The sequence below is a fragment of the Coffea arabica genome, chromosome 5c, assembly GCF_036785885.1.
Source record: "Coffea arabica cultivar ET-39 chromosome 5c, Coffea Arabica ET-39 HiFi, whole genome shotgun sequence".
Taxonomy (NCBI): Eukaryota; Viridiplantae; Streptophyta; class Magnoliopsida; order Gentianales; family Rubiaceae; genus Coffea; species Coffea arabica.
Genome location: NC_092319.1, coordinates 48,361,490 through 48,635,301, shown reverse-complemented (window position 1 = coordinate 48,635,301; position 273,812 = coordinate 48,361,490). Strand labels below are relative to the sequence as shown.

At 39.0% G+C, this 273,812-nt stretch overlaps 39 protein-coding genes, 1 non-coding gene and 1 pseudogene across 62 annotated transcripts in view; 17 read left to right on the top strand and 24 right to left on the bottom strand.

Moving 5' to 3' along the window:
• The window catches only part of LOC113689655 (uncharacterized), a 5,442-nt gene extending 2,211 nt beyond the window's left edge, over positions 1 to 3,231 (top strand). The window contains exons 1-2 of the mRNA XM_027207398.2: positions 1 to 2,355; positions 2,566 to 3,231. The exon at positions 1 to 2,355 is cut by the window's left edge and continues 2,211 nt beyond it. Of these exons, the coding sequence (XP_027063199.2) occupies positions 1 to 2,355; positions 2,566 to 3,231 (3,021 nt within the window). The remainder of the gene's footprint in view (positions 2,356 to 2,565) is intronic.
• A 23,151-nt stretch (positions 3,232 to 26,382) lies between these two features.
• On the top strand, positions 26,383 to 27,081 carry LOC113689653 (pentatricopeptide repeat-containing protein At5g39350-like). Its single transcript, XM_027207396.1, has one exon. It carries the CDS (start codon positions 26,383 to 26,385, stop codon positions 27,079 to 27,081), a length of 699 nt encoding a protein of 232 aa, XP_027063197.1.
• Positions 27,082 to 31,969: 4,888 nt separating this feature from the next.
• LOC140007890 (uncharacterized) lies at positions 31,970 to 34,258 on the bottom strand. Its single transcript, XM_072051529.1, has one exon. The coding sequence runs from the start codon at positions 33,926 to 33,928 to the stop codon at positions 32,276 to 32,278; it is 1,653 nt and encodes a 550-aa protein (XP_071907630.1). The 5' UTR covers positions 33,929 to 34,258; the 3' UTR covers positions 31,970 to 32,275.
• Positions 34,259 to 43,509: 9,251 nt separating this feature from the next.
• LOC113690096 (chaperone protein dnaJ 11, chloroplastic) lies at positions 43,510 to 43,926 on the top strand. The gene has a single exon (XM_027207913.2). The coding sequence runs from the start codon at positions 43,510 to 43,512 to the stop codon at positions 43,924 to 43,926; it is 417 nt and encodes a 138-aa protein (XP_027063714.2).
• Positions 43,927 to 46,498: 2,572 nt separating this feature from the next.
• On the bottom strand, positions 46,499 to 57,498 carry LOC113691008 (enhancer of mRNA-decapping protein 4). Of its 2 annotated transcripts, none has more exons than XM_027209176.2 (12): positions 56,117 to 57,498; positions 53,794 to 53,843; positions 53,564 to 53,720; positions 53,258 to 53,476; positions 52,855 to 52,983; positions 50,464 to 52,089; positions 49,128 to 49,487; positions 48,934 to 49,053; positions 48,251 to 48,421; positions 47,989 to 48,153; positions 47,741 to 47,866; positions 46,499 to 47,179 (listed from the first exon to the last, which is right to left on the bottom strand). In XM_027209176.2, exons 1-12 carry the CDS (start codon positions 57,107 to 57,109, stop codon positions 46,871 to 46,873), a joined length of 4,425 nt encoding a protein of 1,474 aa, XP_027064977.2. In that variant the 5' UTR covers positions 57,110 to 57,498; the 3' UTR covers positions 46,499 to 46,870. The 2 variants fall into 2 exon arrangements, with proteins under 2 accessions (XP_027064977.2, XP_027064978.2); XM_027209177.2 differs by having other exon boundaries at positions 46,499 to 47,167.
• Positions 57,499 to 60,560: 3,062 nt separating this feature from the next.
• LOC113690070 (uncharacterized) lies at positions 60,561 to 61,438 on the top strand. Its single transcript, XM_027207886.2, has one exon. The coding sequence runs from the start codon at positions 60,942 to 60,944 to the stop codon at positions 61,152 to 61,154; it is 213 nt and encodes a 70-aa protein (XP_027063687.2). The 5' UTR covers positions 60,561 to 60,941; the 3' UTR covers positions 61,155 to 61,438.
• A 1,188-nt stretch (positions 61,439 to 62,626) lies between these two features.
• Positions 62,627 to 71,761, top strand: LOC113690848 (protein DNA-DAMAGE INDUCIBLE 1-like). Of its 2 annotated transcripts, XM_072051534.1 has the most exons (17): positions 62,627 to 63,122; positions 63,219 to 63,251; positions 63,340 to 63,479; positions 64,303 to 64,408; positions 64,619 to 64,735; positions 65,274 to 65,402; positions 65,485 to 65,529; positions 65,756 to 65,817; positions 66,258 to 66,351; positions 67,014 to 67,106; positions 67,193 to 67,262; positions 67,352 to 67,422; positions 67,980 to 68,031; positions 68,209 to 68,234; positions 68,430 to 69,536; positions 70,217 to 70,399; positions 71,119 to 71,761. In XM_072051534.1, exons 1-15 carry the CDS (start codon positions 63,057 to 63,059, stop codon positions 68,556 to 68,558), a joined length of 1,233 nt encoding a protein of 410 aa, XP_071907635.1. In that variant the 5' UTR covers positions 62,627 to 63,056; the 3' UTR covers positions 68,559 to 69,536; positions 70,217 to 70,399; positions 71,119 to 71,761. The 2 variants fall into 2 exon arrangements, with proteins under 2 accessions (XP_071907635.1, XP_027064729.1); XM_027208928.2 differs by lacking the exon at positions 71,119 to 71,761 and having other exon boundaries at positions 70,217 to 70,585.
• On the bottom strand, positions 70,809 to 73,621 carry LOC113690440 (BTB/POZ domain-containing protein At1g55760). The gene is made up of 4 exons (XM_027208344.2): positions 72,980 to 73,621; positions 72,199 to 72,344; positions 71,946 to 72,064; positions 70,809 to 71,649 (listed from the first exon to the last, which is right to left on the bottom strand). The coding sequence occupies exons 1-4, from the start codon at positions 73,096 to 73,098 to the stop codon at positions 71,047 to 71,049; spliced, it is 987 nt and encodes a 328-aa protein (XP_027064145.1). The 5' UTR covers positions 73,099 to 73,621; the 3' UTR covers positions 70,809 to 71,046.
• Positions 73,622 to 76,243: 2,622 nt separating this feature from the next.
• LOC113690086 (uncharacterized protein At4g26485) lies at positions 76,244 to 79,211 on the bottom strand. Its single transcript, XM_027207904.2, has 3 exons — positions 78,792 to 79,211; positions 77,613 to 77,811; positions 76,244 to 77,234 (listed from the first exon to the last, which is right to left on the bottom strand). Exons 1-3 carry the CDS (start codon positions 78,958 to 78,960, stop codon positions 76,514 to 76,516), a joined length of 1,089 nt encoding a protein of 362 aa, XP_027063705.1. The 5' UTR covers positions 78,961 to 79,211; the 3' UTR covers positions 76,244 to 76,513.
• A 7,316-nt stretch (positions 79,212 to 86,527) lies between these two features.
• LOC113689651 (NDR1/HIN1-like protein 26) lies at positions 86,528 to 88,457 on the top strand. The gene has a single exon (XM_027207394.2). It carries the CDS (start codon positions 87,037 to 87,039, stop codon positions 87,796 to 87,798), a length of 762 nt encoding a protein of 253 aa, XP_027063195.1. The 5' UTR covers positions 86,528 to 87,036; the 3' UTR covers positions 87,799 to 88,457.
• A 1,416-nt stretch (positions 88,458 to 89,873) lies between these two features.
• On the bottom strand, positions 89,874 to 91,527 carry LOC113690883 (sufE-like protein 1, chloroplastic/mitochondrial). Its single transcript, XM_027208991.2, has one exon. It carries the CDS (start codon positions 91,297 to 91,299, stop codon positions 90,070 to 90,072), a length of 1,230 nt encoding a protein of 409 aa, XP_027064792.2. The 5' UTR covers positions 91,300 to 91,527; the 3' UTR covers positions 89,874 to 90,069.
• Positions 91,528 to 95,517: 3,990 nt separating this feature from the next.
• LOC140007395 (uncharacterized) lies at positions 95,518 to 99,368 on the bottom strand. Its single transcript, XM_072050157.1, has 3 exons — positions 96,167 to 99,368; positions 95,933 to 96,040; positions 95,518 to 95,747 (listed from the first exon to the last, which is right to left on the bottom strand). The coding sequence occupies exons 1-3, from the start codon at positions 99,366 to 99,368 to the stop codon at positions 95,518 to 95,520; spliced, it is 3,540 nt and encodes a 1,179-aa protein (XP_071906258.1).
• Positions 99,369 to 102,069: 2,701 nt separating this feature from the next.
• Positions 102,070 to 104,338, bottom strand: LOC140007889 (fructose-bisphosphate aldolase 5, cytosolic-like). Of its 2 annotated transcripts, none has more exons than XM_072051525.1 (3): positions 104,189 to 104,338; positions 103,059 to 103,741; positions 102,070 to 102,603 (listed from the first exon to the last, which is right to left on the bottom strand). In XM_072051525.1, the coding sequence occupies exons 1-3, from the start codon at positions 104,214 to 104,216 to the stop codon at positions 102,241 to 102,243; spliced, it is 1,074 nt and encodes a 357-aa protein (XP_071907626.1). In that variant the 5' UTR covers positions 104,217 to 104,338; the 3' UTR covers positions 102,070 to 102,240. The 2 variants fall into 2 exon arrangements, with proteins under 2 accessions (XP_071907626.1, XP_071907625.1); XM_072051524.1 differs by lacking the exon at positions 104,189 to 104,338 and adding an exon at positions 103,919 to 103,976.
• A 518-nt stretch (positions 104,339 to 104,856) lies between these two features.
• Positions 104,857 to 112,251, bottom strand: LOC140007888 (uridine kinase-like protein 3). Of its 3 annotated transcripts, none has more exons than XM_072051521.1 (15): positions 112,123 to 112,251; positions 110,921 to 111,080; positions 110,617 to 110,708; positions 109,938 to 110,007; positions 109,307 to 109,425; positions 108,876 to 108,972; positions 108,395 to 108,474; positions 107,282 to 107,476; positions 107,041 to 107,124; positions 106,868 to 106,928; positions 106,158 to 106,218; positions 105,797 to 105,890; positions 105,630 to 105,702; positions 105,440 to 105,522; positions 104,857 to 105,346 (listed from the first exon to the last, which is right to left on the bottom strand). In XM_072051521.1, exons 1-15 carry the CDS (start codon positions 112,234 to 112,236, stop codon positions 105,197 to 105,199), a joined length of 1,533 nt encoding a protein of 510 aa, XP_071907622.1. In that variant the 5' UTR covers positions 112,237 to 112,251; the 3' UTR covers positions 104,857 to 105,196. The 3 variants fall into 3 exon arrangements, with proteins under 3 accessions (XP_071907622.1, XP_071907624.1, XP_071907623.1); XM_072051523.1 differs by having other exon boundaries at positions 111,965 to 112,236; XM_072051522.1 differs by lacking the exon at positions 112,123 to 112,251 and adding an exon at positions 111,748 to 111,925.
• A 7,694-nt stretch (positions 112,252 to 119,945) lies between these two features.
• On the top strand, positions 119,946 to 129,456 carry LOC113688192 (kinesin-like protein KIN-14F). Of its 2 annotated transcripts, none has more exons than XM_072051515.1 (18): positions 119,946 to 120,261; positions 120,594 to 120,787; positions 122,953 to 123,116; positions 123,412 to 123,555; positions 124,001 to 124,360; positions 124,641 to 124,709; positions 124,838 to 125,062; positions 125,176 to 125,257; positions 125,385 to 125,480; positions 125,560 to 125,739; positions 125,985 to 126,091; positions 126,540 to 126,720; positions 126,840 to 127,002; positions 127,134 to 127,387; positions 127,524 to 127,687; positions 127,777 to 127,950; positions 128,144 to 128,865; positions 129,012 to 129,456. In XM_072051515.1, exons 2-18 carry the CDS (start codon positions 120,625 to 120,627, stop codon positions 129,169 to 129,171), a joined length of 3,408 nt encoding a protein of 1,135 aa, XP_071907616.1. In that variant the 5' UTR covers positions 119,946 to 120,261; positions 120,594 to 120,624; the 3' UTR covers positions 129,172 to 129,456. The 2 variants fall into 2 exon arrangements, with proteins under 2 accessions (XP_071907616.1, XP_071907615.1); XM_072051514.1 differs by having other exon boundaries at positions 120,578 to 120,787.
• A 1,191-nt stretch (positions 129,457 to 130,647) lies between these two features.
• Positions 130,648 to 131,783, top strand: LOC113688197 (uncharacterized). Its single transcript, XM_027205937.2, has one exon. The coding sequence runs from the start codon at positions 130,770 to 130,772 to the stop codon at positions 131,691 to 131,693; it is 924 nt and encodes a 307-aa protein (XP_027061738.1). The 5' UTR covers positions 130,648 to 130,769; the 3' UTR covers positions 131,694 to 131,783.
• A 119-nt stretch (positions 131,784 to 131,902) lies between these two features.
• On the top strand, positions 131,903 to 136,156 carry LOC113688194 (uncharacterized). Of its 6 annotated transcripts, none has more exons than XM_072051520.1 (7): positions 131,903 to 132,534; positions 132,718 to 132,792; positions 132,913 to 133,775; positions 133,863 to 134,025; positions 134,440 to 134,532; positions 134,765 to 134,852; positions 135,552 to 136,156. In XM_072051520.1, exons 1-7 carry the CDS (start codon positions 132,431 to 132,433, stop codon positions 135,831 to 135,833), a joined length of 1,668 nt encoding a protein of 555 aa, XP_071907621.1. In that variant the 5' UTR covers positions 131,903 to 132,430; the 3' UTR covers positions 135,834 to 136,156. The 6 variants fall into 6 exon arrangements, 4 of the variants coding, with proteins under 4 accessions (XP_071907621.1, XP_071907618.1, XP_071907617.1 ...); XM_072051517.1 differs by having other exon boundaries at positions 132,892 to 133,775; XR_011815349.1 differs by having other exon boundaries at positions 132,718 to 133,775; positions 134,440 to 134,615; positions 135,552 to 135,665.
• A 2,128-nt stretch (positions 136,157 to 138,284) lies between these two features.
• Positions 138,285 to 142,055, bottom strand: LOC140007886 (LRR receptor-like serine/threonine-protein kinase RGI3). Its single transcript, XM_072051513.1, has 2 exons — positions 139,087 to 142,055; positions 138,285 to 138,977 (listed from the first exon to the last, which is right to left on the bottom strand). The coding sequence occupies exons 1-2, from the start codon at positions 141,917 to 141,919 to the stop codon at positions 138,523 to 138,525; spliced, it is 3,288 nt and encodes a 1,095-aa protein (XP_071907614.1). The 5' UTR covers positions 141,920 to 142,055; the 3' UTR covers positions 138,285 to 138,522.
• Positions 142,056 to 147,537: 5,482 nt separating this feature from the next.
• On the bottom strand, positions 147,538 to 152,106 carry LOC113687913 (uncharacterized). The gene is made up of 4 exons (XM_027205441.2): positions 151,391 to 152,106; positions 148,797 to 149,064; positions 148,590 to 148,694; positions 147,538 to 148,455 (listed from the first exon to the last, which is right to left on the bottom strand). Exons 1-4 carry the CDS (start codon positions 151,600 to 151,602, stop codon positions 148,345 to 148,347), a joined length of 696 nt encoding a protein of 231 aa, XP_027061242.1. The 5' UTR covers positions 151,603 to 152,106; the 3' UTR covers positions 147,538 to 148,344.
• A 476-nt stretch (positions 152,107 to 152,582) lies between these two features.
• LOC113687914 (peptidyl-prolyl cis-trans isomerase FKBP16-1, chloroplastic) lies at positions 152,583 to 155,382 on the bottom strand. Of its 3 annotated transcripts, none has more exons than XM_027205443.2 (8): positions 155,168 to 155,382; positions 154,554 to 154,742; positions 154,380 to 154,414; positions 153,778 to 153,859; positions 153,595 to 153,655; positions 153,142 to 153,187; positions 152,936 to 153,006; positions 152,583 to 152,807 (listed from the first exon to the last, which is right to left on the bottom strand). In XM_027205443.2, the coding sequence occupies exons 1-8, from the start codon at positions 155,224 to 155,226 to the stop codon at positions 152,730 to 152,732; spliced, it is 621 nt and encodes a 206-aa protein (XP_027061244.1). In that variant the 5' UTR covers positions 155,227 to 155,382; the 3' UTR covers positions 152,583 to 152,729. The 3 variants fall into 3 exon arrangements, with proteins under 3 accessions (XP_027061244.1, XP_027061243.1, XP_027061245.1); XM_027205442.2 differs by having other exon boundaries at positions 153,778 to 153,871; positions 155,168 to 155,381; XM_027205444.2 differs by having other exon boundaries at positions 153,778 to 153,871; positions 154,554 to 154,723; positions 155,168 to 155,375.
• Positions 155,383 to 157,493: 2,111 nt separating this feature from the next.
• Positions 157,494 to 161,027, top strand: LOC113687705 (heat shock cognate protein 80). Its single transcript, XM_027205249.2, has 3 exons — positions 157,494 to 157,796; positions 158,609 to 158,750; positions 158,845 to 161,027. The coding sequence occupies exons 1-3, from the start codon at positions 157,674 to 157,676 to the stop codon at positions 160,677 to 160,679; spliced, it is 2,100 nt and encodes a 699-aa protein (XP_027061050.2). The 5' UTR covers positions 157,494 to 157,673; the 3' UTR covers positions 160,680 to 161,027.
• Positions 161,028 to 161,639: 612 nt separating this feature from the next.
• Positions 161,640 to 164,475, top strand: LOC140007884 (GDSL esterase/lipase At5g03980-like). 2 transcript variants are annotated; one of them, XM_072051511.1, is made up of 6 exons: positions 161,640 to 162,042; positions 162,277 to 162,439; positions 163,056 to 163,262; positions 163,398 to 163,558; positions 163,660 to 163,936; positions 164,054 to 164,475. In XM_072051511.1, exons 2-6 carry the CDS (start codon positions 162,424 to 162,426, stop codon positions 164,260 to 164,262), a joined length of 870 nt encoding a protein of 289 aa, XP_071907612.1. In that variant the 5' UTR covers positions 161,640 to 162,042; positions 162,277 to 162,423; the 3' UTR covers positions 164,263 to 164,475. The 2 variants fall into 2 exon arrangements, with proteins under 2 accessions (XP_071907612.1, XP_071907611.1); XM_072051510.1 differs by lacking the exon at positions 161,640 to 162,042 and having other exon boundaries at positions 162,083 to 162,439.
• Positions 164,476 to 164,553: 78 nt separating this feature from the next.
• On the bottom strand, positions 164,554 to 169,135 carry LOC140007885 (calcineurin B-like protein 3). The gene is made up of 10 exons (XM_072051512.1): positions 168,923 to 169,135; positions 168,080 to 168,153; positions 167,837 to 167,991; positions 167,091 to 167,173; positions 166,876 to 166,935; positions 166,428 to 166,536; positions 166,282 to 166,334; positions 166,009 to 166,089; positions 165,185 to 165,297; positions 164,554 to 164,765 (listed from the first exon to the last, which is right to left on the bottom strand). Exons 3-10 carry the CDS (start codon positions 167,958 to 167,960, stop codon positions 164,708 to 164,710), a joined length of 681 nt encoding a protein of 226 aa, XP_071907613.1. The 5' UTR covers positions 167,961 to 167,991; positions 168,080 to 168,153; positions 168,923 to 169,135; the 3' UTR covers positions 164,554 to 164,707.
• Positions 169,136 to 170,222: 1,087 nt separating this feature from the next.
• Positions 170,223 to 177,775, top strand: LOC113743709 (uncharacterized). Of its 3 annotated transcripts, XM_027271775.2 has the most exons (10): positions 170,223 to 170,449; positions 171,501 to 171,593; positions 172,149 to 172,270; positions 174,057 to 174,778; positions 175,004 to 176,307; positions 176,423 to 176,502; positions 176,591 to 176,683; positions 176,758 to 176,831; positions 177,094 to 177,226; positions 177,522 to 177,775. In XM_027271775.2, the coding sequence occupies exons 1-10, from the start codon at positions 170,365 to 170,367 to the stop codon at positions 177,603 to 177,605; spliced, it is 2,790 nt and encodes a 929-aa protein (XP_027127576.2). In that variant the 5' UTR covers positions 170,223 to 170,364; the 3' UTR covers positions 177,606 to 177,775. The 3 variants fall into 3 exon arrangements, with proteins under 3 accessions (XP_027127576.2, XP_027127577.2, XP_071907610.1); XM_027271776.2 differs by lacking the exons at positions 170,223 to 170,449; positions 171,501 to 171,593 and adding an exon at positions 171,758 to 171,895; XM_072051509.1 differs by lacking the exons at positions 170,223 to 170,449; positions 171,501 to 171,593 and adding an exon at positions 171,901 to 172,037.
• A 966-nt stretch (positions 177,776 to 178,741) lies between these two features.
• LOC113690772 (farnesyl pyrophosphate synthase) lies at positions 178,742 to 182,587 on the bottom strand. Its single transcript, XM_027208828.2, has 12 exons — positions 182,195 to 182,587; positions 181,311 to 181,335; positions 181,081 to 181,196; positions 180,904 to 180,990; positions 180,675 to 180,791; positions 180,485 to 180,573; positions 180,328 to 180,379; positions 179,939 to 180,034; positions 179,719 to 179,763; positions 179,534 to 179,623; positions 179,364 to 179,435; positions 178,742 to 179,204 (listed from the first exon to the last, which is right to left on the bottom strand). The coding sequence occupies exons 1-12, from the start codon at positions 182,303 to 182,305 to the stop codon at positions 179,076 to 179,078; spliced, it is 1,029 nt and encodes a 342-aa protein (XP_027064629.1). The 5' UTR covers positions 182,306 to 182,587; the 3' UTR covers positions 178,742 to 179,075.
• Positions 182,588 to 183,417: 830 nt separating this feature from the next.
• On the bottom strand, positions 183,418 to 186,088 carry LOC113690119 (E3 ubiquitin-protein ligase At4g11680-like). The gene is made up of 3 exons (XM_027207942.2): positions 184,841 to 186,088; positions 184,085 to 184,451; positions 183,418 to 183,999 (listed from the first exon to the last, which is right to left on the bottom strand). The coding sequence occupies exons 1-3, from the start codon at positions 185,353 to 185,355 to the stop codon at positions 183,853 to 183,855; spliced, it is 1,029 nt and encodes a 342-aa protein (XP_027063743.1). The 5' UTR covers positions 185,356 to 186,088; the 3' UTR covers positions 183,418 to 183,852.
• A 2,668-nt stretch (positions 186,089 to 188,756) lies between these two features.
• Positions 188,757 to 191,784, top strand: LOC113690363 (uncharacterized). Of its 2 annotated transcripts, none has more exons than XM_027208219.2 (8): positions 188,757 to 188,892; positions 189,045 to 189,200; positions 189,936 to 190,027; positions 190,154 to 190,195; positions 190,282 to 190,369; positions 190,722 to 190,818; positions 191,276 to 191,376; positions 191,460 to 191,784. In XM_027208219.2, exons 2-8 carry the CDS (start codon positions 189,070 to 189,072, stop codon positions 191,581 to 191,583), a joined length of 675 nt encoding a protein of 224 aa, XP_027064020.1. In that variant the 5' UTR covers positions 188,757 to 188,892; positions 189,045 to 189,069; the 3' UTR covers positions 191,584 to 191,784. The 2 variants fall into 2 exon arrangements, with proteins under 2 accessions (XP_027064020.1, XP_027064021.1); XM_027208220.2 differs by having other exon boundaries at positions 188,779 to 188,887.
• Positions 191,785 to 191,912: 128 nt separating this feature from the next.
• LOC113690360 (uncharacterized) lies at positions 191,913 to 194,978 on the bottom strand. Its single transcript, XM_072051508.1, has 2 exons — positions 192,992 to 194,978; positions 191,913 to 192,291 (listed from the first exon to the last, which is right to left on the bottom strand). The coding sequence occupies exons 1-2, from the start codon at positions 194,837 to 194,839 to the stop codon at positions 192,193 to 192,195; spliced, it is 1,947 nt and encodes a 648-aa protein (XP_071907609.1). The 5' UTR covers positions 194,840 to 194,978; the 3' UTR covers positions 191,913 to 192,192.
• Positions 194,979 to 196,834: 1,856 nt separating this feature from the next.
• On the bottom strand, positions 196,835 to 200,477 carry LOC140007881 (ABC transporter G family member 26-like). The gene is made up of 9 exons (XM_072051505.1): positions 200,298 to 200,477; positions 199,773 to 200,065; positions 199,523 to 199,678; positions 199,216 to 199,399; positions 198,591 to 198,869; positions 198,193 to 198,477; positions 197,810 to 198,094; positions 197,611 to 197,718; positions 196,835 to 197,289 (listed from the first exon to the last, which is right to left on the bottom strand). The coding sequence occupies exons 1-9, from the start codon at positions 200,475 to 200,477 to the stop codon at positions 197,020 to 197,022; spliced, it is 2,040 nt and encodes a 679-aa protein (XP_071907606.1). The 3' UTR covers positions 196,835 to 197,019.
• A 2,602-nt stretch (positions 200,478 to 203,079) lies between these two features.
• LOC140007883 (non-specific lipid transfer protein GPI-anchored 30-like) lies at positions 203,080 to 204,813 on the bottom strand. Its single transcript, XM_072051507.1, has 2 exons — positions 203,594 to 204,813; positions 203,080 to 203,280 (listed from the first exon to the last, which is right to left on the bottom strand). Exons 1-2 carry the CDS (start codon positions 203,916 to 203,918, stop codon positions 203,177 to 203,179), a joined length of 429 nt encoding a protein of 142 aa, XP_071907608.1. The 5' UTR covers positions 203,919 to 204,813; the 3' UTR covers positions 203,080 to 203,176.
• Positions 204,814 to 204,957: 144 nt separating this feature from the next.
• Positions 204,958 to 207,460, bottom strand: LOC140007882 (ER membrane protein complex subunit 8/9 homolog). The gene is made up of 5 exons (XM_072051506.1): positions 206,998 to 207,460; positions 206,761 to 206,907; positions 206,564 to 206,623; positions 205,391 to 205,548; positions 204,958 to 205,276 (listed from the first exon to the last, which is right to left on the bottom strand). Exons 1-5 carry the CDS (start codon positions 207,199 to 207,201, stop codon positions 205,246 to 205,248), a joined length of 600 nt encoding a protein of 199 aa, XP_071907607.1. The 5' UTR covers positions 207,202 to 207,460; the 3' UTR covers positions 204,958 to 205,245.
• Positions 207,461 to 208,210: 750 nt separating this feature from the next.
• LOC113688919 (uncharacterized) lies at positions 208,211 to 210,682 on the bottom strand. Its single transcript, XM_027206746.2, has 3 exons — positions 210,543 to 210,682; positions 209,164 to 209,536; positions 208,211 to 208,570 (listed from the first exon to the last, which is right to left on the bottom strand). The coding sequence occupies exons 2-3, from the start codon at positions 209,444 to 209,446 to the stop codon at positions 208,491 to 208,493; spliced, it is 363 nt and encodes a 120-aa protein (XP_027062547.2). The 5' UTR covers positions 209,447 to 209,536; positions 210,543 to 210,682; the 3' UTR covers positions 208,211 to 208,490.
• Positions 210,683 to 212,079: 1,397 nt separating this feature from the next.
• LOC140004170 (GBF-interacting protein 1-like) lies at positions 212,080 to 221,068 on the top strand (annotated as a pseudogene).
• Positions 221,069 to 221,329: 261 nt separating this feature from the next.
• Positions 221,330 to 224,787, bottom strand: LOC113687742 (nucleotide-sugar uncharacterized transporter 2-like). The gene is made up of 8 exons (XM_027205281.2): positions 224,554 to 224,787; positions 224,328 to 224,449; positions 223,278 to 223,429; positions 222,896 to 223,104; positions 222,695 to 222,788; positions 222,417 to 222,583; positions 222,146 to 222,316; positions 221,330 to 222,011 (listed from the first exon to the last, which is right to left on the bottom strand). Exons 2-8 carry the CDS (start codon positions 224,404 to 224,406, stop codon positions 221,723 to 221,725), a joined length of 1,161 nt encoding a protein of 386 aa, XP_027061082.2. The 5' UTR covers positions 224,407 to 224,449; positions 224,554 to 224,787; the 3' UTR covers positions 221,330 to 221,722.
• Positions 224,788 to 225,325: 538 nt separating this feature from the next.
• Positions 225,326 to 233,232, bottom strand: LOC140004562 (oligopeptide transporter 1-like). The gene is made up of 13 exons (XM_072050156.1): positions 233,154 to 233,232; positions 232,232 to 232,677; positions 232,013 to 232,110; positions 231,242 to 231,814; positions 230,879 to 231,146; positions 230,605 to 230,787; positions 229,910 to 230,514; positions 228,350 to 228,701; positions 227,607 to 227,990; positions 227,223 to 227,404; positions 226,884 to 227,030; positions 226,065 to 226,289; positions 225,326 to 225,958 (listed from the first exon to the last, which is right to left on the bottom strand). Exons 1-13 carry the CDS (start codon positions 233,230 to 233,232, stop codon positions 225,715 to 225,717), a joined length of 3,786 nt encoding a protein of 1,261 aa, XP_071906257.1. The 3' UTR covers positions 225,326 to 225,714.
• Positions 233,233 to 237,229: 3,997 nt separating this feature from the next.
• Positions 237,230 to 240,797, top strand: LOC113743473 (uncharacterized). Of its 2 annotated transcripts, none has more exons than XM_027271490.2 (9): positions 237,230 to 237,578; positions 237,692 to 237,877; positions 238,476 to 238,605; positions 238,793 to 238,873; positions 239,008 to 239,207; positions 239,454 to 239,549; positions 239,681 to 239,774; positions 239,876 to 239,992; positions 240,391 to 240,797. In XM_027271490.2, the coding sequence occupies exons 1-9, from the start codon at positions 237,399 to 237,401 to the stop codon at positions 240,492 to 240,494; spliced, it is 1,188 nt and encodes a 395-aa protein (XP_027127291.2). In that variant the 5' UTR covers positions 237,230 to 237,398; the 3' UTR covers positions 240,495 to 240,797. The 2 variants fall into 2 exon arrangements, with proteins under 2 accessions (XP_027127291.2, XP_027127292.2); XM_027271491.2 differs by having other exon boundaries at positions 237,442 to 237,578; positions 237,696 to 237,877; positions 240,391 to 240,615.
• Positions 240,798 to 242,065: 1,268 nt separating this feature from the next.
• Positions 242,066 to 247,088, top strand: LOC140004133 (serine/threonine-protein kinase D6PKL2-like). Of its 4 annotated transcripts, none has more exons than XM_072051504.1 (3): positions 242,066 to 242,461; positions 243,401 to 244,430; positions 245,980 to 247,088. In XM_072051504.1, the coding sequence occupies exons 2-3, from the start codon at positions 243,481 to 243,483 to the stop codon at positions 246,851 to 246,853; spliced, it is 1,824 nt and encodes a 607-aa protein (XP_071907605.1). In that variant the 5' UTR covers positions 242,066 to 242,461; positions 243,401 to 243,480; the 3' UTR covers positions 246,854 to 247,088. The 4 variants fall into 4 exon arrangements, with proteins under 4 accessions (XP_071907605.1, XP_071907603.1, XP_027127224.2 ...); XM_072051502.1 differs by having other exon boundaries at positions 243,357 to 244,430; XM_027271423.2 differs by lacking the exon at positions 242,066 to 242,461 and adding an exon at positions 242,658 to 242,777 and having other exon boundaries at positions 243,357 to 244,430.
• A 308-nt stretch (positions 247,089 to 247,396) lies between these two features.
• On the bottom strand, positions 247,397 to 247,469 carry TRNAF-GAA (transfer RNA phenylalanine (anticodon GAA)). Its single transcript has one exon. It is a non-coding gene; the product is annotated as a tRNA-Phe (tRNA).
• Positions 247,470 to 253,434: 5,965 nt separating this feature from the next.
• On the top strand, positions 253,435 to 258,150 carry LOC140007880 (phosphatidylinositol/phosphatidylcholine transfer protein SFH2-like). Its single transcript, XM_072051501.1, has 11 exons — positions 253,435 to 253,707; positions 253,808 to 253,836; positions 254,404 to 254,487; positions 254,589 to 254,642; positions 255,243 to 255,320; positions 255,520 to 255,573; positions 255,665 to 255,724; positions 255,955 to 256,050; positions 256,586 to 256,687; positions 256,812 to 256,892; positions 257,572 to 258,150. Exons 1-11 carry the CDS (start codon positions 253,653 to 253,655, stop codon positions 257,896 to 257,898), a joined length of 1,020 nt encoding a protein of 339 aa, XP_071907602.1. The 5' UTR covers positions 253,435 to 253,652; the 3' UTR covers positions 257,899 to 258,150.
• A 959-nt stretch (positions 258,151 to 259,109) lies between these two features.
• On the bottom strand, positions 259,110 to 262,677 carry LOC113688451 (uncharacterized). Its single transcript, XM_027206267.2, has 6 exons — positions 262,019 to 262,677; positions 260,867 to 260,952; positions 260,486 to 260,791; positions 260,220 to 260,303; positions 259,503 to 259,910; positions 259,110 to 259,402 (listed from the first exon to the last, which is right to left on the bottom strand). Exons 1-6 carry the CDS (start codon positions 262,397 to 262,399, stop codon positions 259,396 to 259,398), a joined length of 1,272 nt encoding a protein of 423 aa, XP_027062068.2. The 5' UTR covers positions 262,400 to 262,677; the 3' UTR covers positions 259,110 to 259,395.
• Positions 262,678 to 263,497: 820 nt separating this feature from the next.
• LOC140004508 (WEB family protein At5g55860-like) lies at positions 263,498 to 268,559 on the bottom strand. 2 transcript variants are annotated; one of them, XM_072051499.1, is made up of 4 exons: positions 268,005 to 268,558; positions 265,861 to 266,059; positions 263,733 to 265,529; positions 263,498 to 263,625 (listed from the first exon to the last, which is right to left on the bottom strand). In XM_072051499.1, exons 2-3 carry the CDS (start codon positions 266,053 to 266,055, stop codon positions 263,739 to 263,741), a joined length of 1,986 nt encoding a protein of 661 aa, XP_071907600.1. In that variant the 5' UTR covers positions 266,056 to 266,059; positions 268,005 to 268,558; the 3' UTR covers positions 263,498 to 263,625; positions 263,733 to 263,738. The 2 variants fall into 2 exon arrangements, with proteins under 2 accessions (XP_071907600.1, XP_071907601.1); XM_072051500.1 differs by having other exon boundaries at positions 263,498 to 265,529; positions 268,005 to 268,559.
• Positions 268,560 to 273,812: the final 5,253 nt, after the last annotated feature.

Sequence of the window (273,812 nt, the reverse complement as noted above, 5' to 3'; positions counted from 1 at the left end):
AGCAGACTTGAGCCCGGGGAGGAGGTGGAGCAAGTGGTCTTGGATGAAGCCAAACCCGACCAAGTGGTCCAAGTAGGGGCCGGACTCCCCTCACCCCTGAAAGAGGAAATGATCTCCCTGATCGAGGACCACCGAGACATTTTCGCGTGGTCCGCAGATGAAGTGGTCGGAGTGCCATCCGAGCTCATGACTCACCAACTTAACGTTAACCCACAGGCCCGACCTGTGCGGCAGAAGCGAAGGCACTTCGGCCCCGAACGCAGCAAGGCCATATCGGACGAGGTCGACAAGCTCTTGCCGGCCAAGATGATCCACGAAGTCCAATATCCGACCTGGCTGTCCAACCCAGTTATGGTCAAAAAGGACACCGACGGATGGAGAATGTGTGTAGACTTCACCGAGCTCAACAAGGCCTGTCCCAAAAACTGCTATCCCCTCCCGAGAATAGACACCCTTGTCGACTCGGCAATGGGGTACGAGATCCTTTGCTTCCTAGATGCCTTCAAAGGGTACCACCAAATAGGAATGAACGAAGAGGATCAAGAGAAAACGGCGTTCTACACTGACCGAGGTACTTACTGTTATACTACCATGCCCTTCGGACTAAAGAACGCCGGGGCGACCTACCAAAGGCTGATCAACAGACTCTTCAAGAATCAGATCGGCCGCAATGTGGAGGCCTATGTGGATGACATCCTCGTCAAAAGTCTCGCCACTTCATCCTTCCTGTCAGACTTGAGGGAAGTCTTCGGGGTCCTGCGAGACTCGAGGATGAAGCTAAATCCCAAGAAGTGCGTCTTCGGCGTCACCTCGGGAAAATTCTTGGGGTATCTGGTTTCCCACCGGGGAATCGAGGCCAACCCCGACAAAATCAAGGCCATTCAGGACATGTCCCCACCTCGAAACATCCGAGAAGTCCAAAGACTGAATGGACGCCTGGCCGCGCTGAATCGCTTCTTGTTTCAATCTGCTGAGAAGGCCCTGCCCTTCTTTAAAGTACTGAAGAAGTCTGATCAGTTCGCCTGGACTGAGGAGTGTCAGTCTGCCTTCAACCAGCTGAAGCAGTACTTGCACCACCTGCCCACTCTCGCTTCACCTCGGCCCGAGGAGAAGCTCTACCTCTCTGCGGCCGACGAGGCCGTCAGCGCTGTGCTCATCCAAGATGAGGGCACCCAAGTGCCAGTTTACTACGTCAGCCGAGCCCTCCGCGGGTCGGAGACTCGATACACTCAGGTGGAGAAACTCGTGCTGGGGCTAGTCCACGCCGCTCGGCGGTTAAAGCCCTACTTCTTAGCTCATCCCATTTCCGTCAGGACCGACCAGCCCATCCGGCAGATATTGGTGCGACCCGAAGCATCTGGCCGCCTTACCAAGTGGGCTGTCGAGTTGGGAGAGTATCACTTAACATACGAGCCTCGCACAGCTGTAAAGGCACAAGCCTTAGCCGACTTCCTCGCCGAGCTGACCTTCACGGAAGGTCCAGAGTCCGCATCCGCCGGAGCTGAAGTGTCCACTTCATCCCCATGGACATTGTATGTGGATGGATCTTCTAATGGAGATGGCAGCGGTGCCGGACTTCTTCTGGAAGGACCTCAGGGAGAGGTGTGCTCCTACGCCCTCCGCTTTGGCTTCTCGGCCACCAATAATGAAGCCGAATATGAGGCTTTAATTGCTGGACTCCAGCTGGCCCGAAGGCTCGGCGCTCAGCAAATCCACGTCCGCAGTGACTCCCAACTTGTTGTGCGCCAAGTTCTCGATGAGTATGAGGCCAAGGATGAGGCCATGCAACGATACCTCTCCAAGGTTCACCAGCTCACCGCGTACTTCGAGTCATTCGAAATCCAAAGAATCCCCCGGTCCCAGAATAAGCGAGCCGACGCCTTATCCCGGCTGGCCTCCACTTCATTCTCTGACCTCAACAAAACGGTCTTAGTGGAAGTTCTGAGTGAACCCGGATATGTGGAAGAGGTGGCCTGCCCCGTGCACTCCGAAGATACCTGGATGACTCCGTTCACCCTTTTCTTGGGTCAGGGAACACTCCCTGAAAACCGAGCCGAGGCGAGAAGAATACAACGCAAGGCGGCTCGGTACGCTCTCCGTGATGGAGAACTGTACAAACGCTCTTATCTCGGCCCATGGCTGAGGTGTGTTACTCCCGAGGCCGGACGTCACGTCCTCCACGAGATCCACGAAGGCCTGTGCGGAGCTCACGTCGGCCACAGGATGTTAGCCAAGAAGACTATGCTCCTTGGATATTTCTGGCCGTCACTTCGGCGAGACTCCCAGGACCTCGTTCTCGGCTGCCCTTCCTGCCAAGTCCACGCACCCGAGCACCACCAGCCTTCAAATTTCATGGTCCCCATCACTTCACCCTGGCCGTTTGAGCAATGAGGGACAGACATCATAGGTCCTTTCCCTAAAGCCGTCGGGGGTTATACCTTCCTGGTGACCGCGGTGGACTACTTCACTAAGTGGGTCGAGGCCGAGCCTCTGCGGACCATCTCGGGGCTAGCTATTCAAAAATTCTTTTGGAAATGCATTATCTGCCGCTTCGGCATACCTCAGGTAATCATCTCGAACAATGGGAGACAGTTCGCCGAGAACCCATTCAAGACTTGGTGCGAGAACCTCGGCATCAAACAACACTTCACCTCGGTAGGCCACCCTCAGGCCAATGGCCAAGCAGAGAACTTCAACCGAACTCTCCTGCATGGTCTTAAGACCCGACTCCACCGAGTTGGGTCATCTTGGGTGGAGGAACTCCCCAGTGTCCTGTGGTCGTATCGGACCACGCCGAGGTCAGCGACGCAAGAGACCCCATTCTCCCTGACCTACGGCGCCGAGGCTGTCATCCCAGCTGAGATCCTTACTCCCAGCCCTCGGCTAGCAGCCTATGCCGCCGAGGTGAACGACGAAGAGAGGCAGCTGGACCTCGACCTAGTCGAAGAACGGAGGGACCTCGCCTCAGCCCGGATAGCCTCATACAAGAACACCTTGGCACAGTATTACAATACCCGCGTCAGACACCGCAGATTCCAGCCTGGAGACTTGGTCCTGAGAAAAAACTCAGTCAGCCGAGCTGAGCCCCAAGGCAAACTGTGCCCGAAATGGGAAGGCCCCTACCGGGTTGTCGAGTCCAATCTTAAGGGATATTGTAAGTTAAGCTACCGAGATGGCTCACTAGTGCCGAGGTCTTGGCACGCCGAGAACCTCAGGTTGTATTATGTTTGAGGTTGACTTCATTCAATTATTTCATCCAATTATCTCGTCAAGTTACGACTTCAACAGCTTTGTTAATTTTTCAATACCAAGATGCTGCACCGTCGTTATTAAAAAATAAGGGGGACAAGCAAGGGACGAAGTAAGGAATTGAAAAAGCCAGGATGAAAAGTAGGTATTTCATTCAATAACAAAAGGGTGTTACAAAAAATACAAGGCCGAGGTCGGAGTGCTGCTAAGCACCCTTCACCTCGGCCGCCCCCTTAAAAAGCCTACGAGCCTAAACCCCCGTATCGGCTGCATCCCCAGTCTTGGCTCCCTCCTGGGCATCCTTTTCTTCGGCCTCCTTGCCGCCGGAGTAAAGTTCATCTCCATGCTCTTTACCGACGTCCCCGTCGGCGTCGTCCCCTCCGGCTTCGTCTCCACCAGCATCCTCTACTTCAGCTTCTTCCTCCCCGACCTCCTCGAACATTTCGCCGAGTTCGGACAGCCATTTGTTGAACTCGGCCTGCACCTCGGCCAGGTTCCTTCCTGCCTGAATGCCTTCGGCCATCCGATCACATAACTCCTTGGAGTCTTCATTGTAACTGGCATGGTTTTTCAATGACTCCAAGGCTTCGGAGGAGAGGTGAGCTGCGGCCTCGTCAATGGCCGATGTGAAGCCAAACATGAAGTTAGGAGTAAGCAGTTGGCCGAGGTCCTTGATGAAGGCATCGGACCTCCGAAATGCGTGGGACTTCTTTACTTCGTTCCCCCTCTTCTGCTCCTCCTCGAGGGCTGATCTGAGACTATTCATCATAGCCTCGGCCTCCTCACCCTTAGGTTCAGCCTCCTGAAGTCGCCTCTGAAGCTCCGACTTCTCAGACTCGGACACCGCCAATTGCTTCTCCAACTTGGAGATCTGATTCTGGAGCTTGCCGGTATCCTGCTCCTCGACCAGAGTACAATATCGGTGTGTCATCTCGGCTGCGAAAGCTGAGTGGGAAGCTGTGGCCACCATGAGACTTTGAGCCAGCTCGGCCGGGCTCAGTTTCCTCATGAACTCCAAATCCCTGGGCAAGGTGGAGTGCATTACCAGCTCCTGCGCAACTCGAGGATTCTGGCACCTGTCGTTGACCGAAACCTTCCAATCCGGACACCAATGCCCACCGAGGTGCGTCTTCTCTTCCCCAGAAAACACCGGGGCGCTATGGAAACGATTCCATAGCGAGGTCCCCGAAACTGGATTTACTGGGGGCTTCAGCTGTTTGCCTCGGCCTTTAGGAGGCGGGAGTGACGAGGTGACTCCAAAGGGCACTCCCTCTGGGGTGGACGAGGTGGACCCAGTAGCCGCGGCGGCTGAGCTGCTTTGCCCTGCTGGGGTGGGTGTGCTTTTGGCCGTCGAAGTCTGGGTAACCTGCCCTTGTGACTTCTTCTTCTTAGGTGGAGGAGCCGATGTCTCGGCAGAGTCTTTCCTCTTCGGCCTCTTGGCCACTTCGGACGAGCTGGATACGACGATATCGGACAACTTGATCACTGCACAAGAAACAAATATTATCATATGACTTAACCGAAGTGAAAGCAAAGCTACGAAAGAAAAATTACAAGGCTTCTTAAGTTCAGTGGAAAAGAAGGGAGCTTTGGCAGTATTGATCACGGCTCGACTTATCCCCCCATCCACGAGCACGGCTTCGGGGTAGTCATGGCTGAACAGCCGAAGTCCCGACTTCATCAACTTCTGGAAGGACTCCTCTTCGGCATCTCCCGCAGAGGGGTCGGCCTTCGCCTTGATTGGCCTCCACCAAAAACCCCTCGGGAAGTCCACTCCGGACACGAAGAAGTAGTCGCGCTTCCAGTTCTTGATCGAGCTCGGAGCACCGATCACCAGTTTCGGGATGGCATTGTTCCGGTTGCCAACATAAAACCATCCCTTATCCGTCGCGTGCGCCTTGAGGGTGTAGCATCGGCGGAAGAGATCGACGGAGGGAGTCACCTCCTGATGTCGGCACAGCATCTCAAACCCCACAATGATGCGGACCGCATTCGGGGTGAGTTGGGTGATTCTCACCTGGAAGTGACGAAGTAAGTCCCGGAGGAACCTCGACGTCGGCATCCTCAGCCCGGCCTCCAGCTGTTGAACGTAGACGGCCACCATGCCAAAGGGGGGCTTCGCAGCTGTGTCATCCACCTCGGGCGGCAAAATTTCGTACCACGGCCGGAAGGGGTACTTGTCTACCACCTTCACGGCCCTATCTCTTCCTACGCGACTCCTAAACTTCGGCATCTGGCCGAAGTCGATGTCGGCTGCGTCCACGGGAGCAACTGGCTCCGGAACACCCTCGTCATGGGGTATCTCGGTCCCGAGCTCGGTATTGTATTCGACCTCGGAACCACCCTCGCTCATCTCGGACGACTCCAACTCTGAGGCTGTCTCTCCGACCCTCACCTCGGTCGACCCCTCTGAACTCGGTGTCGACCCCCCCGAGCTGGACGTCGTCGCTTCTTCTTCAGGATCTGGCCTCACCTCGGCCTGGTAGCTCGGTGACACGGTTTCCTTATGGGTCCTCGCGGTTTTAGCCATGTGTGTAAGACAAGATAAGAAGGAAAAGGGGTACTTACTATTGTATACCGAACTGGACGAAGTGGATGACTTCGGCTGTGACTTCGGCTGGCAGGATTGATCTCGGCAACGCTCGCAAATTTTGCAAGTCGCGGGCAGAAGAAGAAAGTGATGGGCCATGCGGTGAAAGGGACCACCTATTTATAGGGGATGGCCAGAATCCGAAGAGGCGGCCAGAATACGAAAAGACGACCACGATCGAATTCAAAACGCCACGCCTCCCTCTCTCCTCATTAATGCCCCGTCCTTTCGACTGACACCTTCTGCACGAAACGTCCCACTACTTCACGACGCGACGGTTATCAGTGACCACGTTCTATCAACTGATTCGCCCATGTGTCACGTCCCCGCATCTCCCGGAGTAGTTTTGGGACCCCGACTCTTCACCACTTCGGCACAAAGAAGCCTCGGTACCTCCCTGACCCGAAGCCCCCGAGGCTTGGGGGGCTTATTGAGGGTGCTCACCTCGGCCGCCCCGCGTGTCCGAGGTGAAGTCACCTCGTCCCTCTTCATCGTCCATCCAGGTCTGGGGGATCGTCCCAGACCTCGGCCGTTTCCCTAGCCTACTGTGTAGTCGACCTCGGCACCCCCACCTCAACTGCACGCTGATGATGTCAAACCACCTGACATCACCCAGGACCAGTGCTTTATCTGAAAAGCACTGGAAGCACTTAATGGCACCTGCACAATACACCCCGTCATCATGCTCAGGCAGCTACAGTGTCAGACTCAGACCTTCTGACACGGGACAGAGCCGTAATGACCAGAGGGTGGGTCCCACCAGCATAAGCCCTCCGCTCTGTCCTCTACTCTCCCTCCATAAATACCCCAGACACACTCCCAACAAGTAAGCATACACTGTTCATTAACTCATTCTCATTATTCTCGTTCTCATACTAACTTGATCGTCGGAGTGATCCCAGGGGAGAAGCCCCGCCATTCACTTCGGACAAGAGGTTGACTTCGGACACCAGAACTCACCTCAACTCATCTCAGAGAAGGACTGATTCAGGTCGGCTCAGCCACCAACCAAAAATCACCTCCTCAACTTCCTTTGTTCTCTCATACTTCTCCACTGAATTGAGTGTCGGAGTCATAACGAGCAGCAAGTCCCACTGTTCGACTTATTGTAGATCAGTTCGGGAGTACACGCCCAAGCTCTGTTCAGATCACGGTCTCACTTTACTCATCAAGTGGCAATATAGCGTTCCTTTTGTCCAATTGTTCTGATCACGAACGAACGACTTTACTACTCTTAATATTGGATAAAACAAACACTAAAATATTCTCAAAAATGATATTTTTATTTGTTCCAAGTAGATTAGACACAAAACAAATTGATATCACCGAGCCAGTCCTCCCTTGATCCCATCATAAACATTAATGCTAGTGTAGACACCAAAATTTGCATTTTATTTTTATTTCATTTATTTTTATTATTACTATTTTAATTTTTGATTTATTTGTTCTTATTTATTTATCTACTTATTCATTTCATTTCATGCTATTTTATTTTTATTTCTTAAGAAAATCATTTCAATTCATTTTTTTAGAAAATTAGAAAGAAAATAAAAGAAAGGTAGAAGACAAAAAATGAAAAATGCAGTTTAAAAAAAATTATTCCACGTGCACGTGCGCTTCATGGTACAAACCAGCAAGGAACTAGTACCGGAAAATGCAGCTGTCATTTTGGGGGAGTTAGGGTGCAATTTTTGCTTGTTTTTATTTTATTCCAAACCCCTTAGTACAAGGGGACACTTCATCGGCATGAATCATCAAGAATATTTCATAAAAAAACCATCCAATGGCTTCAAACATGCCACAAAAACCCAGCTCATCTGCACTTTTGCTTTTAAGGTTATAGGGGAGATTTGTTCCATATAAAAGCTTCAAAAAAAATGCTACATTAGGGGAAGGAAACAAAAAGGGGAGGCGGCGGACAAAGAGAAAGGAGGAGAAAAGAAAAAACAAGGGAAAAAAAGGAAGAAAGAAGGACATTTTTTTGAGCCAGACTGATTGTCCAGCCACTTCTTGGGCCCCGGGGGGGGGATTTCCTCCTTGTTACGAACTGTTCTTTGGATTTTTTTTTTATTTCTGCACTTTCTATAATTATAGAGGGATAATTTTTTTTAGAAAAGTCCTTGAAAAAACGCCATTATAATCTTCAAATCCGAGCCCCAAGTTCCGGTCTCTGCAGCTCTTGATCAGAAATTGGCAACTCGATTTTGGTGCTCTGGTGAAGTTTGCTCATTCCTCCTGCGGATTTCCACTACAATTTCGAATCTTTAAGGCAGCAAAAGGCAACTCTCAAGCCCCCTCTTGTTCATTCCTATTCACATACAAGATTGAATCTATGGAACAGAAGTTTTTTTTTTTTTTTTTATTGCTGTTCAGTCCCTTTCAACTCCTCTTTGTTTTCTTGTTTCAGTTTCCTCTTGTTTTTTTTTTTGTTTTGTTTTTATTTCTTATGTTATTGTTTTTTTTAGATGTCTGGTTATGAAAACAAAGTACATGGGTTATAGAGTCTTGCATGTTTAGAAAATTGGCTGGGAACGATTCTGGGCAATAAACTTCCAGGACGCAAGAAGTTGCAGAAAAGCTCGAAACTTTGCATGCTAATTTGGGAAAATTGCAGTTCAACCCCTTAATTTCTATGTAATAGTAATATGACCCAAAAACTTCTGCAATTGAATCAGTTTTTCCTCTGTTAAGTTGTAATCATCTTTTGCATGTTTTAAATATGTTTTTAAGCAAATTATTTCTGGGTTTTAGGGCATGATTAGGGTTTAAAATTTTTAGTTGATTTAATATCTTGTTGGGTTTTGTAGGAAAGTTTAGGTTTTGGGTTTAGGGTTAGTTTAGTTAGATTTAGCAAATGGGTTTTGGTTTTTATTTTTGGGTTTCTGACTTGGGTTTGGGAGTTGAAACTCATACATTTTTTATTGGGTTGGAATGGCGAAAGGTTGCAGGCTAGCCCATTCTCCTGCCTTGGGTTTTCGTTGAGCCGAGATTACATATAGCCCAAGAAAAAGGAAAATTGGCCCAGTGGCCTAGTTTCTTAATAAATCTAACAATAGAAATTGCAATCTGATCCCTGTACTTTTGAGTAAATTTATTTTGACCTTAAACATTTTGAATTTCATTCAATTGGGTTCCTAATTTATTTACAATATATCCCTAAACTTTATTTTTCTTTAATTTTGATCCTAATTTTTGTAATAATTATAATTTGATCTAAAATATTCTTAATTTTTTGTAATTAGGTCCCTAATAATTTTGATTTTTTAAATATAAGTTATTTATCTTCTTTAATTATTAATTATACTTCATTTAAATGCTTTAATTGATAGATTTCATGATTATTTTTATTTTTTTATAATGATAAAGCGAATTTGCACTATATTTACATGTTATTCCTTTTATTTGTTAATTAAATTGGTATCTTGACTATTTTGTTGATTTTGGAGTATAAATAGGGTAAATCCAACATCATTTAACCACTATATCAAGGGAGGTACCTTTTAGTATTGTTTTAAACCCTCTTATGTGCTCCTATATGCTTTTTATATGTGATTACATGTTTTGAATGATTTTTCTTGTATTTAACTATTTTTATTTATTTTAAATTTTTATTTATTATATTTAAGTTTTGATGATTATTTAAGGGGCATTCAAATGCCAAGTTGTAATTGATAGATATTCAAGACATGTATTTAGTTAGAATATATAATAGATAGATTTTAATTTTATCAAAAATATAATTAGTTAGATAAATGTAATAGTTAGGTTATTATTTTTAAAATTTTCTCCTTAAATTATAGTTAGGGTCCCAAATGTACTAGTTAGGTCTTTTTGTGTATTCATTTGCTTGTATGCTTGCATGATTGTATGTTTACGTATTTACTCGCTTTCTTTAGTATCTTTGCATTTAAACATTATGCTCATGTGTTATGTGCTCTATGTATTTACGTGTTTACTTGATTTAATTATGTTTTATATAATTTATTTGGTTATAATAAATGCATGATATCAGCACACTAGTCCAATATTAGTTGTGACATTTTTTTTTAATTTCTCACTAGTTCAATGCTAGTAAATACTTATAGAGATGGGTTAGTGTATGTAATAAATGCATGTGTTATAAAGAAGGCACAAAAACAATTGAACATATGATGTTCTTTTGTAGACATGCTGAGATGATTATTGGAAAATGAAGCATGCCAGATTATTGGAAATCTTGTTGAACATATTAATTGGTGAATAGCATATAGTATAGATTTTATTCCTATCGGACCGATTCTTATGTTACGTAAAAGTGTGCTGACTGTAGAATTCCATTTCAAAACCGATTCTTTTGGCGAAAATTTAGTGGTTTGTTTGGATTGGCCTTTATTTCTCCAAATATATTTGCTTACATCATCATTACAATTTCTAACACACGTTTTTACCTTTCCAATTACTTTTTTATCTCACATACATCACATCACAAAAAGTGCTACAGTAAAAATATCTCAAATAACTTACAATCCAAACAAACCCAGAGTACTAACGCAAATCCGCAAGCAAAACATATAGATACAGGAAATTAGGAATAGCCCACAAAAAAAAACTAAATTAGGTATTTAGGTAATACGGTCATTAGAACTTTACGATAATAGCCTGTGTTGTAGCAAAGCAAAAAAAAAAAAAAAAAAATCTAAATCCCCAAATCATGTTGACACACTTCTTTCAATATGCTAATAATTTGTAGTAATTAATAAGTGATTTTTTGGGGGGGAATGTTAGCCTCTCTTTGATATATTTTAGTATATTGGTTCATTCACATCTATAGCTAATCATTTTAATAGTAATTTTCTATACACTGATAGTAAATACACTTTCACCATTAGATGCATAACACATAATCCAAATTTAAATTTGAAACTCAAATTTTACAGATGTGTCATATATCCAATCATGATCGTATATACACCGTCATAATGACGGAGTATATAATGATAGTATATATCTTTATAAGATTTACTCATAATTTTATGTACATATTTGAGAATAAACCGTTTTTGTTAATCCCTCCGTCCCAATTATTTAGTCATGTTTCGAGAATCCAACTTTTTAAGAATAGTAATTTGACCGTGATGTTTGTATTTTTCTTTCCAATTTTTTCCATACAAATTTAAAATTTAAATTTGAATGATAAATAGAGACGATTAGAAAAAAGACTATATTGAAAAGAGAGATTAAAAGGTGTTTTAACTTTTTTAACATCACATATGTTTTGAAATATTTTAAAACATTTTAAAATAAAGGAAAAATGATCGGTTTCATCCTTCACATTTCACAAAAATATTCTTTTCGTCCCTCACTTTTAAAACGAAATAATTTCATCCTTGAAATTTAAAAACTGAAGTTCATATATCCCTGAACCCAAATTTCAATCTGAATCAAACCACCAATCAACCTGATTACAAATTTGGAGGGTGCAATTGGTAGATCATTTGGTTAACTCAACTTGATATTCATGTAAAATTTAATGAACCCAAAAACAAAAAATAAAAAACTATAACATAAAAAAGAAAGATTAATTTTTCCTACATTATTATTGTATACACTGACGATTTTATGTACCGTTATATCATTTCAATTTAAATTTAAACACCAAATTTTATATTTATGATACACATCTAGATTCGCAAGCAGATATACTAACGGTGTATGAAAAAATTTACCCAAAAAAACTCTACTATTCCAAGACAAAGAATGGTATTTTATGTTATAATTTTTATTTTTTTGGTTTAATAAATGTCATGTGAATATGATGAAATTGACCGAGTAATCTATCAATTTTATTTTCGAAATTTATTACTGGGTTATTGAATGGTTTGATTCATATTGAAAATTAGGTTCAGGGATGTAATAGTTTTAATTTTTAAATGTCAGGAACGAATTTGCTTTATTTTAAAAGTAAGGGACGAAAAAAATATTTTTGTGAAATGTGAAGGATGAATCATGTCATTTTCCCTAAAATAAAAAGTACCCCAGTTTTAATGGAACGGAGGATGAGGGAGTATTTGCTTCTAGACGGGCCTCATTGGGCCAGGGCTGACTGTCAATGAGTTTATATGAAAAAACCTTAACTCAGTGACTTTAAATGGAGTTGAATTCTCGTCGTTTCTATCGATCGCTAGGGCTGTATAGGACTACTATTATATTGTTGCTGGGAGAATATGTCGAATCTTTGCAGGGTTCCCCAAGTTTGCAGCATCTATTCCAGACCGCAGGCAAGACCAAGATCTTCTCCATCGTCATCATCATCTCAGGCATCCCGGCCGTGGATTTTGCACTCGAAATCTAACAACTATTCCTTGATCGGCCGAAGTGGCTTCATGTCCCAAAGTTTGATCAGGTCCAATCCTTGCTTGGCAATGGCAGCCAAAGCCAAATTAGTGGATGATGATCGTGATCACGAGGAGGGATCCGAAGGGGGGATCCTCTCTCCAAAACCCTCTTTGGGCCCCCACTTGTTTATCCCTTCAAAGTTTGATATCATCGTCCATGACGATGACGACGACAACACCGGACTTCGTTCGGAATCTCAAGTCCCGGGTTCTCTAAATAGTAAGTGCGAGGATGACAGTTGTTTTCATATGCTGAGTGTCGAAGAAGAGAAACTAGTCAAAACTCCAAAGCATTTGGGAAATGCTCGTTGGGAAAGAGATCTCTTATTTCCCCCGGACGCCATCTGCATAGGCGCCTCGCATGGCTGGGTCGCATTCTTTAACTTGTTCAGAGACGGCGGAGGAGGATCTCTGTTTCTCGTCAATCCCTTCACCAGCGAAAAAACCGAGTATCCACCGTTTATTTCCCTTCCCCCGGTTGAGACCCTTCCTTTCATGGAGGCCTTGCGCACTTGCGCTGTGCCACCGAATCCGAATCACAGTTGTTGCTCCTCTGTCAGCTCCCGGCATCCACCTCTTTCCTCCGAATATATTGGGTTGAGCCGGAATCCCAGAACCTGTTTTGTGAAGTTCATTTTGTCTTCCGCTCCATCCCTTCCGGCTTACCCTTTTCAAAAAAAGCCGCGTGATCACCTGAACGAAGACTGCATTGCCGTGGTGATTGGAGGGGATAAAAATGAGCTGGCTTTTTGCAGGGTCGGGGAAACAAGTTGGCATGGCTTTGGGGGGGGACATCCTGAACGCGGTCCTTATTCTGACGTCATCTATTCCAGTACAGACCGGCTCTTTTATGCTTTAAGAGGTGGCGAATGGTATTTCCCAAAAGATGGTCGCTTTCATCCCTTCAGAGGCCCAGACAGGGTGGTAGCAGATGGAGAAATTGGAGACCCAGACACTCCACTATCATTTGATGATTATGAATTCTTCATACACGAGAGTGGGGTATCAGTTGAAATCTGGGACCTGAGTAGTAGTGGGACTCCAACAGGGCAGATTTGGGCTCAGGCTCCTTTACCGCTTACTAGTTTGTACGAAGCGGACCCAACTTTACGGATACAATTCTGCCACAGGAGAAGGTATTTAATAGAATCTTGTGCAGCGGAAGAGCTCCTGTTGGTTGAGAGGCAAGTTACTAGCTATATTGATGAGAATACAAACCAGCCTTATCCTCCGTGTGGATATAGGGGGTCTCGCCATTTGGGTCCATACACCGGCGAAGATGAAGTTACAAGCGGCAGGGCTCGAGACGACAAATACACGTACCGGACATGTTCCTTTAATGTTTACAAGTTGCACTGGAACTGGGAAGAGCATGCCTACCACTGGAAACCTATTAAATGTTTAGGGGATCAGGCCTTAATTGTTGGGCTGAATCAGTCCACGTCTCTGTCAACCATCGAGTACCCATTCCTCAAGAAGAACTCCATCTACTTCAGTGATGATGACATTGAAGAAATGGTCAAATCTGACAAATTTGGAGGCCACGATTTTGGTATTTACAGTTTTGGAGACGGCGAGGTTGGATCATTCATTTATACAGATGTCAAGAAATTTGAACAGCCTCCCGTCTGGATTCTGCCTAATCCAGTCTAATTTATTTTGCCACCGTGAATGCCTTAATATATATAGTGGTATAAAGTATTCATTTTGTTTTGCAACTTTCTCATATCTGTTCTTTTCCAGTACAAGCTTTAGAAATGGAATGAGTACGCCTTTGCTTTTTCAGTTTTTTCGTTGATTTAGCTACCTTTGTCAAGAAATTTGGCTGCAAAATAGTTTATTGCTAGTATTTTGGAGATGGCAAGCTCTAACCTTTCTTTTAATCTTTATTTAAAATCTAGTGAAGCATAATACGATTGGTTATTGTTGGGGTGTTAGTAAATTCCCATATTTTCTTATACTCAACGGGCTCAAAAAGGACAGCATTAGGGCCAAACTTGTTTGATTTAGTAACAAGAAAGGGACAAAAAAAAAATTAGATTCATGTTGTCACCTGTCAAGCTACACGTGACAAGAAAGGAGGCAAAAAATTACTGCATTTTTCTGAATTTTTTGTAAAAAAAATTACTGTAGCGATTTGATATATGTGAGGTAAAAAGGTGATGGGGAAATATGTTAACGGAAAACATAGTAATTTTTCTGAGGAAAATCGCAATCCAAACGGGGCCTAAATTCTCCTCCTTCTTCTTATTCGGTTATTGTTGACTTGTAATTCAATGCGAAACTCTTCTTTACTAGACATATTTTTGTTCTTTCATTTTTTTGTATACGAAATCTATTTAGTTTATTCTTTGGTCCCAACTTTTGCTGATATGATTACTGTTTCTTAATAATCGAGATCTTACCAGTTCCATACATAGTTATTTCAAGACACTCTAATTCCTTTATTTTCCTAACACGCTAATACACCCCTTTGTGTGATGTACAAGTAACCAATTTGCGTGGAAATATAATTAGGAAGGATTGGTTGTTGTCCCGCTGTCTGGACATTATTGACGCACCAATAAACAGGCACTTATTGAAAACGTTAAGCGATTATCATTTTAGTTTGTACCAAAAGATTTTCCTTTACTTGGCAGAAATTGTTTAGCCAAAAAAGGTTGTGTTTCTGTTAAGAGATGAAAATCTTTGGAACATCTTAAAACAGACAGTGAACTGCTAAAACAAGGTATACTTACTCGGATTTCTCTGTTCTCTTAGCTTTAAGGATATAAATGGGACATGGAAAACGGTGGTTGGTTAGAGGAAACTGAATATCCACTTCTTTGACTTCTAAACTACAACGTTGAAGAACATATGCAATGGAATGGCATGAAGAAGATAGGTGTAATATGAGGAGGGCCATGTAGGCTCAGATCGCCCGAGGCCTAGTCCTCGTGCCTTTCCTGAAGTGTCACCTAGGCTGTATCGTCCCGCGTGGCGATGGCAGACCGTTTACCACCTCGGCTACGACGTGAGGTCGTAGCACCGATGTGAGCATTGAATGACAACTGCGAAAAGGAGAGATGTGAACTCTGACACCTGAGCGAAGGCTGCTCTGACACGCCGCCTGAACCTGACAGAATGTCCCATCACGTCCTCTCATAAAGACCGGTCAAGTCCCCCGGATGCACTGACTACCCCAGATCTCTAGGGACCCGTGCAGGCGTTCCCTCTCTCCTATCCATTCCCTATAAATACCCAACGTATCTACCAATAAAGGAGATGACCAATTTCTGGTAGACTTCTATCTCTATTCACTACTTACTCACATCTCTACAATCCGAACTGACTTAAGATTCGGAGTTATACCGGGGGATCCAGCCCCTTTTCTTATTTAAGCAGGTGACCTCGCTGAGGTGAGTCATCCAAGGCGCAAATATTCCTCCAGTTCGAGCGACTCACTTCTGCAGGTCGAAAGTCACCTCTTCAATTGGCGCCGTCTGTGGGAACGCAAAGGCATTGGAAAATGAAGCCTACGCGTTCTAAGAGCAGAAAAGCTCTCACCGTTGGGGCTGAGCAAAGCAATGTAGCCCAGCCAGAAGATATCTCCGAAGGGCAGGGGTCCCCAAGGACTCAGCCCGCAAACTAAGAAGCCATAACCCGTATGGCCGAGTTTGTGACCGAGAACCCCAACATCTTTGAAGAGTTGGGGAGATATCTGAAGAGGCAAGGCAAACAAAAGGTCGAGTCCTCCAAAAGGAAGTCAGATGGGTCTCCTGAAGACTCATCTGAGGAGGAGTCGGATGGAAGGCGCTTAAGCCGAAGTGCCTTGAAGCGAGCATTTTCTAAGGCCACCTCCAAGGTAGCCTCCCTGGCCAAGGCGTTTTCTCGAGTGCTCTTGGGGAGACGACCCGAAGAAGAAGCTCGGCCCTTGGGAATACCCGGGGTGGACTGCATGAGGGCTCCACCTTTCACAGATGATATAAACGAGGAAAGGCTTCCTCCCAATTTTAAGCTCCCCGCAGTACAATCTTATGACGGCCGAGGTGATCCCGAAGATCATATCCATGCCTTCATCTCGGCCTTCCGCCTATATTGCATTCCAGACCCCGTTATATGCCGGGCCTTTCCGGTATTCCTCCGAGGAACTGCTCGAAAATGGTTCTGGGCTCTAGAACCTAAGAGCATCTCGACTTTGGGGGAGTTAGTGGAGAAGTTTCTCCATCGGTTCATCTCCTCCCGACCTACGACCAGGACCTCGGCTTACCTGCTCACTGTGCAGCAAAATCCGGGAGAGTCACTTCGGTCGTATGTCCGGAGGTTCCACGAGAAAAGTGTGCAGATACCTGACCCCAATGAGCAGGTAACCCTTGCTGCCTTTACCCACGGACTCACTGCCGGGGAGTTCAATACGGGGGATCCATAAGAAGTACCCCCGCACATTACATGAATTGTGGTTGAAGGTTGAAAAGGGGATACAGGCTGAAGACCTCCACCGCATGAAGAAAGAGTTCCAAGCCACCCGTCCAAGAGCTGATCCCAGAAAGGGAAAAGACGCCAGCCGAACTGAAGCGGGGTCGGGAAGTGGCTTCCGAAGTCCTGGTCGAGACCGCCGCAGCGTGTTCGACAGGATATCCAAGGGGAAGACACATATCCCCGAGTCCGAGTTGACTCCTCTGAACACTACCCGATCCCACGTGCTATCCGTGATGGAACAAAACAACCTTGGAAAGGCCCCACCGAGGATGTTTGGAAGCAGAGACAAGAGGAACTCAAACCTCTACTGCTTGTATCATCGTGACATCGGTCACGAAACTGAGGACTGCAACGACCTCAAGAAGGAGATCGAGAACCTCATTAGACGAGGGCATTTGAAACAGTTCATCCGCCGAGGTGGAGGCCAACAACGTGACGAGAACCGGCGTGACAAGCGAGGTGACCAACGCCGAGATGAGAGGCGGACCTCCAGAAGCAGTTGCCGACCTCCTGAGGATCACAGGGAGACGAAAAGGCCTCCCCCAGACGGATCTTCAGGATACTGGTTGGGATATGAGCCGAACATTGCCGGAGTCATCAACACAATTGCCGGAGGTCCGACGGGAGGGGACAGTCAGAACTCCCGGAAGAGGACTTATAGGCAGGCCAATCCGGATCAAGCCGAGTCGAGTTCTCGCCTGTCCGAGGTGATCACCTACGGACCCAGTGACCCCGTCCCAGCTGCCTCTAGCAGTCATGAAACTTTGGTGATTGAAGTCCTCACCAACAACTACATTGTGAAAAAGGTCTATATAGATCCGGAAAGTTCAGTGGACGTCATGTACCTCCGCACCTTCGAGAGCCTTAAGCTGGCCAGGGAGCACATGACTCCGGTAAGAACCCCTCTGGTAGGGTTCGGGGGACACGTTGTACACCACGAGGGAATGGTGACCCAGACGGTGACCGTGGGGCACCATCCCCGCTGCCGAACTATTCCAGTCAACTTCGTGGTGATTAAGGCCGACTCTCCATACAACTTACTCTTAGGTCGGCCTACCCTTAATGCTCTGCGGGCGGTGTACTCGACCTATCACCTCAGTTTTAAGTTTCCTACCCCCGCGGGAGTTGCCGAGGTCAGCAGCGACGTCTGCGCTGCTCGAGAGTGTTACCTCGCCACTCTACAAGCAGCCTCCCCATCAACCTCCGGAACGAGGTCCGGGAAGAGGTCAGACATCCTCTTAATAGATAGCATCGACCCTCAGCGAGCTGAGAAGGTCCCGAGGCTGGAGACTGGGGATGAAGTGGAAGAGTTTCCCCTAAACCCCACGAAGCCTGATCAGACAGTTCGCGTCGGTACCCGACTGCCCGGTCCTGTCCAAAGAGGTATGGTGGACCTCCTCAGAGAATACCGGGACGTCTTTGCTTGGGCCGCCGAAGAGGTCCAAGGAGTCCCGCACCACCTCATGATGCATGAGCTGAACGTCGACCCCCAAGCCCGTCCGGTCAAACAAAAGAGAAGGTACCTCGGCCCTGAGCGCAGCCGAGCTGTTGGTGAAGAAGTTGACAAGCTCTTACCCGCAAAAATAATCCGGGAAGTCCAGTACCCAACCTGGGTCTCCAACCCGGTCATGGTCAAGAAGGACACGGGGGCTTGGAGAATGTGTGTTGACTTCACCGACCTCAACAAGGCCTGTCCCAAGGACTGTTACCCATTGCCCAAGCTCGATACCTTGGTAGACTCGGCAATGGGGTACGAGATCCTCTGTTTTCTGGATGCATTCAAGGGTTATCACCAAATTGGTATGAGCCAAGAAGACCAGGAGAAGACAGCCTTCTATACTGACCGCGGCACGTACTGTTACACTACCATGCCCTTCGGGCTGAAGAATGCCGGAGCCACTTACCAACGCTTGGTCAACCAAGCCTTCAAGTCTCAGATCGGCCGGAACGTGGAGGCCTATGTAGATGACATCCTACTCAAAAGCCAAACGACCTCCGCTTTTCTGGCCGACCTGAAAAAAGTTCTTGATATTCTCCGGAAGACACGAATGATGCTGAACCCCAAGAAGTGCGTCTTTGGGGTCACCTCGGAAAAATTCCTCGGCTACCTCGTCTCAAGGCGGGGAATAGAAGCGAATCCGGATAAGGTGCGAGCCATCCAGGAGATGTCTCCACCTCGGTGCATCCGCGATGTCCAAAGGCTAACGGGGCGGTTGGCCGCCTTGAACCGGTTCTTATCGCAGTCAGCCTCCAAAGCCCTGCCATTTTCAAAGTATTGAAAAAAGCTGACCAATTCTCCTGGACTGAAGAGTGTCAGCAGGCGTTTGAACAAGTGAAGGATTACCTTCACCACCTTCCAACGTTCACCTCACCTCGTCCAGGGGACAAATTGATCCTATACCTTTCCGCCGCGGTCGAAGCCGTGAGTGCCGTGCTGATAAGGGAGGAAGGAGTCCAGATCCCTGTTTACTACGTTAGCCGAGTCCTCCGAGGTCCGGAGACGAGGTACACCCAAGCGGAGAAACTTGTGCTGGCCCTGATTCATGCAGCCCGCCGACTCAAGCCCTATTTTCTAGCTCACCACATCTGCTTGAGGACTGATCAACCACTCCGGCAGATCTTGACACGACCTGAGGCTTCGGGACGTCTTACCAAATGGGCCATTGAGCTGGGGGAGTACGACCTCTCTTATGAACCCCGCACAGCCATCAAGGCCCAGGCTCTCGCGGACTTTTTAGCCGAGCTCACCTTTGACGAGGTGAAAGAACCCATCCCAGCTACCACCTCGGTGGAAGCTGAAGTGGCCATCGCTGGGCTCCAGCGATAGATTCTACACGTGGACGGGTCATCCAACGGTGAGGGTAGTGGGGCAGGCCTGCTCCTCGAAGACCCTCAAGGAGATGTGTATTCATACGCCCTGAGGTTCAACTTCGCTGCCTCCAACAATGAAGCCGAATACGAGGCTGTTATAGCTGGTCTGCAGTTAGCCCGCAAGCTCGAGGCCTCACACATTTTGGTGTACAGCGACTCCCAACTCATCGTGTGCCAAATATTAGGCGAATACGAGGCCAGAGACGAAGTGATGCATCGCTATCTCTCTAAGGTCCACCAGCTAATAGCACACTTCGAGTCCTTCGAAATCCAAAGGATACCACGGTCACAGAACCGGAGGGCTGACGCTCTCTCCCGGCTCGCGTCTACTTCTTTTGCCGACCTAAACAAGACGGTTCTCGTAGAAGTCTTAACCGAGCCGGGGTATGAAGGAGAGGTCGTGTACCCCATCTATTCCGGGGACACCTGGATGGGGCCCTTAACTCGATTACTCAGCCATGGAGAGCTCCCTGAGGACCGAGCTGAAGCACGAAAGCTTCAGCGAAAAGCAGCTCGGTACACCCTCCGCGAAGGCCTTCTCTACAAGAGGTCTTACCTCGGCCCCTGGCTGCGATGTATCACCCCGGAGGAAGGCGAGAGAATCCTCCAGGACATTCATGAGGGACTCTGTGGTGCCCACGTCGGCTTTAGGATGCTTGTGAAGAAAGCCTTGCTGCTTGGGTACTTCTGGCCCACCATGAGGATAGATGCCCAGGTCATGGTACTTTGTTGCCCTTCCTGCCAGCACCACGCCCCTGAGCACCACCAGCCGACCAACCTCATGATACCCATCACCTCGCCGTGGCCATTCGAGCAATGGGGAACTGATATAATCGGTCCATTCCCCAGGGCTCCAGGCAACTATGCTTACGTGGTGGTAGCAGTAGACTAGTTCACCAAATGGGTGGAGGCCGAGCCCCTGAGAAGCATCACTGGAACTGCCGTCCAAAAATTCTTTTGGAAGAACGTGGTCTGTCGCTTCGGCCTGCCCCGAGTGGTCATCTCGGATAATGGTAGGCAGTTCGCCGATAACCCTTTCAAAACATGGTGCAAAAACCTGGGAATCAAGCAGCACTTCACCTCGGTTGGACACCCTCAAGCAAATGGACAAGCTGAAAATTTCAACCGAACTCTCCTCCACGGCCTCAAAACCAGGCTCCACCGGGCTGGATCGTCGTGGATAGAAGAACTCTCCAGTGTGCTGTGGTCCTATCGAACCACCCCGAGGTCAGCAACTCAAGAGACCCCGTTCTCTCTAACCTATGGGTCCGAAGCTGTAGTCCCTGCCGAGTTTATCACCCCAAGTCCACGAATGGCCGCGTACGCCGCCGAAGTCAATGAAGAAGAACGGCGAGTTGACCTCGACCTCGCCGAGGAAAAGCGTGATATGGCCGCGGCCAAAATTGCTATTTATAAAAATATCCTAACTGGCTACTACAACGCCCGGGTCAAACATTTGCGGTTCAATCCGGGAGAACTCGTGTTTCGGAAAAACTCGGTCAGCCGAGTTGAGCCTCAGGGCAAACTGACCCCGAAGTGGGAGGGACCTTATCGTGTTGTTGAGTCCAGCCAAAATGGATATTGTAAGTTAGCTTATCGAGACGGTTCTCGAGTGCCTCGGACTTGGCATGCTGAGAATCTTAAGTTGTATTACCCTTGAAGGGTACGTATTCTAAAAATTTTAGCTCTTCAAGTTATTTCTCACTTATTCTTGTTTCATCGCAAGTGAAAAATAAGAGGACAAAGTAGTACAAAGTAGTATGCAAAAGAAAAAATTCGGTTCGATCAAAGAAGGCAGAAAATGTACGAGAACAAATAGTTGATTTCATTGAAGAATAAAAAGTAAAAGGCCGAGGTCATAAAATGACCCCGGCGCACTATTACAAAAGATGAGTGCCTCTAAGCACCTCCTACCCCGGCATCCTGACCCCCCGTGGTCGCATCTCCCGTTTCGGCATCTTGTCCACCCTCAGCTCCGCCGCCGGCCTGGTCGTGTCCGCCCTCAAAGCCTCCGCCGGCCTGATCATCTTCAGTACCGTCTAGCTCAAACTCGTGGAGCCATTTGTTGAACTCAGCTCGGACATCGGCTAGGTCTTTCCCAGTCCGGATGCCCTCAGCCATGCGGTCGCATAGCTCTTTGGCATCCTCGTTATAGTCCGAAGTGCCTTGAAGGGACTCCAATTCTTCAGAGGAAAGAAAGGGTGTCGCGTCATTAATGGCCGACGTGTACCCGAACATGAAGCTTGGCCGGGTGACCTCGGCGAGGTCACGAATGAAGGACTCTGACGTCCGGAAGGCTTCCATAGCAGTGACCCCGGCTTTGTCCATGGCCTCGTTGTTTGACTGCTCCTCCTGGGCCCTTCTTCTTTTTTCCTCGTCAAGCGCGGTGATCAAGGGGTTGTTTGCGACTTCGGACTTCTTCCTTCCCGCCTCGGCCTTGTCGCCATTCAGCTCAGTTGCCCTTAGCCTACTTTCCAGGTCGGCAATCTTTTTCTGGAGCTCGGCGGGCGGCTCGAAGGTTTCCATGAAACGTCCGTAGCGTTGGATCATTTCGGCAAAGAAAGCCGTGGTGGATGCCCAGGAGACCGAAGCACTCTGCATCAGCTCACCCGGAGTGAGCTTCCTGGCATAAGTACTGTCTCGGGGCAATACCGAGTGCACCAAAAGCTTGCACCGGTCGTTGACATTAATCTCCCCCTCCGGACACCAGTGGGATCCGGGGTGCCTTTTGTCCTCCTCGGCCGCCTTGGAAGGTACATGGTGGAGGTTAAACAGAGAGGACCCCGTAACGGGGTTATCCGGGAACGCTGTCACACCTTGACCCCGGGGTGGAGTTGCTATTGTGACCCCTCGGATAGGGACCCCCACTGGGATGGCCGAGGTGCGGGAGTCTCCGGGAGTGGCCGAAGTGTGTGAGCCCTCGCCCACAATCACTACGGTAGGTTCGCGGTCGCTCGTCGCCGCGGTGGATTTCTTAGTAGGCCTGGTAGAGGACCCTGTGGCATCTTTGCGCTTCTTGGGGGGCCTCTTCGCCACCTCGACGTTCCCCGAGGTGATCAGGTCAGAAATCTTCGTCACTGCATGGCATAAAAAAGAGTTAGTTAGAATTCAAGAAGGATAAACTAAAAAAGGGAAGTGGAAAAGTACAAGGTATGTGAAGTATAGAAGAAAGGAGGATGGGATGATCCGAGCTGATCAAGGCTCGGCTGAGCCCGCCTTCCACTAGAATCACTTCGGGACAATCCCAGCAGTTGATCCTAAGGCCCGACCCCATTAGCTTCTGGAAGTTGCGTTCTTCCAACTTGCCCGGGGATACCTCCTTCACCGAGGTGGGCGGCCTCCACCAGAACCCCCGAGGAAAGTCCTCGGCCGGGACGAAGAAGAAGTTTCTCTTCCACTCCTTTATTGAGCTCGGAGCATCATACACCAGCTTTGGAACCTTGTTGCCGAAGTAGAACCAGCCCTTCTCACTCCCGCTGTTCTTAAGCGAGTAACATCGGCGGAAGAGGTTGACCGTGAGCTCTATCTCCTGATGCCGGCATAGCAACTGGAAGCCGACCAGAACACGGATTGCGTTAGGAGTGAGTTGGGTGATTCTCACCCCCCAATACCTGAGGCAGTCTCGGAGAAACCTCGTGGTTGGCACTCTGAGCCCGGCCTCCAGTTGATCTACATAGATAGCCACCCTGTTATTCGGTGGCAGGGCGGCTGACTGGTGCGGCAGAGGAATGTAAATACTGTAGTCCCTCCTCCAGGGATACCTGCGGATCACCTCGGCTACGGAGGTGTGCCCCATGCTACTGCTGAAGCTCGGCATCTGGCCGTAGGTGAGTGTCGCTACGTTCGGCGGAGTAGAAGGCTCTTGAACACTCTCGTCCCTCGGGACCTCGTTCCCGAGCTCATCGTTGTACAAGACCTCGGATTCGACCTCGGTGTCTTCGGGCTGCTCTAGAGTTCTGGCCTGGTGAGACGTTTCCGCCTGGTGTGAGCCCTCGGCTCGGTGAGACGCCTCGGCACCTCCTTCTCCGACCTCGGTCGCTGTCCTCTCTTCGGAGGGGTCGGGCCTCTCTGCCTCGACGTAGTCAGGCCTCACCGTCTCTTTGTGCGTGCGAGCTGTTCTAACCATTGTACCAAAGGGGGATGAAGTGAACTTACTCAGAATCTGCGACTGTCTGAAGTTGCCGAAGTGGATGTGGTTTAGAAAGGTTGCCGAAGTGAAAATAGAAAGAAACAGAGCTCCAGGGTGAAATCCAAAGGACGGCACCCTCTCTCCTCATTAATGAGGGGACTGTTCATCTGCCTGCACCGCTGACAGCCGTCCCTTCAGCTTCCACTCAGTCACATCCATGCGGTCATGACGTGTCCATGAGTCCGTGTCTTATACGCCTCTCAGCTTCGGGAAGTAACGACCTCGGCAAATTCCCATCTCGCCCTTCCCAAAGCTTGGGGGGCTGTGAGGAGGGCCATGTAGGCTCAGATCGCCCGAGGCCTAGTCCTCCTGCCTTTCCTGAAGTGTCACCTCGGCTGTATCGTCCCGCGTGGCGATGGCAGACCGTTTACCACCTCGGCTACGACGTGAGGTCGTAACACCGAGGTGAGCATTGAATGACAACTGCGAAAAGGAGAGATGTGAACTCTGACACCTGGGCGAAGGCTGCTCTGACACGCCGCCTGAACCTGACAGAATGTCCCATCACGTCCTCTCATAAAGACCGGTCAAGTCCACCGGATGCACTGACTACCCCAGATCTCTAGGGACCCGTGCAGGCGTTCCCTCTCTCCTATCCATTCCCTATAAATACCCAGCGTATCTACCAATAAAGGGGATGACCAATTTCTGGTAGACTTCTATCTCTATTCACTACTTACTCACATCTCTACAATCCGATCTGACTTAAGTTTCGGAGTTATACCGGGGGATCCAGCCCCTTTTCTTATCTAAGCAGGTGACCTCGCTGAGGTGAGTCATCCAAGGCGCAAATATTCCTCCAGTTCGAGCGACTCACTTCTGCAGGTCGAAAGTCACCTCTTCATAATAACTTCTATATATATATATGTGTGTGTGTTTAAATTATGTTTAGTTTTGTAAATATAAGCTTTAAGATATTTGTTTAGTTTATGATAAACTGCGTTATATTTCCATCTATTTGGTGAACATCCGGTTGTTAATTTTATGCTTTTATGGCTCCTCTCGATGACAAATCCCTTGAGGGTGAGACCTGGCCTGTCTTCTATGGCACCAGTTGCTGGAAATTTGAGTTTCAGGGGCCATAGCCTTTGTTTGAGAATCGGGCATAGTCTAATACATGTAGGCAGAAATTTTTTGGATCACGATGGATTCTCTTTTCATTATCCCTTTCTTCTTATTTGGCCGCTTACCCTAGCCTTCTCTGCCTGATTTTTAACACATCTAAGTTTTTCTCTCATCGCTCTCTCTTTTTTTTTCTTTTTTAAATAGATGTATACGTGTATTTCTACTGCAAGTATTTTGCACATTTATTCTTTTTATTTTTTTAAATAGTTTTATGTGCATTTCTACTACAAGTAATTTGCACATGTTGTTTCTTGAGTAAAAATTATTATGACAAGAGGCGTTTTCTTTTGCCACTTTGAATGTCTAAATATGGTATGTAACTCATACTACAACAAATGAATATTTCAAAAGATTTTGTTCCATATTGGAAAACCAATCACATAATCAATCCCCCCCTTCCCCCCAATTAACTAACCAGCAGGAGTACGCCAAAACTTCTTATTAAGAAAAAAAATCAAAAGGTTGAAGATGATGCATTTTATGATGAAGATGCAATTTTCAGGAGGAGACGGCGAAGATGTTTTCGACCAATGGAATCTAAAAAGTTGTTATGGACCAAAAAGAAAGCACGTGTATTTTTTCATGCAATTTGTTATATATTCTATTTTGGTGCATGTAAATTAAATACATAAATATATCACTAACTACTGTTCTATTACCAGTCTAAAATGCGCAACGGATCTTCTGTACCAAATCCTGTCTCACATCCTGTTCCACTCCTTAGGATCTCGCCAAGTGTTCCTTAATAAACCAAACACTCGAACAACCCAACTCGGATCATATTAAATTAATTAATCGATTAATCGGACAGAAAACTTAAATCCATTCAATCTCTATAACCAAACCGATTAAAATAAAAACTCTTTAACCAAAATCACAATTTATCAACAAAAAAAACCCTAAAACCCAAACAATCTCTGTCCTCTCTTCATCATCTTCACCAACTTTCTAGGACCAGTTTCCTCGCACTGATTTGTGTTCCTTACCATAAATACCTCCAACAGTCATCATTCAGTTGAATACTATCATTATGTGTTGCAGGGAGATAGGGGTAGAGAGGGGCTATGCGTATTTTTCTTTTTAAATGACGTCCTAATTGAAGAAAAAAGATACAATGGCGAAGCAGCAGCAGCAGCAATGGAATGCCTGTCGTAATGGTAGTTGGGGAGCTATTGATAATAGCAGTTGTATCAGGTTACACAGGAGCAATGGCAATAGCAATAGCAATGGCAATGGCAAGAGTTTCTCCCTTTTCTTCCCCTCCTCATGTCTACCAAATTGGTTCAAATGTATACAGACAGCAACAACATAGAGATCGCCCGCCGGTTGTTTGACAAATTGTCTGAACCAAACGTGTTCGCTTGGACTGCTATCATTTCGTTCTACTCGCGAAATGGGACTTTTAACGAGTGCATATTCACTTACAAAGAAATGAAATTCAAGGCCGTGTTGCCTGATAATTCAAGGGCTTTGCCTATTCGGTATTTTCTCAAATGGAATTGAGGGATTTGGTATCATGGAATACAATGATTCGAGCCTTTGGAATGAATGGCTGCGGCCAAGCAGCTGTTAAACTCCTTGAGGAGGTGTGTAGTTCTGGTGTTAGTCCCAACTCTTTGACATTCTCTTCTGTGCTGTCAGCTTGCAGTCATTCTGGTCTTGTAAACGACGGTCTCAAGATTTTCGACAGGATGAGCACTGATTTTGGCTTCAAACCTCAGACAGGACAGTTTACATGTCTTGTTGATTTACTAGCACGGGCTGGTCAGCTTGATGATGCTGTTGACTTCATCAGAAAAATGCCTCACGAGCCTGATAAACATAGCTGGGGTTCTATACTTGCTGCCTCTCTAGAACAGCAAAGCATAAGAATTGGAGTCCTGGCTTTAGAGCATCTGGTCAATCTGGAGCCAGAAAATGCTGGACACTACGTGACATTGTCAAATTTATATGCTAAAGCTGGAAGGCCAGATGATGCTGTGAGAGTACGGAGGTTAATGGAAAGCAGAGGATTGGTCAAGCAATTTGGATATAGCAGTGTTAGTTTAGTGGCATCATTCAATTCTCAGAGGGTTTGTTCAAGGCATTATTTCCAGATTCGTACAATCATTTTTATCCAGAGGATTAGTACCTCATTCAGTTTGTTGAAGCTAACTCTCTTAAAAACATATCTAGTTGCTGGAACTTGCCCCATAATGAGGCTACAGAAATTTCAATGGTACTGATGTTGTTTGGACTCTGGGAAGTCAAGCAGAGTAAGGAAAATTAAAAGTATATTAAACCAACAAGAAACGTCTCACAGATGCTCAAAATCAACACCAAAATTTTGTGTAAATATTTGGAAAATAATACCCTACCTTCAGTACAAACTTCTCCAAGTTGGGTGAAGCACTTATAAAAGAAGTAAATCCAATCAAACTGTCATCTTTTGATGCACAAGCAACTAAGATGAACTGCTTCAAATTAGTTAGTTGAGGAAGATAATTAAGGATTCCTTCTTCCTGGGACTATCAAACAAGAAGTAAAAATCAAGCAAGTCAGGAACACCTGAGAAGTAATTATACATAATACTCAAACGAAATTCTATCCAAAATTCCTATTAATAAGTTGAGTTAACCTCTGAAATAGCAAGCTTTGACGCATATAAACTAAGAAACTCTAGTTTCGCCAAGCAGCAGAAAATCCCAGAAATAACATTCCTGATTGAGTTACGGAACCACCCAGAGAGTGATACTTCCACAAGCATGGGGACATTCTGAAGAACCACACTATCTACTTCAGTAATTTTAAGAGAGACTAGATTTGTATCCCGGATAGTGATTGATTTTAATGTGAAACACTGGCATATCTCCAGAAATTTCAATGCAAGAGACGGACCACAAACTTCAAAATTTACCAAACTTGAACACTGATGCAACACTAGGCGCTCAAGGAATGGGCAATTGCGTATGAAGCATTCAAGAACATCCCCAGTCACTTTCAGACTTTTCAAGCTCAATGTTCGCAGGGACTTTAAGTCAGTCAGAGAACAAGGATGAATATCACCATAACCAGGTTGAGATTTCTGTGAAGCTTTCCCACTGCCGAAAACCAGGCATTATTTCCTACAATCATTTTTATCCAAATTATTTTCTGTCAACATCCACTAGTATTGGAAATTAAGACGATTTCTTGTATGCATCAAGAATCCAGAGCAGCTCAACTAATATATCTCATCTTCGAAAGCGGAAGTATCCATTACCCAGTACAAATTTACACTAAAACTAAATATATTTCTACCATGAAACAACCGTGAATTTCAGCTCAACTAATATATCTCATCTTCTACAGTTTAGTCAAAAGAATGTTTATTAACAGAAATTTAAACAAAATTATCAAAATCAATTGAAGTATAAGCACAAAGTATTATTCCACTTAAAGGTCTAACTAATCCATGAATGCAATCCCACAGTCTCGTCCTCCATTTCTTCAGAAGCATCTTCATTCAATATTCCCATTTTCAACAACTTGTTGATCAGAATCATCATTATTTTCAAGTTCTTGTGCCTACAAAAACGGACCCAAAGTTAGCAAATATATTGAATTATAATTGTAAATGATCAAACTAATATATATAAAATTAAATAATTAATCAAGGTTTTTTCTTACTTGGACAAAACTTATTGATGCATGTTGTTGTGCTATTGAACTTGAAGACATCAAATCATAGCCTTGGTAGAAGTTAGGGTCCAACGTCTGCCGAAAAAACAAGAAATAAAAGACTACACATACAAACAAACAGCTATAAACTTGCAAAACTATAATACTTGGAAAAAATTAAGATAAATAAGAAACAACATGCAACTAATGGTTGACATAATATCTACAAAAACTACTATTCACTTACTTGTAATAATTGTGTCATGTTCTTAGTATTTTGCCTATTGCAGATGTCTTCTATTGGAATTCCAAATTTCTGATATAATTAAAGAGAGACAACCACAAATTAAAAATATCATTGGCAAAATATATCTTCGATGTAGTTTAGTCATCTAAGAATAAAATATTCAAATACAAATTTAGAATGAATTACATATCTACTATACTAAACAAGAGAAAATACAAATTTAAGTTGTATCGAAACATACCACATCACCAAAATGAGCAAAATCCGTTCTCATCTTTGCATTAGCCCAAAATATGTTAGTTATCAAGTCATCTTCATCTACTTGAATGGCATAATAAAAATTTGGGTCCTCTAATTGCATCCTTTGTAAGTACTCTAAGACTCCTCCTGTGTCACCTTGCATCATTGGTATGGATCTTTTGGATCGTAAGTAGTTTTTTAAATCATCTCGAATGAATCCAAGATTTTCTCGTCCACCAACTTGTTTCGACATCAGTTCAATTGATTGTTTTGGTGCAATTCCACAACTTCGGGCCATATCTATTTCAGCTTCATGCGCCATTGTCATGTGTCTATGAGATCTAAATAAATGGGTTTTGCTCGGAGTTGATTGCTCATGATTATGTTGTGCAACAAATTACACAACACGGTATTTTCCAGCTTGTCTACAACTAATTTTCATCCTTGCACCACAATCACATCTTGTTTCTGGACGCGGACACTTAACAACCATATTATGTTTGTCTTTTGGCCTTTTTCCTTCACGGGAGCAGCAAAAAACCCTGTCCAACATCATATCACTATTTTTGTCTTTATGTCCCTTACTCAATCGAGTTCCAAACCCAGATGCTTTGGCATATTTTTGGTAAAAATTTCTAGCTGCTACTTCAGTAACAAATTCCATGCCAAGTTTCCGGACCAAGTCATCTGGTATAGCCAAAGGAAGAAAAATTTGATTTCCTTGATTGCCATCAGTAATATAAAGAGGTAAGGCATTATCATTTATCTCCTGCCAATCAACATCTTCAAAGTCCAATTTACGATATGATTGGATTTCATGAGTCGGCAAATCATTCTCCATATCTTTCCAATCACAAAGGCGTAAAGCAACATAAGAAATCTATACCCCAAATGAAATATGCAAAATTCTATTTAACACTTGAAAAATATGGATCGTACAAATATAAGGATGTTGAAATTCCTAATTATGAACCAACAAATGGAAGCTCTTTTTTTGTGTAATTTAGTAATTCACAAATAATTTTTAAGAAAAGAAATGGTTGATCATATTAAACTAAGAGCTCTATCATATTGTTCATGTACAGATCCACAAAATTTCTCAAACTGGAATAAGACCAATACTATTCCTCCATCAATTTCAGCAAAGGAAGAACATTACAGCCCTATTTGCATGAATACAAATTCCAAGAAAAAAGTTGCCATGTTTGTTCCTAAACAACAGCTAGGAATAAAAAGAAAAAATGTCACCTTGCAAAGATCCAAGAAAAAGTGGAGAAAATTTTGAACAAAACCAACATATTCACAACTGCTATGTTCTTTTTATATTTAGACATATACTCCTGAGGTTACATAACCTTTGTAATTTTTGAGAATAATGCAGCCACAGAAAAAAGGGAAATCAAAAACACAAAAAGTAAAAAAAAAAAAAAAAAAGTCCCAATAGGGCAGCTGTATCAGGTTACTGGAAGGCCACTTGGAACGGACAAGTCTATCTACAGTGGATCTAAATATGTTGGGGTCAAGAAAGCACTTGTTTTCTACCGGGGCAGACCTCCAAAGGGTATCAAGACTGATTGGATCATTTTGAATATCGCTTGAGTGAATCAAGATCTCAACCTAACAAGCAAAATGATTCCATGAGGGTAACCTAACAATTATGCAATGTAGTTAGACGTAGTGGTATCATTAATTATGTGGTCCTGGCTTTTCTTCAAGGTGCTTAATTGCAATTGTAATCGATAGTTAAGCCCTTCAAAAACCGAAGTTAAAGTCATTGTCTTGTAACATTAGATCATCTTTTACATGAATTTTCACTATTCTACTAAAATTCAACAACGTTTCTCTTTTGTATTTCAATTCAGAAGGAAAATTCAACAGAAAATCTAGGCAACCGTTTATCAGTATATTTAAACACATAAGTTTGCATAGAAATCACACAAAATGTAGAAATACTGAACGAACAGATACTTCAAAAAAGTGTGGAATATGGATGCACAGGAAAATCATAGACCAAACAGATAGTACACATATTGCCTTCAGATTTGCTAAACTATGAAGAGAGCAATAACAATTTCTAATGTTTCCTTTTTGTATGTTTGTTGCAGCCAGAATTATTGATTGGGTTCTTTGCAGAATTTATAAGAAGAAAAATTTTGGAAAAGCCCTTGATATCAAAGCTAAAGATCAAAGTACCGAGACTGTGACAACGGCTGATGCGGCTAGTTGTGAACCACAGCAAATACAGTTGTCGAAATTCCCAAGGATTTGATCGCTATCTCATCTATGGGATACGGAGTGCATGGGCACAATTTCACAGCTATTCGGAGACAATTCTTATAATGCAGTCTGCGATAATCAAAACATAGTTAACAGCAATGGAAATCATGTTTCAAGACAATTAGGAGAAGTCCTACATCAGTTCCAGGGAAATCATGTTTCAAGACAATTAGGAGAAGTCCCACAACTATTTACGTGTGCTTTCGTGAAACATACTACTAAAGCATAAAAGCCAAAAACTAAAGCATAGAAGCATATTACTCACAATGCGGGAGTGTTTGTGGGCGTCAGTTGTAAATTGCACAACGGATCATCAAGTTATCTGTTTGAATGGTGAAGATGATGAAGAGAGGATAGAGGTTGTTTGGGTTTTAGGGTTTTTTTTGTTGATAAATTGTGATTTTGGTTAAAGAGTTTTTATTTTAATCGGTTTGGTTATAGAGATTGAATGGGTTTAAGTTTTCCATCCAATTAATCGATTAATTAATTTAATATGATAGGGTTTGGTTTATTAAGGGACACTAGGCAGGATCCTAAGGAGTGGAACAGGATGTGAGAAAGAATTTGGTACAAAAGATCCGTTGCGTTAAAATAGTCATAGAACAACGATAACAAAAGAATGCGGGAAAGTGCGTACTACTAGCGTTTGTACATTCAGAAAATTAAGTACTAGTAGTAATGTTTTTATGTTCCTGTGAAAACACTAAAAATGACGAAAGAAAAGAAAATGGATGGCAGTTTGTCCACAACAAGTTGCGTTGCTTGTCCACAAATGTTACGGTACACTGTCAGCACTCCCTCCATTAATTTATGTGGCTGCAAACTTTGCTCTTGTAATGTTAGAACAGCACCGGAGTATGGCGTCGCTAAGACATTGATTGGTGCAGCAAAACCGGTGTTAGGACAAGAGCAATTAATCATCATCATCCAAAGAAAAAGAAGAGGCTATTTTTTTTGTATATTTAATAAGGAAGGAAGTTGCATGCGAAAGCTAGCGATGCTGAGATAAAGTGCCTTCAAAGGCCAGGGAAAATCCAAACCGGATGGGGGTCCATCTTCCTGTACTCGTCCTGATACAGGACATCAATTTCTCGATTCTTCATGCTGAAAACACCCAAATGATAAGCTCCAGAAGTAGTGTTGGGCTCAACTTCAGCATCTACACAAGTGAAGTAGATAGAATCTACTCTTAGTCTTAACCCCGGATTAATGTAATCCCCAGCACATACGGAAATACATTCATTAGTACCCAAGAACAATGAGCGACCCCCTAAGCTCGTCACTTTCATCCACTTGTTCTCATCAAAGTCCAACTTGAAAACATCAAAGCACTTTGTCAACCTATGGGCACGTTTCTCTGGCACATCAGCTTTGAAAGTTTGGAAATACCTCAAGACTAGCAGCAATTCACCCGAAGAATCTACAAGATACTTCTTCCGACATAGCTGTGCTCTCTCTAACTCATCACCGCTGTTCAAGTCAGCAAAAAAACGAAGCGAAGGATACTCAGATTTTACGAGAGTCATCTTGGGAGAAGATGGGCAACTGAGATCCCAGGCTTCAAGGTGATCACTCTCGCACAAAGCATAAAACTTTTCATGCTTGCTCAAGTACATAATATCTTGATAAGAGGAGCGCGGTCCATTCAATGCCGTCCAAGTTTCATCCCCAACCCTGCAGAAGGCAAGTTGAGTATCTCTTCTATTATATCCATGGATAATCATAACGCTACATGGTTTATCACTGCCGCCGCCGCCCGATTCGTGAAGATTATGAGGAGAAGAATTAGACGGGAATGGGGGTGGGGAAGAAGACAAAATAACCTTATGAATGAAGGATTTGCTCAACTCTTTCGAACATACCGGTAAAATTCCACCAGAACAAGTAAAAGTTGCTTGTGTTGAGCAAGAAAACTGATACTTGCTCTCCAATGTAACGAACTGTAATCCGAGCTTTGGCTTCCTTGGGCGGTAAGGGTGCAGTTTCTGAGACACCTTACACAGAACTGTTGGAAGAGTCTCAATTGGTGGAAGTGGGATAAATGGGAAGGAGAAGGAATCAGCGGGGACAAGGGGGTTGAAGAGGTAGAAAGATCCATGGTGCATATTCACGAAGGCAAGCCAGCCTTTTGAAGATCCAACGCATTTAGAATCATCAGGCGAGAGATACCGGCCAAGCCACATAGTCCTCATGTTCTTCTCAACATTAAGCAGTTTCCTGTTTGCAAAGTTCAAGACATGATAACGCCCTGGATCGTCTCTAGGACGGTCCTCGACATCGTCGAAGCAGTCGGCGTGATGGGTATACATAATTCTTCCCGTATCTGTATTCATGTCAAATCCAAATGGCACCAACAGGCAAGGGAAACCCTCTAGTTCATCCGTCTCTGCCGCCTCCTCCAACTTGTCGAATGGTGACCCACACTCGGATGAAAGGGATGAGAAGGCACGAAAACTGCGCTTCAAGGAGCCAGTAGTGCTGCAGAGGGATTGGGATTGGGAGAACTTGATGGATGCAAAGGCAAAAAGGCCTTGTGGGCGATCGTTGATGTGCCGCCGCCCGCCCATGAAAGTTTGAGATCTCTTCAAAGATGTGCTCCATAGCTGATCTCCACCCATCGGCCTAACTTGACTAGACAGCAACAATCTCTCTGATACCATGAAACTCATGATCCTGTTCTCCTCCTCCCTGTATATGCTCCCGTTCTTCTGTTGCTTACGTTAGTGAGGGAAGTCCGTCCAGCAAAGGAGGCTGCGCAGACGGTTGCGTGATGAAGAAGAGTTTGAGATGTTGGCTGGGATTAGAAGAAGAGGTTCAATGGACATCTTTAGGTATTTAATTTCAAGGAAAAAACGCGTCCCCGAGGTTTGTTGCGTATTACGAAACGAACCTTACAATATGACCAAATCACACTCATCCTCTTTCAGTGACTTATGCAGTTAATCACAGCTAGGGATGGTAATGGAGCGGATGCCCACGGATAACCGCCTCGCGGGGGCTCTCGGGGTGGGGGTGGGGGGAAAAAGTTTAGAAACGGGGCGGGGGTATACTCCCCCACCCCATCCCCGCCTCGCCACCCGCAAAAAAAATTATATATATATAATTATATATAATATGTAATTTAATTAGTTATAAACTTATGATAATGATATTATTAGTTAGATGTATTATATAATGTATATTAGTGTATGTAATATAATTGATATTATCAATTATACGAATAATTAGACATGTCTACTAATAGAATTTATTAATTAGTTATACTAAATTTACTAATACATTTATACTAAATTTCTAATTACACTTAATAGAATAACACTTTTTTCTCAAAAAAAAAGCACAAACATAATAATGAATTAGTGATTATATTTGTACCAAAAGTGTAAACTTAACTATTTTAGTTGTATTTATTTCATCATGTTGGATTGTATTCAAATAACTTTTGTTTGATTGTTTTTATGAGTTTCAATTGTAAAATTACAATGAATAATAACTTGATGATGTGTTGATATTTTAGTACTTGATTATTTATTAAAATTTAACTATAATAAAATTTTATTAACCCCACGAGAAAAATTTTATTAACCCCGCGGGTGCCCCCACGAGAAAAGCGAGGCGGGGCGGGGGAGTGGGAGGCGGGGGACGGGGTGGGGGTAGGAGGGGAATTAATAGGCAACGGGGCGGGGGGTGGGGGAGGCCTCCCCCACCCCCCGCCCCGTTGCCATCCCTAATCACAGCCTTTGATATCAAGAACTTGCAGCCCACAATTTTCTCCGCTTGCGTGGTACGTATTTATATATTTCTCTTCATCTTGATTGAAAACAATTACCATGGTTTCATGGTGTGTGTGTGTTTTTTTTTTTAAATGTAGGAGTAGGCACTATCCGAAACCAGGGAAAATACCTTTTTCATCCCTATTATTTGGGGATGAGCCAATTGCGTCCTTATTATTTTATTTCAAACACATTTTGCCTCTTACATTTCAATTTTTGGCCAATTAAGGACAATTGTCAATTACTCTCTTAAGTTGGACTGAATTTAATATTTAATGAAACACGTGAGAATCAAGCATGGGAGGCAAAAGATAGAAGCTAATAGACTAATTTATTTATTGTCGCAAACTCCCTTTACTTTGCTAACCTTAGCAAAACATCAAACACAAATCTGTAGAACAACCGCATAAAATAAAATACTTCAAGCACAAATCAAAAAATTAAATTTATGATGTTATGTGGTCCTTCTGGAGATTTGGTTCTGATTTTTGCTATGGTTCATAAGGTAATGGGAGTTTGTGACAAAGAGAGAAGCGGAGAGTGAGAAATGAGTTTGCTAGCTTTCGTCACTTGTTTTATTTGGTTGTAATTGATTGATTAACGATCGAATTTAGATCAAATTAAGAGATTACTTATCAATTATCATTAACTGGCCGAAAATTAAAAGATAAGGGACAAAATATATTTGTGGTAAAACAATAGAATCGAAACCGGCTCATCCCGCAAACAATAGGAATGAAAAAGCTATTTTTTTGTCTGAAACCAATTGGCATTCACCACATAACCAATTCATAATTAGGCGATATTAATTTTTTCCCTAATTAGGGGTATAATTAGTTCATGATTAGGAGATAATTAATTTTTTCCACAATCAAGAATATAATTAGTTTTCAACAATGCCAACCAAAGAAACTTTTGGGCATTTAAAGATTTTCCTTTTAAGTACATTGATCAAGTCTTGCATGGACACGTAACACGAATCATAAGTTCTTTGATCTTGGGTGCAGGCCCAAACCCAAAAGATCGTCGTGTTTGGTTGCTCAACCGTCAGACATCTGCATCGGTACTTCGGCAGCTCCAACATATTTACCTGGCCATTATTTCTGGACACGGGATGGCCAAGGGAATGTTCAAGAATTCAATCTCATTGATGGTGATGTTGTCGCAAATCCGGTATCGTCGCTTTAGCAATGCTATTTTAATGTCACTATAGGTCTGTTTTTTGTGGTAAATGTTTCGCAACTGAAAGTGTTGCTCATCACATGAATAAACGTTGACATGTTAATGTTGGCTTAATTTGTAAGGATAGGCTGCTTTTTCACAAAAAAGTCATATATTCGAATTTCATTATCAATGTGAGAATTATGTTGATGAATGATTTGCAAGAACTTTTATAAGTCATTTAAGGTTTCGGGGGCATGCCCTTACCTTTGATGGTGATCAGAACTAGATCTAACCAAGTTTTTGTATTACCCAAAAAAAAAAAATGTGATATGCTGGTTTTATTGTATTTGTAGACAAAATTAGGGACGATCCAAGTTACCAAAAAAGTACTGGACCAAAATCCGGATTTCTTTTCGATTGAGGCCAAGGATTTTGGTCATTTTTTTCTAGTGATTTCACTGGGCAGTTGGCACAGGACCGGCAAGATTCCAACCCAGGCACAGTTGTGAAAAAACAGCAAAATGGAGCAGCCTAATGATGCTGTGTGTCGTCAAGGACTAGCAGGTATACAGATCTGACTAAATCAAAAGGGTGCAGAGACATCTTTTTCAAATTTTTTTCACTTCAGGTGGGATTTAAACTCCGATCTATAATTCAAAAAGGGATTCAATCCTTTTTTGTGGCGACCGAGCCAAAACTCAGTGGTTGGTTAAATTAATATATACCTCACCCTTAGTGGATGTCTTCACTCAAGCAAGTGCTGACATGGTTGACATTTGCATGGACACAGAATTCCGACAACATATACTTCTGTGGACAATTTACCTTCGAATCCAAGTAAGTCGCCATAAATGCCTGAGTACTTTGTATATACGTGTTATTATGAGGTAAATATATGGTACAGTAAAGTGGTAAACACAATTATGCAATCAAAATTATTAATCACATAGAAACTACTTGCACGCTTGCATGAGACGATAAAAATTCAGGATGATACGTTAATTGGGACAGAATCCTGGGTTGGATATTGCCACAAAAGGAAAACATGGATAGATTGGTGGTGAGATCCGTGAGAATCTATCTACGGGAGAAGCCAGTTTCAAATGTTGGCTACGGGCAATGTGGCGCAGTTGAAACCTGAGAATGGCGGGTGGCACAAATGAGGCTGCTCTGAAAAAAGGAGAAGACCTGGACAGTCAAAAAGCCCAGGGCAGCTGTTGGGCCATCAATTCATCGGTCCGTGTTTCAACTTTGGATGGCAATTCTTTGTCGCAAGTCTTTCAACTGACTTGGCATTAGTACGAACAATTATTATTTATCTCTGTGTTTATTTATTTATGTTTCTCTTTGTGATATTCTGGCATGGTGGTTCTTTTTTCTTTCTTTTTCCGATTGATCAGCATCATCAACCTTCTGGAATCCTGTTATCAAATTCACCCATTCTATGCCCATTGATTGAAATGGAATATTATGATGAAAGCCATTTAGCTCCAATAAATTAAAATCAAATCGAGTAGTAGCATGTTGACAACAATTGCACCGAAGAATCCATTATCATCATGCGCTGGACTGGACGAGCAAGATTGATGCAAATGCTTTTATTATTATTATAATAATTATATGTTATTGAGGGAAGATTGATGATGCAAATGTTGCATTTGGTGATTTTCAAGTCAAAAAAGCAGAACCAACTAAATTTGACTTTGGCTTTTAAAATTTTGTTAAAAGCACCATCCCCGTCCATCATCATAACCTCCTCCTTTGTCTTGGGTCGACATTCCTCTCACCATTGATTGATTAGGAGTTTGATATGAAAACTCATTCCTGTTGTCTGTCGTATGGTAGTGGTGTACTTAGTTTGATTAAAGCTTTCGTCAGCATTGTCTTTTTAAAATGTAGGATTATTGATTCTTCTTAAAAATAAAAAAAAAAAAACCGCAACGAATTATATATGTCTACTTAGTTTAAACGAGAACTGGGCGAAAGTGGACATTGTTGGACGGCGGCCGGTTGCCTCAGCGACCACCTGCAGCATTACACGTACTTCACACATCTGCAGTCTGGGCAGTTTAATCACTCGCTAATTATTTCATATGTTCGTTGCAGTCCTGGCTGCAGATTCCCATGCATCCACTTCCTTTTTTTGTTGGGTTATTTAATAAAACTAGGCAAAAAGAGAGGGGAAAATCGTCCAAAACGTCCTTTATATTTTGTAAAATGACTTTTTTCATTCCTCACTTTTAAAAGTGTAATTTTATGTCCCTTACATATTCACATCAATCAAATTTAATCCCTAACTAGGTTTCCGATCATTTTTTGGCCGGAATCCATCACGTGCAAGGCACGTGATCATTTTTTAAGGGTAAATTTGTCAAATTATATTTTATATAATCTGATCTATAGTCCTCCACATTTTATAAAACAAATTTTTTCGTCCCTCACATTTTATAAAATAATTTTTTCATCCCTCACATTTCACAAAATGAATTTCTCCATCCCTCGCATTTCAAAAAATGAATATTTTCATCCCTCACTAATTATGTATGTGAGGGAAACCTTAAAAAAAAATGTGTGAATATATTTTGTTTAAACACATGTATATATCTATTTGATTTTGTTTAATAATACGAATAGCATAAATATATGTACGTGTCTATTTGATTTCACTTAACAATACGAATACCATATATTATACGTGATCATTTGATTTCATCTGGTATTAGCTAGTAAATAATTTGCATTCATTGTCAAGTTGGCCAATAAAGTTATTTTCGGTCAAAATATAATAAGAATATACAAATTAAGGTTCTATTAGTAAATATTAGCCATAATCATACAAAAAGAAAAGATAGCCCACAAGTTGGGGCCAATTACATACATGTATTTATGCTATTATTATTAAGTAAAATCAAATAGACATATATATGTGTTTAAAAAAATGTATCCACATACATAATTAGTGAGAAATAAAAAATTCATTTTTTGAAATGTGAGGGATGGAGAAATTCATTTTTTGAAATGTGAGGGATGAAAAAAATCATTTTATAAAATGTGAGGGACGAAAAAAATTTATTTTATAAAATGTGGAGGAGTATAGATGAGATTATGTAAAATATAATTTGGCAAATTTACCCTTAAAAAATGATCACGTGCCTTGCACATTATGGATTCCGGCCAAAAAATGATCGGAAACCTAGTTATGGACTAAATTTGTCCGATGTGAATATGTAAGGGATATAAAATTACACTTTTAAAAGTGAGTGACGCAAAAAGTTATTTTACAAAATGTGAGGGACGTTTTGGCCGATTTTCCCAAAAGAGAAAGGGAAAATTTTCAACCATGAATTGCAGTAGATATCTAGTAATAGAATTTAAGGGGAGATTTTATCGTACATTTTGGGTATTATATCCTCAAATTAAATTCAGTGCTAGATGGTGAAATAAATGTTGTTGACTCTTAAATTATATAACAGTTTCAAAAGGCTTAGAGCGTAAACTATTATTTTCATTGAGAAATACAAGTTAAGGAATGATGCCATAAATGGGCCATAGAATATCTTTGATTGAAGTAGCCATACATGCCGGAAACCTCAAGCTGTAATTAGCAAATATCATTCCACACATCAAGGACTTTTCAAATCAATCTAATCTTGCCCTTAACTGTTGAAGAAAAAGCAGATCAAGTAAAAAATCCAGATAACAATAATGATCTACACACGAGGAATTAGTGATGTGTAGGGGTGCCAAATGAGCAACGGAGGTATTTGGTCAAACTTCGACTCGATTTCGAGTTTGATTGACCTCGAGCTGAAATTCGAACATGATTATCAAATTCAACTTGAACCTTTAGGTATTTTGTTCAAAAGCTTGTTGAACTTTATGAGTTTCATATATACACATATTTTTTAGTTTTTCTTTTTAATAATTGTCAACTTACTTAAAACCTATATTTTTAGAAAAATTATATCTTTTACCACTCGATTTTGAACGCGATCTTGATCTCAATTTGCTTATCGAACTCCCTATATTTTTCATGATTCAAACTCGAGTTTTGAAATCGAAGATTCGTCAAACTCGAGCTCAGGTAATGTAGTTTGAACTCGAGCTTGAATGCACCAGTATTCGAGCTTGACTCAGCTTTTTGCGACCTGCAGGGATGTGTCGATCAAGTTCATTTTAATAACAAATCTCGGGGAAAGAATTGTGGCAAGCTAGAAGCTTAAATGTGGGCCCACGTTTTGATTTTCGGTTGTTATTTATGAAGATATTTTGTCTTTAATTTGTTTCAGGGGAAAAACAAGTTATGATTTTGGCTTGTTGGCTATTCTATAATCCACTCCCCCCCCCCCCCACAAAGTGTATTTAAAAATCAAAATTAAAAGAAAGTCTAATATTAAAATATTTAAGTTGTCATAATTGTGTTTTATGATTGGGTGGGTGTATGTATTAAGGTGATTTACTTTCCTGCCTACTAGGAATCATATCATCGACCGTCGACATAAGCTACCGCAAATATCATCGTATTGAGCTGATAAATTAATGCATTAGCAGCAGGCTAACTTTCCCTTCCCTTCTTTTCCGTCTCGTGACAAATAACAAGCACATTCCAGGTTAGGATATCCCCAAAACTAAAAAAACAAAAAAAAAAAATCAATTTATCTTGGTATATACAGCTTTGGGTAAAACACCACATGATTATCACTAATAAGATTCCTCATTAAGGTACTTTGATTAGTTGTGACATAAATCAAAATCGGCAGCAAAAACAATGGACCATTGGAATCAGCCTTTCCTTAGGTATTCTTCTAGAAACAAGCATGATGTCGAATAGTGGACTTGACTTGCGGTGCATGCGAAATCTTGAGATATCACTTAATTAGCGAAACAATAAACAATCAGGGCACGCTACTCTCTTTCACAAACTGATGATGCCCTACTGTTTAATCATGAATAATATAATAATCGTTTATTATCAAGATTTTCCCTCGTTGAAAGGGATGTCGACGTGACTTGAAATTCTCTATAATTACCCGACATGTTTGTGATTGTATGCATCATCCTTTGTTGCAGCACGGTATTGGGGGGAAAAAATAATGTTAAAGAGGGAGCGGTAGATCAAAATTTTCGTGTCATTTTCAATTGGAGTAATTTTTTTTATGACTCGATCTTATATATACTGATAGTTTATGTACTGTCATGATCAGATGAATATCACATAATTGAAGTATATATTTAAAATTCAAATTCAACGTCCGTGACATTTCAACCACAATCTTGCTTGAGACACAATAATAGATCATTCATTAGGACCTTAGTTGCCTGCATTATATATATATATATATATATTAATAATAATATAGTCCTAAAATAAACAAACCCTTTTAAGGATACGTTTCTAGAAGCCCATACGAACAATTAATGGGACAAACCTGAACTCACCAGTGATTGGGTGCGGCCTACACTACAAAAAGAACAAAATGAAGGCACAGCAAGAAAGAAGACCGATGACCTTCCTTCACCTCTACATCTGAAATTGTGGGCCCATAGCCATTGCGGAGTGAAAGAGAAAGACCTTCTAGAAGGCTTGGCACGAGGAAGGCCCCATCATGAACATTTAGCCAGGTTCAAGACAGTCAATGCAAGTTTTTCAGAATCTGATCTGGAAAAAGAAATATATTATATTGTTTGGACAGAGTATTATTTGAAATAATTACTGTAGTACTTTTTGTGATGTGATGTATGTGAGATAAAAAATTGATTGAAAATATAAAAAGGTGGATTAAAAAATGTGTTTATGATGCAAGCGAAATATTATTTGAAATAATATGTGTATCCAAACAAACAAAGTGCTGTAACAGTTTTTCAGAATAATCATGAAAGATAGCTTATGATGTTCAAACCCAATCCTATTTGGTTTGTCAAAGAGATGATTCTTTATTACTCTTCAATTTTGCAATGGTTTCAGTTTTTTCTTTTTGATGATGCGAAACTTTTTTTTTTTTTTCCAATTTTTGTTTGATAATTAGAAAGAGCATGCGTTGGTGAATGCAATCACCTATAACAAAATTGGCACACTCCTTTTTATAGGTATATGTTTATTATTTGAATACTCATATTTTCAGCATATAATCCTCTAAATTGCAAATAACATCAAATATTTTTTTTTTTTTAGAAAAAGAAGGACCAGAACAAAGAGATTTGCTTTTGGGAAATCAAGAAAGTCAAAATCAATTTGTCTTTAAACATGAGAATTCGAGTTCCTGCAGCATATTATTTGGGTTGTAATTTTTAAATTTTTTATAAAAAAAAAAAAAAGAGAGTATATTGTGATTTATGGCAGGCGATGGATGGGAAAAGAAAAGTCACAATTCAAAAGGAAGTCAAGGTCCAACCTGTCTGTAATTTTATTTATTAATTGGGTAAAGAGGAAGGTCATTTTCTGGCGAGAGAGTTCGTGCACACGCCTCCTGCGGGCCACAGCTTTGCAAAGTGTCTAGAAGCTCTGGCACGTGCCAAACCATACTTGATATACCGCTGGCGCCGAGGACTCCTTTTGATCCCTACCCTATCTGTGGGCTGATTTTGAGCCGAACAACGCCGAGGAATATTGGACTTGATGATGAATCATGATCAAAATTATTAAAAAGATCCCAAGTCATTAAAAGAATGTTGATTGATTTAAAGATTTAATACATTATTAATTTTTAGATTATTCTTGTACATAAAATATATTCAAATTTAATGGATTGAACTATTAGTCAGATAATCATGAGATTCATGATTCGACCGTCAAATCACATCGAATAAAAAAAAGAAAAGAAAAGAAAAGAAACAGTGGTTTAGATTTATTAGAAACAAAATCCAAAAAGAATAAGAATAAACAAGTTTTTATTTAAACAACTAAAGCACATGGCGGCTTCCATAAACCAAGCCGACCAGAGAAATGAGCAGTGCTCTAAAATCCGTTGGAGCCATGTCAGCAGATGAGCCCAAAAACAGACAGCAGCACCGCACCGGCCGCCGCTGGGAAATATGAGAGAGAGAGAGCCCACGGCATCATCACTGGGGCCCACTCCACACTCTCTCTCTCTCTCGGTTTCTTCATTTCCAAAACACTCCCCTTCTCTCCCCCAATCGTCCCCCCCTTGACCTCTATATATATGTCTACTCCGTCATCCATATCCCATCTCAAATTGACAACGCATCATCTCAATTATTTGAACGGTCGGAACCCTAAAGTTTTTCTTTGGCTTCTGGAATCTCTCTGTCAAATTCTCACCAGAAAATTTCCCAAATCTCGCGGGAAAAGGAAAATGTCCTTTGCTGTAAATAGGATTACGATTTGCGCAGCTGTATCCGAGGCATCACCGCCGGCGCTGGAGACTAGGACAAAGCCCGGAAATCTCTATCAGGTGCTAAGAGTGAAGCAGAACGCGTCTCAAGTAGAGATCAAGACGGCGTACAGGACACTAGCCAAGATTTATCACCCGGACGTCGCCCCCGTCGCGGCTAAGCACCCGGAGGAGTCCTTGGACGGATGCGATTTCATTGAAATTCACAAGGCTTATTCGACGCTGTCTGATCCGGATTCGAGGGCGGTTTATGACTTGACCTTGACCATTGGGAGCCAACCACAACCGCTGGGGGTTAATTACTCGGCGCCGGGGGGGTTTCGGAGGCATGCCGGGTTTTATGCGACCCGGAGGTGGGAAACGGATCAATGCTGGTAAAACTTCAAAATTATTTTTTGGCGTTTCGAGAGCTTAGACGTGGGGGGGGGGGACCCACATTTTTGCCGGCAATGGACCCACGGATGCATATTATATCATCGTATATGTGAAATGGCGACTGGCCAGTCCGGGATTGGGGTTTTACTTTTAGCCGGCGACGTCGTGCCGTGTAAATTCTATCCTGGGGCTTCATTTATCCTAGATTTTACTTTTTCTTTTCTTTTGTAATACCCTCCACCATTTTTAACGAGGGATTATGTGAAAATGATTAAATCAGTAAATACTAGATTCTCTTGGTCCTCTTTTCTTTCTTTTGTCTTTTTTTTGGGAGGTGTTTTTTTTAACTCATTAACTATTAAATTGCATATAACCTGCTCTGAATATACACACTATAATAATAATAATTACTATCCTTCGTTTATATAATTTTTCTAATTAATCTCATCTTTTTAAAAATTTAACATTTGAAATCCAATATCTCTCTTCTTGTTCTTCTTCTTTTTTTTTTTGCCCTTAAAGCATTCTATCCTTTACTTTTGTTCTTATTCTTTTTATAGTAGTGTATATTTTTTTTTATTTTGGGAATCTTTTTTTCTAAATTAAGAACAGCGTGTGCGCGTAGGAAAAAAGGCGGTCTTGTGGTACACTAATAAATTAAGTAGTAGTAATAAATACTAATAAGTATTCCCTCCATCTCATTTTATATGTCATGGTCAATTTTACACATAATTTTTTAAAAAAATAAAATTTAACCAAGACACATAAGGGTGGGAAATGGACATAGTACTAACATTTGGAAGCACAGATGGATAATGAATAGGAAGATATATACTTTGAAGCTACCAAATTGTCAACTGTAGAAGGTACATGAATTAATACAAAGATGGAAAGTGGAAAGTGGATATGATAAGTGCTGTGTTTAGTGAGGAAGATTGCAAGCGTACCCCAATCGGCATTCATAAAGGAAAAACAGGTTAGTATGGTCATTCTCAGCTACAAGACAAGAGTGTATACTGTTAAAACCGGAACCATTGATGGAAAAATCAAATGCACTTGTCAAAGCAAGGTTAGAAGGCAACACTGATGACCCCAAAATAGGATCAATTCTACAAGATATCAAGTTTAGTGAGTGTAGCTTCTCTCTTTTTATTAATAAAAGGGCAGGCAACCTCTGTGGTTAGTTACAAGCTGGCAAAGTATGCCATACACCTGATTGGTGAAATTAAGTGGAAGCATTCCTTCCCTCTCTGGTTAGTTAGATCAGCTGGAAAAGATGTAGGAGCAGTTACTCCAGCTGTTGTTATATATGAAAATGTTATCATTTGGCATAACAAAAAAAAAGAAAAAGAAAAAAAAGACACATAAGCTATCGAGGAATGTTTTAACATTACTACCCCTCAATTAAATTTCAACGTTTTGTTGGTTGGGCTTGGAATTTTTGAAGAAGGCATGACTACCTTAAAACCAAATTTAATAATTTGTCGTATGATTTATTAAAAGAAGATGACTTAAATGCCTTTCCTTGAAAATTGTAGTGAGGGTATAATAGAAAAGTTGGATTTCATTTATTTTTATTTTAAATTATAACAAATATTTTGAAATAAACTAAAATAGAAACCAAGACACATAAAACAGGATAGAGGGAGCATGCATTTGGTGTCCATAGTAATTAATATTCGGTCCAAGTTTTGATAAATACAAATTATCCAATTGATTTCTTCCTACAAGTGCGAATAAATAAAGAAAGGAAAGAAGAAGACGGCCTTTGTGGAAGGGGATTAAAAGAGAGGAGGACTTGCGGACGCCAAAATTGATGGATCCTCCCCAAAATGGTTTTTATCTCCATAAAACCAATTAATTCACACACACTTCAATTTTCAGTGGGCCAACTGAGGTCGATCGTTGAGTTGTTTGTTTCCCATCGGTTGATTGATCGAGCAAGATTATCAATCTTTTTAAGCTTCTTCTGCCCACTAAATTCCCTGTAACCTATAATTGGCACGACCTTGTGGGAAAAATCAATTAGCACTGGGCATTCCCTGGAAGAAACTCGTCAACGATCAAACTCCCACAAGAGGAAGTCAAAAACTTTGAACGGACAGCTCTATCCCAGAGGAAAAATCAATTAGCACCATATTCGGACAGACACTTGAGGAAGGGAAAGGATTCATACGGGGAAGGTTCATGCAGAGAATGCAAAGCTCTGGATCATAAAAGGATTGAAGAAACGTCCATTTCGAATTTTCACACGCATTCCGGTCAATCAACGCTATCAAGAAATCATCACTCTTTTCTGCGCACACCGCTCAAACTATAAACATTACTAATCCGAGGCGTGCAACTTCGCAGACATTTGAATACCTATGATTTGGCAGACACGAAACCTCGCCTCAATCCCCAACAAAGATGGATTCAACAGCACCTACATACAGCTTTGAATCAGAGTAGAAGTAGGAACGGCCAGTGGAAAGAGAAGGAAGGGGCATCGTACAAGTGAACGAATTACTTCCACAGAATCTACAGGCCAGCCATTGATGGAAAAAAACCCTAAAAAAGGGGGCCAAAAAAGAAATAAAGAAAAGTTTCCAATTATTGTATTAAACAGAAAAAATAAATCCCTCATTTAGAATTTGTTGCAGATGAGATGCTGGTATTTCTATAGATACAAAACCTCATATATCCACAGACCTTTCAACCAAAGACTCAACAGAACTAGAGAACCACAGTTATTACTGCACAAATTTTAACGTTTTCATATGCAAGACGATACAAGAAAAATAGGAAGAGCCCCGCGGGGGGGGGGGGGGGGGGGGGGGAATGGATAATAAAGGAATTGTACTTTACTCTACATAACCAGATCCCTTTCCATAACAGTCCCTAAAACTTTGTACAAATCCTTCTCCTTCGACCTTATGTCCACATTATTATGGCGATACTTCGGGTATCATTTACAGGTCATCAGCATGGAGTTGATGACATGCATGATTAGACGGATACTGGAAAGATCAGCACCTGAAGTTGATGGAAGGCTGCGATGATGGTTTAATATTTGGTAAACCTGCTCAAAGATAGGACGCACATGAACTGCAATCACTTGGTCAGTAGGATTTATGGCAGATAATATATCCCTCATCCAGGACAATTTTCTTGGCGTCTCCTTGCTGACATCACATGATAACTGCTGTAAAAGAGAGAGGAGAACCCCTTGGCTCAAGGGTAGAGGATTCATGGACAAGATCCCCTGCAAGTCAACCTGGTGAACACACAAAATATCAAAGGAAAAGCTAATGGGAACACAAGCAAAAGTAGCTAAAGATGGTTTATGAACATCGAAAATAGATCAACCATATAGACAACCAAGATGAGTACAAAAATACATTAACAGCAATGACCGAAAACCCAAGAAAAAGGAACGTTGAGGCCAAAATAGTACTAAGAATAACATCTTCCTTGACGGAGGGTAAAAACGCAAATACAAGTAGAATGGAGGATAAAATTACAATACAAGCGGAATAAAACAGACCCCAAGCAGAATGAGATTCTCTCTTTAAGTTATGAAGTAAACTGGACTTCCCTTGTCGAGGACACTTAAAACAGGACTACCAGAAAAACAAAAAGTGAAATCTCATGAAACACCCAGTTATGCAAGAGCAATTGTGCCCATGCATTTATGCTTTCCTTAAGAGAAGGTAAATCAGGCAACTATGCTTTCAGTAACTCACAGTAATCGTCCCTAGGCACTTGGAACGAGGATAGCTTTTTAATTTATACATCATTTACTCTTTATCCTAACTAAGTGAGACAAACAGCATACCTGGGAGCACAGCCACGAAACAATAAAAACATCACTTCTCTGCAGGGCTGCAGTGAAAGCCTCCTCATATTTACGTTCAGTTATAAGCCTAGAAAGCTCTTTAGTAGGATCCAACGGTGCCTCAAGCTATTTAAGACCACACAGGGCCAAAATGAAAAAGGATGGATTAGGAATACGCAGCTAAGATGAGAAGAAAAAACTTCCAAGTGGCCTTGAGAAGACCTAAAGATAAACATGAGCAGACAAACCTTTTCATGTAGACCAGCCAATGGACCATTGCTGAGCTGACTAACAAGTGGATTGGTAACTTTTGAATTTGCTCCCGCAACAGCGAGAGCTAACAACTTTCTGTGACCATCAGCCAACTCACTGCTCAGAGTTTGAGTCATTGATGATGCTGAACTAATAGCATCCTGTAAATATTACAGTTCAATCAGAAAGATCCTGTTGACAAGATAGCTTTGTTATGGGACAAAACATATGATGGACAGACATGCTTAAACTCCATACCCTTAAAGCAAGTGCCAATGGAGAATGTGATGAATCAAATTGTTGCAATGCTGCAGTTGCATGCTCACCCATTCCTTTTTGGAATGTAGCATCAACTTGTTCAAACATGGACCTGCAAGACATCTCAAAGGCTGGGATAACTGAAGCTTCCAAACTCGATTTGAGGGTTTCCTGCAACACCAATTTTCACTCTTAGAACAAATGAGTTCAGGACGAGATAGCCTGAAAGATATCGACACATCTTCTTCAACAACTACAACCTAGAACAATATTGAAATTTTAAACTCTCTAACCATGACAAGTTGAAGAAAAGCAGTTCATGCGAATGACGTGTCTGGACAATCAACAAGTTAAAGCACATAGATGAATACACATAAGCATGAATGTATAACTTAATTGTCTCATTAATATTTAACTATTACTGACAATAGAAACACACCTACACCTAACTGTATGCTGTATAAGAACATTTAGAAAGAATCTGCAACACAATAAAAGCCTTACATGCAAACCTGACTTAGTCACAAGTTTAAAAAAAAAAAACTCAGATCATCCAGAAAGAACTTCAGCCAATCTTCATTCTTCCACTAAATATATGTTTTCATAATTTCCAGTTGACTAAAACACGAATTGGAAATAACATAAGACGATATGGCAGAATGATTTGAATTTCTCTGACTCACTTGGAGAGCTTGCTTTCCAGAAGTCTGAAATTGTGTCTGGATTTGCCGAGCAACAGTAGCTTCTAGTTTAGAATTGACTGACTTCTCGAGTTGATTAACTGCTTTATCAGCAACTCCTTTCTGTGTCACAGAGAAGCAGTTAGATAATAGTAAAAGCACATCCAACCGGTGGCTTAAATCTTAAGAATATTAACCTGGAAAGCTTCTGTAATAGCAGTAGATACTGCTTTCTCAATACTGGGAGTAATTGTCCTTCCTACAGCTTGACCAACAGCACCTAATTCCTTTTTAACAGCCTTCTCCACCATAGCTGGCAAGTCCTTGTTCAAACAACTAGTAATCAGATTTGCAATTTGCTGTGTGCGGTCACGTGATGACTTTTCTTGTTTTGCATTCTCTTCTTGAAGACGAGCCCAGAGTGCATCGGCATTGGCCTTGACAGCTTTCTCTGTGTTTTTCCCCAAGGCTGCCTCAAGTCTTCTGCCCTCTTTGGTAACAGGGACGGCAACCATCATATTCATCTGCTTTTGCACATCTTTCTGCATACTCATGAGCTGCAAGAGATGGCAGGAAGGAAATAAATAGGAGAACTACAAACCAAGCATGTTGGTAACAAAGCGCAAATCCTTTATTTGGTTGGGCTAGTAGTCTGGTCAAGGAATGTTGACTCACTCTAGAAAATTCCGGCAGGGGAAAAAAAAATCTTGAAACCGCAGTCCCTCTTAAAAAAGAAAAAAAAAAAAGCACATTGTAATGTGATTTTTCTAAGCTGACCCATAAGAAAATCAGAAGGTAAAAACCTTGGTAACTAGGTTGCTGCTCCCATTTCTTCTTGTAAGGTTCGAGAGCAAACAAAAAACATACATCAACAAATTGATAAAAAGGTAACATTCAAAAAATTACATTTCTGTATCTTGAAAGATTTGCTGATACAAAGGCAAAAGGTGCTGAACCAAGCTCTACACTTAAAAACTCGTGGCGAACCAGCTGAACTAATTCTTGAAACATTTATACCAGGAATAATATCTCTATCGCCCTCAGTAAGGTTTAAAGGCACGAGTACAGCACATTTAAGTTAGGGGACCATAATACTTCAGATGGCAGGATATCGTAAAATAGTATCTGAGATGCAGCACTACCGTGTTAAAAAGGTTTCCAAGTACTTGAGTTCATTCATTTATGGTACTTGTGTTGATTAGCATGCATGTCACCATGATGAATTAGAGATACTTGTCCAAGAAAAAAGTTATGCTACTAGCTCAAGCAACATTAAGAAGTGAGCATTGTTCAAAGGCACAAAGAGCCATACTCATGCTACTTACTGGAGATTCAACCAAAACTTAGTATCAGTTGAGGTAAATAGGGTGCTAGACAATCAACTGTATAAAAGCATTAATCACGACACTGAATGAACAAGTAAGAAAACCAGTTCCAACAAAAAATCACCATATAAAATAGGATTAGGCACTGACTACATGCCAAGCTAAGCTAAATCCATGAAATATTACATAGAACCGTGCAAGGAATCACCTGATTTATCGACTCTTGCATTGCCTGAATTTGCGAATATACAGTTTCTACAGAGGGAATAGTTGAACTTGCACCGGCTTCATTGGAAGAATCAGTGGAATTGAACGGTGATGGGGACGATAGGCCAGATCCTTGATTGTTCTTCCCCTTTTGTTTTTTTCCTTTTGAATTTGATGCTGTTGTCTGTTGAACAGGTGCAGGAATAGCCGAATCGGTAATCTTTCCAGATACATCCTTTGCAGAGTCACGGGCTTCCTCTTCAGTAGTTGAAGGTTGAGCTGGGGTCTCACTTCCACTAGCAGTGTCAAATTGTCTAGTTTCCTCCACAATATAAGTTTCAGGAGACAAGGCACGACATTCTCGAGCCATCTCTATTCCAAGATCAGAGGCTTGAGAGTAAAATGACTTCTCCTTGTTTTCTGATACAAAATTGTGAAGTTCTTCATGCGAACCAATATCACTATTCTGACTAAATCTAGTTTCACCCACAACCTTAACCTCCACTTCGACATTTCGCCCGTCAGTGTTGATTACTACATCTTGAATATTTAATTCACCCTCGCTTTTCTGCTCATTAATGTGGTTAACTTCTGATGAAGAATTGGCCATCAATATCTCAGAAGGTGTCACAAGATGAGTGGGGTGCTTGAACTGAACAGGATGACTGAGAGTAGTGGAAATATCATCACGCAGAACCTTACTTTCTTCATTTCTAGATTCACCATCCAATGAAGGAACATCAGACAAAGTTGGATGAATTGCATCCAATTGCCTGTCAACTGAATACTCAATGATTTTTGCATCTCCACCACGATCGCTAAATGAGGACCCTGGGTCCAAGCTTTTCAAGGGACTTCTTAAACCAGATAGGTTACGAGACAACCTAGGACTCAAAGGAAGTGGAGGAGATGGGATGGAAGCAATATCAGCATTAGCAGTTACTGCTGGCAAAGAAACTGGTTTAGATTCCATACTTGAAGCAACAAAATCCTGTGAGGTAACTGACTCAACAGAAACTGAACTGACTGGATGTATCACAGGAGCTGCATTCTCAGAACCAATGTCTCGTATGGAGAGTTTTGGGGCAGAACCAGATAAAGGTATTTCGGTTGCTCTGCTATCAGAGAGCTCAGAAGAAACATATCCATCATTACTGAGAGCGTCACGTGATACAATAGAGTCTGCTTTGTCGAGCATTGCATTATCCAATGGGGGTGGTAAGCATTGGGATAATTCCAGAGCATACTGCTGAATAGCCTGTGTCTGGACGCAATACACCTGAACAATCTGTTCACCATGAGGTAGCAAATCACTAGTCCCAGTAAAACTCAATATTGGCATGGTGACAGTAAATTCTGCTACATAATCCATTCGGGTTGCTGTTGGGTTTGGACCATAATCCAAGTGCACCGCATATATAGCATTTTTTTTGGCATTTGCTAGTAAGAGAAGACCAGCTTGAGACAATGCAACAACTTGATTAAAGAATGCCTCCTCGATACGGGCTTCAGCTGAACTCTTCAACTCTAAAGTCTGAATACAATGCCAAGATTCAGAATCACTGGGAAGCAACCAGCCCTCTTCACTTGCTGATGCCCATATCTTTATTTCCTTATTTAAGGGACCCTGTTAACAGTTTTCAAAGGTCAGATAGGGTAAAAAATAGCTTCAAATTAAAAGCGTAGTGAATATATCAACAAACCAAGAAAATCCCAGATAAAAAATGTTAAAGCCAAAGTCAAATTTGATAGTAGTCACTATATCACAGATGGAATTTCCTGCTTGATATTTTAGGTTGTGTTTGACAAAATGTCTACTTTCATAACATTTCATGATTAAGAAATGTCTGCTTTCATAATGTTGCATATTTAAGTTGTAGTCGCTGATACAAAGCTTTAGCTCTCTGTAGCTGCAGGTATAGAAACCTCCGAAATCACTTGTAAATTAAAGAACCATCAAAGGTGAAAAGCCAATGGAGCCACCAAAAAAGGGAAACGGACACGCAAGCTCCACATTAGGTTTGGTTGTAAAGAATGATCAGGAATAAGTATTCAGATTATACTAATATTTAATGCACATTCTGTAAATTCACAGAAGACAACAGAAATGACACATTTGGCTCTTCCTTTCAAGTGGAAACCCATAGCCGGATCAAAGTAAATTTAGATGAAGATGTTATATGGACAACTGAGAATCAATACACAAGCATGACAGCATATTGCATTTCAATATGACTAACACATAATCTAAATGAATTCCAAACTTGGGTAATTATGAATCTCAGTAAAAAGAGAAACACAGAGAACATATTTTAATTATTATGATAGCATAACTGAACTAAATGCTTAAACTAAGACACTTTTGAAGAAAGAGAACTATTGAATTACACACCCCTGTGATGAGTATGATATGATCTGGACGGTGTGGGGCAGCAAGGAATGTAACAGAGTTAACCGGCTGACCATCATGTGGCCTCAGCACAGCAATTGGAAGCATCTTGCGATCTTCCCATATCTTTATCTGTTAGAACACAAATCATATGTTCAAGTCAGCAAAAACATTTAAACAAAATTTTGATGACATTAAGCACATAGGAAGCACTGTCCAACATTCCCAAATGGGTGCAATCAAATAAATCAGTGGGCTTCACATAACAGTTGTAAATGGTGGCTCTCTATCAACTACCTCACACATTTTCTGCATACGAATCTAAAAACCTCTATCCCACAAAAGGATGAAGATCTTGCAGGTCATATAAAAGATATTCCAAAAAGAAAAGAAGATAATCACGAACCGTGCCATCCACTGAAGCAGACACCAAACGAGTGGTCATCCACTGACACATTGAAAGATCGGTTATTTCTCCATCATGGTTCCCAACAAGTTGTACTCCATCAATCAGCTTATCAACAGGACATTTGAGTGGTTCTTCTGCTGAATATGCTTCAACTCTTCCGACCTTTGTGGTATCAATCTTCAGGATACGCCTTCCAATGCCAACAACAAGAACTTCCTGAAAGTAATTATATTTACAAGTTAAGCACAAAGAAAAACAGAGCAAAACTAGTAGATATAAATGAACAGTTGGAAGGACTTATACTTGCTTATGACAATGCCAACAGACTCGTGGATGAACGGATTCACCTTCTCCGGTGAACTGAACTGCAATAGCTATCTTTCCGGTAATTTGGGGCTTGTCTTCCTCATCTGGACCTTCAGTAATCTTCCAAACATATACACGCCCATCTACGCTTGCACTGTAGAGATGCACGTTAGCATGACAAAGGCAAAAGGAAGATTGAAAGTGATAAAAACAGACAAGAATACTACCTAGCCAAAAGATGAACATCCTCAGCAAAGAAAGCCATGTCTGTGACCCTCTGAAACAATGCACATTACTTAGATAAATCTAATAAACAGAGAAACAAATTAATGCACAATAACTAAGCAGCGATTGGAGGAATGCGCTCTACAACAGCAACAGATGACCAAATTAGCATTATCCACATGCAATGAGATCTCCATACCAAAATCTGATAAATAATATAACATGTATAACTAAAGTAGTTTAATAGATTGCAAAATTTGCTCTCTCAGGAAGAAAACAAGATATAGGAAATTGTAATCTCTTCATAAAATAAGCAAATTTTGAACAGATAAATGCTAAGAAGTAGCAGGCAAAGAATTGGAATCAATGTGAGAGATACGTGAAATCTATTATTAACAAGATGAACTGTATTACAAAGAAAGAAAGTCCACGGTTAAGCATCAGAATAAAGAACTAAGATATCTTATATCTCTGAAACTTACTCGCGGTATGTCTGTGTGTGTGAATATATAATCTCAGAGTACCACTAAAGCTACAAATGCATTTGACATAAATGACTTCCATATTTTGGAAATTCCAGTGAGTGCATTAGCCACTCCATGATTATTAATAATGAGGATAGTATTAACAATGTTCCCAGATTTAGTTGAGTTAATACCATTTAAGCATATTCTTAAAAAATTCAGATAACCAGCGATGAAATGTTTGACTACTCAGTCCGACTTTTGAGCGTATCATTCTTATCCTCTCAACCCCAACAGCTGTCGATAATAATTCCTTTGTGCCACATGTCATGTCTAGGAAAATGAATAAACACCAGAAAGGTCATAAAATCGGATTTATCCCCTGAGGGGTCTTGCACTGGATAACACGCTTTTTAAAAATATATTGCACCTGAGAACTTCTTATTTCAATAAAGAAATCAAACTATCACTTCCAATCCATTAACAACAAAGTTTGGTACAACATATATTCTAAGAATAGTTTTCAGTGACAAACCAATGTTCCTCTCAAATTGGGTTGTACGAAAGGGATGAACTGGTTATACTGCACAAACAGATATGAATAGCACATTCCCTGATTTCAATTCTTTCAACGTCTGCCAAAGAAAAGGTAAAGGACAAGCCAGGATACATTGCGATTGTCGCCTTGATGGTTTTGTTGGACCGTGGAAAAAAATAAATTATTCACATTTAAGGGGCGCAATTTAATCAAGCAAGTTCGAGTCAAGCTCAAGCTACTCGATTGAGGTTTTGAGTCAAGCTCGAGTATGTATATCATATATTCGAGAGTTCAATAAGCTCTATCGAGTACTTGGCATAATATTTAATTAATATATTATAAATAATTAAATCACCTTTTTAGGTTGATTATTTGCAATATTTACAACCCTAACCATTTGTCGAGCTCGAGTACTAAAGCTCAATATTGAGCTTGCCAACTTCTCGAATTCTATTGAGTCGAGTTCGAGCCTGCCCAATATTACATCGAGTCGAGCTCGAGCTTTGTTCAAACAACTTGCTCGAGCTCGAGTATTGCTACTAGGCATCGAGTTCGAGCTCAAGTATGACGATACTCGAGCTTGACTCGACTTAATATCACTCCTGCTATCCTGTGACGCCTGAAACTGCCAGCGCGTAAGATGGAGGTGGGAAAAATTAATATAATAATAGATGGAAAGTACCAAACCGCATGGCATTCCAACCCGTTCCCCCCCCCAACCCCTAAAAAAAACCAAAAAAAAAGAAGACAGAAAGAACAACAAGCAGCAGTCTTAATTACACTTCTTATGCCCCTAGTGGCTGTGAGATCTTGAAATTCAACTGGGTCCCAACTAAAAGCCAATACCTAAATTCCTAGTGTCAAGAGCATTACCGTTTATAGCAAGCCCCAGAGTATGCTTCCCTTAGAATTGGGAAAGAAAATTCGAACATGACACGACTCTTGATATTGCCATTCCCATGTCCACACCAAAATATACCGTATGTATTCCAATTCTACTTACCGCAATACATACAAGAAAACCCAACAGCATCACTATAATCAGAGTGTATACAAGGAGTCTAGAGTAGTTTCTTTGGTAATTATCCTTGAATCTACAATTTTACTCACTCTCACTGGATATCATCCCATGCAATCCATAAGACAACAAAAGTTCATCCAAGTACCACCACAGAACATTCAAGCCAAGAAGTTAATTCACACTTATTGCATATTACTCCCAAAATCCTATCTCTAAGTTCACCATGATCATATCCAGGGATGTGAAACTCAACAAATGCATAATCAAGACAGATATAGATCAAGCAAAGCAATTAGGCTAACCTGGGCAAGGCCCTTAAGTAAGGATCTCAATGCCGTATTGATATTGAGAACCCGAATGGCTCCTAATTTGAGTCCATAGCAAATGTAAGTCTTATTCACCGCAATCTGCCTTCCAAGAACCAGACCAGGGTCTGAACCATACTTGGTAATTGGAGTAACCTCGAGCTGAGGCTGCACCTCACCCGGCAACCTAACATCAATGTCATAAACCACGTGATCACCTATCAAATGCCGCCCCTTTGGCAGCTTACTGCTCGGCATCCGCATTGGCCCTGGATGGGGAAAACCCACATTCGGGCCAGAACCCATCATGGGCAAACTTTGGGGGTTGGAAAAGTCTGATCCCCCAGAGTTAGTAGGCTGAATGGGAGGCATTGGCATGGCTGGTTGTGGCGGGATTTCGAGGGTAGAAGGCGGAGCACTCAACAAAGCCATCAGCCTCGCCCCTGGATTCTGGTTAGTGGCATTACTCCCACTGCTGTTGCCAACATTATTGTTATTATTACCGGGATTTTGGGGGAACTGGGGATGGAGAGGGCCAGAAAGAGGAGGCTGAAGCGGGGGTGTAGGAAAGGACATGGACCTCTGCTGGTGCAAATTACTAGTAAACTGAGAGGAGGGATCCGGCTGAAGTTGCGGAGGATTAGAACCACTGTTACTAAATTGGGGAAGATGGTGGTGGTGGTGGTGAAATTGGGGAGGAGGATGGTGGTGGAAAGGCGAGGTCTGAGGAGCGTAGGAGTATGCCCCACCAGGGGCGCCACCAGTAGGAGGTGGATAAGAGGCGGAAGGAGGTGGGAATGGGCCAGAAATCAAATTAGGGTTATTAGGGTTTTGGGGATTGGGGGAAGAAGAAGAAGGAGTAGGAGTAGAAGATGTAGGGTTGGGGACAACAGCAGCAGCAGCAGCAGATGACGGTGAAGAGGGCTTGAAGAATTTATGCATATCAAATGGTCCTCCACCTGGTTGATTTGGATTGCCAGGGGAAGCCATCTATCCAATTATAATTACTCCTAATCTCACAATCCCAATAGTTCCAGATTACTGAGATCTGAGAAAATATTGCAAAAAAATGTTCTGCTGCGTAAAATATATACGGAGTCCAAATATATATGTATATGTGTGTGTGGGTGTGTGTGTGATTCCACAGTATAGAAGAAGGAAGCGGAGTTATGGAGATTTAAGATCCGATTGAGCAGAAGAGAAGAAGGGAGTGAGGGAGGGGGAGGGACCAGTCGCCCAGATGGATGCGGGGGGGGGGGGGTCTTTTTTTCTCTCTCAGTTTCAACTGTGGTGGTGGGACGGACGGGATTTGAGTATTATTATGGGATTTTGGAGACTTTGGGGAGACCAAAATACACTGTGAGTCTACTACACTGTGTAGCATACAAGAGAGAAGAAGATGGATGCGGGTAATAAGGCAACTAGGTTTTCTTTTATTATTATTATTATTGACTCCGGAATTTGTTTCTCTTTGGAGATCTTTTCTTATTTCGAGCGTATTTGGATACGAGATTGTTTTGAAAAAAAAAATAGAATAGTAATATGTATAGTAGTATTTTTTCATAAAATATAAATAATATATATAAGAAAAAATAATAATTGAAATTTGTGTGTGGACAATTTAGCGTTTGTTTTTGGTATTCCTTTTCCTTCATTTGAAGCACTCTCCATGCATGGCAATGTTTTTTTTTTTTGTAATCCGGAACATACTTTAACTTGAATCCTGAGGACCTGAGCCGGCACATCAAATCGAAGGAATGTGCTACGGCCCCACGCAGCGACTCCGGGCAAATCACGGAGATTCAAGTTCGGGGTAAAATTCGAATTCAAGATTACAAGAGTCCTTAAAAACCGGCTTACTATCCCACGAGGACCATGCATAGCAATGTTGGATAGATTAATTAGGCAACCATTTTTTTTTTTTTTGTGATGCACCTACACGATTAAAGAGTAGCCTTTTATCCAACCCTCAATGCTTTAATGGATTTTTAAATCTTGCACGAAATAAATTACCGCTTACAAATTGAATTGCTATCAAATCAAATACTCCACCAAACTTGGCCATGCAAAAGGCATAAGCTTGTGATGTTATATGTTGTTTAGGGTACTAGGAGTTTTATTCACGTTTTAGCACAAATTTACCCGTGTTACTAAATTCCATCTTTTATCTTTGGAGTGTATTACTATTATATGGCACACCTGTCCGTAGTATCATCATCATCCACATAAAAGATGACCGAGCAAGACGCTTTAACTACATCGAATTAGCATATTTTCTAAAAGGTGCACATTAAAGTAAAAAAACATGCACATGAAAAATGAAATATTCTCCTCATTTTCTACTCCAATTTATGGATTTTTTTTTTAAACAGGGAATGGATGAAATTTAAAAAGCAGAAAAAGGATGGAGAGTAAGCCTTATCGGCAACAATATGTGGATTTTTGATGAAACAAGAATGGCCTTTTTTTTTTTTTTTTTTTTAAGAAGGGATGGATCGGATGAAACAAAAAGCTGTTATCCAAAGGGAGACTACAGGTCTTCGAGAAGAGGAAAGAGAAGAAATGAGAGAGTTTGAGAATGGAACACCGAGCCTCGGACTTTTGTTAGTATCCCTACCAACTAAGCTTGTTGTTAGGGACTAATACAAGGCCAAACCCATAACAGTCGATTCCAACTTGGGCCAACAGTGTCCCTTCTCATTTACACGGTTAGGGTCTATTTTCTCTGGACCATCCAGGATCAATGTTTGTCTACGGCCCAAATTAACCTTCGCTAATAGGGCCGAACATTTAGTTCCATCTTAAGTCTTCAAAATTTAAAAGGGCTGAATTCTTTTTATTTTTCTCTTTTGGATAATTTTGCAACCAACTCATAGTGACGAGAAATTATTATAACTCTTAACCCTTGAATGCCACTCTTAAATCCTTAGTCACTGAGACTAATGCCTTATTAGATCACACATTTATATTCTAAATCCGTATCTTATACTCTTTTCATCTCATATATTTAGTCATGTTTGAAAATATGTATTTTTATACTTAGCATACTCTATCAAAAAGTTTTTCCTTCTGTTTTACTTTTACTCTTAATCATGTGCTGGTCAAAATAAAAAGTAGAAAGTAATCTCATCACATTTGTCTTTATGTATCATTAATGAAGGGTACAAGGAAAATTTCAGAGTATAAAATAGTTAGAAATGTTAAACATAACAAATATTTTAGAACAGCAAGAAAAAAAAAATATATATATATATAACACTTTCAAGAGAACGGAAGGAGTATCTTATATTTGTTGATTGATGAATATTGCGGTGGACATTAATATTTATAGAAGATAGTTGATTGGGGATAGGAAAATGCTAACAGCTTTATATGGTTTTCTATATGTTTTTTTTTAACCCCTTATCTCATTAAAATCATTCAAGCTGGTTGCGCTGAGGATAATATCAGGTTCGGCGGACAGGAGTCCACTTCATATATTCCCCCTGTTTAGTATTTGGTAGGGTGGGACAATAGTCACATGTCAATGGGTCACGGTTTTATTTTAAAGGATGGAGAATAGACGTTTGAGGACTGAATTAGCCATTTTCCCTTGTGTGTGGGGGGGGGGGGGGGGGGGATAAGGGGTCTCTTTAGGTCTGGCAGGCTCCCTTGTGGAGGTTGAAGTCCCACATCGGGGTTGGGGGTTTGGGTGGTTAGTATATTAGTCTCCTGTGAGAGCTTCAAAAGTTACCGGCTTTTGAGAGTTCTCACGGGGTTAAGGTTAGTAAAACGTCGTCAAAAGTCTGCTGACTTCGACCAAAAAAAGTATAACCCATTTATTTTTTAGAAGAATTTCCAGTTTATTAAGCAATAAGAACTACACATTCACCATGCTTTAAGACGTGGACTTAGAATCATAAAGGGGCCCAAGAACTCTGGAATCCTTTTAATTTTTTTTTTCCGGAAACGATAAATCTAATCTATTCTATACTAAGGGGAAGGGGGCGGGTCTAAGGAGGTCCAAAAATAAGTCCGAAAGAATTGAACCACCACCGGACCAGACGGGTGCATAGCATACCCGGCTGGATTTTTTGAAAACAAGCCACTGAAATGTGGCATTTTTGGTGGGAGGTAAGGTTTCGAACCTTGCCTCCCACCCTACCAAAGAGGTGGTGGCCACTGAGCCAAAGGTCCAGTGGTTCGTGAAATCCTTTTAAAGGCGCTCAAAACATATATATATATATCGTAACTTTTGAAGGTAGGCTTGTCCAAATTCAGCTGCAGCTACAGGTTTTTGGTTAAGTATAACACAAAAATTGCAACTGACAAAGAAATTATACCTGCAGTTTCTCATAAACCAGGTAGTTCATTGCTACAATCGCAATTTGTGGATGAACTAACCCGGGAAAAGAAGAAATAAGTTACGAATAATTACTTCTTAAATTTCATCCATTCTTCCTTCAAGTAAGAGAAGGGAATGAATATGGGGAACATCTCTGACGGGAGAGGGTAATCAAGGATGGTAAGGTGGAGTTGTGCACGATTTAATTTGCTTAACGGACAGAATGCGTAGAGTAACCGCTTCATAGGACAAATCAATCCATCTATCCATCTATCGTCTGCCTCCTCACCTATCAAAAAGGAGCCCAACCCAACTCTTTCTTGAAAGCTCACCAGACTTTGCCATCCTTCCTTCCCAAACTCCAACATACCCCTCCGTTTTCTCGACTTCCCAGGCTGCTATCAGGATTCTGGAGTATCATTTATCGAAAAAGCAAACAACATTAGACCATCTATCAGGATTCTGGAGAATTAAGGTTGTCCCGAATCGAGATCCGACATGTGTTGTGGGGTCAGAATTTGCATGTTCTGCACATGCCTGATATTGGCGGTGATAGTCATCGGATTCTTGTTTGGATTTGGAGTTTTCAAGCATGGTTTTCACAAGTTGGAGGACACCCTGCATGCCTGTGATCCCGCTGCCGCCTCCTCATGCGGCGGCTCCTCCATGAAGAGGCCCTTCTTAGGCTTCAACGCCCCTCCTCCCTATTAGAATGGGCTCTTTTCCTCATCATCTTCTCTTCTACCGTTACTTTGGATTTGCAAGCTCAATTTACTCGAGTATTATAGTGCTGCTGGTTTATCCCCGCCCTGATTCTTTTGTATCGTCCTGCTACTCTTTTTAAGTTTGTGATTTTTCTGTTCAACACTTGATTCATGATTGGTTTTTTCTTGAATCTCATCTACGTTAATCAGTAAATTACATTTACATTGTGGTTTCAGAAGTTTGTTCATTGCGGAACAAGAATATATATATGCCTTCAGGTTCAGCAGCCAGCATTATCCTGTTAATTGAATTTGCGTTTGAGCAGGTAGCCAACTTGGTATTCAGCGATTATTTCAATTCACAATTAGACTACTGGGTTCGGGATCAAGTCTATGATCCTGGATCAGATTCTAGGCAGCAGCAACTGCACGGCGGCTGAGATTTTTTGTCTTTTTTTTTTTTTGCCCATTGGTCTGGATTCTGGAACGATAGGATTTTATTAGAACTCGAAAAGCTTTTACAGTAGCCTCGGCAACTACCAAGTCTCAACCTTCTTCAGTGCCTCTTTTAGCCGCAAAAAAAGAAAAAGAGAACTCGAACTATAACTTTCCTCCACGAGTGCTGCTGCCTGCCTCTCCATCTGACTCTTGCCCTGGTACAATCGATTTACAAGAAGACTGGATATCAATTCCTGGCCCTCGAATGACAGCCATTCGAATGGAACCTCTGCAGATCTATTTTGATAATAATTATATTGGTACTATTGGCCTAAGCTGCAAAAATTTCACCAAGAATGACAGCCCTCGAGTGTTTTTTTTTTTTTTTTCTCTCTTTTTTGGGGGCATGGGTGAAACTAATTGGAAAAAGTTTTTAAATGTAGAGGCACAATAAATTATATTAACCTCCCTTTAAATTTATTACCTTGTAACATTTAGATTTAACCAATAATTTAAAAGTGATATTTAGAAAAGACAAAATAATATGATTTCGTCATTGCCTCTTATTTACTGTATTATTTATAATCTAATATCAGCCTAAATACTCAAGAAAATACTAGAATTTGCTAGTTATCATTAAGGGGTCGAATTACATATAACATCAAAAAATAGTATATTTAGTCATATATTTCACTTAATATATAAGATCTAAATTACTTTTTTCAATTACAGATCTATTGGTCAATGACAAATAATAAAAAAAACTAAAATATTACAAAAAATGAATTTAATACTATAAAAATTTCAGCAACTAAACTTAATATGTTGATAAGAATATTTATGACATTAGAATTTGTTTTCTGTAATATTTTGGTTATAAATTTTTTAATTATTTATTATTGATCATGTTTGATATTGAGTAGGCAACTAAAAAAATTAATTTGAATTTTATATTAAGTGAAAAATATAAAATATAATTAAGGCTTTTACATCCATCAATATTTGGTCGATGACAGATGTTTAGCTAACGCCATCATGCGAATGCCTTCAAAATCTGTCCTCGTGAAACGCATTTACCAGCGCCCATACAAAATAAAAAGCCCATACAAAGCAAACGGGAATTATGCGACTTTGTACAGGCTATAATTGATTACTATTACTACTTGCTAAATTGTCGTATTTACGAGCGCCGGTCGCCGCCCCCCGGCCGGAGATAGAGAGAAAAACCGAAGCAGCAGTCTGTCGTCGGTCAAATCAACCAGCTCCGTCAAGCCAGTCAACGGACCTGCAAGATAACTTTGTCAATAAGAAAAGAAAGACCCAAAGAAAAAGAATATATATATATACATATATAGGCATTCTGTTTATTTAGTCACTGTAGTTCATTCATCTACCAATCACAAAATTACAGCTTTTTTCCAAGTTTATCCGAAAAGAAGAAGAAGAAACGAGTCCAACCGGAGTAAAAAAGATGAAGATCACCGTAATGACCGCCGACGAACAAATTCTCACCTTGGATGTCGATCGTGATGAATCCGTAATTTATCCTCGTTTCTCTCTTTCCACTGTATTTCTTTTTTTAGTTTTGTCTTCGCTGATTACTTTGTTCAACACATCACCTCATCCATTGCAGGTTGAGAACCTCAAAGCTCTACTGGAAGTCGAGGTTAGTTTTTCTTCCTTTTTAACTATTTCTTACCCCCCAAATTATTGATTGAATTCTGGATGAGTAATTCATATGTTTTGATAATCAGACACAAGTGCCGCTTCAGCAACAGCAGCTGTTATATAATGGGACGGAGATGAGGAATGCGGAGAAACTGAGTGGGCTTGGTGTTGGTGATGGAGATTTGGTGATGATGGTATCCAATGCCAATGCTTTGTCGTCATCTAGGTATTTAATCTTCGTTCTTTAGCTGCTAATTTGCTGATTTTTGCTAGTTTATGCTAGGTTGTATTCTTCACACCTCGGAAAATTGCTAAAAGCTTGTAGCTTTATGAGTTATACTGCAAATTGGTCTCGTTTGGATTGACGATTTGACAGCTAAAGGTTTTTTCTTTTTCCTTTTTGTTGTTTGGGACAAATTACTGTTGAGTACTACTAATATTCAATTTCCTACTTTAAGCCAAGTAGTCTGCTTTGCAGCTGTTGAATTGCTTAAAGTTTGTAGCTTTAGGAGTTTTACTGCAACTTGTGTAGAATTTTCTTTAGAAATAAGGAATTTGTACGCTGCCCTACCATAATGTGGCTCTAAGAACTAGAAACATATACCTAAACTATCTGTTAATAGGGCATGCACAAGGAAGAAATACCTGAACCATCTGTTCCTCATCCCATACTTTTGGTGATTGTTTACTTGTTAAAAGAAAACAGAGAAAAAGCAGAACTCTTAGTGATCAGTTATAATATTTTGGATCTTATGCCTTCATCATTTTATCAGCTTAATACTTGCTATTAATTGTGTCAAAATGTAATCTTGGCAGCCACGATCTTTTGCTTTATTGCATATGAGAAGTAATAGGGAATGTGAGATCAATACACTTTATTGTGTCTTCGAATTCCATAGGAGTTGCACCCTTGACACTGATTGCATCTTATTTTGCACCATGCTTTTTACTTTTATGGTTGTTATATCAGTTTCATGGCCTACTACTCACTTTAATTAGTTATCTGGGTGATTTCATGCTAATTTATGTGATTTTGACTATAACAATAGACCTACAAATGATTCGGGCTTCAATCCAGATGGTTCTGCTGTCAACCCTTCAGCTTTCCAACAACACCTGCGAAATGACTCTAATATAATGGCCCAACTTTTTCAGGTAGAGTTGGTTTAACATCTCTGTCTGTCTGTATCTCTGTGTGTGTGTGTGTGTGTGTGTCTGTGTGATGCATTCCTTCACTTTTCTACTTAACAATTATTGAAAGAGTTATATACTTCTCTAGTATTTTGTTCCATCTCGTTGCTGTTACATTATTGATGTCCTAACTGGGAAGTCAAATGAGGGTACGTTCACTGTTTCAACTTACAGAATGATCCAGAGTTGGCTCAAGTTCTTCTTGGAAATGATCTCGACCGCTTGCAAGATCTATTGCGTGTGCGTCATCGCCAGAGAGCTGAATTACAGCGTCAACAAGATGAGGAGTTGGTTAGTGTCTTATGTTGATGATATTTTGTTCTTGATCCTTTCGGCACCTAGTAATCCTTAGTATGGTGGCTTGGTTCATTTTCTTCACTGATGGCCTAATATCATGCTAAAGCTTTAGTTTAAGCTTTTGCCAGGTGCTTCAAAGGTATCTGAAGTGTTTGTGTTATTTTAGGCTGGGACAGTGAAGGTCTTAGAAAATGGTTGTTTGAGAGTGTAAAACCCTCAGTTTTCTACAGCAGTATTAGCCTCAAAATGTATCCTACTCTGGTTTTCATCATTATGCAGTAGAAATGAGCGCATGCAATGGGATACTTGCTTCAATTTGTAACAAATCAATGAATACGGTCTCTGAAGTGGGTGGGTGGGAAGTTATAACAACCTTTTTATTTATATGTTGTTTTATAAAAGTGCTGTCTTTCCAAGTCTATTTGCAGACCTTTTTTCACAACCGAGTCCATAAGTGTAAACCTGGTAGTGTAAATGTCTTGACCATTTTATTGACCTGGCTATTCACTACATTGTTCTCTTTGTAACCTAGGCTCTCCTCCATGCTGATCCATTTGATGTGGAGGCTCAAAAGAGAATTGAAGCTGCCATTCGCCAGAAAGGTATTGATGAGAACTGGGCAGCTGCATTGGAACAAAATCCTGAAGGTTTTGCAAGGGTGGTATGTATAAAAGAATACCAGTGTTGAAATCATATCTTTTGTTCTTTAACCAATGACGGGTTCATGTTTGTGCTTCTTTCAGGTCATGTTGTATGTTGACATGGAAGTAAATGGAGTACCTCTGAAGGTATAGATAGATGGTAAAAGGGATTAGTCTGGTTCCTTCATGTACCTTTTTATTGTTTACTCAAGCTTTCACCCTTCATTCTGTGCCATGAGAAGGAAAGACTTGAACGTTGTTTATACTTTTGAGATTTTTTTAGAAACTCAATTGTGAATGCTTTTAGGTTGTTTCTTTGCAGTCCCTTTTATTGTTTAGTATGTGATTCAGTAGGAAACCATCTTTGTTTCAGGCCTTCGTCGACAGTGGTGCTCAGTCTACAATTATCTCTAAAAGCTGTGCAGAACGCTGTGGGTATGAGCCTCATTTGTTACTATAAATAGCTTTGTTTTCCTCGATTTTTACAATTTTTTTTCCAGTTGGCTTGAAAGTGATTCTTTTGGAAATTATCAAGTTTTGATTTTATGCATTTTCCAGATTTGTCCTTTTCAAATTTTGATTGGTTCTTTCATGGCCTTTTAGAAATTCAAATGATAAGCTATATTGTCTGCCACTCCATAGTTTTATATCTGCATCTTGTTCCCGACTGATCCGAGTAGAAAACTGTAGTTTTCCTGAAGCAGACCTGTTAGATTGGGCAACTTCTTGGTTGATTAGTCAAGATGATACAAAATGAACTTTTAGTAGTTGACAATTTTTGTTCTGATGGTTGCCTATAAAGATAGACAGAAAATTTGTCCTCTTTCTGTTAACGCTTGATTGAAGGTTTGTGCTGCTACATGCCCACCTTTCAGGTTGTTGAGGCTTTTAGATACACGGTACCGTGGCATTGCTCATGGAGTTGGTCAATCAGAGATACTTGGCCGTATACATGTTGCTCCAATCAAAGTATGGATGCTGTATATTGTCGCAATTTCTATTTGATAAGCATGTATCTATTTTCATGTCTCTGTGAGTTTGGGACTAATTCGAAATGCATATACAGTTTTTATGAAGTTTATTCTGTTAATGCATTTTTAATCATTCTACTCTGGCACGTCTTACCATGTACTTTGTCTGGATTAGGTCATAATTAGTTTAGAAGGAAATAATTCAAGAAGTACATATTTATTAAGTTTAACTAAGTAATACATGCAAGAGTCAACCCAGATAAACAAAAATCAGAACTCTGTAGTTTTCGAGTAGTATTAAGAATATGACCCTGAGTTTAGCTTTCCCCACAGTTTACGAAACCCATCCAGTAGGTAAAAGCGGTGGTCTATTAGCTTCTTTGTGTTTGTTGAAAAAAAAAAAATAGCTTCTTTGTGCCTTTGAATGCCGCTTCCTAAGCCTTACGTAACGGGGTTAAGCAATGTTTTTGCAGTTCCTTGCACTATTAGTCTTTATTTGTAGATATAAGTGATATCAGAGAAAATTCTGTCAGTGCTTGTTTTTGTTGCTAAAATTCGGATAATATATATATAGAGTCTACTGAAAATAGCCTTCCTGTGAAAGCATATGGGGTTGTTCGAGTACTTTCAAAAGTGCTTATTGCCCTCTTATTGTGATAGATCGGCAACATCTTTTACCCATGTTCCTTCCTGGTATTGGATGCACCTAATATGGAATTTCTTTTTGGATTGGATATGCTGCGTAAGCACCAGGTATGTATTAGTTATATGGTGCATCTTTTTCTGTGATCTTAAGTCAAACTTATTTCATAAAAACAAGCTTTTGCTGGTGCCTGCAGTGCATGATTGATCTGAAGGAGAATGTCTTGAGAGTTGGTGGAGGGGAGGTTTCCGTTCCATTTTTGCATGGTTGGTCCCACATTTCTGCTTTTCCTTTTTCCTAGGCTTCTTTTCACTTTGGATCAATTTAGAGCTTATTCCCAAAGTTGTGATTTTAGAAAAGGACATTCCGTCTACTTTTTTGGATGAAGGAACGCAAGCCAAAGAAGCTTCAAGTTCTGGGGCACAAGTAAGTGTCTTGTTCATCATGCCATGTTTCTACTCAGGAATCTCCTATAAATCTTGTAATTGCCTGTGATACTGCTAATTTTTGTTTATTTAATTGGTTTTACTATTTATCCCGGCCTTTTCTTACTATTCCACTTCTATCTGCTTCTTTTGGATGCATATATACATGCTGTTATAAAAAAAAAAAAAAAAAAAAAATGAGACTATGAGTTCACATTAAGACTTGCCTACAATTTTCTAGATTTGTTACCCTTAAGACTGAATACTATGAAAGTTCTGGTTTTGCTAACGGACACCGGATTGTCTGCTTATTTAGTTGAACTTATAGTTAGCATTGCATGTAATGTGGATACGCTGTTCTTTACAATTGCATCTTGAGTTAACAGATTAATTGTATTTGATCTGGGGAAGTTATAGAATTATGCATGTATGAAGATATTGCTTCTTGTGAGAGCTGCTTAAGAGAGAGTTTCTCTGTTAAAATCTTTTACCTATTTGTTTGGTTTCTCAACTGATTTTGCAATGGATATGACGTTTTTGGCCGTTTTTCGTTTCCAGGCCTCATCTGGTAATACAGAGAAAGACAATACACCGAAGCGAGGTCCTTCAGGTTATAATTTAAATACCCAAACATATGCTATTGCTTCTATGGATTAAATTTGAACCACAGCAATTTTTTTTTTTTTTTAATTAAGCTTGATTTTATGGTGGTTATATTTGTGAGTTGTGGTTCTGTTTCTTTTTCAACAAATAGAAAACTTACCATTTCCTTTTTCTTTGGTTTCAGGAGGTTCACAAGGCAACTTGACACAGGTAAGTTGGGAGAGACTTCATATCAGATGCTGTCTTGCAGTTTGTTTTGAGTAATAGTCCAGCCCGTCTTCTATTCAGTATTGCTATCGCACTTGGCCAGTTGGTGTTTCTCCATCATCAACCCTGTAAAATGTTCATAGTCCCGACAGTTCAAGTTTTGATCCGGCCTCAGACTTATCATTTATTTGAGTGCAGGGACAGGATTTTGAAGCCAAAGTTGCAAAACTTGTCGAGCTGGGTTTTGGCAGAGAGGCAGTTATACAAGCTCTAAAGTTCTTTGATGGTAATGAAGAACAAGCAGCTGCATATCTTTTTGGGGGCTGAATATAATTTTTTTTTTTCAATCAGGGGATTCTTTAACTTAATCAGTATGATTGCAACATTCATTTGGTTGATCAATGACTGCACAGCAACTGTTGCAGATCTTATCATGACCGGTCCGATGAGAATAATGGGTTGGGGGGTGTTCTCAATACTCTGGAAATTGCGCCATTACTGATGGATATTTGTTAAAGTACGATCCTCGCAATTTGTATTTTTCCTTCTCCTACCATCCTTCATTCCCATCTTCTACTTGGTGCCTGGATTCACCTGTTGGACACCTGCCAGACGTCTGAACTGAGATAAGGCTCAAGCTAGAACCTGTCCACAAAATTTGCATTAATATTTTTAGACACAATTAAAGAGACAAATTACCAGGAAAGATGCTACCTTGAAATGCACAATTGACATATGATTCTATCGCAAAAGCAGAATTTGACATAATGACAAGACAAATAGCGTTTGTGTAGGACCGTATAAATTGCTATGTCCACTCCGCTGTAGAACAACATGACTGTATTTCCATTTGCTCTCTGGTAACCATCTATCTATGTCACTGCCCCTCCGTACCCCAATCCCCCTCCCGGGGGGGCTCCCATAAAAAGAAAAAAAAAAAAAAACGAAAAGACACTTCAGATAACTTTCTTTGGACATCGGTAATACTGGGGCCGACCAATTAATAATAACAATAATGTTGCTCTACTTTTTGCGATAGATTATAGATCCGAAAAATATTCCCATGCATATTCTATCCATTCGAGACCGTGAATCCCATATAAAGAAACGTTCTCAGTCTGAAAGCACAGGGATCAAACACGTTAACGTTGTTCCTGACTCCTCCCAGATCAAACTCTCCATCTGGTGGGATACATATGCCACTGAAGAACAGGGGAAGATTGAAGATGTCGGATCATTCACGGGGGAATGAAATTAGCTAAGCAACCGACACCAGGTTGACGCAGTTTTTTGTGTCTTCCAAAGGTAAATCAAGTCCCCAATTCACTGTTCCTTTTGGGTCTTAAACCGTACCAGGTTCTCTTTCCAGCAGTTTTTTTGTTTTGTTCCTTTCCTTTCAATTTTCACTTGGGCAAATTGCGGATAGAAGAAACAAACTAGCGATTGCTTTGGTTGGTTTTCTTTCATCTTTCTATCCATCTATAACTTCAGCTGTTAAGGTTTCCGACAAATCATACTACTTTTTTTTTTTTTTTCTTCTTTTGAGGGTGACAAATCATACTCCTAGACTACTTGTAATGCAAGTGCTGCCCATCACTCGAACGTAAACTATCAAGTTTGGTGACATGTCCTAATTGGTAACTACATTCCAGTCTACCAAAAGAAGCCGTTTTATTCTAAAACTAGCAACCACTAATTATTTATATAACAATATGGAAGTCGCCAGAGGGGGCCACTTCTTGGTGATTTTGATTGTGAGTTGTGACCAATAAATCTGCTCCATCAATATATGTATTTTTCTGTGCTATATTCATTTTGCAATGCAAAAGGGAAAAAAAAATTCCCTCTAATTTGGTACTGAATGAAAGTAACTGGTCTGAATTGGTAGTACCAGTTATTAGTTAACGTCTCTCTCCCACGTTACTGAACTGGGAGGCCAGCCTGACTGTGACGATTCACCTTCTTTCTTTTGACATCTTCTCCAGCTGTTAAAAGGAGACAAGCGGAAGAATTGCAAGAAGACTCCTGCCTTCCCAGCTTTAGCCGGAACGCCGCTGTCAACATTCACTTCGGGTTCTTGAGATATGGTAGTTAAGAGTCAATTCCCTCAATAATGGCCCAACATTACTCTCAGAATTATTGGGGTTGCAAAAGTAAGGAACTTTCAGGTGTGGAAATGACCCTCATCTATTTCAACTCTGGCATGAATGATTCGGTGAATAAGATTTGTATGGTCATGGTTTGGCCTTTTCCCCTTTCTTTAGTCAAAGAGGCTTCGTAAGTGATGGTTTACTGGCCATTTGATGTTCCCAAGTATGTCGCTGCTTTGATCAATCCTAGTACAACTTCAATCATCTCTCTGTTTTTTTCTGGTCTAGGAGCAGCCTTTACTCGATCATATGCATCGAGTAGGACAAATTAGATGCTCTTCATGAATACAGTCTCACGCATTTGAAAGCAGCAGAACTTTTTATTTTCCTTTTTATGGGGGTTACAGCGAAGCTAGAACATATGCTGTTCCACAAGTGCACCTAGGTCACACGTCAAAATTAAACAGTCGAACTTGGACTAGTATGGTTTGCTGAATATAAATCCTTCTATCATCTTGCATTTGTAGACAAGTTCAGTCCAAGAACATACATATCCAATATCAGAAGAGCAATATCAACTGAACTGGAATCAATTTCTGTACATGTACACAAACTAATTGCATCCAATAAAAGAATGTTTGTTCAGGGAAACAAATCTGTGCACTAGCACTGCAGCATATGGGCTTAAACAAGCTAAACTTTTGTTTTTCCCCATCACCTGTCATTCAGAAGCCTTTCCAGGCAGCGAGAACTTCATGGAAGATTTCAGAAATCAGTTCTCTATCTGCACATTGCAGGAAAGCATCAAATTCCCCTCGCATTTCAAAGATCTTACCAAACTTCACAAGATACCGCATGCAGCTCTTCTTCAACTTCGGTAATTCATAAAGAGAAGCACTCTGGAGCCTCTCCAGCACATTCTTGGTATCAATGTCTTCCAGTAGACTTTCATGACATGCCTCTTTCAAGTCTGAAATATCATACTTATCAGCAGCTCGTATGAGGGCTAGCCTGTGAGTCATGAACTCCTCAGTTCGGATGTTCCCATAAATGTAACTAAGGAAAGCTTGACAAGCTTCAATCGACATGTCAGAGATGTTTATAGTGGACAGTTCTTTCTCCCTGAGGTCGTGCGAGAACATGCTCCTGAAAACAGGTGATCTCGCGGCAAGAACTGCACGATGTGCCCCAATGCTACCATCAGAAGCATGGATTACAATGTCTGTGTGGATACCTTCAGACAACATTCGTCCTAGTGATGCTAAAGCTGTTGCATTTGATTGTTTCTGTTGGAACCCTTCAGCCCAGATAGAGCAAATTTCCCCACCCTGCATGTCTCGAATGACATTTATCAGAAATTTAACCAACAGACTCAAGAAGGCTCTACTGGCAAGCCACATGTATAAATTTGATTTTCATGCAATGAAATTACTTTAACAATATTGTGTTTTTCAAATATCTGCACCGTGTCGTGCTCATGATAACTGCTACAAAAAAAAAAAAAAAGAGAATCCTCGTTTGCCTACCAAGTTTTTGGCAGAAGCAAACGTCTAAAGCGATCGTCATAGATACACACATCAAAGTACAAAAAAGGAGCAAAAATATGTGGTAGGTGAAATCATACGTTTGGGGATGTAGCCTTCAAATCAAGAAACTCAACGTCGATGATGAATTTCCCTGTGAGTGGAACTTCTACAGCCCAAACAAAGTCGTCGGTGTTCTTGAGCTGCCTATCGACAATTTCTGCATGGAAAACGAGGGGAAAACAACGGAACAAGTTACTAACATGAGATGAAAAAAGGAATCTTTACCGGTAATAGATCCAGAGTTGCACAATAATCAATAGAAGGGGACAGACAAACAAAAAGACAATTTACCTGGATGAACCAAAGTCTTGCGATCTCCCACTGAAGAGACTACTCTAATAATAAAAGATGCAATTGGAGGATTTTCTCTGGTTAGATTTGATATCTCTGGGAATAGTTTAATGAACAGAGTCCGATTCTTCTCCAAAGCCAAATGCCTGCATTTCCAAAATAATTGAAAAAAAAAAAAGGGAAACGAACATTCAATTGCAATGAAACAAAATTAGCTCCCAACACTTGCATCTACATGTTACGAATAGCCAAAGCAGTTCTTCCCTCCACTTTCCTAAAAGTAAGCAAGAAAAAGGTCAAAGATCAAAACTTGGCAGCAATATTTTAACTGTACTTTGGGGCAAGAGCTAACGTTGCTAAAAGCTTCATTTCGTTAAAACCATACAATAAGATTACCTGTCTATCCAATAATTCAAGACAAGGATTCAAGTTCATAGGCATATGTTAATCTACAATCTCATCACTTCTTTAGTGTCCCCTGTTTTCTCTGTCTCAGCCACTCAAACAATTAATCACCATAGCTCTAAATTCACTCAATCTAATTTCATCAAAGACACAAAAATTTTGGGTTTTCTTTCTTTCGGTAATTGACCACCATCCTAGATCACTATAACGCAGTTGATGACCAGGGTCAAGCCTCTTTAGCTACCCCTGTTTCCATCCAACCTCTGTTTTTCCTATACAATGAAGACGAAGACGAAAGCAGAGGAGTTCCCGGGTAAAAAAAGGAAAAGAAAAAGAGATATAAACAAACAGAGGCCTGACGTGAGAATGGGATTACCAGTTCCACTTTCCGATCTTGAAAGGATCGGACTTTCGATAAGTGCAAGAAGCCAAGTTGTCGATCCGCCATTGGGCGAGGCGCGAGGTGGTTTCAACGCGGTAAGCAGAGTCAGTCATCCTAGAAAAGACAAGGGCCGCCGTGATTTCATGGATGCAGTCCAGTAATCCCTCCAACGTCAGTTCTCCGGGCTTTCCCAGGTTTGCTTTCTACTTCTACAACAACTACAACTAGCTCAACTAATTCTCCCGGACTTCTATTCATAAACAGCAACAACTCTTGTAGTATATTCATATATTATTACTCCACTAGTCTGATACTCTTAACGATGTCCAATGTTTCCAACGCCAAGACTCTTTCTTCTTTAAACAAACGTAGCCCACTTGAGGATTTTAGATTTAAAGCCTTTCTTTTTGCTCTTCTCGGATGGACCCAATTCGTTTTGAAGGTTTCGGACACGCAAGGCTATTTGTTGATATTGCTTTACGCCATTGATAGTGAAGTTTTTGCTACGGGAAATGAGTGGTCTAATTCTATAGCCTTGCGGTTTCTGAGAGAGATAGAGAGAGGCAGAGAGAGAGAGAGGGATTTTGTTGGCTTATGCTGCACTTCAGGCTGATGGTTATTTAATGGCAAAATTTTCTTGCGTGCAAACATTTGTTTGATTGGAGATCCTATGCCACGGAGTTGTTTATAAGTCAGGGGGCACTTGGGAGGGGTATGGTCGAATGCTTGGGACTTGGAATGGAACAGAATTTTTAAAATTTTGTTGCTTTCAAGCAAGGTATCTTCTTTGCTTTGCTAAAGATGGGTGGTTTACCAGGAAAGGAAATGAAAGGAAAGGAATCCATTAGGATTATTTTTTTTTCCCTTTTCTGAGTTTTGAGTAATAATTTTTTAATTTTTTAAGGGCATTGTCCAGCACTCGTTAAGATGGAGTTCGCATATGAATATTTTTTTAAGAAAATAAAGTTAAATGAAAAATATATAGAAATACAAATGTAGGCTAGTAAATGAGCGTTTTGAATAATGATTTCTGTTCAATCTTTAGAAGGGAGGATTCTAATTTGTTGCCAAATGTTTTAGCACGGTATCATATTTTTCTTAAGTAGATATAAAATTCGGTGATAATTTCAGTAAATAGTCAGCCTTGTTTGGAATGCAATTATTCTTTCGATCACTTTTTTATCTTACATCTATTAAATCAAAATTTTTTTTAATCTTACGAACATCAAATTATTAAACTTCAGAAAATAGCAATCCAACCTCAACCATTGATAATATAATGTGAAGTAATCCTGGAACTGATTGATTAATTTACCTAGCTATACCATCTCATCCATAGATAGTATAAGCGTCTATGTTTGTTGTTTCAATTCACTTCGGATCTTCGGTGACATTTTTTTCTATGCCAACTCAATACCACCTATAATATTGTGTCCAGTATCCTGTTATTATTTACACTTTAATTTTCTAATAATTCAACTTGATTTAGTTTAACACAAATGTAAATAATAACAGGACACTTGGCACAATATTATAGATGGCATTTGATTGGCATAGAAAAAATATCACCGAGAATCCCAAGTGATTTCAATTGGGGAAATCTCCTTGAAAAGTTGTTGCTGTCAATGAAAAGGCAAAAGACAGAGAGAGGAAATAAATAAATAAACAAAAAGGTTGAGTATTTAGAGTAGACTACGAAAATTAGGCAAGAAAGCACGCGTCCACCCGACAAGCACGAGCGTTTGTGGCAGCTGAACGAGGTACCTATGCCGTCGTAGTTCACCAAATATTACACTTAGATTTGCTTTTTGGTATTCTCAAATTCCATGTCAGGTTAGATACATTTATTATTTAGCAATAAAAAAAATGTTAATATTGATGATAGTATAAATAATGAAGAGGAATCCCACGTCAGTGTACAGTGTATTTTGATTCATTAACAAACAAAAGAAGAGGAAAACTTGGAGGCGCCTTCGTACCGTACGAGAGCAGAGGACGTTTTGTTGCCAAGAGCACGCCGGTCCCTTCATGCCCAGTTGGTATTTTGGTGAGTTAAAAGCTAAAACAAACTTCGTGCTTAGTGAAAGAAAGAAAAATTAGAGGGCAATGCTCCCTTTGTTTTTACTTGATTCACAAGTAAGCAATGCTCCCTTTGTTTTTGGATAGAATATTATTCCAAATAATTATTTGGAGTAATTATTGTAGTATTTTTTGTGACGTGATGTATGTGAAATAAAAAAGTAGTTAAAAATATAAAAAGATAGATTGAGAAATGTGTTTCTGATGCAAGCGAAAATATTTTTTTGAAAAATTGGCTATCCAAACATATAGTCGCTAGTAGTTCTTAAACCCTTTAAAACTAAGGGAGTGGTACGAGATGAATTAAGGAATTGGTGGTTCTGGAAGTTTACATTACAAGTAGTAGGGCTTAATTTGATCGATTGGGAGGATTTGGAATCTTCAAGGCATTAAAAATCATAGCATATATATTTTGTTTGCTTGGATCGAGGGAGATTATGCAACTTGATCGACAAGAAAGGTATCCACGGCATGGGACGAAGAATCTCTCCAAGCATTCCAATATATATATATATATATATATATATGCAGAAGATTAAGATTGCAATTGGAGGCAGAGTCATTTACAAGCAAGTGCTGGAGTGGTGGAGGCCTATATATAATACAAGCAAGTCGTCATTACAGCCAAGTGCCTTGGTTTTTTTTTTTTTTCAAAAAAAAGAAAAAAGAAAAAAAAATTATCTAAGTATCTGCTTGGAATTTGGATGGGGCCTGCCTGGATGTGAGTGGTGTCATCGGGAAATGTTAATGAGCACATCATCATATGTAAAGGCATGCCTGCCTAGATTTTCATCCTTAAAAGTCTCCATTTGAAGGAGGAGGAGCAGTCCAATCTCCAATCATATAGTAGTAGTAAAATATTCCATCTGTTATTATTAATGTTGTTGTTGCTCTCTGTTATTCTTTCAAGTTTTCCTGTTTTGTGATCATCATCTCGTATTATTATTGTTATGGGCTACATTTCATTTTTTGTGGTATAACGCGGTTTGGATGATGGTGATGAAGATAAATAAATAAAAAAAAAAAAAAAAATTGGATTGGATTGGATTGGATCGCTTCTTCGCCCCCCACTTTCTTGATTGATGATTACCACTTTCACTAGTAGTCATTTCGTGACTGGCTGTAATGCTTACTTTTTTTTTAATCTCCTTTCAGACTATGACTGGCTAATTTCTAAAGTAGAAAACCAAACCCAAATCTGACATTAGTAGAATATAATAAGTAGAATCAATCACTCATCATACTGAATTCTAGGACAGGTATGATACAATTCATTTCAGGAATATTGAGAAAGCAGTCTATTGAAGAAGATTCAACCACTAGGCTTCAAGCAACACCACCGACTCCTAGCAAAACAGGCTTTGCAAAAAGTCCAAAGAGAAGAAGAGCATATGCACGAGTTGACTGTAACAAAAAAAGTGAGGCGCTTCAATTTCCCTATCCTCTTGCTCAAAGCTGCAGATCACAAACTTCTGCTAGCCTGTTCCGGAGCCATGTTGATCTCAAAATGCTCTGATGTTGAAGCTCTTGCAACATGCTTATATAACCACTTAAGCATCTTCCCGAATCCCCCGTCATGTAACTCTTGTAACCGAGCCTCAGTGCCTCACGGACGGAGTGAGAGACATCATAATCTGTTCTACCAAATGTTTCTTCAGCATGATGCAAATATTTCCCAAAAATTCTAAAGCATTCATTTCTCAGGTGGCTGCGTAAAGGCAATCCGGTATGCTCTAGCGTGTTATCAATGCGACCGCCGGAAATCATTTGAGGATGTAGCAAATTAAAAGAAATTGGCTGCTTCTGCAGGAGGTGGACAGGATTAGGAATCAGTTGCAAAGCCTGAGATGTCCCTCGTGCTAAATCCAAATTCCCTGCTTTACCGTTCTTAACAGCAGGAGAGACTATGAATTTGAAAGTACTGCATTCACCCAAGGGGAACGAGTCATCGCATCTTGGACTGGCTCCTCTTTTATTACTGTAACCTGGATATTCTTCTATTCTGAAATCGACGCATTCAATTAACATCAAAGAATTCCTAATTCCCAGTTCGTGGAGATTCCAGTGGCAAAATGGTGCAGTAGTTTTGTGATTAACATGAATTTCACCATCAGCTCGCAGCATTCCTCTTGCATTGCCGAGAAATCCAAACACCAGTTTCCTATGCATCCTGCAAATGAGACGATAATAACAGAGACGAGTGAACTGATGCAATGCATGGAATTGAATTGTCTCAACTTCAAATGGCATTTTTCTTGAGCTGAACACAAAAGTATTTTGACATAGTTGATCCCATATTCAACCACAAATGCAGCTACTCCATTTAATTTCATTTTCTATCTCAATGACTCAAGAAACAGTAGTGCTAGTCTCGAGCATTAAGGCAAACGGCTTTACGACTACCTATATAACTAAGCTCAGTCACTCCATTCAGATGCTGTAGAGAAAATAATCTTAAAAAAAATATCTCTGGGAAGGTCCCCAATCAAAGCATGTTTACAAAAAACTAGTAACGAGAAATCACTAGCTGTGACAAGGAAGTGCTTACCCAATAAGATGGATTCCATCCTCCTTTCCATGGAAACCTGCGTGAGGAAAGTTGAAAATGATGCGGTCGAACTTTCGCATCAGGAGATCATTGTGAAACTTCATCTTTGTCGCATCCAAACCATGCAAAAGGGATGCTCCTAAGTTCTTCAAAAGTTCAAGATTGGATTTGGCATTCCTGTACTTGTTGATCAGATCATCTAGCCAGCCGCAAAAAGATAAAACCAGAAAGGTAAGAAATCCCTGAGTACAAATTATAGATTTGCCCAAGTAGAAGCTAACATGGAGCAACAAACGTGGAATAAAAATTCAAAAAATGCAAGAAACGCCTAAAGCACTGGTAACTTACTTTAGAATGGCAAAAACACAACTACACAGAAATCAAATTGAATTAAACAGGACAAAATGATATCATATACTACAAGTAAATTGACTAATTTTGTTGACAAAGTGAGTCAACATGTGCACGTGCCTCTGCATCAAGACCATGCCAGGAATATGTTTATCTTTCTTTGCTAGATAAAGCCTACACACCCAATATAAAAACAGCGATTTTTTGTTTCAGCCAAAAAACAGCAACTCTTGATTCCAAAAGACTTCAATAACAAAATTCCCTCGTTTGGCCCCTCCTCTTATAACCCACAATTACTAAAGCACATAGGAAGTAGTCAAAAACCATCAAAACTGGAATACTGCAGCAATAGCCTCGCCTTTGAGCACCTTTGCCACTATCCAGGACACCAGCAACCAGCAACAAAATGAAGCCCAAGATTCATCGATCTATGTAAATCATGCTCGGGAAACTAGCAAGTCAATCAGAATTCCAACCTTCCAATAACATTAGAAATTGGGGAAAAAATTGAAACTTTCATGATTTTTCAATCATCCTATCCACGGACAAACGAAGTATGGCATTCAAAGACAACAATCATGATAAATCAGACCTCAAATGTGAAGAGAAAAGAAAACCTTCACAAAACTCTAGAGACAGCAAGAAGCAAGAAAGCTTGCTACACAGGCTACATACGCAGCTAATCGAGGGGGAAAAAACAAAAGGTTCCTTTTTCCAGTTTAAAAACATGAACCTAGAGAAAGTAACGCATCACTAACAAGTAATGTGGGAAAACAAACCAAAAAGACAGATAAACAAATAAAGAGGAGAATATTGCTAGCTGTGTACCATAAGAGTCGAGAGAAGAGGCCACAATGTTAGAAGCAGAGCCAAAAGACTTGGCCAAACACAAAGAAAATGAGAAGTCCCCTTCACCCACTAACAGTATTTCATGAAAGGATGAATAATATTTGACCCATTTTTCTACTTGTTCCTCTTCTGCTCCTCCATCCGCCATTGACGATTGGTGACTCGTGATCTTCGCCTCTTCTGCTTCTGGTTAGACTTAGACTTGAGAGTGGAAAAACTTGTTCAGTACTGAACTTACTAGTAAATCACTAGGCGATTACTCCGCGGTTCACAGTAGACCAGGCACTCATCAAATAAAAATGTACCATCATCACAAATTTGTAAGACTGCCATCGGTGTACAACTTGAATGACTCCTAAGAGGCACGGTCGATGGTAAAGTAGTAAACCACATGCACACAAGTTTTTTCCCCATCTAGACGAGACTGTTGGGCTTCTTGCTTCTTGTTCAGTCAGAAAGGGCCTTTTTCTTTTCTTTTCTTTTTCTTTTCCGGATAAAATAAAGGGTTATTGTCACTTTACCCCCTTAATGTTTGGTGCTACTATCAATTTCCCCCTTAACGTTATCTTTCAATCACTTTATCCCTAAAACTAACGGTCAAATTTAAAGGAGTTTGTTAATTAAAGTGAAAAAACATGTTTAATACTTAAAATTATTATCACTATACCCGCATAAATTATAGTTTTATTATCAATTTACCCCTTATAGTTATTTTTTAGTCAATTTATCCTATCATTAAACCAACTTAGCAAGTTAAAAAACTTTAGAAAAAAAATATCCTTCTCTTTGCATAATAAAAATAATAAAAATTTTAGAGTGACTCTTCTATTTTTTAGTATAAAAAAAGTTAAAATATTAATTTATTTATTCTTGACAATCTTATTAATATTGAAAAAAATAGAAAGATAGAGAGGGGGAGGGAGAGCTCAATTCTTTTTTTAAAAATTACAAATAAGAAAGAATTAAATACTTTTATTATTTTAAAATTATTTTACTTTTTTATTTACCACTAAATTCCAATTCTAATCCCGACAACCTAAAAGCAATACGATAATGTTATACTTTTCTTTATTTTCTTTTTTTTCAAAATTTAATTTTTTGTCTCTTTCTTTCCTATCTCTTTTTCTTTTCCTAGTATTAATAAGTGTGAAAAAAGAAATTTGAGAAAACCTTTTATTTTTATGCTTTTCGATCTCTTAAAGTGAAAAAAATAAAGAATAACTATTCCAACTTTTTATTTTTAATTATATATAAAAAGGGTAAATATATTTAAAAATTTTTAACCATACTAGTTAGATTACTGATGAGATAAAATACCTAAAAAATAATGTTAAGAACTAAAGTGATTGTATCGCTACAATTCAAACGAATAAAGTGATAATAATAATGTAATCATGCCATAAAGTAAAAAGGTATTTTTGTCCAAAATTTCTTAACATATTGGATTGAATTACTTATGGGGGTAAAGTAACTAATAGCTAGTTTGGGAGTTTAGGATAGAAAAGAAAAGAAAAGAAACCTTAAGTTATGAAAGAAAAGAAAGGATGGGAAAAGAAAAGGTGAGATGTTGATGTTGTTTGGGAGTTTAGATAAGAAATGAAATGATTTGGGATATATATGTCAATAAAAATTTGTTCAATACCCATTTGAGGATATAATGGACATTTTAAAAAATTTTGTTAGGCTTTCTCAACTTTCCTTTGCTTTCCGGCCACATTTGGGCAGAAAAGTATAACAACTATGGCAGCAACATACCATCCATCCAAATCCTTTGATTTCCTTTCTTTTCCATCTCTTAAAAAGTCCCAAATGATAGAAAGAAAGTTTTTGTTCTCCTTTCCTTTCTTTTCTTATCAAATCCGATCATCCAAACTAGCTTTAAAAGATAATATTATGGAGTAAACTGATAATAGGGATATAATTTTAAGGGAGTAAAGTGATAATATTAAAAGGACCTAAAAAAAGAACCGAACCGCTACCGCCAATAAAATTTTCATAAAATCTTAGACAAGAATGTAGGCTATGTTATAAAACTAATAAAATGAAGATACTATAATAGGAATTGAAGAAGTATTAGAGAAAGGAGTAGAGAAAGGGAGAATGATATCCTTATATTTCAACAAGATACAAAAGTCCTTACAAAGGGTTTCAATGTACCTCTATATATAGGCACTACAAGATTAAAGGTACATAAATCCTATTAAACATCCACTACTACAATAATATGAAAAAACTTATGAAACGGTTTCTCAACTACATGAATAGATTTATGAATTATAACTTCTATACATAATGTAATCATAAATCATGAATTAATCCTCTTGAGAATACAAAGGGACATCCATACTTTTAATTGTTTCATAACACTCCCCCTTGGATGTCCATTACACAAAGAATATGCCTCGTTAAAACCTTACTAAGGAAAAATTCAGTGGGACCAAAAACCCTAGTGAAGGAAAAAGAGTACACTATTCTTGTGTATTAATTTCTCCCCCTGATGCAAACATCATTTGAGATCTTTTAATCGTCGCATTCCAATATTCTTTGCCAATTGCACTGAGATATGGTACTTCAGGACCAAGTATCTCTTCATCTTTCTCTCACGATCTAAAAGGATCTTTATTAGGATCTAATGATCTGACGATCATTGGAATACTTAATATATGTGTCTTATCCATATAAAATCGTTTTAATATCTTTCGGGTATATGCAGTTTGATGGACAAAAATTCTACATTTCAAATGCTTAATTTGTAAACTAAGGCAGAATTTTGTCTTTTCAAAATTTTTGATGTCAAATTCTTTTCTCAAATATTCAACATTATTTTGAATCTCTTCAGGGGTTCCAATCAAATTTAGATCATCAACATATACAGCAATTATCACAAAATTTGATCTATTTTTCTTAATAAAAACACATGGACATATTGGATCATTGGTATAACCTTCTTTTGTCAGACATTCATTGAGACGATTATACCATATACGTCCAGATTGTTTGAGCCCATACAGATGCCTTTGTAATTTAATAGAATAAATATTTTTAGGATTTGATTTGCATGCTTCAGGCATGTTGAATCCTTCAGGGATTCTCATATAAATATCATTTTCAAGATTTTCATATAAATATGCAGTAACGACGTCCATTAGACGCATATCTAATTTTTCATGTACTGCAAAACTCACAAGATATCTAAATGTAAAAGCATCCACTACAGGTGAATACGTTTCATCATAATCAAATCCAGACCTTTGTAAAAATTCTTGGGCTACAAATCTTGCTTTATACCTCATAATTTCTTTTTTCTCATTTCTTTTTCTCACAAATACCCATTTATATTTTACTGGCTTTACACCTTCAGGTGTTTGGACTACAGGTCTAAAAACTTTTCTTGTAGCCAGTGAGTCCAATTCAAATTGAATCGCATCTTTCCATTTTTTCAATCATTTCTATACCGACATTTATCAACCGATCTAGATTCATGATTCTCATCAACTTCTATAATATCAAGTGCTACATTTTATTAGGCTTCAATTAATTTTTTTTTTTATGATTTCATTCTCTTCATAAGTTGGCTCTTCAGGAGCAACCTCTTCAAGATGTTGAATTTTGTCATGACATTTAATCTCCGGAGATATTTGAAATCAATTTATACCTTATTTAGGTAGGCCGGCCTTAAATTTATTTGTAGCACTTGTGCATGTCCTTCAGGGACATCAATTTTAATCAAGGTATTTCCTGCAGGAACAGTTGATTTAATAACTCTTCTGGAGTCAATAATATATCTGACAACTGGTTATTTTGTATGAGAATCGAGGAAATCCAATTTTTCAGGTGATTTCCTTTCGGTTGATTTCTTCCTCCCCCTAATATCGGGAATCGTAACTTCTATACATAATGTAATCATAAATTATGAATTAATTCTCTTGGGAATACAAAGGGGCATCCATACTTTTAATTGTTTCATAACACTCCCCCTTGGATGTCCATTATACAAAGAATATGCCTCGTTAAAACCTTACTAGGAAAAAATTCAGTGGGACCAAAAACCCTAGTGAAGGAAAAAAAGTACACTATTCTTGTGTATTAATTTCTCCCCCTGATACAAACATCATTTGAGATCTTTTAATCGTCGCATTCCAATATTTTTTGCCAACTGCACTGAGATATAGTACTTCAGGACCAAGTATCTCTTCATCTTCCTCTCACGATCTAAAAGAATCTTTATTAGGATCTAATGATCTGACGATCATTGGAATACTTAATATATGTGTCTTATCCATATAAAATCGCTTTAATATCTTTTAGGTATATGCAGTTTGGTGGACAAAAATTTCACCTTTTGCTCAAAAATAGAGACTCGTGCTGATAACGTGTTATAAAACTAATAAAATGAATATACTATAATAGGAATTGAAGAAGTATTAGAGAAAGGAGTAGAGAAAGGGAGAATGATATCCTTATATTTCAACAAGATACAAAAGTCCTCACAAATGGTTTCAATGTACCTCTATATATAGGCACTACAAGATTAAATGTACATAAATCCTATTAAACATCCACTACTACAATAATATGAAGAAACCTATGAAACGGTTTCTCCACTACATGAATAGATTTATGAATTGTAACTTCTATACATAATGTAATCATAAATCATGAATTAATTCTCTTGGGAATACAAAGGGACATCCATACTTTTAATTGTTTCATAACAGGCTAAGATATTTGATCTCTTGACTTCCATTATGAAATCTTTGACACGAATACAAATCAAGAAATTCGTTTGTTTAACCTACATCTAAAAAAGCTTTAAAACTCTCTTTGGTAACCACTGACCAAGGGCCTTGTTGTTCAATTGAATAACATGTATGCCACCTATCGTGGACTTGAATTGAGAAGATGAAACAAACATCTCACTGTATATATATTTTTTATTTTTTTGGGTTTGAAGCATCAAACATCTTTTTATGATTGTTGGGCTAAGGGAGGAGTTTAAATGTCTAATGACGTTTGGCCTTTTCATAAATTCTTTCAAGGTCTGCTTAACAGATACCCACTCAATATTCAATAAAGATATACAGGATATATTTCATGTGCACTGTAGAATAATAATTCTTAATGCGTTAATGAGTGTCAATAGACACCCGTTATAGGTTAGATAGAAATTAGATGTGTTAATGAATATCTGTGGATACCTATTAAAAATCATTTCTTTTAATTTTGAGAAATTAAACAAGATTAAACGAGTCATAAAATCTCTCGGAATTTGGGGATGTGATGTAAATTTATTTGAAAATTGATTACAATCATTTAAGTCTCGTTTGAATTGCCATTTTTCTTTAATTTTTTTTAATATTTTTGTGAACATACTTCTTCTTGATAATTTTTTTATCTCACATATATTAAATTCAGCAAATTATCTGGATGGTCGTCAAACTTTTGGAATCATCAAGTTTTAACCATTGAACTATTAAAAGCCTGTTTTTGACTATTGAATTATCTAAAGTTTAGATTTCGGCTCATTCTACTAGATTTAATCGGTAAACATGAAAGATCTAAATGTTCGCACGATCCACTAGACAAAAGAAAATAGCATAGTTAATGATTAAATCTGACAGAATAGCTGAGAATCTAGACTTTAAATAGTTCAGTGAACAAAATCAGACTTTTAATAGTTCTGTAGTCAAAACTCGATGATTCCAAAAATTCAATAGCCCTCCGAATAATTTGCTCCATTAAATAATATTCTTTTTATAAAAAGTCTAAAAATAGCAATCTAAACAATCTCTTAGCTTTGATTTTGGCTTCTCCGGGAAGGAACTGATGTCGACGGGGCCATCAGCCACACACTGCCACATCATGCAGCTTATAGTACCACTTGACTAAAATGACTGGGTCAAAATGTGTATGATAGTGTCCCAAGGCGGGGCAGCTCTCACTTTGACAGATGGACTCGACGTGGGTCAATAATTCTGAATTGTGCATTGATATTAACTAACTCCTGAACATTCTTCTCCTGTACTGGACCTGTCTAAGGTAATCTGGACTCCCATTGGGCGAAATTGACATACTACTTTACAGTAGTCGTGGCCCAACCTACTCTGTTGAATTCGCGTGATAATTGCAGGTCTTTAAGTGGGTTGTTTCACTATTTAGTTTCTCAAGCGTAGTATTTTTTTCTTCACGAGATATCCCAATCTTTCAATCAAATTAATTTTTTAAAGTTGCGTAAAACTTTGCTCCAAGAATACATGACAAGGTAGCATACAGAGAATTGATCACGGATCTACTAATACTATCAGATTATGGAACTAATCGGACTATTCATGAGGACTTCTCAAGAGTAGTAACCTGGTTTCTAAGTAGTAGATTAGTATATTTTACTACCAATTTACTAGTACTAATTTTGCAGGTCACTATTTTAAATTCCCCCTATAAAATAAGGAGACTCTTTTGTACAAAAGTACAAACGCAATCTTGCAAGGTGACGTAGCCAAAATAGTCCATTAAAGCAATTTTGCGGATATAGCCCCTCGAACACTTACATGATCACAACTAGATGTGTCAAAATGGGTGATTTGGAGAGATTTGGGTTGGTTAAAATCGGTAATGGGTATAAGCGAATCAACCCATTTATATCAATTTAATTAGATGGGTATAAATGGATAAGTCAAAAAATGAATTAGATAACCTAATTATCCATTTATAACCAATTTATTTTAACTTTTTATAAACTTATTTAAATTCATTTTTTGCAAACTAAGTTATCAATTTATACCACCCTTTGCACCAATCATTAGTTTTAAATATTTACTTATAATGTTCAATAAGCCTAATTACCAATTTTCTTCCCATCCGTATTGTATGCCACAAAATTATATACTATTTAATGATTGAACAATAAGAATATAAAAATTTGAACTAAGTACTATAAAAGTTCACATAAAAACTTAATCCAAAATTTTGAACCCTTAACATTCTTTTCGTGTGTAAATTTAAAATTTTATTTTGAAAAGGTAGGAAAAAAGGCTAAAACTTATTATAAATTGCCAATGTTGAAAAATGAGCAAGTTAACAAATTAAGAGAAAATAAAATAATAAAATAAAGCCAACAAATAATAATAATAATAATGAAACAAAAGTAGTTAACATCATGACAAAATAAAAAATTTGAAAAAAAAATGAGTGGGTGAAAAAAGGAGATTTGAGGGAAGACGATTTTAAATGGGTTATTATTCATTTATTTAAATGAATATTATTGGATAATCCATTTATATCCATATGCAAAAACTTAAAATACTCATACCCATCTATTCATGAACGCGTATGAATAAATTTAACTAAGTAGATTTGTTTGCCGCCTATAATCACAACTAAACATGGTTGGTTCTTGATACTCATGCACAAATTCCTTCACCAAGGCCATAGGATCATATGCCATGACCAATACCAAAAAAAAAAAAAAAAAAGGGGAACAAAAATATATATTTTCCCAATATAGGTGCTGCGAGGCTTTGCTGCCGTTCCATGCGATAGCAATACATAACCATCCGGACCATGGCTAATAGTAGTATTTAGCCACCCTTGGCGATTCAGGTTCTTTTGACGAATCACTAAGCGTAATTGGTTGATTAAAGCTTGCATTCCGAGCCAGGTGTCTCAAAGCTCATTATTGCTCGAGGAAGATCTTCTTATTTAAAATGTGAAGGTGTAATGTCATGCCGTTCGAGGACTGCTTTCTTAATGGGTAAGCATTAACATACCGAAGCAAAGTTGGGGCCACTGGTAATCGGTAAATGGCAATTTATGCAACTCAAGGAACAAATGAAAAAGAAAGCCATTCGTCATCTCACAGGTCAAAACTCTCCCAAGAAAGTGGAAAGGGGCACAAGGAGGCCCTCTTTTTCGAGTTTTGGGACACTTCCATATCCCTTCCTATGGTCACCAGTTTTTCCCAAGACAGTTTTTAAACAGCAGAAGGAAAATCGTTATTCAAAGCCAAACATCTGTAGCACTTTTACTTTTAGATCCTTTGGCTAATTTTTTAAAACGAAATATGGTTGGTCCTAGTCCTACCATCTCAAGATAAAAGCATCTTTTTCTCCTTGCTTCTCCAATCCGCTTCCAAGTTTTATTTATTTGGCACTAAGGCAACAATCATTTCCCCACCCCTATCATTACTTCGCTGATAAGGGTTTCTTTTCTTAGTAATTCTGTTAAAATGCTTTCCCTTCCACCCCCACCACCACCACCACCACCATGTACACCACCATCCCAGCAGCAAGCAGCTGCTTCTCCTCTGAAACAGATTATTATTACCTCAAAGGATTCCATGGATCAACATCTTTTCCCATCAGAGCTGCCACATAGCTGCAAGAGACAACTGGGAGGCTACTCTAAACTCCAGAGACCATGCAGGACCAATCCCCTCATCTGGTGCGGATCAATCTTTTGCTTGATATTCAGCCTTCTCCTCATCTTCTTTGGCATTGCGACTCTGATCATCTTCCTTGCCATAAAACCAAGAATTCCTTTGTTTGACACCCCCTCTGCAAGCCTTAAAGTGGTCTACATGGACTCTCCTCAGTTTCTAAACAGTGATTTTACATTTACAGCCAACTTCTCCAACCCAAACCCAAAACTTGATATCAGTTTTGACTATTTAAGCATTGAGCTGTACTCTTTTGACACTCGGATTGCAGCTCAAGCTCTTCAACCTTTCACTCAAAGACGAAAAGAAACACGGTTAGTTGCTGTTCAAATGATATCAAGCCTGGTTTATATGCCACCCACTCATGCTTTTGAACTTCTAAGGCAAGTGCAGAACAACAGGGTTGTGTATCATATCAGAGGAACTTTCAGAGTAAGGTTTAGTCTAGGTGTAATTCACTTTTCGTATTGGCTGCATGCTACATGCCAGCTAGAGCTCACAAGCCCACCAACAGGCGTTCTTGTAGCTCACAGTTGCAGTACCAAAAAATGACAAGACACGAGTCTGTCCTTTTGTATCAGCTCCTTGTGTCTTCCCATCACAGATGATGTACATCCACTCTGCATACCACTATTACAGGTAGAAGAATTTTCTATGGGTTGTAATTGTGAACATCCAGTCAGCTTCTTGTTTCTTTACATCATAGATGATGCACATCCCTTCTGCATACCACTATTACAAGTAGAGGAATTTTCTATGGGTTGCACTAATGTATAATCACAGCTCTGGATGTAGAAAGTGGGCTCGATTGAATCTGATGGCTTGCATCATTACATGTAAGTTTATTGCAATTAAGCACTTGAAACCAAATAAATAAAGCACACAAATAAAATGCAAAATGTCGATTAAAGAGAACCAGGTAAGTCATTAAATGAGCATCGCGTGGCTAATGAAAGAAATTGGCCTTTCTGTTTTGCTGGTTTTAGCACAAGTAGATCTTCAACTGTCCAAATGTAAGCATCCTGGTCAATATCCCTTGGCAAAATGATTGAAACCCAATTCTTCCACACTGCAAAGACCCTCATTGTTCTTGTGTGCTGCCACTGTGACTCCAACAATTAGGATCCTTGATTTAGATAGCTGTATTTGTTAGAGAGTTTTTGATCCAATCAGCTTATTCTAATTGTCAGACTTATTTTTCTTGAAATCTTCATGGTTATAGCACTTGTACTAACTAGCTGAAAGGCAGTGCAGAGAACAAAAAAGAATCACAGAAGTTTTTCTTATTCAATTCAACAATAGAAGATTCTAACTTTTATACGAGATCCAGCTTTTGATTTAAAACTCCTAGTAGAAGAGATCATTATTTTCTAAGACATATTGTCGGCAAAAGTCATTACTGATACGTCAAGTTGTCCAATGAAAGGGAAGCCCTAACATTTGATAAATATAGATAAAAGCAAATATAAAAACCAGGAAGATGCGGCCTTATTTGTATTGGTCACATTTGGTTACACTAAGCCGCAAGGAAATATAAAAGCAAATATAAAAGCCAGGATGATGAGGCCCTATTTGTATTGGTCACATTGGTTACACCAAGCCGCAAGGAAATTCAAGGGTGGACAAGAAATTTAAACAATAGCAAGATAAATTAGCTACTTCTGCATCTCCTAATGCTATGACGCTGACAGATTTACACAACCATGCCAGATCATATTACTAAAGGAACTCCTCAGTCAAAATTCATTGATTAGGAGATGGAGGGCAGGGTCACATTTGGCGGAGAAGATGGAAGACAACAATCACTTACAATGACCAGATGTCCCAATATCTCATATTCTTAGCACAAATGTGAAACCAAATTTCAAATGGAAAGACGATTTGGAAAAATTACAGTAAATGTAACCCTTTCATTGTTCGTACACACTGATTGCCTGACTCATAAAGTGTTCATGACTTAACACATTTTCCTCAACTGCCAACAACAGTAAGCTATCATCCAACAATGTCCACAACAACACCATCCCCAACATATTTGTGTGTTATTTCGGAAAATACAAGATGAAAATAGAATTATTGCTAGGAAAAATGTCTAAAATCAGGGACTATTACCAAGTTAAAGAAACTTAAAGAAAAAAACAAAATAATTTAATGTATACTCAATAGCCAGCAACTATACATTCTTAGCCAATAAAAATAAGCAACGCAGTGGTTATCAGAGGAATAGCCTGAAAGAATGCCAGCATACTGTCTAAATAGGGTCAACCAGATGCTGGCAATGATAATATTTACTCCAAATTCCATCTGTTTTAGATTTTTCATGACAACCCCACATTAAGCAAAATCCAAAGACCACTCTATATGGGCACTATGCCTCATTCTAAAGGTATCAATCTCACATTCGCGCTTCCTCTATCATCAGCTAAACAGCATGTCATAACCAGGTTGAACACAAAGCATACTGAAAAGATGATCATCTTCCAAATGCTGGTAAAATATGAACCTAAGTTCTTGAGAATGCTAGAAAAGTCAAAGTGGCATGTATACTTCCAAAAGCAGAAGATTGAACTTTATTTGGAAAACAAGTAATAGAAGGAAGCATAAGACTGAAACAGGAGGCATTGAAGTATCGTCTAATATAACTTTTATTCTGTACTCTCAAACAGCGTTGTTAAATTCTTATAACTCTCCTCACATTTCTGAAGGACTATAAGCTCGATGGTATCAACAGTCTAAAGCATCAGCATAGCTTAAAGCAATGAAAAACAAACAGGAATGGAGAAGTGAAAAAAAAAGTACAAAACCTCATTCAACCCCAATGGTTTAGCTACTACTAACTTCAGATGGTGTCTTTGCTACAATAGACAAAGCGTGCAGTCCACTTTGCAACTCATCTTGCAACAAACCATATATCAATCTGTGCCTTTTAACCAAACTTTTACCTTCAAACTCCTCCGACACCACCTTGACGTTAAAATGTGTCTCCCCATCACTGCCCTTAACCCCAGCATGCCCAGCATGCTGATAAGATATATCTTCAACTTCCAATTCTACAGGCTTCAGCTCACTAACTAACTTCGCCTTGATCCTCATCCCCCTACTCCCCAATGCACCACCATTACCAGAATCCAATTTCAAATCAGTAACATCTTCTTCAGAACTCACTCCACTCTTTACATCCCCATTTCCACCGTCATTGTTTAATCCCGAATGTGACATCGAGCTTTCATCCGGGCTTTCAGATAACTGACCAACCGAATCTTCCGCCTTTTGAGCTTCCAAATACAATTGCAAGGCCTTCTTCTGCATTAATTTCAACATATTCAAAAACCCATTATTCCTAGAAGGTGTAAGACTCTGCTGCAACCCAAGAAGCACCGCAAAATCAGGTGTAACTCTCAAAATCTCCTCCACAGGACGGCCTGAAAGGCCTTGAACAAGCAAAGCAGCTAAGCCTTTGGTAAGAACTGAATCAGAATCAGCCTCAAAGACTACATTTTTATCCGAATCAAGGTATGCTCTGACCCATACCTGCGAAACGCAGCCTTGTACTTTGTTCTCACTGGTCTTAAACCGACCATCCAAAGGCCTTAAATTTCTTCCATAAAACAAGAGCTGCTCATACTTGGCCTTTGGTTCTTCAACGGCCTGGAAAAGTTTGATGATTTCTTGGAGCTTCGGGGGCAGCTCTTCAATGGGTTGGAGAGTGGCCGCTGGGGAAGCTGATGGTGTTGAAAATATTGGCTTTGTGGGTATTCTTTGAATTGTAATAGGCCTAGAGAAGAAAAGATTTGCGGGTTCTGAGTGCAAAGATGCAATCTTGGGGGTTTCAGAGTCTGGTGAATAGCGTGGGCGGCGCGCGAGCAAATGTGGGTTTTTAGTGGAGAATAAGCGAAAAGAAGGGGAAATTGACATTGGTTTTTCGATTTGGGAACAGAAAAGAGGGACAGGGATTGGAATTCGCAAACTAAGATTTTGAAGGGAAGCTTTGGGGTTGAAGAGAGGAAAGGGAGGAGACGAGCTGAGGGCTTGAATTGTTGTTCTTGCTCTCATGTGATGTCCCAGCAGATGGAAATACAAAAGAAGAAGATTCAATGGTACGACAAAAAGACAAAATCGCCAACACAAATGTCTCTACCAGAAACCAGAATCACCATTGACCACAAAAATTGAAACTGCAGCTGCTGCTGAATGCAATTTCGGCTTCTCAAGTCTAAGGGTCAATTATTGATACGGAACTTTTATTCTGGGAATAAAATATGATTCAACTTAGATCGATACATTAATCAAAATCAGATGCCGGTCCCCCTCCTTGTGCAGTATGGGGAGAAGAGGTAGTTTTGGGCAGGCCTTGATCACGATGCGTGAAAAGGGCTGGCCCAATTGAGTGATGAGGACCCTTGATCCCTCAATGAACGGGCCATCAATTTCCTGACCGGAAAGCGTGGTCATCCGGATTGCGTCTTTAGTTGCGCCATTTACCAGAGCGCAAAATCCTTTGCGCAAGTCCAACCCCCCCAAAGCCAAGAAGCCTTCATGACATGTAGAAACTATCCATTGCCGATTTCTAATTTTTCCCCTTCTTCAGTTGATAAAAAGGTTGGTGATGCGACAGCCAAAAATCGGATCCGAGCTGAACGGTCGCGAGCCGAGCTGGTCAGGGGTAGCCGACCTGAGAGGGTGAGCCGAGCAATGGGTCCTGTGAAGGGGGAAAAATGGCGGGACCGGCGTCTCTGAAATAACTCCGACGGTCAAGTCAGTGATGATTGTCCACAAAGTAATGGTTTAGAATACTTGTGAGTGCGTACCTTGCATCGTCCCTAGGCATGGTTTATATAGGGCAGAGTGGGTTGTAGTTTCCTTGTGGGAGTCAGAATTCCCGTAGGGTTCGGAGTCTTCTTAGGGTTTCGTGCGGCGGCTCCTACAAGTTCGGAGGCGGCGGCCCATAGGCCCATCTCAGGGAGCGACAGGTAAGGCCGAGCTGGCATCCACATGCCGAGCTAGCGCCTGCGAGTTGTGAGGTCTCCACCATCGACCTGACGCGTACAACCTGCCGAGCTGACATGTGTCACGTGCAGATTTGCCCCACTACACTAGCCCCCTTGAGTCTAGAGTCACTGATGAGTCACGTGGGTCTGGACCAAATTTCGAAGCGTCACGTCGGCTTCGTGCGGGACCCACGATCCCACGATCACGTACCTTCTCCGAAAAACTGCCACGTCCGTCGTTGTAACCGTCACGTCAAGGGTCACGTCCTTCTTGATGGAGGTTTGTCAGCTCAAGCGTCTTCCAAGATAACCGCCCCCTTGCAATAAATTCGAATTTCTTCCTCAGGACTCTTCGGCTTCCCGCCCAGGGAGCCTATAAATAGGCCCCACCAAACGTCACTTTCAAGCCTTCCTTCTCATTTTCTCTTCTCCTCCAGTCTTCTTCAGCTCGCTCCGCATTCCGTGAGGTCGTCCGAGAGAAGGATTACCTTCTAAGCACATCCCAGCTCTTCTCCTTTATCCACCAGTAAGTCCTCCTTTTCCTTTTATGTCGTCTTCCTCCACACACTCAGACCTTACCAGCTCAGCACCTAGGCGTAGGATTACCCGACCTGTACTCATAGAAATACCTTCTTCCAGCTCTTCTTCTTCCAGCTCGTCTGATTCTGAATACCTTCCTCCCCCAGCCTCACCTCTTGCTATAGCCATGGACCAACCTGGCCCATCTGCTCAGCCCGGGGCTGGAGCTGCTGTCCCAGGGATTCCCCTAGAGGTAGTTCCAGCTCGCTCTAGGGTAGGACCACCTAGGGGACCAGACATCGACTTTGGAGAAGTCGAAATTATTCCTCCCCTTCTCGATCAGGGGGACGTAGACGAGCTGGTGGGGAGATATGACATTCTTCCCCAGTTCGAGGCTAGGGTAGCCCGGCCAGGGGAGTACGCTTGCCAATCTCCCCCTGGGTTTGTGGTTATCTACAGGGATCAGCTCGTGGCTGGTCTTCGCCTTCCCATTCCCCAATTTTTTTATGACATTCTAACCTTCTGGGGCATTCGAATCACCCAGGTCGTTCCCAACGCCATTCGGTCCATTCTCGGCTTCTTTATTTTGTGCCGAGCTCTTGAGATCCCTTATTCTCTGAACCTATTTAGGTCCTTCTTTCAGATGAAGGTAAGCGGCCCAGTTCATGGTTGGTTCTACTTCGCTAGTAGGAGCGGAGGGGAACTCCCTACCCGCGAGCTGTTCACTCATATGCCTTCTTCCATCAAGGGCTGGAAAGCCCAGTTCTTTTTTGTGAAGAATACTGGGTTTCCTCCCCTAACTTGGAGGGAGGATACCCAGGTAACCGATCCAATCCCTTCTCCTTTGCCCGAGGCCGAGCTAGACCGCTTGGTTAGCTCGGAAGCTCAACTAAAGGTGAAGGAATTTAACAATGCCCAGCTCTGGTCGGCGGGGCTAATCCGAGCAGAGGTGAACGACCCTGCCCCCGATCTCCGACCTATCACCCCCGAGGAGCTGATAGCTTGTAATTTTCTCGACCTCCTCCCTTCCATGAGTCCACATCATCCTAACTGACTAAGTATTTTTCCCTTGCAGTGAAGAGGTTTTCCCAGCTGCTGAACATTGGCGGAGCTGGTAGCGCGAGTACGCCAACTCCTGCGCCTTCCACTGCGCCGAGCAGCGCGGTTCCTCTACCTCCACCTGTGTCCACTCCCCAGACTGCCGCTCAATCTTCACTGGGGGAGGGACCAAAGAAGAAAAGAAAGAAGTCCACGGCTAAGAAGGCTAGGACAGAGGCGGCTTCCCCCCAGTCCCAGGAGGAGCCCTCTACTGCTGTTACCTCTCATTACGGGGTGAGCTCCGCCGAGCAGCAGGCCTCGTCACAATCTCCCCCCGCTATGTGGCGCATGAGGAATGTGATTCCCATGAAACCCCCTACCGAACTGGGCTCACACCCATACCCCCTCCATTTCTGCCCGAAGTGGAGGTTGTCGGTGAACGACCGAGCTCAGTTCCCTGAAGTGGCAAAGGAGCTCGTCAAGGGCGCGGTACTCCCCTGCGATCACCACTTCATCCAACTTGCCTTCAATGCCGAGCTGCTAGAGCACTTCTACCTCAGCACCACCCAGGTAGCTCCTTAACTAGCACTTTCTTTGGCATCCTTCCGAGTTTTGCTGCCTACTTATCCTATGACTGCCATGCAGCTCAATGTTGCGGGGGCCGAGCTGGCCCAGCGGTATGAGAACATGGGGGTCAACCTGTCCCAGGTTGACGCTGCCAAGGAGAAGTTGTCGAGCCAGCTCGAGGCTGCAGAGACCGAGCTGGAGACCCTGAAGAAGCAACTTGCAGATGCCAACTCCTCCTGCGAATTGGAAAAGAAGAAAGCGGCCGAACTGGCTGCGACTCTGGAGACAGAGCAGAAAAAATCTGCCGAGCTGGTGAAGGCGGCAAGGGAAGAAGGACGCCAGCTAGGCGTCAAAGAGTTCAAGAAGTCTGAGGGCTTCATGAACGACCTGGCCCTCCTAAACGGCCCTGTCCTGCAACTCGGCTACACGAAAGCCTTGATGGATGTGGAGTCCCTGAAGTTGCCGGGTTTTGACCTGAGCAAATGGCCTGACTTCAACCCCCAATCCACCAACCAAATTGACAGGCTTGTCACGGGCTATTCCAATGGCCGCGACCTGACTGCCTTGATTGCCGACCCGACTCTTCCCGCACTCTCCCCAGAGCCAGAGCAAGAACAGCAAGGGGAGAGTTGAGCAAATAGGGCATAACCCAGACTTGTAGGGTTTAGGCTAGGCTAGGAACCGAACTGGCCAGCTCGCTTTTGTATGGCCCCTCACCTGTACATGCTTTGTGATATGGAATATATGTGGCCTTTTTCTTTCCTAACACTTGTAAAAATTTCTTTTTATTCCAAAGTTTGACTACATTTATAATTCCAAATGCCGAACTAATAAAATAAAAGCAGACCTGTCCAGCTGGCTACTAGCAGCTCGGTCAGGATATTAAAGGAAAAGCCTTAAATTTGAGTTGTGCCAAGTGCGTGGGACTTCGCCTCCCTCCAGACGAGCTAGCTTGCAATAACCTGCTCGGTCAGCTTCCTTTACGACATAAGGGCCTTCCCAATTCGGGTCTAACTTGCCTGTGCCCACAGCTCGACTTACGAAATTTTTGCGTAGCACCAGGTCTCCTGGCTTGAAATAGAGGTGCCTTACCCTGGCATTGTAGTAACGCGCGACCTGGCCTTTATACTTAGCCATTCTTATAGCTGCTTCTTCCCTTCTATGCTCGAGCAGGTCCAGGTCGAGCCGCATTCCTTCCTCGTTGCTCTGGGCCACGAAGTGCTGTACCCTGGATGATGGCAACCCAATTTCCGCAGGGATCACTGCTTCCATCCCATAGGCCAGAGCAAATGGAGTTTCCTGAGTAGCCGTCCGAGGAGTAGTCCGGTAAGCCCATAGTATAGTGGGCAGCTCGTCTATTCAACCCGTCCGAGCAGATTCTATCCTTGTCTTCAAACCGTGCAGGATAGTTCTGTTAACATTCTCAACCTGTCCATTGGTCTGGGGGTGTCCTACTGAAGTGAAGTGCTGCTAGATACCAAGCTCAGTGCACCATTCTTGGAGCGAACGATCCGCGAACTGTCGGCCATTATCCGAGACGAGAGCCCTAGGTATGCCAAATCGGCAAACTATACCTTTCCACAGGAACTTCTGGATCGACCTGCTGCTGATCGTACCGAGAGGCTCAGCCTCCACCCATTTGGTGAAGTAATCAATAGCTACCACCAAATATTCATATCCCCCTGGAGCTCGTGGAAATGGTCATAGCAGGTCAATTCCCCACTGAAAGAACGGCCACGGACTGTTAAGCGGGATCATTTCCTGAGTGGGAGTGTGATGAATTGGAGCGTGTAGCTGGCAAGACTTACACCGAGCAACCAGCTCGGCCGAGTCTCTGAAAATGGTGGGCCAATAGTATCCGGCCAGCATTCCCTTCTTGGCCAATACCCTGGTACCCACGTGATTACCACAGATGCCCTCATGCAGTTCACGCAAGACATAGCTCCCATCCTCTGGGGTTATACACTTCAGCCAGGGCTGCAAGTAGGATTTCCTATATAGGACTCCCTGCGCGAGCGTGTATTTCTGTGACTTAAGGAGAATTTTGCGGGCCTCTATCCTGCTCGGGGGGAGCTCCCCCTGTGCCAAGTATCGAACAATAGGATCCATCCAAGAGCTCACCACTTGGATGACCGCAGTACTGACCTGGTCATACACACGACTTCTGACGATCTCCACCACTATCTCCCGACCTAGGATGCCAGCCGAAGTGGAGGCCAGTTTGGACAAGGCATCAGCTCTCTTGTTCTGGCTCCGCGGGATTTGCTCCAGCGCGAACTGCTCGAACAGGCCCTTCAGTTTGTGTGTTTTGGCCACGTATTTTTTCAGCGCCCCCTCTTTGACCTCGTAGCTTCCCCCTACCTGGTTCACTATCAGCTGCGAGTCGCTAAAAATTTTCAACGACCTGGCACCTAGTTTCCTGGCCATCTCCATTCCTGCAATTAGAGCCTCATACTCAGATTCATTATTAGAGGCTCTGAAATCAAACCTTAGTGCATAGGGTAGCTCTTCTCCAGGGGGGCTGATTAGGAGGAGTCCAGCACCACATCCTTCTTTGCTCGACGCGCCATCCACGTATAACGTCCAGACGGGATCAGCTCGCCTTACAGCTTCGGTAACCTCTTGGGCAGTCTCTCTGGCCAGTTCAGTCTTAACGACTTTTCCAGGATACGTGGCCTCGACAGCGTCTATGGCCTGTCCGACCTCAGCTGCCTCCTTAGTCTCCCCGACCTTGACAGTCTCGCGAGTCTGTTCGGCCTCAGCTGCTTCTCCGACCTGTCTGTTCCTGAGGGCTTTTTCGGCCTGCTGGGACATAACTGCCTCATCAAGCAATCCGACCTCTGCTACCTGGACGACCTGGGTGACCTCGGCAGCGTCTCCGGCCTTTGCGACCTCTGCTGCTTCTTGGGTCTGTGTGGTTTTGGTAGTTTTCGGGGTCTGTAAGGCTTTAGCCTGATTGACGTCTGCCTCGGGCGGTCCAAAGGAAACGACATCTGCTATGAAGTCCGCCAATGCTTGGGCCTTGATGGCTGTCCTAGGCTGATATCCCAGATCGTACTCTGATAATTTCATCGCCCATTTCACCATTCGACCCGAGGACTCGGGCTTGAAGAAGATCTGCTTCAGGGGCTGGTCCGTCATAACCACCACAAGATGAGCTTGGAAGTACGTCCTGAGTTTCCGAGCTGCATGTACTAATGCCAAAACATACCGTTCTACAGCCGAATACCTTGCCTCGACTCCCTGCAGGAAGCGGCTGACATAGTATACGGGTTTCTGGACTTTGTTTTCCTCTCGAATCAGTACCGCGCTAATGGCCTCCTCTCCCGCAGCTAAGTAGATGAACAGGGTTTCTCCCAACTCGGGCGAGGTCAGGGCTGGTAACCGAGCGAGGTGCTCTTTTAGCTCATCAAACGCTTTCTGGCACTCCGAACTCCATTCAAACTGCCGACCTCCCTTCAGGGCCTTGAAGAAAGGCGACCCCCAAACTGCCGATTTAGACAGGAACCTGTTCAAGGCCACCATCCTCCCAGTCAACCGTTGCACCTCCTTAATATTCCGAGGTGGTGCCATGTCCATAATAGCCTTGATTTTGTCCGGGTTAGCCCTCACCCTTTCTTTGGAAATCATATAGCCGAGGAATTTTCCCGACCTGACCCCAAAGGTGCATTTCTTTGGGTTTAGCCGCATTCGTGAGCTCCGGAGAACCTCAAAAATTTCCCTCAGGTCAGAGAAGAACTGTTCCGGGGTTCGACTTTTGACTAACATATCATCAACATAAACTTCCAGGTTCCGGCCGATCTGATTTTTGAACAACTTGTTTACCAACCTTTGATAGGTCGCGCCTGCATTCTTTAGCATGAATGACATGGTAACATAACAATACGTGCCGTCCTCAGTGATAAACGAGGTCTTCTCCTGATCTTTCTCGTCCAGGGCTATCTGATGATACCCCTTGAAAGCGTCCAAGAAACAGAAAATCTCATAACCCGCTGTTGAATCCACAAGCTGATCAATCCGTGGAAGTGGGTAGCAGTCCTTTGGGCAGGCCTTGTTTAAGTCAGTGAAATCCACACACATCCTCCAAGCCTTCTCCTCCTTCTTGACCAGCACCGGGTTGGCCAGCCAGGTCGGGTAGTAGACCTCCTTAACGATCTTAGCCTCCAGCAGCTTACTCACCTCGTCACGGACGACCTCCTTTCGCTCAGGAGCAAAGCTCCTCTTCTTCTGCTTCACAGGTCGGACGCTAGGGTCCACATGCAGCCTGTGAACGGCCAGATCGGTCGGGACCCCTGGCATGTCATCCGCACTCCATGCAAAGATCTCTGCGTATTCTTCTATGAGAGTTTGCAAGGAATGCCGAATTGAATCGCCCAGGCAGGTGCCGACCTTGACCGTGCGCTCAGGCTGGTCAAGGCGGACAGGCAACTCGGCCAGCCCTTCATCTGTCTCCAACCTTTCCCCCTTCCTCAGGGGCTCCCAAGATTCTAAACAAGTAGTTTGGATCACCAATTTCTCCTTGCCTTTAAGGGTGGCAATATAGCAGGCCCTGGCTACTTTCGGATCTCCGAGCACCTCTGCCACCCCATCCGGAGTGGGGAACTTCATATTGAGGTGCAAAGTGGAACAAACAGCTCGGAGGGCATTCAGGGTAGGCCGTCCCAGGATCATGTTGTATGATGAGGGTTCTTTCACCACCGCAAAGTTTACTGGAACGGTCCGGCACCTTGGGGAGACCCCCACTGTGACCATGAGGGTTATTATTCCCTCCGGCCTCACGGGAGGGCCTGCAAACCCGATCAGAGGAGTTCGCACTGGGATGAGCTGCCTATCCTCCAGCTGCAACTCCTTGAAAGTCTTGTAATACAGCACATCTATAGCACTTCCATTGTCTATGTATACTTTTTTCACCTTGTAGTTACAAGTGACGACTTCTATCACAATGACTTCATGATTATTGGAGGCCAAAGGAACTGCATCCTCAGGTCCGTAAATGATTTCCTTATACATCTTCAATCGCTTGTTTGAACTCTCCCCCAAAGGAGGAGGGCGATTGTGCCGCCGAGCTGTGTGACTATCCCCTCCTACAGGTCCTCCAGCTATAGTGTTAATTACCCCGGCCAGGTTTTGAACTTCCTGCTCGGGAGTTCGGCCGCGGGGCCCCTGAGGTCGATCCCGGGTGTGGCCCTGTCGCTCCTACCTGGGCCTCCCCCGCTGTTGGTCAGATCGTTCCTCCCTTATGAACTGACCGAGGTACCCCCGTTTTATTAACCTTTCAATGTCTTTCTTCAGGTGACGACAGTCTTCCGTGTCATGTCCCACATCTCGGTGATACGCACAGTACAGACCCTGGTCACGTCGGCTCTTGTCCCCACCCAGGGGTCGAGGAGGTCGGGACAGCCCCTCCTGCTCCATCACCGCGAGGACCCGAGTTCGGGGCGCAGTGAGAGTAGTCCAAGGTTTGTCTCCGCCCAGGGGGCGGTTCCTGGGGGGACGGTCATAGGTCTTCCTTGCCAGCCCAGTCCGTGCATCCACCTGATCGGCGCCCTTCCTACGTTTGTCATCTCTCAGCCTTTCCTGCACACTTTTTAGGCGGTTGGCCTCCTCCGCGTTGGCCTTCTCATGAGCTCGGTCTAGCATTTCCTAAACTGATTTGGGAGGTTTCTCCACAAGCTCGGTGTAGAGCTTCTGCTTGCGCAGCCCGTTTATGAAGGCTGCCATGACCACCTTGTCGTCGCGATCTCGAACCTGAAGGGACTCGTTGTTGAAGCGCACCATGTATTCGCGTAGGGACTCCTCTGGCTTCTGTTGAATAGTCATCAGATGAGCAGTACTCTTGGAGAAGGCGCGCGACGAGACGAATTGGGCCGCGAACAACCGCGCGAGCTGGGCAAAGGACCGGATGGACCTGGGGGGAAGCCCCTGGAACCACTGACGTGCCTTGCCCTCCAAAAACATTGGGAAAGTCTTACACCTGACCGCATCGGCGGCAGTTTGAAGACGCATTTGGGTCAAGAAGGCAAACAAGTGGTCCTCCGGATCCGTAGTCGCATCGTAAGACTTCATGCTAGGTATCTTGAACTTTGTAGGCAACGGATAGTTCTCAACATCAGGCACGAAAGGGGAAGCGATGTACCTGTCTGCCTCTGTGTCCAAGAGTAGGTCCAGCTCGTCCTGCACCTGGAGCTGCTCTTTCCGAGGCTAGAGCTCCTCCTTAGAGTGCCTCCGGACAGGCTCCGGATGCTCAGTTCGGGAGTGCTTGTGAGAGGGCTCCCCGATGTCGATGTGCTCGCGCGTGGGCTCCTGGCGCACTCGCTTGAGCTGGGGGTTAGGGCTCCCAGTCCGGGACTCGGTTGGACCCTCCTCCAGGTTCTTTGGCCCTTGGCCCAGATGTCCTCCCGTCTGCCCCTTGAGGTAATTCACAATGGCCTCAAAAGTGGGCAGGTTCCCTGCTACCACCTGAACCAATTGCTCTGGCGGGATCCGTGAGGCTCCCACACCCTCACCTCCAGGGGTCGGACTCCGGGCAGACTGATGGGGACCGCTTCCTCCATTCCCCTTGGACCCATCGGCATTCCTCTGCGATCTCGTTCTTGGCATGACTCGCAAGAGATAAATTTCGGGTTCCCACAGACGGCGCCAATTGATGCGACAGCCAAAAACCGGATCCGAGCTGAACGGTTGCGAGCCGAGCTGGTCAGGGGTAGCCGACCTGAGAGGGTGAGCCGAGCAATGGGTCCTGTGAAGGGGGAAAAATGGCGGGACCGGCGTCCCTGAAATAACTCCGACGGTCAAGTCAGTGATGATTGTCCACAAAGTAATGGTTTAGAATACTTGTGAGTGCGTACCTTGCATCGTCCCTAGGCATGGTTTATATAGGGCAGAGTGGGTTGTAGTTTCCTTGTGGGAGTCAGAATCCCCGTAGGGTTCGGAGTCTTCTTAGGGTTTCGTGCGGCGGCTCCTACAAGTTCGGAGGCGGCGGCCCATAGGCCCATCTCAGAGAGCGACAGGTAAGGCCGAGCTGGCATCCACATGCCGAGCTAGCGCCTGCGAGTTGTGAGGTCTCCACCATCGACCTGACGCGTACAACCTGCCGAGCTGACATGTGTCACGTGCAGATTTGCCCCACTACAGTTGGATTTTGGAAAAATTCATAGCGTGTTAGCATTCTATGAAGATCAATTGTAATTTACTATGTCGTGCGATAACAAATTTTCTTACCAAAGAAAGCATGCAGCCCAACATTTTCCTCCATATGTGTCCGCTATGTACACATGCTTCTGGTAGAGGATATGGTTGGTTCAAGAGGACTGCTCAACGTATTAGAGGATGTGTTCTATCAAAAGTTGATGTTACACGGGTTTGTTTGGATTGTAAGTTATTTGGGATATTTTTACTGTAGCACCTTTTGTGACGTGATGTATGTGAGATAAAAAGGTAATTGGGAAGATAAAAAGGTGTATTGGAAATTGTAATGATGATATAAGCAAATAAAATTGAAAAAATAATGCTCAATCCAAACAAACCCTGACGCTAGAGCAAGAATTTTCTCAAGGCGTGAAATTTAGGTTTGTGTAGTATTAAACATACAACAAACTATGTTGTCTATGCAAAGCAGTCCAAGTAAGAAATCTAGCTCTTCAACTTCAAATAAAACTACAATCCACGATTTGTAGGACTGACATACAGAGAAGATTGTAACACAAGTGTAGAGTTGGCGAGATTAATTTCATTAGTAATATGCAGAATATATACTCTGATAGTGTGAACAAGGATTTGTACTTTGCTAGGACGTAAAGTGGAGACATCATTCAAATGAATACACTTGGGCATTTTGCAGTCAATCCCCTTGCTCTGCTAGACGCCACAAGAGGGAGAAAACCTAATACTTGTACTCTTTCACGTACAAACTCTCTGAGGCCAATCCACCAGCACTTCCACCAGCATATTTCCCAAGAGTAGCATCCGAATTAGCTTTGCATCTTGCCAAAAATGCATCTTGAGCTTTCTCCACGTTCTCCTTCTTGCCAGCCCATATCTTGAGCGTGCTTTGCTGCAGAGCACGCCCAAACGAGAATGAGAGTGTCCATGGCTTCAGCACCTCCAACTTGTTCATCCCATTCAGGTTTTGCGTTGCCTCTTCCTCACTTTGTCCACCTGACAGAAATACAATCCCTGGCACTGCCGCTGGAACAGTTCGGCGCAGTGCTGTAACGGTGTACTCGGCAATTACTTCTGGTGCCACCTGTCAAACAGATCAAGCATTTGCATTGGTTGTCATCACGCTCAAGGCGCTCTATATTTATCAATAGATTATTTCCCTGTTAGCAATTAAGCTCACTTTTGGTGTGGCTAGGTACAGGATATGTGACGTCACTCTTGGATTGGCTTCATAAGTAGACAATAATAAGTTAATTAACTCCATGCCATATTCCTACTAGAGAAATGTCCATTAGCACTGTCGCAGCCAAATTAAGTGTGTTTAGATAGTAAATTATTTGAAATAATTTTTTTTTTAAAAAAATATATATTATAGTACTTCTTTTAATGTGATGTATCCGAGATTTAAAAAAAAAAAAGATTGAAAATGTGTTGATGATGCCGTAAATAAAAATTTGCAAATAAAATACAATCTAAACAAACCTTATATTTACATACTAGTCCAAGGTATAATCAAACTATGTATGGCTTTGGCATTACCTTTGGGCTATCAGAGCCAGGCGTGACCATGTTAGGCTTTAAGAGTGTTCCTTCAAGAAGAACATGGTGGTCACTCAGGGCCTTGTAAACGGCTGCAAGAACAATCTCCGTAACAGCCGCACATTTTTTAATGTCATGGTTTCCATCAGTCAGAATTTCTGGCTCAACAATTGGGACAAGTCCGTTCTCTTGACAGATAATGGCATAGCGAGCCAAACCCTGTGCATTCTGCTGGACGGATAGCTCCGATGGCTCAGTAGGACCAATTTTCAGGACTGCGCGCCACTTGGCAAAACGGGCACCTGCCCTGTAATACTGTGCGCAACGAGCTCCAAGGGAATCAAGCCCTTGAGTGGTAGTCTCACCATTTGTCCCTGCCAGTTCAACAACTCCCTTGTCGACTTTGATCCCGGGAACCACATTGTTCTCTTGAAGGACTTCAACGAAGGGCTTCCCGTCTGATGTTTTCTGGTAAAGGGTTTCCTCAAAGAGTATTACGCCGGAGAGGCAAGCCAGGGCCCCTGGTGAGGTGAAGAGGAGCTCACGAAGAGCTTGACGGTTAGACTCTATGTTCTCCACATTAATGCTAGCCAAACGCTTGCCAATAGTGCCAGTGCTCTCATCAGCTGCCAAAATACCCTTCCCAGGGCTGGCAATGTAGTTGGCAGTCTTGATGAGTTCTTCTGTACAAGCAACAGCAAAGATTTTCGAGTCAGAAATAAAGCTCCATGCTCTGTTGATGCATTCACGAGTAATAACATATATAGATGACACGCAATAGAAATTTGTCTAACAAATAACTGCGTAAAGAATACACAGAACGAATATAAACAGAGTGGAATCCATCATCCAGGCAATACCGAAGCTCACTGACACGTGCAGCAAAAGATTTACAGACTGCATGCATGAAGCCAAACACATTTAAATCTATTTGACGCAGGAAAGTACGTTTCATCAGCCAGGGAAACCAGGCCACCCCCTGGAAAAGTCCCATTTCATATTAGGTGAAGCTAAAAGGTTGAGTTTGTCATCATATATATTAAATAAATGTTGCAACATGGATACGGGATCGCATGCAGACGTATAAAAGTTGATAAGGGGTTGAAGAGAGGAAGAAAGGGTGTGCGCACCGGCATACTTTCCCACAGAGGCCGACATGATTGTTTGGCTTTCGTTAAGGATAATGCAGCAGCGGGTCAAGCGAACAAACACAAATTAGAAACAATGGTGCACGTCCAGAAGAACCAATCTATATAGATAACCTTAACGGAATATACCTCCGTCATCACCACGTGTCCTGATATTAGCCCAACGAAAGTTATCATGTAGGGATAGTGGAACGAGTGATCAATCTGATTGCCAAATGGCGCGCTGTTTGGCATTGGCAAGAAATTAAATCAGTGTCTAGGGAAGCTAACCGTGCAAACTGATCCCTCATCCCAAATTTGTTCATTTGGGAGCCTCCAAAAGAGTTTTAATACCCCGGGGTCCCAAGCCTTCCTTCCCAGGAAAACCAAAACTAGAACTCAAGAAACCAAGGAAGAGTTTCCGGCGCCCAAGAGATTTGGTGGGCTCCTTTTCTCTGACCATCACAACCCTTTCGACCTTTCTTTCAGCCACCCCCCCCCCCCCTAAGGAGGTTGGAGGAACTAATCTTTCTTTGGATAGTTCGCAGTTTCTTTTCATTGAAAACATGCAATTTTGACTTACAAGATGACTGTTATAAGAACGCTTCAAAGTTCACCTGAAATGAGAAATAACGCCACCAGAAAACTTGGCAGTGCCATGCATGCCAATGTTTGAACGAACAGCAACTATAGAGGGTAGGAAATTTGCAGTGTCCTGTAAATATTGCCCCTTTAAGGACGTAACACTGGCACATGTAACACCTATAAAATGCCAGGACAACAATAGACAATGCACGCAGTAGGACATGCATCGCATACATCCTGCTACCTGCAGTTGATTGATTTTCTATCCTCCTCCTATGTTTTTCTTATGAATCAGCAAAAGCATATGAGAAATGCCTTTTTTTTTAAAGGAAAAACAGTCAAAACTTTTTCAGAATCTAGCAATAGCTGCATCACTGGTTCATTAAATTCAGCAGAGTACTCTTTCCAGTGGCTGACGATCGGGGTTCAATCATCATCTGTGCCAAAATATCGGTCACCAAACTCTCCCATGCCTGGGATAACACGGAAATCTTCATTTAATCCAACTTCAATCTCAGATGTCACAATCTTTATTTTAGGGAAACGCTTACAGACTACATGTACTCCTTTTGGTGCCTGGAATTAAAGGGAAAAAAAAACGGAGGAATCCCACATTAATCTTCCACTTATCTGTGCCATAAACTTAGATACAAAAGCCCATAAACTTACTGAAATGAGGTTAAGGAATATGATGTTGGATTCGGGTACTCCCTTCCTTAGAAGTAAAGAAATAGCTTGAACAGCCGAATTTCCTGAAGAGGGCTTCACAATCAGGACATTGATAAATGAAAGCCCACATGCTCAGAACAAAATTGTTTCACGTTCATCGTATTTAGCTTTCCTCTTCAAATAGACTAACCTGTTCCCAGGATGGGGTCTAACAATAAGACATGCCTATTCAAAATATCTTGTGGAAGTTTCTCGTAGATCAACTGCAATCAAAATATCAAAAGAAAAGGGTTCAATTAAAAGGAAAAAGAAATAAAGAGTCACTTCAGGAATTGGGGCTTGGGCAAACCAGCCTACCTGCTGACCATTATCACCCTCTCTATGGATTAGAATCTTGCCGATCTTGATACCTTTGCAGCATGCTCGCAAGGCGTTTTCCATACTTTCACCACTAAGACCAAACAAGAAATATCAAAAGGCTTGAAATACATAGCAATTTTAGTTTCTGCTATGAAGGCAAGAAGCAGCAGCAACAAGCGTGGAGATTAACATGGAAAGATCACATCCCCCTGATTGGAAATAGGTAGCAAATTATAAAGATTTCTGCATATCTAAAATGCATTCGGCATGTAAAGAAGAGAACACATTCAAGCAGGTCAAAGAATAATATTCATTCAAATGTGACACTTAAAAGCATTGAGACTGAATGATGTAGCACCTTCTTATTACAGAGACACCACATAATCTCTTGCAAAAGTCCACACCAGTGTATACAGATCCTGCAATTCCATAGAATGTATAAATATTAAGCCAATAATAGGCTTTGCATGTCCACATGTAAATAAGCAAAAAAAAAAAAAAAGGTATATTTTTAGTCTATCATTTTGTATAGTAAAAACTAGAATAATCTTTATGCAGGAAAAGCTTCTTATTCGTGCTAATTGACTTAGAAAACACACAGGCATAATCTGGATTCTCTGGAACCAGATGATACCCCAACCTCGTAAAAATTAATATGCAATGAATTTCTGATGTAGCTTGACGAGGAAACTGTCAGGCATGGGTACAGGATCCTTTACAAGTAAGACCTACTGCACGTGAAATTTCCCCTGCCTCATTCTTAATGACATTGTTAAGTTAAAGGAATTACAGAAAAAGAAGCCTAAAGATAGCATTAGGCAACTTGTCCTTCAAAATAACAACATTCCCAGCAACATACTTTTGCTAAGCAGATGAAGTAAATCAATTAACTATCATTCATCAAGAGGAGGCCCAGAACTGGTTCCACCTAAACTGGCATTTACCCATTTAACTAACAAGTATGGAACTTGGATTCACTTTCAAGCCAGACTGGAAGAATGTAATAACTGCATCCTCCTGATTTTTCAATTTGCCACTTGTTAAATTTTAACTAGACAGAAGACTTACCAGTTGGGGTGATCACCTGCTTTTCTGTAAATGGAAGATGTCCTAGACCATGTTCAACAACCTAGATATCGCAAAGTCTACTTGGTAAGTAAGTGGAAAATAAATTAATTGTTCTCTTTGGAAATTGAAAGCTTAAGATCTGTCACAACAATCTGACAGTGGCAATTACCCACCAGACGTATTAATCTATCAGCATAGAAGACAAAATCATGTTTTGTTGTTTGGGAATCACGTATAAGTGTATGCATACCACGAATCTGGAAAAGAAACAATAATTGGGATCAAACAGGTTACTCAATTTAACCTATTAAGAGCATTAAATGACCTTAAATTAACAACGGAAGATCCTCTAGTGAAGAATCATCTAAATGGCGCATGGACAGTTTATGAAGCTCGCAAAGGTGGAGACAATACCTGAAATGTTGAGTGAATCACATACAAATTAGGATATATTTTACAAAGATCATGTTGACCAAGTTTTGTGCGAATATGTTGAACAATCAAATCAATGGCAACAGGATTGTCTCCTCCTCGGGGAATGATAATATCTGCATACTTCTTTGTTGGAAGAATAAAATCATCGAAAGCTGGCTTCACAAACTTTGAGTACTGAAAGAACAATAAAAGCTAGTGGTTACTCAAAATGTATCACTTAAAGAAGAAGAAAATTGTCTTTAATGTATCTTTTATGAAATTTGCGTATATATTGTCTGTTGAAGGGAGTCAAGGCCTCTATGTTTTGGCTTTCATAGGACGACTTATGATTTAGTTTCTTTTCGAACTCATCTAAAAGTGTGGAAAGTTTGTCTGTATGGTTTGGACAGATCTTTACACTAGCAATTTGCTTTTTGCACAAATTCAAACAAAATGAAAAGGCATAGTTTTGGCCTCTTTGTGGCAGTGCAATAAAAGATTTCTGAATGAACAATATTCGCACAAAGTTCTCTGAGCCCTTATGTACAATACCCTAATTTTCCATAGAAGCAGCATTTCAAAGCTCAAAGTCTTCTGCTATCTTCCAATCCCCACGTTGTCTTCCACGTGCCCAACACAATAAAAATCCCAAGTCCCAATGCTAGTTAAGGTTTTGGTACAAAGAATTTGGAAACAGACCAGATAAATTCTAGTTGGAAGTTTTTCTTTGCAAATCAATTAGGATGGAGTTTCAGAACAAGCTTATCTAGCAAGATAACATCAAAACCACTCCCCCCCCCTCCCAGCCCACCAGAATCAAAGAGGGGAGGAATAAGATCCTGAAACATTGGATGACCAGCCGAACTATTAGCTTTACTAATGAAATATTATAGATTAAGAATTTGTTCACAGCCCAAAGTTCATTCAGCAATGTGTCATGGTAAATTGCTAGTTTACAAGCAACACTTCAGATAGCTTATTAACAGAAATCATACACGAACTGGGGCTTCTCTGAATTCATAAGTGACAAAGAGGCAATTTATCAAAGAAAGGGGTGGAAAACAGTGTGAGTTGTTCTGAACTTTTTTGAACAAGCGATGAGATTCCGCTAACCTGGTCTAATACCATCCCAATATCTCTACCCTTCTCAGCTGTATCACGTCTGATTCTTCTGGCCAAGCGTACATCAGCATCTGCACTGAAAGTTTTAGGTAGTGAAACTAAAATGAACCAAGAAATAACAGAAGGAACAAAAATAGACCTTATGTATAAACCATCTTTCAAAATTACATTTTCCATGAAATAGCCACAAAAATAACAATAAGTAATAGTAATAATAAGTGGAAGGCAACCAGATCCAAGGAAACACACTATCTTCTTACAACAAGCAAATCTTAAATTTCTACAATAAGTATCACATTTCAACACCGATACTGTGAAGCTATCTCATGTCAATTGTTATTATGGAATAAGATAAAAAATAAAAAAAAAACCAAAGTTTCCAATTTCAGAAAGGCATGATGTGTAATTAAGTTACCAAGGTAGATATTTATTTAAAAAACAACAAACATTAACAGAAATGAAGGGAGTTAACCTGTATCTACAAATATCTTCATGCTCATCAAATCTCGAACGCGCGGATCATGAAAAATGAGAATGCCCTCCAAAATGATAACATCTGAAGGATTTACCTGCAAACATTCCACCACAAAAAGATAATTTGTAATGCAACTATTAAGGAAATGAGAAAGAAGTATTAAGAAGGATTCATCTGCGCTTTAGGATCAAGTTGATTATCTTTTCACAAAGAAAAAAGAATGAATATTAAGATTCATTGAGTGAATAAGAGACACAGGATAATACACATATGAGGTTGAAACCTATGGATGCATTCATCCATGATTAAGCCACTAACAATATTCCAATTTTTCCAGTGCCAAATGCAGCTCATCTTCCATGGCCTTGTCACATGTTATAAGTTCAAAGTTAAAGGAAAAGACATGTTATAAAAGCAAATCAAATTACCCTTCTACGAGGGAAAATGTCATTTTTGTAACTCTTGAAGTCATATTTGGGAATATCTACTGCTTGGCCATGCTTCAATTTCTCCATAGCACAAAGTAATTGCTCAGTGTCAAATGCATCTGAAGAAATCATATTAAAACTAGCATCAGAGTCACATAAAGATAACAATAAAAAATGAAGCAGAAATTCAGTTTAAACTAATTTAATACGGAAATTTTTGTACCCTCATTAATTTAATAAGAGCTATTCTTCATATGACTTCAATACACTACCACAGAATATTCTAAGAACTCGTCTAAAGAACTTTACATCAATACTCATTTCGCATAAAATAAAATGCTCTTAGAGATATCACGGTATCAGACTATGATAGACAGGAAGTTGGAAAGAACAACTTCGAAAGTGTAAATGCCTGACATCTCGAAAGTACTCTCTTCAAATCTTCTTTTTGGAACAGAACATTGAGACATGTCAGACAATCACTGTACATGGTAGACTAATTCATGAGTTCTGAATGGTGAAATTCTATCAGGCTAATCACATTTTACTTCTTCCAGCAAGAGTAGATTACTTCCTTTCTCAACTGAGGAATTATCCCAAACATTCGTGAATTACGCAAGACAAAACTTACCAGGATGGTCAAAATTGTATTCTTGCACTCTTGTAAGTTCTTCTGGAGTCAAATTGTAATAAAAGGAATCCTGCCAATCCACAATGAGTTGTGTATGGCTAAAGAGAAACATTATTAACTTCAAAAGAACCCAAAAGCATAAAAAAGTCCAAATAATGGCAGAGAATTTCAATTCTGCTCAGTCCAAATGAGATGCTAATTTAAAAGCAGAATAACATGCAAGATGTCAGAAGATATGAACAGCTACACAACAGGGAAACAGTGGGAGCTACATCTAATTCCTATTTCGAATGTCAATCTAGAAGTCAATCTGACAAGGAATTATCCTAGTCCTAAGAGCGGTGCTGGGTCAAACAACTAAGAAGCATTTTGTAAAGAAACAATAAAAGTTGTGCATGAACGTAATATGACTAGAAGGAAATAGAAATACTACTACCAAGAAGGTGAACGTGCTTTTCGCTACACTAGATGACACCAAAAACCAAAGATTGGAAAAGTGTTGACAGAGAACAAACCAGGTAAATTCAGATAATGGGGGCACATATTTAATTACTGTCAACTCAAATATGCGAGTTAAGAGCAGAGGACGAAAAACAAAGCCAGCAGTAACAATGAAGAGCTCAATCATTCATTTTGCCTCAGCAAAGGGCAATGTGTGCTTCGTACAGGAATGCTAGACCTGGTTAACAAGTACAACACGCTGATCATGAAGTTGCTCAATAATCATATCACAAACTGTGGTCTTCCCTGATGCTGCACCTCCAGCAACTCCTGCACGAAAGTATTCTTGCATCAGCACGGATCAATGTAACAAAATATTTTAACCTGATTCTTAGAGAAATAAACTAGATACAGTATGCCAGCTGGGGAGAAAAGAAAAGGTGATTGACTAAAGGACACAAAACAAAGCTCCGTAGTTTGCTGATTTCAGAGCATCGAAATAGCCAATTGAATCATAATATGTATCCCGTATCGAAAGGTACCAATGACAAAGGGTTGCTTGTGCACATCTTCTGCAGAGGTTGTTGGTTGCTCAACTTCTGAAGTACTGGAGATTAATCCATCCAAGTGGAATCCAGAGAAATGAACCCCTGAAGAAGCCTCTATCAAATCTTCAACAGGTTTTGAACCCATTAGTTGATCCTGCATTTAAGCAATTTGTTAATAGAAAGCAAACAAGAGGCAGGGAAAGGGATGAGCTTCAAGACTTGTACAGCAAAAGATGCGTATAAAGCACTAACAAACATACAAATCCCATGTAACAAACTGCCAAACAATGCATTTCCAAATCAACTATACATCCCTGGACTCATGGGGATTCAAGAAAGGGTCAGTATTTTATGCCCCTGAATGAACAGGAGAAAATTAGCCATCTTGCAGCACAAACTTACAATAAACAATGCATCAGTACCCAAAACTAAGTACAGACATCAGATGTTTTGGCAGATAAGTAATGATAACCTTCGAGGGACTCACGTTTTAGTGACCATTCTAGCTTCAAGGCCTTTTGACAATAATAATCAATAAAATCACTTCCTCACAAAACAAGAACTTAAAGAATGAAGCCAGTTTAACCACAAAAAAAAAAAAAAAAAAAAACAACAACAATAAAGGAGAAACTTTTAAGAAGATCATCTAAAGCATCAACTGCAGCAGCAACACATATTGACCACTGCCATATAGACACCAAAAAACATGGATTGTTTTTGGTTTTTCCCTCTCAACTAATCTCACTCAAAAATCGATACTTTACTTGAACATCTGTCCACTAGACTCAACACGCACATTTTTCAACCAACTGTCGACTTACCGGATCCAAAATTAACAGCAGCACCCTTGACATATCAAAACACAAAGACTATAGAACTAGGCTTTTTGATTTAAGCCTTCAATAATCAAATCCATAGAGTAGTCACCATAACACAGGATATGGCCTCAAATAATCACAGAAATTAACAGAAAAAGGTCCTAAACTGAATGCAGCTGAAGTTTAGCAGAAATTGATCAATGTAGATCGAGTGAGATACCTTATAACTGGATATCAGATTATAGAAAGAGGGGAAATGCTCAAATAGCTCCTCCAATGCACAAATACTATGGATTTGAGGGACTTGAGATGCAATTGTATTAAAATAATATTGGTGAAATGATGAGTGAAGCTTCGAAGGAAGAGAGATTCACGCACAGTTATACGCAGACACCTGCGCAGACTCAACACTGACTCAGCAACGAACAAGATGAAGATGAATTTATAGGGTAGAGGAGAGAGAGAGGGAGAGGAGCTTTTTTGGCCTTTCATGCGCCATGAATCTTTATTTTTTTCTTTTATATATATATACCTCCACATTTTGTTAAATTCCTCGGGGACCCCATTAAGTTTTGGGGATTGATTCTTTTACATTTTCCTTGTATAGTTTTGGTTTTACTGCAAAATTGCCCCTGAACTATCGGTCTCGGTTATAAATAACCCCCTAAAGTATTGGCTGGTATGAGAATTCACCACAAAATTTTAATCGAAAAAGCAATTGGACAGTCTCATCCTATCCTCCGTAAAAGTTCTGTGACTCCCTTAAATTAAATTAATTCCTGCCTACGCATCAAAATTACACATAAAATATGAATACTTGTTCGGTCAACTCTTTTCAAAAAAGTTTGTAATCATGTTATTATACTTGGCTCCGGTTGGATTGGCTATTTTTTTAAAAATAAAATTTTTAAATACAATACTATATTAATATATAATAATTCAAAAAATATCGCATCCATATAATATTTCAAAATTTTCAAAAAATTTTTATAGTAAAAATTTTTTATATACACTGTTACAGTAAATTTTTTCAAAAACACTCCAAAAAAAATAGTTAATCGAAATAGAACCAAATTTGTAATAGAAAAGTGTTTACACGCTCTCTGTGCGTGTGTGTTTATGTGTTTTATTTTCTTCTTTTTGGAAAAAAGCTCTCTTAATAGAATACTGAAATGAATGCAAATTCTTAAAGTTGGTGAAGAAGCTGGTGCGTCGCTGTGTCATTAGCGTCAATGTCTATTGATTTTTTTCTTTTTTTTTCCTGAATTGATTTACGTACGATGCAACACAGCTATTGCATGGTTATTGAGGTCCTCCAATGCAACACACAGTTTGGCCAAAATCATCGGGCTTGAGTGAATAATTAGGTAAAGTGCTGCAGTTGAGATGTAAAATGTCTGCCCCGCCCAACAAAGATGATTAGGGCTCGTAATATCCTCCCGTCAGACACGGCGCAGTGAAACTGTGAAAGGCAAGCAAATGAGACGGAGATTACAACCTGGCACTGACTTGGATGTGGGGTCCACTCGTCCCGCCTGCCCCCAGTGAAAACTGCTGATCGACGGACGATTTTTTTTTTTTCTTCAATTGTCAACCCTACTCCTACTCTAATTAGGGGAGGTCCAACTGAGCCTACGGAAAATCGATGGGGACAGAACCACCACCAGACCAGAAACGAATGCACTATGCACCCATCTGGATTTGAAGTAGAGCCACAAGAATAGCATTTTAATGGGAGGCAAGGTTCACCAAAACCTTAAGAGTTTGGTGGTGGCCACCAGCCCAAGAGCTGGTGATTGATCGACGCACGAATTAGGTGCCCCAAACCTCAGCTACTCACACCACCTCCATCCTCCGGCTATGCCTTTGGACAAAATTTATTGTTTTTGTACCCTAAACCTAAAATACGAACAATAATTTCACCAGACTTCCCAAGTTTCAACTTCTTTGGTTTGGAGGAATGCAGGTAACTTCCTTGATATCTTGATTGCTAACTTTTGGAGTTCTTTTTTTTTTTAAGTTTAATGTATTATACATAATAATTTGATATATATAAAATAAATGATGATTGAAAAATGTGTTCACATGAAACCGTAAAACTTTTTTAGTAGAAAATTGCAAATCCAAGCACCACCTAAGTTTTCCGTGGCATGAATTTTGTACAATCTAAAATTGGTAGATCATAACTAAAGACAAATCACCTATGGTCTATAAGGTGAGGAATTAGAATCTTGACACCGACTAATCTACCTTTCTGTATGTCAATAATAAATATTCTAAAGCTTTTAAACGTGCAAAATTCATAAAGTCAGTCAACAAGCATTGAAGAACCACATGAAAGATCCTTCTTTTTCTTTTTTTTTCCCTCCATTCAAAGCAAAACTTTGACGGGGAAAGAGATTTTTTTTCCCCTCTTTTATTTTTGTGATGTAACATAAAACGAAACTGACTTATTGGCTAGATGGATGGCCGAAACGTTAAACACGACATGCTATTGGTGAACCAAAGTATATTTAGCTAGTCAATTGCATGCCCCAAAATGCAACCAAATGTATTTCCACACAAGGCAATAGCCAACAAGCACGGTATAAAAACGAAAAACAGCAAGAAAAACCAAAAGGGAAAGATCAAGCATTGGGTCTGAGAGACGTAATGAGCAATTCCTTGAAGTAAAAAAAAAAAAAACATTAGCCAACAGCGTCTTGGGCGGACGGTTGGTAAAGTCTTGGCGAGGGTGAAAGATAAGGATTGAATCATTGATCTTCTACCGTACACTTGCCACTTAATGGTGGTTTTCACTTTCAAATGACATTTTTTTTTCATAATACAAATGTTATTATTGTGATAAAAATAATAAACAAAATAAAAATGGTAAGGCCCAGTCTAGCCAAATTTTTTGATGGCCCATGATAGTGAAGCTTGCTTGCAGCAAATTATTAGGGCCGTCGTCGTGAAAGTTTTTCTACCTTTGCAGGGAGTATCCCTTTACCCAAAAGGCTACGTTGATGAGAGGTAGAGAAGTTCCCACTGATTCCTGATTCCTTGCTTTGGAATCCAAAACTGCGCAAGATTTTTTGTCAGCACTAGCATATACGTCTGGAATGAATCTCCGACACGTCGGTCCTACTTGTAGAACTAGAACTCGATGCTGATGAATCCTCCTTAGGTAAGGCGGGAGCAAGTGGAGGAATCATAGGAGAATGGACAGAGGGTTTTTACAGGAATTTGGAAACTGCTATTGATGTAACTGCTGATTTTCTTATGGGCACTAAGGGGTGAGCTCTTCCTTAGCCAAATCTCTCAACACATCGCATTTTGATCATAAAGCTGGATGCCAAAGTTGTGGCGGATATCCTAAATACTCATAAATCTGACGCTCCTGAATTTTCCCCTAGCTACCTGTTATCTTTGATTGCAGGAAGCGCATATTTGGCACATCTACAGAGAAGCTGCTATCAGGTGCGCGATTTTTTTTTTTTTTTAAGCAAAAGTGGGAACAACAACCGACCAAGAGTTCTCTTACCTGTCTTGTAAATCCACCCACTGCTATGTTTAGATTGTTAGAAGATGACTGCAGGAGTTTTTGTTTGCCTCGTTTTGTAAACGCTGCTAGACTATTTAACTATTAACAATGCATTTTTATCTTTCGTACCCAAAAAAAAAAAAAGGATGTTCATCCGGAATAAGTTTTGATTTTCCAAAGCTTAAAAAGGAGAAAATATTCACCGGTCAACTTTCCTAGTTTGGCTACTCCGGACCGGATTGCCAAAAGGGCGCCCCCGTCCATGTGTGAAAATGGATGGGGCAAATGCTGATCAAGATTTTCATGCAGCAGCTTCTTTTTGAACGAAGACAGGACCTGTCTGTTTCCTCTTTGGCTGCTCACAAAAGAAAATTGCCCCGTCTCCCTTGAGTCAGCTGAAGCCCTTTTAAGCCATTACTCTGTTCGGTACATGGAAAATATTCTCCAGCTGCCTGGCGCCTGCAATGTAACACCAATAAAGAAAGTAATCAATCAGCATGCAGAGACTCCTATTATCCTCCGTTGAGTGCTCCTTAGAAAACGTCACGAGTTACGAGGAAGAGCAAATGGTGAATGAAAAATTACAGGATTTTTTGGTCCAACAACAGAAAATCAATTCAACATTTGGAGGCCTTCCAATCTGTTTGTTTGTCAAGTTATCAGGGGCATTCGACTCAGCAACCGATCCCTTGCCCAAAATCACGCATCCTAGAAAGACTAAGACCCAGAGTTCCAGCGGCCCATCATATAGGTCGGCCCATTCAAGAGCCGTAAAGTTGGGCATTGAGTCAAAATATTTTCATTCAATTCTGCAATATCTTTTGAAATTTGAAGCATGGCATACGTGTATTTAATTTTTTTTATCAGAAATTTTAAGAATTAGTAGTTAAACCTAATCCCAAATACGTGTGTTTAATTGAGTTGAAATATTCATATCCTAACCGACTTCATCTGATGTTATGGTTTTTTTTTCTTTTTAATAAAAAAAACGTCATAATTCATTAATCTGTACTAGTAGTAGAAGTTACATCACACATATGCAGATGCAACAGATCTGAAAGAATGTGTACTTATATATTTGAAGAGTTGATAAGAAAATTTACCCTCGCTTGTCATATATATATGTGTGTGTGTACTTACTATTCTTAATATATTTTGTAGTGACGAATTGGTGATAGATAAACTCCGTACAAGTTAGTGTAGGCGTAAATGTAAGATGTATGTCAAGAACAAAAATATAAGGCGTATAATGTGGTGAACAAGAAAGAGTGGTGTATAACGTGGTGAACAACTCTTTCTTTGTTTTTCACTCCATATATATATATATATATATATATTTATTTATTTATATAAGAGCGGTGAACAAAAAAAAATAAGAAGAAATACTGGCTTCAAAAAACCCGAGGGGATCGGAGGCATGCCTGGTAGACGGACAAAAGAGGGCCCAACTAATAATGTTTGACATGCAAAGGCTAATCTTCTTGTCAAAAAGCTAAAGCAATAGATTTTAAGTAAAGCACACTCATTACCTGTTGGGGGTACTAGAATTAACACTCGTTTCTCAGCTTTTCCCTACGTGATTAAAGCCAAGATATGTTATTATTCCTTGCTTCCCCATAAAATATGAGATGAAGCTGAAAAGCAAAAGGGGTGGGAGGAGTAAGTAACCCTTCATTTCCGGGCAACTTCAATTTTCCTGTTTGTCTTCTCATTCAAAGCCATTTCTTTTGCCTGTTTGTTCCTAGCTGGCAGAATTACAGCCCGAAAATTACCTCTTGTAATCTTGACCATATCCCAATAATTGCATTCAACTCAAAGTTCAATACATTATTGATTCTTGAACTATGGGCACCTCAAATTTGAAACCGATATTCTTCGACTTTATGAGGCTTCTAGTTCAAGTTAATGACACTAAATAGCCACCTCATTATTATAGTCTTCCATGCCGCCAGAATGGATTGAGCTTTACAAAGCTCTCGTACCAGTATAGCTTATATGATTGTGTCTGGTTTTCTAACATCTCCAATAATCATGCAGTCACTTGCAAGAAACAGACGAGTCAATTCAGGTGCTTCTTTTGGTCACCAAATTGACTAGTAGTAGTATAATCTTAGGTCTACAAGGCAGCAATCATTCACTCAAACAATAGAGAGATAGCCACAAGAAAGAAAAAAAAAAAAAGAGGAACCAGAAAATTTATACAGTAAGTTGTAGAGAGACAGGTAAAAATTAAAGGAACCCAATGTAATAGTAAACAAAAAAAAAAAAAAAAGAGGTGGGGGGGGGGGGGGCGTTTTTGCTCGGTTGGTTTGGTCCAATTAATGGGGTACAGAACGTAAAAAAGATGCAAGGAAAGCTTTTTAGCTCCAAAACCATTCAAAAGAAGTTGCAGTAGTTGATGGGATGGGATCCAACGTCTTGAAAATTGACCTTAGAAGAATGGAAGCGAGACACTTTTGAATTTGGCTCTTTCTTCATTTCAAACCTCCAACGTACACTTTTTGCTGTTCATTTTCACATGATTCCTGATTGATTTCTTTCCATCTTGTCAATGTTCAACCAGGCAACCGCATCGTTTACGGCCTTGACTGGATGAATTAATTAAGCTGACCCTATAAATTTCCGGCACTTTAATCGTCAAAGGGGACTCGGGTGACAATCATGCATTTAGCTTCTTAAAAAAAATAGATATATTGTTCAGGGTTTAAAAATTACTAGTTGGTTAGCATAAGAAAAGTCATTATTATTATTCTGTTTCATGCCCGCAGGCTGATTCTGAGAGGACCGAGTCAGTGCAATACTAGTTTAATATCGTATTTAGGGGATCAACAACTATCAATCTACTGCTGTTGTGTTTGGATTGCATTTTTCATGATTTTTTATGAAAAAATTACTGTAGTGATTTGATGTATGTGAGGGAAAAAAGTACTCCCTCCGTCCCATTTTGATAGTCCTTTATTCCTTTTTCATCCGTCCCAAATTGTAGTCCACTTTCCATTTGAAAGTAATAGGGAAATGTGATCACGAAAAACGGCATAATTTTCCGACAAAAAATCGCAATCCAAACAATAGAAAACTGGGAATTTGAGTCAAGATTTAACATTTAAGGGAATCTTTGGGTATTTCAAAGCTCGCATCACTCTTACAGAAAAGCCGGGACAAAAAAAAAAACCTTGTTTTACTTAAGATTAATTTTTTCTCAATTCCTCTTGTTGATAAGGTTAAGGGCAGAGGAAACACAATTTTTTTTTTTTTATTCAGTGGTAGAAATTTTTTGTTGATTATGCCGAATACATGAAAGTACGTATCAATCAGTACAGATCAGAAACGTCATCAGAAGTTGAATATTGTTCAGTTAAATTTGATTCGTGTAATTTTAACTGTATTTGCTGTGAGCTCGTGTAGTCGTCAACTTAATTATCTAAATGCACATTTTTAAATTCATATCCAGAGTATACGAATTTATATAAAGGAATTTGAAGAATTATACAAACTGATTTGAACCAGAGAGACGTCCATCTGTAATTGTAACGGAGTTCCGTCATTGTTGGCAAGACCTTGCCGTCCAGCCCAACGTTCCAAGGGTCCTACCGGAGGTCCACTTGTCACGTACGTACTTGGACTCCATGCTTGCCACGTGGATGATGACCTCAATCCCCAAGCCAAAAGGCAATCTAATTCCTAGGACTTCTCTTCCTGAAAATCAGTCCCCTCACCTGCTCAGCAACCGCGGACCCTCCAAAATCCCCAAGTATAGTTTCATTAGAATTCTAGTGACATAGGATCACCGGTGGTGTGAAAACATCCTTTCGATTTAGTTGTATACTTCGTCCCACTTTGATAGTCTCATTTTTTTTTCATACAATTTAAGAAAAAGTAGTTAATTTTGTTGAAAAAGTAAATTTAGATTGCTATTTTCCTAAAACACCCTCACATTAAATATGGTATAACTTTATGAGAATTTGAATTGAGGTTAAAAAAAGAATCAACTCTCATTAAATGGGGTAGGTTTATAGTAACAACAACTTACATTGAATAAGGGTATTTTGGAAAAATTAAAATACAACTACATTCTTCAATTGGAAAGTGGACTACAATTTGGGACAGACAAAAAAGGAAAACGGGGCTATCAAAGTGGGACGGAGGGAGTATTTACTAGTTTATAATATCAAAGTCTTTTTAGACTTCCCCTTTCTTATAATTTAGAATAAAATAAGTTATACAATTGTTATTATTTAAAAAAAAAATAATTAGTAATATAAATCTAACTCTGAAAATATACAAAACCACTATAAAATTCTCCCAATCGTTGCTTTTCACAGCATTAGAATTCAAAGATTCACATGAGTGTCTAAACAATAGACATGCAAATACCTAAAATTTAAGAATATCACCCCTTGATGAAATTGGAAATAACATACATGGACAATTATTCAATATCAAATAATATCGAACCTTGCTATTAATACTCGCGGGGAAAAAGAAAAAGAAAAAGAGAAGGTTATAGTAGTCTATGACTCCGTTGATGTCCCCTTGGCTTAAAGTGAAATCTTTTTATTTGAAGATCCAAGAAAGCAAAGACGACCGGACGCATCTTTCTTTCTTTCAGCTTCACAACCTTTCATTTGATTTTAGTTTCAGGCATCCATAGCTCTCTCTCTCTCTCTCTCTCTCTCTCTCTGTCTTTCTTCAACAAGTACTGACACCACCGCAGCTCTGAGCTCTCTCTCCATCTTGCAATAAATGAACCTCCCCTGATTTTAATTTTTTAAGATTGTTGCTTCACAAAGCACGAGAATCTCGTCTCATTTCATTTTCCCCTGTTTAATTACTTCCATCAGATCCACCAACATCGTCTCGATATTTTTATATACTCTCACTCCCACTCGCTGCTCTCTATTCTATTTAACTTCTCCACATTGCCTCCAATCCATACCGGAATTTCAAGAAACTCCCCAGCTGCCGGCAGACTCCTCTTCCCCAAACACCAACAGGTAAACAGCACCTCCGTTTCACTTTTCATGGTCTGAAGCAAGTCTTGAACTACGTATAATAATGTCTCAGAGCTGATAACTTTTCTCTTAATGCTGCCACATATAATTCACAGTCGCACTCTACTCTTCCCCATTTCCAATTTAACAAAGTATGAACGATCACCAAATCGAAGGATTTTTTTTTTCTTTCTAAATCTTTGGTTGTACGTATACGTTGTATTGCATATGTATTCTATTACTGCAATGCAAAGCTTTTCATTGTGTAGCCTGCATTCAAGATTTTGGGTAACTGAAGTTGTTATTTGATCATTTCAAGAATTTGGGCGGCGCAGGAGAGTGGGAATAAGGAAACTTTAAGTAAAGATGCCCCAAGAAAGCAACTCCACCGGCTCAATGTTCTTCTCACCAGGCAAGAACTTGAGAGGATTAAAGGGATTGATCTACAACAGTAGTAGTGATGATGCAGTGCATGCTGAGGAGATCATCAACGACCGTGAACTGGCTCAGAGGAAAGCCGGAGAAGCAGGTACCACCACATTCACACTTTCCAATCTCCATCCATCCTAATTCCTAAGCATGCATTAGTTTTGCCGCCTAGAAAATTATGGAATACGAAAAAGGTGGTAACCCAAAAAAAAAAAAAAAGGAGAGGATTCTCCAATAGGGTCCAGAACAAAAGTAGTGGCTGTGCCGTTGTACCCAGAAATTTAGTCCCACCCCCCGCCAACCCCACCCGACAAACACAAAAAAAAAAAAAAAGAAAAGAAAAGAGAGGAATAAAATAAACTATGACCATGCTAAACAAAAACATCATGATGTATTCTGGTTGGGCCAAGTTGGCGGAATTGTGGTACTCTTTTTTTTTTTTTCGATTCGATAGAATTCTTATAACCTAAACTAGCCTGTTCTAGGGGAGGGGAAAGGGACTCGATGTGAGTAGAAATTTCATCAAATCTGATCAATGAAAATCGTTATATATTGTGACAAATTTTGTGGAGGTCAAGGTTCCATACCACCATCAAGCCTAAGAAGGTTTGGGATGACCACTGGACCAATTGTGGTACTCAAGTGTCCTTAAAGTGAAGGGTGCCACTGCCATTAGCCCTCCTCAGTCATCATACAGGCAAATTAACAACAACATTTATTTAACTGGACCGCCATTAAGAGCATTCGAGTGGAGGTGGGACTATCCTTGTCCGCCGCTGTCCACCCCAGCTTTTACACTAATTTAAACAACAACAACCATTTTAAGGAGTTAGTGAATGCTCTCAAGTCTCAACTCATCATCCCACCAAAGATTTGTATTGTTTCGCTTAATCAATGACTCCACTTACTGCTATACGATCCCCTTCTTTTCTTAACACACACACACACCCCAATAAAAGAAAGAAGAAGAAGGGAAAAAAAAAAAAAGCATTAGGGCCATTAGTAGTTTCCTAGAGACGAGGAGAAAAAAAAAAGTTGTACTACACATTTGGGATAAGGGCTCAAATCTTCTCATTCGTACAAACTAAAGTACTTGCAAGAAATTATTTAGGACAGATTTTGAATTCAGAATTACACTACTGTATGTTAGGGAAGTATTCAAAAAAAAAATAAAAATAAAAAATCACAAGGGCATTGGATATATGAGATTCATTTATGAGAATATGGTACCGCCTTTATGATTAACCATATTTGTTTAATTATACGCATTGCTAATCAATTTTTGTACGAATCTAAAAGTATTTCTTCGTGATTGGTTTTTTTCTTTTTTTTTTTTCTGAACAAAAAAAAAAAAAAACACCTAACTCACCTAAAATGGTGGCGACAGTGACTGAGAGTAACCGGCAATGGGAAGGCCAGATGGCCCTCCTCCTCCTCCTCCTCCAAAGATGTTTCGAATTTCGAATTCAAACCCCATTTATTGCACGCCGCCGCCTCTATTTATTTATTCTCTCCATTTTGAGGGAAAAACTTAATAATTCCAAGTGCATGGTACATAATTATTAATCCAGTGTCTTGACAAATTAATCCTTCTGTTGAAGTCTACCCACGCACCTAACGCATATCAGAATCAACTGCATTTTCTGTTCTTTTTTCTATATTTCAGAAAAAAGGTGGTGTTTGGATTAGAGTTTTCTACTAAAATTTTTTTATGTTTTCTGTGAGTATATTTTTTAAATATTATATACATCAAATTATTGAGTTACATATTTTTACAAACACTTTAAAAAATAACAATGCAGACGGCACTTTTGGAAATGAAGGTTAAAAGTTTAAATCTAAAAAAAAAAAAGAATCGAACCGTTAAAGTTTGGAAATGACTAGAAAGAACTTTGTCTAAGGCCCCACGGAAAAATGCATGGACCCGACCCCACACGACAACCTCCTTTTTCGGGTTTGGGATCCTAATGCTGACGTGGCCGACATTCTCGGCGAGCCGGAATCAGAGGTCCGCCCTGTAGCTAACTGTCAAGGAGAGGAGGCATATCAGTTTAATCCTAATTAAATCTGCGAGCCATTTTTTTTTTCCCATTTTTCTAAAAAAAATTTGTGTACGTAGCAAACTAATGCAAGAAGAGGGTTTTTTTTTTTTTAAAAAAAAAAAAATTAAGCAAAAAATGTATATATCAAATAGAAGAAGAATCGAAGAGAGGGGAGCTGGTGATGGGTTTTGTGAAATTTGGAACTAACTGATCTTGATCACAGCTGCAAGGAGGTACCAGGCAGCAGCATGGCTAAGAGAGATGGACCAGGGTGCATCAGAGGTTCTACCAAAAGAACCCACCGAGCAGGAATTTTGCCTGGCCCTCCGCAATGGCTTAATTCTGTGCAATGTCCTCAACAAAGTCAACCCTGGCGCCGTTCACAAGGTACTAGCAGTATTAGGTAGCATTTATGTGCATGTCACGTATTGCATGCAAAGTAAAAATTAAAGCGAGCTGAAATCAAGTCAACAAGTTTTATTGATGATGAATTTCACTTCTCAAACAATTTTTCATTCTTGGTGTCCATGTTGAACTCGAGGGCCACCTCTGAAAGTGAGACATTGTGTTGTGTCTTATGTAGCCAGCGGTTGGACAGAAATGCTCGACTGTGGCACAATTAGCTTAAATTCTTTCACAAGCGAATGCTGATGTTGCATTGTCTGTTCTCACGATGGAATAGGTGGTCGAAAATCGGGTGATTGATGTCCAGTTCACCGAGGGTGCAGCTCAGTCTGCTATTCAGTATTTTGAGAACACAAGGAACTTTCTAGTGGCCGTTGGCGAGATGAAGCTTTTGACATTTGAAGCCTCCGATTTGGAAAAGGTTGTCCACTCCTCCCTTAATGAACCCTTCTCTAGACCACTTCGCTGCAGTTCACATCTTTTGCAATTTGCGCAACGTGAATGGTAATCAGGGTATTAGCCCACTATCTTTACTTATAAACATCCTTCGAACCCTTCTTTTTTCATGTCATTTGGAAGAACTGAAATGTAGCCCACTTCTGAAAAAATATGGTAGTTATATACTGAACAAATGCAAGTGCATTTTTTATGTAAAAGAATTTCCACGAATTATCTCCTCCATGCCATGCTAATGCTATCTTCAGATACCTGTTTTAGGACAAAATTCAGTAAATGCACGCGCTTTGGGACTTTCATGAATTTCTATGCCCAGCCATGCAAATGCTGTCTTCAGATACATATTTTGACCCTCTGCATTTTAACTATTAAAGCTTTCATCATGCTCTATTAATCTTTTAAATTAGCAGGGAGGTTCGTCAGGTAAAGTTGTAGACTGCATCCTGTGTTTGAAAGGATATTACGAGTGGAAACAAGCTGGTGGAATTGGAGTTTGGAGATATGGTGGGACTGTGAAAATTGTATCCTTTCCCAAGGGATCTCCATCTTCTTTTGTCAGCAGTGAAAGTGCAGATGAGTCTCTCGATGATTCTGAATCATCACAATTTGAGCAGCTATTGGAATATCTACATTTGTCAAGTGAGGTCTCACTTGAGGAAACCAATGCAGCCAATGCTCTTACTTCACTCTTTGAACATTTTGGTCTTGCCCTTCTACAGGCATATCTCTCCGAAATTAGTGGAGTTGAAGACTTGCCTTTGAATTCAATGGTAGGTAAGATAATCTGCATTTTTTTTTTTTGCAAGTGAAATCTTATCCTGGCCATGACAAAAAGAAGGAAAAAAATAGGGAGGAGAGTTAATTCATTCTGTTACACTTGAAAAGCAAATCTTTTTGCCAAGATGACCAAGAAGACTTCTTAGTGGATTTCAAAAGCTAGCTTAGAGAAACTATGGAGCTGCTACTTTTTCAGAACGAGTTATTTTATAATTATTATAGCCCATTTCTGTAACATTTTGGATTATTAACTGAATCATTAGAAATTTGCAGGTTATTGATATTCTGTTGAGGAAGGTGGTTAAGGATTTCTCCTCTATGCTTCTTGCTAAGAGCAATCAGGTAGTCACCCAAGTTCCTGATTGCGGAGACCTTGTTGTAACTTCATTATACAGGCTCATCATGTAACTTGCATAGAATTGGCACTATCAGTACTACTGCAAACTAATGCCTTGTTTTGCCACTTACAGGTTGGACTTATTCTGAAGAAAATTTTGAATGATGATGGCATTCCTCGATCAAAGTCTGAAGTTTTAGAAATGATACTGAAGTACATTGGTCAAAGAAGTAGTCTGGCTTCAAGCAATCTCTCCAAATTTTGCATTTGTGGCCGGAAACGTGAAGACATAGCTCAAACAAACGTTTCCCCTGTGGGCAATGTGGAAGTTCTTGACGTTCAACAGAGGCAGCTAGAGGTGAAACCATCTTCTCATTAGTCTCTTCTATTCAATAGTTCCTCTGGAAATTACAAAAATTAGATTATGAGATCTGACCAAATTTTGTTGCTGCTTCAATATCCTTTGTTCAGGAACTCAAATCCTTTTCTAGGGAGACCAAGAAAGAATTTCAGCTATTTCAGAAAGTCCATGTGGAGGAATTGAAAAGGCTTGGTGAGAGGCTATCATATTATTTATCTTAAGCTTGCACAAGCTGTATTGAGAAAAATCCAGCTTGTGTAGTTACGTCTATTGGAAGCCTTGATCAAACTTTAACTTTACCAAAGCATTTTCTCCACAGAGCATCATATTAAGGGCCTTGAAGTAGCAGCTTCTTCTTATCACAAAGTTTTGGAGGAAAATCGAATGCTTTACAATCAAGTTCAAGACTTAAAAGGTGAGTTATCCGAAAGTCAGTCTTTTATTTCTTTCATTATGGCACGCTGGAATATCTGACATCTTATGGGGTCTATCAGGGACTATTAGAGTTTACTGTAGAGTGAGGCCCTTCCTACCTGGGCAGTCAGATGGACAGTCCACGGTTGACTATATTGGGGACAATGGAGATATCATGATTGTCAACCCTCATAAGCAGGGTAAAGAAGCAAGGAGGATTTTCACTTTCAACAAGGTGTTTGGCACAAATGCAACTCAGCGTATGATTTCTTTCACAATTGAGATTCTCTCCTGTTTTCCATCATTTAATTTCACTTTGGATAAAGAAAAGTTATTTGTAGGAGGAGAAGAGCAGCATTGGCCTAAATGTCTCTTTTGCTCAATACATAAAAACAGATAGCCACCCCTTATAGCATGGGATGAAGGCTCTGTTGAGGGAGTAATGAGCACCGTGCAACTGGGCTTTGTGATTATCTGACGACATACTATTACTTTCATCTTGCAGAACAAATATATATGGATACACAACCGTTGGTCCGATCGGTTCTTGATGGGTATAACGTTTGTATATTTGCTTATGGACAAACTGGCTCAGGGAAGACATACACAATGGTAATGTAAAGCATTAACTGGTTCAAGTTAGTCGTTTTAACTGTCCTAGTGCATTAACATAATGCAAATCCAAAAGCCTTAGGATTAGATAGGCTTGTGGTAGCATTAGGCATTCCATCTTGATGACCTTTTCTTCCCCACACGAACTCTCTGACCATTTCATGTTTTTGAATTTTGCATCATCCCCTGCTATGTTGTTTGACAAGTTAATATGGCTTTGTGGAAGAGACCAGGCCAGATTTTTATATACATTGATGAATAAGACCAGTGGTGTGTAACTATGAAACATTTTATACGCGACAGTGCTTCACATTGATATGCTATTAGAGTGGATGAAAACACCCTCCTTAAGTGTTATTCTAAGCTTAATTGAGATGGAGAAGGCAGCAATAAACTAAGGATGCATGTACTCATAATAACGTTTTTTTATGTCTTCCTATGCATACAGAGCGGCCCGGACTTGACAGCAGAGGAGACATGGGGTGTAAATTATCGTGCTTTGCGTGACCTATTTCACATTTCAAAAGAAAGAATGGAATTTATAGAGTACGAAGTTGGAGTCCAAATGATCGAAATATACAATGAACAAGTTAGAGATCTCTTGGTCATTGATGGAACTAATAGGAGATATCCTTTCCAATTTGTTGCATTTCTAGTAGTATGACATCATGCTCGTAAATTTGGTAACTCAAGCTTGATATGTCAATGAGAATTTTTTCCTGTTGTCTAACCTTAACTATCAGCACATTGGATGTAAGAAACAATTCTCAACTCAACGGTCTCAATGTGCCTGATGCATGTCTAATTCCGGTCAAATGTACCCAAGATGTTCTTGATTTGATGAGAATTGGACAACAAAATCGTGCCGTTGGCGCCACTGCTCTTAATGAAAGGAGTAGCAGATCGCATAGGTAAACTGCTTTTCGCTTTTTTTTTTAATTAATTTTCTGTTCCCTTTCTTCCGCTCTAGTCTAATGTTGTTTCTTAATGATTTCGTAATAGACCTTAATTTTATCACTTTTGGTGTGTATGGTGTGTGTAGTATCTTAACAGTTCATGTCCGTGGGAAAGAGTTGGTTTCTGGATCCACATTAAAGGGCTGCCTTCACCTGGTGGATCTAGCTGGAAGTGAGAGAGTGGATAAATCTGAAGCCGTTGGCGAGAGACTGAAGGAAGCCCAACATATAAACAGGTCTCTTTCTGCACTGGGAGATGTTATTTCCTCTCTTGCTCAGAAGACTTCACATATTCCTTACAGAAATAGCAAGCTCACCCAAGTGTTACAGGATTCTCTAGGTAATATCACGCACTTTGCTGATTTAATTTGTCAACAAATTCACCTCAGAAGTATGCCTAGTGCTACAGAGCTAGTTGTTGGTCATTTATCTCTGAAGCATTACAGTTGACGGATCAGTTTTCATCTTTGACTTAGGTGGTCATGCAAAGACGCTGATGTTTGTGCATATAAATCCCATGGTTAATGCTATAGGAGAGACAGTAAGTACCCTGAAGTTTGCCGAGAGAGTGGCCTCAATAGACCTTGGAGCTGCTCGATCTAATAAGGAAAGTGGGGAAATTCGAGAATTTAAAGATGAGGTTAGCTCTAGTTTGATAACTTATTTACTTTCAGAGTCAATTCGTTTTCTACTAGTGACCAAAACTTACTCTTTCCTTGTTTGTACAAGATCTCAAACCTCAAGCTCACATTGGAGAAAAAGGATGCTGAACTACAGCAACTAAGAAATGGAGCCAGTATAAGAGGTGCTATATCACCTCTGCGTATGCCAAAATCCAATGTCACTGCCAGCATGAAGCCTGAAAATAATCAGCGTACCATTGACGACACTCGAAGCTCCGAGGTACATGACAGAAACCTTTATACCAATTACATACCATACAGAGAGTTGTAGGGTTATGATATTCTAAGGTATTACCTAACTAGCAGTGATCATTGAACATCCTTTTGGAAGTTGGAAGTCTGACTGACTAATGTGCACTTTTTATAATGCACGAAGTCTTAACCCCCTAAGTCCTGGTTGAACTTAATTTCAGGTAAGAAGCTGTTCTTCAGGCAAGCAGAGGAGGTCCCGGTTCCCGGCTAAGTTCACCGACAAGGATATTGTACCAAAAATTCCTTTCCTTGCTGAAGAGAGATCTGTAGGTTTCAATAAGGCAAGATCACCATCCCCACCTGTTAGAAGATCAGTTTCAACGGATAGGAGTGCTGTCATCAGAAGTAGGATTAAGCCTGAGACACTTGATAACCCACCGGTCATGAGACTACCTTTTCCAGCAAGAGTCCCTACAAACAAATCCATGGTTGCTGTACCTTCAATTGTTCCATCAACAGATAGTTACACAAGGTCATATCCGGCTTCTCAAGAGCCACCAGTTAAGCAGGATAACATTTCTGAGACACTGCACAGTCTCCAAAGAATTGTCTCCAGAAAAGTTAATGTAGAGCATGATGATCAGGAGCAGTTTAAACAGGCACTTAATGTTCGACAAGGTGGTATTAGGAAAACTAAACCTGAGAGTAAGGTTAAGAGCAAGCATCAAAATATTACTAAAAACCAAAAGTCTGACATTGGAGTTACTCTGCTTACTAATGTGGACAACGGTAGAATGATGGAAGAGGCTCAGAAAAGCGAGTTCTTGGAAATAGAAAATGAGCACGGTGATGAACGTGTTGGATCACCAGTTTATGGTAATACCATGAGGTTGAAAAAGCTTCAGAGGAACTTCTCGAGGAACTCTCAAAATGTTGAACCTAGGTATGGATAAACATTTAATCATTGTAACTTTTGAGTACGAGCTCTGTCAACTTCTTAAAGGTTTTCTTTGTATCAGCAAATAAATCTAAAACGCTGCATCTTTTATTGCATTAACCATTGTAACTTACTATTAGATCTAAATGCAGAGAACTGATACAGCCAACGGAGTCTGTCTATGCTGGGAAACATGAAAATAAAATTTCCAATAGCACAATTCAAAATCTCAAGGAAGCAAGCAACTCGTCCACCTCGGAGTTCCGAAGAAGCAGATCTACACCTCGAGGGAAATTTTTTGTTGTTCCTTGAGAAAGGTGTCAGATAAGGTCGTCAGCCACTAATAATTGTGAAGTCTTTGTACAGCTATTCTTATTTCGTGTCTACTGTCCTATACTCTCTATCAAGAAAACTATACGAGGATGAATCCCAGTTGGAGAATGTTTAGTTTGTAGGGAACACACTGGTGTACCAGAACTATTCTCAGTTTGTTTTGACTATTATTTGTGGATAATCAAATTAGCTTTCAGTTCTTGATATGTACACGGAAACTTTCCTAAATATAACTGGAGTATTTAGATAGAGTGTTATTTGAAATATTATTTAGAATAATTACTGAAATACTTTTTATAATGTGATATGTAAAAAGTCTACGTGTCTTTTATTTCCTCTCTTCTCTCAGTTCCTGCTTCCTACACCTCTGTTTTAATCATCAAACATTACAGCCAGAAGAAGGGGCAAAACTTAATTTTCCTGAAAACCCATTAAAGCAAATACAAGTTTGTGTTTTTTTTGCATCGATGTCAAGGTAGGAAGCCAATAGACTTGTGACATTTTACAAGAACCAGCTAACACTAATACCACATGATTAACACCTCGGAGCAGTAGGCAAAATTCCTCCTAATTGAACTTTAAGGAATGCCAAACGACACTTCAAAGTGATCGTCTAGAGATAGAGAAACCGCTGCTTCTACAACACATTATGGGTTGACTGTCAAGGCGTACAGTTGATTATTTTTGCTTCATATATTTATCATCAAATGAATATCAAATTCCATTTGCAATGAGAGTACTTTTGTTTCTTTCCAGAATACATTTCAGCAAAAGCTTGATTTAAGATAAAATTTGGAGCTTATTTACAGTGCCAGAAGTTCGAGGATCCACATAAGATATGGACAACTCGAGGGATAGTTTCTAATCCATGTTATTTTTCCCACTGTTCACTAGGTGAGTCTCATGCCATCTTACATGTTTCATTTTCAAAGACGTTAGATGGTATGATTATTTTATTCAAGGACTCTCAAATTTGGCCACTTGGCATTCTGCCATATGGATTGTACGTAAATGTTTAAAAATTAAGAAAAAAAACAAGAAACCGAGTTTTGAAGTATTTGTTACCAAATAATTTGCTCGGTTCGTAGCAGGACCTTCCACATTATCCAAAATCCCATCTTTGCGATCAATTTAGGCTCTATTAGGGCAAATTGTTGCAGTCATTGGTCTTGGTGTGATTATATTGTATTGAAGAAAGAAATGGTGCAAAAACATTGGTAAATCCTTTAACAAGTACGTGTTTGTTGTATGGTTATAATCTTCATGCACATGTAGGCATCCACCAGAATTCAATCAGAATTTCCAGGCACAATTTTCATCTTGGAAGGTACATGCAAATTCTTGCTCTTTTAGTTGGGCCATGGCTGAATATTTTCTTTCTCGGGGAAATTCAACCGCACCCATGAACAGATTTGTGCCTCTAGATGATTGAAGATGATATCAGATATAGAGAAGATTTTGTATTTCCAGAATGAAAATGGGATATGATATCATCCCTGCTTAAGGAACAATGCATGTTCTGTCGTTTTCACTGTCAAAATAGCGAGGGATGTAAATTTCATGCAAAATACTGAAAAATGGTTGCATTCCCTGTGGAAACTGCATCCTCTTTGGATCCTGAGCAACTTGAGCAGAGACGATTAACGGAGGCCGTGGCAAATGAAAGTATAGAGAATTTTGTAACCTGCATCCACAGGGCCAGACTTGCAGGATTGTCTCGGGACATCATGGTATCATGGTCCAAAAGTTTAATGGGCCACTCTCTTCACATCTTGGTTGAGAACCCTTCTGAGGAAAATCATTCAACATGCAAAATAGATCTCAAAACCTGGCAGTTTTGGGGCAAAAAAGGTCTAAAATCCTTCAAAGTTGGTGAAAGAAGAGTGGATGTCTTTTGGGATTTAAGGACAGCAAAATTTTCCAGCAGCCCGGAACCAGTCTCTGATTACTATGTTGCTTTGGTCTCTGAAAAAGAGCTTGTTTTATTGCTTGGTGATCAAAAGACAGAAGCATATAAAAGAACCAGGTCAAAACCGTCACCGATGGATGCTGCATTAGTGCATAAGAAAGAGAGTGTTTTTGCCAAGAGATGTTTTTGCACCAGAACCATGTTAGGCAAAGGTAAAAGGGAACATCACATCATAATCGAGTCTGCTCTATCAGGGCCTTATGATCCTGAAATGTGGATTAGTGTGGATGGCGTTGAGTCGCTACGAATTCCCAACTTGCATTGGAGATTCAGGGGAAATGAAACTCTATTAGTGGATGACGTGCCTGTACAGATTTTCTGGGATGTGCACGATTGGTTATACAATAGCAATGAATCAGGACCTGGGACATTCATTTTCATGCAAGGTACTCTTGAATGTGAATTTGATAACGACTATGGTGGAAGAAATTTAGACCATGATGCTCCTAGTGGTGAAAATTGTGATTTAAGACCGGAAGAATTATCCTGCACTGAATTCTGCCATTTCCTTTATGCTTGGATGACAGAATGAGTGGGATTATTATGGTCTGGAAATTTTTGTAACATGTACTGGTGATTTTCTCCTTGGTTATCAAATAAAGTGTGTCAGGATTTAGTTTTAGTGAAGTGTCATCAAACTGCATACATCTTGGGTAATCATCCAGCACTTTAAAAAAAAAAAAAAAAATCTTATTTTGGCTTTCTGATAACATATGGTTTATTTTGGAACTCCCCTGATGAAATCAGCAAATGAACTATCACAGAGCCTGAGGACCTTCAAGCATCCATGAATTAGTGGCCTGCTTGATTCTTTCTAGTAAATAAACAAAGAAATTCAACCCCCTAAATTTTGCCTGTTTCTCATCCAAAATTGAAGCCAAAAGTTTCAACACTTCTTTTTTTTATTATACTAGTAAAAGGATTAAGTGAGTGGTATATCACTGTCACTACACTTTTTTTTTTTTTTTTAATTCTTTTTGCCCCCGAAAGCCTTCCATATGTTTCATCAAATAAATTGGAGAACCTAGTGAAGCAATTGGCATCGGGAAGATAACTGGGGTTCTTCCATGTTCTGCACAGTAGAAGTGGGAGTTCAGTCGTTGGGGTGATTATCACAACTGAAAAACGGCTGAAGCGTGCCCATTTCCGAGTGCTAGTGACACTTTGAGAAGCGGGTTCGCTTTTTGAGACTACTCTCTAACGCTATCAGGCACGGATAAAACCTCATAATTCCCACAATTATGCTTTGTTGCCTAGGGTTTTAGTTTTATGATTCCACTCTCAAACTCGAAACCAATAATGGCGATTTCATCTGCAAATCTAATCCCCAGAACTGCAATTCAGCTACAGAGGCAAGTCCTTCTGATTCCCTGGTAAGTAATTCTCCCGTTTCCCTTTCTTTTTCTTTCGAGAAAAAAAAATATTAATCCTGGGAATTCTAGTACAAAGTTAGAGTTTTGTTCTTATATTTGGAATTGTGGAGGGAACGCAGGCGATGGTTTTTTCGATGTACAAACTTGATTGTAGTGAAAAAGACTCGAACTTTTACTTGTTAGGGTGAAAAAGAAGATGAAGATGGGAATTATTAGCTGTTCAAGGAGGAGAGACTACAGCAATTCGGTTCCAGTAAGGTACATTCCTAAGAAATTGTTAGAAAATAAAGAACCAGAAGCTTCTTTTTATTCTCCCTCAAATGGATTAGGTGATGTGAAAATACATGGTACTAATAGTTCGGAATCAAATGGCAAAAGATTTGAACTTTCCAAAAGTGAGCAGACTTCATGCAGTACAAGGGGCTTTGTTTTAGGTTCCAAGCTTCGAAATCTAAATGAAAATGCAATTCACAACATAAGCAATGATGTGACATTGGATGGTGGTAGAGTTGTTGAGTCAAATGTACCAAGGATTGGAATTTCGGATAGTGCGCAGACATCTTGCAGTAGCAGGGGCTTTGTTGCTGACACGGAGTTTCAATACCAAAAAGAAAGAGAAAAGCCAGTTACTGGATTGGATACAAGTAAAGTTGTTCAATCAAATCTAGAGGGAATGGAACATTTTAAAGGTGCACAGACTTCTTGCAGTAGCACGAGCTTTGTTGTGGACATGGAGTTTCAAAGTCAAATCGAAAAGCCAACTAACAGTTTGAAAGCTGATGTTGGATTGGATACAATTACAGTTGCTGGATCAAATGAGGACAGACGTGAACTTTCCAAACGTGCTCAAACCTCATGCAGTGGCAGAAGCTTTGTTGTTGGTGCAGAGTTTCTGAATGAGAATGAAAAGCCAATTGATAACTTAGACTGTGATGTTGGTTCAGCTTCAAATAGAGCTGTTCGATCAAATATACAAAGAAGTGAACTTTCCAAGAGTGTGCAGACATCATGCAGCAGCAGGAGCTTTGTGGGGGACACTGAGTTTCAAGATCAAAATGAAAACCCAATTAACAGCATAAAAAATAATATTGAATTTGGTACAAGTAGAGTTGTTCAATCAAATGAACAGAGACGTGATCTTTCCAAAAGTGCACAGACTTCAAGCTGTGGCCAGATTTGTATTGTAGATAACAAGTTTCAAAGCCAATATGCAAAAAGAATTGATTATGATGCTGGATTGGGTAGGACTTTTGATACGCTTATCTCATAGATATTTTTTCGATTGGTAGAGTTCAATTGAGATACTTAGCGACATCTTCCATTTTTAGGGATTGGAGAAGAACCTGATGATCATATGCAGTACGACAGCTACGAGGTCATGGAGGAACTCGAAGGTTTTTCGGAAGAGGAGAGCAATCAAGACCATAGGATTCAAGGATCTCGAATAAAGAAAGATGTTGAGAAGTTGGCCATTGAATTACTTGCTACGAGGTGGTAAAGCTTCACAGGTTTATTGATTTTCTGCTAAGTATGGGCAACCTTATGCATTTCTTATATGAGCAGGAGTAACTTCTGAGACAATTTTCGCCATGTTAATACTTATTACATGTCCTGAAGTGGACCTTATGTTTGGTCCTGTCATTTGATTCCAGCGTACTATAATAATTCCACTGCAACATGCTACAATGGCCATGAGAATGTGTTCACTACTCGAAAATGAGTATGGCTTCCAATTTAGTTCATGTGGAGAATTTAAAAAGTTTTGTCTTTTTCTGTTTTTATTCTATCCTCAGATTCATTACTTAGTAATAAAATTTTAAGTCACTAAATAGTCAAACTCGATCTTGCTACACAATATATGCCACTGATGAACTTTTGTTACTAAACTGTGCATTTATCCTTTAGAGCTTATACAGCTGTGGAGCTAAGAAAGAAACTGCTGGGGAAGGAATTTCCAGTTTGGGTTGTTGATGCAGTAATAACTGACTTTCAGACCAGGTGCATAACTTGAAATTCTCTGTCTGCTGCTTATCTGAGTACAAAAACGAACCAAAAAATCTTACATGGATGCACAATTTCTGGTAAAGAAGCTTGATGGTCTTTATACTAGTTGCTGTAATGATTTCATGGCTTTTCATTAGAAAATACCAACCATGCTACCCCAAATTGCACATAAATAACCTAAAGTTCATGTTTTCTGCAAGTCTTCAATGTTTGTAGCTTACTGCAGAGGCTTTATCCATGATGGCTTGTATGCGGAAACATTTTCCCGTTCTAGATGGTCGTCCTCAACTTGGGGTCCGAGGCGAATAAAAAAGGTAAATTGTGCTCTTCTTTAGATCACTTTTCCTGTTTAGATGTTGAGGCAAAATGCCATATTGATATGCTTTTCAAGTAATGTATTCAAGATTTTGCTAATATTACCCTTTTCCCATATTCAGACCTCTATTGCTGGAAAGTTGGCCACTAAAATTGCCACTCAAAATGTGAGAAACCTCCTATGGACCCTAATATTTAAACAGTGGATAGGCTTAAGAAGACTTCTTCATCCTGTTTATTGTTATTAATACACTGGGCATGATCTGTGGTCTCTAATGTCTAAGGAGTGGATAGGCTCAAGAAGACTTCTTTATCCCGTTAATTTTTATCAAGCATTGGGCATGCTGTTTTGGTATTTCAGCATCTGCCGGTCTATCCACATAGGCCACTGAGACCTCCGATAATCTGTTAAATCCCAAAGGACCCTTTCTTTTATCTAGTTGTTAGAGAAGGTTTGGTTTAGAGGTAGCTTTATCTTTTTTCTTGCACCTTTTTATTTGCTGCATACAAATGCAAAAATGGTGGTATAAGAGATCAGATGTATGATGTTTATCATTTGACTGAGATGCTACCAATGTTGATGTGACTCAGAATTCCAGTCTATTCATATTTAGGAAAGGACCAAGTCATTAGTTTTCTTGATGTGGAAGGAAAATAATTGCTTTGGCTTGCTCTCTTTTTCTTCTTCCCAATATCAGGCCCTCTACAGCAAGGGAGTCAGCATCATGGACACAGAGAAGGCGATAAAGTTAGTTTTCAATGATGCTTCAGCTTGTGAAGATGAAGAATCAGGTCTTGGTATATCAAAGCGTTCAATGGATCATTTATTTTCTCAGGCTTCAAAGCAGTGGTTGCGAAGTTGTGGTGCGTCTACAGAGACAAGAAAATCCAGGATTGTTCGCTGGCTCCAATACCGTGGCTTCAATTGGAGCATTATCAATTCTGTGCTAAAGAAGTTAGAGTCACACTATCCTTCCTAAAGTCCTTTACTTTGCTGCCTTGGAATAGGTAGAATTGGGCATTTGTATTTCAGGTTATGGTTCTTCACAATCATTTAAGATATGTCGATTAGTATCTGCCATGGATTCCATACAGCTTGTTATGATTTTATCAAGTCTCTGGCGTCACAGTACATTTTGCATCAGGTAGACCTAAAGTCTGTGCTAAGTAGACCATATAAGATATTTACCTTTTAACTAAATGACCGAATGGGATTGTCAGGAATATATTGTGAAAACTGATTGTATCTTGTATAATGCAAATGAAAGCATCCCAAGCAAAGATTTCTTATTGCTTGTGTCCATATCTTGATTGCTAGTAACTAGTTTGCAATGCCGACCACACAAGACTTTTGTGTTTGATGATTTTGATATGAAGCACATATTCATCTCATGATGGCAAGATAGGACCCCTACTGGTTGATTACATCATCTTGTCTGCGTAAATGCGTAACAGCTTTACCTGTTATCATCCACTGAAGTGTTGTCCTTTGACAGTAAGATTTCATGTAAAGACCATCTCCTTGTATAATATCTAGCGGACCATGCACTTTTTTTTTTATCTTTGGATGAAAAGAATTATAGGTGACTTTTGGACAAAGTTTCCTTAGTTTGCTTTGGGAGGGTATGTTTCTTGAAAGTCTCTGCTAAAACGGTTTTAGAAGTATTTTTCTTGAAGTTTCTCTCTGACATCACATGAGCATGTGATGTGGGATGTTGGCGAGCTGGAGCATGTGAACACCGCTGGAAAGACTAGACCTGTTTGGACTTTGGGCACAAACCCGCACATAGAAGAATCTCGGCCGGAGTAAATTTTGGTTGCATAAATCCAGGAGACCCAATCATTGCACCTGCAAGCGTACTACGACTACTTTTGAATCCCCAAAACACTGGAAGAGAAAACCACCAGCCTCAGCTCAAATACTGGTGGCCACCAGCAAGTTCTTGAGGCTTGGTGGAATGGGAGGTTAAGGGTAGAGGTGGCAATATGGATAAATTGTTCATAATTGGTTTTGATTTAATGGATGGTGGATTAAATTTATCCAATCCATTTAGATCCATTTAATAAATGGATCTAAATGGATGGATCTAAATGGATTAAATAAAAACCAATTATCCATTTATAATCCATTTAAATATTTTTGTTACTTTTTTTTTGTATTACCATTTCTTGTAAATTCAAGCCACAAAATACCACGGATGTAAATTCAAGCAAAATGAACCTTCATTTCACTAAAAAACTATCTGAAAATATTATTATTATTATTATTTTTTATTTTTATTATTATATATGTATATATATATTACATATTACATAGTAGCCATATATTGCAAACTAGCCCAAACAATAGAAGCCCTGCATAGACCGTACGTAGGGTATCTACAAATTCGGCATCCATGGAATTTAATTATGGCCCATATTATCTTCTACTTTTAGCCTTGACTGCATTTAAATTTATCTCAAATTCGGCATTTCCCTCTCAATTAATTAAGTCCAAGAACAGATACCAGTTTTCTGTTGTACTTTAAAAAATAAGAGAGATCTTAGAACAAGTAAAAGTTCATAGATATATGATTCAAGTGGATTAATTAACCGATTTGTAAACTTATTAATGTGTTTGTTACCAAAAAGAAAATGATCAAATTTACCCCTCCTAATTCAAAATCCTCTCATGGTCTGATGTTGACCCACTTTCTTAGCAAATGAATTAGATTTCACTAAGTGAAGAATTAAAATAAACTAGTAACTCACCTTATTCAAAAATGCATTTAAATGAATAACTATATTTTTCTTGTTCTAGTTACTAGTTCATGTAAGCAAAATTTTCACACCCCAATTGCAATTTTAGGATGGCTCCTTTTTTAGTCATTTCCTTTCCCTCTCTTTTATTTGGTTTTTAAGTAAATGGATATATATGGTTTTAGTGGATAATCCATATAAATCCATTTAATTTAATGGTTTTACTTTGATCAACCATTTAAAACCAATACTATAAATGGATAATCCATTATCCATTTAATTATGGATTATATGGATGGATAAATGGATTTCAATCCAAATTGCCGCTTCTAGTTAAGGGTTTAATTCTTACCTCCTATCAATTGCTAAAATACGTGAATTCTCTAAAAAATTCAGATGAATATATAGTGTAGTCTCCATCGGTTCTGGTAAGTCTACTTGGACCTTCCACTTAAATTAGGGTAGAGTGGGATTATATAAATAAAGTGACAATTGACCAAAAAAAAAAAAAAACTGGAAGAGAAACTTGACCATTTCTACACCTTTCCCTTAAATTTAGCAGGAAATGGAAGAAACTACAGAGTCTCCACCATTTTCTTTCATAACCAAACCTGAAACCCCTTCCTCTCCACGCCAAATCTTTAAAAGAGTTGAAAATGCTAAATGGAAGAGTAAAGGAAACAGCCACAAGCTTGCAATCGTGATTTTACACGGTACCACTTGAGATATACTTGCTTCTTGTTTGAAACTTTACGCTGATAAAAATAATCATTCCACTCTTACAGCAATTACTATACCTTGGAAAACACACACTACAGTAACAAAAATATGTGGTAGGAAAATACAATCCACTCTACAGTATCTCTGCCAAGCTTTCGATGGATTTTCCTATGCAATAATATACACAGCATCATATCTTTCAAAGCTTGCTTAGATTGAATCATCAGAGAATGTGAAAGAGCAATTAGAAGACCCTTGTGAAATCACCTTCCGAGTGGGAGGCGATTTAGGAGAAGCCATTAAACCTCCCTTGAGCAAATCAGGCTCTGATCTTGTTGGATCTACATGTCGAATTTCTTTGAGCATGGCCACAACATCTTTCATAATTGGACGATCATCGGCGCGTGAGCTCACGCAGAGAAATGAAACAGCTAGCGTCTGTAGCATTTCATGCATCTGAGGGTCGGCTCTGCCTCTGAGCTTCGGATCAAGAATTTCAGCAGATTCCTTCTTGCTGTGTAAGTGGTCGCGAACCCACTGTACTAAATGAGCACCCCCTGGCAGTGTTGGATCTAATGGATGCCTCCCTGTCAAAACCTCTAACAGGACCACCCCAAAGCTGTATACATCACTCTTTGCAGTGATACGTTGCATCGAAGCATGTTCTGATTAACACATCAAAACAAATCTGTTCAGCTAACTATTACTGAAACAATCCAAATCTAAGAGGGAAATATTGCTAATTAGTTAACATTTTGCATCTTGATTAATTACCTGGGGCCATATATCCATAAGAACCTGCAAGTTGAGGCCTCTGGCTCTGCTGCCGTAACATGTCAGAATCACTCTGGCCATTGACTAGTCTAGCCAACCCAAAGTCAGCAAGATAGGGCTCCATTCGAGGACCTAACAACACGTTCATGGCTTTGACATCCCCATGCATAATGGGAGGCACACAATCATGGTGCAAATACGCAAGTGCGTGGGCAACTCCAAGGATGACTTCATATCTAGTCTCCCATTCGGCTGCTCCTTTCCCAGCACCATGAAGGAGTGAGCTCAAGCTGCCATTAGGAAGATAATCATAGAAAAGCAGTTTTAAGGTCTGATTTGAACCCCATCCCAGGAGGCGGACGATGTTCTTATGCCGGATCGAACCCAGTGTCTGAATTTCGGATGTGAATGCTCTTGATTCATCTGATGACCACATTTTCTTGACTGCTAAAGTTTCCCCACTTGGGATTGTGACCCTATACACAACTCCGGAGCTCCCAGTGCCAATGACATTGGCAGATGTTAAACTGCGTACTATGTCATCCACTGAAAATTCCATCTTCTGATATAATGTCATTTCCCAAGTGTCAACTTCCATCTGCCTGCCGTCGGCGATACGGGTTCTCACTAACATGTACGCTGCAAGAAGTACTAGCACCGCACTCGCACTGATGAGAATTGGCATCGCCAGTTTCATAGCCGATTTTGCATGTCCACCTGACCCCATGGCATCAGCTGGAGTTACAACTGCACCAGATATGTACAAATCTTGGTTTCCAGCAAGGTCGTTGAGGGGAAGTTTACGAAAGAAAGGGGTGTCAGGCAATTGACCGGAGAAGTCATTGAATGAGATGTTAAGGGAAACAAGGTTCTGAAGGTCAGTGAGGACATCTAATTTCCCAGCGAGCTGGTTGTGGGAGATATCAAGGATGGCCAATTTGCTAAGGCCTGAAAATTCAGTTGGGATCTCACCAGTAAATTGGTTACAGGTGAGGTTTAGAGAGATTTCAAGTGATGAAATTTGACCCAGTTCTTTTGGTATATTACCAGAGAATGCGTTGTTTCCCAGATCAATCAACTGTAGCTTACTGCAAGAGAGGATTTCTGCCGGAATTCTGCCAGAAAATTGATTTTTTGCTAGATTAAGTTTGGTTAATTCAGTTAGCGTCCCAACTGAAGGGCTCAAAGGACCAGTAAACCCATTGTCTGAGATATCCAGGAACTGTAGGCTTTTGGGCAGAGTATCAGGCAAAGAACCAGAGAGTGCATTTGAATGGAGATCAAGAAACTCAAGGTTTTCACTTCCAGATATTGAGGGCGGGATTCCTCCGACAAAATGGTTCTTACTCATATCAAAAAAATTCGAACTTTTTAAATTTCCAATTTCTGATGGAATAGTACCCCCCAGCCTGTTGCTATTCACCCTAAATCTATACAAGTTTGTACAGTTTCCAATATCAGGTGGTAAGAAACCTGATAATTCATTGGAAAGAAGTAGCACTTTAGATAGATTTTGTAATGCAAAGATCTGTTTTGGAATTGAACCAAAGAGGAGGTTGTAAGAAAGATCAAGAGCCTGAAGGTTCTCACATTCTGATAAAGAATCTGGAATGTTGCCTGTTAACTTATTCTGCCAGGCAAAGAACAGAGTCAAGCTCTTTAATTGGCCAATTTGAGTTGGAATCTCTCCTGAAATACCATTGTTGTCGATTTCGAAATGAGTCAGAGCTGTACAGTTTGAGATTTCAGAAGGTATAGTACCTGTTAATTGATTAACACTCAACTGGAGCTCTTCAAGCATAGAAAGCCCTCCCAGACTTGTAGGCATGCTTCCTGTTAGGAGATTTTCAGAAAAATCGACAACTTTGAGATCCTTACAGTTTCCAAGCTCGTAAGGAATCAAACCGACGATGCTATTCTGCCAGAGTAACAGACTTTGAAGCTTTCTGAGGTTTCCTATTTGCCATGGTATCGAACCAGATAAGGAATTCTGGTATAGATAGAGGTTCTGCAGCTCAGTGCAATTTCCGATCTCTTCTGGTATGGGGCCAGACAACTGGGATGTATAAATGGCGATTGTTTGAATTCTTTTCAGCATCCCTATCGAGGATGGCAGCGTTCCTGAAATACTTGTTTCAGCAACGCCTAACACTCTCAAGTTGTAGCAGTTTCCAATCTCTGAAGGCAGCTGGCCTTTAAGATTTTGATTCCCACCACCTCTGAACACCTCAAGATTCCGCAGCTGTCCTATGCTTGTTGGGATTTCACCACTAAGCTGATTGTCAAAGAGGGTAAGAACCTTGAGACTCGACAAATTTCCTATTTCTGAAGGTATGCTACCCTCGAGAAAATTTGTATTAAGATACAAAGTTTGAAGCTGGCTCAGTTTGCAGATTTCCAGTGGGATTTCTCCTGAGATTGAATTGTCACTGACATCGACGAAAGTCAGGTCCTGGTAATCTCCAAACTCTTTTGGAATTGCGCCTGTTAGATTGGCTGATGTAAGGATGAGAGTGTTTAAGAACTTGAGAGGTTGTAAGTTTGAAGGCAATGGGCCCTGCAAGTCAACTGATTTCAGGCTTATCTTGACAACTTGGCCATTTGAGTTGCATTGTATCCCAAACCAATTGCAGGGACTTTGGTCTGAAGGGTTCCAAGATTTCAGTGCGTATCTTGAGTTGTTTAAACTGTTCTTCCATGTCAGAAGAGCTTGGCCCTGCACATCAATGGAGTAGCAAGGAGAAAAGAATAGATAGTTTATTGAGAGAAGTGAGGTGAAGAAGAAGTAATTGAGGGGAGGAGAAAGTAAAGGATTTCTTAAGGGTGCAGGCATTGCTGACTGCTTTGCTGCTGGGAGCAAAGAGCAGAGGATGATCAGTTCTTTGGGATTGTAGAGGGGGGAACCCCATGTTTTGTTTATAGAGAAAAAGCAGAAGATCTGGATCCAAGAGAACTTTCATTAATTATTATTATTGTATTCGGAGGAGTTGCTGTTAGCTAAGGGGTGGTGATGCAGATGGGCTCGTTTGGTTTTATTAGTACGACGCGGGTGTTTTTCTTATGGCAATTTGCTACTGCTGTATAAGTAGTTCTTGGATTTTTCCTTTCTTAGAGGGAAGTAGCGTCCATCTGTGATTTCTTTCTAATCAGAAGTTACTGTGGGAGATAAAATTGGTGGCTTCGAGTATGCGATGCAGATACTGCATTCTCAATCTCCTCTCTTACTCTTATTCTGGCGTTAAAAAAACTCTGTCTTGTTTCTGCATTTCTGGTCAGTTGTCTACATCCGCATTTAAATTTTTCATGCAAATGTAATATACTCCATCCAGTGGAGAGAGAACGATTGCTGTAACTATTTTCCTAATTTCCGCTGATTCCTGATAAATTGACAATCAGTTAATCTGCTCAATCTCAAAGAGTTTGTTCTTGGAATTAATCAGAATGGACCCTCGATAATCACCTTCCTTCTGCATGGTATCTGGTTTGAGAGTTATTATTATTTCTTTTTTCAATACAGAGAGTCTCCCAACTTTATTGGACTAATCTCTCTGCGTTAGTGCACTTCATCCCTCAAGAATACACAAGTGATAAAGAGATAGTTCGAACACACGACTTCAGGATCTAACTAGGCTATCACGAGATCATCCGAGCCAACCCAAGAGGCGGTTAGAGAATTATTAACTTAATAAATTTCACCACCATTTTGATTGGTCTCACAGTTGCAAACTGCTGCATTAGGCTATAGGCACGGTCCAGCCCCTATTAAGTGGCATGAAGGGGTGAGTCAGCCACATGTTGGTTGTGGAAGCCTCTCAAGACACTTTCCAAGAGAGTTTTTAACTGTATCGGCATTTTTCACCAAACATGTTTCATGAAGCAAACATTTGCAGGTCGCAAATGGAATTCACCAATGGTAAAAACAAAGGGCTCCGAGCGAAAAGGAGCTTAGAAATTTAGATGGCTAATAAAAGATGGAAAATGCCATCTGACATTTTTAGTTTTCAAATGACCCCTCCTCATTCCAACTAATTTGCACTCATTTCAATCAGGCGCAAGATAAATTAAAAAAAGGGACTTGTTTTGTTTTCTTGAAAGCTGAGATAATGAAGCTGACCATATCTAAATATCTAATTCAGTGTTGATTAGTGGGAAACGGAATCTGATGGGAGTAGTAGTGAGTGGTAAGTAGTGACCGGTGAAGTGCACATGGAATGGAAGTGAAAATCAACTATCACTAATTGGCAACTAAATTAGCTTATCAAACCTGCAAATCAGAACATGCTGTCGGGCGGCCCTTCTGTAAAGTCAGTTTTCAAAACAAGAAGAAAAAAAATGGAGTCATTGGCCTGAAGTGGAGGGCTGAAGGGACAACATCAGAGCAACTCAACACTTGTTAATCCTATATTTGGTCACAAATCCACCAAATCAACAACACAAAACCTGACAACACTGCTATAAAAATATTACTAGTACTACAGGACAGATCGGGTCTCGTGCCTCCCCACTTTAACATATGCTGAGGGAAATCACGGGCTCATTCCAGAACGTGAGGCGTTAGAATTCGTATGCCATGATGCATCATTTGCTCTTTCCAAGAAACATGCCAACGCAATTATCCTTTGTTTTATTTCTGCCGTTCTTCCAAGAGATTTATATAGTCTACTCGAGAGATGTTTGGCCGTTTGTATGTATACGTGATCCCATTGGTTTGGTTCGAATGCGAAAAGGTCATTAGCGGTAAAAAAGTAAAAAGCTTGTAATGTTTCTTTTGTCCTTCATGCACAGATTTGGGACCATAGAGCGATCAGGTAACATAAAGCCCAGTAAAACTTAATACATGATACGTGCATCATCAATTGGACATTACTATAATAGTGTATGGATTAGACTGATCTTATTGCTACCAAAAGCAAGATCTTAACACTTTTCCTTGCAAGTTGGTGTCAAGATGTACTTGAAGAAAAAGATTAGACTTAATTAAGTCTAACAAAGTAGGAGGGTATGATTAGTTTTGGCTCTGGGAGCAATAAGATGGGGCCTTGATTTGATGAATAGCTAAGTATCATGCGCATTATTATTATTATTATCATTATTAAACCAAAATTTTTCATCCATTTGTTTTAAGCTATTTGAGGTGTTGTACGATTAAGATAAGAGGAATTGCTGGACCCATACAGAAAAAAGAAAAGAAAAAAAAAACGAAAAAGGGGGTCGGCATAACCTTCCTTGTACATTTTGGCCTGATACGGTTGATGGATACTCGGCACAACAACAAGTACCTAGCGGCCAAAAATCCGCAATGCATGTAAAGAGGAGGTGAACCCAATTGATGCAAGGTTTCTTTCTTGACCTCAGAAAATAAAATCCAAAACACAAAAAGACAAGAAAAACTTTAAAAGAAAAGACGCCCACCAAATCAATATTGAGGATGAAACTCACAATGATAAGCATTGTCTCCCATTCCAATTCTGAATCCTAATTCTGACCATAATTTTCCATGGAGATACTCTTCATGACAGGAGAAAAATGAAGCTGCCCTTTTCTTTCTAATGCATCTTTAGAAATCAACAAATTTTCAGTTGTCCACTTTTTCGGATTTCTCTTCTTCCTAGCCTGATGATGGGATCTAATCTAAATGCAAGGCACGTACATTTCCAATAATACTAAGATAGAATGAAGCTCTGGTGGTCACATGCGTGGCCATCGAATAAGTCAGCAGTGATTGCTAATTTGCTAGCCACATGATCGTGAGACTCCCTCAATTGGATTTGAAAGCTAATAAATTAGATAAATGGCACGTGATAACATGGTATTGCTGCCTTTCCATACCTCCCTTTGCATATGTAACAGTTCGGAGTTGCGGCAAATTACAGCTGCCTCCTTGATGTTACATTACAGAATACAATATGCACATATCCTAGCTTTTGGTATATGTATATATTATATACTCCCTCCGTCCCATTTTGATAGTTCTAGTTTTTCTTTCACACAGTTTAAGAAAAATAAATAAATTTTATTGGAAAAACAAAATTAGGTTACTATTTTTTTAAAATACCCTTACATTAAATAGTAGAGTACAACTTTATATTAATTATTCATGAAAACTTGAATTGATGGTCAAGAAAGAATAAATCCTCATTTCACATTATTTCACATTAAATTTAAATGTATTAAATGGAGTAGGTTAACAAGTTATATTAAATAAGGTAGTTTATACTAATAATAACAACCTATATTGAATACGGGTATTTTAGAGAAATTAAAAGATAACTACATTCTTCAATTGGAAGAAAGTGAACTACAATTTGGAACAGACAAAAAAAAAAAAAAAAAAACAGCACTATTAAAGTGGGACGGAAGGAGTACATAGTATATCCTAGCTGGTACATGTATATTATATAGCTGTAATAAGGGTTGATTATTTACCAGTTCCCTATGGTTCTAACATAGCAGTGACTTTTTCCCATCAGGTCTTTGAGTACTTGTGTTACTCCAAAATAGAAGCAGAAGAAGAAATTGTTCAGGGGCATGCGTTGTATAATACTGCAGAATGAGGCAAAGAAAAAGCTAGCCCCTAAAATCGTGTAGATGGGATCATCAGGAATTAATTAATGTTTACAGTAGTGCCACCTTTTTGCATGAACGTGCTATGATAGATTAGAGCCCTCCATTCTGGTGAAAGATGTTTATTGGATTAGTCGTGGAGTGGAATGAATGCCATGAGAGAATCCTCCAGGCTCGTACAAGTGGAAGAAAATGGAAGACTTTCTCTCGTTTTACGTATAAAGGTGTATGGATTATTATTGGGGTTGGTGAATGGTGACGCGAGTGTATGTACCGTGCACTAGGAGCTGCCTCTTATAAGATGAAGATAAATGTACTTTTCAACACCGAAGGGATACATGTTATTTATTGTCTTCTTCTTCTTCTTTGTCTCCAACAATAAATATGCAGAAACTAAAAAAGAATCCTGAAATGCCGGTCCAAAAGTTGACTACGCCTTTGCATGATGTTATTCATCTTATTACGGCTTTCAAGAATTCTTCTCAATTGTCAAAGTCTCTCCCGCTCGTGCAAGAGGGTGTGTGTTGATTAACGATAATTAGACATTGGAATTGGGCTTTGTTGATGATGATGATGGCCTACCACTTCATCTGATATGATATGGGCTACAAAGAGCTGTGTGATCGATGCAACTCACAATTTCTTGTTGCATGTATTTTCCTGCCTCCCACCCCTCCTTTTGGCTTTTGCTAATCCTACTCGCTCATTCTTTGGAGTCCATTCTAATCGGAGGATAATAATACACATGCATCAAGATTCAAGACTATACGATCAGACTTGAAAGGAAAAGCAAACTAGTGGAAGATAATAATACCACTAGATAAAACCGTAATGAAATTTTTTTCCCTTTTTTTATGTAATCAAAATAATAATAAATAAAAAGGTTGTTTTCACTTGGCTTTCGTTTTACTCGGTGATTGATTTGATCAGGCTTTGCATCAGCCTCACAAATTTCAGTTTCTGCTCTTTGTTCTCGTCTTTATCACCAGAGGCATTCATCCTTTTTGCTTTCCGCAAATTTTTCCTTATAAAAACAAAGGTATAGTGGGTAATCTGGCCAAATGTCTATATTACTGGTCAAATCATTGTCTCTTATACTTTTTTTTTTTGGCCGTTTATATATTTGTGGTAGAAATTATTGTCCCCTAATCTCTATGTTGCTTTCCTTAATTTCGGGATTTTGACTTCCTAAGAGAATCAAATAAAAGGTAATGGGTGGAAAAGCAGAGAGGAAGCTCTTACTCTTTGCCTTGGTTCTTTTTTTTTTTTTTTCATCGACCTTTACCTAAAACCCGACTTTAAGGTCTATTTCTTTGATCTTGATTAGTCAAAATCTGTGTGCTACACGGCTCTGTCTTTTACCACTGCTTAAACTTAAAAAAAAAAAAAAAAAAAAAACGCATCATGGGAAGAATGAAAAGGTTGTAAATACTACTTAACTAAGCTCTAACTAAGTAATAAGATTGTACCATTTTACACCAAATGTTATAAGAATTGAATAATTAGACTGAACAGAACAAAGGTTTCAGTGCAAAGCCAGGATCCATTAGTGCTCTCGCACCACATACTTGTTGGGCCCTTTGGGAGGTGGCACAATAAAATGATTTTAACCTGGCTTAACGAGAAAGACACAGAAGAAGACGATCGAAGTCCTCGTATGAAAGGAGGTAAAAAATGTACGCACAATTCTTTGTGTTTTTTGGTAATGAAGACGAGCATAATAACTCATGTCTAACAGAAAATTGATTTCCCCAAAAGGTAACATATCTCGCAATCACTTCCCATCAATACTTGGCCAAAGGGTATTTTGCTGATTTTATTTCTTCCTTTTTTTCCCCCCCTCAAAAGAGCAATTCAATAAAGCACATAATTTTTTAGTAAACTACAGGAAGAAGGTAAGGTAAATTGATTTCAAAACCAGAGCATTTCACCGACTCTATTAAACGCTTAACAGATTACTTATCACTGAAAAATAGCAGAATTTAAAGCTAAACTCTCTCAGGCAATTTGTACAAAGTTTCCAAACCCACAATATGAGCACTTGTACTGTTGTATTGAACTAGGACATGCTCCAACTGACTTTGCCTGCTGCCTCATGTCCTGCCACTACCTACTACTTCATGAGCATCCTTTTGGCATGGTAAATGCATCAATGGTTACAAAAAGAAGAAAGAAAGAAATGCAAATGTACGTAATATCCGCCCTTGTTTACTTCTCTAATTGTTGCAAAACAACTCCGCAAACCAAATCCTTTTGTGATGTTTGATATACTAAAGAAACAAAATAGGTTCACCCCAAAACAAGAACACTGAATGCCACACCAAAAGCCTCATGACCACAGCTTAACTATGTTACTGACGCTCCAATATTGATGATACTTTCTTTTTTTTTTTTTTAAAGTGGGAGATCTTAAATCCAGGACCTCCTCCTTATACACCCTCCCCCTTCCCTCCCAACCCAAGATGATACTGTTCACTTGGAAGGAAAAGTAATCATTTGATAAACGTACATAGTTTAAGCCAAGTATCAGATTAATAATGGCTCCAAAACGAAATCACATCCTTTCGCTCTCTCTCTCAACCAGCCGAGTTTCCATGCCAAAGTATAGTACATATGCTGCATTCGGTTACCATCTTTGACTTGGAAAGTGTATAACGACTGAGAATACCTGCATTTTGTTGTCATTAACTCCTATTATCTGCCGAAGCATTTTAATAGTGAAGAGGTCAGGGATGATGAGATGAACTTTAGTCCAGTAGATCCACCAGGAAAGTAGGAAATAGCATAATATGATAACGCTAAAACCTGCAAGGATCCAAACCAAAAATTCATATCAACATCAACTAAAAAAAGGACTCAACAAAACTCATTTTTAGCACCCAAAAACTTGGTGGGGAGGAGGGAAAGAGTAGCAAGAATAAAAGAGCAAGGATTCATACTTGTAGCACAGAAAAGACAACAGAGAGGATATAGCTGTGAAGCACCATGGAAACATATATGGTACCCATCATGCTGCCTATGAACCCCAATGTGAAAGGAAGTCTCTGGTGAACATAATGTGAAATACAGATGAGAGGCGAGAAATATCAGATAACTTAGAATTAAAGATTTAAAAATAAAAAATAAAAAATTCATGAGAAAACTACCTCTTTTGATGACATGTGAGAAAACTGATTCTTTGGGCCTCTAAGGGCGAAGAAGGATCCAATTATAAGACCACATCCGAGAGTAAAGCAGATAGCAAATTTCTGGGGTACCAATACAATGACTGGAAGGAATAGCGTAAATGACATGAAAACAAAGAACACTCCAGTTGCCAGCAGTAAACTGAAATACAACAGAGATTTTCCAGATGGGATATTGCTAGTTGCCGTTTGAAAATTTCCAGGCAGTTCTCTAACTCCCTTTGAAACCCTGAAGAATGACAACATGAACATCTTTACACATCAGAAAAAGGAAATATCACCACACTTGGATACAGAAAGGGTTCAAATTCTCAGGACAGAGTTTATGCAGTATAGACTTTTCAAATATAAGAAACTTTAGGATAAACTAATCAAAAATACTTCAGAAATTATTCATCCTAAAGGTATAAAACTAACAAGCCATAATCAAAACTCTACCAATCAATGCTAGCAAAAGCAAAAACATGTTGCTGAATTTTGCAACCACTTGTCACAGCATCCAGCTATGACATGAACCAGAAACTGTAGAATATTACATATCATGTTCTCCAATTAGACACGATACTTTCTTCTAAAACTCAACAATATATAATCATGATAGAGTTCTCAGGGAGTGGGGAAATTCAAACTGGGCAATTTGCCCCTTGTAAAACAGACCCTTGAGATTAGCAACAATCTTCAATTACATTCCTCCAACAAAGATTTCTACAACATCCTCTTACAAGTGAGAGATGGAACTCTTTCGACACATCAGTGATATCCCCTTGTGCGTTCTTGTAATTGGTAAACTTTTAAGCTTTAAAGAAGGAGATCTATCTCTGCTACATGTATGCATCACTTCCAAAGACTTTTCATCTCCTTAAAAAATCAATGATCTATTTCAACCCCAATGTCTTCTACATGATTCATATTGATTATCAAATTAATATTGGCATAGGTTGTCAAAGGCAACCAGTGAAAAGTAACACCATGACAGTGGTAAATAGAAATTATAGGTAATAATGGTCCTAGGCAGTTTAAGGTAAAAGTGACAGAGGGATGCTGTGACATGAATGATTTATGGGAAGCTTTGTTATCCTTGGTAGCTAGCTCAAGGTAGCCATATCGTGATACGAAACAACATCCAAAAAATGAAGTGACCATACAAGGGAAGTCAAAAATCTTAAAAAATTGTGTTTTCCATGCAGAAATTATTCCCGTAAAACTTTCCAAATTAATTGATTTTGCTATTCTGAGAAAGGCAGATGTCACCAACAATGAGCTCCAATACGATTTATATCTGAGTCAGCTAACATATGCAAAAGACATTATCATCATCTACGCAAGTTCTTTAGTCAATACTCAAAAGTAACGAAGACGCCAAAGCCTTAGCTGTTTCTAGTCAAATTGTTCTCCATAATAATAAATTCGCATCATTAACTGTTTTTACAGCTGAGTAGATAGAGCCTGACGAATAAGGTGCACATGTGGATTACTAATTTGGTTTAAATTTTGATGATCTAAGACATTATTATCATCTCCGTTATGCAAAGTCTCTTAGATGAATCAACCACAACTAAATGCCAGCAAAAGCCCTGTTGTTTAAGGCACCTCTAGACTGTAATGAAGAGTAAGCCAAATCTCATAGTTTCTACAGTGAATTTATTTCTACCACCCACCCAATTTGTAGGGCTTCATAAGCTTATACTTATACCGGATGAACCAAAACTAAGAATCACAAAAAGTCAAAAAGTTCTCCATATGCACATTTTATTCTTAAGAAACTGACCCAACCTTTGCCTGGAAAATAAGATACGTGTCCAAAAACAAAAAGAACAGTTTAATACCAATTGTATGACACATGCATCTATTACCGAACACAGACGTAAAATTCCTTTTCTGCATTCGTCCAATTCGAATATCAGCTCGAATATAAGCATACAAACTGATACAAGATTCAAACAAGGATGAATACAACACACATAATTGGATATGTCATTATTTGAAACTATATTGTGGTTGAATCACAAATACGTTTTTCAGTCACACTTATTACATTCCCAACCACATTTTTATCTCACATACATTCTATCATAAAAAATGCTACAGTGATCATTTGAAATATATTTCGAATAGCACTCTATCCAAACACTCCTATTAATTTCCTTCGATAGGCATAATGAGCAATGCATCACCAGCTCATACGGACAATTTAAGCAAGGAGCTAGCTAAATCAAATTAGAAGTTTGATTACAATGAATTTCCTTCAGCAGGACTTAGAATTTGGTCTTAGTGCAGAATTGAACGTCAAAAACAAATCAATCCGAGAAAGATTCAGGAATTTTGCTAGATATTAACGATATAGACAGAGCATAACAAGTCAGCTTCACGAAATTAGTGATTAAAATAAGCAGAATTACTAAAAACTAACAATTCATTTCACCATTCTCACACCGGAATTTCTCTTCCACATTGACGCTCTTAGGAGAAAAACCATGGACACAGATAGAAGCTAGTTAAACACTCGAAATTACTGGGGTAAAGAAAGGAGAGTAGAGTGGGGAGCAGAATCTCACACGTTAAAAGTGCCGGAAACGGTGTCGTTGGCGGACCTGACGGCGGATTCGAGATCAAAACCAGGAAGGAGGGAGCTGCTATCTTCGGAGGCTCTAGCAGCTGCATATGAGTTCCAATCTGACAATAAAGACGGCGAAGACGACGACGACGACGCCGTTTGCTGATTATTGGCATTGGCGCCGACGGTAACCGCTGAAAACCACTGCTGCATCTTGCGAGTTTTCTCACGATCCAGTACCCGACCCAACTCTTCTTGAGAGGAGAAAAAATAGGAAATTTTTGGTGAATTTGGACAGGCAACGAGCAGAGGAAGTGGACAGGGGACCCCAATTTCACCAATCTTGCCTTTACTCTTTAGTCTAAAAGTTTCAAAATTTGACGTGTTTTGTAGCTGCTGTTATTAGTGCGTATTTGCGGTCTTGGTAATTAAGCAAAGACGGCGCTGAAACATTTTCCCGTTTCAGCGGGATTGTCAAAGGCGTGGAGTCTGAATGCGTATCTATACTACGCCTTTGTGGCTGGGGGACATGCCGACTTCTGTCAAAGACTCAAAGGTGCGCTCTAAATTTCCCAAGACATGCACTCGATGGTTAACTAAATTCATGCAGAAACGATAAATGCCTCTCCAGTTGAATTGTCCAGCTCACTCTAGTTGATGTAACTGTTTCAGAACAGTTATACGAGTTTGACAAATTTTACGCAAATTTACATATGATCAGTTGACCGTTGTATCTCGTCAAAACTATCATCATCGCATTTGAAATACTGCACTTCACCTTCCCGTTTTGAATCAATTGTGTGCATTTTTTATGGATGGATCATATGCTACTACTAAACCATTTTTTTTTTTGGTCGACACGATTGTTTCCTATATGATAGATAGCAGACAGATACACTACGCACTCATTTGAATTTTTTAAATAAGATCACATTTAATTGTGACAAGTTGATAGAAGACAAGGTTTGAATCTTTATTTCCCGCCCCATCAAGCCTTAATGCATTGATGGTGGCCACCGGTTCAAAGGCCGGTGGTTTACTACTAAATTTTTCTCGTCTCGGCTTGACTTTGCTCGTGAACCCTCTGGCGCATTTGCTTTTTTTCTTCAGTCATATGCTACCTGTTAACTCCCTCCCCTGGTTTCCTTTCTGTTAGCACGTACTATCACTCAACAATTCCAGGATCAACATCATAAATAACCAATGGTTGTATTCTGGTTGGGTATTCAAGCTAGCGATGATGGTTGTATCGGATAACCAATGGTTGTATTCGAGTATGCCTAGTGCTCCACATCAATTATATGCGAAATATATGTAAAGATAGGATCCAACTCCACAAGTCACAAAACCTTCAAAAGTTGCACTTCAAATATTAAAGGCTCTTTCGCGTGAGACAAAAGACTCCGCCTAGGCCCAAACTGCAAAATGAATGCACGGTCGTTTATTTGTTAGTGCGGCATGATCATCTTTCATTTACCAGTGCCAGCTGCCAAGAGCTCACTTGTAGAACAATGGGTTCTGGAGAAGGAAGTGAGGAAGTCATTACCTCTTCCGGGACAGGTGCTAGGTTTTCACTGATGTAACCGACAGAAGGAGGTATCAGTGCTCTTCTCTTTCCTGCGAAATATGATCAAGCTTTTCTCAAACATGTATTATTGACTTGAAGGGCTATTTTCAAACTATATGAACACACTTCAATTGCGACTTTTGGCATACAAAACCCCCTCAGAAACTAAGACAAGTAAAACAAACCTCCAGCTTTCATTCCAATCAAAACCTCCTTCAGACCTTTAACAATCTAGACAACCAGAAAAACCTTGATTAGCAACCTTTACAAGAAATTCGCAAATACTTCTGAAACGTGACTCTCAAGGATCTTTTTGTAGGTTCAAGTAGCAGGTCCTGAACCCCAGAGGACGCAAGCAGGTAATGGTGTTATATAAGCGGCAGGATGCAGGGAAAGCGCTAGTTACAAAGCAGATACTCGACTGAAAACGTTACGACCAGTCAGCATCTCCATTGCAAGACAAAATCATAACTCAATTTATTAGTTACGACAATGCATAACAAGAATCTAGCCTAGAAAGGAAATTCTGGAGTCATTAACCCAATGGAGAAAAGCTACGAGTGAGTAATGGTTCTGAGTAAATGCTTCCTACTTAATTTATCATTCTCACATCATGTAATAGAAGAAACAGAATTGACCTGCTTGTCATCCAGCGAGAGTATAACAGGAGCACTTTCTCCACTAAATTGATCGACCGTGCTGTATTCAAATGATGTGTAAAGCATAATGGAAGTTACTTGTACAATCTCAGAAGGCAGGACCAGAAAATTCAAGGCATTAGAAATCCATCTGATCAAAGAAATAGAAGTTTGAAAGCTTACCTGTGGACAAAATATCCATTTGAACGCCAGCATACATAGTTTATTTCCACAAGATCACCCTCAGATGCTTCCCGTCCTTTGCCTTCAACAATTTCTTGCAGAGAGGTTTGACAAACAGACATTTAAGAAATAAACGGAAAAATGAACGTAGTATAGCTGAAATTCCCACTCCATAGTGTAAATTGAGAAATGTATCTGGTGTCTGCCCCTTTGACAGTTTTTTAAGTTGTAGTTCAAGTTCAAAAATCATGTACAGACAGAAGTCATAGATTATTTTTGTATGCAAATGTGTATATTAAGTACCGAATTTAGCCAAGTACATGTAATACATGAGTGCTCCTACTTCAAAGCTACTTCTGGTGGCATGTATGTTTGGAATGAGATGCATACCATCCTACATTTGTCCCACATTCCCATCAAAATTGGGAAGTAGCTTGATTTGTAACAGATGACAGGCCAAAATGCGTCTCAATAGCTTATGTAGAAAGATAAAGGAATGAATGAAAAAGAAAAAAGAGTATCATAGTTCTAATGTCCTTAATAAACAGAATGAATCAAGTCATTCGTTTCAACAAGCATGTCAGCAGCAATGGATATCTTACCTTGTATCCTCACTCCACTGGGAAGCTTCAATGTCCTGGATGCTTCAAATGCCAAGCAGAGATTGTGTTTGAGAACAACTGACAATAACAAGTACTAATTCTAGGGACCTCTCTAGAATTTCACCTTACTCCAAACAAACTGTAAGTACTAATGACAGCATGAGCAATATTTACCTTACCACATCAGGTTCATTCATCTCCTGCATCGGTGCTGCTAAAATCGTATTGGCAGTTGCAAATATTGGAGCAAATACCATGAGCTGCAATATTGACCTCCTTGGTACCTTTTTAAATCCAATAGAAGTAACTTTCTCACCCAAATTCTCGGACAACACGACTCTAGGCTGCTTGAAAACCAGGCAACTGCTCAAACAAGTATCACACTCATGATGAAACTTTATCGTACACAGTTTAACACCTATTTCAAAAATTCTACAGGTAAAAATCCTGTTGCTCGCAGTGCTTAAAAAAAATAAGAAGAAAATCTTAAATGGTTGTACTCTTATATTGCAGCTCCTGCACAAGATCAGTGATCAAGTGTGTCCCGGTAAGACAACAGCTAAGTATCAACCATTCCAAAATCAAATTTTAGTTAAAAATTTGCTCCAGCGTTCATCGATTCAACGCGAGATGCTTTCTTCTAGGGCGAACAACTTAATTTCCTTATGAGGTTTAAGGATTCAGTAGTTAACATGCATCCCATTGGTCATTAAATAGCCATGATGAAGATACAAGCAAGCTTACTGGGAGATAATAAGGCTATCAGAAATGAAAGGAATAGTATTTACCTAGGAGAAGCCAAAGCAATTGGGAAACGGATGCGGGTTTGATAAGCTGGACTTCCCATTTCTGAATTTGACTCAAAAGAGAATGAGCCCAAGTGATGGGAGACGCAGAGACCAGAGAGCTTGGCGGTGTGCAGTGGTAGGGCTGCGGAAGCCAGGAGAGGTGGTCGAAGGATAAGAATGTAGCTGAAATCTCAATACGTGAAAGATCTTCAAACGGCTTTTGGTTTTACTGTTGGGGAAAATGGCAACTTCGTCCCTAAACTTTGTTACTAGTGCTAATTTAATCCCTAATTTTTATTCCTATCTAATTTGATGTCGGTTCCAATTAAGAACCTTTTGTAATGGTACCACCTCCTTAAACCGATATGGTTTCTAATTAACCAACTAAATAAGGTTACTGTTGGAACGTCAGTAATAAATCAAGTAAATTGTGTCAAAAAAGTACAAGATTAAAATTTTAAAAAGGTTTTTTTTGTGATTTTTTACATAATTTAAAAGTTTTATATGGTGATTTTTTTACATAGTTTATTTATTTTATTATAGTCCGTGAGTGACATTCCCATAATATCTCTGTTTGGTTAGTCAAGTATGAGCTTGATTAACTTTAGATAGTGGTGCTACTGCGGAGGTCTTTAATTGGAACTACAAAATAAGTTTAAGTACCAAATTAGTCAAAAAAATTAATGACTAAATCGGCACTAATAAAAGAGTTTAAGGACGAAATTGGTCATTTTTCCTTCATATATCTACTTCCCCTTTTTGTTTAAATATTATAATAGTAAAATTATTTTGATTCTTGGTTGTATGTCCTTCTATTTTATTTATTTATTTGGTGGTAGGCCAAAATTTTACATCAAATAAAATCATGACAGTTGTTTTCTTATACTCAAGGGAAAAATATCATATAATAATGTAAACTGAGATATAATAAAAAAATCATATAATAATAGAAAAATATCACTCCATATCTATCCAGGATTCAAATTTCTAGCAAAATAGAGGCTGTAGTCAATTTTTAGATTTTGGGTAAACCAGTTACGAAACACTAAACAACATCAATTATCTCAAATTATCTCCTCATCTATTTTAAAGTTTTTAAATTGGTCTTTGAATAATAAAAATTATCAAATTTTAATTCTTCATTCTATCTCCACCATTAAATATGTCCAATTTTCCCCTTGGATCCATCAAAATTTAGTGATGGAGATGAATTGAAGGATCAAAATTTGAATTTTTTTATTATTAAAGGACAAATTTGATATTGCAAATAGTTGAGGGTCATTTTAAAATTAAAACAGTTTAAGAACTCTTTAAACAAAATCGCAAAATCTACTCTTAGCTTTTTAAGCAAAATCGCAAGTGATATATAATTGCTAATAAACTATTAGCTCTTTTTGACAATGGGAAGGGTATTTAAACAATTATTCTTTATGTAGCATTTGCTTTTCAGAAAAGTAGTGTTTATATTCAAGCTCGAGAACCTGTAATTCTCAAAATGAAAAAAAATTTTATTAAAATATGATTATAAAATCATTTTTTTGAAGGAAATGAAAACATAAAAATATTGGTGCTTACCCAATTACACTAAAACATGGTTAATGTAATATCATACTACAAACCTTCATATTTCCTTGTTTGCTATGGGATTATGGGTTTATTGGCTTTGGGATGGAGGAAGAAGCACATAAGATTATTGAGATTTCAAGATTTAGAGATTTTGTGTTTAAATTTACATTTTCCTTCACTGCTTCATAAATTTCATTCATTTGATATTGATATAAACAAAAAAAAAAAACAAAAAGATGTTTGAACACTCATTTTAGTGTGTGCAGTAAGTTGATAAAAGAACAATCTTATGGCTCCTAGAGGCAAGTAAATTGAAGGGAAAACAAACTTTAACAGTACTACAAGTGAAAAAAGATTAATTTTTTGGGGTGGCATTGATATGGAAATTTTAGGAAGTCAAAACTGCAAGGAAAATTGGACACATTAATTATTATTGTTTGGCAATGAAAACCAAAACCCTCTGACCAAAAACCCCGCTTAGAAGGATCGCGAAGGTCTTGCAACGCTTTAGTTGACCCAGTTGATTCATGATTAAGCAAGTGCCGTTTAATCCAAAGCCTTTTATGATTCGCTCACGAGCCAGGATTGCACCGATTGGATCTCAAGCTCAATTCTCATTGGTCAGGCCAACTAAACCCGCCCCAGTATTCCAACGCGTGTCACTATTCGAGTTTTGCACTGTTCTTTTATCAACTCCTCCGATTAAATTTCCAGCAATGAAAAGCAGCAAAAGAAAAGGCAAACTACACGAGAAAATATCGCTAATAGAAGGATCTAGAAACCCTAAAGGAAACCACCTATAAAATACCTTTGCTTCGCGGCCTTCAGTCTCTGCCTCCTTTGCTCCTCCTTACTCATAAACCCTAGCTTCTTCTGGTAAGCCTTGGCGATTTTTCTTTCTGTGATATATTATCGTTGCGGTAAAGAGAGATAATCGGCAATGGCGGAGACGGAGACGTTTGCCTTCCAAGCTGAGATCAACCAATTGTTGAGTCTTATTATCAACACTTTCTACAGCAACAAGGAGATCTTTCTCCGTGAACTTATTAGCAACGCTTCTGATGTAAGCCTTCGGCCTTATTCTTCGAAGAACTTTCTCCTTTGCGCTTTCAATTAGATTCGTTTTGTACGTTTTTTTTTGGTGTTGATGCGACTGATCTGATTCAATTGTTAAATTCTTTTACTGCATTCTTCTGTGATTTGCGGTTTTTTAAGCAACATTATGGTTTTTTTAAAATTAATTTATGTTAATTTGATATTATGTTTGGTTAGGAGGGATTAATCTATGATGCTCTGTTCTTCATGCCTTTTTTGTGTTCTGTTTCTGATCTATGTCTAGTATGGTATTGCTGTTAATTTGATGTGTGGACGGCGCAAGCAGCAAGTGATTCGTAGGTTAAGTCAGAGATTATATTTTTCTCCTACCAAAAAAAAGAGATTATATTTTTCCGAGATATTGAGTTTGTGGATGATGGAAAATGGACCTCAAAATATGTTCGTTTAAATTGACGGACCTTGTGAATATGAACCTCCTAGGACTGGCGTATAGACCTAACTGCTATTTGTTTTGTGGGAGATGTTATGGGTACATTTTTTTCCCCTGAATTTTGTTTTAGGTAAGTTTTGACGGAGGTTCAAAAATTTTATGCTACGTACGTGTATTACTGGTGCTGTTGCGAGGACATTATGTAAACTCTATGTTGTGCTTGTCAGTTTGTTCTTCTTCCTACACTTGGGTAATTGTTTGGTTACATTAATATTGATTTAGCTATTTCTGATTAGAATACACTGCATTTATGTTTTTTTTTTATTTCCAGTCTAATGAGTCCTGTATTGGAATTTTAATACTGATTGGGTTATTGTCATTGATTGTAGGCTTTGGATAAAATCCGTTTTGAAAGCTTGACTGACAAGAGCAAGCTGGATGCTCAGCCAGAGTTCTTTATCCACATCATTCCAGACAAGACCAATAACACATTGTCCATTGTTGACAGTGGCATTGGCATGACAAAGGCTGGTTAGTATAAATAGACCATTAATTGTTGTGGGTAGTTGCTTTTTCTTGAAGTTTGATTGTATTGATAAAGTTTCACTTGATTATGCAAATGCAGATTTGGTGAACAACCTTGGTACAATTGCAAGGTCTGGGACGAAAGAGTTCATGGAAGCTCTTGCTGCTGGAGCTGATGTCAGTATGATTGGGCAGTTTGGTGTTGGTTTCTATTCAGCCTACTTGGTTGCTGAGAAGGTTATCGTGACAACCAAGCACAATGATGATGAGCAGTACGTGTGGGAGTCCCAGGCTGGTGGTTCTTTCACTGTTACCAGAGACGCATCTGGTGAGAATCTTGGCAGGGGAACCAAGATGACCCTCTTCCTTAAGGAGGACCAACTCGAGTACCTTGAGGAGAGGCGACTCAAGGATCTGATCAAGAAGCACTCTGAGTTCATCAGCTACCCAATTTCTTTGTGGGTGGAGAAGACCATTGAGAAGGAAATTTCTGATGATGAGGATGAGGAAGACAAGAAAGATGAGGAAGGAAAGGTTGAGGAAGTTGATGAAGAGAAAGAGAAAGATGAGAAGAAAAAGAAGAAGATCAAGGAAGTCTCTCATGAATGGTCTTTGGTCAACAAGCAGAAGCCAATCTGGATGAGGAAACCCGAAGAGATCACTAAGGAGGAGTATGCTGCTTTCTACAAAAGCCTTACTAATGACTGGGAGGAACATTTGGCTGTTAAGCATTTTTCTGTTGAGGGCCAGCTTGAATTCAAGGCTATTCTCTTTGTTCCTAAGAGGGCACCTTTTGATCTGTTTGATACCAGGAAGAAACCTAACAACATTAAGCTTTATGTCCGCCGTGTGTTCATTATGGACAACTGTGAGGAGTTGATTCCTGAATATTTGAGCTTTGTGAAGGGTATTGTAGATTCTGAGGATCTTCCTCTCAACATTTCTCGTGAGATGTTGCAGCAGAACAAAATCTTGAAGGTCATTCGCAAGAACTTGGTTAAGAAGTGCATTGAGCTTTTCTTTGAGATTGCCGAGAACAAGGAAGACTACAACAAATTCTATGAGGCATTCTCAAAGAACCTCAAGCTTGGCATCCATGAGGATTCTCAGAACAAGACTAAGCTTGCTGAACTTCTGCGTTATCACTCCACCAAGAGTGGTGACGAGCTGACTAGCTTGAAGGACTATGTTACCAGGATGAAGGAAGGACAGAATGATATTTACTATATTACTGGTGAGAGCAAGAAGGCTGTTGAGAACTCTCCCTTTCTTGAGAAGTTGAAGAAGAAGGGTTATGAGGTCCTGTTCATGGTTGACGCAATTGATGAGTATGCTGTTGGTCAACTTAAGGAATTTGAGGGAAAGAAGCTGGTTTCTGCCACCAAGGAAGGCCTCAAGCTTGATGAGAGTGAGGATGAGAAGAAGAAGAAGGAAACTTTGAAGGAGAAGTTTGAGGGTCTTTGCAAGGTGATCAAGGATGTTCTTGGTGATAAGGTTGAGAAGGTAATTGTTTCTGACCGTGTTGTGGACTCACCCTGCTGTTTGGTTACTGGAGAGTATGGCTGGACAGCCAACATGGAGAGGATTATGAAGGCACAAGCTCTGAGGGACTCGAGTATGGCTGGGTACATGTCCAGCAAGAAGACAATGGAGATTAACCCTGAAAACCCTATCATGGAAGAGCTCAGAAAAAGGGCTGATGCTGACAAAAATGACAAATCAGTGAAGGATTTGGTTCTCCTGTTGTTTGAGACTGCCCTTCTCACCTCGGGTTTCAGCCTTGATGACCCCAACACCTTTGGCAACCGCATTCACAGGATGTTGAAGCTTGGCTTGAGTATTGATGATGATGCTGGTGACGCTGATGAAGACATGCCTGCTCTGGAGGAAGGTGATGCAGATGCAGAGGGCAGCAAGATGGAGGAAGTTGACTAAAGTAACCCTTGAAAAGCACATCTCGAACGAACAGTGAATGTTTGTTATTTTAATTTTAGGCGTCAAAACTGAGATGAAACACCTGAGTAGTTATGTTACTACTGTCTTTTGAATGCTGTTTTTTTTTTGGATATTGGTAGTTTTTGGTGGCTTTTATATAAATTTACCTAGGTTCATGTTTTTTTTTTTTTTTTTTTTTTTGCCTAGTGGATTGGTCTGTCTATGGAGTCGATGTTATTTTTCTGGCCAACCAATAGCAATAGAGAATTTTCTTCCGCCTCTCTGTGGTTGAGGTTGTTTCTGTTGAAGGGTTCGAATCTATGCCATATTATAATTAATTTGAGCGCACAGGTGGACACTTCTCTTAAGCACTGAAGATATATCATATACTATGTCTCTTTTCTCGTGGAAAACTATATGATACAGAGACAGGAATTCAAAAAAAAAGAATAATATAAAATAAATTCAAAAAAAAAAGAATAATATAAAATGGACCAAAAAATCGACCTTCGGAATTCGCAAGTAAGTAGTGTAACCGCAGCACATTTATACTGTAACATTCACCGGCGGCCCTGCCACCCGCTTAAGATCATTGGCCACTTGTTGAAGATGAGACGAGAGAGGAAGTCCCACACGAATCACGCCTCTCACATCTTTGCCGCTATTCCCACCTCCAGCTTGAAATTGGAAGACCTGATAATAATCTCCTGAATCCAGTCCCTCATGCAAGTTGAATCAAACTAAAGCTTTAACTTCCGGTTGAAAATGTTTATGCGAACTTGGGTTAGCGTACTAATTTCATTAACATCTCCGAAAAAATTATTCCAATGTACAGAGAATAAAAGAATTGCAACGTCTGGAGCCGGAGGCGATTTATATTTGACAATTTGATCTTTAAGTTCTCAAAGTGTCTAATACGCAGTTGGTTAAATAATATATTATTATTGAGTCGTCGCCAGGATCAAGGGCATCTGGGTCAAAAATAAAATCATATAGTATCATGTAAGTCAAACTTGAATTACAGGTGGTCTGGAATAAAATGTAGTTTAGTTTGTAAAGAAAAGGTGTTTGTCTCATCACAACTTCTATGTACTTCAATCCCTAGTGGAATTGCACCTCATGCTTGAATCCTAGTAGAATTGGGGCTAGAGCTGTAAGTTGATCAACAAAAGCAGGATCAGAGACCTTAACAAGTCAATTCCGTCTAGAAAACTGCTTATTGTATTTTTGTGTAGTGCTACTTTGGTTGTTTTTTGCTTTGGTTTGACATCTGCAGAACAAATCCTGCTAGGATTCGAGGTTTTGATCCAAGTTCCAACAGGTTTCCTGCTAGGATTCGAAGTTTTGATCCAAGTTCCAACAGGTTTGTAACACTTTGGTCTCAGTCCTATATAATCTAATCACCTAGCAAGCAACCTTGATAGTACCGCAGTAATATTACACAGTTAAACTTTTGGCTGTTTTCTGAGCAATAATGGGAGTCAAGGGCACGAGCATTGGTGCTGTTTTCTTTGTTATTGCATCTGCTTTGCTGCTCCTTTCTCCTTCACCATCCGCTGATGCTAGTCCTCTCCTGAGTGCCTGCCGTTTTGATCAGGTGTACCAACTTGGGGACTCCATATCAGACACTGGGAATTTGATCAGGGAATCTCCACTTGGAGCCGCTTTACCTTTCGCCAGAAACCCCTACGGTCAGACCTTCTCCCACCACAAAGCCACCGGCCGTTGCTCTGATGGACTTCTTATGATTGACTACATTGGTAAATATATATATATATATATATATATATATATTAGCTATTTTATATTTGTGTGTGTGTGTGTGTTTCACAATTCAGGCTATTTTAATCTTTTCTTCGTATGGTTTGTTCTTGTTTTGAACACTTGATATAGAGCTTTGCTTTTTATCAACACACTCTATATCTGATTTTCTTTTCCGCGACAAAATCTGGTAAAGGATTTCTTTCTTTCTTTCTTTTTTTTTATTTTGTAATAAATAATTTGCGTGGAGGACGTAGATGCCAATGAGTTGCATGCATGATGGAAAGAATTCGAACTATCGCCGTTTGGTGTGTTACAAGGAAATTTAGACTGTAAATTATCCAGAATATTATTATTCCAGTTCTTGGCTGCCTTAACTGAAAACAATGCACAATTCTTGCCCTAATTATCCATTTAGTCATACTGGTTAACCCTGCAGCATGATGTTTATCTGCAATCTACCGCTGATGTTCCTAGTGGTGATTCATCGTCGATGTCTACTTAGTTTTTATGTTTGGGCTACCAAACCAAAGTGTATTATGCCTTTTGTTTACGTAGGCTGTCATAATCACATCCGCTAACTCAATATTTGTTTGGATCGCTGTTTTAACACAGCCCAGGCGCTGGGTCTACCTCTCCTGAATCCGATCAAGGATACAAAGGCAGATTTTGAGCATGGAGCAAATTTTGCCGTAGCCGGTGCTACGGCACTATCATCAGCTGTTCTCGCTCGTCATCATGTTAGAAATCCAGCGACCAACAGTTCCCTTGACGTACAGCTTCAGTGGATGAAAGATCACTTTCACAAATTTTGTCACAACGGTATATTCAAATTTTATATATGCGTCGTGCATTCGATCGTGACAGCCATTCAACTTTTTTTTCAACTTTTATTTACTTTTTTTTTTTTGGCATGACATTGAATTTTGTCCCTTTTTTTTTTTTTTTGTTTAACAGATTGTGAAAGGATGCTTCAAAACGCTCTATTTATGGTGGGTGAAATCGGAGGCAACGATTATAATTATGCATTCCTTCAGTACTTTGATGAGGCTAGAGATACGCTTAGAATTCAAGAGTTGGTACCTCTAGTTGTTGCCAAAATTAAGCATGCTGTTGAGGTTAGCTTTTGCAGGCCCCTCCTATTGTTATTAGCACTCTTGCTGCTTTGAATTCTCTTGCTTCTAATTGCTTCTCCTTTTCTTTCAATGCTGTATTTCAGAAAGTCATTAGTTTTGGAGCAAGGACAATAGTGGTTCCTGGGAACTTTCCAATGGGATGTCTGCCAATTTATCTTACAAAGTTTGGGCTAGAAAGTGAGGTAGACGAGTTCGACGAGAATCATTGCATATGGCTATTGAATAGCTTTGCAACTTTCCACAATGATCGCCTGAAGAAGGCGATTGCTGAGCTGCAAGACAAGTACCCATATGTAACAATCGTCTATGGAGACTACTACGCTGCATATGAACAGCTTCTCAAACTAGGTGAAACTACAGGTATGTTTAGTTGGCATTTACCATTTTGAATTCTTAAAAGAAACGAATTATTTCCAGTAGGAGAAAGGGGCATCTGAAGCATCCACATCTGGTCGTCTGATTTGTTTTGTCTTTTAGGTTTTGAGCTGCACAAAGCTTGTTGTGGAGTTGGAGGGCTGTACAACTTCAATGAGACGCGAATGTGTGGATTTCCAGGCGTTAAGGCTTGCCGTGATCCCGAAAGATACGTCAGCTGGGATGGAATTCATTTAACACAGGAGGCTTACCGCATGACAGTGGATTGGTTGCAAGCTGATCTTTTCTGGAAATTGCGTTGCCATCATTGAACGAGTCTTATCAACTTTATTATCATGTTCTTCAAGCTCCTGCAGTAGCAATACTTTTGAGTCCGAGTTTGCTTTTTCAGTCCAGTAGCTTATAGTTTGGTTTTAGTTAATGGGAAGCTCTTGTGTGACTAATTTCGTCACCAACTGTTTGAGCACTTACTTTTATATGAAACTTTTTCAGTTTTTATCATACTGGGTTCAAGATTATGAAAATTTTATCTAGTTCTTGGCGAAAAGCTCTGAAAACTGCTACCAATCCAGGCATCAAGGCGTCTAACTCAAGGAGCAAAAGAATCAAACCCACAAATCTTATGTATCAAATGTCAATACTGAAACAAACGAGCCAATAAGCTGATTATCAAGGTCAGGGCAGGCACTGCGCATTTAATAACAAACCAAACTTTCTACGTAACCGCCTAATAAACTCAAAAAACCCAATCTGCAATCAGGTGTCCTCAACTCTTGAATGAAACACAAAGCTCGGGAATGTGGTAGTGATGTCCCTGTTGAAAAGAGGAATGCGATGTCAACCACTAGGAAATAAACGAGGCTCTCTCATATAGCTCGACTACACTCGAAGGCATGCAAAAATAGTTAAGCTCCTCTACTCTTCATCATGCAAACAGAAAGATGTATCAAAAAGGAACACTTCTCCAACAGCAACAGTTCTAGGTCAAACTCTCCGGATAAAGGCGTTCGCATAAATTGAAGCCTTTGCAAGAAAAGTTTGTCCCTCAAGTTAATTTCAGAAACTCAAGACATGCAGACAAAGTATAGCAACAACCAATAGAACATGTCATGAGATAGTTAACACTTTTTGCATTAAACTTTTTGATAATTTATGCAGATAGATCAGAAATATATTGAGCAAAACTTGACCAATTCGAAATGGAGAAATGCAGGCATAAGAGCGTGAACCTACTTGAGATATTGAAGGGTCATGTTCTTGAGAAGAGAAGGATGCCGTAAGACAAGACTTCTCCATTCTTCCTTGTCAATCCTCCCATCATGCTTAGTATCAGCTTCCTCAAAGGTCTGAAAAAGAAAAGGTTAAAACCAGGAAAGGAATCTAAATTTTAATTACACATGTACAAGTATTCTTGGGGAATATAGCCTTCTAAAAGGCTGCCATCTTGTAAGCATTAATAAAATCATGTAGGAAATCACACATACAACAACATTGCAATCCTGAGAAGTTAGCTTCAGTCAGGATATTCTTTTTCAAGTAAAGCAAATGTTCAGCCTATAATGAAGAAAAGAAACTTAATAAATAGCATAACATGACACAGTTCAGATGAATTTAGTGTACTATAACATGTGAACCTCCACAAGCCAAACAGATACCAAACACTAGTCCACAATCTTGTAGGTTTGCCAATTTCTAATTGAAATATCAAGTTTGCAGACCTTATTCACTAAGAAGCATTAGCTAGTTCATACGTTGTTCTCCCTAATAACGACTATTTCTTCTTGAGAAAGCATATTGCCAAATCCTAGGTAGAATGCATCATTTGCTTTTGGCACTGCCTTCCCTCCCCCCTCTTCCTCCTCCTCCTCCTCCTCTCTTTTTATGTTTCTTTCAATGTAGGTCGAGGTCTTGATCTTGGAACATGCCAGGCGGACCAGATAATAGCCTTCGCAAGTATAAGCACTAAGATAATAATAAAAAGGGAAACCCACTTCCATCCCCAAGGATAGAAAAGGACATTAAGTTTTGAAAGTCAATCAAGAAGAATGAGGAGGCACCTTATCGATTATACTCTCAATAACGTCATCCGAAAGGTTCATACCAGATTCAGCGAGGGTGGCAACAACCATTTGCTTCACCTACATATTCAGAAGTCAATTCAAAACTCATGGCACCTCAATTGTTCATGTTCATGTTAATGAGAAGTAAAAGCTTAAGAGGCAACAACCAAACTTTGAAACATAAAGTTTAAATCATTGTAAAAATTTCTTCCTCAGACATAAAATCAACATCCTTTTGGGAAGTGGAATTTAAAGAAGATTATTAACTACCTCTTGCCTCTCAATGAAACCTTGTTGTTTAAGATCATATAGTTGAAAGGAAACTGCAAAACAGAGAATATGATTGTAGCTAATGTTAGAACGCAAAGAATCAGAAATAGGTTTTTACCAATATAAAAACATATTAAGTGACATACAATCAATTTTATCATCAATTGGGGCATGGGGGTGAAACACAGAGAGCGCACGAGCAAACTCCTCAAACCCAAGGATTCCATTATGCTTCGTATCAAACAAATCAAACACCTGCAATTAATAAGGTATTGGAAGTTTAAGCAGCTTTCCAGAAAAGTCTTTGAAATACTTAATTGGAAGAAAAACAAGAAAGTAGTAAAAAAAAAGTCAAATTGCAATCTAATAAGCAGAACAGAGATAACTCATCACATTGTTCTCCTAGAAAATTAGAAGAGGTATAAAAGCATGCACATGTCTGCAGGAATTTCAACCCAGAAGCGATAAAACCGACACCAGCAATTAACACATTTTAAGCTTTCCCGAGCTAAAGAAGAAAAGTTTAACAAACTAAACGATTTTATTGAGAAAAGGAAATTTAGCAAACTATAATATTTGTTCTCAAGAAAATACCCTATCTGCAAACAGGCTTTCTTTTTTGTTTGTCTTGAATAATGCCAACTGAAACTCTTCCTGCAATATAGAATTTAAGAGATGGAATTAAGGTTAAATGAGCAGATACCGATTACAGTTCAATTACTATTAAAAAAAAAAAGAGTAAGTCGGTTGATGAGCAATTGGTTTGCCCAGCACAAGAAAATTTAACTTCAAGAGAGATGTTTTTGTACCTTGTTGATCAGCCCGTCATCAATCACAGCACTGCTGATCTTCTTAAAGAGCTCATATAGTGCTTCAATTTCGCTTACACTAACTACACATTAAAAAGAATGAATCATTAAAGAGCAGGGCCCAGTGGTTATTCAATTGTAAGCAAGGAAAATAGCCAAGTAGACTCAATCTTTAGTTCCACCATCAGGTCATGTAATTTTCATTAAGCCCTACAGAGAAGTTATCATAAATAACAGGACAGCTTCACCACATAAGATTAGAAGAGAACTTATTCAACATATAACACATTCCCAGTTCCCTAATTTCTGCATTCAAGCCACACAAAGTTAAATTTGGAACTGGCGGAGACCAAGTGTTGAACGACAACTTTATCTCAGAAAGATTAAACAGGTTCTTGTAACCCATGAAAAAGAAAAAGAGACCCCAGAGTGGATTGGAAACATGAGACAGAGGAGAAAAAGAAACATGCGCCCATAACTGAAATGTAAAGTTTAGCCTTTTTTTTTTTTTTAAAAAAAAAGGAAAGTCCAAGCCAGGATTAAATGGGAGTTGTAACAACAAAATAAGTCTAGAGGCCTAAAAAATGAATGAATAATCAGGGTAGAGGGAATTTTTTTTTTTTTTTTTTTTAAAAAGGCACCAGTAATAACATCAAGAATAACAGCTTCATAGCCTCCATTATCTCTTCATATTAGTTTTCACAATTAACGCAGGGATGAAGTCAAGATATAGGCTAAAAGCATACAGACAGTCTCTCTTGCAAGGATTTCAGGATCTTCAAGGCCTCTTGATTGCCTATTAAAGTCAAGATCACAACATCGCAGCAGGGAAGCACCTAAATGCTTAATCCCCTCTACGCACTGTGACATTGTATTTTGTGCACATCAAAATGCTCCATGCCTGTTAATTAAAAAATAAAAATAAAAGTTAATTCACGATAGTTAAAATGAGATACACATACATTGACAGAGACCGAGAGAAAATGAACCTTGTGACCATTCTCTGCTTCTTCTGGACTGAAAACAAATGCTTGAGCAATTATCGAGGCTATATCAAGATGATCTGTTTTCAGAAAATAATTTCAGAATGGCAACAGAATCCAGATATATGTAAAATTCAGAGGTATAAAGGAAACAACGAGAAATAGACAACTTTAAATTAGACTTCTTGGTGTCTAAACATCAAAAAAATGAAGAGGGATTTTGAAGTATGCTGTTAAAACTTCACCGAATCTCAATATGTGTTCACTTATAGAGTTAATGAAAATTATCAATACGGAAACACACAGAGGTCGATTCGGCAGCACGAAAGTATTGTGACAGAATTGCATATCAAACTTCATTTCCCCGTAAAGAAATGTACTCGAAATCAAACCAAGCCCGTACAAACAGATTACCTGACCCGTTACGAAGCAAAACTCTTAAATAGTCCACTCCATGAAACCACCCAAAGCACAAAAATTTCCAAGATTCATCATAAGCCCCGATATAAGCAACAGATTCACAATCTCGAAGCAGCAAAAAATAAGTTAAACAGATCATGGCAAAGCAATCCATTGAGAAAATCGAATCTTTTTGCAAGCATACATTAATATACCAGCAAAATTGTGCAGGGAAAACTAACCCGACGAAATGATTTTAAACCATTTAATTATCCAACAGGGGTTAACAAAACAATAATATTCCTATGCAGATCTAAGCCACGAGCAGCAATCCTGTTCACCCAAAGCTTTGATTTTGAAAGCTAAAACTTGCTAAAAATCATCCTAGAGATAACTACATAAGTGAAAAACAAATGGTTTCCCTTTTTTTCTTTTTCCTTTTTGTCTCACCTTACTATAAAGGTATCCTTAACAAAAGCCCAGGAACAAATTTCGAGTCCTTTAGTTGAGCTGCTGGATTTGCAGCTCTTCAATGGAGAGACAGAGAGAGATGTAACATCGCAGTCCTTCCTGTATTTGTTTATGTATTGTTTATCATATGTCAGGAGGAAGGAGGATGATACTGATAATTTTGACAGTTGGCACCACTATTGATTGCGATCGGGGTCACCGGTGAGTTAGTGATTCCATTTCTTTTTTTAAATTTTTTTTTTTTTTGCCAATTTCAGTTTACTAATAAATCGTTCGTTTATTTTTTTTTTATATAGAAATATTAAACACATTTAGAAAGCCAAAGAATATGAACATAATAGGTAGGAGATTATTTAGAATAAATATTATAATATTTTATGAAATAAAATAATATTTAAAACTATACTCGTGTTTCTATTTTTTAGTTTTTTAATGAGCACAAAAGATAATTTAGAACTAATTTTTTGTCGTTATATGTTGTGCAATAGAACGTTTAATTGAATAAAATTATATAATGACCAGACAAACAATGAAAATGCATTATAGATTCATAGTGCACGTATTCAAATATATTACCGATTTTGTATTTAAAAAAAAGGAAAAATTTTTGTTCAACATAATTGTCAAAAATGAATGTTATAAGGGACTAGTTTACGGAAGTATAGGAGAGTAAATAGGGGAGTAATAGTAACAAAACAAAGATGCGATATAATGGGCAAATGTGGCTTCACTTTAATTTCCAGAATTTTGCAAAATATTTGTCATAATATTCGTCAAACCATTTTCATCTAAAAGAAGAAAAAAATAAAACATAAATCAGACTCTACTCTTAAATGTTTTTTTCTTCCAAAAAAAAAATTCAATACTTTTAGAATTTCTAGAAATAGTGCAGTCCATCTTGATTTATAGATAAGAGGGAGCATGATTCATCATGATTGATAACTTTTTAATTTTTTATTCTTCTCCATTATTTAGTGCACTAAAAACAAAAATTTATTCGTGATGAACGTTTTGTCCGGACGCAGGTTAGAGAAGTTAGGAAGGTAGCTTGACATTATTGTGGACCGGATCATTAGCCCATAACACTGGGCACATTTTATTGTTTACAAACCTTGCCCTTAGCCCACAATAGAGCCCAATTATTTTAGCCTTTCCAATCTTTGGTTTGGATTTTCTTAGGAAGGGTTAGGCCCTCTAAAGTTAGGCTGTCAGTTAAATTTTCCTTTTAATGGGCCTTTGACAGGCAACCGAAGTCCAATGGGATCCTTTCTTAAGGTGGTATACAAGATCGAAATTATCGAATTTTGGTGTGTTCGTAGGCTAGGGTTTCCAAAGAGGATTCCGACAATAATTCTTTCTTTTTATCAGAAGATTATCTCGGGAATTTCAACATTCGATTATCTTGAAGTCTGTTAATTTCGATGGGGAGAAGAAAGGAGCGTCGACTCGCAGCGTTGAGTGCCGCCGGTCGGAGATTAAAGCTCGACCTTATCGCGGAACCCTCTGGTACAACATAAACTTTCTTTTGTAAAATGAAATTATTGTCCTGTTGGATTTTGAAATTTTAGAGCTTTTCGGTTTTTACGTTAATTAATGGTCTCTGAATTTTACGCTTTCCTTTGCGTCTGATTATCTTTGGCTGAACCAAGCTGTTTGCTGCTGCGTCCGATTATCTTTGGCTGAATCAAGCTGTTAGCTGCTGCTTAGTGAAGTTTGGGACAATTTTTGCCCTTTTCTACTTTCTTAGTATTTAGAAAGTGTTGTGAAACTCTTGTCAAAGTGAAAAGCCGACAATTGGATCTTATAAACCTCCTTCCCCCACCCCCCACAAAAAAAATTGTCCACAAGAAGAAGAAGAAAAAAAGAAGTTTCTTTTTAAGCTTTAATAGGAGTTAAGAGCTTTGTGCTTATTATTGTTACATCTACTTTGCATTGTCTTCCCCACCTCGTGTAACTTTTTAGCTTTTGCTTATTAGTTTATCATGGTGAAGACTGGTCTGTTGCACCTGTACCAGCATGTGCATTTTGTCGAGGTTGTAAAATTTTTGACGGGAGTGATTGCGCAACTGCATGTTGCAATTTTGTGAAGCTTTTTTGTCATCAAATTATATATAGATGTTCCCAAGCTGCATATTGTAGTTTAGGCAATGTTGATTAAAGGTTTTTCTTTTCTTTTTTTTATAATTGATTTTTAGGATTTTACATGGTTGGAATTGTGTATGACCGATCTGCAAAAGTTAGCTTGCTAGGCCTGTGGGGACAGACGATACTATGATGGAATTTGATATCTGCTAGTGGGATCATCCTAGGTACATAAAAGCACATATGTGGGGTGGTCAACCACTTTCGTTAATCCCATGCAGAATCCTGTTTATAGACCCAAATAATGAAAAATTTTGACCAAAGAAAAGCTATTCATACCTTTAAAATGTTTGTGATTGCTTCTGACCCTTTGCAAGCTTTGTTTTTCAGTCCATTCCTTTATGTTGGTTACAAGTTATTTGATGTTCATGAGGCCAAGAGTCTTAACGCTGAGCTGTTTGATCTCACTTTTCAGGAGATTTGGGTGGCTCCTCTGTCCAAAAAGAAGTTGGAGGGGATGATAATACCAAAAATCATGCTGGGTTACCCAATTCACCATCTTCTTCAGGTGGGTTCCGTCAGTTTTCCTCAAAAGGACTGATCTTTGTAGAGAAGGAATGATGTGACCGCATAATTTTGGTGGAAAATTAATAAATATACTAGGTGCAAGACATGTTGTTTGTACCCCAAAAGAATTTGTTTTCAGACTGTAGAATGGCTGTGGTATTGGGACATTCAATTGGTCATCAGATTACACCAGGCCCCTGCCACAGTGATTTATTGAATGTACTTCTGAGTTCTGTCCTGTTATACCCATTTCTGGCGGCATCTTGGCAATGGAGAGTATGGCAAGGATATGATTCTCCCTCGGTTCGTATGCCTCTGGCTTTTTTTTTTTTCACTTTATGCCATGCTAACAAGTTTTCAATCTTTTACAGGTGATGATGGTGAAGAATTTTTGAAAATTTTCTGAATATTGGCTTTTTGATTTTTTATTTCTGTGATTTGGCTGGTATAAATGACCTCTAGGAAATGATAATTTAAGATTCTTTTTTTGAAAAATTGTTTCTAGTCGAAAATTTTGTATTTCTTTGGCATTGACACTCGGGTGTCTTGTATGCAGGTAAACGAGCAGAGAATCCTTTAGTTTTGCTTGGGCAATATAGTGATGACGAGTTAGACGATGGATCAAGTGGTGAACAAAACAAGGCTGAGGACTCCTGTGCTAGGGGAGTTGATGACCAGGTATAATTTTTTTGTTCTGCCAGCACTACTTCCATCAGGCAGACTATTTTGTATGCCTTACGTTGCAATTGGTTGTCTTCACTGTTTAATTACTTTCTTTGGATTATGGGGCAGGAAATGTTCACTGCCTGAGTGAGGATGTGCCCGTGTTAATTGGTCAAAGTTAATATTGTTTCGGTGGATGTTATATGACATCTAGTTTACAAGTTTACACGATTGACCAATATGATAGGTTGTCCTCCTCTGTTTGTCTTTTATATTTTTAAGCCTTAGACATCAGTGAGCTTTTTGTTGCAAGGTTTTAGTGATTGAGTGGGTGGTTCATATCTATGTTACACGGACTCGGTTGCGAGTGTTGGATATGGGTATGTGTAGAAGGATCGGATTCTCTATGTTGTGAAATTGAAGATTCACGGACACGGCTATATTAATTCACTTTGTATTGAGGATATGTATCACAAATAAGTTTTTTAGAATGATGGGAATATGCTAACAAATAAGTGATTATTTTCCAATTATAAAGACATAAGGGTTACAATATAATTTATTATCCATAAGTACAATAAAAAGGTTGTGGCAACTTTTATATTTTATTAAAGACTAGAGGGTTTAGTGTGCAAATATTAGCTTTGGTACAATAAGAAAACCCTACAAAACCTACTCCCCACCATCAACCCATTGTCTTCTATTCCAGAACCTTCCCAGAAAGCCGTGATCACCACACTTCTTCGCCTACGGCTAATCTCTCTTCAGGCAACCATTTCCAACGACCATTCTGAAGGCATTCTCTCTGTCTTCTGCTTAGATCTGCAAAAATGATGAGCTCTCGCTTCTCTCCCTCTACACTTGTCACGCCTCTGTCTTCTCCTCCCTTACTTCAGGCAACACCAGCCGTGTTGTACCAGTTTCCTGCACCCTTACCTGTGTCATTTCGTGTCGTGTCGACACGGGTACCTCGTTGAAATGGCAAGTCTGGGTAACATAGGTTCATATTTAGTGTCAAAGTGCATCTGCCCATATTATTTAGTAATGAGTGCAGCATGGTCAACATTAAGACTTCAATTTCCTAGATAGGGGGTCTGTATGGACAGGAAAATTGTTTTACTAGATTGTAGTTCACCATTTATGGATATTGTTTATGGATGGAAGTTTCCGAATGCAGATGAAAACAGAAATGGAAGACAGCAGAAGAGAAAGGAATTTTCCTTCTTAGACTGCAAGTTAGTTGTCGGTTATGTATTTATTGGTTTGAGTTTATAGACAGAAAATCTCAAAACTCAATGTAAAACACTTGGTTACCTCTGCATTTTTCTGGATTCTTGTTTTAATACTCCGTAGTATGTCATTGTTGTTGCTATTTTTGTGGCTCTTGAGTTTATTTCCATTATTTTGTATGTTTCAATTGTCCCCTGTATCTTTTAAGATTGTGCCTTTTATTGCTTTTGTATTTGGGCTGCTTTTGTTTTACTCCTGCCTTATAAGTTGCAATGTTGTAAGTTTTCCGTGTCAGGATATTCTTTTTGTTTCTTAGCACCTTTTCTTCTCTAAGACAACCATATATGCCACTCACTCAATCCGTCCATCTGGTGATTCTCTCGGATAGATGCTATACTGAGAGTGTAGGCTAAGGGAGAAATGATTGAGATATTTTGAGTTTGGCTCCTTCCCTTGCGACTGTCCCAGAATATGCAGAATAAAGTCCAGAAAAAGAATCTGTTCACACATGGAAATCTGTATGAACTCTATTGCTTTAGCTAATCCATTGGTTTAATATCTCATTGGATAGGAAAAATTAGCTGCTGGCAGAGCAAGTGAAGATTTTGGAGTCAAAGAAGGGAATGGCTCTGCTGGTGACAAGCTTGGACAACTTGCAGTAGAAAATGGACCTGTCTTAATGGATTCCTTGGAGAATTTGGAAGGTGTTATTGCAGGGATCCATGCTACTGGCACGGATGTCCTGCATGATGCACATGGTTTGACGGAACAGGTAACTGCTGCTACAACTTCTGATACACAAGTTGTTGGGGATGTGAGTTCAGGCTGGAAGGTTGTCCTGCATGAAGAAAGCAATCAGTATTATTATTGGAATATTGCAACTGGTGAAACTTCATGGGAAGTTCCTGGTGTTTTAGCCCAGGCAACTGAACCGAAAGGCAATGCTTCTGAACAGAAAGAGAAAGATGTCTCCGAGGTCAAAAATCATAATTTGAATACCATTGAAGGGAATATTGATGTGCCCATAACTAATACATTAGATGAAGGGTATGTAAGAGATACTTTAGATGACAAGAAACAGGATCATGGAGGAGATGCTTTAGATGATCTCAGAACTTTACATGGAACCAATGTTTCACCTGGTCAGTCAGATAATGTTCTTCCAACTGATGGTAATGCAACAAGTATTCAGTTGTTGAAGCCAGGAGGACGCTATGAAACTGGGACGGACTTCCCTTCCCTTCTGATGAAACAGTCTGAAAATTTGTTGGGGCAATTGAATACTGTTAAAGGGTATGCATCTTCTTGCTTTTCCTTGTTCTTCGTGTCTGTGGGAATTTCACAATTGCTGTTTAGTTCTATTTTTTTTTCCTTCTTATAATGCGCATAATAGTAACCAGTGAAGGCATTTCTCCTGTGTACTCTGTGAATAATCTTCCAACACCCCTCCCTCACCCTCCCCCCTCTTCTTGCTTTGATCCATTAACCATCCTATTGTTCTTGTCAATCATTTTTCAGGTTGAAAGGCTATTTTAAAGGAATTGACCATATAACAAAGTGCATTTTGGAGGTTGAGATGAGACTCTCTGATATCAAGTCCTTAGCGTGCCATGGATCCTTATTACTCCCCTTTTGGGAGCACTCTGAAAGGCGGCTTCTAGAGCTTGAAGCAGTCATTTATAATATAGTCCAGGAATTAAAATCTGAACGGGTGCATGAAGTTGACACGACCAGTATATTGCCTGAAAGCATTGGTGAGGACATTAAAGCAAATTCCAGTGAAGAGAAGGCAGTTGATGTTGCATCTGATGATTTTGGTGCTTCGGAATCTGCTGGAATAACGGAATTTCAGAAAAATAATCAAGAATTGGACAATGGCGGTGCTACTGGCTCTGAAAATGTTCCATCAGATCCAAGCCTCATAGAACGTCTTGTGAATGCTGGGGGTAAAGTTGAAGCTCGAAATGCTGTGCATCAGGAGTTGACTCCCAAGGCTTTGCTTCATACTGGGGAAGAAGTGGATATGGATGTTGACATGGAAGTTGAGGACGTTGATCCTTCAAACAATTTAATTGTTTCAGTTCTGTCAGAGCAGCATAACGATCAAACTCTGCCTGCAAATCTTCAATCCTCAGTCCCATTGGAATTGTGTAGTATCCCACCTCCACCTGATGAAGATTGGATTCCACCACCACCTCCTGATAACGAACCTTTTCCTCCTCCTCCACCTGATGAGCCTCCTGAAATCTCAAGCCCTCAACCATCTGATTTGGTGTCGACACAGTCTTTTCCTTATGCGGAACCATACAACATATATCCCAGTTCACACTTCCAGTATTATGCTCAAGGAAACACTAACATATCTGCCAGTAATATGTATGCCCCGACTGATGGATGTCAACCAACTGTTTCCCAGCCCCCATTATATTTTGAAGCATTGTCAGACACATATGCGCCAGCCACATTAGCAGTCAACCCTATTGAGCCTGGTTTGTACTATGGCCTTCAAGATGGGATTACACAACCTGTTTCCTTAGAGTCTTCTGTATTTCATGGTGATTCTGTCCAAAACTCCATCTCTGATCCCACTGGATCCCTGGAAGTCCAGGCAGCTGTGGGCTCTGCTTCATTGCTGAAAGGTGACATTGATGTTCCTGCCATTAGTGTGGATGCTAAAAAGGCATCTTTGGAACCTTCATCTTCTGAAGTTACATTAGCGTCAGCAACCATCTCAGAGCTAGAGGGTGTCTCTGAGCCATTGGTCCCTGCTACCACTTCCTCTATCACTGCTTCCACAACAGCTCCTAAGGCTCAATCTAAAGGTGATTATGCAAAAAATACTTCGAAGTTATGATCAACTTTTTAAAATGCGGAAGGATTTGCATATAGTATGTGTTATATAGTTTCCTTTATTTTGCTTTTTTTTTTTTTGGGCAGTACAACGTAGCAAAAAGAGAACAGTGGCTGTTGTTTCCTCCCTGAGGTCCAACAAGAAGGTTTCCAGCTTGGTTGACAAGGTGCTTGCTTGTTCCCACCTTCTGCTAGTTGTATCCTTTGGCACATTTTCTTCCCAAGTTTTGAAATGTTTGTCATGCTGCTTAATAGTGGAAAGCTGCAAAAGAGGAACTTCAAGAGGACGAAAAAGAACCTGAAAATGCTTATGAGATATTAGAGAAGAAACGTCAACGGCAAATCGAGGTTTGCCTGTGTTCTAGTGTCAGTTTGTTCATTTACATAGCTTGTTGATGTCGCTAATTCTCTTTTATTTTCAGGAATGGCATGCACAGCAGATTGCTAGTGGAGAGGCCAAAGATAATGCTAATTTTCAGCCACTTGGTGGTGATTGGTAGACTCTTAGTCCTCTAAGCATTGGTGATATAGATCTTTATGCTAGTTAATTTGTACATAATGCATGCAAGTGCTCTTACTTTTAATATACATGGAAAATAGTGCTTTTACTTAGACAGACTAACATTGGTAGTATGTCTTTTGCATCCTCGTTGCCTTTCCTCTGGGTTGGCAGGGGATGGGTTCAAGACAAGTTCAGCATGATGATGATATATACTTCTTGGGTATTATTGTGACTTGTTCTTGTTGGTTTGGTTCAGGCGGGAGCGTGTGAAGCGCAAGCGAGCTCGATTAGCCAAGGAATCTGTTCAGACTCCTAAAGATGATGTTTTTGAAGGTAATCAGCAGCCTGATCTTGGTGAACTCTCCAAAGGTCTTCCACGTGGATGGCAGGTATTAACACTATGCACAATTAATTTCTCTGTCTCTCTTTTTTTTTTTTTAATTTAAAGTTTTCTGAAGTTACACTAGCGATTTGAGAAACTATATCCCCTGGAACTAAGGAGTTAGCCAAGTTTGAGCCCACAAGTATTTGTATTAACTCCGGTCTTGGTTTATACAACAGAACCATTTTCCAAGCACGGATTGATTTGACAAAATTTTCAGCGATGTATAACGTAATTTACATCCAATTTTGGTTTCCCAGTTTTCTTACGCACTGCGTTGTTTTTCTTCTTCCTTGGTTCAGGCTTACTGGGATGTCTCCTCAAAGCAAGTGTATTATGGAAATACTTTGACGACAGAAACAACATGGGTTCGACCAACAACCTGAGCAGAAAAAGGTCTCTTTTGACACGATCACTGACTAATTTTTGGTTCGCATAATGTAAATGAATGTTTTACTAGGAGTTGAGTGGATGATGATAGTCGTCATATGGACACACCATTTGTTCTTCCACTTAGTCTTCAATAAAATAAAATTTAGAAGGCTTCAAAATTGCAGTTAAACTTTATTATGACTATGCACAATGTACATAAATTCTCGTGCAAAAAATTCCTCGATTTGTATGTATGAAGTAACAGGCGATCTAGACTGAAATCTTGTGCAGCATAGCATATAAACGTCGGCGTGATTAAGCGACCCATTACTTTTTGTCGGTAGTTGCAAAGTTCCAGTGCTGGCGGCACCTAAAAGATCCGGCATGTGTAGTCGGGGAGCAGAGGCAACGAATGAGTGCTGCTGCTTCCTCTGCCTGGTTTAGTCCAACCAAAGAACTTCTTTCGTATGTTAAACCTGGCGCCTGAACGAGACATGTTAACAAGAAAAGAAAAAAGTTTGTTTCCATCTCTTGGATGAGACATGAAAATTACGCGCACGGCACACTCAAATTTTTAAGACAAGAATATAGAGAGTACATAACAAGGAGGAAGCATTCATTCCACAATCTCAAGGAGTCGCGATGCATTCTTGAAATGCATAAATCACTGCCACAAGTGAAAATGTGTTGGTTTTTGTGGGGTTTTGGAGATTTGCTATCGTCCTTTTTCTTTCCAGTTTGGGGGGGAAATGTTGATGACAATAGAGGGGCGGTGTGTAATGAGGAGGCCACAGATAAAACGCCACAGAAACTTAAGCAGCAGGATATCTCCTTTGCCGAAGCCAGGCTTAGGCCACAGAAGTCGCGTATGAGAGGAAGACGAAGGCTACAGGGATGGAGTTGTTCACAAAACAAAGAACCCGAGAATGGAGAAAGAAGCGCGTCTGAATACTGTTTCCTAAAGGTCAGCATAGCTCGACTGCAACACAACCTCATATAATACAATTGAAACGCCTCATTTCTGTTGATTTCTTATCCTGCAGCACGTAAATATTTGCAAGGCTGTTAATAAAATTATAATGCTACATTAAACGTTAGCACAATCTAATACCACTCTCTACTAGAATTATGTCAACAGCTCTCTCTAGAATTTGAGAAGTTAAGCGTTAACTTTATTTGTTTGCTTTAAAACTGTGAATAGGTAAAGAAACCGTACATCTGACGTGTGCGTGCGTACGAATAATCCACTAATTCAGTGAAGAAACAGACAACTTTATTTTTATAATTATTTTGAACTCCTCTGCCCAATCTCCGTTGTCTCAATAACATCTGGCCTTCTGCTCCACAGATTATCTTGTCAATAGCCTTGTGTCAGAGGGGGAAGGAGACACTGTTGAGGTAGACATCCTTTTCCATGTGCAGAAGTACAACAAATTTCTACGAAGGAGATTGAGTTCCTTCCATGTTGGTGACAGATTATCTGGCTATTTTTGCCTCTTATATATCTTTGATAGGAATGATTTCAGCACCGCTTGCACGGCTTTGCTTGGGTGAGCTTCAATGCCCTTATTGAGCTTCTCATAACTCTTCCTCTCGTATTCCAGAAACACATCCTGACAAGGATTGCAAGACAAAACAAGTAAATCAAAAGAGAGACCTGTGTCACATGTCAACCCCCTGCATTCAAAATCTCCAAACAACACAGCTCACACAAGCGCCAAGTTTTTGTATTCAGAACCAATCAGAAAACTCAAAATTGCTTGAATAGGAACCTGGATTTTGAGAGCCTCGTAAAGTTCTTTAACCTTAGCAACACAAGCTGGATCCTGCTTCCCATAGTTCTCCTGGTAATGTGCCTCGACTGGTTAGCATGGCAAATTCCACACGGACTATAGGAGTTAGTAAAAATGAAGGGATGATGACTATGACTTTTCGAACTCACGTGTAGTAACTTCTTTTGTTCCTCGTTGCAGACTTCCAATGCTTTCACGACCATCCAAGAGCATTTAAAATCTTCAATATCCGTCCCAATCTAAAACAAAACGAATTTCACCATCAACTTACCAGTTCTTCTGTCAAAACCTAAACAAACCATAAATGATGTAAGATATTATACCTAAGGTTTACCTTGCCAATGACCTCTGGATCACCATAAGAATCTAGATAGTCATCCTACAAGCGCATATTTAAGCCTTATCAGACAGTATAAATAGCAAACAATCAATATCTTGAACCCAGAAAGACAAAATTAGGAATGATAGCATGAATTCTCAACAAATTCCCAAAGGAAAAGATGCTTTGCCATCAAATAAGATGTATGGTTATCGTGATGCCTAAGGATGCTCACCTGCACCTGGAAGTAGATTCCCATTTCAATTAGTATTTCCTTGACATCAATATGATTGTCCAGATTCTCACCTGACATAAGGAGAGCACAGGCTACCTGAAAACGTTATTCATAAACAGATTATGTCAGAAGAAGAAACCAGCAAATATGAAAAATCAAACTCCAAAGGAGTTCTCAACATCACAATATGTATTGCTGTGTAAAGATCATCAACTTATGCTCAGATACTTAGATCAAGGAGAAAATATTAGACATCCAAGAATATAAACTCGATCTAGAACTATTTAAATGAGTTACAAGGATTTAAAAGAAAATATTATTTTTGGAAGATAAAAAAAAATTAATAGAGACAGCAATTGAAGCCAATAACAATCTGGAGATCCACTCACTGGAAGATAGAAAGAATAATAGGCAGTTTTGTACTGAACAATGCGGCGATGTCTGCATTAGAAAAGGGAAAAAAAATATATTCAAGTATCACAAAGTGAATGGCCATACATTAAACGTGCGAACCGCAACTACAGTGAAACAAAAGTTCTCACTTACAGAGGCAAAGAGTATTTGGATAGATCTTTCTCTCCCACAAGCGTGGTAATTAAATCAATCATTTGTCCAGAGGCTGTCTGGAATTCTACCTGATGAAACACTCAATAAAACAATAAAGCAAGAGGACTTCTCAGCAATATCTGATATTGATTCAGGGATCCTACGTCCACAACTTCAGATATAACCCTACCTCATTGAATAAATCAAGCAGGTCCACATAATAAGGCTTGCCTCTGAAATGGTTTTTGAGAATTCGTGGGATGTGGTTGCGAACGATTATGCCATCATTTGCAGCAATCATACCAACCTAGGACAAAACTCCAAGCAAAACAGTAATTATTAACTCAAATCAAGAAGTCAAACTGCTTCAGAACGAGACAAAGAGGAGAGAGTACAGAAATCAATTCACAAGACAGCACCTTTGGCAATCTAAACCAACATGGTTGACCACGACGCGTGTGAGAGCCATCCATGATATCATCCATAACAAGAAAATAAGCTTGTAGCTGCAAAAGTTATGGGCACCCAAAGTAACCAACACGACATCACACAGAAAAATCAGAGCCACAAATAGGAGAGCACTAATGCAGCCATACCCATTCGATGCACCAACCAAGTGCACAAGCAAGAAAAGTTTCATCACTGGTTAATTCTCTTCCTTCTTTAAGCAGCTTGTAACTGTCAACAACCGAGAGCCCTCGATTTAGCTTTCCTGAAATCCATTAGCAGAAAAGGAAGAAAGAAATAAGACAGTCCAGAAAGACTAGGAGAAGGTAAAAGACAGAGATGATTATCCACTTTAGTAATTAAAGGATGTGCTTTTCACCTCCAGGAACATTATAGTCCAGCATCTGAAAAGTTAATGCCCAAAAAGAAAAAAATTAGACGTGTGAAAGTGCTAGATAACCTATCAAATGCTACACAACACTGAAACTTCAATGCTAATCAGTCCAGAAAGTCAAATCCTAATTTATTCAACTAAAGCATTCATGATCACAAGTTGCAAATCCATTCTAAAGCGAGATAAAGAAAAAATGGATCGCAAAAATCTTCTTTATCCTTTCACAAAGTCATGAAATCATGCCATAAAAGCTAAATAATGCAAATTGAGGTTCTACGGGGACTATAGAGGCTTAAGAGTGTTAAAAGAAGTAATCTGTGCCACCAAAGAAAATGGAAGGAATTAACATAATAGAATAGAAAATGGGACTTCCTCTACCTAGCTTGACTCTTTACTTGTGCAGCTTGATTTGGTCATCACTTTACAAACGGATTTACTGTAAAACTGCAAATTTTATGCATGCAAAATTGCTTGAGTCTCATGGTAATGGATTTTGTTAAACAATCTGTACAAGGAAACCAAAACCCAGATGAAAATACGATCTTGAAGGCCCGACTACCATACCATAAAGATTGTCTAACATCAAAAACTAGGAACATCAAAGTAACGATGAAGACTCAAATGAGTAAACGTAGAGCATGTTTCATTAACAAAAGGATACAAGCCAATTGAAATCAATCATTCGTAGCACGTAACACCCGAATTCTAGTACCACACAAATTAGCATTGAAGCCATATACGCAGAAGAAAAAGCCAAAAATCTCAGCAATACTCCATGACACGGCCAACCAAAAGAATTGAAGATGCAGCGCGTGCGTGGGTGTCACTGACTGTATGTAAAAGTAATAGTACTACTAGCAAAGGCATACCCGGTCGAGCCATTGCCGAGAATCATCAGTAAACTCAAAAGCAGGGTCATTGAGTAACTCCGATTTCAGGACAGAGTAAACTTCCAAGAATTTAGTTTTCAGATCGCTCATTCTTTTTGGGTTTTCTTTTTTTACCCTCGAGAATTTCAGAAAGTCAGAGTGAGATCCTCCTGAGTCCTGAAACCTGAGATGGAGAGGGATGAATATGGCTGGGTATTGGACGATATAAGTAGTAGAGCTAGCCGCTAGGTGCCAACCAAACTACCCCAGAGGTAAGGGGGAAGAAACTAAGAAAGAGGACTTTCGTCTGTCATGTGCGGGTGGCGGCAGTGGAAATATGGAAATAGAAAACAGTGACTGGCGTAGCTCAGCAAACAAACAAATATCAGCGGCGTACTTTTCTGAACGCAATTTTTTTATTTTACGTTTTCATTTCCGCCCTATCCTTTATTATGGACTCCCAAATTGAAATTGTGCAATTTACACACAGTCACGCACTGACTTGGATGTTCAGAATTCCCTTCGTTGTAAGTAAAGATTGCAAGTATAGCATTGAATAAGCCAAATTTAAGAGCTTTATGCACATTAATTTTCTGCCAAATGCTTTCTTTTCTTCTTCTGCATCATTTTTTTTCTTTTTTGTTAAATCATTACTCGTACTAGTAAGTCTGCCAACTTATGTCACGCTGGGTTTTTTTTTTTCTTTTGTGAATGTCACGTCACATTCGTCTTTTGTTCTTGCCAAATCTTCTTGTATGGTGAAAAACGTGTGGCAAAGCTGTTAAGTGTGAACAGATATGATTGTCAGAAGGTTGACAATGGAGCAGATTTTGAGATGCCCCCTGTATACATCTCGATTGGGATGATCTTGTACGTGCATGCTATAGCATAATATACCCCACTACGACCACTACTGCTACTAATTGGCTGCTCTTTCTTTACGTTTAACTGGAAAAAACAATTTACTTAATACGCAGAAGAAAAAGAAAAAGAGGGTGTCTTTGTCTCAAGTGGTCCTCCACTTTAGTTGGGATTTGCATCCAAGGCAACAACCCAACCTTTGGTTGAATGTGCTAGTAATAGTTTGGCAGTTTGGTGCAGTGTTTCGTGTACCTAATTGTTGGCTCCTTTGGTTTGTGGTACCATTCAAGCTTTAGATGTCTACATTGCTCGGGGACTCGCATCACATGCTATGCGGTATTGATTCCAAATTCTGTAAAACGTCTCCAAAAACTGAGGATGGATTTTATTACTGTGTGGGGGCAACAAAGTTGAAAAAAAATGTCAATGCATTGTATAAAATCTGTGCAACCAAATATTCTATACGAATTATTACAATTTTCTCTCTGTGGAGGCCTTCTTACTTGCAAGATATCCAATCGTGTCAACTGTAGAATGCATCAAAATGAAGCACATACGCAGTATTAATTAGAGGGACAAAGCAAACTTTTAAATTGACTCCACTCCAAGAGCAGGTTTCTGTTAATCTCCGCTCCCAGAGCAACTTTAGTAAATAGGAGCACCAGCCAATCATAAAGAAGAAGATGCTCAGTCTAGTGGTGGTGATGGGAACAAAACTCGTGCAAAAAGGAGGAATGTGCTGTGCTGTTGACACTTGACAGAGTGTTCATTGCTCCCGTCTCCTGCCCCTTTTTATTTTACCTCTCCAATTCTTGCTTACAAAGAGGACAGCAAGAAATTATTCTGAGCCAGTGATCTACGCACTTCAGATGAAATACATGGGAGCATGGTAATTGCCTCATCTCTTCCCTGTCTCTATACTTGGCCAAGCAAATACAACACTCCTGTTCAAATAAACGTAATCAGACCTCTTAGCTTCCCTGTACTTGTTGAAGTTATACTGACAAAGATTGTAATCAGGCTACTTACAGGATTTTCATTGTTCAGGGCTGAATTTCCGAGCTCTAAGTTGTTGCCAACCTCCTTGTATTTCCAGCTAGGTAGCTTGGATAATTGTTCGTCAGTTGCCCCTCGATCAATTGATCCCATATTCATATTGTATCCAAGGAGAGTACTCAGCAGCGGGACGCAGCAACATAGCAACACGAATAAAATGAAGGGAAAGGAGTAGCTGATGGCGTTCCAAGCGAGTAGAGAGATGCAGAGGACATGAAGCTTTGGAGCATGTCGAAAGGATCCGAAACGAGAATCAAAGACCCATACATTTCCCATGACGAACCATATTGCAAAGAATAGCTCAAGGAAAGTCCGGTATTTGTTCATGCAGTGCAAGCTTCTGCAAAATTGAAAATGTTCAACACTTGCCTATTTGGAGAAGTAATCAGTCAAAAATTGAAAAATAAAAGAATACAAGTCCCTTCTATGTACTTTATTTGAGCATTGTTCAATGCAATGCAGCTACTCAAAACTTCCGCCAAAACTTAAACAGAAAGTAACTGATCATTATTAATTAGGAGTATATCACAGAACAGAGTACCAACTCTGAAGTGTAAAGTTCTAATCACTTCCCAAGGACTGTTTAATGATAAGTTTAGGTCCAAAGTAGAAAATAGAACAGATCTTTGCATATATGACTAATGATTGTAACAGCTGTAGTAGAATACAAGTGCCACAGATAGGTATTGAGTTGGAGAACACACGGGGGATGTAACATGTGCTGCATACCTTGAGTCATCATGGCCTCTCTGCTGTTCAACATCAGAGATGTTTGAACCTTCTCCTTGATTTTGAGTTAAACGAAGCACCCGATAGCGGCAGCAGAGTTGCATCAGACTGAGGATGCACCCACAAGCATAGCCCGAAACCCAAATCCTCATTGGCCAAACTGGCCTCTCCTCCTTGGAAATTGCCAATGTATATACAACCATAGCAATTTGGACAGCCAAGACTACAAACTCTGTCATCATCCAACTTCCCGTATTGAATGGATTAGAGGCCAGGTCTGATCTTGGTCCATTTTGGTAATGGAACACTCTTCTTAAAAAGCTAAACCATCTTGATCTTGAGATTTTCATTGCCATTCTTATTAAGAATGATGACGGAGGAACGCGAGAAGATGGCCGACTTCGTGCACTCACAACCATTCTATGATCATCTCCTAGTGGAGAAATTGATGAAATTGCATCCGCAAAGCCAGAGTTACAAACCAACTCAGGTGTAAAGAAGTACCGAGTATTCATTGCTAAGCTGACAGCTAACCTTTTTCCAGGCCACCAGTACCAATTCAGGCTTCAAACTGCAAATCTATACACACGAAAATTTTCACACACCTAAAATTTCAGTGTCCTAAATCTATAGAGGACCATTTCTTGAATTGATGAAGCACCACGCGTAAACTTCAATCATGATTGACGATGAATTTGGTGTCTGTTGAAAGATTGATGCTACTTTTGCAACAACTAAACCACACATCTTCCATAATTCTCAAAAAGCTTCAATTTTGCAAAGAATTAGTGGCAAATTTGAAGCCTATATCAAGAGATACAGAGCTGAAGCTTGATGGGAATGTGTCGAAGCTGACATGGAAACGAATACAAAGGCAGAGAGTGAGCCCGGAGGGGGGGAAATAAAGGGATGGAACAACAGAAACGGAAGACGATGGGATTGAATTAAGTGGAACCAAACAAGGAGAGGAAGGTGAAGATTGGGTTCAGATGGTGACCAAGAATCAAACAGTTGCCTTGCTTCGATTCCAAGTGAATCTGAGGGGATGTTGTGAGTTGTAACTATAACCGTTGGCCTAACGTCCTCTTGGCCTGTATTGTTTATTCAGTAAGCAAAGGTGAAAGGTACTACTGGTTTTGGTTCTTCAGAAACACATCACCCTTTTTTTTTTTTCCTTTTCCGTTTTGTCAGAATTCAATAATACAAAAGAATTTAAGAAAAAGGATATTTTCGTTCATCTGATGTTAACATTGATCTAATCCCAGCATGAATAACATTTAAAAGGATCTCAATATATGGGAAAAGGCTGCTAAAAAGAGTAGTTTGAATTGTGGCGGGTACAGGATATGGAGGTTATCGGCTCGAGCAGTTGGCCACCTACTTCAACCAGAAACGTCGTATGACGTTGAGGGCGCCGAGGGGTGGCCCTGGAGTCAGGTCGTCAGCTGCAGGGGGCTGCCAAGTGGCCACTGGTTATTGACATGCGGTTGCATTTCAATGGCTAGCCACTTTCTTTTCAAAGCTGCCTACGGCTTGGTTGAACATGATCCGTTGGGAACTTGGGATTAAGCCGTTCAAGGAGATCAAGTTAATCAAGGAATTAGGATGACTAGATAACCTCTGCTATTTGATGTAGACCATTTCTGATTTATCCAGAATCAATTTTATGCATACGTGTGTGAACAAGAAATTTATGGAAAAAAAAAAAAAGGAAAAAGGAACTTTGATGACATGATAAGGGAATTTCAAATGCCACCTTTCATACACATCGCATATATAAAATAAAGAGGAAAAATCGTTGCAAAACATTTATCACATTTTATTAAATAAGTTTTTTCGTCCTTCACTTTAAAATATTAATTTCATGTTCATTACAAATTCAAATCAGTGAAATTTGGTCCTAACCTAAATTCCTGACCACTTTTTATCCTAAAATTACCACGTAACCTATAACAAAAATAAATATAAATCTGGTCATTTGTTTGACTATAAATGGAACCTAGCTTTTTTTGCACCTAAGAAAATGACACGTATGTGTCCTGTGATGGATTAACGGCAAACTTTATCAGAATTTTATCGATTTGATTTTGTAAGGGGGTGTAAAGTTGTCGTCATTTTAAAAATGAATGACTAAAAAATCCATTTGATGAAATGTGATTGATGTTTTAAACTATTTTTCCTAAAATAAACTTTTACATGATTGTAATACAAGCATTTGTATCTAAGATTTTAATAACACTGATGCTTATTGAAACCAAGAACTAGTATTATTCAACACCTTGCCGTTTAAGAACGTGCAATCAAGGATTATTCTTTTACCATTTGAAATATCAATGTAGCCATACCATACATTCTATACGTGATTCAAGGGAAAAAGAGGGGCAATCAATCTCAGTAAATGGCTTATAGCTATTACCATAGTAGTCTTTTAAGGCATGATGGGGTAGGAGATTAAGGGTTAAAACCTCACTTTTCACCGCTCGCTATTATATGTGGTTTGCCACTTTAAGTATCTTAAATCCATATAGATGCATAATGCACTTGTATGATTCGGTGATAGTTCAGTTCCCATCGATTCCCTAATAGATCGAGTTAGATCCCATCCCTTAGAATAGGCTATAATAGAAGTAAGGTAGGTGTTGATGATTCATCTCTCATCGGATTCCTAATAGGCCTAATTAGGCCCTTCTCACTATAAATAAAATAGGCTAGAATAGGAAGAAAAGCAGCAGTAGGTGTCGAGTAAACAAGTCACGGTTGATTAAAAAAAATTCAATAAATATGGTAAGCTAATAGGCGATTTGTGTATGTTGCCAAGTGCCAACTTGGATTCACTAGAATATTGAAGTAGTTCTGTTCAACTACGTTTCATTGTGCGTACGTATATTGACAGGTGTGGTGTCTGGCATCGTAGACATGATGCACAAGTACCAATTAATTATAATTACTCTCCCAATGTACATCATTGTCGTGATTAAAAAACAAAAGAAAAGGGTAGGCCAAATTCAATCCATCCTGCAACATTGAGCCCATTGAGAGCTAAGCGACTCTTCGATGACGGGTATAAAAGTTAGCAAGCCCAAATTTTAGCCAGTTAGGTTTACCCAACTTGGGCCTCAGCTTCAAGAGGATTGGTTTGATGGAGGACTAAAGCGGGTTAAGATAACAAGCCTGACAAAGAAATGGGCTAATTTGGGTCAACATATGCTTCGTTATTTGTTCATGGCAGACATTATTGTAGTTGGCATCTAATGACAACTTAAACTCCTCAAAACCTAGCTTAGTCGGTAGGAGCATTATTTGGTAGATAGCAAAGTTTTTGGTTCGACTTTCAAGTACTCTCCTTTCTTTTTTTCATCAAACGTTACCCTATATTTCTATGAACACTTAATAATACAAGAGTTAATTAGAAAAAAAAAAAAAGACAATTGCAGTCACATCTTTTTGTGTAGATTTCGATTAACCATATCAAGAAGTTCGTTTCCCATTCCACCTCATTAACTAGCTTCCTAGTCAAGAGAGAGAGAAAGAGAGAGATTTAATTGAATGGGCTGGAGCAATATCGAATTTGATAGATTTAAACCTTGCCCTTGAGTCGAAAATAAAAGTGAACATTTAAAAAGTTGGGCCATTCCAAACAAGAGAAGTAGATCATACCTGGGAATGCGGTGGAACGATATCAATATTGTAAGATTTGCAGCCTCCATGTGAACCCCGAAAAAAAAATTAACAGCCCAAACTATTGGGCACCCAAAAATGGGTAGTAGCCCACGATGGCGTGGACGGAATAAAAGTCGTGAAGACAAGAGGGCCGATTGTGGACCATGAATCTTTTAGATTTCGGTCAGGCATGAGGCCTATGGTAGGAACGATGTCGTTTGAAGAGAAACCGACAGCAAACTGCAAAGTTAAAAGGAGGTAAAGGAGTTGTTAGACAAATCCGTTCCCCTAATATCGATCGAGTGCCCTCATTTCATTTGTCCCCGATTCCGATTCACAAACGTGGTATTTTTCCGTTGGGAATCATCTCCGTCGAATCCAATTGAAGTTAGGTAGATCCCTAACCGTTCTTCTTTATTCAATCAAGCGCTGATAACTGCTTCGATATATAATTTAGGGTTTTTCTTACCGGTTCGGATGAGTATTGTTTCCGCGTTAATTTCAGTGCTATTCGTAACCTGTAACTTGGTTCGATTGATTTTAGGTGAAGATTAAAGAGGATACAAAAGATGACGACGGCGGCTAGACCCACCTGGGCACCGGCTAAGGGTGGCAACGAGCAAGGTGGCACTCGAATTTTTGGCCCCTCTCAGAAGTACTCTTCCAGGGACCTCGCTTCTCACACAGCTTTAAAACCGAGGTAATATCAAAGAGAATAGTCTTTTTCTGAATTAGATTTTCTTTACTTAGGGCTGAAATTGAATGACCATAGGTTATTGCTATTAATGAGTAGTCGGAAAGGAAATATCATTGATGGGGAAATTCTCTGTTAGAGTTATAATTTTAGTCTGAATGTGTATAGGATGGAAAAGTTGACTGGGAGGATGATTATTACTCAGTCTAGCGAAAAGCACGGAATTTTTCTGTAACCCATCCTAGGTGCCTGAAAATTCACTGATGCTATCTTGGGTATGTAAAATTTTCTGTTAGGAGTTCTTTTTTTTTTTTTTTAAATAAAATCTTTGTGTTCCAAAGAGCACGAAACTTTGTGTTTAACCTTAGTTTAGGTAGATTTTGAATTTAACTATTCTCTGGAGACTGGCTTGCTATTTGAAATGTTAACTCTTTTCTTCAAGTAATTGGTTCAGTTGGTCATGCTCTTAGGGTTGATGTTCCAAATTTAAGTAGATTGATTGTGTGAGTTCAGTTCGATGGAAACTGGGTGTTGCTCGTTATTGTACATAATGCCTTTTCTCTAGGAGTTGTTGGAACTTGGGTTAGTTTCTTGGTGACTGACTTGCAAATATTGTTAGCTATGAGAGTGTACTTTCCACTTTTGTTCTTCGACTCTATGTGTGTCTTTTTCTTGTTCCCTTTTTGTCATTCTCATTGCTGGGTTGCTAATCTTCTTTCTGATGTCTATGTGGTATTTTAGAAAGGAAGGACAAGACACTCAAGAAGAGCTGCAGAGGAGGAATCTCCGAGATGAACTGGAGGAGCGAGAGCGGAAGCACTTCTCAGCAAAAGGTAACTGATATATTGGTAATGACGTACTCAGATGCATAAAGCACTTATACTGTTTCGTACTTTGATTTTTCTGGATAAGGGTTTAGTATTTTGACATAGTTAACACCTAAATTTATATAATTACAGATGATAGAGATCGTCGTAGAGGCAGCCATCTACTTTTAGAAGGTTAGTGCTGTTTATTTGGTGGATGATTGTGCTGAAGTTGAAATTGGTGTCTGTGTTCTTTTTGCACTAAATATTTTTGCCTGCAGGTGCTAAGAGAGAAGCGGACGACCGCATCGTTCCACGCAGTGTAGATGCTGATGATGCCGATGTGGGTGCCAATAGCAGTGATGAGAGGTTGGTATTTCTTCTAGAACATTTTGGCCAATAAATACTTACCCCTGTTGGATTTCTGAATCGCATGGCCCGATCATTTGTAATTGTACTGGGTAATCTCTCCCTTGTTCACCATATCATGTGCATGTTCACTTGTTGTTTTTGTTTGATTTCATTTGTATTTTTCTGATATTTCTTCCTTCCGAAAACACCATCTTTTAGATCATCTTCTTTTCCCCTTCCACAAATTTAGGAATAGTCTGTTCTCTCTATTTGTTTTTCTGCTAAAATTCCTGAGTCTTCATATTATTTATTGGGAGCTCATTTTGGTGTTCATGTCATGCTTACTGAATTATTTATTATTACATGTAAGTGAGGATGATGATGACGATGATGAAGACGACACAGAAGCTCTTCTGGCTGAGCTTGAACAGATTAAGAAGGAAAGAGCCGAGGAAAAACTCCGGAAAGTAAGTTCCTGAATTAGAGGTGAATGTATGTGCATGCATTTCCTGAGAGAGGTGGATTTTAAATAAGATAAAGTGATCCAGCTCTTAAGGAGTTTTACTGTTCATGCTATTAGCATTTAGGAAGCATCCCGCTGCTACTATTATGCAGAATGTGAAACTCATGGTGATCATTCTTCTTCTATTATTTTAGATAACTAGTCTGACAAATGAGTCGTTGAAATGATATTTCTTGGGCGCCTGATGTTTGTTATGGAGCATTTTTTTTGGGTTTTTTTTTGGTGGGGTGGGGTGTGGGTTTTAAGGTTGATTTGGTTTGTGACTTGCTGTATGTATGTATGTATTATTCATTTATGCATTATGTTTTTTTGGGGGGGGGGGGTTGTGGGTTTTAAGGTTGATTTGGTTTGTGACTTGCTGTATGTATGTATTATTAATTTATGCATTATGTTTCTGGCAGGAAAGACAAATGCAAGAAGAAGAAATTAAAGCTAAAGAAGCAGAGTTGTTGAGAGGAAATCCTCTGCTAAATAACCCAACATCCTTCAATGTGAAGAGAAGGTTTGTTGTCTTATATTCTTCTTTTTATCTGCTGATGCTCTAGATTAGTTTCCAAATTTAACTGTACGTTTTTTTGGGTCCAGGTGGGATGATGACGTGGTTTTTAAGAACCAGGCACGGGGTGAAATGAAGACACCCAAGCGGTTTATTAATGACACAATCAGGAATGATTTTCACCGAAAATTCCTTCAAAAATACATGAAGTAGCGGAGATTGAAAGCCTTTCAATCGGTTATGAAATCAAGAGAGTTGCGGGGTCTTTGTCAGTGGATTGGCTATGTTTTTGGACTCAAAAAGTGTCCTGTAATGAATCTCGAACTGGATTTGACTAGCGATCATCTGCATTTAGAGTTTGTAATGCGTAACGTCACATTATTTCGTGCAGAACGACCGTAATTCGTTTTCTTCTGTCGCATTTTAATGCTGCTTCTTAAGTTTTAACCTCAAGACTTGATACCACGGATGAGGTTTATCTTATATCCATGGTCCAAGAAGTTGTATCTCAAAAGAATTAACTACATGCAACCGAAGAAAAGTGAGAGCAAGTGTAGATCAAGCCTCCATTGCCAAAAATCAACTCTCCTTCCGGAAACACACAGTAGTATGTAGTATGTACGATCTGCCTCAGAAAAAGGGCAGGCAATGCACATTGACGACTACAATTTTACACGCCCATTGACTAAAGTCCCCAGGCAAAATGAAAAATTTTTCACCTGTTGTCTCGGTTGGGTCGCATAATGGCACAATGGACAAGGAAATACTCGCCGGTTCAAAGCAGCAAACAGACATGCTGAAGAAAGCCTTGGAAGTCCCCTCCTATTCGTCATCCTCCTTTGGTTTGTCGAAGACGAACTCCACATACAAATCTTTAATACCAATAACAACAGTAGTCATCAGCGGCCCCATGATGGCTCCCTGCATAATGACGGACAAATCTCCAATGATCAGTTTTGTTCCCCAAAGTTCCAATCACGTGCTTAAATTCTGAACAGGCATACAAGTCAGAACTCGCAACTTAATATTCCAATAATTCTGGAAATCGTTGAACCAAATAATGAATATGTACATGCATATTGAATCCAGACCTATATTGAATACCAACGCTAGTAACCTCTTTTAAACCCAAATCTAGTCATGGGCTACTCTTTAGAGGTCAAACTACCACTCCTTTCCCTTTTTCTTGTGCAGCACAGAACAGAAAGTTTGACTGCCGCCGGTAGGTTTTGTACGTAGTCTATGCACTAACTAATACAGCACCTTGCCGTGCTATGGCTGTAAGTTCCCAAAAATATGGAGCAATAAAAGTTCGCGTGAAATCCAAAAACCCTGGATTTCACATATTTGTACAATGTGATCTATTCATGAGGCATTCAGTTTCATGGTTCTAGACTATCGTAATGCACAAGGCGACAAAAAAGAAGCAACCATATTCGAGTACGCCGGTGGCATGCAAAATTTACTTTCTTAGTTGGTAGCATTGATTTCAATGATCAAGTGCTGAGAGTTTGCTGTGTTTGTGTAGACGTTTTGAGAAAAATGCATTGCAAACAGGATTATCCAGGGTGATAATGAAGCAAATTCTGCTTAAAAATTTGATAGGATCTTCGTTTCGTACCTCAATTGCAGATGGAAACAATGTCATCCCACCGATTATGCTAAGACCAGTAAGATATGCATTGTGACCTGGGATATCCTCTTGAATTTCAGACGTACCATAATCCATAAGAAAGAGATGAATAATGGAGAAACCGATAGCTATTATGTATCTGCCTTCTAGCACCAACTGTAGAGCCGCAGGAATTGTTGCAAGCCATGATGGGAAGATTGGGAACAAGGGGCTGATAAAAGCAAGTATGGTTGACATATACAAGAAATGTATAGAGGAGAATCTGAACAAAAGCCAAGTCAGGCATCCTTGGAAGAAAGCAATTTCAGCAGTTGCCAACAGGACCCCAGAAATAGCTTTATCAAGAACCTCTATACATCGAGTCCTTGCTGAATGTGAAATGGGAACCATACACATTACTTGTTCTGTTACGCCACCAGACTCTGATGTGATGAGGTAATACAAGACCCAGAGGAAAACCATGGACTGAGATATAAAATATAAAAGACCTGCAGCTCCAGAAACAATGGAATTTCCAATCAAGAACATGATATTTGCACTGACCCCCAGAACAGATTTTCCACTAATAAGAATTCGTTGCATCACATCCACTCCTTGAAGAGCGAATGCTTTTGCCTTCTCAACAATATCCTCTCTACTAATCAGCACTTCCCTGAAAAGTGCATCCAACTCTGTGTATATTAGGCCCCATTCACGATCCTTGACCCTCCTTTTCAGGCTCAAGATTTTCTCAGCAAAAGGAGAAGGGCTACTCAGGGCCGTGGAGTGAGAGTTCACTCGTTGATTTGTCAGAAACTGCTTCATCTCTGTTACAAACTGAGTCATATTATACTGCATTGCCAAACCATCAATCTGGTCAGACACAGTTTCATAGAACGTGGTAGTATACCTATCCACCATCCCGGGCACATCATTTTCATCCATCCATTTCCTAACACCAATTCTCTCAGTATAATTGCTCTCCTCTACATGGCATTTCAGCGCAATAACTGCATCTTTCCCCTCAACTCCAATTTTATAAGAAAAAAAAATTACGCCGGCCAAAGTCCCTACACCGATTCCAACAATTAATGCAATTGCCACAATGGTTTTCAATCTCTTCAGTATCCCTCTAGTGAAAAATGCAGTGACTGGACTTCGACGAAAGCTATGAGTCCTCAAGGATGTCACAGCATCCATAGTTGACTCCACACCGGTAGATGAAAACATAAAGCCCATTGCAAGCAAAGCCATGGATCCAACGCCCCCAAGTTGCTCGTAAGCCATCACAAACACCCAAAAGGAGACAAGCAACCTCAATAATTTATAAAAACCACTTCTGTGAGTCCTAACAACATCAGCTTTCTTTTTCCTGAGAACAGTTCTCAAAATCATATCTTTAATCTCAACCAGGGTTCCAACAAAGATCCTTAAAATGGCTACAGGGACAGCCAAGATGGTTTCAGTAAGGCCTAATTTCAGAGGTTCAGACCAGAACCCAACAAGGGTCTGCTGAATTCTCCTCAAGGGAATTGAAGAAAGTACAGCCCAAAGTATAGGTCTCAGATATTCTTCAAGCAATTTGCAGACAGCGTAAAGAATGAAAATGGTCAAGGCCAGGCCAGCATGAGCCATTGCTATGTACAGAGCTAGGCGTACCTGAGGGTCCCCAGAGGGAAAATTGTTGGGATTTTCTTGGCTTGTAGAAGCAGAGGGCATCTGGGGTTCCGCTGAAGCCTGGTGATTCTGAGGTGATGCGTCAGGTTTTCTGATTGAAGCTGATCGGAACATTTCTTGCCATGGTAAACTGGAGCTACTGGATTCTGATTTCGGATCAGAATACGGTACCAGCTCCATCAATTCTATCTTCTTGACAGATAAAAAGAGAGAGAAAGCACTCGCCTTTACTCCCTCTCAATCAATAATCCTTCTTATTTACCTGCTCCCTACCTCTTAGTGTGTGTGTGGACTGAGGAAATAAGGGAGAGAGAAAGTCTGCGGCTTGACCCTGATTTGTGGGACTTAAACCAGAGAGAAGAATCTCGTGCGATTGTGTGTGTTTTTCTTTTGAGGTGGGAGAGGCGGTGACCGGTGAATTGGCCTAATTGGGGTGATCAGAGGTTTGGATTTTCGGAAGTTTTGTTGAAGGGTGAACTTTGGGAAAGATGTACACTTTGGAAATTGTTGCAGTTAAAAATTCTCTGTTTGCAGGGATTTTTGTGGCTCAGCAGCTTGTCATAACTCGTCCGGAGCGCATGTTATCCATCTGCTGTTGTACGAAGAGGTGTTTCTGATTTCTCAGTTATTTGACTGAGCCACGTTAAGAATTCAGATGCGTGTCTGTGAACAGTGTCAGGAAAGGCAAAAAAGGATATTCACAATCATTTGAAGCTTTTAAGGAGCATGTGAGAATTTGCGACGTAATGACGTCTTTGCCCCGTTTTGGTGTCAGACCCACTGTGGCTTGTTGTCACTTCACTTGTGGGAACCGCGAAACGGACGGCAAGGGTCTCAGTTTGACCTGGACGCGTGACAGCTGAGATTATAAAAATCCGCTCTAACTTAGCCATGCACACATGTGCATGTTTATTGACTCCAGATTTCCCTCATGTGTCGGGCGGGCGCAGTAATCTCACGTCACAACTCACAACCTTTTCTTTTTCTTCTTTTGGCAATATATTGAGTGTGTTTGGACAGCCAATTATTTGGCTAAATATATTTGCTGACATCACCGTTACAATTTTCAATACATCTTTTTATCTTTCCAATTACCTTTTTATTTCACATACATCACATCACAAAAAGTGGTACAGTAAAAATATTTCAAATAACTTACAGTCCAAACACACTAATTATTTTGCATATGAAAAATAAGTATTCATTGTACTCTCCCACGACTTATGTGACCACTCTTGATTCCTAACTAGGCTGCAATCGGCTCGAGCGTATCGTTAATATATACGAGTTGGGTTCGAGCAGTCATTTGTTATAGGATTGATAGTTCGATGAGCCGCTCAAAAAGTTGGAATTGATGTGAAATTACAAAAATATCCTTACATCAATTAAAATCGAGCTGATTTCGAACTTCTCGCAAAGTAGAATGTCGAGCGAAACTCGAGATGACATCTCGAACTGCTTGCGAGTTAGAAATCGAACCAAACTCGCGAGTTAGAAACGAGCGGAAATTAAATTTCCCTTTTTTTAGGTCGAGTCGAGCTTGAATTTCATTTTTTTGACTTGACGAAACCGAACTCGCACGTTAATAAGTCTAACTCAGTTCGATAAGTTCAAAACTCAGACTTGATTCTAATCATTTGCAGCCAATAGCCATGTTACAGAAACAAAATCCGACTGCACGGCTAGTAATTAATTGGAATAGTTGCTTTGCTTCTTTTCTACATTTGTTGAATATCACAGTTAGTATCAAATTGGAAATAAGGTATGACCGGGAGGGGTTGATTGTACTAATCTTTTTCAAGTCAAATACTGCACAGAGATGACAGAACCATCTACTTATTTAAGTGGTCCGATTCCGATAGGGTACTATATATCTAGTGTGGGCAAAAATCGCTGAGATTTATAGTACAAGTACGAGATTGGGCTGAGCTGAAGATGGTGAAGGCCAATACTGAACAACCTTTACCAAGATGAACTTGATGACTGCATTAGAGTTACAACAGCACTGAGGAAACACATTTAAAGCCACATGAAGTTAAGAATCTGAACTCTGCGGTTTAAACATTCAAAGGAAGACAAAAAAGAAAAGAGAACCATTTCAACCATAGCTACTACTACTAGTGACAGACAGTTATCAACAACTAGTCAAATTTTACACAAATCAATTCATTTCTCGTATTATATAAGCAACTTGTTCCCAGCAGTTAGTGAATGCCTGTGTTGAGTTTGTCTGTTATAGGGTATGGAGACACTTTTATACAAGAAAGGCATATAGATCATGACATTACATTCCGGATTGTTTCTCTATTCTATTATGTTGCTCCATGACAAAAAAAATTGCTGAGGCTATAATGTACGATTCACAAATTGGCAGCATTAATTTTTCTGTTGAGGAAAATGTAGGCACCTACTCGATAAGCAAGAGCCATGGCCAACATAATCCAAACTTCTTCTAGGCCACCATCCAAATTCACTGTGTCAAATGAAGGTGAACTTTGCAGTGTCCTGCATCCAACCTTGCTCCCACACTCGTATAACTCATTTCCATCATACTGCACTTTCAGCAGAAGCCTAAACCCATGGTACATGAATGATACATACTTCAGCCATTTCATAAATTTTGGTATGTGCTGCAATCAAACACCAAATTGAAATAGTTAATCTCTTAAAGTGTGGTTTTGAAGTTCTATACATACCTCTACTATTTTCAAACTAGTAGAGACTTGAGGATCTGCTTCCAAAGGTCATCTTTCAAACTAGTACAAGGTCTGTCGAGGCCATTACATAGTTCACATCCATGGTAAACTAGTTTGTCTATTCTAATTATATTATAGTACTAGATGTAAACACTCGTTAATTTTGTACTGGGTGCTAAATCTCCTCTTTAGAACCCTGACCATAAAACCTGGTATGTGAGTGATTGAAACTTTTATTTGCAGGAATATGGATACCTGAACATAGTAACCTCCAGTGAGAAGAAATAACATCAGTACCAAAGAAGCAATCATGCCTGCTCTTTTCATACTCATAGCTGCAGCTCCAAAAAGCTCTCCTGCTCCCTGACAATAAAACAGCAGAGAAGATATTTGCAAGTGCCACACGTCTCAGTAACAGATGTGATTTCAAACCTTAAAAAAGCTTTGTACTTACTTGGCTGGTAACAGCTATTAGTAGTATCGTGGATAAAGTTAAGAAGAAGCAGTCAATAGTCCGCTTAAAGCCGGCCATGAAGTACAGAATCGACATGAAAAAGGTAGGATATAGAATATGCGCCACCATGTCGCATAATGTGCTACAGACATAGTATACACTTAATCTGTACATGTCTGCTTTCCTTTCTTTCACCAGAAAGATCTTCTCGAATGGAAAAACATATACTGCTCCAAATATTGATGATGAAGTCCAGAAAATACAGATGTAGAACAATAATCCAATCTGCAAATAAAAGATAACGATTTCTTTTAGATATGTAAATGTGGTTCAATGCTGAAAAAAAAAAAGACAGATGAGAATATTGGCAATTTTGCTATTACCTGGTCTCTAAGTTGAGCTTCTGTTGTAAAGTTGGATTTCCACCAAAGCAGGCCTAGCAAGACCGCAATTGCGAGTGCTTGAACTAGCCTTATCGTATCAAAGTAATCTCTACATCTTTCTCTATACGTTCTCTTCAACAATATCATGAATTGATCCATCCAAGTCAGTGTCCAATCCTTCTTGATCTGAATGGCTACTCGGAGCTGCTCTGATATCTTCGACATGTTATGGTTCTCATTCTTTTCTTTTGGCTCCAGTTGGACTTTGAATTTGTGGTGCAGAAACTACATAGTGTGCACAAGTTAATGTGGGAAATCATTACCCATACAGAACTGTTATCTTAAAATACCATAAAGCCGAACCAGGAAATGTTTAATAAGCGAAAACAGAAGCTTACTCTGATAACAATCCTCTCATATTCGGCAGTTCCTTGAGGTGCAGGTAAATCTTCAGGAACACTGATATCATCCACTTGACCAGCTGCCAACTCTAGCAAAAATTCAGCAGGATTCATAGCCATTTCTGGGATGAATCTCAAAGATGAAAAATACTCCACTGCTTCTCTTGCCTTTCCACAGTAGAGAGGATAGCCTTGTGCTATTAACAGAACCTTGTCAAACATGTGGAATATCCTGCTCGAGGGCTGGTGGATGGTTGTAACGATTGTCCTGCCAGCCTGTGGGCCAAATCAATGAATGACAGACTTTAAAAATCTCCATTTAGGCACAGATTGAAAAGTCTGGTTTTTATCCCTAGTAACTCAATGAAAAACAGTTACAAATAAAACACAAATTCAAAAGGAAATGATAAGGAAATATGATCTCTTGTTGCTCCAAGATATTTTGAGGACCAAAATCTGCAACATTCCAAGGTTCCACAGTTGCTCGCCAGAAAAAGAATTTGAGACAGTTGCTCACTATCAACATTTAATGGCTGTTGCTCGCTAGAAAAAGAATTGAAGACAAGTGCTATAATGAATTGAACATATAGGCATAACAGGAGTACATAGATTAGTTCTATACCTTAGCCAGTCGTTGAAGGATCTGAAGAATTCTGTTTGCAGAGGTGGAATCAAGACCTGAAGTTGGTTCATCAAGTAATAGAAGTGAGGGATCTACGAGTATCTCATATCCTATACTGGTCCGCTTTCTTTCTCCCCCCGATATGCCTCTGACAAATCCTCCTCCTATTCGTGTGTGACGGCACCTGTATCATTTTTATTAAATAATCATACTAGTATACAAGTAAAGATCAGTGGTTCAGAAAAGTAAAAGTCATTATAAAAAAATGACAATGCAGGAGAAAGGTGGATCCAATATCAGAAGAAACCTTTCAAGACCTAATTCCTTCACAATCATATCCACTCTTTCATACTTCTGATTTCGGCTCATGCTGCTTGGAAGTCTTAAAAAAGCAGAAAAAACTAAGGTTTCTTCCACCGTCAATTGAGGAAAAAGTACATCATCTTGTGTAACAAAACCGACCCTGTCATTTCATTACAAACATCAAAGACAGAATACGGTAGTAAACAGAAACTAAGGCAACCAAAGCAACATGCTAAGCAGTGCAGCTAGCCTACCTCTTCTTAAGAGCCGGACTGTACGGAACGTCATTGTACGTGATGGTTCCTTTTACACGTTCCCGTAATCTTCCTCCTATTACCTTTAGCAAAGTTGTCTTTCCGCTCCCAGAAGGCCCCATCAAGGCTAGTATCTCACCAGGAGCAACGCTTCCCGATATACCATTCAAGATGTGCTTGTAATTATCTTGATCAAAGCTCAGTTGTGACGCTACCTTTGACGCTACTGTTGTAACAATGTTAATGTTGGAAGAAGCCCGGCTAAATTTTACCTTATACTCAACATCTGCAAACTGCATGACCAAAGTGGATAAATTATAACTTTTCTTCAAAAACAGGATTCACCTATCCATGAAATACTAGTAAGAAGTTATCCCGCATCTTAGATTTAGAGTGAATATCTTCAAGAAGTTACATTTTTCACATGAACAAAAAGATTCCAACATCTGTACATTGTAATGGGCGGCTTGAATCAGATGACTGAGTAATGAAACAAATTCATGCTGCAAGATGAAAATGGTATACCTTGAGATATACAGGTAGAGGGCAGTCTTTTTTCTCAAATGAAGATGCATCCTCTATGTCAATGTGGGAGCTATTTATTGAGTAAGCTTGAGACATGAACTCTGGGCTCCCTGCAATTTGCAAGGAGCCCAGAGTTGCAGGTGACGAATCTTCAATCTCATCCGGTCTTCCAATTTCCATGGTTCTCAGAGGCAAATAACGCAACTCAAGCCCCCCTTTAATTAATGTGTTGTTGAATCAACCAAACCATAGCAGAACCCTGCCTATAAAGGAAATGCACGAAGGTTAATTGTTAGAACACATCCTTTCTATGGGACAAGTAGAGAAACATTAGGTGACTTGTTTCTCAACACATCATTTAGTTATTACACGCCCTTTGCACGCTCAATTCACTTGTATCTCCAGAAAAGTTAAGTCCAAGTTTAGGACTTCATAAGTAATCAATCTTTTTGTCAAATTTTCCGTTAAGTAATGATAGTATTTGACTTGCAGAAATTAGGCGCGCGGCTAGTATACATAAACAATATCCATCTCCAACAAAGTAGTCAAATATATGGGGCGAAGAATACCTCTTTTTAAAGGACCAAAAAATGAATGGTATCAGAAGATTCTCAGAGCATAAAGAATGAAGATTCTCAAGCTCAGGCCAGTATGGCGATGGCTAATAGACATAGCTAGGCTTACCCGAAGTTGTTGGGTTGTATTGGGTGGTAGTAGCAAAGGACATATGGGATTGTGTAGAAATGTGATGGTTTCTGGGTTTTCTAACGAAAGCTGATAGGAACTCAATTGTATCCATGGCAGACTGGAGGTTCTTGACACAAATGCTCATGACGCACATTATGATAGAAATGCTGATAAATCTGGCATAACTTTCTGTAACACAAGAGGGAAACACGAAGATTACTTTTAAGTTTGACCGAGCTACATATAGATTAACAACATCAGCCGGTTCTAAAAGATGGAAAAAGTGATTGTTGGAGGATAAAGCTGCCAGGGCAACATATACATAGATATATGCAGATATACTTGTATACTTCAGTCAGAGGGGGGCTGGGTCGGTTTCTGTTGTTGAGGCATGAATCGTTCAACCTACATAATCAACAGCCCCGCAAGAAAATTGTTATTGTGCTGGTTTTGATTGCAAAAAATCAACAACGATTCCAATCCAAGCAGGGCAGTTCATCATCTCAGGATTATACCAAACATGGCATGTAGGAGGTGGTTTGCACCAAATATAGCATTCCAGTTTATCATCTCAGGATTATCATGTAGGAGGATTATACCAAATATGGCATATATGTCACATCTCCCATTTCAAAACTGCCCAAAAAAAAGAAAGAAAAAAAAAATCTACCAAAACGGAAAGTATTATACTATACAACTCTCTCAGGATGCACCACTAAGAAGCACAAAGAAATGTCTCAAATGAGGCACAAATGAAAAAGAAAAAAGGGCTGTGAACAGAGAAAAAAAAATTGAGATGCAAAGTAAATTGTGGTTTTAGCATTGTGTCCATTAGCTACTGCATTCTGGAAACGTGTCTGTCGAAGTTCAGTAAAACCTGTATAAATTAGTAACATTAGAACCATATGAATTTTATTAATTTAAAGAGATATTAATTAATCGATAAATTAATAACTTATGAATTTATCGAAGGTACTTACAATTCAAAGAAAAACTAATTTAATCAACTAAAGTTCTATTTTATTTTATAAAATATGAACTATTCTATTAATATAAAAGGAGGCTACAAGTTTATAAAATATAAAGCAATCTCTATCTATTTGATTTGCAAGTATAATTTAATTCTATTAATATTTTTCATATATGTACGTAACTGATATCATTTTATATTTGAGATAAAAAAAGATTTAAAAATACTAAACGATAAATGTCTATCTCCATTTTATTTATTAAATGCAGACAATGAATCAGATTAAAAAAAGACAGCACCTTGAGCAAGCGAGTAAGAGTTGCCCAAGTTTAACTTTAGCTTTTTAGTTCTGTCCAATGTACCCAGCTCTCAGTTCCGATTTTGATTATATTTACCATTTGGAGTTCGAAATCAGTTGACTTAGATGTTACATAAATTGTTTGTAGATGAACATGACACCTCGGTTTTCTAGGGTGTTTGTATCATACTGCTTGTTTTTCCCTTACTTACGTTGGTTACAGAAACCTTTTAAAAACATCTAAAGTTTTTAATAAATACATCTCAAGAACACACAACTTTTTTTTTTCCCTTCCTTCTGTCACGAGCTGCTTGTTTTCCTACAAGGCAAGCTAGAGGTGCGATCCGTGTCACTTCTTCCTTGCCCCTTCAACCACCATTGTCGACCGGCACCTTCGCTAGTGCCGGCGCCCCATCTCTCTCTCTATCTTCCTCTCAAGTGGCCATTGTACAATTGGCATCCAAATATACCAGAACAACAAAAATTGAACAATTATTCTTGATTAATCCTTGTGGAACAGTGCAATTTCCGAGCGTGTATGTACATAAACTCTTATGTGATGAGGCATAAAAAACTAATGCTTAACCCTTGACATTCATTTTGCGTCCGTTTTTTTGCTGCATTGCAATTTCATTTCTTCTTTTTATCCTTTCTGTGGTCTACACACATTCGACATTAGTCTCCTTATTATGTTTCCAATCTATTGCAAAACGTTCTACTGTTTCCTGGGGGAAAAAACTCAAGAAAGAATTCGCCGATAAACTGCATATTTTCCTCCATGTAAAGATTTAGACTTCTTGAAAGATTCGAAAACAGGAGCAGCCAAACAAATATATTTTTAATTACCAACATTACTATCAGTCAGTACAAGAATTTTTCTTCAAATCGAAAATTGCTGCTAGACTATTTCTCCTATCCATTGCATTACAACGTGCTAAAGATAATTGATACCATCATCCATGAACCAGCGACCCCAGCCATGCTTGGAACCCGGAATGAGAAGCTAGCAGAACTTGAACTGGGTGCACCTGAAACAATGACGAAACATGTATAAAGTCAAAATCAAGCTATCTGATTCGAACCATTTATTGCAGCTTAAAGTTTCTTAAATTGTTGGCTCGTTCCAATGTTTTGTTAACCTTGAAAAATTTTAACAAAAGCACAGCCGTGAAAGTACTTTCAGCTTCTGTTCTCCAAATTTTCAGGACCGAAAAAAGGAAAAAAAAAAAAAAAAAAAAAAAAGAAAGGAAAAGGCCCTTTCCAATTTCTGGCAAAAAAATTTTAAAACCCGACTAGAATAAGCCATTATATGTTAGTCGGGGAGAAAATTAAGCAGCATACCAAGAATGCAGCCAAGAGGATTAATATGCACCCCACACCTGCCGGGCAATTGTTGAGCCTGAGTTATGTTAATTCCAGCCCTCTCAGCTTGATTAGCTCCCCTGATGCTGATCATACTACACAGGCATTCCGGCTCTGATCTGATTACAACTTTTAGGGGGTCGCAACAACTGCTAGGTGGATCCCTGTTCCCATTCAGGTAGTCCATGCAAGGCTGAAGTCGTTGTATGCAAGATTGGTCTTGAGCACGGATTTCCTCCACCCTCGAGGAGAAAGACAAGATGAACACCAAGGCTATACTGCAGTACCTGGGCACGAGTTTCATTTTTCCTATTCAATGGACGATGATAGTTAATTTGATAGCTGTTGTAGGTGGTATGCTTATATATTGACGCTGGAAGAAATGTTACAGCACGGGTTGGTGATCAAACTCCGGTTCGAAATTTGACTCTGATGTCATATTAGCTTTAGAGGAAAGTTCAAAGGCGCAGAGACAGATAAATAGGTTGAGCTACTTCTGAAACAAACTAGCAAATCTTACCCGTAAAAGAAAGGAATGAAATTTAATTAATCAAGCAATAGCAGCATCTCAGCATGCTGATGGATGCAATCCAATCTTACTTGTCCTCTTTCGTACGTTTGCACAGGATGATTCAATACTGGTCATATTATTTACTTTAACAGATTATCGTTTGTTTTCCAATTTCGCCTACCCACCGAGGAAGCATCATCAGACATGCGTCTCCATCCTTTAAATGTCCAGAAATATCATGCCAACTTTTCAAAATGGTACTATTTTTCCCCCCCTACTTGGCCAGAAAAAGAGCATCAGCCCAGGCCCCAGGTAAACACCTAAATTTCACATGCTGCTTCACAAGCATGCCGCAGTTGAATTTGTTATCATGTGAAGCACCAGAGTAGAAGCTCAAAGACTTTTCACTTGCGCTCGAGGCAGGGGATGCAAGCATATCAAACATGCAACAATTGCTTTATTTGTAAAATGCAGTTATTCCAGCAGGAACAAGAATCTGATGTTGACGACAGAAGAAATTGACAACCCCATCCGTGTTCCACTGAAACATAGACCCAAACACTTTTGTAACAATAAAACACCGAGCCATAAAAATGAAAACTTTTCCTTCACTTTCAATTATATGAAAGCAAAGTTTAACAACCTAAAGCTATATATGCCAATTCTCATCATCAAAAAAAATCCAGCATTCATTAACTCCATTAATTGAATTGGTCAGCGCATGATAAGAAAAGGGGTATTATCCATTTCACCTCCATAACAACACAAAACACCACAGAAAATAGGAGGTATCTTCCCAATGAAGACACCGCGATCTGCTGCACTGCAAACAGAATCTTCAAATTCTTCTAAGATAAATATTTTTAAGGTATCAGATACACAAGCTATTCTTCAAAGGTAAATATCCAGTTTCTATTTGAAAGTTATGCTACCAAAGAACCATTGATAATCAAATACACCATGAAAAATGTTTCTTCTACGCCAGCTTAAAGTATTGATCTTCATCATATTAGGTCTTTCAGAGAGCAATTGGTGTTGCAATCTCTTATCAATGCCACTGAGAAAAATAATTAAGAATTGCCAGCAGTTGCAGAGAACAAAATGACTCTGCAATCGAACTTTAGTTGAAAAGGTCTGAGTTTAGCCAGTCCCTGCAATAGAAAGGGAAATAGTAAATTCAGCTAACACGCTCAAAACTTTAGAGACGGCTTTAATATTTGATATTTCTATTTGGTTTAAAAGAAGACAATAGAGACAGTTATTACTTGCTAATATCATCAAGGTGGTCATCGAAATCTGTGATATCCTTCCATTTCTTAGATGATATAAAATCCAAAAGGATCACATTGGCTGAAGGCTCCTTGACAGTCAGCCTATCTGATCCAACTAGCTTCCAACTCCTAGATGCATCCTTTGTGTAAAGCTGAGAAGGCAAAAAAGACAAGTAGAGCGGACAACTAAATAAGTTAATCTTACAATCTCCAATAATGGTAAACTCACAGAATGGGGAAAATCACATTATAATCATCCAGCTCTATAAGATGCCATTTTCCACAAATGGACAACCAATATGTTATAAACAACATGGATGACTAAAAATATTGTTTATAAGGAATAAGAAGGTCATCACCAAAAGAGGAAAATATATATCTGCATTGCCGTATGATGAAGATTGGAACAGGTTCCACCTCAAAACACCCAATGAAAATAGAGGACAAAAGATTCAAGCTTAGTATGCACATAGCTAAAGTAGCATTGCAACAGTATGCCGGGTCTCCCTTGATGGTAAAGAATTTAATGCATGATTAATTCATTATAAACTCATGAAATGACCAGTAAAATCAAAACATGTATAACCTTCTGTGAAGGCGATCTTAGTAAAATAGTTTGGTCCAAAAGAATTAAGAAAATCATGTAAATATCAGCAAAGATGAACAGAACATCAAGCCATCAGGAGAAATTCGTGTTTTATTCAACATCAAAGAAAGGAATACAAGAAAGGAGATGAAGTCAAGCTAATTATAGCTTCTACAATTCACAAAAACCACAAAAGTCAAGCCATCCATTAAAAACATCAGAGTTTCTAATTTCTCATACAGTAACCAGTTTCATGACATATTACATGTATGGAGAATAAAAAAGGATTTGTAGGAGCTAGTTGTTTATGTGCAAGGAGTGACTGAAAATTGTTTTTCATGCATAATCAATTGGAGAAATCACAGTTATTTGTCTGTGATTATTTGTCTAATATAACACAATAAAGCAGAGCATACATGCTTTCTTCAGGAAATCGTCATCAAATTCTAGCAAAGGAAGCTTGTTTTTCCATTCCGTCAATTTCAAGTTAACAACCAACTAAAACCTCGGTTCCAACTAAACATAGTGAAAACAGAGATCCCAGTAACCATTAAATACATGAAATATTGCAGAAAACTGACCTGCATCACAGGATTCCTATCTTTCCCTTTCGGCAGAGCCTCAAGCTTTTTGTTATCCAGCTGCAATGCCATACATTACCATTCACTCAAAGTTTCAAATATTTCTCATTACTTTACAAATTCTAATACTTCTATATATCTACAAAAAGCTAGAGTTCGAGTAACTGAACGGTTATAACTAAATAAAGTATACATACCAAAAGCAAAGCAGCTCCAGGAAAATATTTGCTAATGTGATCACCAATATTCTTCGCCACATTGCTTAGCTCAAAATCATCAAATCTTTCGTTCGCATGAAAATAGCCCACAATGCTCAACCCTTTATCGTTGTAATACTCTTCTATCTGAAATTCCAATTAGAAAGTTCAAATTTTAACAGAAAAACCAGAAAAATAAAATCCCAAGATTGAGTCTTTCCTGCAAAACAAACTGACCATAATAAGAGCGATTTCCAGGGGAGGGAGAAGACCGATCTGGGAATGGAAAAGAGGGACTGAGTCGACGATTTCGACGGTGTCATCGCCGGAGAGCCGGCCCAGGAGGACTCCGTTGACGGCGGAGGTCTTGTGCTTTAGGGCGTGGAGGACCAGCTTTATGTAAGCGTTTTGATGGATCTCGTACTTCGTCTCGCCGCCCATAACTCGGTGAGTCCGATCGAGTTTCTGTTTAGATTTGGTATCGGGAGCGGCCGACGAAAAGGTTGGATAAGTCCCTGTTGTACTTGCTCCTGTGTCTTTACTCCCGGTCTGTGACTGGCTGGGAGACTATGCTTGTTAACTGATTACTCTGGCACAGGTTTCACAGGACAGATGGACAAACCGAAAAATTAAAAATAAAAAAGACAATTATGTTAGGTCCCTCGGTCGGCGCAGGTTAGGGGTCGACTTTTTCCTCTCTAGAATTTTCTAAAGTAATAGAATCGAAGGTTATTTAACTTCTTCCGCCTTTCCTTTCCTTTCCTTTAATATAGAATCATTTGTAACAATCGTACTATATACTTCAAAAATATAATAACAAAATAGAAAAGACAAATAACAAAACAGGGAGGAATGTACAAACAAAAAAAAGGGAACATAGAAAAAAAAAAAGAAAAAAGGAAACAAGGAGATTATAATGCATTAGTAGGGAAAACACCTTTTTTTCAAAGAAAAAAAAAAAGAGTTTTACTCTTATGCTTTGAATTCTTGATTTTTTAATTCTGATTTTGTCATTGATCATATTCGTTTATCTTAATAAAAAATTTAAAATTATGTTTAAATTTGATTTATTTATTTATTGAACCGAGTGTGGACCAAAGAATCCAGTTTGGATAGTCCTGAGTCTTTCACACATTAATTCCCAATTTTAGGATCAGGGTTTAAACTTAAACCACCAAAATAGTGTTCATATTCGTCGATTTGATTATTGGGTAATTTGGTTTGTCTTCAGCTCTATTCCAGAGAAATTTTCTTTGAAAATAGTCGTTTTTGCACAATGACCCTAATTATAAGCTATGCGTTACTTAAGCTTATTTAGGAAAACAAGAATGTTCATAGATTGAAGCATCGGTGTAAGGAATGACACTTGATGTCTGCTCCGATTTCAAGTTCTTGATTGCACACGTCTATTTCCTTTAATTTTTCAAACTCAAGCAAAAATCTAAGCTCATAGGCAAAAGAATCCAGTCATTTATTTAACATATAATCTCCTGATTGATCCAAAGATATCAAGAGTAACCGTAATGCTACGAACACTGACACTCAGTTCAAAGCTGCAGATTTTCCCCTTATCCGTGCAACATCAATACTTCAAGCAGAGGAATACAGTGAAGTCACTTTGTGAGTTTACATGAGCTTGTTTTGCATCACATGGTGAAATAACAACCAAAAAAGAAAAGGTGACGCTATATAGGCACAAGCACAATGGGATGTAAATGAAAACAGGTTCCTCAGTAATCAGGGATTGAGCCAAATCGATAACCTTGAGCACCCCTCCAGGCGTAATATGCAATTCTTGTCTCATAAAAACCTGCAGGTGTTGATCATAATCAGCATTGGCAAATATAAAAGGCTGGGCGCATAGTCAGCTGTTTGTCAAAAAACAGGTGCACTAAAAAGGGAATTGGCGTTAAGGACACGCGATAATAACATGTTTGGCTTATCATTCTACTTTGCCGGACCTGTTGATTGTAAATCCGGCTTTGAGATATTCAGGGGGGTTGGGGGAGGGGGGGCCGGAGGTTTCTCCTTCTCTTATCTTGCCAGAGATATACAAATCACTTTGGCCTTTAAAGAAGGAAAATCACATGCTGCAGCCTGACAGCAGCATCATTTTTAAGTTCTAATGCTCAATCAAAACAGAAACTACTTATCCAATGAATGAACCCGTCCATGACACCATTTGGTTTGCTTTTAGAAACCAAATGGAGAACTGATAAGGCTGATGCTGCAGAAATGCTATTCATAATCTCAAATGTCCTTCTATTTCTTTTTGCCCCAAAATGGTCCAAGCAGATATGCTATTCATCCAAAATATTTAGTGCTTCTCCTCTTTTTATTTGGACCCCTCCACGAAATTAGATAAAATAACTACATTTATATTGATGCGTACTTTTGACATACCAGGAAGGAAAGTAAGGAGTCCAAGTCCTAGAAGACCATATGCTTGGGAAGTATCTCCTCCCATGTGACCTGTGAAGATGAAGAACGATAACAAGAGAAGCAGACAGCCCAGAAACAGCAAAAATACTGCCAAGGTAATGGATTTCCAAGGGATTTTATCATGAGATTTTGGTGAAAAATCATATCGAGGGTCATTCCGCCTTCTCCCACTGCCATCATAATCATCATCCTCATCATCATAGGTAGGTAGATGAGTGTACTGAGAGTTCCTCCTAGAAGCCATGCAAGTATAATTCAAATCTTTATCTTCTCAGAGATATGTTCAATAATAATACCTTCGGTATCAGCACAAGTGAAGCGACCTAGAGACCAACTGCAGGACATATGTCAATGGATGTAAGTACACATTCATGAGTCTCACAAGAACAATTTTATCACTAATATCTACATGCAGAAACTGATTATCCAATTGGAGAGATGAATAAAAGGAAAACGCCTTTATCACCGGTAGGATGTATCCCAAAGTAGTACCTTTTCATGATATTCTGACACAATTCTAATGATATGTCTCAAAGATTATTATTCCTAAATAAACCCCTTTTTTCTGGATAAAACTGGCACATAAAGAAGTATGAACGATACAGAATTACTGGCTCAGACCAAACCTGGATCTAGTCAATTTAACTACATCAGTCTTGGAAATTAAGCATAAGGACCAGGCGCATAATTTTTAAGTAACTAATAGGCACAAAGCTGAGATCAATTTCTGCTATCAAATGGACATATTGGTAGTTCGCACAAAAAAAATTGCAGATGATCATTAACCTAACGATGGTAACCTTTCTGAATCAGCATGGTGCAGTTAGCAAATAAGAAATAATACATGTATTGATACACAAGTAAAGTTTAAGCATTTGGTTAAGCAGCAGTCAAAGCCATCATATTTTGCTATCAACAATAGATTCATCAGTTATAATCTCGTTATAGCATTCTCTCTTCCTCCCACCGCAACCTGTAGTTAATGGGATTTTGTAGTTCCAAGATCCTAACTTAGCAGTTAGTTTGCTCATGATAAACTAAAATACAGCAAAATAGAAGTAAAAACCCATTAATTTTGGCGAATATGGCAATCAATTTTACATCTTCTCATGATTCCTAGTCAATTCTACACCTTCACCAAGATTACTATACTTGCACTAGTCTTTTTCTGGCTAAATGGATGATTTGTCACTGAAATTTTCACAAGTAAACGAACGTCATCAAAAGGCATTACCGGTGAACATGCTTCAAGTTTTACATAACTAGAAATGCATCCAAATTTCTCGTTATATTTGCAGAGAAAAAGCGTAGGGCTAAAAAGCCAAGAGAATAATACTTACCAAGAGAAAAGGTAGTGAATTACGGACGAATCAAACTGTGGAGACGACCTTCCTGGTATCGAACGGGAGCTAATTTTTTATTCCTGCCAACAAAGTAAGAAACTTCCACCCAGAAAAATTCAAAATATTGACGAAAATGGTTTGTAAATTGCCCTGAATTCAATCATCAATGTTGCGGTTCCGGGTCCAGTTCCAGCTCGGCGGGTATCGGGTCAACGTGGATTGGGCTCGACCTATAAATCGGTGGGCCCATCGTGTTGACGATGAGTGCCGTGGATTAGCCCAACTCATGACCTTCCTTGTTTTTTTTTTTTTTTTTTTTTTTCCAAATGACCTTCCTTGTTCAGTCGTTGGTTTTTGTATATACTTCTTTTTCTTTTTTTTTTCAACACAGAGAGTATCTTAATTTTGCCGAATTAATTTTCCTGCGCTTGTACATCACGTCCCTCATGGATACACAAGCGTTAAGAATGGCCGAATCCGTTACCTCATAACGAAAATAGGCTACCTCGAGACCATCGAACCAACCTCGAGGGGTTTTGGATTTTGTATATACATTCCTTGACTTTAGATGCTATTCAATGGTAGTATTGACAACGAGCCTTGTCGAACTTATTTACCTAAACTCAAAAGTTCGATGAACCTTTTAACTTTGATGCTTAAACTCGACCTATATAAAATATAAGGGGGGGTCAAGATTGAACTTTAACTAGAACTGATCACATTCCAAATTGTAAGACAAGTAATTTATATCAGGAGCATCAATTTTTAGATAAATTAATAATTGTAAAAATATAAAAATATATATATAAAGTTAAAAAGAAAAACTTAATGAATTTTCGAATAAAATATTTAAGAGCTGGAATTCGATTCAATAATATATTTGAATAGTTTGAACTGGATCGAACAGCGCCTCTTACCAGTGAACCTTGAGGTTACAAGTTCGAATCTCCGCTCCGCTGGATTCCTCCGCGCATTTAACGTGTTCGGGTCGGATTGGGCCGCCAGACCCGGACCGCAGGGGATTAGTCGGGGCCCGTAAGAATTGACCCGAACACCCTTGCGTCGACAAAAAAAAAAAAAAAAAAAAAGAACTGGATTGAAGCTTCTAATCAAATTGCACCCCTATTAATTTGTCTGACACCCCTATTAATTCAACAGTTGCTCACGATCTATTATTGAGTTTGTTGACGGTGGAGAGAGAGAGAGGTGGAGACGGCGGTGACCTGAAATCCATACATTTTCACGTTTAAGAATTGCCAATGTGCAAATCAGTAACACAATAATGCGCTAGCAAAAAATGTTGGAGGATGAATTTCGACACATTAAGCAGACACGTTGTCTACTCTTGGTCAGTCACAGTCAGGCTCACACCATGAGATGGCCTGAGAATAAATCAAAATTGTTACTCATGGCCTATTGTTTTAGGGGGAAATCATGGATGAGAGGGAAAGATGGGCCCCCCACTTTTCATCTTAAGCCCCAGGCCCAACTTTACACGTAACCCCACATTTTCAATTTCCATTTTTATTTTCATTTCGTTTGCTCCAAACAAGCATACTTAAGCTGCTTATATTGAATTGTTTCTTCACCTCAGTTTTAAGTTCCCCCTCTTTCCCAGGCACACACACACACACACACACCCCCCAATCCAACCCAAACTCAAAATCTCCTTTCGAAGAAGTTTTATAAAGGTCTCTGTTTTAATTCTTCACAAACATTTGTTCGGAAATCTCCCATTCTCATTTCTTCCTCCCCCCCCCCCTCTTTCTGCATGCACAAATGTCTAAAAGTACTAACTAGTGTTTGATTAAAGAAAATTTAGGATTTTTTTGTGAGTTTTTATTTATTTTTTTGAAAATTTTTAACCTGTTTCTCTTCTTAGACGGAAGAATGAACAGCAACGCCAGCGATGTTCATAGGGTTGCGGCCGGAAATCTTGAGAAAACGATCCAAGACATCAAGGAGATCGCCGGCAAACACAGCGATGATGACATCTATGCAATGCTCAAAGAATGCAACATGGATCCCAATGAAACCGCTCAGAGGCTGCTTTATCTCGGTAAAACATTTCTGTCTTTTTCTATTTCTTTTGTTCTTCCTTTAGAACTAACTTTTGGTGTATATGGTTGCGTTTGAGTTGGCGCTTAATTAGGTGTTTATTTTTTCTTGTGTTCGTTGTTGCGTTTCTATATGGAATTCTTGATTCTCTTGTGAGGTAAAAGTGTTGTGGTCGTGTAACATTATTGTTATCGAAATGCCGTTGATCTATGGACTTGTTTCGCTGACTTTTATTGTTGGGCATCTGGAAATTCGGGCTGAGGATAAAGAGGGTGCAATCAAAAGATCCTTTTTCTCTTTCTTTTCTTTTAGTTCTTTCTTGTAAATTTTAAATTGATTGAATTGCTTCGGTTTGTGCATTTTTGAGTTTCTGAAATAGACGATACTCCGAAAAAATGTCGCAGTCTTTTGCTTACAATTTACTTTCTCTGTTCTCTCTCTGGTTTTAGTAAATAGTATAGTGGTGATTGCTCTAGGAATTCCTTTACTCAAACCATGCCTTTCTTTTCCCTTTTTTCTTTATTTTGTCCTTTCCATTTTCCATTTTGGTGATAAAATGTGATGTTTGATTCATATCAGTGGCACTGAGATTGTCAAGAAGAGGAAGTGGTAAAGTAGACCATGACATACTCATATGTGATTTTTTTTTTTCCTTTTGTTCTTTGCCGTGGCTTCTTTTTCTCTCATTTTTATATAATTGAAAATTTGTGAATTGCTCTGCATTCAGTGTATGTACTGGTATGCAATGTGAAGGGACAGGTAGGATACTAGTCAATGGGATTCTTTATTACTTGTTATCCTTTGCAGGAGAAATTAAGCCGAGTTGGTGCCAACCTTGGTTTTCATACTTATCTGTAACAATTTTGTCTTTTCTTTTTCTTTTTTCTCTCCCATTTTACTGAACGGTTACGAGTCACTTAATAAAGATGACGAAAGACTTAGAAAAGCAATTTGTGAGGATTTTTTATCGCTTGTCCAATTGCATTTCTATGTTAAATAAGATAGGTTACGTGGCCTCTGCATTGGATGTATTCATGACAGAAGCGTATCTTGTTAAGAAAAGTGAGAAAGGAAATTGTATTACGCGAGCATCCACGTGAATGTGGGCCATGTAAATGCAAATTGAAAGGCGAGTAAACAAAAATGTGTGACGTGGCCATTTGCATGTACATTGACCAAGTAAATGCAAAGTGAAGTTGAGTAAGGAAGAAGTATAATGTGGGCATTTACTTGTGTGCAGTCCTAGTTAACACAAAGTGAAATTGTGAGTCAAGGGAAACGTGTGAGCTGGGCATTTAGGCATATGCACTCCAAGTATAAGGTGAGTAGATGAGAATTTATAGCAAGGACAATTTACAAGTACATGGTCCAAGTAAATGCGAACCCTGCTCCCACGGTCATTGTTGGCTCTTTGCAAATTCTAATGATCCTGTTTATTGTTTATTTCCTTTTCTATTTGCAAAATACTCAATGCTATTATGACCTTCAATTATGCACAAGTACTACTCAAAGTTTGACTGCATTGGCAATAAATACATTTTGTGACTGTCCCTTTTGGTGCTAATTTTCTTTTACAAAATTTACAAGCTACTTATGAATTGTTAATGGCTATGCTTTTATGTATTTTTGCATGTGCATATACTAGAATGTCTCCATACTTTTACATGGTCGAGATAGGAAGATCAAAAAGTCAGTTTTGCCATGTTCTACTTTACAATGACTGCTTGAACGACATTTTTGTGTTTGCACATAAAGTTCATGGGAAGTTGTGTTATATGGTGACTATACTGAGCAGCTTGAGATTGTTGGGGTCAGTCTCTGTCTCCATCTTACTTTTATAGTGATGCACCAAACACAGAATAAACTTCTTGTGTTCCTGGGTGTTGGTGACCTCATCTTCTCTACTTTGTTAGATTAGTCTTCGAAAGCTTTGTTTGTTTCTAATCTACTATGTTCTTCTTCTTTAAAAAAATCATCCCAACTTAGTCAAGGTGATTCTGCTAGCCCTTTTAGAATAACTCTTTTTTCTTCATTATCTGTTCTGATATGGTTTTACATTTTTATTACTTTTTTCTTCATTTTCTGTTCTGAATGTTTTATTACTTTTTTCGTTGTTTTCTGTTCTAATATGGGTTTTTATGTTTTATTATACATTTATTTTTTTAAAAAAGGGATGAGCTCTTCCACTTGTTTGTGCAGATACATTTCATGAGGTCAAAAAGAAGCGTGATAAGAGGAAATCTGTAAGTATTACTATCTTGCTGTTTTCTCCTTATGTTCATATGCAAGCATAGTTCGTTAAATTTTGTCCGGGACCAAATTTAGTTTTATAACATGGTAGAGCACTACAAGATGCACTGTTATCTAGTTTCTTGTTGGAATACCTGGTTGGACTTTTCTAGGTTTAAATAATGATCCATTGTGCTTTCATTTGTTGCTTATCTTATCATTTTGTTATGTGTCTGAGATTATGCAATGCATCGCACTAAGCCACTGGTCAACGTGAAAGATTAAACTGTTACTGGATCTGTCGAAATTTCTTGCATGACCTAGTGAAGTCACTTTTGATCTCCCCTTTTATTCCAGATTTTGTGGGAATTTACAGAGAAGATAGGCATCAGATGTCCTTTTTTCAAACAGCTGCTTTTTTTAAAGTAATCAGGTGCATATGAACTGGAACCTGGTTGATGTTTAACTAGTTTAACCTGTATATCTTGTCTAAAGTTAAAATTAATCAGTTGGCCAATGGTTAAGAATAAAGTTTACAATTTGTCTGTGTATGTATCCATGGGCTACATTTACACTTACAAATTACAGTTCTGCTCTTTCCTTTCTGAATACTATGCAAGTTCATTAAATTTTAAAATACTAAAAGCTAGCATTATCTGTTCAATTTCCTTTCAGAATGTAAGCATCCAAGCCAATGAACGACCTAGATGGACATCTGGCATGCAGCGGCGAGGGGCTAGGGGTGGTCGTGGGAACGATTATTATACAAATATTCCTAATGGTATACTGTCAAGTTTGACCATTAATGGGGATTCTTTTGCATTAATATCTTTTGACTTGTATACGGATTATTTTGTATTAACGTCTTCTGATTTGTATGCTATCCGTCTCACTTAGTTGATTGTTTCTGATAATATTACATTGGGCTGCATTTTTTTTACATGGAAGTAATGTACTTAGTAGGAAGATAACCATTTCCAGAAACCTGATATTATTATTTTTTGCACATGCAAATTCATTTATGCATTGTCTTTCTTGTACAAAGTCTTAAAGGATTGATTAATTATGTTTAAATGCTTCTTGTTGTAGTGAATGCTCTTAAGCTGTATATTTTGCCCTTCTGTACATTATTGAGCCTGTGAATTGTATATGTAATTCTCATGAGCATGACTAAAGTTCTGACTGTATATCCCCACAGGGTGACCCAGATTGTTTTATGCTAAAAGACTTGCTCATAGATGGTGTCTTAGGATCCTGGATGTGACTAATTCTATGTTCTCTATTAGTGTGATAAGGATTGAGAAGACTCTCTTACTTCCCTTTTTTTCTCAGCCAACTCTTTGCAGTACACTGAGGGAATCTTTTGTTTTTGCCTGGATCACATAAATTCAGATTAGATGTTGGTCTTCTGCTACCATGTATTTACCATTTGGTGCCATCTTTTTTCAGATGCTGGATGCAGAAGACAAGTGAATGCCAGGCAGGAAAATAGTGGCCCTAGCCATGCAGAGAGAAGTGCCAAGCTTTTGCTGCCAGTTCAGCCTAGAACTGCAAGCAATGCAGCACCTCATAGTACTAAGTAAGCATTTGCATCATAAGTTCTTCCATTGCCTCTGCTAAAATGAGCTTCAGTGCTTTAGGAGTTTGAATTGAAGTCACCTATGCAAAAGCTTACTGGCATAACGATGATTGTTCACAGTTCTTCAGTTACCCCTGTTTATGGACCCAGAAGTGTATCTAATGGGGGCTCAAGCAATGAACATATTCCCCGAGCATCTGCAGTTAATATTATGGACCTCGGTCGGGGTACTTCTGTTGCTGATGTCAATAAATTGATAAAAAGGCCAGCTCTGCCAGCTCTTGCTGTGAAGCAGCTTTCAAATTTAAATCCTGGCCCCACTCCTACCTCTACACCGACTACTGCCTCCAATAGTTCATCAGGTGCAAGATTTGACGGAAGAAATTCGGAATCTAGATCCAGTCATTTACTAACTTCCATGAATTCAGCTCCTGTCTCAGGTGTCTATTCATCTGCTTCAGATCCAGTGCTACTACCATCTCTCAACCCCCGAAACCCAGGAGCAGTGGGCACCATAAAACGTGAGACAGGAAATCAGCGATGTGCTGTTGAGATTATTGGTTCTTCATCAGAAAGCAGGTTGACTGCCGGTCAAGATGTCAGAAACCGCAGTCAAGCTGGTACTGAAACCAACAACAGAGCATCCCAAGAAGTTGAGAAGAGTCAGTATCCTGAACCTTCAAGGACATCATCTTTGTTGAACCATGACAAGTCATCCACTGTGAATAACAAGCAGGATGGTTGGCCCACCCAACAAGTTAATGGTCCTTCAAAAGGTACATCTACAGTTTTTAAGTCCTAGGCTTCCTATTTTGTCTTAGAGATGATGTAGTTTTTTTTTTCCCAAAAAAATTCTGGAGAGATTTGTTATCACTTGAAGATGAGAATGCCTTACTTGCCTGCAATTACATCAATATCCTGTTATTTTAGGTCTCTTCATTCATGGGTTTCATTAGCAAAACAATAAAATTTTCTTTTGTTATGTTCCTTTTTTTTGGTGGGAGGAGGGTGTTCCAAGGAGATGGATCTTGTATCGTTTGTGGATATTAATGTTTTGTTAGTCCTGCAACATGTAATCATTACAATTACAATGCTCCACCATCTTGTAGAAGCAAGAAAGAACATTATTTGCTCTATGTTAGGGTATCCAATAAAGTTGTTCTTTTACCTTGCAAATAATGATAATGCATCATAATCTCTGAACAAAACTATGCCTTCTGATGTCAGTCATCTGGGTTTTCCTTTCATTATGTGTCTCCTTAATTATACAAAGGGATAATAAGAAAAATGTATATCATTTTCAATTTTTTTATTTTATTTTTTGGTGATCTTACTCTTCTCCTGATTTTGGCCCAGTGATGAAATCTCAGGGTGTAACTGTAGCACTTGGAGCCAATATGCAATCACTTCCTGAGCTGAATAGCTCTGTTTTGGAGCAAGCAACACCGCAGCTGGAGATGAAGTTAGAGAAACTAAATATCTCCAACCGTCAACCAGTTATTTTTCCTGATCATATTCAAGTGCCTGAAGCTTTTCGGAATGGGCTGACATTTGGTAGTCTGGATGATGCTTCAGGACTGAGCAAAAATGGAATCAAGGACTCCAAGTGTGTGGAACGAACTGTACTGATGAACCATGATGCTGCTAGGGAACCACCTATTCGGTAAGGCAACATAATTTTCTTCTTTCAGCTTTTAGATCCTTTTTTTTTCTGCTTCTTGTTAAGTTTAAAATTTATGCTGAGAGTGAAATAATGAGACACACTTTTTTTTTAATATAGCTAATATGCATTTTTTAAATCTTTAAGTATCTACAAGAAAAATGGTGACTTTTCAGCCTACTGAAGATAATTTACTTTTTTTTAGCAGTAGATTTTGTTCCCCTTTTTTCAACTTCACTATACCTTATTCTTTTAGTTTTTTGGCTGATAGAGGAACTATGATTTGTTTTTGCTCATCTTTTTTTTTTTTTTTTTTTTATATCTCTCATTTATTTGGTATGACATTTGTATCCAGTCATCATGTTGCATCCTCGGCTGCCCTTGAGGATGACTGCCCTGGCCATTCACAAACTCATTCAAATGCACCTGAAAACTTATCACCTTTAGAAGTAGATGCCTCATCTGCTGCAGCTGTCAAGTCTCACCACTTGAAGCCAGAGATGCAACCGCTTACCGGAGGATCGCAGTACCCTCATCTGCAGACTGCCTCTGAGTATAGTTTTGGTTTTGTGCCACCAATGCTAGGGCCCCATGTTGTGCAGGTTGAAGCAACTGAGGTAGAGTTTTCTGTTTTCTGAAGGTTGAAAGAAACCATTACCGACTTAAAATATTGCTATAGATGGAAGTTGTTGAGTGAATGTGCTTTTTCATGTTGCACTGAACTATACATGTTATCAGTGTTTGTTGGGCTAGGAGCCTTCTACTTCATGACTTGCTATTCTCTCATATTCATTTCAACACAAAAGAGATTTTTAATGTTTTTGAAAGTTTTCATTCCTTTACTTATTCTGGTTTGGTAAATGATGATGACACTTGCATATACATGTCAACTTACAGGTAGGGAATTCTCCAGTTCCATCAACATCAGGTTCATCTCAACCTGCAACTCAGCCTTTCGGAGTTGGACAGAATTCTGTTGCTATTTCACCGCAATTGATTCCTTTGCTCCGGCAGCCATATCCGTCTAACTATATTTATAACCCTTATTTCCCTCAGCTTTATTTGTCCCATAGCGCCCACCAATTTCTGGGCCACAGTGGGTTCGCTCAACAAGCTTCAACTGGCAACATATATATGCCACCACCACCAGCGGCCACAGGGGTTAAATTCCCTGTTCCATCAATGTACAAGCCTGGAGCCATTGCTGGAAATATGGGCCCAGTTTGGTATTCCATCCGGATATGGTTCGTACGGGTCTTCTGCTGTTGGTTATGGTCTTGGTGCAGCCATGACGCCTGGTAGTTCTGCTGGTAACGAAGATCTTGCTGCAGCTGAGCTGAAGGAAAAGAACATTTATTCAACGCTTAAGCAGGTTTTTGATATTGTTTAAGCACCTTAACCTTTTTCTTGTCTTACTGCATAATTGGAGGAGTAGTTTTACTTGGTCACTAGACCAGTAAACATATGTTATTTGGTCTTCTTTTCAAATTAGTTGGAGTTTATGTTACGATTATATTTTTTTCATTTGACTTGTAGACATATTATTTTGTTTTCTTTTCAAGCATGTAGTTGGAGTTTATTTAGTGATCTAGTATTCTCTCATTTAACATCCATGTCGCAATTTCTTATTGTCATGGTGTTGCAATGAAAAACTTTGATGCCAGCATTGCAGAAGATTCATGATTTGCTGTTATTTTAGAAATTTCAAGCCTCTTGTTTGTATGGTTTTGACAGGCCATATGAATTTTATTGGCGCTTATCAAGAATGTTTATTTGTAAAATCTTAGTTGTTCTGCGCTTGAAACATCTCCCCCTTCCACTTAGAATAGTTCAATTCTTGCTATTGGCCACAATGTTTTGGGTATAACACATAATGTGATGCTTAAGTTACGTAAATACTGAACCTAATGAAGCAAAGCAATCATACTTTGCATTCCTTTCCTCCCTTCACAATCCCTTTAAAAAACATGTGAATCAAATTGACTTCCTCCGGATTTTGATTATCTGCAACTACCTCTCGGAACTCTTCAATTTACATAAATCTCTACTGTTTTCCTTTGTTTCAAAGCACTCGTGTGTATGCATGGAGTACCATTGCTGGAGTAGCAGAATGATGGTGCACAGCAGAACTTTCTCTCCATTAGATGTAGCAGTTTGACGAGACTAGAGCTAACAACTTCTAATCTGTATGTGCAGAGTGAGGAGCCACATGTCTGGACATCTGCTCCTGGACGAGATATGTCAACTTTGCAAGCAAATATTTTCTACAACTTTCCTCAGGGACAGCACCTTGCTTATTCCCCTGGTCAGGGCCCTTTATCTGGAGTGTATCATTTTACTCAAACAACGGGGGCGCCAACAACTGTTCAGTCACTTGCCCAACAACCCCAGGCAGTTGGAGGATCAGTTGAATCTGTGGTTGATCCAACAGGCACATATCAACAACCTCACTCAATGATCAATTGGAACACCAAATTTCTGAACAGAGAGAATGTGTGAGGAACAAGGGTGCAAACATGCTATTTGGTGGTGCTATGCTTGTAGGCATGGCTGGAGTGCAATGGATTGGCCTGATCCTAGTGTAAATAGAAACATCTGCCATAAAGTTACAGGTCTGGAGGGGGAAGTATATAAGGACGATTTGCCTTGTTATACAAGAGTGTAGGGCTTTTTGTGACACTTTGCAGGTGTCAGCTTTACTTTTCTTTTGCCCTTTTGGTTTTTAGAGGTACTTGCGGCCTCATCAAATTGATCTATGCAGTATACTGACAGCTTCTTCGAAATATATATATCCATTAGACATTTGCGGGTCAGAGGAATATGGTAGACTAGATTAGGACAGGTGGGATAGTTTGGTAATTCCATATCCCCTGTATTTCACCTGTACATGAAATTTTGATAGCTAATTTATATGATATACTGTATAATTTGCCGCTTAGATGAATGGTAACCATGTATTATGTATTATCTGATAATTTGACTTTATTATTTTTTCAATTTGTTTACGGAGCAAGTTTTTTTTTTTTTTTTTTTTTTTTCTGGCACCAGTGTATTACTGGATGCAGATTGCAACAGCGAAGACAGTTTGGGAGCAAACAAACAAAAAGAAAAATTAAAATACATTGAAAGTTAACTAACCAAACACCAATAGGTGGAAGCACTTGGTACATGAATCTAGTGTATTGATTCCTTCCAAAAAAAGAAAAAAAGAATCGACCAGTGTATAGATTAATGTGGAAACGGAGAGAGAGCCAATAGGGTATATAAGTTCTATGAAAAATAGAGCCGCACAGATTTAAAGATCAGAAGGGGCGGCGCATATCTGCTGCAAGCAAAAGCAAGCACCTCTGTTTAAGAACCTAGTAATGCAGATTAGAAGTGATGCAAGTGCAATCAGGTTCGTCGTGTCTTCATCTGCGTAAAACTTTGATTACCTCTCTGTACATGGCTACATTGTCTAGTTTTTTAGCTCATAGCAATCGCACCTTTTAAGTTGCATGGACTGCTTAGGAAAAAAAAAAAAAAAAAAAAGTTGCATGGACTGTGGATGGTAACATTGCCTCAGCAAAATGAACCGGATATCATACGGTAGTTTCGCTGAATCTCTTTCGAGGGCAGAACCAAAAGCTATTCTGTTTAGATAATTCTCGTTCAGACAGAGTTGGAGCCGGAGGCAGTGCCTGCATTTGCCTCATTCATGTCTTCCTCAACTGTTTTGGGTTTTTGAGAAGGAAGATTTTGCTTTTGAAGTAAACTACCCTCTTTCTCATGTGATTCCCTTAGATTAAGCAAGGTGTAGACTGACATTCCAGCAAGAGCAGCTACGGCACCACAAAGACTAAGTGGCCCTGGATCCGAACCGAATACTACGTTTCCTGCTAAAAGAATGACACAAGTTTTGAATTGCCCTAAAACGACATGTGAGGTTGCAGAAGTCGCACTGCATGGTTAGGGCAAAAAGAAAAAATGGTTCAGAGTCCTATCCTTAAAAGCATAAAAACTTCAGATCTGTGGACTCCTGCACGGACACATAAAATGACCAGTCTAAAGTCTTCTATTTAAAGAGTTTCGTACCCAAGTGCCAAAGCTCCAGAAAGTTGCAGGAGAAAGCCAAGCAAAGCCGATATAAGAATGGCAGTCGCATTATGGACATCCCATTTGAAGGACAAAACTCCAGGCGGATCCAACCATGGCATAAGAGTTAGTAAGAAGAGTACTGTGACCGGGGTGGTCTTCCACATTAACCTACATGTGATTTTTGTCTCCTTAAAGTCCATCGGTGACTATTTTGATGTCTCATTTCTACAAACAAACAAACAAACAAACAAAAAAGGGACAAACTTACGCTAGAGCAGTCCAGTTGCCTTGCTGCTGGAGGTTAGACCAGAGGATCTTATTTATAGCACTTGGAACAATCCAAGCTATTGCAACAACAGCGCCAAACAAATTGAATTCCAGGTCCGTTACAGTTGCAACAGCTACACCTACTGAGACAAGAACTAGAGCTAGAACCTGCATCAAAATGTGAACTCAATATTAGTGGAGGTTTCCAAATTTCAGAGACACAATTGACATAATAGACATAAAAAGTTTCTGGTGAAGCAAGACTAATTTTTAGATCACCTTCTTAAAAGATATTGCTTTTCTGAAAAGAATGAACTCCGCTATCACAATAGTTGGAGTGACGGCAATTTTAGCCATCTGATAAAATCCAACACTGTGCATGAGCTGAACTTAATCAGGGAACAAGACATTGTTGTCCCTTGCAAGTGGCGACAAGTAAGAATAGAACTGTAAGTAGGAGAAAGAGACTCAGATAAGAACCTGTTATGCTTTAGGCTAACATTGGCAAGGCCAGAAGCAAAAGCCATGACTGCACCCAAAGAGAAAAGTGAAGAGAATGGAGTAGATCGAGAAGGAGGAGAAACCGGAAGCAAGGAAAGTGCCTTGAAAATGGCTAGTAAAATCCAGGCAGTAGAGTAGTGAATCAAAGTAAGGAATATTGGGTAGTTAAATCCAACTCTGCCCATAACCTGTGACCAGACCATCAAGACCAAATAATCAGCCTAATATAGCACATTGATACAATACAAAAAACTTGCATATTTGTAACGTCTCAATCTCGTTTCAATGTTCTTCTCTAAGTTGGTTGCTACAATTGCAAACAAAAAAGTACTACGAGAGGGAAAGAGAAGGAAAAACAGACTAATTTGTTCCCCAGAATTATCGACACAGCAACCGTAAAGTTGAAGGTCATTGCTGCACTAGGTCCACAGTATCGTTCCTGTTGACGTTTGGCGCCCTCTGAAGTCCGAAACTCGTTGTAGAGGGAACTTCTGAGTTCTTCCAATGCACGGCCTGGTATCAAGAGAAAGACAAAACTGATGGATGTCAAGAATAAAGATAATCAAGTTACTACAAGCTAATTAACTCGCTTTAAGTGGATTTTAATTCTCAACTCTTGGACTCGAGATCCAGGTCTTAGTCTTAATCAGTTTCATGAGACTGAAGCTGCGAATGTGATGATATCAAGATGAAGTTTCAGAGAAGAGCAAGGCAAAGCAGCAATTTGTGAAGTGCTACACTTAACATTGATACAAGAAATACAAACGGAAATCTAAGGTGCGAACTTTAGTTTCTATAAGATAACTATGTTGATTAGCATTGAGAGCAGTAGAAGCCATTCTAGAGTGCTTGTATTTTCATGTAAAAGAAAAAAAGACAGCTTTATACATAGAACATGCTTGGAACAATCCTGCTAAGAAATGAGAATCAACAATACATTTGCAGTATGTCTAACTTAATACTAGCAGCTTACTTTCATCACGGAGTTGATATCAACATGAATTCTCTCCGTCTTTGCCAAGTAATTGCAACTAAAATTCATCAACATTAATTTTTTTCCCACTTTCTACGATGTATTTTGTTATGCAAGTGGAAAAAAAAAAAAAAAAAACATGCACCCAGAATTCTTGATCGTTGATCGTTGATGCATTTTATAATTTTAAAAGGATTCAAAACCACTCAACTAGAACATATAAAAAAAAAATAGTTATTCTTGATCTGATGTAACTAGGAGAAATAAAGCTAGCTAAAAACATGCAGCCAGAATTCTCGAAGAAGCCAATAGGTGAAAATGGTTTCCGGTTGTCGAATGCGCAGAATGTATTAGTATATCGAAGCATTATAATCCAAACGCGGGCTTAACCTTTTCTCAGAAAACAGCAAATGAAAATTTATCGGAAACAGGAGAAACCTGCTTCGCCTGCATCACTATCCTTTCGTTTGATAAATCTTTTGACGTCATTTCCCGGCGAAGAACCGAAGAAGTCCATATGCACCCGCCAAAATGCATGTGTAAACCTTGAAGCAATGTGCCTGTCAAGTAGTATACATATTAATTGTACAAGTCTATAATTCAACGATAAAGGAATCATAAGAGTATTAGTAGTAATAAATTTGCACGAAAGACAAATTCATACTGTCTGGTAAGATCCTGAACAATGAGATAGATGGTCGAGAACAGAAGTGTTTTGAAGTTGAAAATTTGTTTCAGGTTTTTATGGTTAAGAAGAATAAATGGGTAAATTAGGCCTTTGACTGATATGCATTGATTTATGTTTGCAGATTTATTTATGATCCAATCGGTGGTGAATTTGGATGACCACCACAAGCATCAAAAAGGGGCACTTGTAAAACAAACGAGAATCCAATGGTGTCACTACTATTTGATGATTATTACGAGAATGAAATTAATGAAAGTACAGCAACTAATTAAAAACCTCCACAAGAATATATATATACATATATATATATATATATATGGTTATGGTTATTATCACTGCTGCTGTTAGAGGAGGAACATTCAATCATAACATACCCTACCCATGATCATGATGTTCAAGAAGCTGTCAAAACTTCTCAGTGAAAGTACCCATGAATTTCGCGGATCTCACCCTTTTATTTAGTTCAAATTAACAGAGCATCTGATAATTTTCACATCTCCAACCACTTAAACTTGGGATCTTTCATTTAAAGTTTATTTTGCCCCGATTTCAATGTTTTCATAGATTTGTAAAAATAAATCCTGCCGCTTATATGATTTTTGCTGGAGAGAACATTTTACTCGTCCTTTTTCTTTCCTTCTTTCTTCTTTGTTTTTTTTTTTTAATTTTTTCGTCAATAATAAGCAGATGGGTAATTGAATGAATGGACAGATATTAGCACTCCCTGCCGCAAAAGCTACACTATTACTGAATAAAATAACCAGTTTTGCCATTGTGTTATTTGAGAGATAATTTGGTTCATCTTTTTCTTTGAGAGATAATTTGGTTCTTAGTTACAGTGACCGATTGGTATTGATATACAAACCACATGATAGAAACGAAAAGAAAATAAACCAAAACAGAAGAGCCCCATGAAGCTCATCTCTTCTGTGAAGTACCAGAGTCGACCAGAATAAGAAAATTGCATCTGCCTTAGATCTAAGTACCAATCCTCCATACTTGAATGAAGCACCAATATCAAACCATGCATTTATGATGCCCCGCCTATTAAGGCGCTCTTGGGCAGACAGAAGTAGAAATTTGCTCCCACCACTGCACAGAGTTCAAATGCTACAATGAAACCACTGATATCTGTGCTCAACTATTTTGAAGGTTCATCTCAAGCATATCATTTTCCTTCCTGATAGCATCAAGATCAGCTCGTAGCTTGTCAATATTCAGGCTTCTGGAAGCCATGCTTGTGAGCTTTGCTTCATAATCTGCCAATTCCCTGCGAGTTCGATCAGTCGACAAAACTTTTTCAGCTGTCTGTTCAAAGCAATCGTGGATTCTTGTCAGCAATCTATAAGCTTGCCGGGCTACTGTATCTTTTCTTGCTTCCCTGACAGAATGATGTCTTTCATTGAGCATAAATGAAATTTAAGAAAAAATTACTCGCACAATTCTGGACTAAAGGCACAAACTCAACTCCCTATATTATGTCCTACCTGAATATAGTTTCATCCACCACTGCATAAGTTCGATTAAGGCGTTCTTGGATAGAATTGCTCTCCAACTGTAGCTCCCTAGTGTCTCTTAAGATTCGCTCGATGTCAACCTCTTGCTTGCAGCTATTCTTTGTGATCTCCTTAATCCGTAAGACAAAAGATCCTCGTGATGCTACCTTGGGTTGTTTTTCTAGTTCCATGGAAAGTACAGAAAGTTCGTCCTCCCTTAACCACCAATTAAAAAAAGAAAAGGTATCTTGATGAGACGGGTGATTCATGGTTATGATGCAATCAGTAAATAGAAAGAGCCATCTACTCAACATCTTTATTTGCAGCTCTATGCTATCAATCTATAAGAATTAATTCCATCATCTGAACCCAAGATATCATTGGTGACAAAAACTAACTTTAGGAATCCATCATCTTTAATGCACAGGTTGGATATTGATCTAGTTCAGGCGAAAATTGTTAGATATCAAACAATCATACTAAAACAAGAAACTAAGATCAGCTGGCTTTGTCCTTGTTGATTTCCCAATGACTTGGTTAGGAATAGCTCATCATCTTGTCATTAGCCTAAGCCTAGATGTTTGAAACTGAATTAGCACCAAGTAACAAAAAGATCATGCTGACAAGAAAAAGCAAACGCCTGCAGCTGAGTTAGGAGTAAACATATAAACTTAAATTTGGGTGCAGAAGTGGAGGGTTGATTTTCCCCTCAGGGACGGCATCTCGGAATTTTGCACAAAACAGCAACGAGATTTCACTCAGATGTGTCTCCTAATTAACAGGCAATGCACTTGAGCATCAGAGAGTTACCTGCTTTTCATTTCTGCTGAAATGGACACAATTTCTCTCCCGATCTCTCTCTTTTTTTGAAGCTTTTCACGGGCATCTGGTTTTGTCAAACAGACAGCCTCCACAAGATTAGTCCTTTTCTCTTCTATAGAACTTCTCAGGGCACCCCTGAAGTAATACAGACTCTCTACATCAATAATCAGTTTCATCTGTGTGCCAGTACTTAAGGAAGCACACATATTCAATTTATAGCATTAATATTGACCACTATTAGTACTGCAAAGTCATCCATGAACACATGAAGACGAAACATATGAAACAATAATTTTGATGATGTTTAAAAAGCAAAGAGTATCCCACCACTGAAACTCAAGTTTCACAAGCTTGTCCCTTCTTGCCTCTATTTGGTCTATGAGTTGTTGGACACAAAATTGAACTGGAATCTGGCATTGTAATGCTTCTGCAGCCTTCAGCAACTCACGCTCATCTTGCATCTGTTGTAATTTTGAAGTCTTGGCAATCCAATCCAAGAGCATTCTTTTCTGAAAAAGTATGCATTTAATCTTAGACACGATGAGAAAAATAGCAAGAGAAATGCAAAAAGAACCATCTTTCCCGTGATAAGCTCAGTCAGAAAACTTCATTCCCAATTTTGGAACCTTATCATTGAGATTATACCTCTAATACAGTTATAATACCAGCTATAAGCAAATGGAAAATCAACCAGTATAAAGACAAGTTCACCTCAGTTGAAAGGTCCTCAAGAGAATTCACCCCAGGCTTCTCCAAATGTTCATGGAATCCAAAAGCAATAGTTTGCTCATCTCCACAGGCATTTGATTCTGCAACATGAACCTTATGCACTGAAGATTCTCCTGCTCCCCTAGTCATCCATCCTTCTTCATTTGAGCCTCTTGTGTCAGCTCTCCATTTTCCAACTGCACCATCCTCATCGGTTACCGAATTTCCACAGACTAAATTAGATTCGTTGGACTCTCCAAACAACGTATCTCCAGAATTGAAATTTCCGGACTCATTACTAGCTTTTTGCACATCAGAAGATTCAGCTAGCCTGCCCACTAAGAACCTCACCAACTTATACAAATCCTCTACTGAAGGATACAGAAACTGCCTAACAAAACACACACATCATATGTCAGACAATCATGCCACATGATATCAATATTCAGCCAAAATACTGAGAGAAGTCTCAATTGAGAGTAAACAAAAGTGTCTGTTTGATTTTTATGCGCGTAGTTATTTCCCAAGAGAAGTAAATAAGGAATAAAGACTCTTCCTTTATGGACCCAGAGAAAGAAAAAAAGAAAAAAAAATAATCCTTAGTTTCCATTTTGTACCCCCATTCCATTCTCAAAAAAAAAAAAAAAAAAAAAGAGGGAAAAGAAACAGCTTCAATAATCGAAAATTCTTCTAAACACCAACCCAAAAAAAACTCCATAAAATTGGAGAAGCCAAAAAAAAGGTACCTCGTGGAAGTTAATATCATCGATAAAACCTAGGTTTTTGAATGCAGAGGCGAGGTCGGAGCAGATATTGAAGCGGTCGGCCATGGAGTCCTCCGGCAAACATGTAGGAAACGACAGGGTTTTATCAATGAGGCAGAGCGATCGAGAGGAGATGAAGAAAAGCGTTGCTGGCGTGAGGTCTTCAATCGCCGATACTCCCGGTGGAATCGGAACCCCCGAGCTACGCAGTGAGTTAAGAAGAATCCCTTGCGAATCATCATCCTCCATTGTTTTACTTCTGCAGCTGCTGAGAACGCGAGGGAGACGCCCTTTGGTTCTGGAAGTATTCAACGTATGAGCGTTTTGGGAAGAGAGTTAAATTAAATTTCATTTTTGACCCTATATAAAATTTATTACTATTAAATAGTAAAAGAATTATACGCTCATTATTGTGTGTGGATTAGTGAATCTTAATGAACTGAAACGTGACATTAATAAATTCAAATGAAATTTCTGACCTAATATCACAGTAGTAACAATGAAATTTTACATCCAAATTCAAATTAGTTATCACACGTTCAACCGAAATTATATATGATTTGCTTTTCTTTATGATTATTATTAAAGTTAGCCATCAATTATATTCTAATTTAAAAAAATCCATTTTTCAATCAAAGAAATTGAAGAAAAAATTATTCCTTCGGTATGCTTTTATAATTAGATTAGACAAACATGTTCACATGCCGTGCCGATCATTTAGACATCTTTTTTATTATTTTTCCTCTCATACATTTTTATTGCTTTTTTTTTTTCAGCTGTCGAGATAATTGAAAATCCCCAACAAAATTATATTAACACTCGAAGGTAATCGACGTCAAGGTATAAAGCACAATTTAAGGTGGAGTCCACAAACCAACACCATCCAGCCAATTGGTACATTTTTATTGCTTATTCAATTAGTATTTTCTTTACCATTTATTAAAATTAATAAAATATTTAATGTTTTTCCTAATAAATCTCCATTTCCCAGATGAGAAAATTTGTGTTAAATCAAATCAAGTTAAATTATTAAAAAATTAAAGTGTAAATAATGATAGGCTAAGTGACGCAATATTATAAGTGGCTGGATTGACATTGGATTCATGTCACCGAGAATCCCAAGTCGCATTGGATGAGCAAACTCCAAGTGCCATGACAGATATCATCAACTTTAATTTAATTGGCTGCTGAAGTATAAAAGGTTTACTTCAAGAAAGAAGAATGAGAATTTTATCAAGAAAAATTTACGAGTAGCTACCTACACCTCATTATGCCCACAACACTGGCCATCGACCCATCATCCTTCTTGTCTTTAGGCTTCGTGTTTCTCTGCCAAAGCCACAACAGCATGCATGGAATGGACGACCTTTCTTTTGAATGGCAATGCACCCTTGAGCCTTCTGGTTTAATTTATGTACATTCTAATTCTTGATAAGTAGCTTTGACCTAGAAAATTATACTACCGCCTATCCTCGCTCTGTTTCTTACTTGAATTGTACAGTCTGACCATAATCACTGCTGATACCTCAAAAAACAGGACAACCTTCAACTTTCACACCAGGTTCGGTTGGACATGTAGCCAAGGGACAATAGTCGTCGGTTTGAAGACCCCACCATTGTGGACCTGCAATGCCGTTGCCCTGAAGAGTGAAGTAAAGGAGTATTGCCATGAATGCAACCCCTGCATTGAGCGCAGCTGCCATGATGTAAGCGTACTTAGCCCACCATCCCTTGAACTTTCTGTAGATGTACAAGTTGAAGAAGATTCCCACAGCTCCCCATGAAATATAATTTATAGATCTTGCAGGTGGCATGCTGGATGTTGCTCCCAGAATAAGTGGCAGGTTGATAAGCTTGATCCATTCCTTCTCTGGATATTTTCGCGAAAGAAGCCAGACCGGGACAGGAGCCAATAGACCAACGAGAAAGAACCAGTTTACCTCCGGGTATACGCCCTCCTTGGTAAACATTTTCTTTGGGCCGATCACTCCCCATATGATTGAAGCATTATAGAATACTTCATCACCAGGACAAGTCCAGGGACTTCCTTCTGGCAGTAGAGAGGTGTCGCAGATGTTTTCGATCGATGTGAGCAGCCACCAAGCTGTGCCAAACTGGACTGATGCAGAGACTAGGGTTCCGATTAACTGATCACAAATAAAGATATATACAGGAAACTCAAATCATTTTAAACGTTTCAATAACTTCTGGGGATTTGTTTCGAATGAATGATTTACCTGGACAAGAAACATGGATCTGGGAGGGACCTTCATGTAGTGACCTACTTTAAAATCACTAAGGAAGGTGAGGGCTTGAGTCATGCTAACATAGCCGTATGTCTTGAAAGTCACGTTTGCAAGGGGTCTTCCCGGATATAGATACCCTATGACCATCTCGGTGACAACATTTAGACCCACTTGCTGCACATGAAACAAGCAGAGAAATAAGCAGACATTCTCCCATATTCAAGCATCTCATCTACTATGAAAACAAATAGCTCTTCATTTCTACCTGGTTTGTAGTGGCTTGAATAATCCCAATTGGCAAGGTAAAAAACCAGGCTATGCCACATGCTAATATGAGTCCCCACCAGGGAAGTTGGAGTTGCTTGCCAAAACCTTCGCAAGTAAGAAGGGAAAGTCCAAATACTACAATCAAGATAGCGTGAAACCACCAGTTAGGAACTGCTTTGTAGTTCTTCTTCATAAGTCTGGTGTGCACATCCCCCAGTTTTCCTTTCAATGTTGTTGCTGTCTTGGTTGTTAATTCCCTTATTGTCCTGAAGCCATTTTTACCAATATATACTCGAGTAAGGTGGATAAATCGATACTGACCACAATAAAAATCAGGGAAAGGTTAAGAACGTTAACATACCCTGAATAGAATAGTGCAACATGTGACACTGTAGCCGTTAATGTTGCGAAGCTAATCCCGTAACTAAGGGCAAAAAATACACTCATGTAAAGTTTGCTGTAGCTGTTGTACCCAGCTAAATCAAAGGTGAATGTTTCATCATTCAGAATGCGGGAAATATTGTACTTGTGGCCAGTCGCATCAAAGGTCTTCGAGGAGTAGAAAGGGAATTTCTTGGCATCATAAATATTAGACCAATATGCTGCTGGAATAACCACATAGACAAACAAGAAAAAACCGACTAATGTATTGACAATGGCAAAGAGTGGAGTAGAGATGGGAGTCTTCAAGAAACTGACAACGGTATTCCAGTCCAACGCGAATGAGCCGATTCCCATGCCATGCAAACCTGAACCTAATTGTTGGGCAAGTACACTGTTTTTCCAGATGAAACAGGCGACAGAAATGCAAGATATGGCGGGGAAGAAATAGCCCGGCACGAGGTAATAGGCGAAACTGGTTGTGAACAGCAACAAGAAGAATTGAAGCCTGGTAAGTCCTCCCCTAGATCTCTTCTCCTTCTCATGTAAAGTTCTGCGATACAATCAACCAGAGCAAAAGCATTGTTTTACATATCACAGAGTAGTTTCTGATGGAAAAAATTGGAAGAGAGAGAGAGATAAACTATTCTATCACAGTTTAACTAACTACCATTGATGAGAAGAAAATAACAATTCGTCTCATTACTCAAAGGGGAAAATAATTCATCGATTTTTTTTTTTTTTTGGGTACCTGAACAACGAGACTTGAACTAGATTTTCAGGCCACCACATGTACGGAGAGTCAACTAGGACATTTCTATGCATTCCGGCCCAACCATATCCAAGCAACTATTTAGCAGAAACAGAGAATTAATAGTAAAAGATTCAACTAAAGTCCATCCAAAGTTAGTTCCTCCTAATAAATTTAAATGATAATCTTGAAACAAGATGCATCACAATCGTGTCTTACCATAGTAGTTTGCGAGAGCAAAAACGCTGCCAAAGGATTCAGCTTCCTGCGGTAGAAGGCTTTGACGATGTCGATAATGCTTATAGCATATACACCATTGGCACCACAAGCAGCGAAAATGGTGATCAAAACATGCTCTTTAAGATTGAAAGGTCCCGGGTTTAATGAGAAGGACCATTTTGTGAATGGCAAACCGATGCTTTTGTCTGGAAAGGTGGCTGCCATAAATTTCCCAAGTGGGAGCGTTACAATTTGTGCGGCCACAGCGCCAATCCAAAGACTGTTTTGGCGATAGGAGAAAAATGTGTTGACAAAAGCTAGAAGTGCGCATGAGAGGATTCCCAGAATCCACATACGAAGGGTTAAAACTGGCAAATTTGGGTTATCGGTGGCCGGAACCGTCAGCCTTACTTCTTCGATGGGTGAATCGTTCTCTTCTTCCTCATCTACGTCAACAATATGGACGTCAAAAATTGGAAACCAGTTTGTTAAATAATGGCGACTAAAAAAATACTGGATATGTTCCAAGGTACAAACTGTCAGAATCCAAAAATTACTACCACTTAACCACGTACATATACGAGTACCACACACACGAAATATGAAGAAGCTTTTGTCTCCACTAAATTATAGAGAAAAAAAAAAAGTTTTTCTTCCCTTTTGCTGCAGGCAAAGTTACTAAATTCTTAGATTAAAGCGTATGAATAAAAATTTTTTTTTTTTTTTTTTTTGGGGCGGGGTGAATCCTTGAGTTCATCTACATAATGGGCTTGCTGTACACTAGACAACGACAGACTGGGCAGAAAAATTTCGGAATGAAAAGACACATGCACACGTAGAACTGATATGATAGGCACAGAAGGATGAATAATTTAGAGGATGCAGAAGGGATGGAGGCATTGATGAATGATGATATGATCACCAGTTATTTCAAGAGTTGAGTGGTGCTTCGTTTCCTGCTGTGGCTGAGATAGAGGGACTGCATTAACATGCTCGGCCATTACTTCCTTATTCCACCCGACCCTGCTGCTTTGGGGTTAGGGTTAAATTAATTAAGCGTAAATAAGTTGAAGAAAATGTACTCCCTCAACAGCCTATAATACCATATTTATAGCTGCCGGTTAGTTTCTTTGGATGCAGTTTCCTTGATGAATTCCTGTTGTCATTAAATTATATACAGTATTTGCTAAATTCCCCGATTTCTTCTTACCACAAAATCAGTTGGTTTGAAGTGGGCAGTAGGCTAAGTTACACTGAATTTGGTTGAATTTACGTGGTATGTTCAGTTATAGCATGTTTCCTGTCGTGAATTCGATCCCATTTATGTCGGAAGCTCTCTCCTTGTAGTTGTAGGAGTCACCAACTTGGCCATTAAGTTCGGAGATTCCGATCACTACTTTGGTTGTATATTGGTTTCTCACAGTCAATTAATCTCGAGTTGTGTTCTTGAAACCAGTTTTTCCCTTTTATTGGGAAAGAAAAAAACTAATTATTTAAACCAATTAGTGTTTCGTTAATGTATGGTTCATTGATATTAGTGTTTTATTAGTGTTTCGTTAGTATGGTTCATTCGAAAAATCTGACTACTAGGAACAGCAGTCTCACCGCACTGTGTGACATCTTACGAGCATTCAATTCCTGTACGTCCCCACCCTACGCCCCAAACAAAAGTGAAGTAAAGAAAACTCGCGTGCCTACAATTTTCTGGATGATGATAGTTTTCCGTCTTTTATTTTTAAAAAAAAAATGATAATTTCGCTTTTCTTGCAAAATTAAGTAAATAAATTTTGATCATAATCTAAATTTTTAACCATCTTTTATTCTGAATTCATCATATAACATACACACATGATCATTTTTTTTAGAGACAAAAAGATTAGATGTTATATGTAATTAAAAAAATAACTTGATTGATATTCATTTTTTGCCCTAAAATGGTAGGATCTCACACAAATTATATTCATTTTTTTTCTTAAAAACTAAGATTGCACTCGTTTTTATCACTGAAAAGGTGAGATCTAACTTCTTTTTTTTTGTATAAAAATACGACTGCATGTTGGTCATGTGGTAATTTTCAGATTAAAAAGTTGTCCGAAACTTAAATTAAGACAGAAATTTGCTAATTTGAATTTGTAAAGGACGTAAAATTAATATTTTAAAAGTGAAGGATGAAAAAATTAATTTGACAAAATGTGAAAGATATTTTAAATGATTTTCTCAAAATTGAAACTGCTGAAAAACCAAACTAGAGGAAAGCTGTTTAAGGTTTTTTTTTCTTGAAAATAAAAGTTGTTTAATTAGTTATATGTGAAAAGGACATATTCTAGTAGAGACTTAATCACAATATAAAAGAGATTTCACAGTCAATTAAGACCACTGTGTTTGTGTTAGTATAAACTTAAGCTACACCATTATTTGTGTGTTATTATAAATCTTCTTCAATGCTCGGTTATTCTTAGCAAAAAACAAGGGCCACTAATACTGGTCAAAATCTATATCTATATCTATATGTATTGCAGAAGAGGTTTTTAGCAGAGACCCTCTCAATGGCTTGCAAACTTTTCATTCTTTTTTCTAGATTTTTGTATTTATTTTAATACATAAAAAGTAGTGGGTTATATCCAATTCTATCACCAATCAAATTTTAAATTTAAAACATTTTCGCTAGCTACTTCATAAGCAGTTTATAGTTTGTTATTTATACTTTAAATTCTTTTTACTCCTTAATTAAAGACAAATGCTCATTCGTATGCTATTTTAATATAATGTTACATTTTATAATTATGAAATATTTATCACCAAACTAACCCTATAACCACCCCTACAAATGAGCTTTGCAAATTACAATTACGTTTCAAAAAAATCACAAATGTGCAACTAAATGTAAAGTTGATGGGGTAAAGTGCAGCTAAATGTAAAGTTAAGGGGTTTTACTATATTTAACTCTAAAAAAAAATCCCAAGACCGAAACAAGTTGCCGATTATAGATTATTGTATTTATTTTAATACATAAAAAGTAGTGGGTTATAACCAACCTTATCATCAGTTAGATTTAAAATTTAAAACTTTCCCATAATCTACTTCATAAATCGTTAAATATATTTATACTTTAAATCCTTTTTATACTTTTGCATTTATTTATACTTTAAATCCTTTTTACTCCTTAATTAAAGACAAATGCTTATTCACATGCTATTTTAATACAATTTTAATTCAGAAGCATACAACATGATCAAGAAACAGCAGAACCAATTAGTACTAGATTTTTACCCCAAAAAAAATTAGGCCTAGATGCCACTGGCACGTTACCATAACTTGCGATGCCAATTAGGACTATTTAGCACTTTTTTTTGCAAGGAATTAGGGCACTATAAAGTTTATTTAGGCAAACTTTAACTCATCGGTGATTTGAGTATCAAGTTATTGAATATACTACAAATCCTATAACCATGCTTACATTTTCCCCACATTTCCCCCCATGTTTCTTGATCATCTAATAAGGAAACTATAAAAACTAATGACATAGTAAGAAAAACATTTAAAAATGAAAATGCATGGTTGACGCAACAGACAGCTTTTATAACTTAAAACGGTTGACGCATGGTTGCAAACACAATGATTGGAAATATTAGCATCTTAAAATGCATATGAAGAAAAGAAAAAGAATATGTAACAAATTCAGCAATTTTTTAAATGCATTTTCATCCAAATTTAATTATGTTATTTATAGTTATAGTTCAACTTTACGAGGAGTATAGATACATATTTCTTCCTTATTACCTATCACTTCAAGAAACGAGAAGGCGCTTCAGTTCAGATTATGAAGACATCAATCCCTCCTTTAAAACACTACAACCAATTAAAACTTTTTCATTTTAGTTAAAGATTAAATCGTTGCCTGGTGTTTATATCTTCTGCACCCCAGGCTACAATATTTAATTTTCAAAATTTTCAAACATATATTCTTATGTAATATATATTTTCAACGATAGTTACGAATATGTCCTTGAAGTTCGAGCATAAACATTAATGAATAGTTTCTGTCCGGATAAAAAATTAATGAAATATATTTTTACATCTATATGTATTGCACGAGAGGCAGGAAAGGGTAACATTTGATGCTTGCTGTTCTTTTAGTATTTCTTTAGATAATTTTTATTTGAGCTTTGTTCAAAATTTTTAATATATGTTGAGGGTTTAGATAAGGTACATAAATACAATATAGATTAGATACTAAAATGGTACTTTTTTTTTGAATTTTTAACCTTTTTTCCATGTAACTAATATAACTAATTCATTTCCAACACATGGAATAAAAGAAATATATTAATTAACCTTCAAAATTTATTTTTCAACCTTTCAAATTTAATTTTTTAAAAAATATATACCCCGACAATAATATACGAAAACAAGCTACTAGCCACGTGCATGTTAGTGGTTTAGCTATGTATTTCAAATTACTACATGTACCAAAATATATTAATATAGAAATTACTGTATTAACTATGGGTGTTAAAAACAATTCTATTGATACTTAATTTTTATTTGATTATAATATAATTGTATATCTGACCATTGATGCTATTTCTTCTTTAACTATTGTATTTATTTGGTTAACAATTCTCATACAATGTATCACATCATTACATTTAAAACAAATATAAAAACTATTGATTGTGTTGGTATAATTTTTTAACCTTTTTTAATTCATCCCTTTATTTTCATTTTTTCAATAATGTTAGCACCGTGCGTAGCACGGGTATTTACACTAGTTTGATTGTACTTCCAAAATCATCTTTTTTTTTATTGTCTTGAAACGATTGTTCGATTCAAGACAAAAAAGAGTTTATTGTAGAAAAATTAATTTAGACAGAAGGTCCTGAGAAATACATATAGTTCAGACGGAAAATTTTTCCTGATTGCCAATAAAAGAAAGTCGTGTTGGCTAGCAGCGGTTTCAGTTGCACTTGCACAGAAACGATCCAAATCCCATGAGTTGGACAAAATCAGTTCCCGAGCAGTACTACTTGGTCTAAAACCCTAAACCCTTTGCAGTAATCCGACGAAAATCTCCCAATCATGCTTCTTCTTCTTCTACTCAATCTGCCAAATTGACTGCTGAAGAAAAGAGAATCCCTCCCATTTTTTTGAGCTTGCAATATTTCTCATGACGTCCTCTGAATCGAACACAGAAGTTGATAGTAGCTGGAGTGGGAGTGAATATGAGAAAGAGCGAACTCCAAAGATTCCAGTTTGGGATTTGCCGGATGTCCCCAAAGGGAATCTGCCATCCCATCTTCAGCTTCAGAGAACCCGTGTTGTCTGCAATAAAGAAGCCCCAACTCATGTAGTACTCTGTACATTTAGTAATATATTGTTGATTATCTGATTAATTAGGAGATTTCTCCATCTTTTTTTAAAAAGAAAAAAAAATTGATTGGTTTTTTATGGGTTTTGAAGACAGAGAATATACAATATTCGGGTGCATATGCGGCCATGGGAGTTGATAACAGCTTCCGGCTTGATGACTTTAGAAAGAATTTAAGAGTGGAAGTTGTTAGACTTACGGAGGATGATATCGAGTTTGATTTGATTGGTATTGATGCTTCACTTGCCAACGCTTTTCGCAGAATTCTCATAGCTGAGGTAAGTTCTATAAAGTTTTCTTCCTTTTTTTTTTTTCCGAAGTTCCTATTCAGACAAGATGGGATAATATGTTCTCTAGGCGTTGTTCAATTTATTACTTGCTTACATTTGTTGGCTGGAATTGGTGCTTTGAGTTTAGATGATTGAAGCCTGAATCTTCTAGTGAAATCCCTTTTGGGATAATCAATCTGTTTGCATATCTGAGAAATTAGGGGTTAGCTTTGCCGAACTTTTGTGAAGCTGGTAGTTTTGATTTTTAATAGCTACCTGAGGTTTGTAACAGCTACTTAAGATGACATTTTTGGGCATGATGGAGAGAAGGGAGGAAAAAAAATATACAGAAGAGATGAACAATGGGTAGCATTCATTATAATTTAACAGTTGTTGGCTGTAATAGTTGCTATTCTTTTTAGGCCTTTGTGAAATGAAATGTAAAGCAACATCTTTTCCTGCTTAAGATGAAATCATAATCAATACCGAAATATACAGGCTGTTGCTCGTTTTCGTGGGTCAAAATAATTTAGCATGCATTACACGGTTGTCTTGAAGGTGAATCTGCCCTTACATTTCTTCCCTTGGTCTTTGGTTTCTATTGCAGCTTCCAACGATGGCTATTGAAAAGGTGCTTATTGCTAACAACACATCTGTCATTCAAGATGAGGTGCTTGCCCACAGACTGGGTCTTATACCACTCCAGGTTGACCCAAGGCTGTTTGAGTATATTTCAGGTCTTATATCTACATTGTTGTTTGTTTGCATTTGTACAGTAATCCATCCTGAATGCAAGGGGAAAAAAATGTATTAAGATAGAGGAAAACCATTTACCGCCTGCCGCTCCCCCTCCCCCCCTTCCTACCAAAAAAATCGAACTCCTTTGGCATTTTGCTGATGCAAGTCATTTTCGGTGCTTTCCAGAAAATGATATCCCAAATGAGAAGAACACCATTGTCTTCAAACTCCATGCTCGGTGTGAAAAAGGTGGTCCAAGGAGTACAGGTAATATTCATGCAGTCTAATCTTCTAGATTAATCTTTTAGTTTTTCTTTTCTTTTTTCAAGTCAATTTATCTGGAAAATGCATGGCTTTGAGATGCTACTTCTGGGTCTATCATCCTTGTCACTATTTTGCAGTTAAATCAGATGAGCTGAAGTGGTTACCAAATGGGAGTGAATTTCTACTGGCCACAGAAAATTCAGCTTCAAATACAGCATCAAAACAAAAAACTTATACTTCTTTTAGTTCAAGCCAAGACTCTCTACCAGAATTTTCCAATAATCCTATTGCGCCCAAGTATCCGGATATTATTATTGCAAAACTTGGACCTGGCCAGGTAAGGAAGGCTTTGGTTTTGTACTTGTATATGCTATTGATTTGCTGTTGATGCAAGGTATTCATTATTGGATCTGTTCATTTTCAGTCAGGCTGTTTAACTTAAACCATGATATTATTGATTCTGGTTTATGAACAAGGTCGAAAGCAGCTTTATACTTTGCAATGAAAACTTAGAGAATTGATTTTGCATGATCTGAGAAATTTGGCTTCCTTCTTATTGAAATCTTAATGCTGGCTTTTACAGGAAATTGAGCTAGAAGCACATGCTGTCAAGGGCATGGGTAAGACCCATGCAAAGTGGTCCCCAGTGGCAACTGCTTGGTATAGGATGCTCCCTGAGGTACTTCAAAACGTTTGTTTATTTCATTCATTTCTCTTTTCTTTAGCAGGAGTTGTACCTTTGTATTCATACCTCAAAACGTCAATTTGTACTAGAACATGTATTCATAGTTCTTAGGTCTTGATTTGTAGGTAGTGTTGTTGCAAGAAGTTAAAGGGGTCAAAGCAGAAGAACTAGTGAACAAATGTCCTGTTAAAGTCTTTGACATTGAAGACATTGGAAAAGGTTAGTTGACCTGAAGCAAGTTGATGAACATGCATGCAGTATTCTTTCTGAAATAAGCTGATTTAATTGAAAATTTTTATTCATGTATGATTGCCGCTTAGGTGGCAAAAGGGCAAATGTGGCGCGACCACGAAGTTGCACACTTTGTAGAGAATGTATAAGAGGAGATGAATGGGAGAAGTTTGTGGCTCTGCGACGTGTGAAGGATCATTTCATCTGTAAGTAAATTGTTAGTTGTGCTGTTAAAGCTAAAGTGCAATATCAACCCTGGAAGCCTGACTTCTGAAGTAACAGCTTCAAACCCTTTATTTGAAATGACTGAAGAGCAAAAGTATTTATGAAATATGATTCTTTGTCAATGTTCCCGGATTTTTCTTCTGGCACAGAAAGATGTGCTTTTGTCTTTTCCTGGCACTTCATTAGAGTAAATTGTCTAAAACCCTGTGCTCTTAAATGTTCGAATATTAAGATTGACCAGTAAAAACCGTTCCTAAATAATCTTCAAATGCAGAAATTTATGTTTTTGTAAGTTTTATGAGTAGAATTAATTTACATAATTTGTACGTGACAATCTGCATGCAAATCTTATTGATTTGTTAATTAATTTTTTTGGTAGTTACCGTAGAGTCAACCGGAGCACTACCTCCTGAAGTGTTGTTTACTGAAGCTGTGAAGATCTTGGAAGACAAATGTGAACGGGTGATTACCGAGCTCTCATAGTTTGTTGAAAGCCAATCTCCTGTTGCTGGGAAGATAAGAAAGGATGTTGATTTATGTTTCTCATTATTCAGATATTGCAAGACCCCTTCTCCCTCCCTCCTCCCCCAGCACCCCCCCCCCCCCCCAACAAAAACAGCAACAAAAAAAAAAGAGAGAAGAAGAAAGAAAGAAAGAAGAATCTGATTTGCCATCTGAGTATAGTTGTACTGTGATATGGGGAAGAAATACGATTGTAGTGTACTTCAGCAAACACAATGAAATATTTCTTCCTGTTGAATGAGAAAAGAATTATATATCATTTCAGTTTTTGCGCATGAGAGAACAGTAGTGTTTTAGCTACTCAATGGTCTTATGAATGAATACCAAAACAGGAGGGTGGTGACATTCTTCCTAGCGCAAATCATTGGAGTAGACTTGCTTCTAGCTCATCATCTTTGGTTTTATGCTTTCTGTCTGACAAGAAAGGTTTTGCGCTGCAGAATCTGTTCGCAAAACCTGTAATTGATTTTTGTAAAGTCACGCCCTAATTGTATGGGGTTGAATGTAGTAACAGATAATTACCTATTGCCTTGATTTAAGGGCGTCTTGAAGTTCCTTTAGAATCATTTCATGTGTCACACTGCCCGATTTTTATCGGCAAATGTGCCATACTAACTTACTTACTCACTGTTTTTTTTATTATTATTTCCGATATTAATTACCGTTATCTTGCTTTGACAGTTCATTAGCTGACATACTGTCCTATACCTTTTTTTTTACAACACACGACAAGTTTTTACGTACGCTGAAGTTTCGATTTTTCAATCAACGTTCTGAGTTAATGCAAAACAAGTTGAACTACAGAAATATCAATAACCAAAAAAAAAAAACGTAATAATTTTGTTTACGTGAAAAATTAAACTTGTGTTGGATTTATTTTTCCATATACTACGTGTGTTTGGTGAATCAAGAACTGGTAGTTGGGAAACAAGAATTACAGTTGCAAGTATATATATAACATGTGCTTCAATGGTCTTACCGCAAATGTTTGCCCTTTTATGAATGAATGAATGAATGTACCAAAGGCATCTTTTCGTCGTCGAGTAAAAAATCTAGGTAGCCCTTAACTATTATTATTGCCGTTGTTTCCTTGTTCAAATTTAAAAAAAAAAAAAGGGGGATTTTTATGTCTCAAAAATGAACTTATTATTGCCAGACTCAGACCATGCTTTCTTAATAAATTGTTGGTTTAATTACTAGTACTTATTAGTAGAGTAACAGCGCTGGTAGTCTGTATGACACAGTAGCCCAACTCAGGCAAGATGAAGATGCGCTGATTTGAGCTGGAGTGAGTGGGGGACCACATTATGATATGCACTGATGCTGGCAAGTAAGGACATGAGAGGTCATTACCCAAGTAAATCATGCCTCAAATGGGGAAATGAAGAAAAAATTCGAAAGTGGGCCCCGAGCATGAGGGACAGGTTGGAGCCGGTGGAGGCCCATATGTTGATTCAGAGCCTAGTGTTTGGGACAAAATACAATGAAATAATTGAACATGAAAAGCTTCACTTTAGCTTTGTGTCTTTGACCCCCCATCACCATGCTCTCTCTCTCTCTCTCTCTCTCTCTCACACACACACACACACACATTTCTAATTTGTGCATTGGCAGTTTGGACCGAAAGAAAAATATAATAGTAGCAATATATTAGTAGAGCAGGCAGACAGCAGAGAGAGTGAATGAAAAATACGCATCACACAGTTTTACCAAATACCAAACTCACTTTCTACAATCTCAACTCAAAGGCCTAAGCTTTCTTTTCTTTTTATTTCTTTTTCAATCTCTCTCCACGCATTGTAGGCAGGAGGAAGAAGGGTCGCTCTCTCTTTTATCTTTCTCAACAGTGATTGCTCTTTCTCCACCATTGCTAATCGTTAAAGTAAAGGGCAAGAAAAACCCTAAAGTTGGGATCTTTGTGACTTCAGGTATCTTTTTTGGACTTCTTTTTCATTACTTTTGAACTGTTCCAGTGTGATTTGCTTGGTGGATTGCTTCTCTATGTTCTCAACTTTGTTTTCTTTTTTTTTTTATTTTCCCTTTTTTTAACCATCTGGGACTTTGTGGGGTTTTTGGATTTTTCTTGGTAGGGTTCTCTTTCAAGGAGGTGGGTCTTTGTTCAAGATCTGTGTGCTTTTTTCTTTGACCATTTTCTTGTTTTTTTTTTTTTAATTTCTCTTTGCATAGCTTCATTATTCCGTTCTTATCCTTTGCTTTGTGGTGTCTGATGACTCAGGAGAGCTGGTAAGGAACCCCCATTTTAATGTAGGAGATTAATCACACTTTCTTCAAATTTGGTTTTAGTAAAAGCATTCGACTTTGCTTTTTAAGGTTTAGCTTTTTTCAGCTCAAGAAAAGGATGGCCTTTGGAGGTAGATAGATGACCATGTTGTACTTAGATTGGGATATTTTCTTGTTAGAAATGTTCTTTCTTATCCCTTTTCAGCATTGATCTGCACTTGCATGTAATTTAACTGGCATGCAACTTTTGATCGTATCTGGTAACATGTCGTTTGCTCACTACTTTTCAACTTCTTTTGTGTTTTGATTGAGTTTGGACTGTTTGTTGAATTTATTTATGTCCTGTTATCTGTTTACGTTTGCAGAATGCAATTAATTGCTCAGAGATCAGCTCCTTAGGATCCATATTATCAAATTTTTGCTGATTTTGTGTTGACAATATTATTTTAATCTTTTCGCTATGGTTAAGGGGAGAAGCTCAACTCTGAAAAAATTAATTGCTAGCGTTCTTCATGTTTGTCTCAGAAAAGTTAAGATCTATATTTACTTTTTCTTTTTCCAATTTTGGTATATATCTTGCAGCTGTTGATGGAGAGTGAGATGATAAGCTTTGATTTTGATAACAGAGGGGGTCATGTGCTGAACCTGGGGGCCAAGTGATGGGTCTGTTTAGTTCGATCAATTTAAGAAGTCTGTACTCCTTTCAATGGCCTCGAGATCTGGTACTAAGGGTTCCTTGGATAAGCAGAACAAAGCATTTGGAATTGAAACATTAGAAGGAATTTCCCGAAAGCCTTCACCTTTGCTAGCCTCAAAGACAAGCAAATCAGGTACTGCTTCAGTTGCTCAAGAAGTTCCACCCAAGCAGCTTAATATAGAAACAACAGCGAACAAGAAGTTGCATAATGCTGGCCAGAATGGGTTACTAGATAGTTTAGCTGGTAAACTAGATACGAGCTTGCGTTTGGGAAACACTAAGCAAACACAAGCAAGCTTGAGTCCTCCAGCTACTGAAACAAAGGGCTCGGTTGAGAAGATAGCTGATCACGAAAAGAAAACATCTGAACATGGAACAGTCAAGGATGGAGTGAGTTCTGCTAAAGTGAGTGATGGAGCCAGTAGTCTTGCAAAAACAAGTGGAAGTGCCAAAATTAGTGATCGAGCTGATTTTGTTGAGAGTGGCAAGAGCAGCATTTGTAGGGGTAGCACTAGTAGTAATGTAAGTGATGAAAGTACTTGTAGCAGCTTGAGCAGTAGCATTAATAAGCCTCATAAAGCAAATGACTCGAGATGGGAAGCCATCCAAGCTGTCCGATCAAAGGAAGGGGTCTTAGATTTGAGGCATTTCAGATTGCTAAAGAAGTTGGGTTGTGGTGATATTGGAAGTGTTTATCTCTCGGAGTTGTGCGGTACAAAGTGTTATTTTGCCATGAAGGTTATGGATAAAGCATCACTAGCCAGCCGTAAGAAATTGCTTCGCGCTCAGACAGAAAGAGAAATATTGCAGTGTTTGGACCATCCTTTCCTTCCGACACTGTATACCCATTTTGAGACTGAAAAGTTTTCATGTTTGGTGATGGAGTTCTGTCCAGGTGGTGACTTGCACACACTTCGGCAGAGGCAACCAGGCAAGCATTTCCCAGAACAAGCTGTGAAGTATGCAACTTGACCCTCCTCATAGCGTTTAGTTGGTTGGCATATATACAATTATATGTCCTTTCAACTAGATGTGCTTGTTTTTCTTTGGTTGACAGTGTATTTGGAAGTCTTTTGCTTGCATTCATTTGATATTTACCAGTTTTTGTGTGGTTTTAATTTGCTAATTACTTTCTACTACGTTTGCTGGTGAAGAAAATCAGAAAATATCTTTTGATGGAATTGTTGAATACTTTTTTTCCTTTCTTCATTGGGTTGTGGATGTTAAGTTCCTGCAAAGGTCATACAAGGCTTGAAAGAGCGATTTTTAGAGAGCTTGAAATTTCTTTTGATGGTGACCAATGCCACATCACCTCATCACTTTCTATGCAATGTTGTTCCTGAGCATGAGTGGTTTCTTCTAGTTACTTTTTGCTGCGCCTTAGCTCCTATGTAAGACCTGATATGACAAATAATGACAGTGTGATTAACTGGCAATTCCTAACTATGAGTCCAATTGTTATTTGACTTGTGAAGGATCTTCTCAGTGCATTTAGCATGCTTGCATGGCACCCCAAAAAAGCATACTAGCACTGCTAAGCCCTTCCTAGTGTGTATGAGGTTGGAAAGTGGACTGGTTTAATCAAGCTTCATTACAATATGACTTCCTGCAAGAAACCTGTTTGAAGATAATTTATAACTAGATTTCTAAGCCAGAGAACTTAAAATTTGCATTTCCCTTCATTCTTCAATATGTCGAAAAACAATAGTTTTAGTTAATTTCTAGCCAAGTAAATTGTCATGTTGAAAACTTCACTATGCATCTATGAGACCATTTTGGCTGTAGACGGGGGTTAGGTTTTTCGTGAAATATGGAGAAGCTTTTGTTGTGTGGGGAAAAAGCGGAATGATTTTTTTTTTTAAATGTTGAATAGATTAAAAGCATGCGAGGCGATTGAGATACAGTATGAAAACCTTTATAAAACCTGTTCACAAGTCTATATTTCCTTTTCATTATGGTTTGGCTAGATCTTTTTGTATGCTCAGATTATATCCCATATATACCTTCTTTAAGTGGATGATGACAGATAATAGTTTGAGTAGGCAACGGTTAAGGCCAATCTTGTAATTTGGAGGAAAAAGAGGAAAGTTTTGGTTTAGCATTTTTTTAGCTAGGAACTCTTGTCATGACAATTTGTCTCCTGTCTTGCCTAGATAACAGATTATTACACAGTCCAAGTTGATCCTAGGTATCTGCTTATTGTTCATCTTTTTTCCATGTTAGATATCCCATTTACTTGACTTTTTTGAATTCTGCTGCTAATTTTGATGCTTGTAGTTATCCTGAAATTCTTTACATTTATGTTTTTAGTTTCTAAATATGGAACGTGCAATGGATAATCTCGTTTGGTTGATCTGAATGTAGAACATGTAAATCTTCGATGCTGAACTTGGTTACGCATTATTAGCTGTTACTTGGGTTGATTAAGACCTAACAGAATGGCATACTATTATTGTTTTTGGTTCCCCATTGCATTTGCATTAATCTTAGTCTTGTTCTGCCATGCAGGTTTTACGTTGCAGAAGTGCTCCTTGCTTTGGAGTATCTTCATATGCTTGGCATTGTTTACCGTGATCTCAAGCCAGAAAATGTTCTTGTAAGGGAAGATGGACACATAATGCTATCCGACTTTGACCTCTCGCTTCGCTGTGCCGTCAGCCCGACACTTGTCAAATCATCATCCCTCGAAACTGAGCCTCTCCGGAAGAATCCTGTTTATTGTGTCCAACCTGCATGCATTGAACCATCTTGTATCCAACCATCATGCGTGGTTCCCACAACATGTTTTACTCCTAGAATCTTTTCAAGTAAATCGAAGAAAGAAAGGAAGCCCAAAAACGAAATTGGTAACCAAGTCAGCCCACTGCCAGAGCTCATTGCAGAGCCAACCGGAGCACGATCAATGTCATTTGTTGGAACCCACGAGTATCTAGCACCTGAAATCATCAAAGGAGAAGGGCACGGCAGTGCTGTGGACTGGTGGACCTTTGGAATTTTCCTTTACGAGTTATTGTTTGGTAAGACTCCCTTCAAGGGATCCGGCAATCGAGCGACCTTATTCAATGTTGTCGGGCAGCCCCTTCGATTTCCAGAGTCTCCTGTCGTCAGTTTTTCGTCTAGAGATCTTATAAGAGGGTTGCTAGTAAAAGAGCCACAACATAGGTTGGCATACAAACGTGGGGCAACTGAAATTAAGCAACACCCCTTCTTTGAAGGTGTAAATTGGGCTCTGATTCGCTGTGCAAGCCCTCCAGAGATCCCAAGGCCATTCGAGATTGAGAAGATTCCCGTCCCAACAGCATCAACTGGTGAAAAGCCTGCTCCTGGAGCTATGCCCTTTCAGCAAAATTCTGATAATTACCTTGAATTTGATTTCTTTTAATGGCTTTCAAAGCTGGTTGGCTATTTGTTTCCGCCAAGGGAAATACGTAGCACCTACCTGGACGTAGCAAAGCTGTTGGAAGTCGGGGTTCTCTTATGTTGGAGAAGTTGTTGATCATATTATTGCTTGATGTTGTTAAAGAACAGTTCCATGTGTTGTATTGCAAATACTGAAAAGTGTTTTAACGCTTATCAGTCCATAATGTGAATTTTGACACTTAAAAATCTCTTTTTAATGATGTGAGCCTTCATGGAGCAACAACACAAACGAACATCATCTCCATTTTCAGGCACTCCTACCCGGGAACTTCTCGGGGATGCTTCTGCCCTTGTTTGTAAAAATGCTTGTGGGCTATGATGCGATCCCAATCAAGAGTCATTTAACTGCAATTTCGAGTTACTGAAGCATGCACTCTTACTCGCCCAATTTTTACCAGGCTGGATGTAGGCCGAAGGGTGGTAACCTTGGCTGAAGGCAGAAGTTCCTATTATAGAATTCGAATAAATGTGTCCTTTTGCAAGGCCAGGGGGAAAAAAGGTAAAATGCGGTGAGCGTGGATCGAACACGCGACCTTCAGATCTTCAGTCTGACGCTCTCCCAACTGAGCTATCCCCGCATGTTTTGAGAGAGGACATATGTAAACTATCATGTACCATTCTGCTCAATTTTTTAAAGAGCCCCTTAGCAGCGATTGTAATCAGCCATGGAAGATGACGTGCCATTCTCGACAATCCCTTTCCTTTTTTTTTTTTTTTTTTTTTTCCTTTCACTTAAAGAAATGACGGATAAAATTTAAGAAGCAAAAAAAGAAAAAGAAATTTGGGTTCAAAACAAAACGTCCAACTTCTGAAATTTCAGTATTAACTAATGGACTAAATTCTCGAGGATGCCAATAGCATATTCCAGTACAAAAATGCTGGTTGGGAGGACAAACATGATGATAAGATGCACCCTCCACATACAGAGACTACAGTCCACACTTAAAATTGTCTTTACCACTTTATATTTAGTACTCCTTCTAGTCATGATGAAATATGGGGTATCCTCCTTTCCATTCATTGGTCGACATATCGTTCTCAATCTTTTCTAAAGTTTATACTATGAGAGAGCCGGACGGACAGACAATTCACATCTACAACAACGACATACGCGTAGGACATAATATAGAATGGAGCTGGAGAAAGTCTCTCAATCAATCTCTTCAATCCAATGTGGTAGTAACATTTACTGCTGGTGGAATTGTATTTGTGGTCCTTGCATTTCCTTCCTCCTCCTCCTCCTTGCTGCCCTCCTCTTTCTTTCTGCTGTCATCTTCCATGCCCGCAAATGGAAAGATTTGCATTATTTATTGGCTTCTTACTTACCAAAACCTCTAGTATTCAGTAACATATTTAAGTGGGGGAGCAAACGTTGGGAGTCGTGTGCTATTCGGATGTTTTGTGACTTCTCTTTTGTCCCAAGTACAATTATCAGCCACTTACGTAATTCCCAAACTGTCCAGCATGGTCTTTGCATTAAGCTACAGTTATGGTCCTCACGTCCATGGATATTCATCTTTTCACAAACGGCAACGAGAGAGATAAAAATTGAACCTAGCTAGCTAGTTGATCTTGGTAGCAAATCTTTCCCATATGGCCAGGCTTGATGCAGGAGAAATTTTTCTTTTTTAATGCTACAAAAAAAAAAAAGGGAACATATATAGTTCAAAAGGAGAAGGATTAGCTCACCTTCAAAACAAAAAAAAAGAAAAGAAGAAAAGAAGGACTAGCTTAGGATGATGTAGTTTTATCTGATTTTGGTACTTGATGTGAAAAATGTTTAGTTGCCAACATCAACCGTCCAAATTTTTTCCCTATTTTCATAAAAATTATCGCATGAAACATAACCATCGGATATGATAAGGTTACAGAGCACAGTACGTAGTCGGGCCTGAAAAGCAAAAGAAAAAGACAGGACAGGAGCATGCGTAATTGTGGATGCTTGGATTCTAAAGTGGATTAATACGTTTTTTGATTCCTGCACGCTACTATTATAATGGATTAGCTGGCTGCTTCGTGCGAGCTTCCACGTACATTGATTCATATTCTGAAGAGATTGGCATTATGTTCGAACAGTTTACCATTTCCATGCATGCACGTTCCTTCTGAATATTTTACGACTGCTCTGTTTGTTTGTTTGTTCGGGTCAATTACTTTAGTTGAATTTGTTCATGCGTACTCCAAAAGAAAGAAGCAATGGTCAGAGGTCCATCGACCAAGATAAAGCACCATCAATACTTGAGAATTTGAAAGAGTGAGATTATTCTTTTCCTTTTTCTTGTTTTTAGCTCAATGCTTAAAGAATCCAACAATACGATCGGAAAAATGGAATATTGAGCATCGATGGATGCTGGGTGGCAAGAGGCTCAAGGGGTGCCGTGCCGTCTTTCTGTGGAAAAGCGAAATGCAGCGAAAATAAAAGATGGCATCAGTTCCGATAATGATCGATGATGAATGAGACAAGTCAAAATGCTGCATGCACTTGCGTTTCTCTGTTTTCAGTGTTTGGTTTTTTTTTTTTTTTTCCCTTTGTGGGTTTCTTTTTTGATGATAGGCAGAGTTTGGAGTGGAATATGGAAGCGGATGGAAAATCATCTTTTGATTATGTATGTAGAGAATGAAGGAGAGGTTGCCGAACGATCGATCCATAAAGAGTGAAGGGCAAACCCAGATCTACACTAGATCTCTTTAAAGAGAGCGTTTAAAACGAGAGGTTTGAAGTTCGAACCTTCAGACTCATACTACTAGTATTAAAAGAAAAAAGTCTGGATTGAATTAGTAGGAATAATCATAGGGGTTAGGTGGCCTTTGCCAACATATGAAGTTGGCTGTTTGTGAATGATGGCATATGTGGTCACATGGACATGTGCATATTTTGGTGGAAAAGGTCCCGCACGTATATTTTGATTGAGGGATTTTTTTATTTTTTTTTAGGTGCAACTGCTATTTTGTTTTTACGATCTATTTCAAGGGTGTTCTATTAAAATATTATTTGAGATGTTATATTTTTTAGAAATGTAAAATGGATTAAAGAAAGTAAATAAATACAATAGAAGGCAAAGTAAGTAAGATTAAATAGGGAGAGTATATAAATACAATAGATCAGCTGAATGATAAATATTTTAACGAGGTCATCCATTAGAAAAAAAACACTTGTTTTTATTAACTTCCACTTTCATAAAAGCGTAACAAGTATTGGACCGCAATGGATCTTCTGTCCCACATCCTGTGCCACTCTCTGTCCCATTTTTTATTATATTGCTATTTCTCATTCATAAACATCATGTTTTAATTCTTTTTTACTTCCTTAAGATCCAATAACTATTAATTCAGTAATACAAAAAAATTTAACCTACTCAAAAAATCAAAATGCATAAAAAATGAGATTTTTTATGAATTTTCTGCTGTATTTTTTAATTTTCTATTATATATTGCTTTTTTGAAGTTGTTATATTTATTTTTTACTGAATTAATAGTTATTGGATCTTAAGGAAGCAAAAAAGAATTAAAACATGATGTTTATGAATGAGAAATAGCAATATAATAAAAAGTGAGACAGAGAGTGGCACAGGGTGTGGGACAGAAGATCCGTTGCGGTATTGGACTGTTGGCAAGGAGTTCGACTCTTGGCCTAGCAAGTTGGGATTGGGATAGGAGAGGGATAAAAAATTTTTAAAAAAAGTAGACTTTTATAAATATAGATTCCCACTTATTAGACTACGAGAAAATGATTTTTTTTTTTTTAATGGAACACACGTGATTATAGATTTTTTTTTTTCAAATTAGTTACGTTTTTTAAAAAAAAAAATTTTAACACCTTACTCCTTCTTGGTGAGCGCCAACCATGTAAGAAATGGCAGAGAAAAAATATAGGGAAAACTGTTGCCAAGTAGCTTCCCCTCCAAATTGGTAAACATGGATATAAATAAAATAAAATAAAAAAAAAACTATAAGAAACTTCACCAGTTAAAAATCGACCCCTAGGCTAGGCACTTGTATTACTAGCTTTCTCAAAGAAGGATATTAAATTGCTAATTCTCGCTTATTAATTTTATCCTTTTCTTTTCCCGACACCCCGTTTACCACAGTTTACAATTCAATGGCTTTAGCATGACAACTTTGAATTGAAATGGTAAACTGGTGAAGCAGCAAAAAGGGAAACATTTCAAAAGAAGACTCGAGAGAGCAATTTCAGAGCTTTGTCAAATTATTATATTCTTTGAACGTTAGTCAATATAAAGAATTCTGTATAAAAAAGTCTGTCGTATATTCTCCGTTCTACCGAGCACAAATCAGCGCGCTGACAGGGAAAAGGGCAGGAAGCGCGTTGCAGCAGCTGTAGCGCAATCACTTTTTTATATTTTTAATAATTTTTTTATTTCAAATATATCACGTCACAAAAAATATTAGAGTAATTATTTCAAATAATAATCTATCCAAACAAACCCAATAAAAGGTATCGCCTATAGTTTGGCTTGACCTCTCTCTCTCTCTCTCTCTCTCTCTCTCTCTCGAGATTTTTCTTGCTTGAAAATTAGACTAAAAATCAGACTTCACTCTAAGAGTAAGATTTAAGATTTAAGAAACGGGAAGAAAAAAAGAAATTTGATTTCAAGCTATACATTCTCGTACTTAAATTTAATATCCCATTTTTTGTATCATAAGAATATTTTTAAAATCTGTAAATATTTTCTCTTTCATTCATTTCAAAATAATAGGAGGCTCGTGTAATTCAAATAAGATTCGCGATTGGATGTACAACACACAGACAAAATTTGATTTTCAAATTCAAATTCGAATTATGCGTCATGTATCTAATGGTGAAAGTATATATATTATCGGTGTACAGAAAATTAATCCTAATTTTATATGCATACTTTGCATATACTCATGGATGATAGCCAGCCCTTGAGTGTGACATTTTAGCAACCTATGCGTCCTAAACTAATAATATATAATGTCTTAATCGAATTTGGTTGAGGCCATGATTTAGTCGAATTATTTAAATAATGTCAAACCTATATATTTATTGTCAACTTTCACAAGCAGGGAAAAAAAAAAAAAAAACTAGGCCCTAAAAGTAAATGCACCGCTTTGTGTATTCCTATTTCTTTATTTTTTTTTCTGCATTTCATTTATATTTGGCCGTAATCAGCTGCATCATTTGTAGGCATCACCGACAATCTTCACAACTTCATTCTTCGTATGAACCGCATTGCTAAATACGACATACCTTATTATACCAGACGCCTTTATAAGTGGCTTGTACTTTTGCTCCTATTTTAGAAGAAAATTTTCATATCTTCATTTATTTCTTTTTTGCATCAAATCCGTGATCATATTATACACTGCAAAGAAATTATACCCTCTCGAACAAATTTGATCAATCATACCTTTTATATCTTAGATGCAGCAAATCATATCTTTTTTTTTTTATTACGTTTTCGGATATACTTACCAAAGTACCAATGGAAGCATAAAAATAAAAGGAGTTCCTCTATGCAGAAGTGAGTCCGATGTTATTATTAAATTTTTTCCTTTTTTCTTTGAGAAATATCATTTAGACTTCCATTTTTGTTAATTACACTTTCTTTGTCATTCTAATCATACAAATTTTATTTATTAAACTATTTGATTAAACAAACGGTGGAAGTGTAAATAACAAAAAATAAATTAATATTTTATCTTTTATTTCCCAGAAGGATATTATGATTTAGGGGTTGGTGGTAACTTTAATGATCTAATAATGAGCGCACTAAACCTTGGCCACCACAAAGTCTATAAGGTTTGGTAGGATGGAAGGTCTAGGAGTTTAAATATTGTTTCCATCAGTTGTCGCAATATGTGGTTTCTTAAAAAATCCATATGGTTGCAGAGCGTACTCGTCTGATTCGATGGTAGTTTAGTTCTCGTCAGTTCCGCCCGCTTTTTATGTGTGCTTATTTAGGTCCTATTTCATGACCTAATTCATCTTTTAAATTTCTCAGATTCAAATCTTAATAAAACATTTCATAATAACAATAAAATATATAAACTTATTTTGAATTAATTTAGTGATATTGAATTTTTTCGAACAAAACTTTCAAAATAATAAATGATAAGCTATTCACTATTCATTTATCAAATGTATGACTTTGCACTTATTATTTAATGTGATGTGTTCATATACTCAAATAGATCATATTTATTCTTTAATAATTCAATCACTTAACAAATTTATATTTCAGTTTCATCAAACGTATCCTTAGTGTCCTAAACAATAAATAAAAAAAAGAACCAAATAAGAAACTTAGTGCTGAAATAAATTGACATAATCAAGCACATATTTTTTGGGTGATAACAACAAATTTGCTGCATAAATTAGTCAAATCTGTCGTACTGCTCAAAATAGTTGACCGGTATTGCAAGTCAAGCCAAAAAAAAATGAGAATTAAAGAAGAATACTACAAAATTTTGTGTAAATTTCAATTCATGCATCATACTTTAATGCCAACACCATTAAAAAGAAGTATAGAAATGAGCAGAGAAGGCAGAGGCAGGCTCGTACTTCCACAAGGGCCACAACAATTCACCACAGACATTAATTGTCTGAAACCAACACCTCACCTCTAGAAAATTGCCCACAAAAAAAGTTATTGCGCAAAATACAAATTAAGGATACTATACAAGGCTAGCAAGGAGAAAGGCCAGAAAATTCAAAGCAAAAGTCTGAATCTACTCATTAAATTTTTTGAAGTGCAAGATTACCAGAAAAGCAGAAAATGGTGTTCATCACTGAAGAAAGTATCAAGGAATTTCAAACTCTGATGGAAGAAAGTCAGCTCCTTTACAATTTTTACACCCCATATTTCTTTGACTTGATAGTCTTTCTTCCCTGGATCTGTTGTTTACACTTTCTTTTTCGCCTATTTTGCAGTTGCTCAGCCGCTCAAGAAGACTTTTCAGGTTAGCCCTTTAGCCCATTCGTAATTTTTTTGTATGGTTGTACACTTGAAAGTGTGAAAAGTGTGATTGATCTGTTGTAAAAGAGCAAACTCGATCTGGGTTTTTGCTGGAAAATTTTGTTCCTTGTTTTTTCCCCTTTTTATTTTTTTTTTTGGGATTTTGTTTCCGTGTATATTTATTAATTCCTGTTGCTGGTGAATTTTTGGTCTCTGTGATGGTCAATGCCAAGTCAAAACTCCCTTTTATGTCATCCATTATCGGTTATGATGCAGCAATGCAACTCAATGCTGTTGTTGATTGCTTGAAGCTTTTAGTTTGTTGCTTGGGTAGGTTTGCAATCAAGATTGAATTTTCCTGAAATGAAGCAAGCACCAGTAAGGGTTTCTTGACATCATGCATTAGGGCACAGATCAAGTAAACAAATAGGAAGTTAAATTGAAATATCTTGGTATGGTCTCTGCATGAGTGAATTTCTTAGATTATTGAGTTTAACCAGGAATGGTTAGTATAAGTCTTTGTGCAGAAAATTTATAATAATTATCTAATGTTTTTTTACCTTGACTGCAGAATGTGCATCAAGGATACCCAACTGGGACCCTCATCAGGTTTCTAAAAGCAAGGGATGGGAATGTCTCCAAAGCTCATAAAATGGTTTGATTTAATTTGAGTAGAATTTTGAAATAAATCGTTGCATTTGCCATGATATTTGCAGTTGTCACCTTTTCTCAAAAATTTTTTTTTGTTTTTGGCAGCTTGTTGACAGTTTAAACTGGAGGATCCAAAATGAAATTGATGATATATTGACGGTGAGTTTGATCATCATGTCAAAATTTACTCATTTTCCAAGTTGTAGTGATGTAATATTGTTGCCTCTGATAATTTTATTAATATTGATTGGATCGATGATTGATTTGCGTTCAGTCTGCTTAAATGCGTGAATTTTCTGTCTATACACCTTTTAAGGTTTTAAGATGAAGTGCAATAGTATAAAAAATAATCATTTTTTGGAAGATATAACATGCTGTACAAACAGATCAACATATGTTGTTGATGTGGTTATGATGCCTCCTTTTAGTGTTTGTCATTTCATGGAGGACAAGTGTAGTTATTTTTCCATTTCTGGCTGTGATTCAGTGTAACGGTATTGCAGATGACATATGGAGTTAATTGTCTTTTATGCTAAAAAAAGCTTAGAATCTCCTATGCTTAGCCTACTCATTGAAGATATTGCCCCATTAAGACTAGCATGAATTTCAACTTCCAAAATTTCTTAAACTATTATAGTTGCAGGTATTGCAATTGCATTACACTTTTAGGGGCTTTAGGATGTTAAATGAATCAAAGATTGAATTGGAAGTTGACAGATGAAGTTCGTCCTTCCTAATAATAGTATATGTTCTCTGCAGAAACCTATTATCCCCACTGATTTGTACAGAGGACTGAGAGATTCCTATCTCATGGGAATGTCAGGATACTCAAAGGAGGTAACATGATGTATGCTTATCCTGATTATTTTCATGTATTGCTGTTTTATAATGATGTTTATCAACTGTATATCTATTGCGTCAGATCACTTTTCCCTTAGCTCATTTTCAGCAAATAGTGACTGCTTTTAGTGTTCCAACACTGATGTTTTAGTTGACTCTTTGCTCATGGTTTTCTTGTTGCTTTTTAAATGCTTAGGGTCTTCCTGTCATTGCTATTGGTGTGGGGCTCAGCATGTTTGACAAAGCATCTGTAAGATACCATAGTTTTATCTTGATTAACTACTGTATACTGTGGTATTATCTGCATGTGAACTTGCTAAGTAGAACTGTTCCTTGTACAGATTCACTACTATGTTCAGTCTCACATCCAAATGAATGAATATAGAGACCGTGTGATATTGGTATGTTTTGTTCTCTACATATAACTGATGGATTAGTCTTTCCTACGCTAACAGTGTATACAATGTCAGCCTTGGACGAATGATGACTATGCGAAATTTGAATTTAAAATCCAACTTTTGCACATGTCATGGATCCAATGGTGATAGTGTGTACACTGTCCATGTATATAAAATTTACTCATAACTTATCTGGTGATTATCTATCAAACTAACCACTTATAGTGTTATAGCCTTCTGCAACAAAGAAATTTGGGCGGCATATTAGCACTTGTATAAAGGTCTTGGACATGACTGGTTTGAAGCTTTCTGCATTGAACCACATCAAGGTATTTCAGATGATTGATTATTGTGTTCAGAGCAGAAGTGTTCTGTTGTCATCTGTAGGAATCAGTGATGAATTAGCTTCCTTTGCCTGGTCAAAACGCTTTCCCACCCCGTTCTGGCGTTCTCCCCTTCACCCCCAACCCCCCCCCCCCCCCCCCCCCCAAAAAAAGAGTTATGGATTTTAGAACCTCTATTTGACTTCTTTTTAAATACAATTCTTTACCAGCAAAGTTCGTCACCCTAGATCCAGTATCTTCTGGCAGTTATCAGTACTTTTGTTTTTAACTTTGTTTAAGTGCAAGTCATGAACTAATGTAGCTTATACTTCATGACGATTGCTGAACTTTTAGTAACATGTGGTATTTTGTAACCTTCTACCACTATAATGTTGACTGTAACTTTCTTTTCATTTCTTAATTTCAAGACATTGATCCATGCATTGTTTTGTCTTTTTATCTTTTTAATGGGAGAGACAATAATTCAATTCTGAAATTCCTTCTTGGGACTGATCTGTATTTGTGTTTTTTGCTTTGGCAGATAACGACTGTTCTATCTACAATAGATGACCTGAATTACCCTGAGAAGACAGACACTTATTTCATTGTAAATGCCCCATACATATTTTCAGCGTGTTGGAAGGTGAGCATGTGTTATTTTCATACTTGTTAATGTGTATAAAAACGATGTCAGAAAACATGGAGGAGAAAGGATAACTGAATGCTTGCATGGTAATGTTTCTTAAGAAAGTTTGTGTTGTTTACAGGTAGTGAGACCTCTTTTGCAAGAAAGAACAAGGAAGAAAGTTCAAGTGCTCTCCGGGAGTGGAAGAGATGAGTTATTGAAGGTGAGGCAGCTATTGGATAGTAAAGTTCATCTTGAGAATAATGTTGCTTTATTCTGATATTAGCGGTTGTCCAAAGCAGTCTTTGCTTTTATGGTTTGACTGTTTTTGCAACCATCTTAGGAGTTTCCTCAACCAGACTTAAAATTGATCTTTGCAACAGCCAATCTTACCCTTTCCATTTTGTCTTGAATTTTCATTCATGCTACTGATTATTAATCAATTTTACTAGGAATAGTCCCTTTTCAATTTGGCCTAAGACATAGTCCAAACAAAGCGAACATAATATAGTGTTGCTGAAGATGAATACCTGACGCCATAGATATCATTTGCATCTATATCCACTCGGACAGACACTTGAAAAGCAAAAGTTGCAAATCAAATTCTGTCAACACTTGTATAAATAAGAAGAGTTGGGTATAGATGACTCTTAGAATGTTAAAGAGATCGCCTCTTGTTTACTACGGTTCAAGTTCCTGAGTTTGTTGATCGGGTGCTCTCCCTCATTCTGCGTGTTTCTCAAAAAGGCACACACACACACACTTCACTATAGGTCTAAGTGATGGCTTGAATCGCTTGATCAGCTGGATGGTGGGTGGATTAGGTACTCAAACTAATTGCAAATGTTTCGCACGTCTTGTTTGGTTAATAGAATGCTAACTCATTCATTACTCACTTGCAGATTATGGATTATGCATCTCTCCCACATTTTTGTAAAAAGGAAGGCTCTAGCTCATCTCGGTATTCTAGAAATGGAACATATGATGACTGTTTCTCCTTGGACCATAGTTTCCATCAACAGCTGTACAACTACACAAAGGACCAAGCTGAGCTCCTAGAGGCTGATGCACTCATCAAACAGGGTTCATTCCATGTGGATTTCCCGGAGCCAGATCCAGAGGGTGCCAAGATTGCTCAAACTATAGAGACAGAGTTCCAGAGGCTTGGGAATGGGAATCAAAATGGGGTTTCAAATTCATTATGTGGCATCAAGATCAATGCTGACTGAGCTGGAGATGTGGCGATCATCTGGTAGTATAAATCTAAGGTGATTGCATTTTGGGACAGCTCTGAAGCGGGCAGATTTAATTATAGAAAACAGTTTTAAACGCCTGCACCGTCTCATTTGCAGGTTCTGGATTAAGCTAAGCTAAGTCGTAAGTAGATAGTGCCAGTCTCTGGGTATATAATCCTACCATTATTCATAAACGTTGTAGAAATCCTGATCCAGTGTTCTAAAAGAATCCCAATTACATGGCAATACTGCTGATTCTGCCAGGCCTATGGTGCCTCATTCTCAGATTCTTATGCTGTTTACTTGTAATGGATCCAATCAACATCTAACCTGAATGCGCATGCACGGGACGCTAAAAGAGCACTTAAAATGGTGGATCTGCGGTTCTGCTTCGCCTGACGCCCTGCGAGTTATTGCGTTGTGCTGCCGAAGAAATCTTCAAATATGAAATGCCATCAAAACTAAAATCTCTGGCGTAGATAAAAAAAAGTAATCTTCGAGAAAGCAGTTGAAAATTCTTGATAAAGGTCGGTAATTTCCCAACAGGATTTTTTGTTTCCTTTTGTTTAAGTGGAAGGTTCCTATCACTTGTACTCCTTGTATACGTATCGCTTCGCTTGTGGAATACTTGCCACTCAATCCATCGCTCGTTCAAGATTGAAAAGTCAAAGGAGCTCCGAAGCGCAAGTAAGTCGTTGAAATGGAACCTCGTATTAAAACAAATCTTTGCCTTTGTTCCAATTTTTAACAAATTTTCACTTCGAATATTTTACAACCCACACCTGATTCTTATACTTTTTGCCATGAAGAGGTCCAACTCTTGACCTTTTCTAACAGAAGTTAGAAATTCGGCTTTATAAACCTTGGATACCAGAACTTTTATAAACTGGGGCAGAAAATGAAGAGGTCCAACTCGAGAACATATAATCTAAATCACTTTTCATGTTCACGCCTTAAACGCAGTTGATTCGTACGGTGTCCAGGTTTTACCACATCCCTATGTTTCTGCCCCAGTTGTTCGGCGCTACTTTGCAAGAATTGAACGAGTTGGAAGTCCATGTGGGCACAAGTGTCTATCCTCTCTTTTCTTGCATCCGCTTTGCCGAATAGAATTTACTTGAATTGCCGAAAATAACATGCAATGATCAGCTCCTATCTTACAAGAAGAAATGATCTGCTTCCTAACATGAAATGAAGCCAGGATCTTGATTTGAAACAGGCCAGGTTCATAATTTCATAATTTTCAGATTGGGGAGCATACAAGACACGGGTACCTTTACATGGAATCGATAAATATTCACAAAGAAATTAGGATTACAACAGGCTGTTAATATGACAGTTACAGATTCCGAATTTACATATATCAGCATTCCGAGCGGCGCAAACAAGAAGCACAATACACCAATCTTATATCATTTGCATTCTCCAATTTTAAATTTCTACATCTGATGGTGTTTCCTTTCCCCTTCTAACCCAAACTTTGATCTTCCTTCAGAAACTTCAAAATAAGCAACCGGTGAATGGAAGATGAGAACCAAGAGTTTTGTAATACACAGTCACAGCAGCAAGCAACTTAAAAAGAATTTTTAAGATTTCACCTTAACTGTTTGAAGCAATTATAGGCAAAGGCCACTGATAGGACAGCACCAATGACAGCGAGTGTTGCGTATGTGTCTTCACGTTCCCAGCTTTCAAACCAAGTAGGCATAGAACAGACCTTGCGACAGGAAGCCCCTTTGCCACTATTCCGTCGTGAAATTTGTTTCTTAAGGCTCTTGTTCTTTTCAGCTGTAAACTTTCCTGCCTCTTCTTTCAGTTCAGGAGTCTCTCTCTTTTCTGGTAATGGAGGGTTCTGGCAACAAAGGGAGTTTCCATTTGCCTGGCAACATCCCTCTGCTTGAGAACCACATGTATTGGAACTTGTATCATTGGTTTGCATCAAGTTCATTGTGAGCCGTAGTTCCTGAGAGTTTTTTTGTTCATCTTCTGATAATCCCATCCGTCCCCTGCAGAAATGACATAATACTCAACCTAACTCCCTGCCCAGTAACTCTCTACCAGTCCTTATATTACCAGCCACTTGCCTTAGAAATATAAGACTTCTTCTCCAAACAACTTTTACTGAATAGATGAAACTGCATCCCATTACTTAACAGCTTAAGTAAGGTAAGGCTTACATTAACTGCTTGAAGAGCCAGAAAATGTCCTTATATATTATATCAAGGAATGCAGGCACGAGCTTGTTGCAGCCAGAGCAATGCTAAAATAAAACACAAAGTAAAACCAAAAGTACATGAAATAAAAGGAAAAATTACCTCCATAACCAATCTACAATTTCTCCTTTCCTTATATGCTGCTCAAGCAAAATTGGTACATCATCTGGTGTCACGTACCCATACCTATGTGCACATTCTAATCAAATCAGTTATCAAAGAACATAAGGGAAGCTGCAAAAGTTTTACATCGGCAACAAAGCACGTGCTAAGCAGAAAGCTTAAGGATGATATCAACTACCCCGGGTATTTTTTGTTGGTGGGGGGGGGGGGTGAGGGGGGGTATAACATTAAGAGGTTTTCATTACCAGTGACCAGTGATTTCTTTATGGATATTTGGCCCAAATATGATCACGTTTCCAGCATACTTGTGTCCCCCAACATGCGAGCATGGACTAACAGACACCTTACGTTGAAGACCATGTAATTCGATGTCTTCATTGAACTTATTAACAAGAGCAGGCCCACAAACACCACACCGTCTATCCCTAGTACCATGACAACACACAAATATGTACCAGCCCCTTAGAGCTTCTGGAGTTCCAGGCAACCATTCACCATCCTTCACAAGTACTTCCTCAACAAACGTGTCCACGTCAAAATGAGTTAACCTCCTACATTAATTGCTCAATATCAACACATGCTACGAAAAAATCATCATAATCCACAACGGATATGCATTACTTCACCTGTATCTGACCATGTCTGGAAATATTAGGACATCGCCATTTGATGTCTCAGTTCCATCATGCCCCTCGCATATTGCTAACCGAATCTTAAAAGAAAAGGATTACAGAGAAAGTTAGAGATTCTGAATATCCAAGGCTGTGAAATGAAAGTGCACCCACATAAAATGGAACATAAGTTTATAAAGCTAGACTTCACACAGCCACCCCTGCACGGATGAGCAGCCACCTCCTTATCCAATGGCTAGCAGCCTTGGGCATTACAAGACTTGGCAAGCTAAAGAGGATAGAGGTTGTGGAACATTTCTATATATAGGTAACTCATTCCTAATATATGAGGAATAACCACTATATTACTTCCAGAAATATTGCTGTAGAATCCGCGCACAAATCAAAACGCACGCTTCAGCACAAACATTTGCTAATAAAAAGTACAAAACACACTCTGCTGACAGAGCAATACGATTCATGGTGTCATATCCTCTCAAAATACATCAACCAGAAGTCGGGAAAGAGTAAAAAAGACACCTCTTAAAATCCAATATCACGCTGGTCCTAACTCTAATGGTAAAATGCAGCCTAAGGTCCAGTTCAGGAGAAGAGTAAAAAAGACGCCTCTCAAAATCCAATATCACATTGGCCCTAATTCTACTAGTAAAATGCAGCTCAAGATCCAGTTTTGAGGAAGACCTTGGTCAACAAACACATAATATATTGATGACAAAGCATACTACTAATCAGCAAGAATTTTGATTATCATTTGTCATACCAACTGAAAATAAATTGATCATAAATTACACTAACAAATGCATGTTTCAAGATTCAAAATTCTTGCAGGTAACGAAATTGATGAAATAACTGTCTACGCAAATTAAGATGGTCGTAACAGGATACAAGATAAAAAAGGCAACATCCTGTTAGCGTAATGCTCAAAAAAGACTAGTCTTTCGGTCTTTTTAGTTTAACGAAGCAACAACATACACTAAATGCCAACCTCAACCCCAAGAACCCACCCAAAAATCTGCCAGAAATCAACACAAATTACCATTAATCAACAAATTACTAAAAGCCCACTGTAAATTAATATAAAAAAAATATTAAATCCAGATCAACTAAAACCTCAAAGAGAAAAACTGGGGGAAAAAAACCACCAACCTGTCTCTTCATATCAGCCTTCCTAGCACATAGAGCTGCAGAAAGAAGCCTGGGCAAGCGATCAAACTCAGCAGCCTCAATCCGGGGAGGCCAAACCTGCGGATTCTTGTAACAAAGGAACACGTGGCGCTCATAGAACTCGACTGTTCCGACCAACGGGCTCTGCCTAAAATCAGGCCTAGAGAATCCAAACTCAGCATCAATATTTACAGCTGCAGCAGTAGCATCAAGGCCTCCAAGAAATCCCTCGTTTTGGAAGCTTCCGGAGGCGCTACCGATTTGGGAGCTGTCGAGCAGAAAGCTGTCAGCGTCGGAGACTGTGACTGGAGAAGAAGTAGAAGGGTTCAAGAACGAGAGAGCATCCTCTCGAGTGCTAGCCATGAAAGCGTTCGACGTTGTCCTCAAAGAAAGAAAGAAAGAAAGAGAAAGAATGGCGGTTTAAACCTTAATGTTCGTGTTGAATGAGACTAATGGTAATAATTGGTTCGGGTGTGGAGAAAGGGCCACTTTGGCATTTGACTTCGCCGGAGATCGGAGGAAGAGATCGGATATAGATTTACTGCCTCATTCAGGAGTGATGGTTACAGGCGTCGTAGCAGTATTAGCAGTTGTCAATTTGTCATGGTCAGTTTTGGTCCTCTGACGAGTCAAGGGCACCAGTGAAACTTTTATTCTCTTTTTTTTTTTTTATTTTCCAAACTTCTGTCATATTCATTTTTAACAATAATTACGACGGTTGATGAAACTACAAAAACAAAAACAAAAAAAAAAAAAGGAGGGAAAGGAACGTTAGTTTTGTTATTCATTTTCCATTTTACTCCCTCTTTAACATGTGTTTTGTGCTTCCGGGGTTAAGAAGAAAATCTGAGTTAGGGGTGAATTTGATAAAATTAAAGTCTGTAAATTGCATTCTGAATTCATTGAATCAAATATGATACATTGAGTACATGTCATATCAAATAATAAGTGAACACCGCATCACTTATTTTTTAAAATAAGTTTTATCACATGAAATGATAAGTGAATAATATATCACTTATATTTTGAAATAAAATTTATTTAAAAAAATTCAATATTATTTAATTCATTCATTCAAATATTTCATTTTATGCTATCAATCGCCAAAGAAGAACCAGTCTGCCATCCACCATAGCTTATGCGATCGTGCGAACCATCACCATAATACTACATTCTGCGATGGCAAGATTGCTTTAGTGCCCTGCCCTCGAAAGCAAACTAACTACCGCAAGATCAGAATGTAGCAGCATCTGATTTTTCAGTGGAACATATCAATTATTATGTTATCCGTAACCAGATTAGACTCTGCTGATAGATTATTGACTTCAATATTGTGAGACCAACCCTACACTATATATATTTATATATATTGTTAGACCAATACCATCATCATTTGCCGTGTCATATCAGAACTAATGCCTCAATTTGGGACTCTTTGTTGTGAATCGTATGAATCTCCACTGACAGCACATTCACTTCCCAGCATTTATTTTCATATGCTGCACACAGGCAACGATCACACAAAATTTGTAGTAATAATATTTCCAGCCAATTATCTAAATCTGAAAGGCATCCAATCCTCCTCCAAACTGTTTTCAGCAAAATAGACCCCGTCAGGAAAGTGAAACAAAAACAGGAAAAATGTTTGCACGTCTCTAAAATATACACAGATAAACTACTTCGGTTTCAACCATACCCTTTATCACACAGGCTCCTCTCCGGGCAGATAAGAAGGAGAACCACCTTCAACTTGGTTTCTCTTCCTGTGGAATATACCAGTGATACTAGGCATAAGTACTTTCCTTGAAACAGAAACAGAGGTTTTTGCTTTATCCAGCTTTCGCAATTCCATCCTTTTCTCTGGAGGATTCTGCTTTTGAATTCGGTAATTATTTGGAGAAGCAGTGAAGGACATATCTGTTTCGGCAAGAATTCTAGATGCTGCTTCTGCCGCCTTCTTTTGCTCACGCTCATGCCACCTCCTTAGTTCTCCCTCCACGGCTTTCTTGGCAGCCTCAGCCATCTCTGCCCTTTTCAATGCCTCCTGAGTTGCAGCTTTAATTTCATCAATCTCCTTCTGAGTGGCCTCTAACTTCTTCAGGGCCTCATTTTCGCTTGCTTTCACAGCTTCCACCTGAGCTATTGCAGCAGCCACTTTCATTTCTGCCAACTTGTCAGATTCTTCAACTTTTTTGCTTAATGACTCGAATTCATCTCTCGATATGGTGATCTGGGCACCTGTTTCAGAGGTAGATGCACGTGCAGCATTGGTTCGCTCGGACATGACTTTAATCTGATCGAGGGCGCTAGCCTCAGCTACTTTGGCTTCTTCAGCATCTTGCAATCCAACTTTTAACCTTTCTTCTGCTTCTTCTAGAAGAATTCTGGTGGCTTCAGATTCTTTCTTCAACTCCTCAGCTTGCTTCTTCATCTCCTCTGCCTCATTTCTTGCAATTTCATTCTCCGATGACAGCTGCTCGAGGGTAGAGAGCATATCGTCAGAAGCACCTTCTATTTTCGACTTTTCTCCAAGGGCTGCTTCCAGCTCAGACTTGGTTTTGCGAAGCTTGACATGCAGATTTCCAGCTATTGATTCTGTGTCTGCTTCCTTTTCTTTCAACTCTGAATGCTGCTTTTTTACATTCTCAAGCTCAAGTTTAAGTTTTTCCACCAAGCTCCGCATTGAGCTCTCCTCTTCTGCTACCTTTTGCAATGATTCCTTAGCATCATCCAGCTCTGTAGTAACCATCTTCACAGAATCAAGATCTGAAGCCTTTGTGCTGTCCATCTCTTTTCTTAGCTGTTCAATTTGCAACACGGTTTCAGCCAACTGTGTTTCCAGATTTCGAGTCAGTTCAGGATCAATCTCCTTCTTCAAGGCATTCAGTTTATTTGCAGACTCCTCCAGTCTGGTTTTGTAAGACTGCTTCAGGACATCCTTATCAGCATATAACTTCGCTTCTTCATCCTGTGATTGCATACTGGCAAGCTTCACCTGTTCAATTGACTCCTGAAGAACAGCAATTTCTTTGGATAGTTCACCAGCTTTCTCCATATTTGCTTTAGCAGCAACCTCAGCTTCTGCTACCTGCTTGATTGCTGCAGCTTTGGCTTCCCCAGATGCATCATAATCCTGACGGATCTTCCTCAGATCTTGTTTTGTAGCATCAAGTTCGGCACTCACAGCCATATAATGTTCTCTCGCACTTTCAAGATTCTCTCTCCGAGAACCGTCAACACCATTGGAATTGCACCTTTCTGCTTCTTCCATCTTATCCATGTGATTCTTTGCCACTTCTGTTGCTTTAATCGCCAAATTCTTCGACTCACCAACAGTATTGAGTTTGGCAGTCAAACCCTCAACGGTTCGTTTAGCCTTTTCAAGGTCTGAAAGTGCTTGGGCTCTTGTACTTTCAGCATTCTTCAATTGATCTTTCAACTTATTGAGCTCTTTCTGAACCAAGTGAAGCTGTGTCTCCTTTGCTAATACTCTCTGAAATAACAAAGAAGCAGAGAAAGCATAAGCTACAGGGTATAATAAGCAAGCTGCAAGTTCAGACTATAAAATGTTGACAGTAGATGCACAGACCAACTGTAACATGTATGGGATCCACAGTTTTATTGGTCTAAAAAACATTTATACTAACAAATCACACATTCAAATGCACAACCAAATCTTGACTAAGGACATAATTTTCATTTATTAAACCTTACAACTGTATAGCCCCACAAGTCATCAGTGACATATTGCTAAGACTAGAGAAAAGCATCAGCAATCAGGGCCAAGGATGACAATAATCTAAGAAAAGGGGTAGTAGATGTACCTCTGCAGAATATGCCTTTGCTTTTCTAGTGGCAGGTTTTTCCCCTGAGAAAGCACCCTCGCCAAATAAATTGACAGCATCTTTAACTGACTGAAAAGGTGCACTAGTGTCTATCTCTCCCACTACAACTTTAGGAGATCCTGTGTTCTTTTGACGATCTTTTGCAACCATCTCACTTGAATCTCCTATGAACATTCACCTGTCAAAAACACCCAAACAGGAAAGACTATTATGAGAGAGTAAACCTGGAAAGGGCTCTACAAACTAACGAGAGAGTATAACTCAAAGCAAGGTAAAAAAAAAGTTCATTCATGCAAAGCTCATAATGCACAAGAAGCTTCAGATACAAAAAAGTCACGTATCACTAAATTTAAGCTGTTTAAGACCAAAGGGGAACAAGTCACAAAGAAAAGCATCTGAAGGAACTTTGTCAGTTATCGACAGCTTCAACTTGGAGACATACAGATGTCTGTCTGTGTCCAGCCATACACAGAGAGAGAGTACTTAGGTTATACTAAAATTCTCACATGTTGTGTGTCGTGTATAACATTGCCCTTTCTTCTTCTTCTTCTTCTTCTTTTTTTTTCTTGGGGTGTTTTTTTTGGGGGGGCGGGGGGTGTGGGAGTCAATCATAAAAAAGATCTACGCCTTAACATTTAAGTAGACTACAAGCTTGAGATAGAAGTATAAACTTCTTAAGCAAATCATGTCCCCATGAAATGGAAAGCTCAATATTTCATTTTTACTAATAAAATTGAAAACTGGATGTATAAAAAAACAATATAAACAATAAGAAAGATGAGTAAAAAGGTAACAAAGGATATAACTGATACATACAATTAAAAGGTGGTCACTGATAAAGAGGGGGAGGGGGCAGGGAGTGGAGGGAAGCATCCCAACAAAAAGAAGGTCCATTCTTGCTTAAAAATCATAACTAAACCATAAAGCAAAAGGTGGACACAACAAAAACAAAGCCTAACTTGAAAGGTTGAAAGAAACTTAAATGATAGACACCAAATTTCGGGTTGCAAATTGTTAGCTTTCAAATATAAAAGTCTACACATGTTTCTCTTGAAGTTGTTTCAGCAATCCTTCAGTAATCACCTTATGTGGACTCTTTTTGAAAAACCTTTCAATTAAATACTTTATGTAAGTGAACGCCATATTGCAAAAGAAGTAAATGAAGTAAAATGCTTCCGACAGTAGCACATTCAAAGACCTGGCTTTAATTAAGGCAATAACATTTAAAGAGATATCAACAAACCTCCAAATGAAGTAACGTTAGCTTAAGAATGCAACGATTATTCATCTTTCAAAAAATATAAACAGAGAACATACAAAGAACTGGACATGTTTGTCTGAAACTGTCTTTTCTGAGGAGACCTTCTCAAAAAAGATTCCCCTGTTTCCAGTTTCTTAACTTTGCAAGACATGAAAGAGAATTATTAGGGAAATATTATAAGACTTGAATTTGTGCGGTCTTGAAAAAGAGTTCTTTAACAAAACCCCATACAGCATTGCCGGGGAAACCTTGAAGAACATGCCGATAGACTGATCTAGCATTTCAAAAACTTCGAAGTTTAAAAAGGACCCAAAAAGAAAAAAGGCAAGAAAACCTATTCAACAGGGTGCCTCAAAGATTAGCGGGAGGATATTAGCTCATCAGTATTGCTGAGAATATTCCGTGCCGACAAGAGTTCGAACCACGCCATTCTATTTTACATAAACAATAGCTCACGAAACTGAGTACCAAATCTACGCATAAACCAACATAATTTACCTGATAAATGTGGTTAAAAACCACAAATCACGAATTCTTCCTAAATCACACATATGCAACAACACAATTGCAACTTCTTTGCAATTTTTAATCTTGACGATTTACATATTATTAAGCTGAAAACTTGAAGCCAAACTAGATCAAAGGATCATCAAAATTACTATAAAGAAAAGAAAAAAAATCGAAAAACCAAAAGAGTGCATCATACTGGGAAAAAAAAAAACAGGCTTAGTGATAACTCGCTCAAGAAAAACCCCAGTACACATTAAGGAAAGAAAGAAAAGAGGCTAAAGGCACCATTAAACCTAAAACTCGTTCTAGTAAAACTAAAAAAAAAAAATCCCAAAAAGGGTTTTAATCTTACTGCAGTAGTAAGTTCTTGAAAGCAGCTGCCAGAGCAATAATTCTATCTTGATCACTTCACCAATCTTCAGTCTTCAACAATAGTCAAAACTCTCATCAAAACTCTCAGTACAGACACAACCAACCACCAAGAAAAGTACAAGGCTTCAAAATTTCCTCAACGACAAATATTCCGGTCCCCCAAAAAAGTTTAAACCCTCGTCAGAAAACAAACAAAACACACAAAACCTAACTTTATTTCTTTTTGAACAAACAAAAAATACGGAGTAAAATTGATTGCAAAAGATGAGTTTCTTTTTTTTTTTTTTTTTTTTTTTTGGGGCCAACAGGAGAGAGAAGGAAGAGAGAGTCTTGAGTATATGAAGGTGAAAGATTTGATTTTTGAAAACTCTAAAAGATGGATTTTTCTTTCTTTTTTTTCTTTACATGGTTGATGACGGGCAAATCAGAGGGAAGAGAAGACGGGATGCCAGGTCAGCAAATGGCAGCGTCCGTGCTGACTATATGGAAAAGTAGATAGAGAAATGTAATGTAATTGGGGATTGTATTTGTGGGTGCTTTGTTAATATTTGTTAGGTTTTGGATGGTTTCGGCTTTGTTGGTTTGGTGGTTCGCTTTCACGAGTCTTCTGGGCTATGGTCACGTCTTATATTACGTGCATCATGTGCGAACACTTGTCGATCTAAAAGTTAATGGTAGAAATAGGATAGGAAGAAAAATACTACTGTACTAGTTTTCAATACTCTCAGGGGCAGTGGGAAGGGATGATGATAGATTCCTTTTTGTTGGGGGGCCGTGGGATGCTTCCTGCAATAGGGATGTTGAATAGAGCTGTTAATCGAACCGGATAGCTCGCGAGTCGAGCTCGATTCGACTTAATAAGAACTCGACTTGGCTCGTTTATTGAGAGAAACGAGTCAAACTCGAGTTCAACATGATACTCGTTTAATAGACGAGTCGAGCTATCGTTTAAGCTCGATAGGCTCGAATAGTAGGGGTAGTAGTGTCATTTTATTGTGTATTTGATACTCTACAGGTTCGATAGGCTCGAATTCAAACTCGAAACTGCTCGAATAGTAGGGATATTAGCGTTATTTTTATTGTGTATTTGATACTCTATGGGCTCGACAAGGTCGAATTCAACCTCGATAAACTCGACTCGATTTTGAACTCGAGTTTGAGTTTTCTATCGAACACATCGAGTCGATCTCGAATAGTTTGTGAAACTCGAATTATTAATCGAGCGAGCTCGAGTTGGCTCGATTATGGGTTTGAGTCGAGCTTGATTATCACATGCTCGAGCTCGACTCGCTCGTTAACAGCTATAATGTTGAATATATGTGTAGATCCGCTTAATTATGCTGCTGGTGTATTTGAGTTTTAGACTGGACTCGAATATGTGCATTGTGCACCATTCGGTCACCTTTGGAATGTACCTTTGGTGCAAAGAAAGAAATTAGTTGTGGTTTCATTGAAAAGATTGAGAATGGGGGTGTTTTCCTTTTGAACTATATTTCAATTCAATTTTACCTTCCTAAGAAGGGTTTAAAACCTAGTCGAATTTACTATTGTTACTTTATATAAATCAGAAGCCAATATTATTAATGTACTAACCAGAAATCGTCCAACACGATTTTTCTAACAAAAAAAATCTGCACTAATAGTAAAAAATATATGGAATGTGTCATAGATATATCTAATATAAAAAATCATCAGATTTAACAATGTTACAAAATCACAAAAGATTACACTGTGACTAGCATATGAGTAATAAGTCATTTTTTTTTTCATTACAAAATTATGGCCAACAATATTTCATTATTTTTTAAAATTTTTCGAAAAATAGTTGCTAGCGGATTACCTGATTTCGGTAGATATTGATAAAAATCAGTCATTAGGGCTAAATATGCATAAAAAATGAAATATTTTGGAACTATAGTTGCTTTCATCCAAACTTTAGTACTCATATTCAAAATATTTAAGATCAAAACTGTAATTCTCTCTTGAAACAAATTTTTAAAATGAGTCCTCATAACTTAACGTTAGTAAGAATATTAATCAGAACTTTCAAGTCATTTCCTTTTTCCTTATAAAGCTTAGAAATTCTCTTGAACAAAAAAAAAAAAATCCAAAAGACGTCTTATTGAATTATAGTTTAATAGTTTTATTCATGACACATATGATTACGTTTAGAGTGAGTCTTGATACTATAGTAAACTGATAGCTTGGAATTGTAATGATTGTTGAGATAACATATATTTGAGATTTTTTTTAAAAAAAAAGATAGTTCACAAATAAATAGGTGAAAAAACGTTCTAAAAAAAAAAATTTACGTAGAATTTCTCATCCTAATCTTATTTTAAAGTCTAAGCCACGAAAAGGAAGTCATGATGCCATAACGAGTATCGGTCGTTGTCGCGCTCCAAAGGATGAGGACAATCATTGACCAACTTAAATGTCATGTAAGGTATGTATTACAATAACAAATAGAGTTAAATTATGATATTTTTGTGTGATACATACAAACGTAGGAATTCTAATAGTGAGGAGGTGGGTTATCCATTAGTCTATTTATGAGACTCAAAATTTCGTCACGCGTTGAGATTTATACCTTGCAATTAATCTCGTTCGTCTGATTTTAAATCAAGCACAAATGAACCATCAATGATACGCATGGCGCGGTGCTTAATTTTGACCATTGCGCGTCATATATTTGCTATAAAAAAAAGTGTTTTTTAATGTGGACATTCGTCAAACACAACTACATTCTACCAAATTTATTTATTATGTATATACATATATTAATAATTACTATTTTTTGTGCATTGATCATTTTTCCTATTTAATTTTATATTCTTAAAAATTTAACACTTGAAATACATGTTAACGAGGGTTCATAGGGTACATGTTAGATAAACCGAAAAACAAAAACTAGAAGTTCTTTAGTAAATAGTTTGATTTTACAAGAAATTTGAGAAATCTGTGCATTAATTACAATAATTTTGTACAAGAAAATCAAAGAATGCATATTCAGATCCACCAACCACAAAAACCTTTCTAAGAATATCAAGCCTTTGTCTTGTCTTATCATGCAACCGGCACACTTACCACCCAGCCACATAAAAGCAGGCAACCATAATTTAGGAGACAAGACTTTTGGAAAATTAATCCGTATAGTTTGGGCTATGGCAGAGTTTGTTCAAGTTTGGGATTAAATCGACCAAGCAGAGCTGCTAGACCGGGCCCCGCGTTTCTGATAAGGCACGCCTTCCCGTTCGGGCCCCCAGAAATTTCCTCAAAACGCGTTATATTATATCGTTGTTTTTTTTCTTTTTTTTTTTTGGAAACGATAGGACGTGATATCGTTGTTGTGTCTCATTTAACTTATTCTCGGCTCCAGCACTTTCCATTTCTGCAGCGGGCCCCCGCCAATGGCATTCGCCCACGGGTCACACCCAAAACGAAACTAACAAGGTGGAGTTGGATCTACTAGTTTGCTCTTGAAAGGGCCCAAGTTTTTGGGCCATGATTTTGTTTGGTTTCTCAACAAGCACCAATAACCCGTTTATCTCCTTAAATTTCTCGCTTATTGAAAATTTCTCGCCCAACAACTGTTTCGATACGTTTCTTGTTGTTTTAGTTTGCACATTTGTGGTTTCAGTGCTGATTGGCTGAAGATATAATCGAATCAAGTTAATCTCGAGCTCAACTTGACATGCACAAAAGACGCTCGAGCTCGAACGGATAGTATTATGGGAATTCGAATTCAACTCGCGTGGATTCAAGTCAATATGAATCTTATCAAATTCGAGTAAAAAAGATTTACTAATTTAAATTCTCTTAGTAATTTTGATTGAAAAGACATTATTACCTTTTAAAAACTTTCGTATGACTCGAGACATTTCAAAAATTTAACCACTTGTTTGGATACAAGGATAATTTCATAATAATAATAATACAATAAAGAATTAAAATTGAAAAATTCGATAAGACTTGACGAACCTTCGATCCTTATTATTGGATACTCGAATTCGATTTGCTAGACTTGTTGAACCACTCAAACTCGATTCAAATTTGGTCAATTAGAATTTGAATTGAGTTGTTTATGAGCAGTTCAGTTCGATTACAGCCTAGAATATTGAGAATGGCAATTGCAGAGCTATGATCCATTGGAGGCGGCCAATTCCTTCATATATTGCTAAAATAATAATAATAATAATAATACCTGATGGCAACCGGGCTGACACCATCAAAAGAAAAAAACAATGTCAACGGTCATGACCAGGCTGGTATTCAAACTTTTCCTCAAGGAGCCTTGGCTGTACTTCATTTATTTATTTATTTAAAAAGCTTGTACATTAAACAGGAAAAAGGAAGGAAGGAAGGAAGGAAGAATGCGTCTTCAGTGGATGATGCTGTATTCCAACACTTGTCAAGCACCGGAACAATGAAGATTAGGATGCGGTGTGCCTGTCTTCTATGGAGAGCACACATCAGTTATTTACCGCCTAGCATCGTGCATATATATAATATAATATATAGGTACACTACACAACAATGGGAAGAGACGTAGCAGCTAGCTAGGAAAATTATCATCATCGATTAATCAGCAGCTAGCGTCATGGCCACCGAAAAAGTAGAGTGGCACCAGCAACATGGGAGGAGGGAATTAGCCAAAGAAGAAGAAGAACAGGTCCAGACTCCAGAGAGAGATTGATGTGAATGAATGCCCCCTCAAAGCTGTGCGAAGGATGGAGTCCCAGCAATAGCAGCATGCAGCCGAAGGCATGAGCAAGAGAGAACCCACCATCAGCTGAGCCAATTTTGATGATGGTTCTTCTGGCAACCTGCTGTAACCCAGCAGGCTCATGATTCCAAGTGCGTCCCCGATTTGGTTAGGCAGTGATCGGTGATCAATTTTTGATGTTGTTCCTGGACTTGGTTATTTACGCAAGAAACGTTCTTTGCCCAAGTAGCAGTATTAATTAGTACTAGCTAATTTAGATTATATGTATTTTGCATGCATGCAATCTATTGCTCTTTTAGTAATCTATTGCTAACTATTCTGCGTCAAACCTGCATGAACTTTTTTGGAGTATCCGAAGGTAGCAAAGTGCAACACAGACGTATGTCTGCGCGATCCTGTAATCATCTGTAAAGACTGATGTGTCGTGATCTTGCCAATTCAAGATGAACTCGACAAAAAAGACAACTGACTTGTCACTAAGACCAGCCTCTTTTTTGAAGCAATCACTAAAACTGGCCCCTTATCCCTTGCGTATACTTAATTCCAAACTAGTCTACCACCATTCAATTATCATCAACCCTGAACTGAAGGGGTGGCCGCAATCCTCAAAAGGACTGGCGCAAGAGAGTCAACCCAACCTTCCAAACACCGGTAGTGGACAAAACTAGAAGACATATTGTCAAAGTTTGAACGTTTGATTCTGGAGTCGGCTCCATAGCGCTTATTAGTACCCGTTGGTTGGGGGAAATCGCCACTATCTAATTATCTATGGATTTCATATCTCAAATGTCGCACAGGATATTTGGTTGGCATCTGTTGGTGTGGCTCCACCAGTATGAAGTGGCCAACAATGGTCATTACTCATTTCCGACCAAATTAGACACTTTCAAATGGATTTCGAAGGGTTAAGTGCGAAACAATTTTACATAACCCAAAAAAAAAAAAAGAAAACAGTAGAGCAAAAGCATCACAAATTTTCCTATGGTCTTTGTTGTATTCTTCATAACTAATTAATTTCCCTCTGCTCCCTTCCCTTCTCACACTACTATCATTTACGGAGTT

Coding starts and splice junctions, on each gene's coding strand:
- LOC113689653 (XM_027207396.1), top strand. CDS start 26,383: ATGATTCGAGCCTTTGGAATGAATGGCTGCGGCCAAGCAGCTGTTAAA.
- LOC140007890 (XM_072051529.1), bottom strand. CDS start 33,928: ATGAGTTTCATGGTATCAGAGAGATTGTTGCTGTCTAGTCAAGTTAGG.
- LOC113690096 (XM_027207913.2), top strand. CDS start 43,510: ATGTCCTTTGCTGTAAATAGGATTACGATTTGCGCAGCTGTATCCGAG.
- LOC113691008 (XM_027209176.2), bottom strand. CDS start 57,109: ATGGCTTCCCCTGGCAATCCAAATCAACCAGGTGGAGGACCATTTGAT. Junction 53,844..56,116: donor TACTTAAGGGCCTTGCCCAG/GTTAGCCTAATT, acceptor GCATTGTTTCAG/AGGGTCACAGACATGGCTTT. Junction 49,488..50,463: donor TGCAAGAGTCGATAAATCAG/GTGATTCCTTGC, acceptor CATCTCTTGCAG/CTCATGAGTATGCAGAAAGA.
- LOC113690070 (XM_027207886.2), top strand. CDS start 60,942: ATGTGTTGTGGGGTCAGAATTTGCATGTTCTGCACATGCCTGATATTG.
- LOC113690848 (XM_072051534.1), top strand. CDS start 63,057: ATGAAGATCACCGTAATGACCGCCGACGAACAAATTCTCACCTTGGAT. Junction 64,736..65,273: donor GTCAACAAGATGAGGAGTTG/GTTAGTGTCTTA, acceptor TTTGTAACCTAG/GCTCTCCTCCATGCTGATCC. Junction 66,352..67,013: donor TACATGTTGCTCCAATCAAA/GTATGGATGCTG, acceptor TTATTGTGATAG/ATCGGCAACATCTTTTACCC.
- LOC113690440 (XM_027208344.2), bottom strand. CDS start 73,098: ATGACTGACTCTGCTTACCGCGTTGAAACCACCTCGCGCCTCGCCCAA. Junction 72,345..72,979: donor AAGATCGGAAAGTGGAACTG/GTAATCCCATTC, acceptor TTGGAAATGCAG/GCATTTGGCTTTGGAGAAGA. Junction 72,065..72,198: donor CAAGACTTTGGTTCATCCAG/GTAAATTGTCTT, acceptor TTTTCCATGCAG/AAATTGTCGATAGGCAGCTC.
- LOC113690086 (XM_027207904.2), bottom strand. CDS start 78,960: ATGGCGGATGGAGGAGCAGAAGAGGAACAAGTAGAAAAATGGGTCAAA. Junction 77,812..78,791: donor CTCTTCTCTCGACTCTTATG/GTACACAGCTAG, acceptor GCGGCTGGCTAG/ATGATCTGATCAACAAGTAC. Junction 77,235..77,612: donor GATGGAATCCATCTTATTGG/GTAAGCACTTCC, acceptor TCTCATTTGCAG/GATGCATAGGAAACTGGTGT.
- LOC113689651 (XM_027207394.2), top strand. CDS start 87,037: ATGCTTTCCCTTCCACCCCCACCACCACCACCACCACCATGTACACCA.
- LOC113690883 (XM_027208991.2), bottom strand. CDS start 91,299: ATGAGAGCAAGAACAACAATTCAAGCCCTCAGCTCGTCTCCTCCCTTT.
- LOC140007395 (XM_072050157.1), bottom strand. CDS start 99,368: ATGTATAAGGAAATCATTTACGGACCTGAGGATGCAGTTCCTTTGGCC. Junction 96,041..96,166: donor GGCCGAGCTGGTTGCTCGGT/GTAAGTCTTGCC, acceptor CACGAGCTCCAG/GGGGATATGAATATTTGGTG. Junction 95,748..95,932: donor CCAGAAGTTCCTGTGGAAAG/GTATAGTTTGCC, acceptor CACGGTTTGAAG/ACAAGGATAGAATCTGCTCG.
- LOC140007889 (XM_072051524.1), bottom strand. CDS start 103,961: ATGCAGTCTGTAAATCTTTTGCTGCACGTGTCAGTGAGCTTCG. Junction 103,742..103,918: donor GCACGTGTCAGTGAGCTTCG/GTATTGCCTGGA, acceptor TTGCTTGTACAG/AAGAACTCATCAAGACTGCC. Junction 102,604..103,058: donor CTGGCTCTGATAGCCCAAAG/GTAATGCCAAAG, acceptor TCTGTTTGACAG/GTGGCACCAGAAGTAATTGC.
- LOC140007888 (XM_072051521.1), bottom strand. CDS start 112,236: ATGAAAGGCCAAAAAAGCTCCTCTCCCTCTCTCTCTCCTCTACCCTAT. Junction 111,081..112,122: donor GCAGGTGTCTGCGTATAACT/GTGCGTGAATCT, acceptor GCTTAAATGCAG/GATCAACTAATGGGTTCAAA. Junction 108,973..109,306: donor ACATTTTCCCTCGTAGAAGG/GTAATTTGATTT, acceptor GAATGTTTGCAG/GTAAATCCTTCAGATGTTAT.
- LOC113688192 (XM_072051515.1), top strand. CDS start 120,625: ATGCCCCAAGAAAGCAACTCCACCGGCTCAATGTTCTTCTCACCAGGC. Junction 125,481..125,559: donor TCAAGTTCAAGACTTAAAAG/GTGAGTTATCCG, acceptor GGGGTCTATCAG/GGACTATTAGAGTTTACTGT. Junction 125,740..125,984: donor TGGCACAAATGCAACTCAGC/GTATGATTTCTT, acceptor TTCATCTTGCAG/AACAAATATATATGGATACA.
- LOC113688197 (XM_027205937.2), top strand. CDS start 130,770: ATGGTTGCATTCCCTGTGGAAACTGCATCCTCTTTGGATCCTGAGCAA.
- LOC113688194 (XM_072051516.1), top strand. CDS start 132,431: ATGATTCCACTCTCAAACTCGAAACCAATAATGGCGATTTCATCTGCA. Junction 134,026..134,439: donor ATTGAATTACTTGCTACGAG/GTGGTAAAGCTT, acceptor TTTATCCTTTAG/AGCTTATACAGCTGTGGAGC. Junction 134,533..134,764: donor ATAACTGACTTTCAGACCAG/GTGCATAACTTG, acceptor AGCTTACTGCAG/AGGCTTTATCCATGATGGCT.
- LOC140007886 (XM_072051513.1), bottom strand. CDS start 141,919: ATGCCTGCACCCTTAAGAAATCCTTTACTTTCTCCTCCCCTCAATTAC. Junction 138,978..139,086: donor TTATGGATATATGGCCCCAG/GTAATTAATCAA, acceptor TGTGTTAATCAG/AACATGCTTCGATGCAACGT.
- LOC113687913 (XM_027205441.2), bottom strand. CDS start 151,602: ATGCAGCAGTGGTTTTCAGCGGTTACCGTCGGCGCCAATGCCAATAAT. Junction 149,065..151,390: donor GTTTCCGGCACTTTTAACGT/GTGAGATTCTGC, acceptor GTCATTCTTCAG/GGTTTCAAAGGGAGTTAGAG. Junction 148,456..148,589: donor TTGTCTTTTCTGTGCTACAA/GTATGAATCCTT, acceptor GGATCCTTGCAG/GTTTTAGCGTTATCATATTA.
- LOC113687914 (XM_027205442.2), bottom strand. CDS start 155,226: ATGGGAAGTCCAGCTTATCAAACCCGCATCCGTTTCCCAATTGCTTTG. Junction 153,188..153,594: donor TCTCGCTGGATGACAAGCAG/GTCAATTCTGTT, acceptor CTGGTTGTCTAG/ATTGTTAAAGGTCTGAAGGA. Junction 152,808..152,935: donor TAGCACCTGTCCCGGAAGAG/GTAATGACTTCC, acceptor TTCATTTTGCAG/TTTGGGCCTAGGCGGAGTCT.
- LOC113687705 (XM_027205249.2), top strand. CDS start 157,674: ATGGCGGAGACGGAGACGTTTGCCTTCCAAGCTGAGATCAACCAATTG. Junction 157,797..158,608: donor TTATTAGCAACGCTTCTGAT/GTAAGCCTTCGG, acceptor CATTGATTGTAG/GCTTTGGATAAAATCCGTTT. Junction 158,751..158,844: donor CATTGGCATGACAAAGGCTG/GTTAGTATAAAT, acceptor ATGCAAATGCAG/ATTTGGTGAACAACCTTGGT.
- LOC140007884 (XM_072051510.1), top strand. CDS start 162,154: ATGGGAGTCAAGGGCACGAGCATTGGTGCTGTTTTCTTTGTTATTGCA. Junction 162,440..163,055: donor TCTTATGATTGACTACATTG/GTAAATATATAT, acceptor GTTTTAACACAG/CCCAGGCGCTGGGTCTACCT. Junction 163,937..164,053: donor CAAACTAGGTGAAACTACAG/GTATGTTTAGTT, acceptor TTTGTCTTTTAG/GTTTTGAGCTGCACAAAGCT.
- LOC140007885 (XM_072051512.1), bottom strand. CDS start 167,960: ATGTCACAGTGCGTAGAGGGGATTAAGCATTTAGGTGCTTCCCTGCTG. Junction 166,090..166,281: donor GTTTCATTGAGAGGCAAGAG/GTAGTTAATAAT, acceptor CTGAATATGTAG/GTGAAGCAAATGGTTGTTGC. Junction 164,766..165,184: donor ATGACCCTTCAATATCTCAA/GTAGGTTCACGC, acceptor TCTTTTCAACAG/GGACATCACTACCACATTCC.
- LOC113743709 (XM_027271775.2), top strand. CDS start 170,365: ATGGGGAGAAGAAAGGAGCGTCGACTCGCAGCGTTGAGTGCCGCCGGT. Junction 174,779..175,003: donor CAATTGAATACTGTTAAAGG/GTATGCATCTTC, acceptor ATCATTTTTCAG/GTTGAAAGGCTATTTTAAAG. Junction 176,684..176,757: donor AACGTCAACGGCAAATCGAG/GTTTGCCTGTGT, acceptor TTTTATTTTCAG/GAATGGCATGCACAGCAGAT.
- LOC113690772 (XM_027208828.2), bottom strand. CDS start 182,305: ATGAGCGATCTGAAAACTAAATTCTTGGAAGTTTACTCTGTCCTGAAA. Junction 181,197..181,310: donor GGACTATAATGTTCCTGGAG/GTGAAAAGCACA, acceptor AATGGATTTCAG/GAAAGCTAAATCGAGGGCTC. Junction 180,380..180,484: donor TCCAAATACTCTTTGCCTCT/GTAAGTGAGAAC, acceptor TTTCTAATGCAG/ACATCGCCGCATTGTTCAGT.
- LOC113690119 (XM_027207942.2), bottom strand. CDS start 185,355: ATGAATACTCGGTACTTCTTTACACCTGAGTTGGTTTGTAACTCTGGC. Junction 184,452..184,840: donor AGAGGCCATGATGACTCAAG/GTATGCAGCACA, acceptor TCAATTTTGCAG/AAGCTTGCACTGCATGAACA. Junction 184,000..184,084: donor CCCTGAACAATGAAAATCCT/GTAAGTAGCCTG, acceptor TTATTTGAACAG/GAGTGTTGTATTTGCTTGGC.
- LOC113690363 (XM_027208219.2), top strand. CDS start 189,070: ATGACGACGGCGGCTAGACCCACCTGGGCACCGGCTAAGGGTGGCAAC. Junction 189,201..189,935: donor CACACAGCTTTAAAACCGAG/GTAATATCAAAG, acceptor GTGGTATTTTAG/AAAGGAAGGACAAGACACTC. Junction 190,196..190,281: donor CAGCCATCTACTTTTAGAAG/GTTAGTGCTGTT, acceptor TTTTGCCTGCAG/GTGCTAAGAGAGAAGCGGAC.
- LOC113690360 (XM_072051508.1), bottom strand. CDS start 194,839: ATGGAGCTGGTACCGTATTCTGATCCGAAATCAGAATCCAGTAGCTCC. Junction 192,292..192,991: donor TGTTTCCATCTGCAATTGAG/GTACGAAACGAA, acceptor GTCATTATGCAG/GGAGCCATCATGGGGCCGCT.
- LOC140007881 (XM_072051505.1), bottom strand. CDS start 200,477: ATGGAAATTGGAAGACCGGATGAGATTGAAGATTCGTCACCTGCAACT. Junction 200,066..200,297: donor CTCTACCTGTATATCTCAAG/GTATACCATTTT, acceptor TTGGTCATGCAG/TTTGCAGATGTTGAGTATAA. Junction 198,478..198,590: donor ATGAGAGGATTGTTATCAGA/GTAAGCTTCTGT, acceptor CACACTATGTAG/TTTCTGCACCACAAATTCAA.
- LOC140007883 (XM_072051507.1), bottom strand. CDS start 203,918: ATGAAACTCGTGCCCAGGTACTGCAGTATAGCCTTGGTGTTCATCTTG. Junction 203,281..203,593: donor TCCTCTTGGCTGCATTCTTG/GTATGCTGCTTA, acceptor TCATTGTTTCAG/GTGCACCCAGTTCAAGTTCT.
- LOC140007882 (XM_072051506.1), bottom strand. CDS start 207,201: ATGGGCGGCGAGACGAAGTACGAGATCCATCAAAACGCTTACATAAAG. Junction 206,624..206,760: donor CTGGAGCTGCTTTGCTTTTG/GTATGTATACTT, acceptor ATGGCATTGCAG/CTGGATAACAAAAAGCTTGA. Junction 205,277..205,390: donor CACCTTGATGATATTAGCAA/GTAATAACTGTC, acceptor TTTCTATTGCAG/GGACTGGCTAAACTCAGACC.
- LOC113688919 (XM_027206746.2), bottom strand. CDS start 209,446: ATGGCTTCTAGGAGGAACTCTCAGTACACTCATCTACCTACCTATGAT. Junction 208,571..209,163: donor ACTCCTTACTTTCCTTCCTG/GTATGTCAAAAG, acceptor CAACACCTGCAG/GTTTTTATGAGACAAGAATT.
- LOC113687742 (XM_027205281.2), bottom strand. CDS start 224,406: ATGGACTTCTTCGGTTCTTCGCCGGGAAATGACGTCAAAAGATTTATC. Junction 222,789..222,895: donor GTTAGCCTAAAGCATAACAG/GTTCTTATCTGA, acceptor GCTCATGCACAG/TGTTGGATTTTATCAGATGG. Junction 222,317..222,416: donor GGCAACTGGACTGCTCTAGC/GTAAGTTTGTCC, acceptor AATCACATGTAG/GTTAATGTGGAAGACCACCC.
- LOC140004562 (XM_072050156.1), bottom strand. CDS start 233,232: ATGGCCGAGCATGTTAATGCAGTCCCTCTATCTCAGCCACAGCAGGAA. Junction 230,515..230,604: donor GATCCATGTTTCTTGTCCAG/GTAAATCATTCA, acceptor ATTTGTGATCAG/TTAATCGGAACCCTAGTCTC. Junction 227,991..228,349: donor ATGATATTAACTTCCACGAG/GTACCTTTTTTT, acceptor TTTGTTAGGCAG/TTTCTGTATCCTTCAGTAGA.
- LOC113743473 (XM_027271490.2), top strand. CDS start 237,399: ATGACGTCCTCTGAATCGAACACAGAAGTTGATAGTAGCTGGAGTGGG. Junction 237,579..237,691: donor ATAAAGAAGCCCCAACTCAT/GTAGTACTCTGT, acceptor TGGGTTTTGAAG/ACAGAGAATATACAATATTC. Junction 239,775..239,875: donor CATTGAAGACATTGGAAAAG/GTTAGTTGACCT, acceptor ATTGCCGCTTAG/GTGGCAAAAGGGCAAATGTG.
- LOC140004133 (XM_072051504.1), top strand. CDS start 243,481: ATGGCCTCGAGATCTGGTACTAAGGGTTCCTTGGATAAGCAGAACAAA. Junction 244,431..245,979: donor TTCCCAGAACAAGCTGTGAA/GTATGCAACTTG, acceptor TCTGCCATGCAG/GTTTTACGTTGCAGAAGTGC.
- LOC140007880 (XM_072051501.1), top strand. CDS start 253,653: ATGGTGTTCATCACTGAAGAAAGTATCAAGGAATTTCAAACTCTGATG. Junction 256,051..256,585: donor CTGCATTGAACCACATCAAG/GTATTTCAGATG, acceptor TTGCTTTGGCAG/ATAACGACTGTTCTATCTAC. Junction 256,893..257,571: donor GAAGAGATGAGTTATTGAAG/GTGAGGCAGCTA, acceptor ACTCACTTGCAG/ATTATGGATTATGCATCTCT.
- LOC113688451 (XM_027206267.2), bottom strand. CDS start 262,399: ATGGCTAGCACTCGAGAGGATGCTCTCTCGTTCTTGAACCCTTCTACT. Junction 260,953..262,018: donor AGGCTGATATGAAGAGACAG/GTTGGTGGTTTT, acceptor TTTTCTTTTAAG/ATTCGGTTAGCAATATGCGA. Junction 259,911..260,219: donor ATTGTAGATTGGTTATGGAG/GTAATTTTTCCT, acceptor TCATTTCTGCAG/GGGACGGATGGGATTATCAG.
- LOC140004508 (XM_072051500.1), bottom strand. CDS start 266,055: ATGTTCATAGGAGATTCAAGTGAGATGGTTGCAAAAGATCGTCAAAAG. Junction 265,530..265,860: donor CAAAGGCATATTCTGCAGAG/GTACATCTACTA, acceptor TTGTTATTTCAG/AGAGTATTAGCAAAGGAGAC.